This window comes from Mixophyes fleayi, chromosome 4, assembly GCF_038048845.1.
Source record: "Mixophyes fleayi isolate aMixFle1 chromosome 4, aMixFle1.hap1, whole genome shotgun sequence".
Lineage (NCBI taxonomy): Eukaryota > Metazoa > Chordata > Amphibia > Anura > Limnodynastidae > Mixophyes > Mixophyes fleayi.
The window spans coordinates 192,220,356-192,508,713 of NC_134405.1; the positions used below are offsets into that span (position 1 = coordinate 192,220,356).

The window sequence follows — 288,358 nt, forward strand, 5'->3', positions numbered from 1 at the left end:
TTCCCCTGAAACTATAACCGGTACGTTTTACAATTTCTGCTTTGAATGCATTTTTCCTGTTTTATAATATGTATAACATGACACTTGGCATACAGCCTCTTGATTTATATATTCTAGGACCTCCTTGAAGGTTAATAATATCTTAAAAAGAGATTGGGTAAATACCCCTTAAATAATCTTGTGTGTTTTTAAGCAATAGATCACTTAAGAGAGCAATAGTAAGAAATGCATTGTCTGGAATATTTTAACACATATTTAGGCAATGACAAGAATCATCTGTTCTATTAAATAAACTTTCCATTTTTCTCCTAAAATACTATTTGGTTTTGCCTCAATTACGATCACAAGAGTTATATGAAAATAAATGTTAATAGATGTTAATTTTCCTGGGATATTGAAGTGCCACGAGATAAGATATTAAAATGTTCCCTTCTCCATACCACTGATGAATTTCAACTTTATGTATTTCTCAAGGAAGAAATAACAAGAGTGAGTGGATATATCCTTATTACATATGTAACACCCCTTGGCTATGTGTCTCTTGTTGGGGTATTAGCAGGTGATAAATATACTCCTCTCACCTCTCTCAACATGCGGTGTGTCCACCCGAGTCTCCTCTCTCAGCTTGCTAGCCATGGGAGGGATTCCCACCAACAGGGTTGACACAGGAGACCCCCTGAACCCGACAGTAAACGGTGCTATAAAACTGCTGTCGACCACAGTTTTAAGTTGTTGCAAAGATCTTAAGTATATTTATTAAAACTGAATAAAATTAATAACTGTAGCAAGTAAAGGGTTGCATGAGTTCACTAAAGTAAAAGTATAGTGAATCTCATGAATTGAGCTAGCAATCGTCACAATAATAGCTATAATATACACTAATTACTAAAAAAAAAGGAATAATACAACAATTGATAAGTCTCTAATTAAGTAGTCACTATTAATTAGAGACTTAGTTGATAAGTGGATATTTGTAATCTGTGGATATTTGTAAACTGGGTTACTGATGGGCTCTTATTTGCACTTTGGGGGCCTTAGAGTGAAATTGGGATTTATTAAGTTTGATCCCCAGAAATATATCTGAATTTGTCAAACAATGAAGATAACTGTATCCCACTCAACCAAATAGGACCCATATTTGCTCTCAATTGCGGTTCTTTTAATTTGCGCTCACTTCTGCTTTAATCTGTGCTATTACTGTATCTCAACTTCCTAGACTCCAATGCAGAATAACTGTCTGTTCTGTTTCACCTGAATGTCCCGATAGTCTCTCCATTTGTTTTCTATGCTTTTAGTCTTTAATTTTTTGTTATTTTTTCAATCTATTTCTCACTCTCATCAGCTCCCTTGTTGGAAAGCAATTCTCCTGTATCTACTTTACAATGGTGGGTAATCTTGTACCAATCCTAAATAATGTCAGTTATTTATAGTTCATACACTTCCTCAGCTGTCACTATCAGGGTCATACTGGGCTACCTGGATATAGGAGAAATTCCTGGCGGCCCCTCCATCTTGGAGCTTCCACCCCTTACAGATGGGAACCATGCCTCCACCAAGCGGCCCAGCTGCCGACAACTGGTGCCTGTTTGGTGCAGCTGGGGTGGTACATGCACTGTATCACCCTGGCACTGAGTAACGAAGTGTTCTGAGCTCTTCCTCAGATATTATGACACTCAGAACAGTGTTTGCTTGGCCCCAAATAGGAGGAGCCCAGCATACGTAGATACTGAGTGCCGGGTAGGTGCACACAGTGCATGTACCGTCCAGCTGTGATGATTTCGAGGAGAATGGGAGCTGGACAGGAGAATAGGGCTACAAGTATCCATCATGTTCCCAGGCTGCCTAGGGGCATTTTTCCTGTGATTTGGACTCTATCTGCTACTCTTTGCCCCAGGGAAGAGCCTGTGAGGAGTCCAACTCCACCTGTGTGTGTGACCTTATTTGGGCAGGCGTACAGTGCCACCAAGGCAAGTTCAAGTAAGTGCACCCCAATTGTGAACATATTGTGGGTGTTCACTAGATCTATGAGAAACTACTTTGTATGTATCCTGGAAATTGACTTTGTATGCCCCTCATTCCCTGACCTATCATTGTGTGTCTTTCTCTGTCCATTGTGACGTACCCTCTGTGTAATAAAATTATTAATTGATACTAATATTATAATAATGATTATATTATTACATTAAATTATAGCTTAATCTGTCTCCTTTTGAAAATCATGGACCACATGCATGGTCTTGTTTGTAATGTCTAATTTTCTGTTTTGTTCTGGAATATATAATCCATTGGTCCAATCTGCAGGGACATTGCTGACCATAGGTCTGATCTGCAGCATCTGTCTGTATGATGTCCTTTCAAATTATACTATCTACAGATTTATAATCTTGGTGTAATCCAGCCTTTGTATTTACATAGTAACATAGTTGATGAGGTTGAAAAAAGACAACAGTCCATCAAGTTCAATCTATTTTGGATCTCCTGCGATCCTGCACTTATATTTGAAATTGATCCAATCTGTTCAATCGGGTAAAATCTCTCCTGACCCATTATTGCAGGTCTATTCCTCCCTTCATCCACTACTATCCTTCATTTTAATTAACGGTCGTAACCCTGAATTTATATAATAAAATATATTCTTTGTGCATCATGCTGTGGAGTAGCACTTCAATATTACTCTAATTTATGAAATATTTTTGGTTGTTTGCAGGTTTCTGGAATAATGTTGTCTGTTGCTTTGTGGCATCCAAACCAATGTAACCCTATTTATGATGGATGGTATCTCTGAACATATGTGATAGAACATTCCATTTTTTTATTATAGTACCCATGAAGGATGAAAATGTTTTCTTTCCAATCTCCCTAAATGCCCTTCTATCCTTGTTAAAGGTCAAGTGAGTTTCTGGAGTAGTTGCCTCTGTGTATATTGATTTCTGAAATATAGTTGCACACCTGCCTGTGTTTACAGTTTCTGGAATAGACGTGCATATGTATCCTGACCTGTGGGGCAGATTGTTATCTGTGCATCCACCAGTTGCATATAACAATGTTCTAGTCTTCTTCCTGCTATAGAATATCACAATCCCTGCTGTACTCTATTGTGCTCTAGAAAGATAGTTGGCTTTATATCATGCCTCTCTATATATTTGTTCCTCTGCACCTCTCATACTCTGGACTGATACTATCTATGTATCTTCTCGATGTAGAATAGTGTGTTTAAGAATACAATTAAGATATTCCACCTGCTGTTTTGTGAATATAAATGGGGGGGGGGGGGGCATGTGGGAGGTATTTCGACATTGGTTCTATTTGTGTGGAATTCGTGTGTTCTCCCTATGTACATCTGGATTTCCTTGGGTGCTCGGTTTTTCTCCCGCGCTCCAAAAATATGCTGGTAGATTAATTGATGTCTAACGAAATAGACCAGTGTATCTGTGTGTGTGAGGTAGCGAATTTAGATTGTAAGCTCCACTGTGGCAGGCACTGTTGTGTCAGATTTAAACATTTTCTGTAAAGCGATGAGTAATATGTTGGTGCTATGTAAATAAAGTATAATAATAATAAATAGAGGAGGAAGACAGGAGGAGAGAGGAGGATGAATAAGGAAGGTATGAGCCTATGGACTGATCCACTGTTGTGTAGGCAAGAAGGAAGGTGATGACATGCGATAGAAACAGATAGAAAAGGTGGTTGTGTTCAGGTAACTCGGGCAGGCGAGTAGCTGTGTAGATATGTACTCTCTGGTATGTAATCTGTGTGTCCTTCGCATGGCCAAGGGTGTGGCGGAAACCTGTATAAAGTGCAGCTTGATTGTAGGCTGCAAAGAAGAGCCTGGGTATATGACTTTGCACTGGTCTCTTCATTATATGGCAGTTACTTGGATGCTCTTTGCATTGTATTGTGGTCGCTTGTATGCTCTCAGTATCACATGGCAGTCTGTAGAATGCTTTATGCATTGTATATAGGTCCCTAGAATGCTCTCTGTATTGATGATATGGCAGAACTAGGATGCTCTCTGCCTGTATGTCAGTCATTAGGATGCTCTCTGTATTGTACGATGGTCTCTAGGATGCTCACTGTATTGTATGAGGGTCACTAGGGGCCTGTCTGTATTTTATATCTATCACTAGCATGCACTGTGCATTGTATATCAGTCATTAGGATGCTCTCTGCGTTCTATATCAGTCGCTAGAATGCTATCTGCATTGTATATTGGTCACTAGGATGCGCTCTGCATTGTTTTGTCTGTCACTAGGATACTCTCTGCATTGTGTATCGACCACTAGGATGATCCTTGTATTGTATATTGGTTCCTAGGATGCGCTCTATATTGTGTGTCACTCATTGGTGGCTGGTCACACCCCATATGTTGGTAGCCATGCCTCCTCAGTGCTGCATCACAATGGCGCCCACACACTATTTTATGGGCCCCTACCATTACATTCCCCCGGCAGGCCGTTCATGGCCCAGTCCAACACTTTTCAGTATTGTTGCTACTTTAACTGCTATGGCTCCTTCACTCTCATATTTTCTATTGATGAGCTTTGACTCTCTCCTGCTTTATTGGCAATTCTCCGTTTCTCTCTATAACATTTTGGACCCTTTTTTGAATCTGTTCCTTGCTTGTACTATGCTACTTCAACCACCACTTATTTATAGAAGTTCTGTTTTCACTATTCTTTTTTTAGACAGCTTTTTCTTTATCGCTTAGCTTCAAGCCCGTCCCTTTATATGGGTCACAGTCAATCAGCCACCATAGCCATCATCACCAGCATATCTTCACTCTCTTAACTGTTTCCAACTGTCTTCCTCCCTGCTGCTGTTATGGTCAAGCCTTCTGTTTCCTAGCCAAAGCAATCTGTGTTTTCCCTCACTGACAACTCAGGCTTTCACCTTCTGAAATGCTGAAGTTGGAGGCAGGCAAGAATCTTTCCCTGCAGTGATAATACCTTGACTTCTGTTAACATCAGTCACCGAGCCAAGGGCTACAAATGTTTTACTTCTGTATGTGTGTGTGTAGCTTTTTATTACATTGATCAGAGTGCATCTAGAACCTTTTCACAGCAGGGAAAATGGAAAGTGCAACCCATTAAAAGTATAGGATAAAACCTGAAGGCCATCAGCTCTCAGCTGGTGCAAGATTCAAGTCCTTTTGCTCAGTGAAAGTGGATTTGTATCCCTCCACACAGCAAGAAATGCTTCTACAAATACACTCCACCCCTTTTTCTCATTTCAGTGACCTCACCATTGAAAGGTTGATTTTGCAGTTGCACACCTACTCTGTATTTTATAAGGATTGTCTCACTTAATCTACCTTGTCAAATCTGCAACCCTCATTTTTCCTATTTATACACAATACTTAAAATGTCACCCTCCGTGTGCAAAGCAGTGAAGAATAGTCCTGGACCATGCCACTGACAGTGACAGTTTAAGTTAAAACATTCCAGGAACAATGATTGCCAGACTGACTATAAGTTCCCTTTATAATGAAGTAGAAATATATCATTTGTTTATGTTTGCTTATTAGCTTCTTTACATTTCATGCAATGTTATTAGCCTTCATTCTAGAGTGGGCATCATTTTTTCACAGAATTTTGATCAAATCTGGTCAAGTATTCTTTCATTACTCTTGCTTGGAAATGTCATACGTGCATTTTTATTTACAAGTATTTGAAAGTCTTGTCTGCAAAGTTCAATATTTCGATTTATAAAGCCATCTCTTAGTAAATATTTTCTTTCATTTAAACACGAATTAGTTGGCTCATGCTATTGTGCTTACATAATTGAAATGTAAACATTACTGTGCAAATCACTAGGCTGAATCCAAGTCATTTCCCTTAGCATCAAAGACATTTCAGCTATCAATAAAATCAAATCCAGAATACGTTTGGGTGATGGTTATGCTACGTTATAAATTCCAGGGAGTGTTGGGACAAATTACAGTAAAAATTGGCTATGTGAGAAATGCAATGTTCATTGCAATAACTGCATCGTATAAAGGAAATTATTAATTCAACTGGTACAATATGGTGTAAATTCCAAAACTGTACAACTGAATTTAATTGTTTTATGTTTGTTAATTTAAAGCAATGTTTGATATTTTATTTTGCATTTTATATATATTAAGTATATTTTAGTAAATGTTTTAGTTATGCCTTTTGTTTATTAATTTGAAGTGTTTTTTTGGTATTTTGTTTTAGTCTAGCCTTCCTTCAAGATTTTATGTAGATTGTACAATATTGATACATAGCTGCAATTTAAACAAAATTAACACATACAGTACAGCCTTGTTCCAGATTATAAAATGTACAATATTAAAGTAATTTTCAAGAGTTTGCTGCTCACTGTGCAGGCACCTATATGGAGCCAGTACTGATAGGGTATAGATATGGGAGACCAGAATCCTAATGCACATCAGCATACTTTCTCTAGCAGCCAAAGAGGTTATTAAGGTAGGTAGCTTGATATTTAGGAGGTAAGGTAGCCCTTAAACTGTACATTTCAGTTAGTCTGAATTCTCCCTTTTGCTTCGTTTTTGAAAATTGGCTAATAGATTATTGGTAGGGGCAGTGTACAACCCAGTATTGGTATATATTAAAGATGTTCACTGACCCTCATGTTTTGGTTTTGGATCTGTATTAACTTCGTGTTTTGGTTTTGGACCCGTATTTTTTGGGAAAATTGCTAAAATATGCTAAAAGCACAGAATTTGACTTTTTTTGTACCTACATTATTAGTAACCTCAATAACACTAATTTCCAGTAAATTTTGAACACCTCACAGATATCAATATTATTTTCATCCACTTTCGGACGAAGACTGCAGCGAACTGGCTGGATACTAAGTGACAGAGCAAAAGCACAAACACACGGCAGTTCACTGCACATCTTGGAAACGTTGCCACACAGCAGATGCAGAAAAGAAAAGTGGTGCAAGATGGCATTGTCCTTGGGCCCTCCCACCCTTATGTTGCATCTTAAAAAGGACATGCACACATTAACAAACCAATCACTTCAGTGACAAGGAGTGCCAGTTTTGTGGCTGACGTGCTTGGTTTGTTTGGGCCCCCACAAAACAAGCTAACAATGGTAGTTCATAGCACATTTAGGAAACATTGCCACACAGCACTGGCAGATAAGAAAAGTGGTGCAAGAAGGAATTGTCCTTTGCACCTTCCACCCACCCTTATGTTGGATTGACATAATATGATTGATGGGCAGCAGAGTAGACGAGCTTATAAAGTCGTACTGCAAGAGGAAAAAAACGCACCAGGCAAATCCACCAAACTTCCCTTTAAACATACATCTCAATTCAACTGAAATAGTAAAGGGTATGTATCACAGGGAAGGGTGCACCCGATCAATAGGAATCTTATTAGCCAAAAAAGAAGAGAGAGAGAAATCGTGTGGGGCACTCTATGAATTATCATGTATTTTTTAATAACTTATATTTATTTAGATACTGTTAAATACATCTTTATTATGTTAATTCATCAAAAGGTTTATCTAGTAGCAAAATATTAAAGTATATGAATGTGAATCCAGAAATCATAACTTATAAAATAGACAATAATCAATTGTCCAACCATGACACCGCTCTAATATAGTACTTAATGGTATTATAATTAACCATAGATTGATGCCTCTGATATGTAGTACTGTATATATTAGATGCCCTTCATATTTTATGGTTGTTCACCTTTTATTACCACCTATGCATTACAATCTTTCATCTGAATGATATTATAAATAAAAATGAATGCTGTTCCTTTAATCAACCAAGGAAGCAGCGCTTGTAGCTCACGAAACAACTATACAGGAACAGCGTTCTATAATAATACTGCGAACTTGCATGCATAGATGTTCCTGTATGTTGTAATAATCTTTATCTGATATAGCCCTCCAGATTAAGAATAGGTTGCCCTATATGTTTTCAATATGATCTAAATGGAATTAGTCTGAACGATACTGCTCTTACTCCCTGTAATTGCGTATGAATAACTGAAATAGACAACAGGATTTTTTCTGCAATATCTAAAAGTGAATCCTACTAAAACAGCGGGTAACAGGACTGTCTATTATAATCTAGTAATGGGCATTAAATTTTCCTAAACTTTCAAGAGGCTCGAGCAGTGAACGCGGCGTCCGCTGACGCGCGTTTAGCTAATAGCTTTCACTAGGCAAAAAGCTTATAAAGCTTTATAAGCAAGAGCTTATAAAGTCGACAATATAATCACATCGACAGTATTAGTAGGACACTAATTGCAATCTAGATAGTATTTATTAGGTTGACAAATCATATGTATGACAGTATTATCCCTAACTCTAAACCTGTCCCTATCCCTAGAAATGTCCCTATCCCTAGACCTGTCCATATCCCTGTCCATACACTTGTCCTTAACCATATCCCTAGCCCTATAATAATACTGTCTACAATAGTTTATCTAATCGTACTGTCCACCAAGTGAATTGGTGACCTAATAATACTGTTGAGACCTGAATTGTTGACTGTAACACAAGCTGAAAGACCAAGCCCAAACAGTGCAAGATGAAATTGTCCTTCGGAAATATGTCAAAGAGGTTTAATAAACTCACACAGAAACAGGAGGTGTAGCAGGTACAGTTTAACAAACCAATGAAGTCTAAGACTAATGTCTTTTCGCTGTTAATCCATCCTCAGAAGCATATAAAGGGTGGAATTCCACCTCGTTACCACCTCTTTGTCACGATTCGGGGTCTTAATCCTGTTTACACCACTCGGCGGTACCATATTACCGTACATTTCCCTTTTGCGCTGAGGCAGCATTCTATCTGGGACAAGCGTGCCTTGGTAGCCAGGGCCCGCTTGGACCTGTAGTGCTCAAATACAAAATGTAAATAAACCACACATCTCATTACCAAAATCATCTTATTGGGAAAAAATAAAAACACTTGTAATACTCATCAACATCCAGGGTCTTCATCTGTAATCCTTGATTGTCCAGATTGTTCATATCCACATATTTCTATCCCTCAGTCTGGCATCTTTAACTTGAAAAAAAGAACCATGTCCAGTTATTTGTATACCTTGTTCTTGCATCATTAACCTAAGGGAAAAGCCATCAAAAAAAGCTTGATTAAAAAAAAAAAAAAAAAACATACAATCCACTGGGACATGCTTGGGAAAAAATAAACCATTACAGTCGATGCAAACTAGCTCTGGACAGCAAGAGCTGACTGCCCCATTATGAAAGAAATACCGCTGCTAGGTTTATTTATAACCTAAGGCTTTACCACGGCCTATGAAATGAATTATAATGTTCTTAGGAGTACATAAAGACAATTACATATACTAGGTCTGATTCATTAAGGTACGTAAATGCTGATACATGCCATATTTTGCAAAAATTTGCATGCCCAGAACCAGACTATATGCCAGTGAATGCAGCAACATCCAATTTATCTTCGATCGCCAAGGATCCTTATGAATGACAACCTATGATTTCGGGGTCGAACACGGAAGGAACCGGGCGGTGGTAAGTTAATGTCAAGGTCGAGCACACGCAACAGAATCAGATTTAAGCTTTGGTGCCGTTACATTCTTTTTGCGTGCCCACTCAGGCCCACTGTAAGTAAGTATTAACAAGTATAGATATGCAACTATTAATGCAAATGCAGCAAAGCAAATTGAAGCCCTGGTTCTTTTTAAGTAACAGCTATAAATTGAGACAATGAAACTGAGGTTCTGGAAGAGAAAACAGATTTTTCTGTAGTTTAAACAAATAGCTAAATTCTAAAATGATATAGATAGTGATAAAACTCTACTGGATTTAAGGTATTAAGGGGCTAGTGATTATAACAGCATAACATTTCCAGTGTTCTATGCAAAATGTTTTGAAAGGGAGCTGTAAAAATATAATTCTTGTGTGGTTAAAAATCAATCAACCCAGAGAAACATTAAAGAATAGAAAATTTGCATGAAAATTGAAAAGGCGAAAGACAAAGGATCAGTCACTGATAAATAACACTATTCACCAGTGAGAGCTTCATTGTCTCGCCCCTTTTCAATTTCTGGGGTACTTTTTCTAAGATTTATTAGAGTTGAACATTCCAGTATAACTGGTAGAATTGTGATTCATGCAAGATCAATTTATTTGTATTTTTTCTTCTTCATAGTATTAAAGCATTAGAGTTTATGTACTGGTATAACTGATTTAAATGAAAAGCACAAAGACCAAATTTTTTTTTTTTAAAAAAAAATAAGTATTGTTGCAGGTTGTCTACCAAGGAGGTGAATGTGTTCTAATAAAGTATTAGAAGACATTATAGAAAATAGAGAGCATTTTGAATTGGTGACATTTGAAAGAATTGAAAGAAATTCACCAAAATATTAGGTGGACAAAGATAGAAAACGACAAACTGATTGGTAAAGATGGCAAGCTTAATTCCAGAAATATTATTTATTTATTGCCTTCCTCTTGAAGAAAGACTTATGTCCATCAAATTTAATCATTCATCCTAAAAACACCAGTTATTCCAGAGGAATGGTTAAAGTTGATTCTTCTAGTTAAATAACACTGTAGTTATTTAACTAGTAGACAATAAAATGAGTTCCAGTCAGCTTCTGTAACAGCTAATAAAATCCTAATATGTATAAGAAGGGGAATAGTTGTGGTCAGGGCAAGGCTGGCAAACTTTAGCCTGGGGGCAAGACTTAACTCAGCAGCTTAATAGGATCATTTTAAAGGAACAAATAATGCAGGTGGCCCAGTGCCCCAGCCCAAGGTAGCCCACTATCGGACCGCCCCCCCACACCAGCCTGCCCATGGTTGTGGTTTACATAAATACAGTTTAAACATTACATACCAGCTAGTCCACAATAGTGGGAACAGTTTGGGGGGCACCTGACAAAGGCAGACAACCTTAAAGTATGTCTTCTAATTAGCAATATGCTTGACATTACAAGCATAAAGATACCAGCCATTCATGGATTTATTTTGAAGCCATAAGGTTTATCTTTAGCATTGTGTTAGCTAAGGTGCCTCTCCATATGCTTGCCAATATGCATATGTGAAGAATGTGATGATGGAGGCTAGTAAAAAGAACTCATGACCCCAGTGCTGTGAGGCAGAAGTGCTAACCACTAAGCCATCATTTCAATCCATAATTTGGATTATTAAGATTGATAAGGCACAGAGTCTTAGGCTGGGTACACGATAATGATTTTCAGCTGATTATCAGGCCAAACACATGATAAACAAGCGATCAGCCCAATATCACATTAGTGTGTACACTTGCAACGATGAATGATTATCATTACAAAGCTCATTGTATCATTTCTTTTGATTTTTAAACTGAACTAAAAATCTTGTTCTATAATGGAACTATGTAGTTCCAATTCTGCAGTGTGTATGTACCGTCAGTGTCCATAGATCTCTATTAGAGATATGGGTGGTACTGTGCTCTCTCAAGTGGTGCAAGAGCTGCAATAAACAAGGGTATCCCTCCCTTAGTATACATGATAAGAATGGTAGTGGTTTTCTCCTGGACAAAGTCATGTTACAATGCAAGGGGTTCAAATTAGTTTATTATTTTTAAGATAAATACTGGCTTTTTTTTCATGTAGCACACACATAATTAATAGCTTTATTTGAACACTGAAATTTAAAGTTTATTTAGAACATGCCCTACCCCAACTGTAAATCTGTCCTCGCATTTTAAATTTGCCTCCCCCTCCAATGAAACATGGTTTTGCCTAGGTGCAAAAGTTACTATTTTTTTTTGCTTTACTTTCCTTAATAAATCAGGCCCATTACCTAGATGTTTATATATAGCTTTGTTAATAGTGATGATGTAATTACTGTTTCCTGCTGGTGGTAATCAGGTATTGTGAGACCATATAGTATATAATTCCAGATTTTTTTGCTTTATGTATTAAAATATTAAAACAACCCCACAATTAATGCATAAACAATCTAAAACCAATTAAACTGTTGAGCTTTCATGCACAGAGAGTTGAGGGCAGAGATAGTGGATGTGCTATTCACAGTTTCCTGTATCCATGGGTGGATGTGGGCGTGTCTTCATAAATAATAAATAAATAACTTTTTCCTTTAATCCTCAAACTTGTCTCACTGTAAGGAATGTCTTAGATAATTGCACCTCTAGCCACTAGAAGTCTCTGTATTTGTAAAGTTTGCCCTTAAATTTGCCTTTTTTCAAGATGGCCAGTATTGCCTCAAAGAGAATCCTTCTTGGATCCTATTTCCTGTTTGGGCCTATTAATAGGCACTTCCTGGATCAAACCTTTGCTTGAGTATTGTACTTGCTCAGGTACTGCTACTTGCCACTTGCTTGTATCCATGATTTCCTGCTTGTTTATCAACCAGCTAAACGGCTGACTTCCTGCTTTTGTACCGACCCGGTAAACGTCTGACTCCCTGTTTGTGTACCGACCCAGCAAACGTCTGCCTATTTGCTTGTATATCTGCTCCGCTATTGCTTTCTAGCTGCTGCACATCAAATCACTGTGTTTACTGATCACCGGAATCTAGTTTGTTTGGTCTGCAAAGAGACTTTCTCCTCGACAAGCCAGATGGAGCTTATCCCTAAATCGTTTTGACTTTGTTATCTCTTATAGACTCTTATCCCAGAATGGGAAAACTGATGTTCTATCCAGAGCATATATGGAAGACTCACCACACGTTGAGCCAGAAGAAACAATCCTCTCAAATTTCTTAATTGCCACAAGTAAGCTGTTGTCTGATATTAAAGAAGATTACAGAACAAATCCGATCCTTTAAAATCTCCCTTCAGATTTAAACTTAACCTATCGAAATAACATATGGCAGTATAAGCATTGCTTGTATGTACCAGCAACAGCATGATTAAAAGTGGAGTTTGTTCATGACTCTAGACTGGCAGTCCACAAGGCTGTTTATAAGACTTATTATCTCGTTATTATCTCTTTACTTCTGGTGACTGAAATACAAGGAGGATGTTAAAAGATTTGTTTCATCCTGCAATACTTGTGCCCATTTTAACACTCCCCACACTGCTTCTCTTGGACTTATACAACCTTTGATGATCACTTCTCCTCCATGTGGTTCAATCCTCTTGGATTTTAGTGTGAATTTATCATCATCCAAGAGTATGTGTCAGGCGCCGTCCCCGTGCTGTGTCCGTCGCACAGGGACGGACACCTGCTACTGCCACAGAGTGCTCGGTTGTGAGCATACTACCGGGTCGGCGGTCGCGTTCCGTTGCTAGGCAACGGAACGCTCTCCAGTAATTCCGGTGGTGGTGTTCAGCGTCACCACCGCTGCTATTTGTAGGCAGTACTATTTTAGGATCACTCTGGCACTCGGAGAGTGCCAGAGTATTAGGTCCCACCTAGCTCCAGCGTTCCTGTGCCTTCCTTGCTCTCCAGTGAATCACCCGGATTGTTGCTGACCATTCTTATTCTGAACTCCTGTGTACTGAACCCGGCTTGCTGACCATTCTAATTCTGACCTCCCTGTGTATTGAACCCGGCTTGTTGAATATTCTCTCCTGCGCTTCTGACCCCGGACCCGGCTACGCTTAACTACGATATTGAATTTTCCCTGCGGCATATCCTGATTCTCTCGGTTCTGACCCAGCCTGCCTGATACAGTTTCCATCTTACCGCTTCACTGGTTGCTCCCTCTGAGGACCGCGACCTGCGTGTCTCCTGCAGCTAAGACCATACTCCCTTGCGGGGCTTCCTGGTAAATACCTGGGACACGTTAGACTCTGCGCCTCTTTGGTGAGTAGTGCCAAAACCAGTAAGCAAAATACTCAAGTTGTGACAGTATACTTTGGCCATGACGTCAGATGGAACAGGTGAACCCTCAGCTCGGGATCTGCTTATCCACCTGGGCCGCCGAGTGGAACAGCAAGAAGCCGACCAGGCCCGTTTACTTCAGTGTGTCCAAGGGATATTGTCTCGTCTAGATTCCTTACAGGCGGTCCAACCTCCCCCGGCGGAACCTCCCGCTGCTCCGTCTTTGGCCGCAGTTGCTCCGGTAGCTCCGTCTCCTTCCTTGGCTCATTCTACCGGGCTTAAAATTCCTTCTCCAGAAAAGTATGACGGAGATCCTAAAAGATGCAGGGGGTTCCTCAATCAGTGCGCAATCCATTTCGAGTGCAACTCCACTGCCTTCTCATCTGAGCGCACCAGGGTAGCCTTCATGATTTCCCTGCTCAGCGGACAAGCATTGGCCTGGGCTTCACCGTTATGGGAGCGCAACGATCCTTTACTAGAGAACTCCGCAGCATTTATTGACATGTTTCGCAAGGTCTTCGACGAACCGGGTCGGATCTCCTCAGCTGCTTCTGGTCTATTAAATCTTCGACAACGTTCGATGTCAGTCGGTCAGTATGCGGTACAGTTCCGTACCCTTGCTTCGGAGCTGCGATGGAACAATGAGGCTCTCATTGCTACCTTTTGGCAGGGCCTTGCTGACCGAATTAAGGATGAGCTGGTCACCAGTGAACTTCCCTCTGACCTGGATACCCTCATTTCCCTGTGTATCCGGATTGACCTACGTTTTAGAGAAAGAACGTCAGAGAGATATCTCACTAGACGTCCCACCCGCTTGGCACCTACCTTTCAAAATCCTATTTCGGCTACAGAGGAACCGATTCAGCTGGGTCGCTCAAAACTGACGCCTGAGGAACGTGAGAGACGATTCAAACAGAGACTTTGTCTATATTGCGGAGAGTCCGGACACGTATTAAGACTCTGTCCTAAAAGACCGGGAAACGCTCCCTCCAAAACGGTACTAGGGAGGCCGCCTTAGGAGTAGCTGTTTCCACTCCCTACTCAACTTCTAACCCTGAGTTCCTTATGCCTGTACTACTGGTCAGTTCTAAGGGACCCCAGCAGATCCTAGCCTTCGTGGATTCCGGTGCTGCCGGAAATTTCATCTCGGCCTCTCTTGCCTCACAGCTTCAGTTATCCATTCTGGCTCTTGCACAGACGCGAACACTAACAGCTGTAGACGGTAATCGTGTCAGCAACGGCACCATTTCCAGCATCACAAGTGCTGTTCAATTGCGGATTGGAGCCTTGCATCAAGAGTGGATTCAATTCCTAGTGTTAACACAATCTGTCAATCCTTTAATTTTGGGTCTCCCCTGGCTCCGGGCCCACTCCCCACAGTTTGACTGGGCACGTGCCGAAGTTATCTCCTGGGGTCTGCAGTGCCATAATCGGTGTATCTTTTCTCCTCGCTCCAACGTTTGTCTCACTCAAACCAATTCTGAGACATCTGCACTACCCTCGGTCTACCTAACCTTTAAGGACGTCTTTTCCAAGCAAAGATCAGAGATTCTACCACCTCATCGCCCTTGGGACTGTCCGATTGATTTAATTCCGGGAAAACAGATTCCTCGTGGTAGGACTTATCTCCTGTCTCTGCCAGAAACCCAGGCCATGTCCCAATATGTCTCTGAAAATCTAGCCCGAGGGTTTATCAGAAAATCTTCCTCTCCGGCCGGAGCAGGGTTCTTTTTTGTCAAGAAAAAAGACGGATCTCTATGCCCCTGCTTTGATTATAGGCAACTAAATAAAATTACCATTAAAAATCGTTATCCTTTGCCCCTTATAATGGACCTTTTTCACAGAATCAGCGGAGCCCGAGTTTTCACTAAATTGGATCTCCGAGGGGCATATAACTTTATACGAATTCGCCAAGGGGACGAGTTGAAGACAGCGTTCAACATGCGGGACGGACATTTCGAATATCTAGTTATGCCCTTCGGGCTTAGTAACGCCCCCGCTGTCTTTCAGTCCTTTGTAAATGAGATCTTTCAAGACCTGTTATATCACTCTGTAGTTGTCTACCTGGACAACATCTTGATTTTCTCCCAAGATATTTCCTCCCATCATTTTCATGTCAAAGAAGTTTTATCTCGACTACGAGCTAACCAACTCTTCTGCAAATTAGAGAAGTGTATCTTCGAAGTTGAGCAACTCCCTTTTCTCGGGTACATTGTTTCGGGATCAGGACTACGCATGGATCCAAAGAAAGTATCCGCCATTAATAGTTGGCCTCTTCCTCAAGGCACCAAGGCCATTCAAAGATTTGTTGGGTTCGCCAACTATTACAGGCAGTTTGTTAAGGGGTTCTCCTCAATTATAGCCCCAATAACTGCTCTGACCCGGAAATCATCCAATCCCAGAGAATGGTCCTCCGATGCCTTGAAGGCATTTGATTCCCTAAAGCAAGCCTTCTCGTCTACACCAGTCCTTTCTCAACCGAATCAATTAGAACCCTTTTTTCTGGAAGTTGATGCGTCTGCAATAGGTATTGGAGCAGTGCTCTTCCAAAGATCCGAACTTGGTACTCATCTTCCCTGCGGATTTTTCTCTAAAAAATTCTTGCCGCATGACAAGAATTATGGTATTGGCGACAAAGAGTTGCTCGCAATCAAGACCGCCTTGGAGGAGTGGCGACATCTCTTAGAAGGTTCCCGTCATCCAGTAACAGTTTTAACTGACCATAAGAACCTACTTTATATCAGTGAAGCTCGGTGCCTCAACACACGCCAAGCTCGATGGGCATCATTCTTTGCACGTTTTGATATTATTCTAACTTACTATCCTGGGGCCAAGAACATCCGAGCGGACGCCCTCTCTCGATCTTTTGATAACACTGATCTCTGCACATACCTGAAGCCGCTGCCTATCCTTACACCTACCAGGGTGATCGCTCTTACCAATATCTCCCCCAAAACACCTCCCAGGGGTTGTTCTTTCTTGGAACCTAATCTACGAACCAAAGCTCTACGGTGGGCACACTCCTCTAAACTAGCGGGGCACGCTGGGGTGAAGAAAACCTACGAATTCCTTCGCAAAAAGTATTGGTGGCCGGCCCTGCATTCTGATGTACGAAAATTCGTGGCCTCGTGCCCTACATGTGCTCGTTGTAAAAAATCCAGATTGGCTCCACCAGGTCTTCTACAACCACTTCCTACTCCAGATTTTCCTTGGCAAAGCATATCCATGGATTTCATCACTGACCTTCCCCCCAGTAATGGGTTTACCATCATTTGGGTCGTCGTTGACAGATTTTCGAAAATGGCCCACTTCGTACCTTTACCTGCTCTACTGTCTGCCTCTCAGTTGGCCCTTATCTTAATTAAGTAAATATTCAGAATCCATGGTTGTCCCCGTGAAATTATTTCGGATCGTGGAGTGCAGTTTGTTTCCCAATTCTGGAGAGCTTTTTGTAAAATTCTTGGTTCCGACCTCAAGTACTCGTCCGGCTATCACCCACAAACCAATGGCCAAATGGAGCGGGTAAACCAGGACCTCGAAGTCTTTCTACGCAGACAACCAAACAGAATTGGCTAATCTCCTAACATGGGCAGAATTTTCTCACAATTTTCATCATCACGAGTCTTCTGGTGCCTCTCCATTTTTTGTTGTTTATGGAACCCAACCCACCCTCCCAGATTTCTCCGGTCAGGTTTTCTCGCCAGTTCCAGCTGTGGAGGATTTAATGCGGAACTTTTCTCAGATTTGGTCAACTACTAAAACCAAACTCCAGGAGACTTCTTTACGCTATAAACAAGTGGCTGACCGTCATCAGAGACTTATTCCTCAATTACACGTTCACGACAAAGTATGATTGTCTACACGCAATCTCAAGTTGAGGGTTCCTTCTCAGAAATTGGCTCCTCGTTACATTGGACCTTTCCCTATAACACATGTTATTAACCCGGTGACCTACAGACTTCAGTTACCTCCCTCCCTGAAAATCCATAATGTGTTTCACGTCTCTCTTCTGAAACCACTTATACTCAATAAGTTTCATCGCTTGCCTCATCATCCAGCTCCTGTACGGATGACTAATGGTGAGGAATTTGAAGTAAGCCGCATCCTGGACTCCCGGGTCCTCCACGGTTGCTAGGCAACGGAACGCTCTCCAGTAATTCCGGTGGTGGTGTTCAGCGTCACCACCGCCGCTAATTGTAGGCAGCACTATTTTAGGATCACTCTGGCACTAGGAGAGTGCCAGAGTATTAGGTCCCACCTAGCTCCAGCGTTCCTGTGCCTTCGTTGCTCTCCAGTGAATCACCCGGATTGTTGCTGACCATTCTTATTCTGAACTCCTGTGTACTGGACCCGGCTTGCTGACCATTCTAATTCTGAACTCCCTGTGTATTGAACCCGGCTTGTTGACTATTCTCTCCTGCGCTTCTGACCCCGGACCCGGCTACGCTTGACTACGATATTGGATTTTCCCTGCAGCATATCCTGATTCTCTCGGTTCTGACCCAGCCTGCCTGACACCGTTTCCATCTTACCGCTTCACTGGTTGCTCCCTCTGAGGACCGCGACCTGCGTGTCTCCTGCAGCTAAGACCATACTCCCTTGCGGGGGTTCCTGGTGAACACCTGGGACACGTTAGACTCCGCGCCTCTTTGGTGAGTAGTGCCAAAACCAGTAAGCAAAATACTCAAGTTGTGACAGTATGACTACAATTCTGGTGGTTATAGATCGACTCACAAAGATGTCTCACTTTGTGCCCTGTTGTGGATTTCCTTCTGCAAAAGAAACAGCAGATTTACTACTCAAGGAAGTTTTTCATCTACATAAAGTTCCTGATGATGTAGTTTCTGACCGAGGAGTGTAATTTAATTCATGTTTTTAGAAGCAGTTTTGTGTCAACTGCCTTCCATCCTCAATAAAATGGACAGACAGAACGTAACAGCCAGACATTGGAACAACACCTTACTTGTTTTATTTGCAAGATGACTGGATGAATGTTCTGTCAATGGCAGAATTTTCATACAACAACTCACAACACTCATCCAAAGTCCTACTCCCTAATTTTCCACAGGATTCTTCCATTCCCGCTGTTACATCCAGACTAGAGTCACTACAAAATAATGTTGAATTATTAAGAGTGACAGTGCATGGGAAATTAGAGTTGAGATGCTAATCTGAGAGAGTGTTTGGGTCAGAATTTGCGTTTTCAGAGTATGAGTAATAGCCAAATGGTCAAATGTTGATGAAAAGATACCAGTCGTCCTTGCAGTAGGAAGCAAGATCTTGAGCAGTGAGGTGGTTTGAGCGATTGAGGTGCGAGAGATGAGAAAAGCATTAAATATATTATAGAGAAGCCTTAGCGGAAATAAGAGAAATATAATTGTTTGACAATGTTCAGAGCTTTTCAATAGGACTAGTAAATAGCAGTATGTTCGAGGAGTCCTGAGAAGTGCAAGAATTTTGCCAGTATCATTGTACTTTGCGGTAGATTTTTGAATGCAGCACGTTTCTTCAGGGTACCAAGATTGATTTATTTGCATATATTAATCAACTAATATTATCAATATTTGATCATATTATATATTATCACACATATCTGTAGGTTCTTAACAATTTTATTGAATTCACCAATTGGAACCAATGTGACTAGGCTGCATTAGCTCAGTAAATGCAATTTGCCCTTTTTCTGGGTACTTTCATGTATTTGGATGATAGTCTCTCCTGGTTAGCAAAGGAAATGTTTCCTAATGCTATAATTAATTGACAGTGTCCTGCCCCAAGCTTTGAGTCCTGCAAATGTCATCAGGATTTATAGTACAAGTGTGATTCCCTAGCACATACTTTTTTAATACTCTTTAGACTATTACTGCAGTATTTTGATTTTCAGTTGAATATTTCAGATTTTTTTTTTCTGTACAGAGTTAGTTTCGTATTTTTTATCCTGTGTATAATGTATTCTTGAGGGATAAGTCTCGCTTTGACAGTTATACATAATGTGTTGAACTAAGAAAAAACGTTTTGCTGAAAAATTCCCATATTATTCATGGTGTCAAACTGGTGAAGCCAAACTGCAGGTGACACAGATATTTTATAAAGTTATTCTGAAGTATAGGTCAAGTTTGAAGAGTCTGTATGATAATTACACAAGGCATGGTGCTCTTTCAATAAAAGCAGACCTTTACTTTGCTGGAAATGTATATTTGAATCTTTCAATGCAATTTTATTAAATGTCTTGACATTTGACTAATTAGTTAACAGTAAAAGTTATGCAAGTTAGGTTTTGCCATCCATATATATTTTTTCCTTAAAACAGCAAATAAATGTAAAAGCATGACTGTTTATAGATGTAATTCTGTTTGGTATCTTTACTTCAGTAATTCAGGGTAATGCGTAGTTGCAACACCAATGTAGATATAATGAAGCTTGACTACAAAAAGGTGCTCACACTCTAGACAAATGCATCTTAAAAATAAATTCATATATGTTGGTCTTAAATTCTAAACTTTCATCATCATCTTTTATGTATAAGGTGCCACATATTCCGTAGCACCATATAATTATTTTACAGATATGACCAACATGAATACAATAAATATAATGACAGATGCAGATAATACCAGTGACATGAATACAATTAAACAATAATAGCATGCGGTATCAGATAATTCACCTTAAGACATGACAAAGTTGCATGAAGGTGTCAGACATAAGGACTTTGTCGTTATTATTATTATATTTAATCATCTTTTTTTATTGATTTAGACCACTCGCTAAAATTATATATGAGGCTGACATATTACTTTACTGTGTTTTACAGGTTTCTCTTGGACTTCTGCATGCACATGCCACTCATATCCTATGGCCTCCCAACCGATGGCAGAAACTGGAGCCACCACTAACTAATGAACGCAAGCCAATACAAAATGACAAAGAATGATTTCAAGTATTATGTCCTAATTATGTGAAAAATGATTTACAATCTGATTGATCTTGATATTAAAACTGTTGTGGTTTTTAATTATTTTTGAGTTCAAAGTATGTTTAATGTTGTTGAAACTGGCCCTTTTTGGATGACTCATCACCTTTGAAGAGGTCATAAAGAAAGACAATATGCTACTGTGAGCCTTTAATGTTGGTGCTTGGCCTAATTTGTGGTCATAACTTAGATGACAAATGTAATTAAAATGAAAACTAGTTATTTATTACCCCAACTCTTCAGTTTTTTGTCACTTTTAATTTCATGTAATGATTAAACATGTGTTCAATACATACCCCCATACTCTGGCTAACTAATATACAATACAGACAACCCCCCTTTTTGGTAAGAAGAAAACAACTGTGATATTAGCACATACACTCACTTCCTTATTATATAAGTTAGCAGCCTTCTTCAAAGTTCACTTGATGTTTGTAAGTATGTAATACACAAAGAGGGCACCCTAAAAAGTGCAATATGTTACCACTTTGTAACAGAATTTCAATACTTACTAAGCTGTGTACCAGATAATAGAGAGGTTTCTGTTTATCTTGAGGTCCATAGATTCCTAATATGTCCTTATCTCACAAGTATCTGCTCATAAAGATGCAATTAAGTAGAACAGGGACAAGACTATCATCAATATTGTGTAGTAAAATGTTTATATCTTTAAAAAATACATAGTAAAAACAGTAAAGCTTATCTGGAGCCCCAGCTGTGGAATTTCAGGATAGATAGTCTTTTTCAAAGATAATTTCCACACATCAAATGTACTGGATCCATAATGTTTGCAAATTGTTCTTCGCATCGGTTCCTAAGCGATTCATCCATTGGAGGACCTGCTCAAGTGGACTTTTAACCTAATTCGCAGTGGGTTTAGATTCTAGACTGTGGCAAATCTAAAATGTCACCAATAAATTATTAAGACTGGTCTTTTCTATATATAAAAGTACTGTATATTAGAAAATAAGGATACTCCAAAGCACAAAAAAATAAAAAAGAGGGAAATAAGACAAAAGACAGGAATGCATTATCCAATTATCATGTTGGGATGTCACAAAAAATATAATGACCTATATCAATTTGATATCTGATTGAAAGGTAGTTAAGAATATTCAAAAAGGAGGAAGAGAAAAAGAGTAAATAGAGGCACTCCGGTCCTTAAGTAAAAAATATACCAATTAAAACTAAATTTTATTGAAATCTTATTAATACATCAAACGAAGCTGCGAAATATGGATAAAAGTGTAAGTTGTATATGTGGTGTATTAAAATACAAGCATCCAGCAGTGGTGAATATTAGATATCACAAAGGCCAATTCTGTTAAGTTGTATTGTATACATGTAGGAACATATCACAATTCAATTTAAGGTTCCACAGTCCATTCTTAACCTCAAGATAGTATCCCAAAATATTCTTAGGATCTACCTATAGCCTATTGAAAATATATTACAAGTCAGTCCCCATGCAGTCCAAACATGAGAGTGGGAATGATATTTTACCCCTAATTACGTGTGAACATCAATATATAAACATTAAGTTCAAATGGGAATATTAGGGAATTGGAGACAAAATTTGTGTCACCATAATGTTTAAATTATCATGGATGCCAGTTATTGTGCATTATCATGAACGCTGATGTGATCTATTTCTAAAGATTCTAGGTATACTATACTATCATAGTGATCTAAACTATAGCGTATCAGGGCTAAACAACACAAAACATATGTTGTTCACAGCCACTCAAGAGGTGGATAGGTCCTGTGCTAGATGCACACATTTTCCGTTTAGGAGATATTATGGAATATCCCTCCCACCTATAGTGTGTGTCACCTCTCTAGAGTCTAATAAAATTATGTATCAGCGTTCACTCCCCCTATGACCCACTTCAATCACACATATTTAATCACTGCATCCAGTTAAGAATATTGCAATAATTACTAACAGGCATTGAATCCCTCCAATTTACTTTCTACAACAAGATGATGTCAATGATTGTATATATATAAAAGTTGAAGTAAAGTTTTGAAGTTTATAATTTCATAATGTTTGTCTTTATTTTTTAATTTACATTGTTACATCTATACAATAAAGTATAATGTTAAAAAATAATATTTATAATGTAGCCAAAGTTATCCAAAAGTGATCATTTAAAAATGATGGACTATATCAGATGCTCACAGATAGGTATTTTTGAATCTATATAAGTCTAATTCCTTCTGGAAAAATCATGTCTGCTTCAGAATGGTTATCAGTCCATTCAAATGTTACAAGCTGCACAGTTTACTTGCCTGCCCCATGAACTCATTGTTTGGGTCTTCCTTGACAGTATTTCCCACTGGTGTTTCTTACTGTTTGCTTTATGAACTACACAGCCACCCACCACCACTGCTTTTCAGAGCAACCATGTTGTATAAAGACAGTCATTTCATCTCACTTGTCTATGACAGTAAAGATGGAATGATTTTCTTTTTTCTTTCTGAACAATCCCTAAACAGGCCATCTGTATGGTGTCTATTCTGAGCATGGGTATGACCACAGACATGGTTATGTAACTTGGTTATTCACATGGCCATGGTTGTGATATGACAATTTGCTGCAATAGATAATGTCAGAGCAATTGATTCATAATATACTTGGATGGATATTCAAAGTTGATGCATATTTTTTCTTACTCTATAAAACAGCCTGTACACATTAATGTATAATAGTTGTAATCAATGCTACATAAAGTGTAAGCAGAAGATACACATCACTGAACATATCAATTTTACATCTGTAAATGGAGAAAATGTGGTTTAAAATCTGATTTCCTCAGTTATATATCCCACCTTCATAACTGCCACAACTTGGCTAGATCAGCTTACACCCCTCAGTCATATGGTCACGAGCTTCAAATTCCTACTGCCTGTTTTCAATATTTGCCTCCCTGTATATTCCAAAATCACTTGAATCAACGAGAGAGCTTAATATCCAAGACATTGTGGATTACTCAAAAGACACAGCCAGTTATGGCATTGCATCAGACATCCCACACACACATGATCAACTTTCTACCTTCTGCTGGGAGAACACAAAATAAATAACACTTCTCAATATTTAATTGACTCCCAAAAAAGTGACAAAATCTTAGAGTTCCAGGATATTTTTTAAACAAGCTGCAGTTATCTATAGCCCCCCTTTCACTGTGCTATTAGAATGTCTGTGTAAATGCAAATTAGTTGTTTATGACCTGTATGCAAACATCTTTTAAGGTGTTTTTTTTTTTTTTACACGTGCCTATCTTCTCACTAGAATGTCATACACTGATGATTTTACCTTCACACAGCAGATCATAAGTTTCCCTTCATTTTCATACCAAGCATGACTCCAGTAAGTATCATATTTGAGAAAATATAATATTCCTGTGTGCTTATTTCCCTTTGTTCACACTTATCCCAGCTGCTCTAGTCCTCCCTGTTGAGGTCTCCGGAGATCACAGAAGTTATTGAGAGAGATTTCAAAGACCTCAGCCTTACGACCTGGGTCATAAATTGGTACTAGGCACTAGTCTGTAGCCATGTTTCTGGGGCCCTCTTTTCCATAAATATCTCATGGAGCAAGCAGAAGAGTTTAGAAACAATCAAAGGGATACATTAATTTATAGTCAGGTTTTAACATATGGCTGGACATATAGTTCATCTGAGCCTCATCAAGCTAATATTATGAATGAATTCACAAACACTTCTTTTTAGTTTAATAGGACTAGTAATAAGCTTGCATATGACACCATCCTTCTTGAATATTTAGTAACTGAACTGTATCACTTGATGGCTGAGACTTTGTACAGATTTGTCTAAAAATTCAGTTCTGGTATACAAGTAATTGGTGGACTTTCATTCAGTCTGTACCAACTCACCTATTACTACTGTTGCCTCTAAACTCCTAACTCTCACTTCCTCCAATAGCCTCTCCCAATGGACAACTTCCACCACCCACCATGATGGTCACTCCCTGGACTTAGTGTGTTCTACCATCTCTGTAGGATATCTCTGACTTCTCCAATTCTGTCTTTCCTCTCTCTGACCACAATCTTTTTATCATTACCCTCTGTTTACCCCTTGCCACCTAACTCCCAAACCAAAGTTGCATGCAAACTGTGTCTCAGCCACAGCATTGACCCCATCATCTTTGCATCCTCCCTCAAACCCTTAATTACTCCCATTTGTTCCCAATCATGTCCAAATGCTGCTGTCTCTCTTTACAATAATACACTCTCTGTTGCCCTTGATACTGCAGCATGAGCCATCTCCCTTTGTCCCTGCCAATCTAAAACTCAACCGTGGAACACCCCTCTTACTCGTCACTGCCAAAAGTGCTTCTGCTCCTCTGAACACCAATGGAGGAAATCGTGCTCCATGGCCTGGCTTCATCCACTTTAAATTCATCCTTTCCTCCTACTATTCTGTCCCTCTTTATTGTCAAACAAACCTATTTCTCATCTCCCCCCAGTCCAATACACCCCAATGTCTCTTTGCTACCATTAATTCTCTACTGTGTCCTCTCCCACCTCCTTCCCCCTCATCTATCACTGCTCTTGAAAGACAAAATTGACTCTATACACAATCATATCTGTTGTTGTCAGACTTGCCCTCCACTACCTGTCCACTCTGTCTACTCTCCTATAACTGGCCTAAGATCCTCTCTCTTATCTCCTCCTCTTCTTCTAAAACCTGTCCTCTCAATTCTGTCCCCTCCAAGTTCCTCTGCTCCCTCTCTTCCAATGCCTGTTGTCAACTTGCTAACCTCTTTAGCCTCTCTCTACAGTGGTATCTTCCGCTGGGCCTTCAAGCATGCTCTCGTCTCTCTATCTCCAACTATCGCCTGATATCTCTGTTTCTCTTTGCTTCTAAAATTCTCGAACATATTGTCTTCAATCGTCTGACCCACTTTCTCTTTTCTCACTCTCTTTTTGACCCTTTGCAGTCTGGCTTCCGTCCCCTTCACTCAACTGAATCTGCTGTCACTAAAGTAACAAATGACTTACTCTCAGCTTCCTTTGGGGGGGTATTGTGAAAATTGGTGAAATTGAGTCCAAAGGTCATTTCTCCCTTCTCATACTCCTCAACCTCTCTTGCTGTTTTTGACACCATTGATAATTCTTTACTCCTCATCACCCTTTACTCCCTAGGTCTTTGCGAAACAACTATCTGAAAGTTTGGCATCTTCCCCCTTGGACAATCTTTTAGTGTGTCTGCTTACGACTCTTCCTCCCACCCTCTTCCCCTTTCTATTGGAGTCCCACAATGCTCTGTCCTTGGCCATCTGCTCTTTTCTCTCTACACCTCTTCTCTCTGTGAACTCATTCAATAATTTGACATCCAAATTCACCTCTATGCTGATGACATGCAAATCTATATTTCCTCCCCTGAACTCTCTCCCGCCTTCCTATCCCAGGTATCTAGTTGTCTCTCTGCTGTAACTACCTGGATGTCACAAGGCTTCCTGAAACTCGAAAATCTCCAAATTGGAGCTCTCCATCTTGCCTCCTGCCAATGTTACTATCTTTCCCTCTTGGTTGTCAACATCATTCTTTCTTCTGTCACCCAAACGGCTTCCTTGAAGTCACCCTTGACTCAGCCCTCAGCTTTACCCCTCATATCCAGTCCCTCACCAAATCCTGCCCCTTCATCCTCCGTAACATCATTAAAATCTGTCCCTTTCTCTCACAGGCAACATAAACCTGCTCCATTCAATCATCATTTCTCATCTCGACTATTGCAACCTCCTTCTCACTGGCCTTCCTGACTCACAAATTTCTGACCTTCATTCCATACAGAATGCTGTGGCTAGACTCATCTTCCTCTCCCATCGCACCTCATCTGCTTCACTTCTGCGTAAATTGCTTCATTGTCCATTTCCCTGTCCATTTCAGAATTGAATTCAAGCACCTTACCCTCACTTACAAAGTCCTTACCAGTACTTCTCCCCATTACATCTCTGACTATGTCTCTAGGTACATACCTACCCGGCCACTCCGCTCTACCTATGACCTCCACTTCAAATCACCTGTCATTACCTTCTCCCATGCTCGCCTCCAAGACTTCTGCCATGCTGCCCCTAATCTTTGGAGCTCCCTACCCCATTTCATTTGACTCTCCCCCAACCTTCAGTCCTTCAAATACTCACTCATAACTCACCTTTTCAAGCTCGCCTATCCTACCACTACCTAACCATTCTATCCATCACCTCCTCTTCCTCGCCTAACATCTCCATTATCTCCCAGTTGGTCCTACTGTCTCTCACCACCCCTCTGTCTAGAATGTAAGCTCTCATGGGCAGGGTCCTCTATACCTATAGTCCCATGTCCGTCTACTGTCTGACTCCCTCGTACATCCTGTCACGTCTTTTGCTGCACTCTATGTAAGTCCCCATAGCATTACTTACACTCATCTGTGCTACATGTATGTATTACCTCATCTATTTGTTACTTTCTTCTCTATCTGGTGCTACTAAATCTGTGGCACCTTATAAGTAAATAATAGTAATAATAATAATGGCAATGGAATTGTTCTCAGCCCTATAAAAACTCCAGATATTGTACAGGTGTGTCTAAGGTCAGGTCTAGCATGTAGTGTACTAAATGCCTGAGATTAGCAGACATTGTTTTGCTATGTAAAGGAATCCGTTCCTCTTGCGAAATGATGTTCATATATAATTATATATGTTTTATGTCTATAAAGATTTTGCTACATTTTCTTGTAAATAGGTGTCTTACTAGATTGAAAATGCAAAACACAGAAACATTTTGAAAAGTCAAAATTTCTAGGGCAACATCTGTGCTGATTTTACAGCTTTAATATTGCTAGCTCATTGAAAATATAGAAAAGCTATTATATTTGGCTTCTCAGTGAGTAGTGCCTGACAGGTATAATTTATTATAAAAATGCTAAAACTTGAACCCATTTTCTATTGTCAGTGATCAATGAGTCTCCACATACACAATACAACAGATGTATTGAGGCAAAAATAGTAAGTGAAGTGAGAAAGTATAATATACATATATGTTTGGAAGCTTCATAAAACACATTTTTAAGGTTATTGTGCTAGCAAGGTATGTACATCTATATCGACTGGATGCAAAAATAGAAATAACATTGTAGAGCGTTATTCCAGATAGACTGTGGTATTCTAAAGAGTGTGTGAGTGTGCTTTTCTTGAATATATATTTTCTTAGGTATTTAATTGCAGTTTCACTCAGATCCTGTTTTTTTAGCTGTGTTGCATTGTCTCATTCCTGCGCTGCATTATCTCATGCTTGACTTGCATTGCAAAATTTTTATTCTAATATATATATATATAATCATCATCTATTTATATAGCGCAACTAATTCCGCAGAGCTGTACAAAGAACTCATTCACATCAGCTTTGGAGCTTACAATCTAAAGCCCCTAACATACACACACACACAGACTGAGAGAGACTACGGGCAATTTTAATAGCAGCCAATTAACCTACTGGTATGTTTTTGGAGTGTGGGAGCTAACCGGAGCACCTGGAGGAAACCCATGCACACACGGGCAGAACATAATAAACTCAACACATAGATGCCATGGTCGAGAATCAAACTCATGATCCCAGTGCAGTGAGGCAGAAGTGCTAACCACTAAGTCACTGTGCTGCCAAATAAATATATAGATAGATATATGTTATATATCTCTCATATATATGTCTTTAAATATATTATATCAGACTTACAATTGGCTGGCTCATAACTAAAGAGTAAAATTATTAACCAGTCCAGTATGTGTGCGTGACTGGCTCATGCATTTTAAGGGGGACTGCCGTATATAGTCCAAGAAATATATCTATGAGATAATAAACATACTATATACAAAGATATGTTATCCGGGCCAATTGACTATACATAATTTGTCTAACCTTGCAGCCTGACATATATATATTTATGCAACTTTAATATATATATATATTATATATATATATATATATATATATATATATATATATATATGTATATATATGTATATAGCTTTAATGATTTCAAAGTAAATTAGACATGAAACTCAGCTCTATTTCACTAATTACATTTATTTAAGGTCATACAAATTACAAGATAAGAAAACACGATGATATTAAGTCTTCTAATTATTTATGCTTCCTTCACTTTACATAACACAAACACAAGACTCTTTTACAAACACTGAACCATCAATATGTCAGGAAACCCTCCAGCCAGTATAACAACACCCGGAGTCTGCTCTGACAGTCTGGTGTTCACTGGAGCCCCTAGTGGTGGGGACAGACTTGGCCGCAGACTACAGAGGGTTGTGTGATGTGTACCAGCTGTGGAGAACCCAGGAGCAGAGGGTTATGGCAGACAGCGAATCCAGAGAACAAGCCGAGGTCAGGGGTCACTTGCTAGATAGAATCGTCAGAAAATACGCCACGGGTCAGGGTCACGAGCAAACAGCAGAAACGAAGGTACAAGCTAAAAGGTCACGGGCACAGGCAAAAAGACAAATCCAGAGTACAGGCAGGGGTCATACACGGCAAACAGAGGTCCAAAGGTTAACACCAAAAGTACAGCAGCAGGCAGCAACACAGGGGTCTGGAGGATATAAGCCCTTCCTGCCTTAAATACTGAAATAGACCAATGAGAGCTCAGCTCTCTAATTGCACACAGGCTGTCCCATAATTGTATTAATTAGCCCGCAGGCTTGCCACACTGTTGTGCATGCGCCCGACTGCCGCGTAATGCCGGGACGCGGCGCTGGACTGAAAAGTGTCCGACCTTTGCTACGGAAGTGATGATCAGGTCATCATAGCGACGGCCGGGACGCAGGTAGGAGAGTCGCGGCGGCTGGGCACCGCCGTGGCTCATAACACAATACACATATTATATCCTTGCAAGAATATGTAAGTTGAAATCTACCTTTCCTTTAGATGTTGTTAAATCTAAAATTCTGACCCAAGTCAGCCTGTGGTGTCAAGTATATCTGGAAGCGCTTCAATCAGCTGGAGAGAATTGACACAGACCAAGTTCTGTATGCAAGGAATATTCTCTAGTTTATTGATACAAAGATACAGGTTTTTATAGGCTACTGAATAAATGAATCCTACGTCATATGCATACAATAGTTTATACCACTAGTTTATGAGAAGCGCTACTGATTAACTTTCTCACGTATTCTTGAGGTGTTTACTTTTCTCCCCCTTCTAAGGACAGATGAGCCTATTATTTCTTATCTCAAGGGGAGTTGGAGATATGCTATGTGCAACACCATGGATACAGCTCCCATACTACCAGCTGGATATGAAGCTCATTATTGTTTTCATACCTGGTTACATTCTTCAGGTGTTCTCTATTAGTTCAACTTCAAGGCCATAGGCTCACATATTGCAAAACTGCAAGTTAACAGAAAAATGAATAATCTCTTCTAGCAAATAATATTTCTATACAAGTTACAATAAAATGGCTGAACAAAGGCCTTATGAGGCCTTAACAAAAAATCATATTTAACATTTCCCATCTTTTATTCAATTTTCGACCCTTTCTCCTCCTACCTACCTAATCCTATCTATAGAACCACATTCTTAATAAGCAGGTACTTATACACATGTAGGAGGCCACATGCATAGAGTTGGTCCCCTTAGGAATCTGTCAACTCATCCCCCACTAATAAGCCTGTGATCCTCCCTGTCCTAACTTGATTTATGAGGAGATGCATTTTGGCAAATGTCCATGTCTAGAAAAGATGGTTTCTTAGAAGATGGTTTCTTAAAAGATGGTTTCTTAAAAGATAGTTAATGAGTCTATAGTAGTTCTGCAGGCCTTGCATGTTCTTTGTTCAATCTTTAGTAGTTTCTTGTTGCAAACTCTGCAGTTCTTTGGCTTTGCTAGTCCAAATAATTCATGACACTCATAGTCTGGTCAGGTTTCAGAAGTAATTTCTGTGATCATCAGAGGTTCGGGATTTTCAGTGGTTCCCTTTTTGGAGAGACAACAATCAAGTGTCAGTAACTTCTTAATCAGCCATATATTTAGTTTCATTATCACCTATACGATCAACAGGATTGCTAAACCATTTGCTACTAATGCCAATATTTCCAATATCCAACATGAATCATTACTGACAACTTTACCAATGAGGTTATGCATCTGCACAAAGACATTTTCAGAGTTTACTCTACTATGAGTGCAAATTGTTGAGCACTCCTTCCCATATGTTTCTCACAGTGGCATAGGCAATATGTCACTTAACTGTCTGTTTCATACTGGGTTAGGGAGGCCTTAATCCCTACTTCAGTCACAATTATTCTGGCAAGACATATCAATACAATGAGACAGTCATTTCTATTTATCAGAACAAGACTCCCCTGATTTGAAGACTTTGCAGTGTTATGCGTGAATCCAGGTGTCTCTTTCCTGTACTTTCACTGCCATGGGAGTCGTCAACAGGACTTGATAAGGACCCTTGTATCTGGGTTCAAGACTTCTCCTGATGTGCTTTCTCACGACCACCCAGCCCCCCAGGGTGCAGTTTATGGGTACCTGTATCAAAATTAGGGTTTGCAATGGAGGAGAATATTTGACCATGTATTTCAGTTAGTTGTTTCTATAATAAGGCAACATAATTCAACAAATCACTATATACATGGTGTAGTTGCTATGGAAAATAACAGCCTGTTCTGTTTGCTGTGCCAAACAATATCTCATATGGTGTTAAACCTGTGTCTTTCCTAGCAGTATTTTTTACTGAGTGCAGGTAAACATGAGATCCATGGCAGACCTGTTTCAGCCATTATTTTCTGCATTTTCAATTTCAGTGTACCATTAAGGCGCTCCATACATCCTGAACTTTGGGATCTGTAGGGGGTGTGATAGTTTCTGGAATCCTTGCCCCGTAAAGTGTATCCCTCTGTCACTTACAATGACCTCTGGTACACCATATCATCAGATTACCTCATTCACAATTTTCTTGGCTAATGCTTTAGCATTTGCTTTTCTATACAGCCATGTCTCCAGCCAGTGACTAAAGAAGTTGACACAGACAAGCACATTCTCAAAGCCCGAGCATTTGGGAAGTTATAAAGTCTATCTGTATCCTCTTATAGGGATATTATGTCTGGGGTGTGCTTTTCCATAGGACAGACTTACTCGGGTTACTTTGTGCACAGACTAGGCATTCTGCCACTAACGACTGTGCTGCTTGGGCGAACCCTGGTACTATCCATAAGCTGCTAGTGAGTACAACCATAGCATCTTTTCCCAGATGCACTTTCTCGTGTGCTATATTGGCCATAATGGGATAAACTACTTTTGGCAGACACAAACGCTGACCTTTACACCACTCCTTGCACTTCTAGTGCTCCATGTATTGCCCAAGTCTTTTTCTTATTTTCTGTTGCTTGTCTTTCCATAAGTTGGAGTGTGCTCTGGTCAAACAGGGGTCAGGGGGTCACCATGTAAATAGACTCCCCTTGGGGTACTGGGGCTATGGCGGCTTCTCGTGCGGCCTGGTCTATTTCACTTAGCTTCGGGGGTAGTATCTCTGTGTGTGTCTTCATCTTCATCACTGTTTGGAGGACAGCTGGAATACAGTGAACAATGCCCTGGTATGTTCATCATATTGACTGGTTTGCTTGCTGAACCCATAAGGTCCCTACTTTTCCATACAGGGCCATAATCATGCGCAATTACAAATGCATAACTTGAATCAGTGTAAATATTTACTCTTTGTCCTTTTGCATATATGCATGCAAGTGTCAGGGCCTTTAGTTCAGCTTCTTGTGCTGACATGTGACTCGGTAGAGTCTGTTGAATCACTATTTCTGTGTGTGTGGTTACAGCACACCCTGTATACGGGACAGGATCTATGTGATAGTGTGAACCATCTACAAAAAGAGTGATGTCTGCATCTGGTAATGGTTTATCTTTAATGTGAGATAAAACCAGAGATTCTTGTTTCATTAGTTCTATGCAATCATGTTCAGAAAAATTTTGTTTGCATTTTTTTTTTTCCTTTCTTTCTGTTCAAGCTGGAATGGAATTCCCCCAAATCCCTAGGGTAACCCCAATATATACAGGTACTTCTCCCATCTTTTGAAACTTGCTGCAATAAGGCAGCAGGATTCAACATTGTGCACTGCTTAAGTGTAACATTACTGGGAGTAAGCAGTGCTACTTCATTAGGATAGGCTTCAGTAAGGAGCATGTGGAATCCAAGGACAAGGTTCTTGGTTTCTGAGTTCCACAAAGTTTACACTCATTAGATGGAGTGTACAGTACAACGGTTAAGACAGATGTGGTAACTTTAATTCTTCTGGAAGAGAAACACTTAGCTTAAATAACCTGTTAATAAGCCACATCATCAGTTCTATTAGTGTATATAATAATGTGTTGGGCCACAATACTCACAAACACATTCCTGCATTGGGTGTAAACCCCTGTAGTCATGGGTTGCTCTTTTCTTTATTTGGTTGGGTTAAACTTTCATATTAGAATTTTCTAATTATGTATAATGATCTATACATTACTATGGGCCTGAGTCTGGTTCTTCCAAACTTGGCTTTCCTTTCTAGTCTAGTACACATCTACAGCGCACAGCAAAGGAAAATAACGTGCAATCTATATTCCTCCTGCTAATATCAATGAACTCCCCTCTCTGGTCTCCCTTGGACCTTTAAAAAACTTAAAATACAGTTTACTCAGATTCCCCTTGTCTGAAGGTCTTAACATATATCTGTGAACATGAGAGGCTCTGGGGCCTCTTGTGCTTCCTTTTTTTTTTTTTTTTTTTTCTTCTAATAAAAAAGGAAAGGGAGGAAGAAAATACACAGTGCGCTCGGCAAGTGTTATATGTCACTCATTTCACAATAGGAGGGAATGTCCTTTGTGCTGTATATCTTCATACTTAGTAAATCTGGCCGGTAACAAATGTTTTGCTTGTGCTTGGTTTCTGTCACAACGTACGATACCGTTAAGGTAACTGGGTGTCCTAGCACAATATCTATACTCTTTTCAAGCACTAAAGCAGAGTAGTATGCAAGTGACCTTAGCTTGCGACCATGTATTTGTGTCAGTACTCCTTGTACATGTGCACTGACTTCATAACAAAATAATGTGAAAGGCTTGTCATAATCTGGCAAAGCCAGTGCTGGCGCTGAAGTTATTTCAGCTTAAAATTGGTTAAACATTTGGTTCTGCTCAGAGGAGAGTATAAATGGCTTGCTATGATCCAGAAGTGCTAATGCAGGAGCACATACAATTGCTCTTAAAGTCTTAAATCTTTTTCATTTCTGTAAAAATATAGAATTCCCATCAATGCATTACCATACCCACAATAAAAAGAATTATTTACAGTATATGACAATTATAGCACAGTAAATAAGGGCAGTAAATGTCTTTACAAACACTGATTTACTCAAAACTGTAATGAGGATACAAATAAAAACCTTTTGCTTTCTGCACATACAGAAAAACCACCTAGTTCATGCATTTGCTATGTGAATAGCACATAAACTCTAATATCTCTTCTAAAACAAGGTAATCATTACTCAGAAGAGTTTACGTTATTTAAATCCTTCATTAGTTTATACTTATGTTTGTTGTGGTGCAAAGATGGTGCATTGGAAGTTAAATCAATGCAATCTGGATTGCCTAATGGGTCTTTGCAGCTGGAGACCTGTGAATAAAAAAACTTTTGCATAGAGATTAACATTTATTTACTAGGAATTACTGTAACTGTAACATGCGTGTATACTGTTATCAGGTAACCAGTGAACAGCTGCTAAAAGCTTAACTGTGACGCTATGCGTTCCATGCCTTGATTTCCTCAAAGGGGCAGTCCCTAATTTCACAAATAGAGAATGTCAAAGTGACGAGACCTGGGCGAGTGTTCAAAGCCACTCCTTTCTTATCATCTCTTAGTACAGCCCTTTTAAATGACACTAATTAAATTTCCGGGTTTAGAAACATTCAATCTGGAATCTTGGTTCCAAGTATTCAACCATTTTAAAAGCAGCACTGTCATAAATCAGAGTACTCTCGTTAGACACAATACATTGTGTCTGTAAATCATTCAACATTTTCTCAACAAAATCTCTCTCCCGTGACCAAATATTCACACATATTTCTAGATTCTGTGATTTTCGTGTTCAAAGTAAAAATATATTCACTTAAGTCTCGCTCACAGACGACATTTTATCTCGTAACATTTCTTTAAAGGCATAACAAACCCTCCTGATTTCTGAGAACATTCATCAGCGCCATTTTAACACAGATAAAAACAGCATGTAAGCTCACTCCCACAATTCTCAACTTCATTAAAGAGAAAGCTATATTTCTGAACTTCAGAAACAAAATTATTTTGTTCAAATACAGAAACGGCTTGTTGGATCCCAGCCAGCTTTGTTCTGACACTAGTACTTATAGTGATAATGTACATTATTTACAATCTTGTCCGTGCAATCGGACCAAACATTTTAAAACTTCTTTTGTATCTTTTTAAAAGCTTATCATTAAGCAATGAATGTACAACTTTTTCAACCTTGAAACATGTCTCTTGTAAAAAACGGACAAGACAGACAAACATTGTGATTTAAAGTAAATCAAACATCTCCCTTATAGAGCACTAAGACAGAGAACAAACAATGTGAATTATCACGGATCTCTCTCACACGCAGTAAGACGGAGACAAAACTCACATACAGAGAAAGAAAACTTAACTGACATCTTCCAGCCTACTGCTGTGGAACTACAAGTCCCAGCATTACACTAAATACAAGTTAGCTTAAACATGTTATCATCAATCAGCACTCCGGACACATTTTTTTAATTTTACATACATTGTCAAAAAACAAAAAACAGTGTGCTTCTTATCTCAACACACTGAAATCATTTACACAGAATAAGGGAGGGGCACATTTCACTTATTCAGCTGCACAGGATCAAACATACATTTATAATATACAACCTACTTGATTCATTATTCAGCTTACGATGCATTTAGCATATCCACATATATTTCGACTTTTCAGATCTCTTAACTTTCCTGTGCCACCTCAAACAATCTCTTGGGGTTTGATCTCAATACCCCTTTGTTCTTGTCACATTACCACTTGCAACACCTTTGTTTCTCCATCCACACATATCTTTGGCTATCCCCGCTTTCTTGAAAAATTCCCTGCAGACCTTCTACTCCCCCATTTCCTTTAGTCTTTGTGCATCATATCTATGAGGGAGCTGCTGTCATTTGTTTACTATCTATATTACTCGTATTGACAGTATTCTGTTGAGTCCAAATCGGGACTCTTATCTAGTTTCTGTGGGTTGTCCTTGCACTGGACGTCCCGTTCTGTGGACTCCTTGTACTGGATGTCCGTGCTAAATAGCTTCTTTGACAGTATCTGGGACGAAGGTCTTTTGGAAATCTCTCTTACACAATTTGGGCAGATTACAGAATCTCCCTTCTTTGATATACCTCTGGGGATGGTGTCTAAAATGTTCACTCAATGTTCAAAACAATAACTCTCTAAATCCCTCTATTCCATTACATGCTTCTTTGATCAATGTCTTATGTGACTTTTATGCTTTATACATCATACATAGGTACAAACACATGCACTCAAAATTCAATCATCTTTCAAAAATCTAATCAACAATACAATTACAGTAAACAAATTGGGTTAATACTGTATTATATTAATCAGATGATACTTGAGACTCACAAATTCGCGTGTCAGGTGCCTCAGACAGACATGAGGTGACCCAGACTAGGAAGACCAACGAGTAGAAATCTACTGACCGCGGATGTTGGGGTTCAATGTGCTGGGAAACCTCCGTTGTCTGTCTTGTAGCCTGCTGGACAGCGAATCTCTGTGGCGACCTCCAAGTTGTTAAATCTAAAATTCTGACCCAAGTCAGCCTGTGGTGTCAAGTATATCTGGAAGCGCTTCAATCAGCTGGAGAGAATTGACACAGACCAAGTTCTGTATGCAAGGAATATTCTCTAGTTTATTGATACAAAGATACAGGTTTTTATAGGCTACTGAATAAATGAATCCTACGTCATATGCATACAATAGTTTATACCACTAGTTTATGAGAAGCGCTACTGATTAACTTTCTCACGTATTCTTGAGGTGTTTACTTTTCTCCCCCTTCTAAGGACAGATGAGCCTATTATTTCTTATCTCAAGGGGAGTTGGAGATATGCTATGTGCAACACCATGGATACAGCTCCCATACTACCAGCTGGATATGAAGCTCATTATTGTTTTCATAACTGGTTACATTCTTCAGGTGTTCTCTATTAGTTCAACTTCAAGGCCATAGGCTCACATATTGCAAAACTGCAAGTTAACAGAAAAATGAATAATCTCTTCTAGCAAATAATATTTCTATACAAGTTACAATAAAATGGCTGAACAAAGGCCTTATGAGGCCTTAACAAAAAATCATATTTAACAATGTCATAGGATCCTTCATTCTGTCTCCTCACCAACTTACCTTACTCCATCTCCTTACTGCATTAACTTCAAAATGTCCCATTTTTTTACCAGCCCTCCCCCATACTTCCCTGGAAATTTCCCATTGTGCGTTTACTACAACCTTGCCGTTCCCATAATACAGTCTTCCCTGAGTTACAGTTTTCCAAGTGCCCTTAAAACAGATTTACCCTAAGGTGATGAAGGGTCAGAAAGGGTATCTTTGATGTGTAAATATCATCAATATAATGCATGCTCAGACTGTCCTTAAAACAATCCCACCCAAGATGATAAGGAAGGAGGATGTCATAACACATGAAATGTCTTTTCAGCACTAGTTGACTTTGATAGCCTCTTGCTTGACACCTTTAGGTGATATCTGAATAAAATGGACAAACCTGTTCTTATTTACACAGGTGTTTTTGTGTCTAACTAAATGCAAATGCATTCACCCATGTTTTATGGAATAATCTGTTACAACCATTTCTAATAACATTACATTTACAGTGAATCAGACATACAAACATCATTTTTTAACAAGTCCCCTATTTTAAACATTTATGCATATAACTATATCCTAACACATCTACTCCTTACTATAATATATATATATATATATATATATATATATATATATATATATATATATATATATATATATATATATAGGCAATTGTAATATTTCACGAAATCCTTTAGCTTCATCTTCAGGTCAGCTTGCCTTACAACATCGATCCCTCATATATAGATGATAGTTTAGATGTACATGTAGTGTGTATATAAACTATTATCTATATATAAGGGAGTAGCAGCTTGAACAACACTGAACCGATTGAACCTACTGCGCATGTGCAAGTATCGCCATTCTGAAGACGGCACAACTTAATTGGACACCGCCTCCCGCACATCGGAGTGAAGGTAAGGGAGAAGGCCGTAGGGGAAAACCGAGGAAACACAGGGGACTTGCCACAAAGTGTGAGTTCTGCATATTCTATGGACAATTGTGCTTTCCTATACTGCTATTAACAAGGCCTAAAGGAACTAACATTTGAGACTAACATTTGAGACACTGTTCTTGCATCCGAGTGGAACTAAAGCGATCGCAAAAAAATGTAATGTGTTTCCCTTTATATGCAGGACTATTGATTTTCCTGCGTGCTTGTAAGGAAATAGAGATTTATATATTCTAGTTATTGTGAACACAGAATCACTAATATATTGTGACTTAAAGCACCTTTACATTTGCATACAATTTTTATGACTATGTATATCGATTGTGGCCAGAACTATATACCTGTATGAATGTATATTACCACTTAATGTGTATGACTTATTCTGCATATTATCATATAATTAAATGACAGTTAATACTATTATGCACGCTGGTAGTCATTAAGCCATACTTGCCAACTCTCCCGAAAGGTCCGGGAGACTCCCGAAATTCGGGTCAGTCTCCCGGGCTCCCGCGAGAGTTGGCATTTCTCCCGCATCCCAGAATTCCCTTGTTAAAATGGCGTGATTCACAGAGATTCGCGTCATTTGACATGATTCTCGGCGAATCGCGCAATTTTGGTCCCACCTCCCGCAAAACGGCATATTCATCGCAGGGGGCGGGGCCAAAATGACGCGTTTGGCTGCACCCGCCCCCTCCGCCCTCCAGTCACACCCCTCTCCCGGAAACAAGTTTTCGAGAGTAGGTAAGTATGCATTTTGCTACCAACTGGTGGAGCACCAAGGGTTATATTCCACAATTTTAAACATTGGTGGTAGGAATATCATCCATCTCCCAAAGGCAGCACCACTAGATTGTACCAGTATTTGAACTCTCTGAGAAGGACAGCGCTGTTTTTCTTTCTGCCTGTTGTCTGTAATATTTTATTTCAAACAATTTCCCCTTACTTCTTCTGCCTACTAAATTATATTTTATTTTATTTAAATTACCTATACAGTAACAATTCTCTCAATCAGTACCTGCAAAATGGTGCGAAATGACACTGTGCATGAATGGCAATGGCAGGAATTTATATGTTGCATTATCCTCCTTTAAATATTAAATTATGTATTCATATTTGTCATATATAATTACAGATCAACAGAGTGAATTTCTAGAAATGCTACAATCCATGCTTTTCACTTTTAGGCAGACGGATCCAACATAAAACTTCCATTCTTCCATGCTATCATGTGCTGGGTCATGCAAGGTGTGGGGAATTAACTGTGCTCTGTAGACATTAACTTTAACGAGAGGTGCTTCTTACATAAATTAAATATTGTTAAAAATGTATACACCCCCACTCCCCAGGTGGTTTATTAAACCGTGGTAATATGCAGTCTTTGAGTAACAGTCTTTGAGTTCTTAGGTTTTCCTATAAACCTTTGATATAATATTTGATGACCTACAATTCCTTTAAATGTGATGAATGATGTCCAGTAAGCATGGTTGTAGCTAGAGACAAAGTGCAGTAAAATATGTTTACTCAAATAATAACATTAAATACTGTACCCATACCATCTTAGTATTGTCATTTCTTTTTAAATTCAAGGCTCTGTATACCATACAGGTAGAGGTATTGTTGTAGGGTAGCAAAGCAATTATTTTTTTTACATTTTCTTTCAATTCTATAATTTACATTTTTGTTTTTTCTGGTACTGTATGTCTGTGACAGCAATTTGCATATTCATTGAAAGCCATCAAGCAAAAATGCTAATTTTGCACAGTAGAGCAGCTACGTATGTACCACAAAAATTACCTTTGCTAACTTATGAATAATGATTTATAAACTGGTAACCAATCTAACTTCTATGCAAGCAACTGTCCTTACAGTCACATGACCATAAAATAAAGTCCTGTGCACAGAATAACTGCATCATACCAAGAATATTCCATTGCTACCAGATATACAATGGATACTTTATAATGTACCCATGCACACCTCACTTACATAACTACACACAGCAGACCAAGGACACCAGGTGCAACCTTAAGTACAGAATAATTAAATGTTGACAAAACCACATACATGTCAAACAGTAACAGACATGCATCTATCATAGAAGTCTTTTACTTTAAAAAACAATGTAAAAAATTTGCTCAGACTTTTGCAAAGGGCCTGACCAAGTTTTACTAGTTCTATGTCCTAATACTGTTTTATACTTATACTACCTATTTCTGTTCCTGTGTATCTAACTCTCAGTTTATGCCCGCTTGGTATTTTGGGTATAATTTTTTGCTATTGATCCTGACTTATATATATGTATAGGGAGACCTCTCGTTCTCTGGATCTGCAAAGAAGAACTCCCCCACGGCAGAGAGGCAGTGTTTCCCCATGCAGAATAAAAATGGACTGCAGACCAACACACAATTTAACGTAATGAATAACAGCAATTTATTAATTAGCTCACTCAGGAGAGCAGGAGGGTGTTCTGTTTAAATGCCCCAGTGTAAGTATACTTCTTTCTAAGTACTAATACAGCAATCATTTTTTTTTTTTTTTTTACAGTTTACTGAAAATGAAAATAATAAAATACTTAACGTCTATATCAAAACTACCTATTTTATCCTAGATTAATATAAGTTTTTGCTAATAGCATAGATAAATTACATGTTACTAAATTTCAAGATATTTATAAATTTGATAAAAAAAGAGTTTGTTCATCTAGTTCCTGGATCACTTATCTACTAGTTTAACTATTATTTAGGTCTAAGCACATTGTTTCCCAACAATAATATATATTTATACTTAGATTATTTACATTTCTCTCTCATTCTTGCACTTGTACACATATTAAGTTCAAATTAGCAGGCTTGTAGGAAGTTGCTGTAATATTGATTCGTTGCACTATAAACACAACTCTATGTGCGTCACAATGTACCTGTTCAGTGACTTCTAGTTGATGGATTTCAAATGTTCACTGCACAATTAATTATGATTTTTCTGACTTCTTTGGATAATAATATATCAGTGTCATATTAACATCTTTTACACTTGTTGTAATTCAACCACAGTGGACTGCTGTAGTTACTGAGGTGTCGTTAAATAAGTTTCCTATTCAAAGAACTACAGCTATCATGAACTGTGCACAATTCTGTACCTATGATTCAACTCTATAATATAATATCTGAATTCTTTCCAATTTACTTTTTAATCTTTCACATAGTTAAATATGTTCAAGTATATTTTCTGAAATCAATGATTGAAATATATGGTAATATTCCAAATCATTTCCTCTATTTGTTTTATTGAATAATGTTTGTATTTAAGCTTAATTATTATCTTAGTGAGAGGGTAACCAACACAATAGTCTGCGGGCCTGGTTCATAAAGAAAAGCATGCTGAGCACAATGTTCGCTTTTTTAAAACGCGCTTAAAACCGGTATACATGCACCCGAATTCCACAAGGATGAATGTGAATGTGCATGTGGGGATCAATACAGGGATAGGTCTGCTCTGTTCTAATAGACAGGACACAGCAGGCAGGCGCGGGCTGGCAAGTTTCAGCCCGGGGGCGCACAGGCGTGTCATGTGATGCGGCCGCCGGTAATAATTAGGTAATAGTGCATCCCGGGGGGGAGGGGAGCTGTGCGGCTGGTCCTAACAGTGGTTAAACTGAGTGGCTCGGGGGACTGATGCCCCCCTGCCCCCTGGCGCAGCCCGCCCCTGACAGCAGGATACATCCAGTACATATATGGAATATATAGTCACAAATAACAAATAGAAAATGAAAAAAAAAATATTCAATCAATGTACTATGTTAATATGATAAACGTTAATGACATAATATTAAAATATAAATAAAAGTTGCTCCCCCGTAATATATATTGTTTAGGCTGCTAGTACAGCACCTGGGCAGCACGGTGGCTAAGTAGTTAGCACTTCTGTCTCACAGCGCTGGGGTCAAGTGTTCAATTCCCGATCATGGCTTTATCTGTGTGAAGTTTGTATGTTCTCCCTGTGTTTGCGTGGGTTTCCTCCTGGTGCTCCGGTTTCCTCCCACACTACAAAAACATACTGGTAGGTTAATTGGCTGCTATCAAACTGACCGTAGTCTCTCTCTCTGTCTGTCTGTGCGTATATGTTAGGGAACTTAGACTGTAAGCTCCAATGTGGCAGGGACTGATGTGAATGAGTGCTGCGGAATCAGTGGCGCTATATAAATAAATGGTGATGATGATGGTAGTAATCTAGACTAGACCTGTAGCTGGAGCAAGAGATATGGCTGAAAAGCCATTTTTGTGATGCCCAGAGCTGATGTGTATGCTCAAGATTGACACCTGCATTCTGTACATTGACTACAGGCAAACGCCCATTCCCTGCCCCGTTCCCCCCTTGAAATAATAGCCTATGGTAAGTATCCTTTGCGCTCGAAAATTAACTGAACATTGCTGCAGTCTGTGGCATATGAGCCAGTTCTGGGCATGCAAAGAGTAATTTTGTGGATTGTACGCACAAAATCACTACTTATGTCCCTTAATGACAGCCGTAGCGAGGGTGGTGCAGGCGGTGCAGCCGCCCAGGGCGCAAGGTCTACAGGGTGCCATGGCCCCCTGTTATTAAACAAGTCACAGCCCCAGGTACACATCTGGGGCTGATGCAGAGTCAGCGATGCGGATCGCGGTATGAGCAGCGCAGGGGAGCGCCAAGTTGCAGAGGAACTCCAGCCTCTATTGCCATCACACAGGAAAACAACACTAAGGAGCTCTTGTGCACTGCAGCTCAGGACCCTCCGACGACAGGCAGGTCTGCCTGCCCGTACTCAGTTCTCCAGCTAGTCCAGCCCAGCAAGCTGCCTGCTACATGAGTCTCGTGACTGCTCAGCAGAGGACCCTCCTTCCCCTGGACAGCCCATCAGCTTCTCCTGCATTTTGCACCTGCCTGTACTCCAGCTATGTAAGTAAAAGTCAACATGTGTTCCTTCCCCTGTCTCTCTCTTTGTCTTTGAATATCTCTCTCTCCCCTTCCCCTCTGTCTATCCCCCCCACAGCCTGTGTCTCCCCCCCTCAGCCTGTGTCCCCCCCCTCAGCCTGTGTCTCCCTCCCTCAGCCTGTGTCTCTCCTCCCTCAGCCTGTGTCTCTCCCCCCTCAGCCTTTGTCTCCCCTTCCCCTCTGTTTCCCCCCCTCAGCCTGTGTCTCTGCCCCCCTTCAGCCTGTGTCTCTCCCCCCCTCAGCCTGTGTCTCTCCCCCCCCTCAGCCTATGTCTCTCCCCCCCCTCAGCCTGTGTCTCTCCCCCCCCTCAGCCTGTGTCTCCCCTTCACCTCTGTCTCCCCCTCAGCCTGTGTTTCCCCTTCCCCTCTGTCTCCCCCTCAGCATGTCAGTCTATCTGTCCATCCTCGCAGGCTATTAATATAACTGGATTAGGGGCTATTAATGTATTGGTAAGGGCTATTAATTTAATAGAGGTAGGAGCTATTAATTTAACTGGAGTAGTGGTTATTAATTTATTGGTGGGGCTATTCTTATACTTGTGGGATGATTGTGGTGGTGGTGGGGGCTGTTAATTTTATTTAATACTGGGGATTTTTAGGTGCTTTTAATTAAATGTGGGACAGAGTTGGTGTTGAATAGGATCTATTTGTGAAATGGGAGTGCTATTAATTTAATGTCGGGGCTGGTAAGACAGGAAATATGCATTTTTTAAAAAAAAAATGTGGATAATAATGTGAATATATTAAACATGGGTACTTTTATTTGATGTCAGGAATGGTTAGAGGAAGGAGGCCTGGAATATTGACTTGTTGCTTTGCTTTCCTTTCTTTGTGTTGAATAATAAATATTTTTTTTTCCAAACAGGGCCCCAGCAGGATCTGGCCAAGCAGCAAGTAAGCGGAAGATGCCAGCAGCAGCTCCATGTCCTCAAACTACAAGAACAGGTACGAGAGCGTTGTACAGGATTGGAGACCAGTCTAGTATTTGTAAAAGGCTAGGCGTATTCTCCCCCACACCTCCACAATAGGCCTTCTTCTCTTCCAGCAGTGAGCGCCTTGGGAGGCAGCATCTGCTCCCACCAATGTGGGGATGGGGGGCGCCAGTGGTCTAGCTCGCCCAGTGCACTGAAATCTCTATTTATGGCTCTGCTTAATGATTAATCATTTACTGACCTGTGTATATAAATGTTTCAACAAATGTTTTCTTCAGAGAATAGTTATAAATATATTGACTCTATTTTGTAACCAATATACTTTTTTTGAGGTAAGTTTCTATTACTCCAACTAATGGATTTAGGGCTAGATTTATTAAACTGCGGGTTTGAAAAAGTGGAGATGTTGCCTATAGCAACCAATCAGATTCTAGTTATCATTTATTTAGTACATTCTGCAAAATGACAGCTAGAATCTGATAGGTTGCTATAGGCAACATCTCCACTTTTTCAAACCCGCAGTTTAGTAAATATACCCCTTAGTCCTTACAAAATCTGGAGGAAGTTTATCTCCTCAAATGTTCTTGTAAATATGTCACTCATTTCTATATAGATAACCTGTCTTTGCCACTGGATTTGTGCATCTGTCACCAATGTGCTGCCTTATCACCAGTGATTATTCATCTTAGCAATTAATCATCAGTTTTCCCTCCTAAGCTGCTGTTGTCTTCATAGGACCTTGGTCTCTTTCCTTGTCACTAGTTATGTGCCTCTGTCTTACCCATCTTCCCCACATTTAACTAGGGATGTGCACGGGCGACTTTTGAGGTCTCGTGTTTTGTGTTTTGGATCCGGATTTTCTCGATGTTTTGGGTTCGGATTTGTTTCGCAAAACACCTGCCGAAAGGTTTTGGTTCGGATTTAAGGTTTTGGATTCGGATTTTTTTTGAAAAAAGCATAAAAAGTTAAAAAAAAAAATCAATTTTTTGGGCTTATTTTCACTCCTACGCTATTATTGACCTCAATAACATTCAATAACAAGCATTTCCACTAATTTACCGTGTATTCTGAACACCTCACAATATAGTTCTTAGTCCAAAACGTTGCAACGAGCTATCTTTCTGGACTGCATAGTGGAGTGGTCCCCACAATATAATAAGAAAACCATCAACTGGTCTTAATCGCACCAAAACATGTACCTGGACTGCGTAGAGGAGTGGGTCACCACGATATAAATTGGAAACCCTGAACTTGTATGATTCGCACCAATAATGTACCTGGACTGCGTAGAGGAGTGGGTCACCACAATATATATAATAAGAAAACCATCAACTGGTATGAATCGCACCGAATAATGTACCTGGACTGCGTAGAGGAGTGGGTCACCACAATATAAATTAAAAACCCTGAACTTGTATGATTCGCACCAATAATGTACCTGGACTGCGTAGAGGAGTGGGTCACCACAATATATATAATAAGAAAACCATCAACTTGTATGATTCGCACCAATAATGTACCTGGACTGCGTAGAGGAGTGGGTCACCACAATATAAATTAAAAACCCTGAACTTGTATGATTCGCTCCAATAATGTACCTGGACTGCGTAGAGGAGTGGGTCACCACAATATAAATTAAAAACCCTAAACTTGTATGATTCGCACCAATAATGTACCTGGACTGCGTAGAGGAGTGGGTCACCACAATATATATAATAAGAAAACCATCAACTGGTATGAATCTCACCGAATAATGCACCTGGACTGCGTAGAGGAGTTAGTCACCACAATATTATTAAAAAACCCTACACAGGTCTGAATTCCACCCAAAAAGTTTATGGACTGCGTAGTGTAGTGTTCCCCACAATATTATTTAAAATTTTTGCAGCAACAGTCAACGTTGTTTAATATCTGATACACCTCTATCTGGACTGCATAGTGGAGTGGCCCCGGTACCCAATTTGGTACCGGGGCCACAATACCTCCTCCAAACATGGTACAGACCATTCGTCATTGAGATCCCATCAAGTATGTTAAAGACAGACAGGGTCGAAGTGTTATTGGTTGACTTTGTAAACCAAAAAACTGTCCCTGTTGCACATAGTCGAGCAATGAAGACTGACTTTTTCATTTAAAGGCACCATCTTTCAAGTGTAGTGTTTGTAAGTCATATTATACTTTTGGTAAAATTGGTTTATTTTGTTCCTCTTTATGGTAACTACTAATAGAATTAAAGTATTAAATAGAAGCAGCAGTTCCTCTTTATGGGAATTAGTAATAGAATTAAAGTATTAAATAGAATTAAAGTATTAAATAGAGTGGTATAGAGTGGTAGTGTGGTATAGAGTGGTCCCCACAGTATAATAATAAAACCCTCAACTGGTCTGAATTCCACCAAACAAGTATCTGGACTTCGTAGTGGGGTGGCCCCGGTACCCAATTTGATACCGGGGCCACAATAAAATAAATACACCCTCAACTGGTCTGAATTCCACCAAACAAGTATCTGGACTGCATAGAGGACTGGCCACTGGCCACCACAATATAATATGTAGAAAACCTTCAACAGGTCAGAATTACACCCAAAAATAGTATCTGGACTGCGTAGAGTAGTGGGCACTGGGCACCACAATAAAAAATATATAGAAAACCTTCAACAGGTCTGAATTAAACCCAAAAATAGTATCTGGACTGCATAGAGGACTGGCCACTGGCCACCACAATATAATATATAGAAAACCTTCAACAGGTCAGAATTACACCCAAAAATAGTATCTGGACTGCGTAGAGGACTGGCCACTGGCCACCACAATATAATATATAGAAAACCTTCAACAGGTCAGAATTACACCCAAAAATAGTATCTGGACTGTGTAGAGTAGTGGGCACTGGGCACCACAATAAAAAATATATAGAAAACCTTCAACAGGTCTGAATTACACCCAAAAATAGTATCTGGACTGCATAGAGGACTGGCCACTGGCCACCACAATATAATATATAGAAAACCTTCAATAAGTCTGCATTACACCCAAAAATAGTATCTGGACTGCGTAGAGTAGTGGGCACTGGGCACCACAATAAAAAATATATAGAAAACCTTCAACAGGTCTGAATTACACCCAAAAATAGTATCTGGACTGCGTAGAGGACTGGCCACTGGCCACCACAATATAATATATAGAAAACCTTCAACAGGTCAGAATTACACCCAAAAATAGTATCTGGACTGCGTAGAGTAGTGGGCACTGGGCACCGCAATAAAAAATATATAGAAAACCTTCAACAGGTCTGCATTACACCCAAAAATAGTATCTGGACTGCATAGAGGACTGGCCACTGGCCACCACAATATAATATATAGAAAACCTTCAACAGGTCAGAATTACACCCAAAAATAGTATCTGGACTGCGTAGAGTAGTGGGCACTGGGCACCACAATAAAATATATAAAAAACCTTCAACAGGTCTGCATTACACTGCACATACGGCTGCTCCTCCATCCTCTCCATCATATACATGTTGGAGTTTCAGCGTGTGAAAACCTCTTGTTTTTGATAATGTCAGTGCATTTTGAATATTTTTCAATTTGCCCCACACCACTGAATGTACTTTATCTATGATACACATCTATCTATCTTGACTGCGTAGTGTGGTGGCCCCGCTACACAATTTGGTACCGAGGCCACAATATAATTAAAAAACCCTCCACGGGTCAGAATTCCACCAAAAAAGGGTATGGACTGCGTAGTGTGGTGTGCCCGGAACACAAGTTTTTACAGCGCCAACAATATAATTAAAAAATTGGGCATCAACTGTCACCGTTGTTTAATATCTGATACACCTAAATATGGACTGCACAGTGGAGTGGCCCCGGTAGTAAATTTGGTGCCGGGGCCACAATACCTCCTCCAACTTCCAAGTGTAGTGTTTATAAAGACAGACAGCGTCGAAGTGTTATTAGTTGACTTTCTTAACCCTAAAATTGTCCCTGTTGCAAATATTTGTGTAAGGGACAGTTACTTTTTCATTGAAAGACTCAAGCTTTCAAGTGTAGTGTTTATAAAATATAAACAACAATACAGTAGTTTTAGAGCACGTCAATACCTCTTGTTTTAAATTAAGACAGGGCATTTTACTTTTGGTTTAATTTCTTGAATTTGTTTAAATTTGGTTTTACTTTTTGAACATGGCAAACGACTGTTGATTGGTCATATAATGCAAAAAAAAAAGTTCCAAGATGGAATTGTCCTTGGGCCCTCACACCCACCCTTATGTTGTTGAAATAGGACATGCACACTTTAACAAACCAATCATTTCAGCGACAGGGCCTACCAAACAACTTTGGCTGAAATGATTGGTTTGTTTGGGCCCCCACACCAAAAAAGCTATTCATCTCTCCCTGTACAGACTAAACCGGCTCTACTGAGGCAAGATGTTGTCCTCATCCTCAACCTCTGATTCCTCTCCCCCTACAGTGTGTACTTCCTCCTCATCACACATTATCAATTCGTCCCCGCTGGACTCCACAACCACAGGTCCCTCTGTACTATCTGGAGGGCAGTGCTGTACTTCATTGAGGAATTGATTATTCATTTTTATAAACATCATTTTTTCAACGTTATGAGGAAGCAACCTCCTTCGCCGCTCACTGACCAGGTTCCCCGCTGCACTAAAAACTCTTTCCGAGTACACACTGGAGGGGGGACAACTCAGGTAAAATAGAGCCAGTTTGTACAGGGGCTTCCAAACTGCCTTTTTTTCCTGCCAGTAACAATATGGACTGTCTGACATGTCTACTTGGATGGTGTCAGCAAAGTAATCATCCACAATTTTTTCTATTGTGACAGCATCCAATGCAGCGAGAGTAGACATGTCTGCAATGGTTGGCAGGTCCTTCAGTCCGGACCAGATGTTATCAGCATCCCCGCCAGCGCCTCTTTTGGGAAAACTAAGCTTTTTCCTCGCAGCCATAGATGTGGAAGAAAATGAGGGTGGAGCTGTTGGCATGTCACGGTCCTCTTCAGAGGACAATCTCCTGACCAGCAGGTCTTTGCACCGCTGTAGACTTGTGTCCGCCGGAAACAGAGACACAACATACGCTTTAAACCGAGGATCGAGCACGGTGGCCAGAATGTATTCCTCTGACTTTAAAAGAGTGACCACCCTCTGATCCTGGCAAAGCGTACGAAGGGCTACATCCACAAGAGCTACATGCTTGGTGTAATCGCAATGGCTTACCAGCTCCTCCCTCACTTTCTCCAGCTGCTTCTGCAACAGCCTGATCAGGGGAATGACCTGACTCAAGCTGGCAGTGTCGGAACTGACTTCTCGTGTGGCAAGTTCAAATGGCTGCAGAACCTTGCACAACACGGAAATCAGTCTCCACTGCGCTTGACTGAGGTGCATCCCCACTCCTTTGCCTATGTCGTAGGTGGCTGTGTAGGCCTGAATGGCCTTTTGCTGCTCCTCCATCCTCTGCAGCATATAGAGGGTGGAGTTCCAGCGCGTCACAACCTCTTGTTTGAGGTGATGGCAGGGCAGGTTCATGCTTTTTTGATGTGCCTCTAGTCTGCGGTAGGCACTGGCTGAATGCCGAAAGTGTCCAGCAATTTTGCGTGCCACCGCAAGCATCTCCTGCACACCCCTATCACTCTTGAGGTAATGCTGCACCACCAAATTAATGGTGTGGGCAAAACATGGGACGTGCTGGAAATTGCCCATATTTAATGCCCGCACAATGTTACTGGCATTGTCTGACACCACAAATCCCCATGAGAGTCTAAGTGGGGTAAGCCACTGGGAGATAATTTCCCTCAGTTTCTCTAATATGTTGTCACAGTTGTGCCTCTTATTAAAGCCTGTAATACACAATGTTGCCTGCCTTTGCACGAGCAGCCATTTTGTAGATGCTGCTACTGATGCAGCTGTTGCTGTTGCTGCGGAAGGGGATGCATCTACCCAGTGGGCTGTCACAGTCATATAGTCCTTCGTTTGCCCAGAACCACTTGTCCACATGTCCGTGGTTAAGTGGACAGTAGGTACAACCGCATTTTTTAGAGCACTGAGGACACTTGATCGTACTTCTCTGTACATTTTTGGTATCGCCTGCCTAGTGAAGTGGAATCTCGACGGGATTTGGTACCGGGGACACAATACCTCCATCAACCCTCTAAATCCCACTCCACTGATGGCGGACACCGGGCGCACGTCTAACACCAACATTGCAGTTACAGCCGCAGTTATACGCTTTGCAATAGGGTGACTACTATCGTATTTTGTGGTCATGGCAAACGACTGTTGGACGGTCAATTGTTTTGTGAAAGACTTAGCGGTCTTACGACTCCCCCTCTGGGAAGATGACCGACTAACAGCAGCAACAGCAGCAGTGGCAGTAGTAGGCGTACCGCTGCAGGATTCCTCGGATGAATCCCGTATTGAGGAGGACTCAGTCTGGCTGCTGACTTGAGCTGCAGGACTGAATCTGATGGAGATTGTGGAGGAAGTTGACGAGGAGGGTGTTGCTGGTGTGTATCCAACTGGACCACGGGATTTAGGTGTCCCTGTACCGATGAGGGTCCTAGCCCCAGTTCCTGAACTAACCACTGAACTATGAAGGTTATTCAGGTGACGTATAAGGGAGGATGTTCCTAGGTGGGCAAGATCCTTACCCCTGCTTATTTGAGCTTTACATAAGCTACATATGGCCATACATTGGTTGTCTGGATTTGGATAAAAATAACTCCAGACCGAAGAGGTGCATTTTTTGGTCTTCTGACCAGGCATGACGATGGGCTTTTTCATCCCATGGACATCAGCTGTTTCCCCCCCTGGTGCCTCATTTACAATAACCACATCACCATCCTCATCATCAAGTTCCTCCACAGCGCCAGCTACATCATCAATAGGCTCCTCCCGAGCCACCTCTTCCCGTACAGTGATGGGAAGGTCAGGCTTGACAACCACCAACACGCTTGGACTCGCCTTGAGGATTTGTGATAATTTCTCTTTAGAAGGCAGAGTTGTTTGCTGTTTTGTTGCTGACAGCATAACTCTCTTCAATTTTTTGTAGGGGGGGGGAGGAGGAGGAGGGATAAGATCCGTGGGTGAAGCTGAACCACTAGTCATGAACACGGGCCAGGGCCTAAGCCGTTCCTTGCCACTCCGTGTCGTAAATGGCATATTGGCAACTTTAGGTTTTTCCTCAGATGATTTTAAGTTTCTCTTTTTGCTACTTTTTCTTAACTTGGGCTTTTTGGATTTTACATGCCCGGTACTACGAGATTGGGCATCGGGCTTGGAAGACGACGTTGATGGCATTTCATCGTCTATGTCATGACTAGTGGCAGCAGCTTCAGCATTAGGAGGAAGTGGGTCTTGATCTTTCCCTACTTTATCCTCCAAATTTTTGGTCTCCATTATATGTAGCACAAGATACTGCAGAATGTGTGAACTTGGTAATATTGCAGTACCAATGGGCTTATACTGCTGGATTGGTTTTGTAAATTTGGTTATAATTATATTTTTTTTTTACATTTTTTTTTTTTTTTAAAAAACTTGGGAATAATGGGGAAATAACTATGCCCTTAGAAGCACAGAGCACAGGACACAGCACCACTGGACTGAACAGGACACAGCACAGGACCCAGCAGCACTACGGAACTCAGCAGGACAGAGCACAGGACACAGCACCACTGGACTGATACTGCAGAATGTGTGAACTTTGTAATATTGCAGTACCACTGGACTTTTACTGCTGAATGTGTGAACTTGGTAATATTGCAGTACCAATGGGCTTATACTGCAGCATTGGTTGTGCAAATTTTGTGGTAATTTAAAAAAAATTAAATTAGTTTTTGGTATTTTTTTAAATAACTTTTTTTTATTTTTTTAAACACAGGGGAATATTGGGGAAATAACTATGCCCTTAGAAGCACAGAGCACAGGACACATCACCACTGGACTGAACAGGACACAGCACAGGACCCAGCAGCACCACTGACCTCAGAAGGACAGGACACAGCACCACTGGACTGAGCACAGCACAGCGCAGCACAGCACAGCACAGCACAGCACTGAACTGAACAGCACGAGATATAGCAGGACAGAGAACCACCTAACACACCCTCCCTCTACCCTGATCAATGCCCGAGTGAAGATGGCGGCGACTAGCGGGGAATTTATAGGATCCGAGTATCGTGAGAGCCGACAATGGGATTATGAGTCAGAGCCTCAGTTTCAGATTTGAATTTGGCGCCAATACCCGGATCTGTCTCGGATCCGACTCGGATCGGCAACGTTCGGGTGGGCTCGGATTTCATAAATCCGAGTGCGCTCATCTCTACATTTAACCACCCTCTCACTTTCCTCCTGCCTCCTCTCATCTCTCCTGACCACCATTACGGTCCACATTGCTCCAACTGTCACTTTCATCACTGACTAAATACCCGCTCACTAGAACCTTCCCAAGACTGACTGACACAACATTCTAAAGCATAACTATTCTGATCACTTCCTTGTGGTCCCTTCTGAATATGTCCATTATACTGCATTTCTTAGGTTAGCTCGTGTCATTCACAAATCAGCCAGCCCATTAATGGAGTGCCCTCTAAACTGTGGACCATAGGTGAGATAGTGTTAATCACACCCAATACAATGCTAATAAAATACATTTTAGATCACTAAATCATCCAAAATCCAACACTGTGTTTTCTCCAAATATAATTGTTAAGCAATTGTGATATGGTAACTTGATGTTGGGTATAAGTTATGAACTGTTATTATATTGTTAGCTTAGTGATTTAGTGCTTTTTCCTTGTCAAAAATAATCTAGCATATTGAGAATACCAATAATTGTAATTTACTTTTGATATTTCTTTGGCTAAGTAAAACTTGTTCTCTTAATAGAAAATTAATTATGTTTCTGTAACACAAATAAGAGAATGAAAATTGCATCCAAGATATTGTTATGAACTGGAATCTATCCTGACAACATAGGTCACACATACTTTGCCTGCTGTACTTGTCAAGAAAACACAAATGATTAGCAGAACAGAAGCTGTAGGTGACCTAAGCTGGTAATTCTCAAAGGCACTGGGGACCTTGAAAAGTAGATCAATTAACTACATAGACTGTGCTTTAGCTACATAAGCTCCTTCGCATCAAGCCATCACTTCTGTTTGATAACACTGCAAAAGGTCATGTCTATTATAAGCATATTGGTAGCAAGGGAAAATAAAGAAGGCAATACATTTGGTAGAGATTCTAAAAGATAGTACAATGTAAGCTAAATATACAGAAAATGGAAGTAAATACTTTAGCTTGAACACACGGATTTAGTGGACAAGAATCTAACTCTTCATCAGACACTTGTCACATCCATCTGCAATGTCTTTGGTCTTTATTATAGGTGGACTTAAGTAGATCAGGCTCAATTCTTTAGCAAATTCAGCAAATCTGGGCAATCAGACAAAACTACCTAAAATGTTTGTTTTATTTGTTTTCTATGTTATCTTATTTATTTGAATTTTCTTATCCATGTTTGTGGTACCCATAGCTCAAGCTGGTTATACATAGTATATACAATGTTATCTGTACAGCTTGTATATCTTTATGACTATTTCCAGAATTTAAAGTAATAGATAATTACTATCAGGCTTTAGTTGTGGGTGGAGTTTATGTACAAATATATATGGTGTGTTTTTATATAGTAGTTCAGCATACACAAATATAATTTCAGTACAAAGAGTGTGTACTTCTAAAATAGACTATTATATATTGAGATTAGGTACAAAATAGAACATTAAGTTTATTTGATCGAAAAGACGAATTATAGAATGCATAACTCAACCAGATATGTATTATTGTGTAAGGTAGCAATGTTTTAAATATGTTCTAGAAATCAAATGGTACAATATTGTATTTTCAAGCAATACAAATATTGAAACATTTTATGTCTGGTTATGTAGACATGCACTCCAAAGCCTCATGTTCACTTTTTGAGCACCTTTGGCTCAATTGCATTCCACCAGTGTATTCTTTAAAGCCTTAATGTATGTTACACGCTGGGCGTTCGGTTTCTAGAACTGAAGCACGGTACACTAGCCTTCTACCCACTGACCGCCGTGCTCCTCTGGCCGTCCGCCATCTTCTTTTCAAGTCTGCACATGCGCAGACTCGATCCCCTTATACCTTCTGCCTCTCTCCTATTGGCTCTGCAATTTTGGCTCTAAATTCTAAAGGCACTTGCCCCTGTGCCTGCTGTAACCTGTTGTCCGCAGAGCTGACACTTCAACTCTTCTGCTGCAACCTGTTGTCCGCAGAGCTGACACTTCAACTCTCCTGCTATAACCTGTTGTCCGCAGAGCTGACACTTCATTGTGTATTTCGCCACTATCCCAGTAGTAACCACTTGTCTGCAGAGCTGACACTTCAAATCTCTTGCTGCAACCTGTTGAGCGCAGAGCTAACACTTTAACTCTCCTGCTGAAGCCTGTTGTCTGCAGATCTGACACTTCAACTCTCCTCTTGAAACCTGTTGTCCGCAGAGCTGACACTTCAACACTCTTGCTATAACCTGTTGTCCGCAGAGCTGACACTTCATCGTGTATTTAACCATTATCCCAATAGTAACCATTTGTACGCAGAGCTGACGCTTCATCACTCCTGCTGTAACCTGTTGTCCGCAGAGCTGACACTTCATTGTGTACTCCGCCACTATCTAGTGGTAACCATTTGTCTGCAGAGCTGACACTTCCTCTCTCCTACTGTAACCTGTTGTCCACAGAGCTGACACTTCATTGTGTACTTCGCCACTATCCCAGTGGTAACCACTTGTCCACAGAGCTGACACTTCATCACTCCTGTTGTAATCTATCATCTCCAGAGCTTCTTCCCTGATACTTTCAGCTAGACCAAACCACCTTGCGGCGGTCCCTGGTGAATACTGTCTGTCTGTTAGACTGCACGCCTTGCTTGAAGTAGTGCTAGGGTCCTAACCTATTGAACCGTGACAATGTATTTTTCTTTTTTTTATTCTTTTACATTTTTCAGTATACATTAAGGTTGCTTTTCTTTGTTGTTGTGGATTAAACTGGGCAACATCTTCTGCCATCTGGGTACTGTGATGAAACGAAGGTTGGATGCCACCTTAACAAGCCATCACCTCGTTTGTGATTAAATGTAGACTATAACAGCATATACTTTAATAGTTTGCTTCGTGTTCCCCAGATCCCCAGAGGGCAAGTGCAATGCTCCATTACTTGGGGGTAACTTTACTCCATGTTTATGATGTGTTCTTATATGTGATGTGCGTTGTATTTATGTATGGTAAGGCCATAGCATTGATAAAATGTTTATATGTATATATGTTTTCTGGAATGTTACACCAGCACTACTTTTATCTCAGTTGATTAATTAGTACCATGTATGCAATATGTAGGAAATGATAATCCTACAAATGATCTAATTGATACTATTGTTTCATGCTCTCAGGATCTCCTGATGCTCCACAGTCCACTAAAACTGTGAATGCAGTAGGAGTATTGTATAATTATAAAAGTGTTGTTGTACTTTGTAACTGATTTGCCTGCGTGACTATATAACCCCTAGAAAGTACTGGGTATACTTCCATGGTATAGTAAGGCACCCAGGTGGTCAGCCAGTGTGAAGTGGTTATAAATGGGCCAACCCAGTATCTTCACAGTTACATATACAGGTCATAGAACTTTTAATAAATTTTACACACATATATAGAAAGCATATATAGAAAGCAAACACACAAAATAACAAATCGCCATAAAATATTTGAGTTCAAAATGCTCCCAACCACTTAAAATCCATGATTTACTGAATTATAAGAAATACAAATACAGCATTTTTTTTTACCGATAAAAGTACACCTCCCTTATAAGCTATGATAAAATCTGCAAAGGCTATGCTACGGATTTACGAACCTTTTACAGTGATGTTTCCTAATGCATCTACAGCTTAATTACTAACCTTTACTAGAACTCTAGTCACATTTTAGCAGAAACTGTGATATAAAAGTGTTAGTGCTGATAATTGCATGACCTATAGAGACTTAGGAGAAAGAAAATAAATGAATTGCTATCACAAATCTTTTTAGGTATGATTTAAATTCCTTCCTAGGAAGGTAGGAATTTAAAAATGGAGATGGTAACAGTGACACTTCCCTTGGCTTTTCCTTAGGTGGTCTTGTCTTGCTGTAGTGAGATGCATGTATCCAGTTCTACAGGCCTTTACACAACAGCATGAGTGGTGAGAAGCACCTGAGATTGTTCCTTCAAATGAGACTATTAAAATTTAATCTGGTGTATCTGGATGTGGACCCAGTCGCCATGCTGAATGGAGTGTGGACAGTGTGGACATAGTATAGTCTTTATGTTGGTAGTGGCTCTCATAAAGACAATTTGAAGTGCATCCAGCTATTTAATTCTGTTTCAAGATAATTATTTTACATTTTGTTTTCTTCTAACTCTTGTGTCTATGGTACTAAGAGCTGGATCTATAAAGTATTTTGCTAATTTCTATTGTATTCTGGTCAGTAAAGTGTTTGTCACTATAATTCACAATAATGCATCACAATTGCATAGCAAGAATAACTAAATATATTGTCAGATTTCCCTTCTACCATGGTATGTGCATGAAGAAGGCCAATTCGTTCATCAACCTGGGCTGCATAAACTGAAGGGAATCAGTTTATTTCAATGACCTAATATTGAGAAAATACTGTTACTCCTAAACCCTAATTCCCATTTTTTAATTTCTGAGACAGGACCCATCAACATAAAACACCAAAGCTGGATTGCATACAGGAATGTCTTGTAAATCAATGCATAGTATTGAAACCTGGGCAGCAACATGCGAATAATCATGGGTTCACCTTTATTCAAGCAATGAGTGATTTTTACAGATTTCCTGATGGGAAGAATAGATGTATTAGAAGAACTTGTGGTATAAATGATAATTCCTTGTCATATTTCTTCCTTACGCTGAGGTTGCAATGGATATTGAGGCAATGTCTTGTTAGGAATTTTTCCTACATCATATACATGCAGAGATGATAAACATGTATTGCTGTGTCTCAGTTTAAGATAGTGTAGGATATACCTGAGAATCAATTAGCATCCAGTACCAAGTTTTGATATTTAGATGATCTATCCAAATATGCTCCCCCTCGAGAATAGAACATTCATTGTACATCCTACCTTACAAAGTCTTTCCCTAACAAGTTCATGGGGGATGAAGAGCTTATAAGGAAAGCTTGCTGCATAAAGGTGGGACCTATTGAAACATAGGTTGTGTACACCTGATGAGATACAATTTGGTTTGAAATGTCTACTGCATTTACAGTTTTAGTGGACTGTAGAGCATCAAGAAATCTTGAGATTTTATTATGCAGCATGAAACAATAGTGTGAATTAGATACTTAGTGGAATTACCATTTCCTACATTTTGCATACATGGTCCTAATTAATCAACTGAGATTAAAGTCGTGCTGATGTTATTTTCCAGAAGGTATTGCTATTATTGAGCATAAGATATGGTTACAGGGAGATTTTGAAGGAAACAATTACCATGGTTATTAGTCCAGACAATTTTGGCACTTCTTCGTTACCCTCTTTTCCACAATAGTGGTAGGCTCCTCTGCTGTCATCTACCTTTGTCTCCTGTAGTTTTGCTTTCTCCTCCTTCAAATCCATCTCTACCTCCCCCTTCTACTTGAATTTGTAGTGCCATAAATTTAATTTCAGTATATAAATTTTTTCTTTTACTGCCATACAAAACAATCATTTTCAATAGGGATAAGTTAAGCCAGCACCTTATTTTGCCATGTTACACTCATAATAGGCTTTGTATATTGGGAATCAGCCCTTGAAGAAATACAGCTGTAGTTGCTTGTGTTAAGTTATGTGTTATGTTACTCCTGAGCAAACCAATGGTTTAGTGATGATATAGCTACTCCTGATTGTGTAGGTGGTTGAATGGTGTTCCCAAGTGTGCCTTCTTGGGCTTGTGTATGCTCTTGTTGTCGTAAAGCCAGAGGTTCCTGGATTGTACGTGTGCATGAATGCCTGCACGCCAAATGTGTATTCAAAAAGATGGGCTCGAACTGTCAAAAAAAGTATCAGCTGATTTACCCCGGAGTGGACCAGCAGTTTGTGACCTGTGGTAATGGTCAGTCTAAAAGAGGGCTGTGTAGGGGATAGTTGCAGACTGCAGAGGTCTGTGAATAGGGTAAACACAGTCTGAGTGAGGTCTGTGAAGGGGACAGATGAAGTCTGAGAGAAGTCTGTGAGGATAGAATAGATGAGAATTAAGAGATGAGAAAATGAAAGTAACAAGGAAGGAAGATAATTAATTAGCATAAGAACGAACAGCACATTTTAGGAATAATAGACTCAAAGAAACACTTACAAAGGTGGAGAAATAAGTATGATTATAAGGAGGAAATTGATAAATTGGAGTATGTCAGTAATCAAAATAAGATTTAGTGACAGACAAGAGATAAGCAAAAAACAATTAGGGACAGGGAATTTAATGAGGTAAAGACTATAGAGAAAACAAAAATATTCAAGTATGACAGTTTAACCAGAAACTAGTAAAGGATATTTTAAAAAAAACTACACAATAAAGCAAAATAAAATATAATAGTCCTTATCAATCACCATAAAATAAGGAACTATTGAGTTAATGAACTTTAAGGGATACCATTCCAGGAAATCTACAGATGCAGCAAAGCACCTCATAGAAGTCTTCCAAGTACTGAGTTCATTCTGTTCCTTAACAGATGTTAATGTAGACTGTCTCCAGGACAGGTAAGTACTTAAAGTGACTGAGCAAATTATGTAGATGTTCTCCAGGAGAAACAAGTACTTAAAGTGAATTAATAAATTGTACATACAGTGATATATAGAAAAGTCCTGCCAGGTAAACAGTATTTATTAATTTCCTCACTTTAGAGACCAATCTAACCCATCATAACTTAAGAGAATTTATTGTAACATGAAATGGAGAGAAGAAAGGTAGAACAATGTAAATAAATCTCTTTTTTAAGTACTTTTATTGTACAACTGTATTAGTGAAAATGTTGCGAGCCACCTGCCATTGTCTACAAAGCCCTCAACACCACCCATTCATACTTTTGAAATCTTATCTCAAAATACACTCCCTCTCTCTTTCTTAGATGTATCACTGACCTGCACCTCTGGTAACCACCTCTCACTCCTGCTTCCTAAAAGCCTTTGCCCATACTGACTCTCACTTATGGAATTCTTTACCACATGCAATGAGACATACCTACAGCTTTCAAATATTTAGATGCTCTTTGGAAACCTATGTCTTTATTAGAGCTTATTAGTTGGTTAATAACTGCAATCTGCAATTCCTTTCTAAATGTTTGAGAGTCTTTTGTAATGTTTACCAAATCCCTAACAATCTCTAGAGGGGATCATGGAATAAATATACTTTGTTCTTACTATCACTTGGCTAAGGATGTAGACACTATGGACCTGATATAGAAATAAAGTGGTGGAGGAGTTTTCATTTTTAATGAAAGACTTTCGACATGATGTGTTGTGTGTTTGCTTTGCTGTACATTTTTTTTTACAGGTGCACTACAGGTCCCAGTGGGTTTCTTATTTAACTAAATCAACTTTATTACCCCACACCCACCACCCCAGGAGTGTTTTAGCACAGGGCTGTTTTCTTCAAGGAGGTAGACCGCCATTTTTTCCCACTCGGAATTTCAGCCTTGTACTGAACAGGCTAGGGCTGACTGATATTATGACAGGTGACCCCATGCTGCGGGTTTTCCTGTTATAGTGTCATAAGTCCAGTCTGTCATAGCTTATTGCTGGTAGTGGCAATTACCATACACTGCCGCCACTAGCTTAGACTGTAAGCACTGATACTGGAAACACTTTTGGTGTGGGCTGGATGCCGGTTTTTAAAGAAATGGATTTAATTTTTTTTTTGCACACTGCAAAGGTCCATGCTGATGCTCATCAGTAGAACCAATTATTGCACCAGTCCCCAGGCAACCGCAACAGAGAGGCCTACTGATTTGTGTATCTAGGTCTCCTTTCAGGTCTGCATCTTACAGCACTTGTGTGAATATGCCCTTACTGTACTCTGGCTGTATTTTCAGGCCCATTCCCTCCCCTGTTCTGCCTCTCCAGTCATACAGAGGCACAAGTGTCAGATGCAACAAGCAATGCATTTGCGTGAATTCTCTTTGTTAGCATGCACAGTGCACATTCATGTAATTTACAATAAGAAAACTGGTGTAAGGTCAAATAAACATCAAGCCGTTGGATTTTTTTACTTTCTTCTTTTCTTTCTATTTAACTCCTAATTTTTGATGCTATCTCTTCCACTCTACCTGTCCTAACCTATATTATTCACTGTATCTGGTAAAGAGGCAAATTAAGATGAGTCTACATCCAACTACTTCCATGGTCGGTGGTACTTGAGCTTGTAGTGCTCCTTGTGGTAGATTTTGATATGGCACTGGGATGAGTGTATTATACCTACATTTGATTATTTCCTTCTACTAGTACTTTGTTTATATCAGTAAAAAGAAATTATTTCTCAGTATCACATGTTTTATGCTCAGAAACTGATTAAATGGATCTTTTCTTTAGTATATGCATGCCGTTCCTTCATATACTATCAGGTCATATGGCCATACTGTATGTATATAAAACTGTGTGGTTTCCCAGGTCCAAAAAATTAATTTTCCTTACTTTTGCCAACACTGATTTTTGAGTCAAACTCAATGTGGCTATATGCAACATGAGTGCTCATACTTAATTCAGAGAGCCATGGATGCCTATTCTGAAACCCAAAATAATAATTCACACAAAGACACCTTCAATGATAACACTTATACTCTTTATACAGTGTACACAATAGCTACTAAGTAGTGCTACAAAAGAATGGCTTTTATATACTGTTGATACAAGTTACAAAATTAAAATCATGTGTTTAGATACAAAGGCAGTAAAGAAATCTATAATTTGCTTAACCACAAAGCACTAAACTAAAACCTTACACCCTTATCTGTCACATATATAGTTCCTCTTCTACCTTCAAGTAATGAGAATTAATAAAGATTCATTAGCAAGTTATAGAAAGCATTTCTGTTACCTAGGTAACTGGGAAGCCAATTCAACCAGCTCTGGATTTTTATTACCCCGCAGTGATGTAATGTAAAAAGCTCAATACTCCAGTACTTAGCAATATCTATGTTCAATAATAAAAAATACAGACAGCACTCTGGACGGTAGATATGAACACATGAGTTACTTCAAGTATACTAATTAAACAAGTAATGCACTGTAGCTTTCCCATACAAATATTGTCTTTTCTTACTGTATTATCCACATAATCATGTAATCCATTGTCCTAATTGTGAGTACTAAAACTGACTGCAATTAAGGGAGCATAATTAATACCAATATGATATAATGTCTTAGCTAACAAGGGGCTATATCATACCTCCCAACATGTCTGCCGCACCAGAGGCATAGGGTTACGCCAGGAAGGGGGCAAAGTAATTTGATTTACAAAGCACAGAATGCATGCACTGCATAGTTTTCATTCATTTGACATGCATAGTTTGATTCTTTGCAATGTGCCACTTGATTGAAAAAATTTGTGGAAACACACTCAACACTATGCAATGTAGATTAATAAAATCACCAAGCATTAGAGGACAATTTTACCTAGACTATAGCTGTACCATAAATGTTCCATTTGAGATTGTAAATAATGAACATAAGGCGATTGTAGCATATGTTACTATGCCTCCCAAATTGTCCAAATTCTCATAATATCCTAAAATGTGTTTTAGATAATGAATATAGTATACCCAACAACTGTCCCTATTGCATCAGGACAGTCCCACTTTTAAGATTGTCCCACTTGGACAGTCTTAAAAGTTTGTCCCCCAGGTAGGAATGTTGTGGGAAGGGAGGTATGTAATTGGCAGCCTAGCACTTTACAGTGTGGCTCTCTGGGGGTATTGTGATGTGGTCACGCTCACATTTGCTATGTTTTTTTTTTTTAAATCAGGTAAGACTTTATTGCATTTTTTATCTTTTCTTTAAATTCTAAACACTACAACAAAAAAGAAAGCCCATAACAATAGGCTAAAGCCCCAACTATATCCCACACAGTGATACAGGTATTGTAAAATATACATACACAATAGGATCGAAAAAAGAAAAAGCATTGACATTCAGATTTTCAAGCCAAGGTATGCGCATCTTCCACACTTTCAAGATACAGTAAAATAATAATACATTTTTGATAATACAGAATATAATCGTTGACTTTAATGACATATTACTAAGTGGCTGGATGTCTGCCCCAAGCATTACATTAGGAGAGCTCCACCTCCCTCAATCCTTCCGTGACATATGGGGATATCCTCCATCTGTACCATATTCTCTCGTACTTATCCACTAGGTTCCTGCTAGTGTACATGAATCTTTCATGGCCGACTGTATCATTAACAAGGTCGATCCAGCTATTCAAAGTCGGACCTTCAGGTGCCATCCATTTCCTAGCTATCACCACCTTTGCCAACATGAGTAATGTGTTGATAAGCAGTCTAATAAGTCTACGGGTTTTCTTGTTCAAGCCTAAGCCAAACATACAGAGTTTTGGAGTCAAGGCCACTACTCCCACCTCCAGTCTTTTAATACAATCCTCCACCTTTCCCCAAAAGGATGAGACCAGCGGACATTCCCAGATCATAAGCCAAAAGTCCCCTTTCTCGCTCCTACACTTGGGACACAGAAACCTCTGACCCCCATCAAACTTAGAAAGCCGAAGAGGGGTGAGATATGCTCTGTGTAACAGAAAGAACTGGAGCTGGCGAAATTTGATTGATGCAGTGACTTCTTTCGGGCTACATAACACCACATTCCATGCTTTGTCACTAAGACGCCCCAGATCACCCTCCCACCTGCATCGCAGCTTCGGCAAGCCCCCTTCACCCGATCCTTCCATCAATATTGAATACAAAAATAAAATTTGCCGCCTTTGGCCCAACCTTGAGAGTTGCACCCTTAATGAATCCACACTAAAGCTCGGGGCAGCTTCCCGAAACTGCGAGGCCAGAGCATGTCTTAACTGCAAATATCTATAAAAGTAACCCCTAGGTATCTCATATAAACTCTGAAGTTGCTCAAATGAATATAATATTCCATTCTCATACAGTTGTCCAATATGTATTATGTTATAAATTCGCCAAGCTCCAGCTCCCTCCATCCTAATCAATTCTCCAAAATCCAAATTATTCCCAAAGTGGAGTGCACGGGTCCAAGTCCAATCCACCCCCAAGCTGGGATGACAGTCGCCAAATCTTCATGGCCTGTATTAACAAAGGGGGGTCCCTCACAACCTTTCTTCCAGCCAGAAGAAACTGCACACGCATATGATTAGAGCCTGTCTCAGAAACTAGAAAGTCATGCAAATCTACACCCAACCGCGACCGGAACCATACCTCAATATGTGTCAACTGGGAGGCAAAATAATAAAGCCGCAGATTTGGCAAAGCCAGGCCCCCCGATCCTCGGGAACGATATAAGGTGGTAAGCTTAACTCTTGCTCTCTTGCCTGCCCACACCAAAGAAGCCATGAGACGTTCAATGTAGCGAAATATGCTATGGGGGATATATACCGGCGACTGCTGTAAAACATACAAAAACTTTGGTTGAATTATCATTTTGATCAGATTAATTCTACCTGTGACCGACAATGGCAGCTGCTTCCATACCCCAATCCGGCTCTTAAGATAGTCAATCTGAGGCTGAACATTACGCTGGATATATTGAGATACATTACGCTTGATATACTAGAAATCCAGATACCAAGATATTTAAATATCGGGGTCCATTTAAGAGGAGTCTGCAAAACTTGCCAAGTAGGGCAGGTACCCTTAATCGGAGTTACACTGGATTTATTCCAATTAATCAAAAGCCCCGAGTACCTACCGAACACCGAGACCACACAGAGTAAAATTGGCAACGATTTATCAGGATATGACACAAAAAGCAGCATATCATCTGCGTAAAGGGCAATCTTGTCCGTCCTGCAGCCCATCCGTAATCCAGTAATATCTGACTGCATTCTAATCACACACGCCAATGGCTCTATGGCCATAGCAAACAGAGTGGGGGACAGAGGGCACCCCTGTCTTGTACCTCTGCCCATAACAAACTGACGAGACACAAAGCCATTTACACAGACTCTAGCTGTAGGGCAGGAGTACAGCAGTCGAACCCACTGAATAAAAACCGGTCCAAACCTGAATTTCAACAGCACCGCCCACAAGTACCTCCACTCCACAGAGTCAAAGGCCCTAGCAGCATCTAAGGACACCACCACCGCCTCCTCCTCCGCAGGGTGGGGCAGCTGCAGATGACAAAAAAGCCTACGCAAATTTATAGCCGTAGATTTTCCCGGCATAAACCCAGTTTGGTCAGGATGCACTACCTCACTAATCACCCGGTTCAAACGTGTCGCCAAAATTTTTGCCAAAATCTTAATATCCGTTGTCAGTAACGATATCGGTCTGTATGACTCTGGAAACAAGGGATCTTTTCCCGCTTTAGGGATAAGGACTATAAGGGCTTCAGACATAGACGGAGACACACACCCCTGATCTCTAAAGCTTGTAAATATGTCTTTCAAACGAGGCACAAAGAACCCCAGATGCTTCTTATACAACTCTATGGGTATCCCATCTATGCCCGGAGCCCTGCCATTTGGAAACGAGGCTATCGCAGCTACAATCTCCTCATCAGTAATTGACACGTCCAAACTTTCTCTACCATCTGCACTCAGTTCAGGTAAGGAAACATCCGCTAAATACACGTCCAAATCAAAGTCTGAGTACTCAGCTCTTGACCCATAAGCATCCTTAAAATACACATAAAAAACATCACTAATCTCTTCAGTCAAGGTATGCACAACACCCAAAGTATCTGTAATCCCCTCCACTACAGCCGCCGCCCCTTCTGACCTAGCTAAATAAGCCAAAAACCTACCACATTTATCCGCTTCAAAGTATTGAGTATGCTTAACAAATAACAACTTACGCCTTGATTTATCTAACAAGTAATCCGACCATTCTCTCTGTACCGCCAGCCAAGCCATCCTATCAGAAGCCACATGAGAAGAGAGATATACCTCCTCCAACTGCACAACCTCTTTTTCCAATCTATCACCTCTCAACCTAGACTCTCTTTTGAAACAATTAATACTTCTGATTAAGGAACCTCTTAAAAAAGCCTTAAATGAGTCCCAGACAAGAGGCGGGGCCGCCGTGTCCGCATTAGTAACAAAGTACTCCTCCCATTGGGACTCTAAAGTATTTCCGTCTTGCAATAATGTCAACCAAAAGGGGTTAAGCCTCCAAAATGCTTGACAGTAAGCCTAACTGTTAATACCAATGGAGAATGATCTGAAATCCCCCTTGGTAAATATGCAACATCGGAGACAGCCGGCAGTAACTCCTTTGATACAAGTCCTAGATCTATTCGGGAGAAAGCATTATATGAAGTGGAATAACAGGAGAAACAGACCTCTGCCGGATGCCTCAGATGCCACACATCCACCAAACCCATCTCTTCCACCACATCAGCAAATTTAGATTTTTTGGCATATGTAGTATCCCCTACCTCCCTCCACCTATCAACATTAGAGTTCATCACATTATTGAAATCCCCACAGCAAATCATTGGAGTATCAGGAGAAAGAGAAATAAAATCACTGCACTTTTTTAGGACCTCCCCACTATAAGGGGGGGGGGGGGAACATATACCGACAGTAAGTTTATACGCTTAGAATCAAAAATGCCCCTCACAAAAACATATCTACCTAATGGGTCTGACTCCACCATTTCCAAAATAAAATTTACTTTCTTACGTATAAGGAGAGATACCCCCCTAGAATGACCCGTATGAATAGCATGATATGCCCACCCAACCCACGGTTTCTTAAGGGCCATCACTTTACCTCCCACTTAATGAGTTTCAGTTAAACATATAACATCTGCCTCATACTTATTCAATTGGGATATGACCAAAGACCGTTTAATTTTATCATTTAGACCTCGAACATTCCAAGTCAGGATTTTAATAGACCCCCTATCCATCTTCCCAGTCGCCATAACACAAGGGAATACACATGTGACATTTCTGCATAAACGTCAACCCAATCCAGCCCAGACAGACACCCAGCCACCAGCCAACCACATTAGCATATAACAAAATAGTCAATTTCATCATCCAGAAGTATTTGCATAAAGAAAAAGTACCACACCCGTCACTGCGTTGAAAAAACCTACCCCTCCCTACCCTATTCAAACAACCCCCCTCCCCGTATATCCACCCCCAACTTAGACATACCTGGATCCCCTTATAACTATCCCGCATCCCCTTAAACAGCGCACACACCTATCTCTACACACTTATGGAAATACCCGTATGCACCGAAAAAAAGGAGAGGGAAACCGCGACCCTTTAAGCAAGGGAAGCTCCCCAGCCCACAAAATTACCGCTAGTACTCCTCTAACCCTCCATACCAAGCCCATCCATTAACACCAACCATAAGATCCAGCAGTTTTAAGTAAAATCACCTTATAACTAACATTATCATAAGCAACCAAATACCTACAATATTAATCACAGCATTTTAGTTATATATGAACATGAATCAAGTGATAAACATTAACGGAGCAAGTTTCAAACATTACAACTATCAAAAGCACACATTCCTCAATAACACCATCTCGGTTCACGAAGCACAACTCAGACATTTTAACTATCTGAAGCATACAATTTCTAACAGCATCATTTCAGTCCATGAGATCCATACGTCACCAAAGATATCTTCAATCCGGACGAATACCGCTAGGAGCTCTCCTGTCCAACCAATTAGTCGCCTCCGACGGAGATCCAAAGAAATGAGTTATTCCATCTGCAACCACACGCAATCTAGCTGGGAAAAGCATAGGATACGGCAACTGCATCTCACGAAGGCGACGCTTCACCTGTATAAACTGGGCTCTGCTCTTTTGTACATCCACCGAAAAGTCTGTGTCACTCACCGGACCGTGAGTGCCTCTTCCCGGACATTTGGGAACCGTGGTCGTCCTCCATCCTGAGGGTCTGCGCATGCGCAGCCCTTTCCTATACTTCAGTGTATGTCCCTTTAACTCAATTGGCAGATCAGGCAACACTCCCTATATTAAGCACCTGTGGTCAACACCATGTTGCCTGATCTTGGAGTCTCATTCCCCATGAGCCTCTGAAGGTGTTCCTGTGTTTCCTCGTGTATTCAGCGCTGCTGATTCCTGTGGTTTCCAAACCACTTCTACCTCTGTGGTTTCCAAACCACTTCTACTACTGTGGTTCCCATACCACTTCTACCATCAACTGTATCATCGTGACTGTGAGCTGATTCCTATCCGCTGCCTCCGTGCATTACAGTCTTCTATACCACTTCAACGCTATTATATTCCATTGTGACTGTTTGCTGATTCCTATCCGCTGCCTCCGTGCACTACAGTCTCCTATACCACTTCAACGCTATTATATTCCATTGTGACTGTTTGCTGATTCCTATCCGCTGCCTCCGTGCACTACAGTCTCCTATACCACTTCAACGCTATTATATTCCATAGTGACTGTTTGCTGATTCCTATCCGCTGCCTCCGTGCACTACAGCCTTCTCTCCTTATCCACTCACCTGTTCATCATCAAGTCTGTGAGCTGATTCCTAGCCGCTGCCTCCGTGCACTGCAGTCTCCAGCTTGCAACTCGCCTGTGTTCATCATCGTGACTGTGAGCTGATTCCTATCCGCTGCCTCCGTTCACTACAGCCTCCAGCTGGCAACTCGCCTGTGTTCATCATCGTGACTGTGAGCTGATTCCTATCCGCTGCCTCCGTGCACTACAGCCTCCAGCTGGCAACTCGCCTGTGTTCATCATCGTGACCGTGAGCTGATCCCTATCCGCTGCCTCCGTGCACTACAGCCTCCAGCTGGCAACTCGCCTGTGTTCATCATCGTGACTGCTAGCTGATTCCTATCCGCTGCTCCTGTGCACGTCAGCCTCATCTCATCTCTCCCGTGGGTCCGCAGAGTCCTGCTGCCGCTGCCAGTCCTATCGTCCATCTACTGCTGATCCGCTCTCCACGCCTTCCTGTTTCCCCTGGTCTCTACCCTCCTGTCAGCATTGGATTCGTATCTCATCAGCTACTCCTCTGCTAGATCATCTCCATTCTCCTGGGTACTCCATGAGTCCAGTTCCATGTTTTACTGATTCCTGTGGATTCGTGTCCCTGTTGGTCTACTTACCTGTGCGCTGCACCTACTAGACTCCTGCCTCTTACATCCAGGGACTTCTCATCCTGTCGGCCTCCTGCCGCCCAGGTATCACTGCACTCCTATCTGACTGCCTTCTGAACCACGGTATGCATACTTCTCATTGACTGTGCTGGTGTATTGCATATCTTGCTGGACTGTGTTGGTTCTCCTCTGGAGTCTGCAATCCGCTGAGTCTTTTGCCATCATTGACTGTGTTACCTTGTGCTGGATTACTTCAGAGACTTCCTACATTTGCAGACCTGTTCAGTCATTTATATATATTGTGCATATTACTGTGGATCGTGTTTAATGTGCCCGTGTACATCCTGTGTTGCAGTCTCTCCCCGTACACCTCCTCACATACATTTTCAGTGGTACAACTTGCTGAAGGCAGACCACTGATTCCTGTTCCGGTATCACCTGTTCCATTCCTCTCACATAGCAGTGGTACAACTTGCTACCGCAGACCACTGACTTCCCGGATACCTCCACTTGGATTCCATTCCTTCACTCAGACAGCGGTACCACTTGCTATCCGCAGACCGCTGACTCTCATCACCTCCTCGTTTCTGTTGGACATTCCTCCTCACTATAGCAGTGGTACAACTTGCTAACGCAGACCACTGACTACCTCCACTTGCCCTTGTCCATACAGTTCCTCGTGTATTATTACCTCCATATTACCAGTGCTGCTAGTCATAGACTTTCCTGAGCATCTCATCATCTACTATTGCCTGTTCCGTGATCACCCTGCTACCAGAGTACACTATTACCATCTACATTGCTCTGGTAAGCTTACCACCTGGTGATCCCTGGGTAAAGACTCCTAGTGCCCGTGACAGTCTGGAAACACAGCCACTCTTTGGTTTTGGTACAGTAGGGGGCCCTTGGTCCGAGCCAGGTGGAGAATAGCATCCCGATCTTTATAATGTAGCAGTTTAGCAATAAATGTGCGTGGCTGCGCACTAGGAGGTGGCATCTGAGTCGGGATTCGATGCGCCCTCTCCACCGCAAACTGGGCCGTGAACTCCCCTCTGCCAAATATCTGAATCATCCAATTTTCCAAGAATGTCTCCGGAGCATCACCCTTTGCCTTTTCAGGGAGACCCACCAGCCGAACATTGCTGTGTCTGAGGCGACCCTCAATGTCTGACATTTTTTGTTTAACCGACGCCATCTGAGCTTCCAATCCAGAAACTTTCTGCGGCAAAGGAACTGTAGTATCCTCTAATATGGAGATACGGGCCTCTGTCTCCGACACACGTTCACGAATCTTCTGAAAATCCTGCTGCATCAATGACAAGTCAACCTGTACCTCTCCAATTTTGTCCATTACCTTCTTTTCAGAGGCAGCGATAGCTTTCAGGACTTCTTGAAGAGTAGCATCAACAGGTGTCTCTGCATCCTTAGAAGACTGAGGCACCTGCGGCTCAGATGCAGGAGTTCCCCCCGGTGCTGTAGCAGGATTTGAACGGGCATACTTCTCCAATCTGCCCGCAGCAGTAGTGCTCGCAGAGTGCTTACCCATGCTGGTATCAATGGGTATGCCACCAGATGTTGCACGTATATCAGGCAAATAAAATAATCCACAGCAGGCATTCAGCAGCAGCCGAGACTGTAACCAGAACTTGACCAGCAGACAGCCAATCAATGCACACAGTCTTGCCCAAGCTTACACAAAGAGAGTTGTCAGGGAGAAAGAGCCTCCAGGCAGCAATGGCACAGACTGTACCCTTTTTACTTTTTCAGGCAGAGTTTCCAACGCTTACATAGAAACTTGCATGCTACAGCAGCTACTCTCTGTATGTTCTCCTCTTATACTCGCTCCCCAAGATGGCGCCGCGACTCGCTTCCCGGCGGGAACACCACTCCTTCACTGGCAACCACCAGGCATCCCCTCTCCACACCAGACAGCCTCCTCACCAGCCGGGCGGACGCCCGTTCACCCGCAGCCAGACGACCCAGGCACCTCCGGAGATGAAGATCCCCCTCCTCTTTCCCACGCGATCTCTGCTCCAGCACAGCCCCGGACACCAGCGCCGAATTCAGCCTCCGTGACCCGCCAACACAGCTCAGACCTGGACTGGATGAAGCAGGTGAGGTTCCGACACCAAACCAGGTAAGTTAATTGGGTTTATTTCACGTCAGGATAACTGTTTCGGATGTTTAGGCTGGGGAGCTCCGCCGTACACAGCCTACTACATGCTTCACCAGGCCACACCCCACATTTGCTATGTTTACAAAGCTGGCAGGTCTGCCTTCAGCAGTTTGAAAGTCCAGCAGGCGGATTTAATTACTATCTCCCCTCCCCTGCTCCAAATGTATATTTTATGTTTCTGCCAATCAGGCAGAATTGGTTGGTATTTTCTATTGGCTGGAAATTTTAGCCCAGGGAGTGAAACTGACCAACCAGCGGCATAGGGTTGCCCAGACTGATCGGCACAGGGCATGTGCCTTTCTGGAGGGCTGCAAAATACAGCATGCTGACCTCCCTAGGGCTACAAGTCCCAAATTGAATGTGTTGAGACTTTTTAATTCCCTCCCCTCACAGGGCTGTTTCAAAAACCATCATAGGTCAAATGGCAGGGGCCAGTTCCATATTGGGCTACCATGGGCTGGGGCACTGGACTATCTGCATTTTTTTTCCTTTAAAATGTTCCAAATAGGCTGCTGAGCCAAGTCTCGCTAAAAATTCTAGTCAGCCCCTGCCAAAAGGAAATTGAAAATTCCAACCCATTCTGCCAGGATGGCAAAAAATAAAACATACATTTGGAGTAGGGGAAGGGAGTTATTAATGAAATCTGCCTACTGGACTTTCAAACTGCCAGCATCAGTGTAAATATCATGGCTTCAAATGCTACCAAAAAACATTCCATTACTTCTCATCCTCTATTGGCAGATAACCAAAATGCTAAAATTAAGTTTATGAAGTGTGTCTACTAATTAGTATCTAGTCAAGGATTAGTTTGAACAATATTTTATTTGTTGAACTGGATCCCCTTTTCACTGAATCTCTAGGAAAGCATTAAATGAAAATTTGCTAATGAATTTATTATTTATGAATTATTATTATAGTTTTATAAACAACACTCATTGTGTTTGTCATGCGTACAAACCTACTTTGATGCGTTTTTGCATATAGTATACATGTAGCAAGTTATTAATTATAACATGACTTATTGCTATTGTCACTGTAATTTGACAGTCATTTTCTATCCTCCATTGCAGTTTACTTTAGAAAGGAAAAAATGCTTTTTATTTATATAAAATCCACCTAATCTAAATATATGTAGTTTACACACATTTTCAACCATATAGTCCAGAAATATATGTCAATATGTTCCCCTACGCTGCCAGGTGGCCCCATGTGGAGAGCTGAACAGGGGGTGGGGTGAGTCTAGTTCTCTTTCTTCTACATTAAGGAGTGCACATTGACAGGACAGTGAGTGATACGGGGAGGCAGCATAGAGTTATGCCAGGAGAAACTTCAGGCTCCTGGAATAACTTTCCTTTCTTACCCTTATCTCCTGCTGTCCTGTCACGGCACACTCCTCAAAACTGGATTTATTGCACAGTGTACTCTTTCACGAGTAAAAATATAAAGCAAAATATGCAACATGTTTTACAGCTGCTGTTTCGTATTTCAGCATTTGTTATCTACAACCACTCACACTGTTACATTTTCAGAAAAGAATCTCAAACTGGAGTATGATTATTTTTCAGCAATGGGTTACAGATTTAATTGGACTGGCCTTAAATGTTAGTACCCTACATGCTTGACCTACATAGTATTTGCTTCAGGGGTAATCAAGGGAATTCAAGACACCTGAATTGTCACGTGTGTAGCTTAAGATAAGATGATTCTGCTTTCCAGTGGTCTAGCAATTATTGCTTTGTAACAGACTTTGGGAATTACATATTGTTAATCTGGTTGATGAAGTAAGCATGTATAGAGCATACTTGCCAACTCTCCCTGAATGTCAGGGAGACTCCCTGAAATAGGGGTGATCTCCCTCACTCCCTGAAGAGTCTGGCATTCTCCCTGATGCTGAGCCAGTACGTGGTTGGCTTCGCCATCTGTGGCAGGATGACAAAGTTCAGAAATTGTGTCCTATGTCCATGTATTGATGCCTGTAGAGGTGGTCATTTTCATGGAGACCAAGATTTACTCAAAGACTGATAGGTAAGACAACACAACTTCAGTAATGGAGACATAAATGTAAAAGACACTTCAGTCTCTAGAGATTCATTAGCTGCTTTTCTTTAACGCATAGTATTCCGGGAGACTCCTGCATCTCTGGGAGAGCTCCCGGGAGAGCAGGGCAACCTCCCAGTTCTCGCCCCCGCAATAGATAAGTGTCAGGGCTTAATGACGCAGATATTGCATCATCTTAATCAAAATGATGCAATTCGTCAAGCCCCGCCCCGCACGCCCACCTCCCCCGGGATCTCCCTGAAGCCAACGAGGAAAAGTTGGCAAGTATGGTATAGAGGCTATGAATATTTCTAAATTTACAGCAAAGCGTAGAGTAAAGAAGTATGTAGTATCTACAAGGAAAGTCCAAGACTGCAGCTACAGTGCCATGGCAATCCAGCAATGGTAAACTACCTCCAGATTTCCACCGTGCTATACATAATTTGGAACTCCCAGATTAATCTGTGTTGGATACAGCTACACTGACAGCTTGCCTATGCTCTCTTTATTATTTGGAAGTCAAAGTTGCCTTTGAAATGCGTTTTTTATTTTTACTAATTTGCAATGTTATATACTTCCTGTTATATTTTAATACAGAAAAAGTTCTTTAATGATCTAAAATAATAATTATATTAGTTTATTTTTCTATAAGTGTCTTGCATGTTGCAGAGTTTTTGTGTAGACATACTCAAAATTATTTCAAAGTGGTTTTTGGTAATATGTTCAAATATAGGCTAAAAAATTCCAGCTAAATGCTAACATATTCAAGCATATGCAAACTTCTAAATCAAACACAGTAATGTGTATTGTTGAAATAAAAAAAAAGCTACAAATACTATAAAATGTAGCTCAAGCAAGCAGCAACACTTTATAGCTTATTGTAAGGTATTTTAACTGCTATCTGTGAACTTCAGATTTGAGATATCAGCTTAGCAGATAGAAATACACATCATGTAATAGTATTTTGTTTCTATTACTAGTTTGTCAAATAGGCCAGGTTTGATCACACTTGGAACTGGCTGGAATAGTTTGAGCATCTTTATTGCTATGTTTACAATATCTGTATTTCCATTGGTAATAATAAACCTATTATTATTATTTACACCACACGTATTTCAGTTGCCTATTTTTTGTCAATGTGGCTTGTAGATTATTCTAGGGCAGAATTTACTTAAATTATATCAGAGCTTTATGTTCTTAGCACATGATTAATTTATATTATATCGTATTAGACTCTACATATATGAAAAATTCAATATTTTCATTTTTACTATTAAATACCATGTATTTTTTTGTAAATGTGCACATTATAATACAGTGAGTTGTATTTTTATATTTAAACAGTATCCTAAACAACGCTGCAAGATTTCCACTTAAAATTTTAAATATTAATGAAGGCCATCTCCTCAACATACTTTATTGTTCAAAATCTCCCCGGCTCCTTCCCTCTCCAGATGAGCAGCTGTTTGGAAAACATGTCTTTCATCTACAATATCTGATATTTAATGCTTATTGAAACTAATGATTCTCTCCTGCTGGTTTAAAGTGAATTAAATTACAGCCATGAGTGTAGTATGCTATACAGGCTAATCCCTCACCCCATGTTTAGCTGCTAAAAGATATGAAAATTGTCTTTTATAATGTCTTCCAACACAGTGTAGCTTTTCAAAATGTGCATTTTCTATTACGTTTCACATAATAATGCATATTACTTCCCATTATGACAAAAATAATATTCATATTTCCTTTTTAAAGTGAAACTATACCTCAAAAAATATTTCAATATATTTTGGAAGAGGTTGAACTGTAATGTCGCACCTTATCTTGAATGCCAGAACAGCTTTTAAAACACCAAAATTGTCCAAAGTTGCTCACTTCATGCTGCTGAATGCTACCATATTTAAGTCTGTCCCACTGTGAGGAAAGCAGGAAGCTCAGGACACAATATTAGAAATCATAATGCAACTGCTATGAACATAATGCTGTGTAAGACTCTTGCACCAATACATATGTAATCGTTAAAGTATGCGAAGTGTGCAGTTGCAAGGTTTATACATTATTATTATGCATCGTGTGTCTTTTATATGTTGTGATGTTATCAATGAATTATGGTATATTGAGATGTAGGTCCTGGGCAAAACCATGTTGCATTGGAGGGAAATGTAAATTTAAAATGTGAGGACAGGTTTATAGTTGGGGTAAGGGATGTCCTAGATCAACTTTAAAACTCAGTGTAAAATAAAGCTATCAAGTGAGAAATGTGATTCTGCTGAGCTAATACCATCTTGTTACCTTTCAGCCATTTTGTCCTTTCACAGCTTAATGGTAGCTTAAATACAGCTAGTTTGTAGAACTTATTCATTAATAGTTTGTTGTTTGCAAGGAGCTGCGTGTATGTGAATTTGTAAACAATACAGCAGAGAATATTGAAAACTCAGAACTACTATTGTCTTATTCTCTCTAGCTGATGAGCTCATAAACTGTTAAACTGACACTTACAGGTGAACTGACTGATTAGATCCACTTGGAGGTCCCACCGAGATTGCTGACCTGAGCCAAGGATAGACAACTAGAGTTCGCCCTGGACACAGGATTCTGAATTTAATCTGCGGTGAGTAGAAATCTCTACTCATTCCTCCTGTTCATCTAAGCTATCAGGCACGCAGATCTGTAATTCTCAGATTTATACAGTAATTACTAACGATCCTAGATGAAGTATATCTGTGTGCATCAATGTGTCTGTATCTATCATATGATGTATAAAGGAAAAATGACTGCATAAGATACCCAATCAAAGACTGCACTTCTTGCTTGCAACTAAAGGTTGGTCCTAATCTCTCGAGAACTGTGACCACAGGGTTGTGCATATCTTAGAGTCTACTAGCTCATATGAGGATTGAAAAAAGTGATGGTTAAAGCACACGGTAAAAGTGTGATAAGATCACCCACTGATTTTGGCCAGGGTCCCCTGCATTTTCTCGTTGGTACCCATGTGAGGTGCTAGGGGGTTGTCTGTGTTTTTCTTGTAGATTTGCTGCTATAGTTTGCTTTCTAACACCATAACCTCATGGACATTGAATTTGAGATTAGCATGAAAGCATTAATTGCAGTCCTTGTTGTAATTGGGGTTCTGTACATATTTTGGAAAGCATGCATGGCTATTGAAGGCATAAGGGACTTACTCTTTAAGACACCTATATGTTCCTTTTTTGTGTGTAAATGGTGTAAATGCCTGCTGATTTTACAGAGAGGGAGTACCTTCTTGAGTCCTGATTTGATAGCAGTCACAGATAGTAGCCTTAAAGGGGGCATATACTATAGATTTTACCCTAACACAACTACAAAGAATTTACTGCCATAATAGGTTGTTCCATTGAAAGGAGATACATTGAGACATGTGTAGAACAACATTGGGTGAACACTTTATAAGCCATCCCCATAATAAATATAACAAAGAATTTCACAGACCTTCATCCCAGATCCTGTCAAAGAAGCTATTTTGCACGGACATTCACTATAAGGATAGTACACAGAACAGGACATCCACTATAAGGATAGCCCACAGAAACTAGATAAGAGTCTCTTTTTGGACTCAACAGAATACTGTCAATATGGGAAATATAGATAGTAAACAGATAAATGACAACAGTTCCCCAATGGATATAATACACAAAGATTATAGAAAATGGGGGAGTAGAAGGTCTGCCGGAATTATTCAAGAAAGTGTGGATAGGCAAAGATGGAATTGATATGTGTAAATGAAGAAACAAGGGTGTTGCAAGTGGTAATGTGACAAGAACAAAAGGGTTATGGAGACCAAACCCCAAGAGATTGTTTGAGGTGGCACAGGAAAGTTAAGAAATCTGGCAAGTTGCTATATATGCGAATACATGAAGCTGAATGATGAATCAACTGTTCAAAAACTGATCCAAATGATATAATGACAAAAATAATGAATAGGGTACCACCTAATGTGTGGGCAGGTAGATTGTGTACTTTAAATGTATGTGTGATGCTGTGCAGCCGAAAGAATGGAATCCCCCCTTATTCTGTGTAAAAGGCTTTAGTGTGAAAGAAATCTTGGAGACGGACTCTGTTTTTGTTATCTGACAATGTATGTAACATTGCTAAAAAGGGACTTGTAGTTCCACAGCAGTTTAAGATATAAGTTAATTTTTCTTCCTCTCTAAGTGAGTTTTTTTCCTGTTTTTGTTTTAAGGTCGGGAAACGTTGTACATTTGAAAATGTAATGCCTGCACTGGATAATTGTAAGCCTAAGAAGAGATGCAAAACAAATTATAAAATCTTTGGTCCGTCGCTGTACGAATCAGTGAACGGACAAGATTGTAAATAATGGACAGATAGGGTCAGGAGAAAACACTGACCTCCAGCTGGCTGGGGTCCAAGAAGCCTTTTCTGTACTTGAACAAAATAATTTTGTCTGTCTGTGAATTTGAGAAAAATAGCTTTCACTTTAAGTTAAAAGAGAAAGGTGGGAGTGAGCTTTTACATGCAGATATTACAAGCGGTTTTAATCTGTGTGAAAATGGCGCTGATGAATGTTTCTCAGAAATCAGGGGGTTTTGTTATGCCCATAAAGAAATGTAAATGAGATAAAATGCCGTCTGTGAGCGAGACTTGTTTAAGTGAATATATTTGTAATTTCGACACGGAAATCACTGAATCTGAAAATATTTGTGAATATTTGGTGATGGGAGATTCTGTGGAGAAAATGCTAAGTGATTTGCAGACACAATGGGAGGTGTCTTAACGAGAGTACTCTGAATTATAAGAGAAGCAGTGTTACTTTTCAAAATGGCTGAATGCCTGGAACCTTTTGAGTGGGCTGTGTGACAGAATGATTGAAATCCAAGAAGACACACCAGAGTAATTTAAGGGGGATGTGCATATATGCAGAAGGACAGAAAGAGTAAATATTTACACTGATTCTAGGTATGCTTTTGGAACTGCACATGATTATAGCCCAATATAGAAAAGTAGGTACTTTATGGGTTCAGCAGGCAAAGCAGTCAAACATTGTGAACATATCAGGGCACTGTTCACCGCATTCCAGCTGCCCTCAAAACTGTAAGTGATGAAGGTGAAGGCACACAGCAGAGAAACTACCACCGAAGCTGAGGAAAATAGACTGGTAGAGAAGCCACCATAGCCCCATTACCCCAAAGGGAGTTTATTTACAGTTACCTCTGACCATACCACAATCCAAATTATGCAGAAACAAGCAGTAGAGAATGAGAAAAAGACTTGGGCAAAACATGGAGCACTAGAAGTGCAAGGAGAGTGGTGTAAAGGTCAGTGTTTGTGTCTGCCAAAAGTGCTTTATCCCATTATGGCCAATATAGCACATGGGAAAGTGCATCTGAGGAAACATTCTATGGCTGCACTCACTAGCAGGTTATGGAGGGCACCAGGGTTCGCCCAAGCAGCACAGGGGTTAGTGGCAGGAATCCTAATCTGTGCACAGAATAACACGGGTAAGTCTGTTAAAACTCCACGGAAAATCACACCCCAGACACTTTATCCCCCCTGATACTTTGTACAACTTCCCAAATGCTTGGGCTTTGAGAATGTGCTTGTCTGTGTCGACCTCTTTAGTTACTAGCCTGAGGTATGGGTGTGTAGGAAAGCAAATGCTAAAACAGTAGCCAAGAAAAGTATGAGTGAGGTAATCTGCAGATATGGGGTACCAAAGCTCATTGAAAGTGACAGAGGGACACACTTTGTGGAGCAAGGATTCCAGGAACTGTTAAAAGACATGGGAATAATATCTGCCCTTCACACCCCCTACAGACCCCAAAGTTTGGGATGTGTGGAGTGCCTAATGGTACTCTGAAATTGAAAATGCAGAAAATATAGGTTAAAAAGGCCTGCCATGGATCTCATGTTTACCTGTGGCCCTGCACTCAGTAATAAACATTCCTAGGAAAGACACAGATTTAACACCATATGAGATTCTGTTTGGCACAGCACACATAAGAGGCTGTTATTTTACACAGCAACTACAGCATGTACATGGTGATTTGTTGAACTATGTTGCCTTATTACAGAAACAACTAACTGAAATGCATGGTCAAGTGTTCTCTTCCATTCCAGACCCTAATTTTGATACAGGTACCCACAGACTGCAATCAGGGGACTGGGTGGTCATGAGAAAGCAAGTCCGGAGAAGTCTTGAACCCAAATGTGAGGGTCCTTATCAAGTCCTGTTGACGACTCCCATGGCAGTGAAAGTACAGGGAAATGACACCTCGATACACGCTTCCCACTGCAATATCTTCAGAAGTCTGAGTAAAATGTATTTTACAAGTTACTTAAAGGTCCAAGGGACACCAGAGATGGCGTTCAATGATATTAGCAGGAGGTATATTTATTGCAAGTTATTTTCTTTTGTTGTGGGCTGTAGATGTTTGCCAGTCTAGAAAGGAAAGCCAGGTCTGGAAGAACCAGACTCGCACCACAGTAATGTAGAGAGCATTATACATAAGGAGAAAAATTCCAATATGAAAGTTCAACCCCTCAACCAAATAAAGAAAAGAGCAACCCATGACTGTAGAGGTTTACACCCAATACAGAAATGTATTTGTGAGTATTGTGGACATCCTCCTGAAGAAAGGTGTATCAGAAGATGCCAGAGCCCTGTTATAGCAACCAGTGCGGCATAAACCTGTAGAACTCTAGTAGAAGAGGTCTTCACCTTTAGCAACCACCTTTCCCGTAGAGATTAGTTACGCATACAGGTACTCGAATACCCCCAGGACTTACACTCAGTGTAGTACAAGTTTATGTTCACACAGCAGCGCACAGGTACAGGAGGTAATACACGTGGTAGAGACAGGCAGAGATCTACGGGCTGAACAGAGCACCGGTGGAGATGTCAGGTACAAGCAGGGTCAGGGTCACAGGCAAAGGCTTAGAGTCCGGATACAAGCAGAAGGTCAAGGTCACAGGCAAAGGTTCAGAGTCCAGGAAACAGGCAGAGGTCATACACAGGGAAAGCAATCCAAGGTTTTAACACCAAAATAGCACAGGAGCAGGCAGCAGTACTGAGACAGAATGCTATAACCGGCAGTGAGGCTCAGTCCTCACTGCCTTAAATAGTGCCAAGGGCCAATCAGAGCAAGGCCCTGCAAGTGCTCCCAGGTTTTTGCATAATAAATTACTGGCACAGTTGCCAAATGAGAAAGCAGAGTGCCCAGCCGTCATAGAAAACGGCCAAGACGCCAGAGACCAGGGGCAGTGACAAGCCCAATACATTATTACAGTTGCACAAGACAATATATTAATAATGGACTACCTGACACCTTAGTCTGGAGGGTACTGCCTGACCCTAAATACTTAATTTGGAGCCCAGTGTTGCACTTTTTTCATTAATGACACAAATGATCCAGACAAAATAATTGATGAACACTTACAAGAAATAAGACATAAAATATAATTTTTTTTTAAGGAGCACACTGGAAATGCTTATCTAGAAGGAAAGCTTTCAAGCTAAACCTGGCCAATTGGTTCAAGGGTTAGGAGGATGGATAACATGTCTGATATATTTTGTACTTCAAGGACTTTTACAAATCCTTATTATTATATATATATATATATATATCTAATATATACTTGCTTAGTGGTGTCTGTGTGTGGAAAAAAAAAACAAGTTGCAGCGCCACCTGCTGGGCAGAGTTATACACTGACCTACTAAATTCTTAGTGTGTGTGGGGAAAAAAAATTCAAAAAGGGCTGAAATTTGGTAGGGTTAAAACTCATTTTCGTGAGGTAATTTTACCTCATGAACACACATGTGTAGAGGCGTGCGTTAGTGTGTGTGTGGAAAAAACTATTTTCTCAGAAAGGGCTCATCCAATTGACCTGAAATTTGGTATACTGACATTATTTGACAAAAAAATTAGAATGAATAGTCAAGTCAGTTAACTTCCATCATCCCCCCTTCCCCCCGTGGGAGGAATAGTAAAGGCTAAATTTGATTTGACTAGAATGCATGAGTATCATGCACGGGTTAACTTGTGTGTGTGTATATATATATATATATATATATATATATATATATATATATATATATATATATATATATATATATAACTGATGATAGGCTGCTTAATAAGTTATCACACCTGTTTTAAAAGCTGTACTGTACACCCCATCTAATGAGTGTGAACCTTGTGGAACTCTCAGTACTACTGCAATCTGTGATCAGTGAAACCAAGAAATTTTTCCTTGGAATCCTTATACTACTGAAGCCTATCTATGAAGATATACAGCACAAAGGACAATCCCACCTATCCTGAAATAAGTGACATATAACACTTTCTGCTGCACTGTGTATTTTCTCCCTCCCTTTCCTTTTTTCCTTCACCATGAAATCCATAGTTAGGAGACAAAATAAGCACAAGAGACCCCAGGGCCTCTCATGTTCACTGAAATATGTGAAAATTTGACACCAGGACAAACTAGTGAATTCCAGATGCTGCAGCTATCAGAAGGACATCTAGGTGTACCATCTGTGAGAAACTATTTAAACCAACAGAGAAAAGGACATGCAGCAGATGCAAGACGGTGGTTGACTCATTGATCAGTTATTAATGCCAGCTAGAAAAGGGATCATGGACTTGCTATTTGGTGGGGGATGGGCTGTTCTATGTATCCAGTTTTAGGTATCCCTATGCATATGTTCTTTTAGAAGGGTGTATGTATGTATTGTGGCAATGGGAGTGGTTTTCCACAGGCCTCTAATAGTGGAATTAGCTATGGTGCTAACTGTCTGCAGGTAAAAGGCTGCAGACCAAGTTATATACAGGTGTAGCACTGGGCTTAAATTCAGTAATGTACAGGTCAGAGACATGTTGTAAAGTAAATGTAAAAAGTAATTTACTTGCATGCTTTAACGTGTCTGTATCCACAGAGCTGATAGGGGTGGCTGTGCTGATTAGGCGCTACAGAACACCTGAGGAGCCATCCTTTAAAGACAAGGTGGAAGTGTCACCTGTCAGCCATCCAAGCCTGTGGGAGGAGACGTGTGTATTTAACCTGGAGTTGTGCTCTTGTCAAATGTGACTGACGCTGAGCTAGTTGGTCAGTCAGTAGTGAGCTGGGCTATGTCTAGTTAGTGTTTAGGGTCACCAAGAGGTGCAAGTAAAGGTATTGCTTGCTGGTGTCATCCTGACAGAAGTGTTATTTATTGTGATGCCAACAATAAATATGTTTGATTGAAAACAAGAAGTTTCGTGTTGCTGATGTCTACTGAGTGTTCTTGCAACAGAAGGTGACAAAAGTGCCAGGAGAAGGGTGCGGTTTTGTTACAAGTGGTGTCAGAAGTGGGATCGCCGAGGACAGCCAACGCACAGCTGTCCACCCAACCTCCAGACGCAAAAGGTGGTGAGTGGGCAATGATTGAAGACTGCTATCAAACCTTAAACTGTATATGCTGTCAGTTGCAGTGAAGAGTTTGCTATTGCTGAGCAAGCAATTTTTTTGTCTGAGGAGAGACAGAAGCAATATAACTGAACTATTCAGCATTTGTTTTGCAAAAGAAAAGCAAAGTTTTTTTGTTTTTTTTTTATATGAAATGGCTGGGCATTGTAGTGCCATGCCTTGTTTATTCACTGAGCTGTGAGTTGGGTATGGTCCAGAAGTCTGCTGTCTTGCCTATGCATTGAAGTTGCTGTTTTACCTGTGTGGGAGACTAAAGCACCTGTTTCACTAATTGCCTGTGGAAGTGCTGGACATATGTGAAGCTTGACATTTGAAAGCTGCTAATACAAAATTGTCTTTACTCCTTAAGATGGGCAAGAAAAAGAACAAAATGTCTCAAAAGGAAAGTGTGCAAACAGGTGTGTCAGAGGTACATTCTCAACAGGAAAACATGGAGAATCTCATGCTCTCTGCACAACCCAAGTGTTACCTGTGTCTCAACATGTGACCAGGGAAGAGTATGATTCTTTAGAGAAAATGTTTATTGAGGAAAACTGCTGCCTTGTAAAAGAAGTGTGGAATTTAAAGCGGCAGAGAGAGCAAGAAAATGTAATTTTTGAATCTGTGGAAAATGAGTTGCATGCATTGCAAAAGGTGTGTGAAGACAGACAAAAATCAGAGAAAGCTCTTAAAGAAATAGTAGCAGAGAAAGACAGAGAAATTGCTGCTTTAGAACAGAAGCTTGTCTTGGCTCAGCAAGAGGTATTCTTAGCAAGAGAGTCTGCAAGAGAGCTTGAGGAGTGCAAGTTGGAGAAGCTTGTACTTGTTGAACAGCATGAAAAGCTGGAACAGTTGCTCCAAGAAGAAAAAATTTTGTCTTCTAGGTATGCTGAGGAACGTGACCAAGCAGTGGCCTTGACATCCACTCAGAGGAGTTTGGTGAACACCAAGCATGAGAGCGTTCAAGTGGGTAAACCCAAAATCAAGGGCCTAAAGGGAAACTATGCTGCTAATTTAGGTCAAACTGTAAGTGTGCCTGACAGGAGGTGCTTCTTCAGGTGTGGAGAACTTGGTCACTATAAGGCCAGGTGCACTAGTCGCCAAAACCTAGTGGACTGTTCGGTTGGCCAAGCTGGGCCTGTCTTTTCTCGATGCTGTTGCCAGAGTTTCACTAGCGGTGGATCACCTTTATTTAAAGTGACAATGCGTTTGAACAACAAGATTGTACATGCAGTCATGGACTCTGGGAGTGACATTACGCAGGTTTCCAATTCTGTCCTAGCTGGGGCCAAGATCTCGTGGTTGCCCAAAATGAATGTGCGCTGCACACATGGTGTAGTCAGGAGATTAAAAGGAACTCTTTTGGCCATTAGTCTGAAAGGCCAAACTGTGAAGGTAGTGGCTGCTATAGCGCCCAAGCTGCCGTATCCAATTGTTCTGGGATGAGACTTCCCACTCTATAAAGAGGTCCTTGGTGAGCAAATCCGGCCGGACATGCCGGCAATTGATTCACTGGTCGGAAGCCCAGTCTTAAAGGATCTGCTAAAAACACCACAACGTCTGAACCTCAATCACTGGGAGCCGCCAAGCCAGAGTACTTTTGTGGGGGTCACGGCAGAACTTTCACAGGCAACTGGACAAATGGAATCAGCATTGGCAGGTGACATCTCAGATGTGCCCACCTTACCTGTTGGTGACAATATAGACTGGTCTGAATATCCCGAATTGTTATCTGTGCCAAACCTTGCACGTCAACAGAAAAATGATGTAGCTTTAAAGTGTATCTTTAATTTGGCTAGTAATGTTGGGAATATATCAAAGCCTGCCAATTGGACAGACTGTGGGCCATCGTATATTGTTAAAAATAATGTGTTGTTTCATGTGACTACTGTTAAAGGGAGAAAAGTAGAACAGTTGGTAGTTCCCCAAAACCATGTACCCTTAGTGCTAGAAGCTGCACACACGCAGGAGAGTGGCAGACACTTAGGGGAAGGTTAAATGAGGGAGAAAGTTCTACGCAGATATTACTGGCCCGGAGTCTATGTGGCAGAAAAAAAGTTTTGTAGGGCTTGTCTGGAATGCCAGAAGGCCTATCCCGCTGTAACAGTACGACCACAATCAGAAGGAGCTCATAGACCTTCTATTAAGAAAATAAGGGGTTATGAGTGGAGAAATTGACAGGACGGGCTGTTTCAGAACAGGGTTCTCAGGTGTCAAGAAGAGAAGGTCCCAATGAGTACACTGGTGGGTGTGATTGTGAGGACATTTAAAGACACAATAGAACCTTCTTTGTCTCAGGCTATAAAATGTCAGGTGGACAAAATGGTCGCGGAGGCTTTCTTCCATAGAGATGCGCTCCTCGCGAAGTCCGCACCACCTTACATGGTGACGCTTGGGGAAGGGATATGTGGCAATGGGAGTGGTTTGACACAGGCCTCTAATAGTGGAATTAGCTATGGTGCTAACTGTCTGCAGGTAAAAGGCTGCAGACCAAGTTATATACAGGTGTAGCACTGGGCTTAAGTTCAGTAATGTACAGGTCAGAGACATGTTGTAAAGTAATTTACTTGCATGCTTTAACGTGTCTGTATTCACAGAGCTGATAGGGGTGGCTGTGCTGATTAGGCGTTACAGAACACCAGAGGAGCCATCCTTTAAAGACAAGGTGGAAGTGTCACCTGTCAGTCATCCAAGCCTGTGGGAGGAGACCTGTTTATTTAACCTGGAGTTGTGCTCTTGTCAAATGTGACTGACGCTGAGCTAGTTGGCCAGTCAGTAGTGAGCTGGGCTTTATCTAGTTAGTGTTTAGGGTCACCAGGAGGTGCAAGTAAAGGTATTGCTTGCTGGTGTCATCCTGACAGAAGTGTTATTTATTGTGATGCCAACAATAAATGTTTGATTGAAAACAAGAAGTTTCATGTTGCTGATGTCTACTGGGTGTTCTTGCAACAGAAGGTGACAAAAGTGCCAGGAGAAGGGTGCGGTTTTGTTACGGTATGTATGTGTATAAGTACCCATTAAAATTGACAGCAAGAATTTGATTTCTGATAGGTAGTATTTGGGCAAATGATGAATAAAAAGATGGGAACTGAAATTCAATGTGATTCTACTGAGCTGATGCCATCTTGCTACCTTTCAGCCATTTTGTCCTTTCACAGCTTAAAGAGAGCTTAAATACAGCTAGTTTGTAGAAGTTATTCATTATTAATTTGTTGTTTGAAAGGAGGCAACTATCAATCAGGATTGGTGCAGGCCTTCCTGAGGCGTGGAGTCTAACGAACCCCCTGGTTTTCACCCAGAACCTCCACGAGGCAGGAAGGATTTTGCTGCTGGGAGTCCGCAGGTCGCTGCCTTCAGGGTAGCCCCCAATCTGATGGAGAGTAGATGGATGGATGCAGCTGGATAAACACAGGCAGGTACAGAGGTCGTAATCAACTTACCAAGCTGGATGATAACCTCTGAGGTACTAGGAGACGAGGACAATACAGAAAGTGAAGTCAGTGATCAAGCGGGGTCAGATACATACTGAAGAAAGCAGCACAAGGGTTAATCCAGAAAACATAGTCAGACAAGCCAGGAGAAATTCATTAGGAGCCGATAACCAGAAAGCACAGTAGGAGCCACACAGACAGTGTGCCAGAGTGGATCTTAGTGAGTGCTGTGATCACATTGGGTAATGTCATAACGTATATGGTAAAATGTGTATAGTTAGTAGCTAGGTTATGTATACTTGTTCATTTAGGTTAATATTCTAAGAACATGTTTACAGCAGTCTTATGTCTTAATACAATTATTCAGCCAGGCCTTGGTCAACATTCTATTGCGTAGTCAGCAGCCTGCCTATTGTTAACACAGTATAGAGATAGCAATTGAATAGCAAACTCTCTGCCTCAGTGTAATTAATAACAAATGCCAGCATGTCTAGCACAACTTTAATAACTTAATAGGTTAAATCAAAGTGTGAGTCCTTGACAGGGTAAAATTAGTTTAATCCTTTTATCCAAAATACACATCTTGATAGTATAAGTGGGTCTTGGGAGTGTTGGCTTACTCCGATAAAATAAGACTATTTCTGGGACTACAACAATGTGCTAGCCAGAGCATTGAAGGTTTGAGGTTTCCAATGCCCATAAATAGAGTGGGGTGCTTGATTGGAATGACAGATTGAAGAGGATACCTGAAACCAGTGGTAGGCTTGTCCGGGATTTCTACTATATTAGGACTTTGCCATCCTGTTACCATCATGGGACTTTTCCATGTCACTTGCTGGACCATTGTTACCCACAGGCAATGTCCTCTCAAAGAGAACATTGTCTGTTAAAGATCCATTGTTACTTAGTAAAGTACCACTGTATCTTCATATGTCACGGCTTGAATGATCTAACAACCCCATATCCTCACACCCACATCCTGGGATTCTGATTTTAGTCAATGAATAGATGGTCATATTAGCAACAATATATACTGTATCAGACTTCAGTTTTACTTTATTCTGCCTGGTTGGGTGTTGGTAGCATTTACCTGCGGCCACCAGCTCTATGCTCCTACTCGGACTCTACCTGATGTCATAAAGCAGAGAATAAGATGTGACTGGAGTAGCAGTCTTCTGCACTGTGTGACCTCCTTTGCACAATGCATAGAGGTCATGCAGCATATCAATCAGACAAGGTGAACTAAGTGCAGTGCACAATGTGATCTCCCTCCTTGCTCTCTGGGAAATCACTGAATCGAAGGTAAGTGATCGTTTTTTTAGATAGGGAGACATTAATACAATTAATTTAATGAATCATTTAGATAGTGACTCATGGTTATTATCATTTGATTAATAGTAAGTGTTCACTGGCATATGGAGGCATTTTGTGGCAAATAAGAGATCTAAACGACATGTGCGGACATTGTGTGGCAAGTAAGAGATGTGAATGGCATGTGTGGGCATTTTTTGTCAAGATGGGGTCTGGGGGCATATGGGGGAATTAATTTTAGAGCAAGTGGGGTTTTGAGTGGCATGAGAGGATCACTTTGAGATGAGTGATATGGGTGTTGAGATTATTTTTTTTTTAATTACTCAGATTGAGGGTACTGTGCAACTTTTTGGAAGGTTAGAAGGCCTTGTAGTGTTATAGGTTCACTGATCTAAACTGTTTGTGCATTGTGTTTGTAGGTCATCTACTGACAAAATGACTTAGCTTCCTTAAATAATTAGGAGTACAGATTAATATTTGTGTGGAGGAATACCATCTGGCAGAAAAGTTATAAACTTATGCACACATGACACAAGAGTATTTAAAATATAATAGAATGTTGCAGAATGTACAGATTGGAAATTGGCTGCGTTCATAAGAAGATATCATTTAACAGACTCTAAAGTGTGCCATGCACTTTCAGATTATCATTTTAAGAGCAGAAAATTATTTTATGGCTCAAGTGAAGTTTTTTTTCTCATTACAGTAATGAATTTAATATCGACCAATAAAATAAAAAAGGTTAAACATTATGGTATCTTAGAATACAGCAAATGTTTTAATGACACAGACTTCCAAAAATCCACTTGACTGATATACTAACTTTCTTAGATATTGGCAATCCTGCAGCATTAACAGCATAGTTAGAAATTAAATTGATCACCAATAAAAATGCAAGTGATACGATTTTCTAAAAATATGAGCAGTCAGTCTTAATAGTGAATGCTGATCTTGTGATTTTTTTCCCCCCAAATACTTAATGTTTAAAGGAAACAAGTTCTACTTGCAATCCCTTCTGTCTTACTTTACTCCAAATGTAAATGGATATAGTTGTTTATAATGTATATCTGTGTTGCAAGTACTATTAAAAGAAGAAATAGAATCATATTTTGGGCAATAAAATCAAATTATTTATCAACACTTTTCTAGATGTGCTTAAGTGTTTATGCTTGACCCCTCTGTGTGGATGTAGTACAAATGTTAGGTGGCTAGCTTGGTTTTGCTGCTGTGTAACTAAATGTATGCTCATGATGACCTGTGACAGCTAATATAGACCCGTGGTTGAAAACAATGAATATGATTTAAAAAAAACAAATATTCTTAAAGAAACCCTTCACAAAGCCCAATCTCAACCCAATATTTGTTTCTAAAAGGATATGCTCAGCTATATAGACATATTCTTCTACATATATAAAAGTAAAAGATCCATAGTATTTTTTATTCACCTCAAACTACTGTAATGGGAACAGGGAGTAAACCCCATATCCTATGGTAGACAGGTGCACTTTGCAAAGCAGCAGGCAATGAACAACACAAAAGTATATTAAGCAAATATATAGCATAACAATAAAATATAGCCTACTATAACAAATAGTCACTCTCTATTTTTGGGGGACATAGTGTCCAATCCACATACACAATAGTTGCAGGCAAGTTGTCTGAAAACCAGACGTGTCTATTTGCATAGGATTGCCTACTTCTTTGTCCCCAAGGTAGCGAGACACACAAAGCAGACTGTCATACCCTTGTTTTATTCCTTGTAGCTGCTTATCAGCCTGCTGTATGGCTGGGAGGGTAGAAGATACAAACAAGGTCTCAGGAATGGATGCCTGCCTTCTCTCATCTATTTACTCCAGAGAACCCTTAAACCAGCTCTTCCTTTAGCCAAAACTATTGTAAAGTTGTGTTTCCAACATACTTTGCTATTTTCTTTGAGTTTTAAAAGGGATAAACCCAGGGTGCACATAAGAACATCTACAACTTTCTCAGTACATCGCTCACATTACCTACCTATCTAAAATTATTGGTTAGAAACACTTAGTAAATTGTATCTAACATTACCTTAGTTATACAACAATTCTCTTGCTCAGTCCTTCTGGGAACAGGTGCTGTATTGGTATAAAGATGTGGTACACAACCCTGACCCTGCATGTCTGCATCAGCATATTTGAATTGTACAACAACTAGAGATGGTCACTGACCCCCATGTTTTGGTTTTGGTTTTGGATCTGGATTACTGTCGTGTTTTGGTTTTGGTTTTGCCAAACCGCCATTGCGTGTTTTGGTTTTGTTTGGTTTTGTTTTGCTATTTTGTTCAAAAATCAATGTTTTTGGTCATAAAAGAACCAAATTTAGTGCTCCACCTGTTTCTTGGATAAGTAATGTAGTTGTAAAGCTAAAAAATTATCAAAAAAACAGTTTAATTCCTAGTAGGCCTTCATTTATTCTACACACAAAACAGATTGTCTTCCTCTCCATCTATGCATATTGGCAATGCAGCCATCGTCTTTGGATGTATATTACACCCTACACTTATAGTTAAATATGTAAAGAAATGGACAAAGGCAGTTTGGTTTCTGACTCTATAGGTCCCCCTCCACTTGTATAAAATACCCAAAAATTCAGCCGTTATAGACTGTACAATATTAATAGAAATGGACAAAGCCAGTTTGGGGTCACTCTGTGTATGACACCCTACCCTTAAGGAGAAATTGCCCATACATGCAGCCTTTCAAGACGGTACGTGATATGGAAATGCCCCAAGTCCCTTTCCTCTTTGGGGGTAGAATGCACCCTACACTTAAATAGAACTTTTAAAAAGATGTTATCATCATCATCTTCGGCTTCATCCTCACCCTCATCGTTGTGTACGTCATCATCACAGACTATCAGTTCACCGCCGCTTGAATCCGCCATTTGAGAACAGTCAGTGCTTGGATGTCTTGGATGGTGAAGGCCTTCCTCGTGGAAGATGTAGTTCATTTTTATAAACATCATTTTCTCAACATTTTTGGGAAGTAACCTTCTAAGGCGATCACTGACTAAGTTCCCTGCTGTGCTGAACACTTGTTCAGAGTACACACTGGAGGATGGGCAGCTTAAGTATTGCAAAGCAAGTTTGTACATGGGTTTCCAAATTGCCTGCTTTTCTTCCCAGTAAGGAAAGGGACTGTCTGACATTTCCATATTAATTACCTCTTGAAAATAATCCTCCACCATCCTTTGCATGTTAATACTCATATTGGATTGAGTTATGGGCAAGGTCACACATTTTTTTGAAAAATCCTTCAAACAAGCCCAGATGTTAAACTGTTCTGGTCTGACCCCTGTGTCTTCTCTGCTTCTTTTTTGAAAATTCTATTTTTTACGAGCAGCAGCAACTTGAGAAACTGAAGGAGGACACGTTGTCAAGCCAAGGCCCAGTTCAGCGGACAACTTGCTGAGCAAATAGCTCCTTGCAAAAGTTCACATCTCGTTCATTTTGAAGCAAAGACTCAATGTAGGTCTTAAACCTTGGATCAAGCACAGTGGCCAAAACGTACTAATCCGAGTTCAAGATCTTAATAACTCGAGGATCATTGTGAAGCGAATTAAGTACTTGATCGACAAGGCCAACATACTTTGCAGAATTGCTTGCCTTCATCTCCTCCTTCAGTTTCTCAAGCTGCTTTTCCAATAGTCTAATTAAAGGAATGACTTGGCTAAAACTAGCAGAATCTGCACTCACTTCACACGTCACAACTGTAAATGGTTTCAGCACCTTGCACAGGACTGAAAGGATTCCCCATTGTGCAACAGTGAAATACATCCCCCCTCCTTTCCCAATGTCATGGCTTGTGCAATACGCTTGGATGGCTTTGTACTGTTCCTCCATCCTCTGAAGCATGTACAGGGTGGAATTCCACCTAGTTACCACCTCTTGCTTAAGTTTGTGGCAGGGCAAGTTAAACTGCTCATGGAGCTGGTGCAATCTCCTACATGCTGTGGCAGAATGCCTGAAATGGCCTGATATTTTATGGCCACCGAAAGCATCTCCTGCACCTCACGGTTATTTCGTAGGAAGCTTTGCACCACCAAGTTGATGGTGTGAGCAAAATGAATGTGTTGGAATTCACCCAGCTGTAATGCTCGCACTATATTGTTGGCATTATCAGAAATTACATATCCTGGGGAGAGTCCAAGTGGAATAAGCCATGTATCAATCACATCTCTTAGTTTGCATAACAAATTGTCAGCTATATGCCTGTTAGTGAAACCGGTGATACAAAGAGTGGCCTGTCTGTGACAAATGTTATGTAGTGGTGTACATGCTGCTGCTGTTCCTGCTGATGAAGGTGAATGACCAACCCAGTGGGCTATCACAGTCATATAGTCTTTGGTTTGCCCACTTCCACTTGTCCACATATCTGTGGTTAAGTGGACAGTTGGCAGAATGGCATGTTTCAGCGCAATCTCTACATTTATACACACTTTTTGGTATAGTTGTGGAATAGCTTTACAGGAAAAATGGTGTCGCAATGGAATTCTGTAACGCTGGACACAAAACCTCAATTAACTGTGAAAAACCAGCTGCATTTATTGTGGATATTGGACACACTAACATGGCAGCCATGGCGTCTGTGATTCGCTTGGCAACTGGGTGACTGCTGTCATATTTGCTTCCCCTATCAAATGATTGTTTCACAGTTAATTGTTGACATGTAGGACTGCTCTTTTTCTTGGCCTTCCTCTGGGCTGACGATTCACCCCCGGCAGCAGCAACAGCAGCAGCAGTGGAACTAACGCTTTCTTCAGAGGAATCAATAATAGTGCAGGAGTCATCCAGCCTTAATAAGTGGGATGCAGGGCTAAATCCGAGGATATTGATGAGGATGGTGTGGTGGGTGTATTTTGTAGCCGTCGTGATGTCGGTGACCGGAGGGTCCTAGCTGATGATGGAGTGCTTGTGATTTTTTTGGAAGAACTTTCAGCTTTTCCCAATACTTTGCCATGAACTCTCGTCAAATGGTGTAACATAGACGAGGTTCCAAGATGGTTAAGGTCCCTCCCTCGACTGACTGTGGCTGACATACACTACAAATGGCTATACAATTGTTGTCTGGATTGGGGTAGAAATAATTCCACACATAAAAAGTGGATTTTTTTGTTTTAAGGCCTGGCATGACAATGGCCTTTTTCTTGTCACGTGCCAGAACTGCTGCCACTGGTGCAGGACTTACACAAACAACCTCATTCTCATCAACATCCTCATTAGCGCCCTCGTCACCTACACAAATCTCCCCCTCATCCTCTTCTATTTCCAACGTGGCATCCTCAATTTGTGTATCACCGGCTACAGTCGGGCTGTTCAGGCACACATCAGCAGAACTGCTGAAAGGGCCCTTCTTTATGGGTACACTAACAGAATGCTCACGATTAGACATCCCACTGTTGGATGGACTCTCCACAGGGATTGGTGTAATTTATGATTCAGAGCATACATTATCCTCTAATCCCTTAGTGTTATCTTGCAGCTCGGCTTTGACACGGAACAGTAGTTGTGCACCACTTGTAGACTCCAAATTACTTGGTCTTGCTTGGTCACGAGTGACCGTACAAGAAGAAGGCTCTGTAACATTTTTGGATCTGCCACTAATAGAGAAAGGCGAAGGCCTCATTCTCTCTTTGCGACTGCGTGTGTAGAATGGCATGTTGGCAATTTTTTTTTTATCGGCAGTTAACTTTTCCTCAGTTACACTTCTTTTTCGCTTCAACACGGTAAATTTTTTTTGGGTGTGTGTTTTTTTGCCTGATTTCAAAAGACTATGCAGTTTGACATGACCTTTCCCAGATGAAGTACTGGGAACACTACCATCAGGACTGATGACAGAACCCGGTTGCTGATTCTGCTCATATGTGGACTGCTTTGAATCCATTATAATGAGGCCAAAGCACTTGTAGTGCTAAAAATTGTTTTAGATACTGCTGACAAATATGACTTTTGACAGCCCAAAAAATTCCTGCAAAAGAATGGGGAATAAGGTACACCCCAAAAGCACTTGGAGTGCCAAATATTTTTGTACCTACTGCTGACAAATATGACTTTTGACAGCCAGAAAAATGACAGTAAAACACTTTGGAATATTTGACACCCCAAAAGCACTTGGAGTGCTAAAAAAAATTTTTTATACTGCTGACAAATATGACTTTTGATGACCAGAAAAATTACTGCAAAATAATGGGGAATAAAGGACACCCCAAAAGCACTTGGAGTGCCAAAGTTTGAAAAAAAACCCTCTTCTATCCTCCTCTTACTGCTGTAACAATTGGTATTAAGATTAGAATTGTATAGAATAGAAACAATAATGTGTCCAATTATTGCTCTGTCCCTGCGTTGATATAGCCTGTGACCTAACCCTGCTCTCTCCCTCTGTCAAATGGTGATAGATTGCTGTGGAGGCTGGTATTTATGCTTTTCAAATCTCGCGAGAACCGAGCTCAGAAATACGAATACTTCACGATGACGTTTTGCCTCGATTTAGATTCCGAATGGGCGGGAGAGTACCAAGCGTGCTCGGCTCGGTAGTCGGATAGGCTAAATTCGGATCTCTGGGAATCGAGCCCGCCCATCTCTAGTAAATACCCTCAAATTAAAACTGAAAGTCTGCAGTTAAAGCTAATCTTGTTAGTTTCATTTCAAATCCATTGTGGTGGTGTATAGAGCCCAAAATATAAGAATTGTGTCGATGTCCCAATATTTATGGACTTGACTGCAGGTAGTACAAATAGAGGGATCGTCAGCGTTTTCACTCATTTTTTTTTATTTATTTAATTTTATTCTTATTTTCAACCAATATTATTTGCTCTCTGAATCTAGTTTTACAGTACGATAACACTCATTTTCTGCCATTAATCACTATTATTATATTATACTTACCGTCACTCCTTTTACCACCAACATTCCTGCACTTACTCTCCATCACTATTACTAACTACTCACTACTATTATACACAAGCCGCACATATCACAAAGTTAGTCACCACCCCCTTATATACTACAATTAATCACTTCTTAAACATCATCATCAACCCCAACCTGGCCTGCACTCAAATCATTAGCTTTTATTCATCCATCACTATTTCTCTTCATTCTTATTTGACCATCTTCTTACATCTCTATTTACCTACTACAGAGTTCTGCCAACTAGTTATCAGATAATACTTACCTGCTATTCGTAGCACCCTTCTGATCATAGCATTCTACATTACACTGTTTTCTGTTCACTCACAATCCCATAAATCCTATGTCCTATATTTATCCTACAGTCATGTCCTGACCAACATCCTTCCACTGTACATCTATTTGTATTCCTTGCATTATTATACTACTACCATTCGTATTCCTTTCTCAAACCTGAATTTATATTTATATTTGCATGTCTCTATGATTTCCTCAAATTCACTTAATTCCACCATAACACATAGTCACAGCATTTTCTAATTCTTTAACCTTTCCCTTTAGATTTCCTCTCCTTTCTACTCAGTGTTATAAATATCCCATAAGCTTATCTGCACTGTTCTTCCCCAACTCTCCCCAAATTTACTCTTTTAAGAATATTTTTCCCTTAGTGGAGAACAGCAAGGAATGTTACCTTATAATATTTGGTGATTTCAACATGCTTCCCTACCATCTTTAGATAGAACACGTAGTTCATCCATGTAAACTTCTTCTGAAGTTAATTGCCTAGCTGTTGTTACGAGCCGCGGTGACCCACGGCTCATCCTTCCTGCTTGCGTTCCGGCTGTCATGGCAACAGTCGGGACATCACTTCCTGTTTCTAGGTCCCGGCCGTCACTGTAGCAACGGCCGGGATGCTCTCTCTAACACCGCTGTGACCCATCATTAGAGACAGCCGGGCGCGCAAGCAGGTGTAGTTTTAAAATTAATTATGTATTAAAAGCCTGGTGGCATATCCTCAATTCTGATTGGGCATCCTATGTATTTAAGGCAGGGAGGGCTTAGCCTCTCTGCTGGTTATAGCGTTCAGTTCCTGGTTGCTGTCCTGCTCCTTTCTTCTGTGTTAATTCCTGGATTGCTTTCTGTGTATGACCTGTGGCTTATGTTCCTGGACTCCTGATTATTTGCTTGTGACCCTAACCTCTGCTTGTGACTAGGATACCCTTGTTTGTTACTGGTCCTGACCTTTGCCTGAACCTGACTTTGGTGAATGCTCCTGCCCTTGGTCCTTGAGTTGTTCCTGGCCACATTGCCTGCTGTCATCACCTCCTATTCCTGTGCTGCAGCATTACTCCTAAACTTGCACTGTGTTGAGTTTAAAACCTGGGGGCATCTGAGTACCTGTGAGCATATCCAGCTCTAAGGGAAAGGTGGCTGCTATAGGTGAAGACCTCTGCCGTTAGTTCTGTAAGCTTATGATAATAGATGGTAGCCGTAACAGCCATGCCATTTAATAACTTACTAAAAGGATTCAACCTATGCAATGGTCCCATTAAAAAAGAGATTATTATTCTTTATCCACATTTCACATTCCAAAAAAATGGTTCCTCCAAAAATCATCTTGTCCTATGTCGTGATATTAATTGCTGAGACCATGACCCCATCTCCATCATATAGACCCTCATGTAAATGGTTACTACCAAACTACTAAACTGCATAATATTGATGCTTCTATGTTCTGCATAATAAACCTTTTATAACATGTTAAACTTATCCCTTTAACAATGAAAATAAGACACAGAGGTAGTCATAAATTTGGCAAAAAGGTCACTGCCTATTATAATTGAAAACGGGTGGTGGAGAAAGAAAGCTGCCAGTTTAGCGTGACCCAGGGCCACCTTAACTACTTTATGGGCCCCCGGGCAATGCAATGTATCGGGCCCCTAAAAAATATATATCTAATATATAAATGCTTAGTGGCATCTGTGTGTGTGTGAAAAAAACAAAACAAGTTGCAGCGCCACCTGCTGGGCAGAGTTATACACTGACCTACTAAATTCTTAGTGTGTGTGGGAAAAAAATTCAAAAAGGGCTGAAATTTGGTAGGGCTCAAACTCATTTTCGTGAGGTAATTTTACCTCATGAACACACATGTGTAGAGGCGTGCGTTAGTGTGTGTTAGTGTGTGTGTGTGTGTGTGTGTGTGTGTGGAAAAAACTATTTTCTCAGAAAGGGCTCATCCAATTGACCTGAAATTTGGTATACTGACATTATTTGACAAAAAAAATTAGAATAGTCAAGTCAGTTAACTTCCATCATCCCCCCTTCCCCCCGTAGGAGGGGTAGTAAAGGCTAAATTTACGAGTTGAGGGGTCAAACTCATTTTCGTGAGGTAATTTTACCTCATGAACACACATTAAAAAGGCTGCTTGCATCGGGAACTAACGCTCTTCCCCTGAGGAGGCCTGGGCTAGGCCCAAATGCATGACAAGAACCTTTTTAAGACCTTAAGTAGCTTGATTTGACTAGAATGCATGAGTATCATGCACGGGTTAACTTGTGTGTATATATATATATATATAGTGTGTGTTTAAAAAAAATATATGTATGTAAAAAAAAACATGATTATATATATATATAATCACTTTTTTTTTAACTTATCTTAAGTCCGATCCTCTTCTTTTTTCCGCGCCACTGAGTCTCTTCTGCCCTCTTCCGTGCTGTGGTTGCAGTGAATGCTGCGCGTGACATCACGCCCAGCATTCACTGCGAGCACAGCACGGAAGAGGGGACCAGGGAGGGAGCCGGATCACCGCTGATGTGACCGCAAGGTAAGTATTTAAAAAAAAATAATTTTTTTTTATTTTTAGGATTCGGACGGGCCCCCCTTGCCTGCAGGGCCCCCGGGCACCTGCCCATCGTGCCCAATGGAAGAGACGGCCCTGGCGTGACCAGACTAATGCTAAACCAGAGTTCAGTTTCAAAATTTAATTACAGCAAATTCTGAAATAAATTACATGTCTACATTTGCCAGTCTTAGAACATTATGTGGGTACACTTTTCCAATGAATATGCAGCATGTAATGCCATATAAAAATACATTTTGGGAGAGTTTATATAATTAAATGCAGCCTAAATTCCAATAAATACTGTCTGTGTTATCTTTATAAATCAAAGGAAAATAATGTGGTTCTAGTAATTAATTACTTTAGTGCATATTTGTTTATGAGCTTTTATTAACTATAAATCTTGATTGCATTTTAAACAAAAAATAAAATCTTGAAATTGCTTATAAATTCTCTATACTCTTCTATGCTGGATAATTTATTATCTATCAGCAAATTACACCTGAAACATGACTTTCCAGCAGTAATGAATAAAGATTAAACTGTGACATCAAGTTGTTTACTGTTATTTGACATCTGTGCAGGAACCGATGTACATGATACAGTTTTCAAGGTAATAAAGCAAATGTTCACAGCAAAATGGCATTTCAATGGATGCATAAAAAGACCCATCAAATGTTTCATTAGGAGTAACATAAATATTTATGACAACACTAATAAATATTATTTATATAACTCATTTTAGTCAATAAAATACTTTAGTTTTAAGCTTAAGCATTTTGTGATTGTATGTGACATAAAACATTCTACTCAATTTAGATATATTGAAATGTTCAGGGACGGCATTTGAGGTGCAAAGTGGGCAATTACCTGGTGCCTTTTATCTTAATAGCCATTCAGTATGTCAATATAAATATATTCTGGTCCTCTCTCTCCCCAGTGTGCAGGCCTTTAAAATGAAGCCATGCTGGGATAATGTTGTTTCCACACACAACAACAGGAGGCCAATGTTTGGCTAAACAGACAAGTACTTAAAATGGAGCGGTATGTACCAGTATGACATACCGGCACTTCTTCACCCTACTGCCTTTGAACTTGCTGACTGCTCTACAAGCAAGCGCTTGCAGAGCATGTGAACCTACAATAACTGATACTGCTACTTAAGCAGCAGGTAAAGTATTGTGGCTCTGGGTTAATCCTTCCACGCAGAGCACGGGAAGCATGGAGCTGAGAGCCTAGAGTGCATGCCCCTACCTCTCCCCTCCTGGCCACTCCGCTTACAGACAGCTGTGGCACTCCCCCCCCCCCCACCCCCCCTACTGATGGAGCAGCAACAGGTAAATGGGGATGGAGGAAGAAATTAATATAATTGGTGGAAAGTTACTGTCGAGGGGCTCAAGATTAATGACTGGGAGGTAATTATGAAAGTGAGGGGGTAAATGGTTTTAATGGGTTACTTTTGATGAGGTTGTGGGAGGTAATGATTAAGGGGTATGAATGTAAATGGGATTAATTCATGATGTTGGGGCTAATTAGGGATGGGGGTGGTATTGGTGGAATGTGTGGCAAGAGGGGAGGGGTTGTTGCCAGTTTATTGTCAAAAGTTAATATTTTCTTTGTTTCTAACATTTGGAATTCCTCCTCTCTAGAAATCCTGTATTTGCCCCTGAAACAGCATTTACATCACTGCATCTGGTCTATAGCCATGAGGAGGTATTTTTTTTTTTTTTTTACAGTGAAGTAAATGGGTATTAGGGAGGAGAAGGTTGAAACCTTGCCTAGGGTGTCTCAAATCCTTGCACTCTTTCAAAGTGTTTGGAAATCCACAGTTAACCAACACAACTGCTAATTATGTTTCACTCCCCCCCCCCCCCAGGTATGTACTGGAACCCGCATCATCTTCTATCCTGAACCTCATCTCATTATTTGTGCTTTTCATCTCTGCAACTGTCTTTTTAAAAAATATATGTAACATAAATTTGTTATCTTGCTATAACCTGTGTTGAGTTGCTACTCATTGAACCATTTTATGGCACAGGACTACACTTGTACCCTTATAGTACAAATGGTTGTTTCTTTTCTCTGATTAGCTGACCAATTAGCATAGACGTAGTGAATTCTGAAATCAGCCTCACTTTATCTCAGCATTCAGTCTAGGGGGAGACATAGTGTGGGTCAAATGTGTGATTTCTGTTCTCTTATAAACTGCTTGGAAATGCACAGGTAAACAAACATTGGACAACATCTGAAGACTTACAGGAATAAGCTACAGCTGTGCAGCCTACCTCTACACTTCCTCTCTAACTACACTGCACATTGCAAATAGGTATTTCTTTAGGCTCCCTTAACTTTGTGGCTTTTACTCTTAAATCAGAATGTTTAACAAATTACTTTTATTACTCTCCTTTCATTGTCTTTAGTACTGCATCATTCTTCACCCTTCCTGCAACACAAACATGTGTCCACATTGCCCCTTAATTACTCCACTCACTCCTAGTTAACACTCATTATCATTTGTCCTATTTATTTTCTCAGGTTCCTCATGTCTCCAGAAAACAAAAGGTCACACACTTTACAATCATCTTACCTATCTTTCTCTCTGCTTCTATTAGTTGGTGATATATCACCTAATCCAGGTCTCCCACACTCCCCCCATACACATATATCAAAACAGTATAAAAAATCCAGCAAGCCTCAAATGTATATCCTGTCTCCCTTCTCTTCCAAAGTATTTTACATGTACCCTTTGGAATTCACATTTTGTTTGTAACAAACTTACATCTATACATGACCTCTTCCTCTCAAACAAAACTCAACCTTCTGGCAATAACTGAAACATGTCTTACACAATCAGACACTACCTCACCTGCAGCCCGTTCACATGGTGGCCTCCACTTCACCTACACCTCCAGACCTGGAGGCAGACAAGGTGGAGTTGGATTACTTCTCTCCCCACAGTGTACATTCACATTTATACCAAATGTCCCATCACTTACATTCACATCTTTTGAAGTACATGCTATTCAGATTTTTAATCCATTCTCTATGCGTACAGTTGTGATCGTCCCCCTGGAGCACACCAACAAATTCTTGAAGATTTGTCTGCATGGCTCCCTCACTTCTTATCTTCCGACATCCCCACCATCATCCTAGGTGATTTCAACATCTCTATTGCTAATCCATGTTCCAATGCTGCTTCCAAACTGCTCTCTCTAGCTTCCTCCTTCGACCTCTCCCAGTTGGTTGAATCCTCTACTTATCTTGATGGCCATTGCCTTGATCTTGTCTTTAGATCATGCTCATTTTCTGATCTCCTTAACGTGCCTTTGCCCCCTCTCAGATCATCACCTTTTCAGCTACACACTCACCTCCACTACTTTAATCTCTCTGCTGTCAAACTCTACCAAGTCTCCTCATATCCGCAGAAATCTTAGCTCTAATAATTTTCAACAGTTTTCCAACTCTCTCCAATACCTTCTGTCCCTAATCTCTACATTCTCTTTCCCTGACATGGCAGCACCTCATTTTCACCATACCCTGGCAACAACACTTGATCAAATGGCTCCAGCAAATATTTATACTTCACATTGACTTCGATGTCAGCCGTGGCACACTAAATTAACACAAAATCTTCAAATGCTTTCCTGTAAAGCTTAACTGTGAAACTTCATTGGCGTAAATATACTTCTAATGATTTCTTCACATGTACTTCTATCTTCCACTCCTATCGAAATGCTCTGAACACTGTAAAACAAACATACTACAAATCACTCATCTATGCTCAGGCTTCTAACCCAAAATGTCTGTTTAAATCTCTTTTCAATCCTTCCACCCCAAATCCTCCGATTACTATCAGTGCCCAGGATCTTGCTTCCTACTTCAAGGACAAGATTGATAAGATCAGACTAGAAATGTTGTCATCTTCCTCGACAAGCAATCAGCTAAATTCCTTCCCAGCTCCCCCTAACACCCTCTCTTCATTTGATCTCACAAATGAAGCTGAAGTTTCTACTCTCTTCTTATCTCTTTACTCTACCTCCTGTCCTGTTGATCCTATACCCTCACAAATTGATAGATCCATGTCTCCTGTCCTCATCTTGCCGCAGGTTAAGTGTTTACACACTTAACCTGTGGGGTCCTGACATTTCCGCTTTAAATTAGCCTACATCTAAGTCGCACTGACGTTACACTGAAGCCGGAACGCTGGGTCTTCGGAATCACTACTTGTCAGCATGCCTCTGCCATCGGACATCTGGAGTTTCGGTTTTCAGGTAAGTCTGATTTTATTCTATTCATTTTTGTTAGCCAGTCGGATTTTTTTTGTAGGTGTCAGCATTGCCGGTGTTCTTGTAATTGGTGAACCGTACCCAACCCCATTTTACCTCTAACTAAAATCTGTAATCTCTCTGTCTCTCTACTGGTATATTCCTTTCCTTATACAAGCATGCAGTGATTACTCCTATTCTGAAAAAACTAAATTCTGACCCAAACTCTTTCTAAAAAATTCATGCCCCTCCAAGCTTCTAGAGAGACTTGCCTACACTCACCTCACATGCATCCTTCCCGCAAACAACCTATTGGATCCTCTTCAATCAGACTTTTGCTCTCAACACTCCACAGAGACTGCCTTGACTAAGGCTGTCAATGATTTGATCACTGTTAAAACCAAAGGACATTACTCTGTATTCAACACTGTTGACCACTCTCTTTTCATACAAACGCTACAATCCCTAGATCTTCAAGACACTGTCCTATCCTGGTTCTCGTCTTTCCTTTCTAATCCTTATTTCAATGTTAATTTCTTTGGTTCCATCTGTGCTCCACTTCCTTTATCAAGTGGAGTACCACAAGTCTCAGTACTAGGTTCTCTGCTATTCTCTATCTACATAACTTGTCTTGGAAAACTAATAAACTCCTTTGGATTTCAGTATCATTTCTATGAGGATGATACCCAAATTTATCTATCCTCTCCTGCCCTCTCACCATCTGTGTTTTCATGCGTTACGAACTGGCTTTCTGCCATTTCATCTTCGATGTCTTCTTGCCAGCTCAAAATCAATCTTTCAAAAACAGAGTTAATAATATTCCAACCCACCAATTGAAATTACCTAACTGACATTTCTATTTTTGTTGACAACATGATCTTAAATCCCACCCGCAAGCTAGCTGCCTAGGTGTGATCCTTGACTCAAAACTATCCTTTGTTCCCCACATCAACTCTATATCTATATCATGTTACATACATCTAAAAAACATTTGCAGAATGCGCACATATCATACACAAGACGATGCAATAACTCTAATTCATGAACTAATCATCTCCCGCATTGGCTATTGCAATTCCCTACTAACTTGTCTTCCCCAAAACAGACTTCCACCCCTACGATCTATTTTGCATGCTTGTTCACAGACATAAGTGTCACGGTTCAGAAGGTTCAGATCCTAGATCTGCCTAATTTAGCACTACATCCAGCAAGGTGCTGAGTCTAACGGACAGGCGGTATTCACCAGGGACCACCGCTAGGGGGTTTGGTCTGAGCTATGTCCGCATCGCAGGTAGCGGCCCTTACTGGAAGTGTCAGATGAGACCTATAAGGGAATGTAGATAGGTGAAACTCTGCAGATGAAAGGTTACAACAGGAGTAGTGAAGTGTCATCTCTGCGGACCACAGGTTTACCACTGGGATAGTGGTGAAGTGCACAATGAAGTGTCAGTTCTGCAGACAACAGGTTATAGCAAGAGAAATGAAGTGTCAGTTCTGCCGATAACAGGTTACAGCAGGAGAGATGAAGCATCAGCTGTGCGGACAACTGGTTACCACAGGGATAGTGGTGAAGTACACAATGAATTGCCAGCTCTGCAGACAACAAGTTACAGCAGGAGAGATGAAGCATCAGCTCTGCGGATGACTGGTTAGCACAGGGATAGTGGCGAAGTACACGATGAAGTGTCAGCTCTGTAGACAGGTTACAGCAGATGAAGCGTCAGCTCTGCAGACAACTGGTTTACAGCAGGAGAAATGGAGCCACGTGGAGCCAATGGAGCAGTGGTGACAGACATATGCTATGGATTTTCCCCCTGCTCAGATTAATCATCTGAATCCAACTAGTGTGCAAGCTAATTGATAAGCCTAAGAGAGATTATATTGTGTAATGAGCATCCATGAAGACGGAAGATGTTTTTTAGAAACAAATCTGCCAGTTTAGGGGCTGAAGGAAGACCTTTACAAGGAGTGAAGTGTGACATTTTTGAAAAGCAGTCTACCACGACCCAGATGGTATTGTAGCCATTGCTCAAAGTGAGATCGGTGATGAAGTCCATCGTAATGCTGGTCCAGGGAGAATCCGGAATAGGCAGAGGAAGGAGAAGACCAAGAGGACTTTGTCTTGGCACCTTGTGGTGTGCACAAACCGAACATGCAGATACGAATTTTTGAACATCTGAAGCCAGTTTAGGCCACCAATAATATCTGGAGAGGAATTATCTGGTTCTCTTGTAACCGGCATGGCCGGCAAATTTGGACTTGTGACCCAACATAGTAGTTTAGAGCGGAGATGAGGTTCCACGAATGAGCGCCCTGGGGGGGAGAGATTACTGAAGAATTGGTAATGGCCACTGTTTGTATTGGATTTAGAATCATTTTGTTGTCTAAACAAGTGAGAGTACCATCATTATCAAAGGACCTGGAGAGAGCATCGGCCTTGGAGTTTTTGTAACCGGGACGAAAGGTGAGAATGAGTTGGAACCTGGCAAAGAAAAGAGACCAGCGAGCCTGACGGGGGTTAAGACATTGTGCTTCCTGGAGATACGTAAGATTTTTATTATCTGTCATGACCGTGACTGGATGTAAGGCACCCTCTAGTAAGTGACGCCACTCCTCAAGGGCAATCTTGATGGCTAATAATTCCTTGTCACCGATTCCATAATTTAGTTCAGTGCTAGAGAATTTCTTAGATAGGAATCCACAAGTCTCTAATGTTCCTGAAGCAGATTTCTGGGAAAGTATTGCTCCAATCCCGACTGAAGAAGCGTCCACTTCAATAAAAAACGGTCTCCCCTGGTCTGGCTGTTTGAGTATAGGAGCTGAAAGAAATGCTTCTTTAAGAGTTTTGAAGGCCAATATAGCTTCGACAGGCCATGGTTTGCTGCAGGCACCTTTGAGTTAAAGCTGTAATAGGACAGATAATGGATGAAAAGCCTTTAATGAACTGCTGGTAATAATTGGCAAAGCCAATAAAGCATTGGGTAGCTTTGAGACCAATAGGTAATGGCCAGTTGATAATGGCCTTCACTTTCTGCGGATCCATTAGTAGGCCGGTGCCAGAAACTATGTATCCTAGAAATGGAACTTGTGAACGCTCAAAAAGACACTTCTCCAGCTTGCAATATAAGGAATGTTTCCGGAGACGAGAGAGAACAGTCTTGTCATGGAGACAATGAACATGTAAGTCAAATGAAAATATCAGAATATCGTCCAGATAGACAATCACAAATTGATACAAAAGATCCCTGAAGATCTCGTTGACAAAATATTGAAATAGTGCAGGGGCATTTCAAAGTCCAAACGGCATGACTAAGTACTCATAGTGCCCGTCACGGGTGTTAAATGCCGTTTTCCACTCATCGCCCTTTCGAATGCGGATTAAGTTGTAGGCCCCTCTGAGATCTAATTTAGAGAAGATTTTGGCTCCTCTAATCCCGTCAAACAATTCTGTGATCAATGGGAGCGGATATCGGTTCTTGATGGTAATATCATTAAGACGGCGGTAGTCTATGCATGGTCTTAATGAACCGTCCTTTTTCTTTACAAAAAAGAATCCAGCTCCTGCTGGCGAGGTAGATTTTCTGATAAATCCTCTTTGAAGGTTATCTGATATATATAAAGACATTGCCTTAGTCTCAGGGAGAGCCAGAGGATAGACTCTACCTTTGGGAATAGTTTTGCCGGGAATTAGCTCAATAGGACAATCCCATGATCGATGCGGAGGAAGCGTCTCTGCAGCGGTCTTGCTAAACACATCAATAAAGTCTAAATACGGCTCTGGTAGTTTGAGGTGGGAGTCCAGCGAGAGACAAGGAAGTTGGTTAGGAGGAAGTATTTTCGAGAGGCATTGATTGAAGCACGAGGAGCCCCAGGAGGTAACTTGTGCGAGCGCCCAATCGAATTGTGGTGAATGTTTCCTGAGCCATGGTAGCCCTAAAATGATGGAATTAACGGACTGTGGGATAACCAGGAACTGAATCCACTCTTGATGGAGTGATGGAACCGTTGCTGACACGGTTACCGTCAACTGCAGTAAGAACCAGAGGTTGCGGCAATGGAGTGCAGGGTATGTGAAGCTTCGACACCAGAGTGGCAGAGATGAAATTTCCTGCAGATCCGGAATCCACAAAAGCAGAACAATTTAGGGAAGAGTCTGAAAATGTGAGGGTGACAGGCATCAGAAAACTGTTATCTTTGGAAGGAGAGGGAGAATGGAGACATGAACCTAGAACAACCTCCCTGGTGTTGCCTAGGCGGTGAAGTTTTCCGGCCTCTTGGGACAGGAAGATAACAGATGGCCGGATTCTCCACAGTACAAACACAAACGATTCTTGATCCTGCGTTCTCTCTCATCCCGTGACAGGCGAGAGCGTCCAATTTGCATCGGCTCTTCCGCCGGGAGAGCTGGAGATTGAAAACGAGGAGCCAAACGCACAGTGCGACGACCTTGGACCCTCTCCTGAGAGCGCTCTTGAAGGCGAATGTCTACCTTGACACACAAAGAGACCAGGTCGTCAAGCTTGGATGGAACCTCTTGCAAAGCCAGTGCGTCCTTGATAGGGTCTGACAGGCCTTGCCAATAGGTGGCGGAGAGAGCTTCATCATTCCAGCCTAATTCTGAGGCTAAGGTACGGAACTGAACCGCGTATTGACCTGCAGTTAAAGAACCTTGGCGAAGAGCTAACAAGCTGGATGCAGCCGAAGACACGCGACCAGGTTCATCAAATACCCTCCGGAAGTTCTCAATGAACGTGTCAGAATGAAGGAGAGATCCGTCTCTTCCTTCCCACAGTGGCGAGGCCCAAGCTAGGGCCTGTCCCGTCAGGAGGGAAATAATATAGGCCACCTTAGCTCTCTCAGATGCGAAGTTCTCCGGTGAAAGTTCAAATTGGATGGAACACTGATTTAGGAATCCACGGCATCCTTTGGGATTACCGTCGTATTTCTCTGGGGTTGGAATCTGTAGTGTTCTAGAGGTAGCCAGTACTGCGCTTGGTGGCGCAGCAGCCAGAGCAGGATCAGGAACTGGGGCTGCTGCCTGAGAGGTGCTCAGGGCATCCAAATGGGAAATCACTCCTTGTAAACACTGCAAGAGTTGTGCTTGGTTGGCCTCCTGGCGTTCTACCCGTACTCCTAAATGGATGAGGAGGACAGTAACCGGTATTGGTGCCACTGGTCAAACAGGCGCGGAGTCTAACATACCCCTGGTGTTCACCAGGGACCCCCGCAAGGAGGTTTGGACTTCGCAGCAGAGAGCATGCAGGTCGCGGTCCTGTTAGCCAGTTACCAGTGTAGCGTAGAGAGGTCAGATGGTTCCGGGTCACAGCAATCAGGAATATCAGGTACAAAAGGGTAATCCAAAGAATAGTCGCCAAGCCGAAGTCACAGTACAGAATGGGTCACACAGAAGAGTAGAATGGTCGCCAAGCCGGGGTCCCAACAGGTAATCAGGAATCAGAATTCTCAGGAGTAAGGAGGAATAGGGAAGCCAGGAACACTGGTGGTGAACCTGTTACTCTGGCACCCTAATGGCGCCAGAGGCAGGTTTAAATAGAGCCCAAACAGAAGTGATCGGTGGAGAGCGGAGGCGGAATCTGCAGTAGCGTCCCGTTGCCTAACGGAACTGAGGCCAGGGCGCATGCGCCCGCAATCCGGAAGTCCGTGGCAGCCGCCGGGGAGATCAGACGTCCGCTCCCCGTCTGACAGGGAATCAGCGGGGACGGCGTCTGACATGGACATATGAGATCAGAGCCAAATTCTCCTCTCCCTCTCCTCCACTGCATGCCCACTTCTAGCTCACCTCTTCAACCTGTCTCTCTCCACTGGCACATATCCATCCACCTTTAAACATGCTCTCATCTCATGAATTCTAAAGAAACCATATCTTGATACAGCCTCTCTCTCCAACTACCACCCTATTTCTCTCCACCACTTTGCCTCCAAACTACTTGAGATATTAGTGTACAAAAGCCTGTCTCACTTTTTCTACTCTCACTCCATCCAGGCTTCCGCCCCCCAACAATCCACTGAAATTGCTGTCACAAAAATGACCAGTGATCTTCTTCCTGCAAAGTCTAAGGGTGATTTCTCCATACTTATTCCCCTGAATCTCTCTGCTGCTTTTGACACTGTTAATCACCCTCTTCTCCTACAAACCCTTCACACAGTTCTTTCCTAGCTCCCTTCCTACCTATCGAACCATGCTGTTAGTGTTTCTACCTCTAGCACATCCTCACCTCCACCCCCACTATCTGTTGTGGTCCCACAAGGATCTGTTGTTCGCCTGTTACTTTTTTCATTATACACCAATTCTCTTGGGGCACTAATTTGCTCATTTGGCCTCCAGTACCACCTCTACGCTGACACCCAAATCTATATTTCTTTCAACTGTCTTTCTACTATCTCCACATGGATGTCCCAATTATATCTAAAGCTCAGCATGTTCAAAACATATCTTATCATCTTTCCTCCACTCAGAGTCACCACCTCCCCTCAAATCTTCCTCATTATCAGTAATACTACAATTTCCTAAGTCCCTCAAGCCTGCTGCTTTGATGTTACACTTGACTCCATCCTCTGCTTTATTTCTCTCATCAATACTCTCTCCCAGTCCTGTTGACTCCACCTAAAAAAACATTGCCAGAGTACAACCTTTTCTCAGCCAACATGATATAAAAACTCTTATCCATTCTCTCCTCATCTACTGTCTTGACTACTGCAAGTTCCTATCAGTTGCTATCTGGAATTCCTGACACCCATATATCCACACTTCAATCCATCCTAAATAGTGCTGCTAGACTGATGTTCCTCTCTCACTGCTCCACATCTGCTGGAACATTTTGTAAATCCCTACGGTGGCTCCCTGTTTCTTCCAGAATCCAGTTCAAATTACTCACCCTTACCTACAAAGTCTCCTTCATACATCTCAAATCTCATATCAAATACGCTCTCTCCCACCCTCTTAGATCTACCTGTGTGTGGCCTGCGCCTTGTCTCATGTTTGGTAATCACCTCTCCCGCCTTCAAGATTTCTCCTTTGCTTCTCCCCACTTATGGAAAGCCCTACCCTGCCCAATTAGGCCTTCCCACAGCCTTTAAACATTGAGACGCTCTCTGAAAACCTATATCTTTTTTTAAAGTTTACCTTATCCCCAATAATATTGTTCACATTAATGCACTCTCACAACTGTTCCAATCTCCACTCTAAGCCACATTTGCTCCTTGTGTTTCAGCTGTGCCCTCTTCCACTTGAAATGTAAGCTTTCTAATGAGCAGAGTCCTCCATATACTTTGTCTCCATGCCTGCATTTATTTTGTATACCGTGTATATCCCTGATTTATGTATTTCCTGTTTTCCCTAATGAACAGCACTGCAGAGCACTGTGGCACCTTACAAATCTAAGATAACAATAATAAGAATGTGATTATGAATTCATAGAGCACATAAGGCTACCTCTGGGCTGGTCATCAAGGGCCAAAGTGTTACACAAAAGCCTAGTATCCTCACTCCTCCATGCTTTTCTATGTTCTATGCCTTTCCTTTTATTTTTTTACAATTTGTTTGTTTTGCATTTGTGTGGGTTTCTAAGAGGACCTTATTTTGTATATTCATTCTTCTGTTTAAGATAAGTAAGAGACAACATCTTATGTCTGGTGAGTTATAAGTATTTCTTTGTAGTTTAATTTTACTGTTTTAGAAAATGTTATATACTTTATTATATACACTTGTCATCGTTTTCTTTTGCTTTTGTATTATTAAATGCATTACTTTGTTACCAAACAATTTTACCTTGTTTATATTTCAGAATATTCTCAAGAAGATATTTTGTTTAAGAAAATCCACCCTTTACAGTCTTATGTTTCTATTATGTTCTTTTTTTTTATCACTCTCTACTGAAAAATCAGCATAGTTCATCATGAGTACTGTATGCTAAAAATTTGGTTGCTAGGAGACTGGTAACTATGAAGACAGAACATATAAATAAACCTTTTCCTTTATGTACAGAAAAGAAAAGGCTTTTTAATTCTTTTAACTATCAAATATATGCTAAATATATGCTAATTAAAGTATGAAACTTTATGGCATGTTAGATTGTTTCCGTCCTAAATAGATATTTCTGACTTATTGCTTTAAGAAAGCTCTTATTTACTAATATTAAGGCTCATGCAGACTTGATATTAAGGGTGATCAGTTAGTACATATTGACCTTAAGACAATCAGAGATATAGCTCCATTATATAATGCTTCCCAAATACAAGAGGTACTTTGCTGCAGTTAAGTTGAGTTGCTCCTCATGTGGAGCAACGTGTGGAGCAACCCAACTTAACCTACAAGTATGTCTTTTGGAAGGAAACTCGGGGAGAACATATAAACTCAATATAAAGGCCATGGGTGGGTATCAAGCTCATAACCCCAGTGTTGTGAGACAGAAATGCTAACCCCTAAACCACCATGCTGCCCAGTTGACATTTATGGCAGTTTTATATACAGTCATGGCTAAAAGTTTTGAGAATGATACAAGTATTGGTTTAAACAAAGTTTGCTGCTTCAGTGTTTTTAGACCTTTTTGTCAGATGTTGCTATGGTATACTGAAGTAAACTTACAAGCATTTCATAAGTGTCAAAGGCTTTTATTGATAATTACATTAAATTTATACAAAGAGTAAATTTTTGCAGTGTTGAACCTCTGCAAAACCTACCTCATCCCACTCCAGAATTCAGGACTTCTCCCGAGCTGCCCCCTTGCACTGGAATGACCTCCCTCGCTCCATCCGTCTATCCCCTAACTTGTGCTCCTTCAAACGGGCACTCAAAACTCATCTCTTCCTCAAAGCTTACCAGCCCTCCACTTAACCCTCTTTCCATGCTTGCTCTCATCTCCTGGATCCTCCTTTGAAAAGGGTGCGCTTGCTCCCCTCCTCTGACTCCCTCTGTGCCGATTGTCTGTTGCCCTCCCTTTAGGATGTAAGCTCTAATGAGCAGGGCCCTTCTCCCTCCTGTCTCTCTACCTTCTCTTCTGCTCCAACCTCAATATTTTTGCTTTTCCTGGAGCATCTGAAGTCTTGGTATTACTTGTTTATTGTTCTGTACTGTTATACCCTGTACTGTCCATTGTTTGTACTGTGTTCGGTGCTGTGGAAACCTTGTGGCGCCTTATAAATAAATAATAATAATAATAATAATAATTTGCCCTGATATTGTGTCAATCAACTTTTGGGCCACATACTTACTGTTGGCTGTCCATTCTTGCTTAATCAGTGCTTGAAGTTTGCCAGAATTTGTGGGTTTTTGTTTGTCCACCCGCCTTTTTGGGATTGACCACAATTTCTCAATGGGATTAAGATCTGGGGAGTCTCCTCGCCATGAACCCAAAATTTCGATGTTTTGATCCCCAAGCCACTTAGTTATCACTTTTGCCTTATGGCAAGTTGCTCCATTATGCTGGAAAAGGCATGGTTCATCTCCAAACTTTTCATGCATGGTTGGGAGAAGTTGCTCTTGGAGGATGTTTTGCTACCATTCTTTATTCATGGCTGTGTTCTTAGACAAAATTGTGAGTGAGGCCACTTCCTTGGCTGAGAAGCAACTCCACACATGAATGGTCTCAGGATGCTTTACTGTTGGCATGACACAGGACTGATGGTAGCGCTCACCTTTCCTTCTCCGGAAAGGCAACTCTTCCGAAAAAAATGACTTTACCCCAGTTCTCAGCAGTCAAAATTCTGTTCCTTTTGCAGAATATAAGTCTGTCCCTGATGTTTTTCCTGGAGAGAAGTGGTTTCTTTGCTGGCATTCTTGACACCAGGCAATCCTCCAAAAGTCTTCACCTCACTGTGCGTGCAGATGCACTCACACCTGCCTGCTGCCATTCCTAAACAAGCTCTGCACTGGTGGTGCCCCGATCCCGCAGCTGAATCAACATTAGGAGACATTCCTGATGCTTGCTGGATATTCTTGGGCACCCTGAAGTCTCCTTCACAATTATTAAACATCTCTCCTTTAAGTTCTTGATGATCCAATAAATGGTTGATTTAGATGTATGCAATCTTACTAGCAGCAATATCCTTGCATGTGCTGCCCTTTATGTGCAAAGCAATGATGACTGCATGTGTTTCCTTGCAGATAACCATGGATAACAGAGGAAGAACAATGATATCAAGCACCACCCTCCTTTTAAAGCTTCCAATCTGTTATACTAACTAAATCAGCATGACAGCATGATCTCCAGGCTTGTCTTCGTCAACACTCTCACCGGTGTTAATGAGAGAATCACTGACTTGATGTCAGCTGGTCCTTTTGTGGCAGGACTGAAATGCAGTGGAAATGTTATTTTTTGGGGATAAAGTTCATTGTCATGGAAAAGAGGGACTTTAAAATTAATAGCAATTCATCTGATCACTGTTCATGACATTCTGGAGTATATGCAAATTGCCATCATAAAAACTGAGGCAGCAGACTTTGTGAAAAATAGTTTTTGTGTCATTCTCAAAACTTTTGGCCATGACTGTACTATACGGCTAATTATAAATAGCTGTATAGTATAATTCCATTAGCCAATCATTTATAAGTATGCATATATGGTATCCTAGTAACGATCTAGCATATAATATATCAAGTGATACAAAGCAGACCTAACATAAACAGTATAGAATGGACAATGTTTACATTTCATTTATTCATATCAATCAACAAATTGTGTTTAAATAATTCTCACAAATGAATTATATTACACAATAATGTGCATAACCATAGCATATATCAAAATATAAACATAATAAATAAATGATCATATAAAAAAATCTTAATTAATCAAGATGTGTGGTGGATGCATAAAACATGATCTTATTTAAAATCTTAATAAAACAAAATATGTGACAGATGCGGACTTAATGAGTGATAATTATAATTAAAAATATAGCTAAATTAAGGGGGAATTCAAATGAACACGATTTTTTTCCTTCCGCCTAGACTGTTTCTTTTGTATATTTTTTTTCATTTTTTCCGAAGCGATATATTTTGATGCAATTTAATTCTCCATTTAATACAGCGGTTTTCTTTAAAAAAAAATATCACCTCGAGCCTGAGTTTTACCTTCAATTAAACGTATAGGCAGATGCTGAGAAAGCTATTCAATTATACAACATTTTGCTTTAACATGGTGATTTAAACTGTAGCATTGCCTATTTTTTCTTACACCTCTAATGGGGGAGAAAAAAAATGAAAACATAAAAAATTAGTAATTAAATTAATAAATAATTATTACAAAACAGTAAATTGATTTTCTCATTAAATAATTTTAATAAATTATTAAAAAGAACTATACTAAAACAAACTATGATACCTTGCATTAATGGTAAAGCCCATTATTTTAAATATAACATATCATTTTTTTTTTATTCACTCCTTTGCTGTATGAAAGGAGAGAATTCTTAACTGCTTTTCCTGTTGACAAGACAAATGAAGCAAGCTTTTTTTCACAGTACCAGAATTCTCAAGGATTCACAAATCATATATCATATTCTTGTTTGTTATAGTAGTGCAGTGGTTCCCAAACTTTCTCAGTTCGAGGCACCCTTAGGGTCACCATAATTTTTCCAAGGTACCCCTAAGCTAAAATAATTACCGGGTAGTCCTGTTTTATAAGTAGTTGGGTCAAAATAGTGTAAGATGTATTTAGGCCCTCTTCACCATCACATTGTGCTCCTTCATCATACCACTATGCCCATTCATCATATTACTCTGTATCCCCTTCATCAAATCACTGTGTCCCCCTTCATCATCTCACTCTGTGTACCCCTTGAGCATCTCACTCTGTGTCCCTCTTCATCATCTCACTCTGTGTCCCCCTTGAGAATCTCACTCTGTGTCCCCTTTGAGCATGTCACACTCTGTCCCCCTTGAGCATCTCACTTTGTGTCCCCCTTGAGCATCTCACTTTGTGTCCCCCTTGATCATCTCACTCTGTCCCCCTTGAACATCTTACATTCTTTCCCCCTTGAACATCTTACACTCTGTCCCCCTTGAGCATCTCACTTTGTGTCCCCCTTGATCATCTCACTCTGTGTCCCCTTTCATCATCTCACTCTGTGTCCCCTTTCATCATCTCACTCTGTGTCCCCTTCATCATCTCACTCTGTCCCCCTTGAACATCTTACACTCTGTCCCCCTTGAGCATCTCACTCTGTGTCCCCCTTGAGCATCTCACTCTGTGTCCCCCTTGAGCATCTCACTCTGTGTCCCCCTTGAGCATCTCACTCTGTGTCCCCGTTCATCGTCTCATACTCTGTCCCCCTTCCCTCTCTGTTCCTTTACTTACCATTCCTCCCTCATAATCTGCTATCTTCTTTTCTGATGTCCTCTCTGCTGCTGCTCCTCACTGACATGCGCGGACCCGACAGCAAAATGGCGCCCGCCATTGGACGGATGTGGCCGGAACCTCTGTCTGCAGGAGAAGTGTAAGACTGCCGGTACCCGCTCGAGGGGTCGGCGTGTGACAGTTCTATTCCTGAAAATCAACAGAAACATTCCCTTGGGCTCTTTGTACCCTTATTTCTTCTAAAATACATTGCAGAGTTGTTGCGATTAACATGGACTTCACAGATGACTGCTAGAGACTTACAGTCATTTGATCCACCGACTGTGGCATTTTGCGTTGAAAATCTGCTCCAGTGGTTGAGATTCTAGCTCCATAGGCTGTATTCAGGCTTAGAGATGCTGCAATTTGTTCTTGTGGTGCCGATATTTTCTCTAATATAGCTTCTGTGGAATTTTGTCTGTTTTGTACCTCAGCCACCATTGTTGTCAATTGTCTACCGACTCACTGATTCTCTGCAATCTGTCTTCCACATTCCTCTTGCTTGATTAATATATTTGGACAGAACGAATAATGAACAGAGGTTCATGTTAGAAGGACAAATTAGCACTCCTTATGTTAATTAAAATATAACTTTTAATGATTATTGTTTAATAATGACATCCTCCCGGAAAACAAGGTGAAATATATTAAAATAACTTACAAATACACACATACACACGTGTGATAAAAACAAAAATACCAACTGATAGGGATCTATTATATAAGGAAATAGTCTGGTGGATACAAAGAGTATCTTGTATAAAACCTTTTTTAGCAAACCATTTACTGGTAAGTGGTGGTTGGTAAGAAGACAAAAATGATTTGAAGAGTAATTGAGAACCGTGTCTCTTATTGTGTTGGTGTTACAAGCCTTCTAGTCACCACTGTAACAAATGTAGCAGGCAGATAACGGAGTAAGGTACTGGATCTTAGTGAATTTAATAAGGGGAACCCCCTAGCTCAAAAAGGTCTTAGCTTGTGTGATGCTATTGGTAAGTTTTAAATACAAGGCTTATTCTGGATTATTGACAGTATGAAGCACTACACCATAGCGCATCTATACTGAGGCTGGTGTGCTTCCTGCACTGTGTAATATTGTCAGCAATAATAAAGGCAGATAGCTCATTGCCAGTAATGGCTCTATGTTACCAGAAAAAGTCCCTGATATAAAACAATTGACAGTCTCTATAGTAGTATAGTAAGTTATTTTAATATATTTCACCTTGTTTTCCGGGAGGATGTCATTATTAAACAATAATCATTAAAAGTTATATTTTAATTAACATAAGGAGTGCTAATTTGTCCTTCTAACATGAACCTCTGTTCATTATTCGTTCTGTCCAAATATAACAGGACCAGCACCCCCACAAGCTATACGCTATAGATTTATATCTTGACATACATTGCATGTGGATGTTTTCTTCTAATCCCTGTGCAGAGCATCTCCCCCTTTAGTTACTTTGATTAATATATTTACCAGATTCCTCTATGACTGATGGACATATTTCAATTGCATCATCCAAAGGATAGGTAGTATAAGGTGCTTGGGAGCGTTCCACTCCATGAATGGGTTGTGAAAAAAATAATAAAAGACTAATATAAATTTATTTTTTAGGCATGCCATCTATAATATCTATTAAAGAAATATATTACCTTCTGACATTGCGACATGCATTGTTTATGTTCCCCATTCCTCTGGCATCTCTTCAAAATGATGGGCTTCTAAAATGTAATTACAATAATGTAATTACAGATATGTTTGTACATAATATTAAGTTTATTATTAGATAAAGCTGATTTATAATCTAACCCTACTTTTAATTCAAATAGCTGCAAAGTGTCTCCATAACGTCGCGAGACACTTTGCGCCTGAGATTTGACAAAAATCTCTGCTCATTTTTCTGCGCACCCCATAGAGGTGCAAGGAAACATGAGCAGAGATTTATACTGTAATTGCCAGCAATTTGTGCACGGTGTGAGGTCCACACTCCACATTGCCGGTACTTAAATGACAACCTAATGAGAACATTTACAATAGTTTAATATACTTTTGCACATTAACCTTAAACAATTGAATTGTTTCATAAAGCTTAACTTGCTGTGAAGCAAGGACTGGCTCTGACACATCTTCCTCAAGAAGACTTTTCTTCTTTTGACTCTATAAAGCAAATAAAATAATATTTAAATAAGCATTCTATAAAAAAAAATTAAAAAAAATTCTTATAAATATATTACTTCAATATTAGTTTTCTTATTCTAATTGTCATTTACAAAAATATTTATATACACAATACAATAACTGGTTGACTCAGTGCAGCTCTTTTTACAGAAATCTTATCCTTAACATGCCTTTCTTTTTCTGTAAATATATACCAAATAATTAAAGAAAAAAATACGAAGCAATTTTTGGGTCAAATATTACAAATAAATAATATTTTGTTACCAGCAATTCAAGGTGATCTCACAGATGCTACTATACTAGGTTAAGGATCCTGTTGTTAAATTGAGAAAGGAGTTTACACACAAGTGCACGGACATGGGTGTGATTGCTGTGGTGTGTGTGTGTTTATGAACAAAAGGATTGTGGGATCTGGCGGGCGAGGCTTCCGACTTTGACAAGCAGCCAGACAAAAGCTAGGGCTTGTGGGTGTAGGTAGTTTTCAGAAAGCCTTGGAACCTATAATGTGTGCGTTATGCTGTTTTATGCTGAAATAAAACAGCAACTGCTTAAGAAGACTGGAGCAAGGAGTCTCTTATTTGGTCATTTCTAAAATATATTCAAAGAGTAGACAAGACACTCACTATTTAAAACAAATAGATTATTGTTTATTTTCAATCCAGTTTGTTTACACGGTAGTCAACGTTTCGGTCTCAACAACAGAAACTTGGCTATATATGGTTATTAGATCTACTTATGGGGTCCCATATTCACAAGATTTTGTTCTTTTGTTTTTAATGACACACATATTTTTATATGTATAATTCCCTGACAAAAGTTTTATCTCTAATATTGATGATATGTTGAAATGTATAATGTATAACAGAGAATATGGTGTTATTTGCGGATAGTTACAATACTTGCGGTTGTGTAGTACTATAGCATTTTTTGAACCATAGACATTAGAAACTATAATACCAATTATTGGCTACTATAACATTTGGGGTTTTTCCTATATTTAACAATAAAGTGTCTGAACCAGAAAGATGCTATACTATATATTGGTGAAGAAATATGATGATACTATATTCATTACCAAATGCCACAAATATAATGAATGGTCTGCTATTGGTGTTGAAAGTGCATTGTGACGCCTCCTACTGGGTGGAACACATATTGTTTAAAACACTGTGGGGGGTGGATACATGCACTGGAACTGTCAATTTTCTGAGATGTAATCCAACTGACAACCCTTTGGACTATATATAGTCTGGTAATTATAATGTTGTCTAGTCTATGCTTGTCTTGTCTGCTGATCTATGTAAATTTGTCTTGAAAAGGGTTTGGATGTGAGAACGGAACATTGACTACAATGTAAATGTAAAGAATAATCGATTTGATGTAAATGGTGAGTGCCCTCTCATCGTTGAGTATGTACTAGCTGCTATGGAAATGGAAGCTTTTATGGAGCACCCCAAAGGCGGATTTACTTGAACATGTGAGTGCAGTCTTTTCTACAATATATATATATATATATATATATATATATATATTGTGGCAAGAGCCCGCTACTGCAGAAGCACACGCGAACAACAACTTCCTTTTTATGTAGCTTTATTGTCAGGATGATAAATGTTTTGACACCGTATACTTTCACAGCAATTATGGAGTCCCTAAACGCTTGCTATACATAGACCAGCTCTCTCTCAAGACCAGCCAGCTACACCAGCGTTGGTCTCCGTGAACAAATGATACAAACTAGCATTTATACCTGATACTCCTCCCCCAGCCTTAGCTTGATGGACAGGCGACACACCCACCTTCTCTTTAATAGGAAACGCCCATCCCTGGCTCTGTTTGGACTAACAGACACACCCTGTCTGTTTGCTAAGAGGAAGGATTTCAAATCATGTAAGTTTAACCAAAATTAAACTATTGCTTTTCATACATAAGTCTTCACATTCAATTTAGGTGCATTACTGCACAAATGTTTTACTCTACTTCCCTGCTTTCTCTGCATATTGCCAGCTAAATGCCTCCTTTTGTCACATATCCCCCCCCCCTAGCGTCTCCAAGTAGGGGGACGCGGACTTCGCGAGGAGCGCATATTTTTGTGACAACGCATCTGCATTTTTGTGCAGAATCCCAGGTCTATGTTCTACTGAGAACTTGAAAGGTTGCAGTGCCAAGAACCAGCGTGTTACCTTGGCATTTACCTCCCGGTTGTTCTGCATCCATCTTAATGGTGCATGGTCTGTTATTAAGGTGAACTCTCTGCCTAGGAGATAATAGCGCAGAGCTTCTGTAGCCCATTTTATGGCGAGACATTCTTTCTCCACAGTGGCATATTTTTGTTCCCTTGGAAGTAACTTACGGCTTAGGTACAGGACAGGGTTTTCTACTCCATTCTTCTCCTGTGACAAGACTGCACCTAAGCCAACACCAGAATCAGCATCAGTTTGGAGGAAGAACCTCTGGGTAAAATCTGGTGCTTGTAGAACTGGAGAGGAACAAAGAGCTAACCGAAGATCAGACCAGGCGGTTTCTGCAGAGTCAGACCAGGTTAATCTATCTGGACAACTTTTTTTTAACATGTCCGTAAGTGGAGCAACTCTAGTGGCGAAGTGGCTTACAAACCGCCTGTAGTAACCTACTAAGCCTAAAAAGGTTCTTAACTGAGACTTTTTATCTGGTCTTGCCCAATTTTTGACTGCCTCCACTTTTTCTAGCTGGGGTTTTACATGCCCTCGACCAACAATGTACCTCAAATATTTGGTTTCTATCATGGCTATGGCACATTTCTCTGGGTTAACTGTTAACCCTGCTGACCTTAATGAAGCTAAGACCGCCTCAACTTTGGCTAAATGTGATCCCCAGTCTGGGGTATAAATCACTATATCGTCCAAGTATAGGCATAAGCATAAGCTGTGTGAGGTCGTAGCAATTTATTCATGGCTCTTTGGAAGGTGGCAGGTGCCCCATGCAACCCAAAGGGTAGGACTTTATATTGATAGGGGTGGAAAATGCAGTCTTTGGCTTGGCCGTGGAAGTCAGGGGAACTTGCCAATAACCCTTTGTTAGATCAAGGGTTGTTTAATAATTGCTACCAGCAAGATTTTCCACTAGTTCATCCACACATGGCATCGGATAGGCATCAAACTGCGACATACTGTTTAGGCGCCTAAAGTCATTGCAGAACCTAATTGTCCCATTGGGTTTCGGGACAAGCACAATGGGACTATGCCACTCACTAGTGGACTCTTCAATCACATCTACTGGAGCATCTTCTCGACCTCCTTTCTCACGTCCACCCGTCTGGCTTCTGGAATACGATACAGCTTCTGCTTTACAATGACTTCAGGCGCAGTGACAATGTCGTGTTCGATTAAGGTAGTGCGCCCAGGAATGGAAGAGAACACATCCCTGTTCCGGCGAATCATTTCTTCAGTCTGTTGTATCTGCTGAATGGACAAAGCTGGCTCTATGGGCACTTCAGACTTTTTAATGGCAGTACTCACTACCTGAGGAGAGGTTTCCTCATCATGCCAAGGTTTAAGGAGGTTAACATGATATATTTGCTCCTCCCTTCTCCTACCTAACTGGCGGACTCTGTAATTGACAGGACCGACAGCCTCTAGAACTTCATATGGACCCTGCCAATGGGCGAAAAGTTTGCTTTCCTGGGTGGGAACCAGGACTAGGACCTTGTCCCCAGGCTTGAAAGATCGAACAACAGCACTTTTATCATAACTTTTTCTCTGTCGTTCCTGAGCCTCTTTTACATGTTGCTGCACAATGGGCCCTATCATTCCTAGCCTCTCATACATTTGGGACACAAATTGTACCAGATTTGGCTCCCTGGGACCTTGCTGCTCCCACCCTTCTTTTAACATATCCAAGATACCCCTGGGCTGTCTCCCAAACAATAACTCAAAGGGACTAAACCCTGTTGAAGCTTGAGGTACCTCACGGATGGCAAACATCAAATAGGGAATAAGAGTGTCCCAATCTTTTTTCTCTTGAGACACTGCTTTCCTGAGCATGTGCTTTAATGTGCGGTTAAAGCGTTCCACCAAGCGATCTGTTTGTGGATGATATACAGAGGTGTGAAGCGCCATAACCGCTAGCAACTGGCACATGTCCTTCATCAGTTTAGACATGAATGAAGTACCCTGGTCTGTGAGAATTTCTTTGGGTATTCCCAAGCGTGTAAACATCAATACAAGTTCTCTAGCTATGGTGCTGGACTTTATGTTTCGTAGGGGAATTGCCTCTGGATACCTGGTTGCATAGTCAAGCACCACTAGTATATATTGGTGCTCACGTGCGGATTTTTCCAGTGGCCCCACAAGGTCCATAGCTATCCGTTCAAAGGGAACTTGTACTATTGGTATTGGAATGAGAGGTGCCTGTACATGGGTTTGGGACAGGTTCTCTGACAAATGGGACAGGACTATTTTCACTGCCATGTGTACACCGGGTCAGTAAAACCTAAGCAGAACTCGTTCCCGTGTTTTATCCTCCCCTAGGTGTCCCCCACAGACATGTGTGTGTGCTGCTTTTAACACTAGGGTTACATGGACCTGAGGAACCATTATTTGTTCTACTTTTTCCCCCTGTACATTAGCAACTCTATACAGAAAATTTATTTTTAACAATAAAATATGGTATACCTTCTGCAGGCTGGGCGGCTTTCGCTACCCCATTTACCTCAGTCACACTTTTAAAGGCATGTTCCAAAGTGGCATCATTAAGTTGGTCTCGAGCAAAGTCCTGCAGAGGAAACAAAATTGTATTGCGGACCAGTCCGTATCCTCACTGACAGGCGGGGTGGGTTCATCTGCGACATCACCGACCAATGCTAGTTTGGACTGTCCATGTTTCCCTCGCAGGTGGATGCTTTTGTGGAACTCCTGCTGTGACTCCCAGGATGGCATTCCCGTTTGGCCGTTCCCAAAGATCGATGTCCAGATGTTGTGGATTCTTAGGCGGTTCCTTTAAGACCGGGCTTCCGACCGTTGCATCAGTTGCCGGCATGTCCGGCCGGATCCGCTCACCGAGGACATCATTAAACAGTGGGAAGTCTCGCCCCAAAATGAGTGGATATGGGAGTTTATGTGCTATGGCAGCTACCACCATAACAGTTTTGTCTTTGAGTGTGACTGGTAGTATTGTTCTCTCATACGCCTCTGTTGTGCCATGTACGCAAAGAACCTTCACTTTGGGCAACCGAGAAGTTATGGTTTCGGGTAAGGCAGAGCTGGAAACCAATGAGAGTTCACTCCCCGAGTCAACCAAGGCCAGAACAAGGTTGTGGTTGATTAGCACAGTCACCCGGAACAAACAAGGACTTCCTGGTGTGGGACTCATGGTAAAACAGCTTGGAAATGCAGGCCCAATATGTGCCATGGAACAGTCCATGGGTTCCTGTAGTTTAGGACACTCTGCCTTAAAGTGGCCTGGCTCACCACATTCAAAGCACTTCAGATTAGACATATTTGCACCTGTCCCTCTGTCCGTAGCAGTTTTGCCATTGGGCCCTGTAGCAAGGATTGTCAAACCTGGCTGTTGGCGTGGCAGCGGCTTTGGCACAAATGCAGGTTCTTTAGTCATTTGCTGTAACGCACAAAACCTTTTTACCATGGTGGCAAGCTCTTCATAAGTTTGTGGGTCTGATTGCAGAACCCACCTTTGCAAATCGCGGTTCAGCCCTCGGATGCAGTGATCTATCGCCAGAACTTCAATAATCCAAGAAGGCGAATTTTCCTCAGGCTGCAGTCATTTCTTTAAAATTTTAGAAAGCTCAGCCACTTGCGCTCTCACTGTTTTGTCTTTATCATAGCGCCATTGGTGATAGCGCTGGGCTCGGGCTGGCCCGGAAACTCCAATGCGAGCCAATATCTCAGACTTTAGGCACAAATAATCAGAGGCCCGTTCCTCATCTAGATCCATATAAGCTCGCTGAGCTTCACCAGTCAGGTATGCCGCCAGTCTCTTAGCCCAATCTTTAGGAGGCCATTTTGCCCTTTTTGCAAGTCTCTCAAAGGATACCAGATATGCATCTATGTCATCACCTGGCGACATTTTCTGAAGAACAGGACCAGGTGATTCATTTCTGTCATGCCTCACCTGGCTTAACTCTTCCCTTAAGAGCCTTGTGTTTTCCACCTGTGCCTCGGCGACTCGTAGCATCTGAGCTTGCTACTGTTGCTGCGCAGCGGCCACATTCACAAGGGTTTTCAGTACTTCCTCCATGTTGACGTCTGCGCAGGTTGGGTAGTGGAAACTTGCTTCCCGGAGTATCCCACTCCTGACACCACTTGTGGCAAGAGCCCGCTACTGCAGAAGCACACGCGAACAACAACTTCCTTTTTATGTAGCTTTATTGTCAGGATGATAAATGTTTTGACACCGTATACTTTCACAGCAATTATGGAGACCCTAAACGCTTGCTATACATAGACCAGCTCTCTCTCAAGACCAGCCAGCTACCCCAGCATTGGACTCCATGAACAAATGATACAAACAAGCTTTTATACCTGATACTCCTCCCCCAGCCTTAGCTTGATGGACAGGTGACACACCCACCTTCTCTTTAAAAGGAAACACCCATCCCTGGCTCTGTTTGGACTAACAGACACACTCTGTCTGTTTGCTGAGAGGAAGGATTTCAAATCATGTAAGTTTAACCAAACTTAGACTATTGCTTTTCATACATAAGTCTTCACATTCAATCTAGGTGCATTACTGCACAAATGTTTTACTCTACTTCCCTGCTTTCTCTGCATATTGCCAGCTAAAAGCCTCCTTTTGTTACAATATATATATATATATATATATATATATATATCTTTTTCTTTTACCACTATCTTTCGATTTGCTAGCTGAGATTTTGGCCTGGCTGGAGGTCTCTGCAATCAAAACTATGTTTGTTTTAGAAGTGTTGGATATTTAAACATGGTGTAGTTATGGTAAGGAGTGGTGGATGACCAGAGCCAGATTAAGGGGTGGTGGGTACTGGGGCCATGTGTTAGTATGCTATTTTATTGTGTGAGGGAAGGGAGGTGGACTATGTTCCCATAATATGTGAGAGAAGGGATTGGGGCCTTAATAGAATGTGGGTGCTATTTTATTTGTGGGGTGATGATGTAACAATTTAATTAATTGGTTCACGATTTACTTTAATACTGGGGCCTATTAGTTTAAGGTGAGGTGACAGGACCTTAAATTTAATAATGGGTGGTTTGAGGCTATTAATTGAATGTGGAATCAAGTTTGGCGAGGAGGGCTATTTATTAAATGTGAATATGAATTATTTAATGCTGGGCATGGTTGTGGGAAAAGGTTATATTTCTTAAACATAAATGTTATTAATTTATTGCTGGGGTTGTTTATAGGGAGGGAAATATGTGTATTTATTAAATGGGAGTACTATTAATTTAATGTTGGTGCTAATTGGAGTGAAATAGGTCTATTTATTAATCATGTATGCTATTTAATGTCACAGTTGGTTGGAAAGAAATAGATCTATTTAAAAAAATATATTTATCAATACTATTATTTGAATGTTGGGAGGGCTCATTATTAAACGTGAATGCTATTGATTTCACGCTTGGTGTGGTTGACATTTTTTAAATTTCATGTACCCATCATTTTTCCAAACAGGGTCCCCAACATTCCAGGATCCAGACAAACAGCAGCTAAAGACACAAGCAGCCACAGGTGGTGAAGTGACAATAACAGAGAGAGCAGGACAGTCTGCCAACTATCCTGAATCTGGTGAGGCACTCCTGAATTTGGGAGACTGCCTCGGTTAGTCAGGTTTTGGTCTGACGGCAAAGACAGTTGGGAAGTTTTTCATGCTTCACACTGTACTGCTTGTGAAGGCAATGCTATGTGCACCTAACAGTAGTGCACACAGTATCACCTAACAGTAGTGCACACAGTATAACTTACCTTATGATATAAAAGTGTATTTTTGTCCACTGTCTCTTCCACCCCTTCTGCAAGAACCAGGCTGAGATGTTTAGGCATTTTCACCTCCCACGGCTTGAAGTGGACCCACAGAGGTTGGCCACCACCTCTGTCTCGAGCATGTTTGACCCCTGTTGCCATATTTTGTGCTTACAATCATGAAAGCACTTCTTGCAGACATCATCGGTTCGGGGTCTGACTCCAACCAAAGTAAAGGATGCTGCAATTTCGCTCCAAATTTTCATTTTCTACTTGTGGGAGGTGGTCTGCGCATTCACTCCAATTATTGTATCGTAATTCTGCAGTACCCTAGCTACAAATAGTTCATTTTCCTCGTCTGTAAACTATTGTGCTCTTGTTGCAGCAGTCTCTTCCTCATCATCATAGTCATATTCTGTACCGTATGTCCCTTGGTTGCTTGTAGAGGGTCCAACTGTGTCCACAAATAGCCGTCTTCTCCTGGAACCTCGTTGGTCTTCTGTGTTTATGGTACATTCTTCTCCACTGCTGATGGTCACAAGGGGTGGGCTGGGCCGATGGGTAGGGGGGGCATCGGTCCCCCGGGCCGCTCAGAGTGACCGCTGTTCGGGCCGCACAGGCGGCCGCATCATATGACACGCGATGCGGCCGCGTCATCAATGACGCTGCCGCATCGCGTGTTATGTGATGTGGCCGCCTGTGCGCCCCCCATGCTGCATGTTGTCAGCCCGCGCCTGATGGTCACGGATGTCTCTTCAGCCTCCTTGTCCAGTGGAAAAAGAGAAGCCTTAAGCTCCCCAGACTTCCTGCTCTATGTTAAAATTAATCTAAAATAATCTGCTACACTTACCTCAGTAACTAAACACAAAATATATTAACTAGATTAAATAACTAATCTATGCTATATAACTATACTACAGCTTTCTATCTAAACACAATGAAATAACTAATAAATGCTATATATAACTAAAGTTTTCTATCTAAAAACAATTAATATTTAACTATATGAAATGTATGAAACTAAATCTATCTAAACAATTAACTAATCTAATATATATATATATATATGTGTATATATATATATATATATATATATATATATATATATATATATATATATATATATATCTCTTCTTCATCGAATTATTTATATAGTGCCACTAACTCCGCAGTGCTGAACTAATTCATATCAGTCCCTTCAATATCTTAAATTTTTAGATCTTTTAAATCATCTTTCTATCATAAAGTTAAATGGTGAGATAGACTATGGGTCTTCATTTTTTTCAAAACATTGCGACGGTGTTCCAGAAAGTGCACATGTAGTGATTTTGTAGTCCTTCCTACTTATTGGATTCCACAACTACAGATTATAAAATAGATTATATAATCTGAACGGCAAACCAAATAAATAATAGTAAATTTCTCCTTAGACACAAAAGATCTATACACAAAAGATATCTTTGCTTTTATGATCCACAAATTTACATGTAAAACAACATGTTCTTTCACATTTATAAAAACCATTTAGTCTCGTACCTAACCAACCCATAGAGTTTTGGACATAATTTTATCAGCCTCTAAATTGTTCCTATCTGGATTTTTCTTAAAGAAACTTGGAGCCAATTTTTCTTTGAGGTTCCCTGCTCCTCTTAAAACATTTCCCCTTATTAAAATGGGGCTCTATTAGATAATCAAGCTCCAGTAAAGCTGAATAACAGTTAATAATTTTCCTAATATTCATGGCACATATATTAATTTAAGTAATAATTACCAATGATCTGTCACCTGCTCATTTTTCCAATTATGTTTTATTTTTGTGGATTTAAAGATCCTTCCTATCTAACAATTCAACTTATTTCAATGTTTTATCTAAATATCCCTGTTCTAAGAAAGATTGATACAACATATTGGCCTGTTTATTAAAGTCCATATTCCAAGAGCAATTTCTATATATATGGAGAAATTGGCCCTTAGGGATGTTGTCCTTCCACCTCTTTGGGAATGTTTGTAACAATACATATCAAATGTCTCAGTGACAATTTTCTTATCCCACACTTACACTGTAAATATCCTGATGACTCGTAAAATCATTGCAATCAAGTGCGATATAAATGAAGATATTGTGTCACAAATGAAAAATAAGTTATCTCTGTATCTGCCATAGAGGTCTATGTTCACCCTGAATAGTGAACCCCATTTTACCTCTCCTTGAAAAGGCCCATATAGAGATTTGCACAGCTCAGAGCGAACCCATGGCAGTACCCCTTGTCTGTAAATAAAATTGTGTCAAAAATAAAATAATTGTATTCTAAAGAAAATTTTATAGATGATAAAATAAAATCACACAAGTTAATAATTTAATTTAATACATATTTCCATCTTTTCACAGAAAATACTTTACTGTCTCAAGACTTTAATGGTGGGGAATATTAGAATATAAAGATTCAACATCACATGTCAAGAAATAATTAGAATCTTTCCAATTTCTAGAAATAATCAAATGTAAAAAAAAATATGGTATCTTTAATATGTGATTTTAATAAAGTAACATAACTATGTAAATGTGAATCAACAAATAAAGATCAAGTGCTTGTGAGTGAACCCTCTCCCGAGATGATGATGAATCTTTGGTAGTTGACAGTAAGTTGGTATTATCGGATATAATGTATTAAGCATTAAAAATGTCAAGTGCTTACATTGTCAGTGAGGGCTTCATCCAATAGGGATCTCAATTCACATTGATATTCCAAAGTGGGATCTGACTAATCAGCGGTGACGCCTATCTGGGCGTGTATATTTAAATTTATGATGCTGTCTCTGCGTCTCCCACATGGTGCACTGTGAAAACGTGAAGCATATGGAAAAAGTGATGTTTTAATAGTGAATCAGTAATAAACCTTTTTAACATGCTCTATATGGCATCAATGCGTTCCTGTAGGCAAGTGTATAGAACAGTATAACACATGTGAAAATACATATTATCAATAAAGTCCTGTTTATTTACTGATGTGACATGTGTCCATTTCTTTAAGTCTGTATTATCTACCTGTACTTTTGCCTGTTAGCATACTGTCTAATGGCAGATTAGAAATATATTTATATATATATATATATATATATATATATATATATATATATATATATAATATATATATATATATATATATATATGTGTGTGTGTATTTATATATCTAATTATAGTACCTATTATGGCCACTATTAAACATGTAAGAAAATGTACATAAATGTAAATAATACCTCTATGTGTATATAATTTTCTTATGATAATAAGAGACTAGAAATATATTCAGTACAGATGTCCACCCTGTGTCTGTACCACTGCATATGTAAACTGGTTTTGACTTTTTTTTAGGCCTACCTATCAAGCTAGTTCACCAAATAATCAAGAATGTTGTTTACAAGATCTTTTATTAGTAATCATGTTTTATATTTATTTAGGAAAAGTTTTAAGATGGCATTTGACAAAACTGTGGAGCTCATGGAGGACTTTATTGAGGCCTACAGGTCCCATCCATGCTTCTGGCAAACAAAGTCAAAGGAGTACTCCAACAAGCAGAAGAGGAGCTTGGTTTGGATGACATTGTCACAGTGAGCCTTTCACATTATCCAGAGGCAACTGCAGAGTGGGTCAAAGGGAAGATCCAGAACATGAGGATTGTCTTCAAAAAGGAACTTAATAAGTTGGATGCCTCAAAAATATCAGGGGCAGGGGCTGAAGATGTGTATGTGCCCAAGTTATGGTACTTTGACCTCCTGCGTTTCACTTGTGACCAGGAAATAGCTATCAAATAAATCATATTAAAAATACATTATTATGAAATCTGGAGTTAAAATATAAAACATAAATAGACAGAGCAGCTTATAAGTCTGTTTTGTGTCTAATAAATGTTTGATATTTTCCTTTATATTGTCCTTATCAGATACCTGATTATAAAATTCTTATAAGATATAGGATCATCGATGGTGCATGGCACAACGTATTACTGCAATATTGAAAATATAGTTTTTCTACAGCATCTTCTACAAACTTTTCAGTGAGCAGCTGTAACCAAATGTTTGTACTGCATAGCTGTTAAGACCCACACCTTTCAAAGATAAGGTCCTTGGATGCCCACTATTAATAACGAGACATATATTACCTGCGGTCAGCTGATGGTATATTTGATTTTTTTAATTTTAATAAATACAACTTTTTTAATACTCTGTTGAGTGTGACAATCCTATAAAACAAAGAAACTTAGCTCCACACTAGGTCTAGGGCCCTCTCCATTGGTCACATTATAGTTTAATGTATCCACTTCTGAGGGGCTGCTTCCATCAACATATATAGAATCATTAAAGAGGAAAGACAAGAGTGGAACAGTGAAGCACTCCGGTCCCTTGTGCAAAAATTGTAGATTAAAATCTTTATTGATAATCTTTAAAAAATAACTAATTCATATATTAATGGTAGGCGCATTATCTAAAAAATAATAGAAGTGAGAAAGTAGGAAAATAAGTGTTTAAAATGTAGACCCTGGAGAGGGACTGATTTTAATATAGCTGAGAACTAGTTCTCAGTTACCGGAGCTTCACTGTTCAACCCTTGTCTTTCCTCTTAAAGGACTGTGACAATCACCCTATACACAAGAGTAAGTCCGCAATTCATGTAAATGTTTGTTTTTGACTTCCCATCTTCAACCCATCACTGATGTGCAGAGATGGATCCCATACCTCTCCTGCCTTTAGGCCCAAAGCAGCTTTTGCCCTCAGTTCATGTAAATATTAATTTCATTTTGCCATCATTTCAGCCAAACAGGGGAAAATGTGGGCCATACTCCTTTAGCCTGTAGGGCACCAATCAGCCTTTCCAGTGTATGCTAGAATACAGTGGAAGTGCTCACTGCTTGCAAACTGTATATATTTGGCTTGTTTTTTTTTATATGTTCAGTTTCTGTTTTAATGAAAAAAAAAAAACTGTTTGAAATCAGACTATTTCTTTCCCCAACCTTCATCTATAGTCCCTGCAGACCTTGTATGATAGCCTCACAGATCTCAGGTATTATTTAACCCAGAGCTTGTGTTGACATTTCTGTGCTGTACTTTATAGTACAGTGTCCTTCCTATGGCCAAAAATCATAGGGTAGCAACCAATCTCTGCTCTGCAGATATGGGTCTCCTTAAATGGGTGACCTCCGTCTGATTGAGGAGAGTTACAAACTGGAGCAGCTCCTGGAATGTGGGATCATTCATCTGTAGGAAATTCTCGAAACCATCTGGATGGTTGTCCAGTATATTCTGTAGCAGGAGCATATGTGAAAAGGACTCTTTCCTTTGGAACCACTCCTTGGTCCAACAAGTGCGATGCTTTCTTCTTTCCCTCCGGTTCTGTGTTTCCAGTGTTCTTACCATAGCGAGAAGCAGAAAACCACAAGTTTTTCATTGATTTATTGTGGCCATTGTATTAAAATAAATAGTAGAAATTGAACAATAGAATTGAATGGTGATGATGTATTCCCTTTTCCTTATTCTTTGTTTTTGGGTGTGGTGTCCACTGAGGTTCAGCCTTTTATTTTAAATTTATTTAGCATATCGCTGCTGGGATGGCATATATCTGTACAGTGTGTATGGAGTCACAATCTTTTGAGACGATGGTCATGACAGATGAAAATCACAGATCGGACGGTAAATTGTGTAATGCGTCCATAGTGTGTACGCATGAATCTGCATTCTGATTGGACGTCAGTCGTTGGTAAAATCTCTGATGATATTGTATCAGGAAAAATTTCTTCAGAAACTTTGCTGGGGCAAGGTTATTGATATTATACAAATCAATAGAACCTCACAGCTCTGATACAGTTGTTTCACCAAAAAATAATACCAAATCCTCCAAAGCTTGTTTATCATTTCTGTCAAGATTTATAGGTGAACCGGTATTGTTAGTCAGTAAAGATATTGTGCCCAAAAGGCTATAAAAAAGACTAAGGGGTATATTTGCTAAACTGCGGGTTTGAAAAAGTGAAGCTGTTGTCTATAGCAACCAATCAGATTCTAGCTATCATTTTTAAGAGTGCACTAAATAAATGAATGCTAGAACGTGATTGGTTGCTATAGGCAACATTTACACTTTTCCAAACCCGCAGTTTAGGTAATATACCCATAAGTGTTCTCACATATTTATTGAAATCCACAAATAAACTGATTAGGTTAGGTCTAGTTGACGGTGCAAATTTTAAACATTTTTCTAATAATCTCACCTCTTGTAGAGTGAAAGAGTTTAAACATTGCCTTAATTATTTACTGCAGCCTTGGAAGCATTTTTCCATTGAATGTTAACATCTTAAGTTGCGCCCAGTTCTACAAGTATATGCATTATAAAAATATGTAGAGTAAGTGTAGGGATAGCATAGACATAGAGTAGAGATGTGGCTTGACAGCATTAGTAGTAAATGCTAAAGTTGCATTATCCTATTGGTATATAATAATGTAATGTAATTAAGTGTCACATACACAAGACAATATAGTGTGCTATTAATATATGCAAATGTTGCATTTACCATATAAAATATAACTAAATGTAAACACATTTACAAAATATAAATCAAAATTAATTTCAATTAAATATATATATCTGTTATTTGCCGCTTTAAAAATCAAATAGGAATCATCTCTCCTGCAACAGTCCAAATGGAAATATATATTAAGTAATGTGAATTGATGACTTCAACGTCATACAATATGGCAGCCACACTAATAAATTAAGTGCTATCAGTAGGAGTGTTCAAGAAACAAGCAGCCAATCAGAAGCGGCTAGCTAGTGCTGTGACCGTCATTATCAATCTTGTGCTTCACCAGCTCTTCAACACCCACAATAGGTCTGCCTCCAGACAGGTGTATGTCCGCGAGTGTACAGGTTTATCTCAGTCGCAATTACGTGAATATACCTTTACTGTACTTGGCCTACTTTTGCTTGCCCCTTCCTTTCCCCATTCTGCCTCTACAAGAGTAAAGAGTCGTAAGTGTAAGAAACAACCAAGTCTGCATATCGACATATGCGTACACATTTTTGGTGCACCTGAGTAGTACGGAAATTCATATTTTAATCAAAATAGCAAGATGTTCTCTACATGAGCACCATAATGTATACATCATTGTGTAGTGTTCAACCTTACAGAAATGTTTGGTTATTGTTTACTCATGTGTACCACTTTGTTACCAATATAATTATTTAGATAGAATATATACATATAGCACATAAAGTATAAACCGTGGGTCACACCATTTTATTTTGCAAGTCTATGCAGACTAAATTGTTTATGTTCTAAAAATGTATTTGTTGAATCAAGAACAATCAATATGAAAACACACCTTAAAGTAGTAAAAAGCCCATCAATATCATTACACACATGAACAATTATTATACTGAATCCTTTCCCACTAACCAATATTTACAGAATATGTATAAATAGAAATCTTTATTGGAATATTACACTGCCATGTCACTACCCATTTTACACAGCTCTGTCCCCATAGCTGTATAGAAACAGATTGTTGACTAACAAATTAAGTTAACAATCTATTTAGGGTCACAATGTGAATATTTAAATTTACATGGAGCCAACATTAGCATATAAACTATAGTCTGCAAGCTTATTATTGGACCAGTTATTTGTAAATATTTGTAATTTTTTTGGGGAAAGTAAGGTACTACAACAATAGTAAATCCAATCTGTAAAATGCTTTAACATAATAATAAAGTTTGTCCCTCTTCAAATGTTTGTGCAAGTTTTTGCCAGATGTAATATCTGTCTACAAGCGCAGCATTAAGAGCCAGCACTTTAAAAATTCTGGATAATTCTCTTGCTTTTATTGAATGTAAAGGTTACAGCAATCTAGAAAAAATAAAGCAAGGACATAATAATAAAGCAATGAATAATATGTGCAAAAAGATACAATACAATTTTTTATAGATATTTTCTATCAACACTGTATTCTGTCTTGCGGGGAAGAGTGTTGTTTTTAATAAAACAACAAAGAAAAAATGTGCTTTAAAACAGAAATATCAGCAGCTACTCCTTGGTAAACGTCTGAATCAATTTGCAGGAGATTTGGCAGAATTCAGCAAACATTTCTTATCTTTTAAGTTTAAAATGTCTTTCTTCAAGGATTCAGTACCTACAATTTATTATTTCAGAATGGGAACATAAAGTTTCTGAGTCAGGTCTTAATCCAGGGACTTGAAAAGTGATGATCTTATAGATCAGCGCAGTCTGATGGCTTCATTGTTTCTTATTTCTCAGAGACATTCACATAATGTGATTTTTTAAACCCCCACAACGGCATTTCTCACCAGAGCATCTATTGGTGTGACCAGCATATATAAATGTGGGCAAAGGTGCTGTAATGGTGCTGGGGCCATGTAAGGTATAGGTGCAGTCTCGGACTGGCCTGCCGGCCAGCCGGACTAATCACCGGTAGGCCCCTGTGTGATTAAGCTCCGCCCCCTCCGACGTTAGGGCGGAGCTTGCAGAGATCACTTGACTGCCCGATGTCTGCGGGCCTCGGTGGCAGTGTCAGTAACAAACGCCTGTCTGGCTCTCTGCACCTGCGCGGTAGTGTGTTTTTTAACTTCAGCAGGGGAGGAGGAGTTGTCTTCCTGTCGTGGCCGCCCAGTGGAGCAGCATGCCGGAGCATTTCACAGTCAGGTAAGTGACATTGCGCTTGGGAGCTATTAAAATCTATATCAAACATTTCTCTTGCAGGTACTGCATTTTGGCTTTAAATGGTTTAATTGATGTGCTTAATGGTGACCTGATAAAGAGAGCACACTGGTCTCGAAAAGTACTACCATTATGGAATACATTTCTCATATCTTTTTTTTTTGCATTTTCACGAGCGCCGTCTGCTTTTTTTCATATATATATATATATATATATATATATATACAAGTTAACCCGTGAATGATACTCATGCATTCTAGTCAAATCAAGATACTTAAGGTCTTAAAAAGGTTCTTGTCATGCATTTAGACCTAGCCCAGGCCTCCTCAGGGGAAGAGCGTTAGTTCCCGACGCAAGCAGCCCTTTTAATGTGTGTTCATGAGGTAAAATTACCTCACGAAAATGAGTTTGACGCCTCAACTCGTAAATTTAGCCTTTACTACCCCTCCCACGGGGGGAAGGGGGGATGATGGAAGTTAACTGACTTGACTATTCTAATTTTTTTGTCAAATAATGTCAGTATACCAAATTTCAGGTCAATTGGATGAGCCCTTTCTGAGAAAATAGTTTTTTCCACACACACACACACACACTAACACACGCCTCTACACATGTGTGTTCATGAGGTAAAATTACCTCACGAAAATGAGTTTGAGCCCTACCAAATTTCAGCCCTTTTTGAATTTTTTTCCCCACACACACTAAGAATTTAGTAGGTCAGTGTATAACTCTGCCCAGCAGGTGGCGCTGCAACTTGGTTTTTTTTCCACACACAGACGCCACTAAGCATTTATATATTAGATATAGAGAGAGAGAGAGAGAGACATAGATACATGTATATACATATATAGATATATAAATATATATATATATATATATGGATATATAAGTATATATTTATCCATATATATATATATATATATATATATATATATATATATATATATGTGTGTGAATTGAGAGGACTATTGCAGGCATAATATGAATCGGGGACACTTGCGTGGCATAACATTGGGGGCACTACCGTGTGGCTTAACATTGTTTTGAGGACACTACCGTGTGGCATAGGAGGGCTGCCTATCTATACTAAACTATAGGGGGGCTGCCTATGCTAAACTACAGTGAGAGGGGCCTGCACAGAGAACACTATAGGGAGTGGGTGATGGGACCTTTAATGCTGAGTTGGTTTGGGTCTATAATTGAATGTGGGGCTGAGTGTGGGGACTATCTATCAAATGTGAATATTAATTATTTAATGCTAGAAATGGTCGTGGGAAATGGATGTATTAAACGTAAATGCTAATAATTTATTGCTGGGACTGTTTGGAGGGAGGGTAATAGGTTTATTTATTAAATGGGAATACTATTAATTTAATGTTGGGGTTGTTTGGAGGGAAACAGATCTATTCATCAAATGTGAGCACTATTACTTTAATGTTGAGGCTTGAGAGAGGCCTAATTATTAAATGTGGGTGCTGTTTATTTAATGGCAGGGATGGTTGATGTTTCTAAATATACCCATTATTTTTTCCAAATAGGGCCCTCAGCATTCCAGGATCCAGACAAGCCGCAACTAAAGAAACCAGCAGCCACAGGTGGTAAAAGTGACAACAACAGGTAGGACAGTCTGTTAAATGATCTGAATCTAGTGCAGGCTTTGCTAACCTGTGGTACTCCAGGTGTTGTGAAACTATAAGTCCCAGCATACCCTTCCAGCAATAAGCTGCTATATATTGGCAAAGCATGCTGTGGCTTGTAGTTTCACAACATCTGGAGTGCCACAGGTTAGCCAATCCTGGTCTAGTGGGACAATCGTGATTTTTGGTGACTGTTCTGCCCAATCTAAGGGACAGGTCAAGACTGTATTCTTTATACACACACTGCATTCTTTATATACTGCACTAAGGTGCTAGCTGTCCTTCGTGGACTGACCATTTCCCCTCTAGTGTCTGGTCCCGCCTCTATGATGGCTGACCACACCCCCTTTGGTGGGCCCCTAGTGTTGCATTCCCCGGTGGGCCCTTCATGCCCCAGTCCGACACTGTATAGGTGCTAGGGGAACTGAGGTGGGATCAGTAGAGCCTGGACTTCCTTTCACACCTGGGGGCTAGGTTGCATTGATGAAGGAGGCAGAGTAGCAAGGGGATTAGTAAGATGTGCACATAGGTGAGGCAGCATGTGCCAACGGAGTTATTAGCTGCCAATTCAACCTAGGCTCTGCTTATCTCCAGCAGCTTTCTCTCTTTGTCTGGAGCCTTACATGTCTCCTGCGGTGTATCTGCTGACCCCCCTATTTGATCCCGGAGATTCTGCTGGTGTGCTGGACCCATAGTCCAGGGCTTGCCCTAATCCAGGCCTACTGTGGATCCCCAGCTGACCTAAGGGCCTTTCATGCATTCCACTGAATGGCAATCCCTGCAGGGGTGATTATATTCCACTGCGAGTGCTGGTGAGGGAGCCAAAAGGTTGCACTGAGGACTTTATTGGAGGGATAGCATTGAGACATCACCCTGAAGACCACCCATGGGATGGTCCTGTCCAGGTAGCTGCAAGGACTTCAACCCATGGCCCAGCTGGTTGCATTTCCAATCAGATATAGAGAGGCCTTTACAGGACCTAGGGTTCTGCACCCTCTAGGTCTCCACCAACAAGGCCTTTGCCCCATCTTGCCCCCCTACACCAGCTAGGCCTCCACCAACTAGGCTTCAGCACCTACTAGACTTCTACAACATCTAGATTACCGTGTCAGATCCTTGAACAACAGTACACATTCTGCTAGAGAGAACATCTGCTAGATTGTTGTCTAGACAAACTGCTTCACTACTATAGGCCTCTGCTCTCCATAGTGGCCAGGCTTTCTTGTCATATGGGCTTTGGTCAAGCCATCTGGACCTCTGCAACATCCAGGCCACCACTGAATGGGCCTCTGCACCATCTATGCTCTACATCATCCAAGCACCCACCATCTAGGCCTCTGTTCCATCCATTGCCTCTGCACTACACATTATCCCTGCTGTCTAGATGAGGCTCGAAGGCACCTTCCACACCCAGACTATCTAAGCACCATATGCTTCCAGTCCTCTGCACCATCTAGGCCTCTACATTACTGGAACTACTTCTATCCCATCCATAATCTCACTCTTAGTCCTACAACATGAGTGAAACCCCCTACCTCTAGAAGTGAGCTTGTAAAAGCAGAATCTTCTCTACCCTTTGTCTCACATCAGTGTCTAGTCCGAGTCTTAAGTAACTTGTCGCCTATGCTGTAAATGCATAACTTGAGCATGCCCAAGCTGGCTGTTCACCCCTAAACCCTGTATTACAACAGTCTCATCCAAGTCGTATGACATTTGCCCTTCATACCAAACCTGAGTGCGTCCAATCAACGTATGAATTTCCTCCAATAATGCCAATGCCAGCACTGGGCTTTGGTGGCACTATAGTTGGAAAATTTGCAGCATGCGGTCACCTTTTTATATTACCAACCAGACCTCGTACAGTCAGCACAGCACTAAATTCCCTTGAGTTATCGGGCTATCGGGCTTAGAAAGCACTAGGACTATTCCCACACCTCTGAGGAGTAGGTGTGGGTTAATAAATAAATTCACAGTAAATTACATAACTTTTTCATGGTGCACTATCATGAACAAATGTGCATGGGTATGCTGGTGAATGTAGTACATACCCATGACTGCCAGGGCATGCTGGCACATTATCTGTTGCCTACAATGTTGCCTACAATGCTCCTGTAGTAGGTCCAAATCAGTGGCACATGATTTTTGTTGGTGAGGACAGCGCAGTAATGACAATGTAGTCCCCCTTGCACAGGATAAAACTGAGGTCTCAAAATCTTTCTCCAGCTGAAAAGGTGAGTGAGATGGTGCTCAAAAGCATGTAAGGTAATACTAGCACAGGTGCAGTCTTTGATGTGGTTGTTGAATTTCACCTCCAGTGTGATTCTTAAAGGTAGCATATTCAAAAGGTGTCATGTCAGGAGGATGGACGGTGGAGGCATCACATGATTTTTGGTTTGCGCCAGCCTCTCTGCCATTCCTCAATTTGTGCTACTCTGTCTGCCCTTCCCCCATCTGCACCAGCATCTATGCATTTCCCCTATCTGCACCAACCACTCTGCCCTTCCTGTGTCTGTATCAGCCTATATGCACTTCTCCTGTCTGTGCTAGTCTCACTCTTTCCACTGTCTGTGCCACCCTCTCTGCCCTTCCCCTGTTTGTGTCAGTATCTCTTTCCTTCCTCCATCTGTGCCAATCTCTTTCCCTCTATGTCTACATGTGTGCATCTCTATATCCCAATTATGTCTGTGCATCATTGTCTCCTCTTTGTGTGTGTCTTTGTTCTTTCTTTTTCCCCCTTTGTATGTCTGTCTGTCTCCATTTGCCTCTCTTGTTATATCTATCCCCACACTGTTTTATACCATTTGCCCCTAATACCTACTTTTTCCCATGTGCCCCGCACCAACTCCCTTCTCCCCTTCTTCTACTTCTGTCCTCTTTACCACTTACATCCCTGCTTCTCTTCTGCAGAAGTTGATTGAGTCCTGATGGTTGCCAAATAGAAGCCACATGAATGAACTGAGGCATAACCATGTCAAACAACACATAACTGAACCTGAGGATTGCAGGTAAGCACAATCTTTTGATTTTAATATTTTTTGTTAAGCAATTGTAGTAACATAATAGTAATCTTTCGATACATTGTGGATCTTATTCATCAAGCTCAAAGTTCTTTAGCACCTGTGATTATTATGGGGTTTTGTGACACGGCCGTTCAGAGATTCCTCATTGAGAATATTGCATGACCTAAGAGGCAGATTTATCAAAGCATGAAAATCCCTCTTAATAATGGTAAATTTGGTAGGATGGAATTTTCATGATATCATAAGATGACAGCACAACAGTGGGGGCTTTGGTCCTCATTAGGATGTTGTGTGGGTGGAGGGAAAAATGGCATGCAGGATATAGCAAAGGAAAGGGACAGTAGCGGGGAACATGATCACCCTGGGAAAGGGGGCAGAAAGTCTGATTCCAAATTTAAAAGATGGGCCTCAATGGATAACGTACCAGAGCGAGTGAAGGGGTAGAATTTGGCAGGCCCAGGGACGTGTTGAGTTGCCCACATGGTGGGCTGAAGATGCACCAGTTGGTATTTTGATAAATGTCATATCCTCCCACAATTTTTTCTCCTGTGTGTGTTGTTTTTTGTGTGTGAATAAAGCTGTGATAATTATTATCCCCAATACTGGTTTGTGAGTCATTCTTTCAGTTAGTGTGAACCAGCGGGGTGCCCACTGGTCAGCCTTTGCTCCCCTAACCACTCAGTTTCCTTTATGCTAAAATTGAAGAGTAGGAAACCTTGCTTGGCAAATTAATTTAAACAATGCCTTGTTTGAGCCCTATAACCATTTGCATACTTTTACTAGTGTTAAAAACTAGTAAACGCATGATTTCTAGCAGTAGTAGCCTTAGTTATCCACCTCACCTTTATCTTATCTCTGCATTACTGCAGCTTGTGCCTGACATTTAGACTTTGTGCATTGGGTACTTCATTTATACCTCTATGCTGATGACAGTCTAATCTACCTTTCCTTCCCTGAGCTCTCACCTGTGTGTCTGCCTTTCTGCCATCTCCACCTGGATGGCTGGATGCTACAACAAGCTCAGTTTTATAGGAACTTTTCTAGGCTTGAGTGTATATTCAGTGCAACTAATTTCTACCTGAATTGTGCTTGTATTTGGAATCACTAGAAATATATTTTTATATAGTCAGGAATAAGAGTTAAATTTATTGTCTCATATTAAAACTGTGATGCATGGCATTATTTCCACTAACTCTAGCTCCACTAGCTCCAAAACTGAGCTTATCATATTTCCACCACCTAGCGTCACATCCCTTCCTCTAGTCTCCCTTAAGATTGACGGTATAGCCCTCTCCCCTGTTCCCCTCGCAGGATGCCTGGGGGTCATGATTGACCCCATCCTCAATTTCACTTCCTATATCCAGTCCCTTGCCCATTCCTGTCACCTCCATCTTTGCAACACTGCCAAGATATGCCACCTAGACAATCATCCATGCTCTTGTCATCACCCGTCTTGATTATTGCAATCGTCTCCTCTCAAGCTTGCCTGAAAAATGTCTGTCCCCCCTGAAATCTGTGCTCAATGCAGCATCGCAAATAATCTTCCTCTCCCAACGTTCCTCTTCTGCTATACCTCTCTGCAAATCCCTTTATTGGCTCACCATTCCCTCCAGAGTACAATTCAAGTCATTACATTCAATTATAATGCCTCCCCTTTATACATCTCCAGCCTTGTCAAGAAATATTCCCCTACTCGTTCTGTCAATGACCTTCACCTCTACTCATTGCTTATCACCACTTGACTCTTCCGACTATAGGTCTTCACCACGCTGCATCCCACATTTGGAACTCATTGCCCTGCCCAATCAGACTCATCCCCAACCTCAAATGTTTCAAACACTCTCTCAAAACTCATCTTTTCACACTTGCCTACCTGGCCCCATCCTAAGACAATTCCTTTCTAACATTCAACATGCCTATTTCACTCTACTTTTTTCATCTCCATTTACTACACTAATCCTCTTAATGTTAACCCTCACAAATTTTGCCCTCTCTACCTTCTATGTCCTCATCCTCTTTATAATGTTTCCTTTGTTCTAGTTGTGTCTTCTTATGCAGTTGTGTCTTCTTATGTAGTTGCTTTCTCTATAGTATCTTGAATTAATTTTTACTGATTACATTTTTTATCTTGTCCCTTACTCATCTGTGTGTTTTTTCAGTTTATTTTTTGATGATTGTTCGGCCCGTGGATTCTTTGGAGCCAGATAAAAAAGATGATGATGATGATTTATGAGACTCCTTTGTGGGTTCTTCAGTAAAAACTAGAAATGCCATGATTCTGTGCACCAAAGGAGCCAATGGTAAAATTAAGTTGAGTGATCAAGTTCTTATTAATAATCAAATTGAAAATATCCTGTTGTCTGCCTACATACAGTACACTTTTGCTATAGTCACCATGTGCTAAACAGAAATAAAGCTTAAGAACAATGGAAAAATCAACATGAACAGTAGATATCTATGAAATCCCATATATTTATGTTGCAATGATTCATGTGAATTTGAATGCAAATTAATTTCATGAATAGCAGTTTTTCAATCTATGAACTGTGAAAAAATACCCACACTCCACTCCTTACTCTCACTATAATAATCTCAAAACAAAATGTTTTTAGGTTGCCTGGATCTGCAAAATTAGGTACAGTCTCCACTTGGCAAGATACGACATTACTCCACCTAATTTCTCAGCCAAAGCAAATACTGCCATCAAGGGAAGACTGGCAAATTTTAGCCCCGGGGGACAAGACTCGACTCAGCAGCCTATTTTAAAGGAAAATATTGCAGGTGACCCAGCCAAAGGTAGCTCACTACAGGACCGGCCCAGGGCACAGATGCCTCCCTGCCTCTCAGCGCAGCTGGCCCCTGGCTACCATCTTACCTATGCATTTAGAGCCACATGTATCACCAAGAAAGATTTTGCACTGACCTCAGCAATTTTCACTTCATAAGGGCCTCCAAAGTGTTCAAGTGGAGATATGGTATACCTAATATTAGTTTATAAAAATATGCAGTACAGTAGATTTTGCAGTTATTGTTTATCTGAATCGTGAGTGTGTGTGGGGGTTGGTTGATATATTTCCATTTGGGGTGGAAAACAAACTGTACTTTTTTGTTAGAATTATACCGGCAGCTCTGAAAACATTACGCAGTACAGTACAACATGTAAGGATCCCCTTAGGATGTAAGCTCGAATGAGCAGGGCCCTCTTCCCTCCTGTCTCCTTACCCGTTTTTCTGCTCCGTGTCTATTGCATCTGCCTGCCTGGAGTTTCTGAAGTATTGGTACTTTTTGTTTATTGTTCTGTACTGTTATACTCTGTATAGTCTACTGTTTGTACTATGTGCGGCGCTGCGGAAACCTTGTGGCGCCTAACAAATAAATGATAATAATAATAATAATAACATGGACAAGAAAGTGTTTCAATGTCAATCTGGTCACTGGATAACCTCCTTCTGTATACCAACCTACTTTAACCACTGATTTTATATATTTTTATGCACATTTTTACATTTACTATTTTTATACATATTTTAATTGCCATTTTTGCATATTTATTTTTAGAACACATTATCTTAAATGCTTCAACACAACTTAATTGATTAGCTTTAGATATTATTGCTTTCATACTCTTGAATTGAATAATGATTATGCTGTAAAAGTTTTTGAGATTGTGCCATTTTGCTCTTTATTTATTATTTACACCCTACATAAAGAATGTGTATTTTTATATAATATGATTTTAATGCTTCTGTGTCAGCATCTGAAGATTCATTTTATAGAACATATATAAGATCACTGATACATTGCATAACTACATTATAGCACATTCTAGCCTACCCTTGATTATTGCTCTGCGTTTGCTATTATTATTATTTTTGTTTATTCGTGTGTCTCCACAGTGTTCCTCAGTATTGGCTTTGAAAAATCTTGGTATTTTTATGTTTTGGTAAACTGAGGTTTAAGAGGCAATAATGAATGGGCTACAAATTAAAAGGAACTAAAAATCGTGGTATGCACAAAAATAGACTACATGTCTCTCCAATTTATTTTTTCACTAAAAGAGTCTTCTAGGATCAAAATATACCTGATCATCCCAAATTATATGAATCCGTCACTCATTTTTCAGTTTGCAGTGATGGCTAGATGCAGAACATTATTCATGCTATAATGAATCACTGTAGGTGATGAATACTGTAGGTTTGATGGATATGTCAATGGTTGACAAATTTGAAGGTTTTTCATCTATTTATTATATCTAGAATACTATGATATTCAAGTATTTATTGTTGATTTAAAGGTGATTTGTTCACTAATTAAGTGAAAAACACTCAGATCTGCCAGATATATTACATTAAAATAACAAAACAAATATAATAAAATGCTGAATCTAATAGCCACATATCATTTCTATTAACTTATTTTGTTTGTAAAAATTAGAAATAATAAAATAACTTTCATCAACTGTTATTTAATTTCATATTCTCTTCATTGTACTTTTATAGCATCTGTCAGCAACAGTATGGTTGCAATACATGTATGATATAGTTTAATTTTAATGTTCCAGCATTACAATGAGTTGACAAATGTCAAGTCATAAAAATTCACATTTGGTAAAGATTCTAAAAAGCAGTAATGAGTGGAGTATTTTCATGCAAGATGAGTCCGCAGTATATTGAACAAAAATAATTGTTCACAAGTATGTGAGATTAGGTTTTAGCAGCCAGATGTTCATGAGTTAAAGAAGATGTTAATCTGATGATAACATCAATGCTTGTGTCTGCAAGAAGTTATATAGTTGTCTGAGAGAATATACTTATAAATATGTTATATTCTGCGTAGAGAACAGATAACAGGCTTATTATATTCAAATATTTGCAAACTGTGCTCAAAGTATAAATCTTTTAAAATGTTTTGTCGTGAACATAGGGAACTTACAGTTATTTATAAGGGATGAATCATAACTGCAGTGTTAATATGTTATATCAAATGAATCCATTGATAAGGTCAGCTATGAAAGTGTAAAATGTGAAGACAGAAAGTCGGATGTAAATGTACTTGCACATTCCAGTGTGAGAAGATAGGAGTGTCATCTGTGGTAGCTTCAAAGAGCTCTTGCTGTGATATATCCTGACACAAATTTGTTTTTGAACCCCTGAATAGACTTTTTTTTGGGGCCGGTCACAGCTGGACATCCTTGCAGCCCAATGCAGCATCTTGAAGGCCTATTCAGGTATATAGAAATATGAGCTTCAAAGGAAAATGTCTTCATAGTTCATATTTTGGGGAATCCGGGTGCCACTCCATACTGAGGAGCAGAAATCACACCAGAGTTGGGAATGACAGGTTATGGGTGGTATCTGGGAAAAGCTAAAATCACATATCTTTGGAAAAGGTATGTCACATGTCAAAATTTCATCATGCTTGGTATTAAAAGATGGACAGAGTCATAGGGGATTTATTAATGATAAAATTGGATCTGTGTGACGCTCCACAGAAAGGTTAGGTCACATAGTAGAATTGGTTAGTAAATCAGGCAGCATGCAAATGGTGATTGAAACAAGCGTCACAGGCCACAACCCCCAGGGTAGAAAGAGGTGTGGAAGTGTCTTTAAAAGGCTGAGACCAGGTATAGCAGATTGCCAGACTTTTTTGGGAAATCAATACACATTGATAAGCTGTCCATCTTCCTAACCAATTTCCCATGGCACAGACTATGCAACTCAAGTGCTATTCTAAATGTAACCCCTTTTATTTTAAACTGCTTGTTATGTCAATCTAATAATTGTTTATTCATTATTTTTTATATCTGTATGCCCTGTACTTTTGTATATTAAATATATGATTTAATATGTTGCATCCTTGATACTCTAACAAATCCATTAGACTGTTAAGAAAACAGCTCGGCCAAGTTAACCCTTTGAATGCTAGTGTGTGATTTGTTGATACATTTGATTAACAAGCTATGTGTGCTTGTATTTACATTTGTGTAACAGTCTGGAGGTGTGAACAGTTTACCCATTGTTTGCTGATGTGTGTCTTGCTAGCCTGTGAGCAGCTAGAAGCCTTGTGTGCCAATGTGGGACAGTATATTGGGGGTCCTATTGCCCGTATTCAATAGGTGGTGGCAAACCTGAAGTGTGTGGGGGTGTGAGCGCTGTTTGGGGGCGATTCAGTAGGTCTATAACCTGTGTGATAGGTAGAGAGAGACTTTGGGCTGGAATCGTGTGTGACCTAATACAGCAATCACCCCAAAGTTACGGCAGCTCGGAACGTGTTTGTGACATGTTTATATAAGCTTTATTCAGACACCTGGCATAGCATACAGATGAATTAAAAGATATCCTAATGCAGTTTTCTCCATTTTACCAGGATTACTGCAGCTCTTGTTACCTGCTTTTCAGCATTGTAACAATTAACAGTTTTTCCTATTGCAGCTAATTGCCACACATGTTGCACGTCTATTTATATCTACAACTCCTAGCTCATAATTGCTGGTTAGTATATGTTTTCTAACTATTTCACTGATAATGCTTCCTGTTTTCTATGTTAATTCAAGTTCAATTCAAATACCTGGACTATACCCTTAAGAATTTGTATTTCTACATCCAGTCTCTCATTTCAAGATATGTACCTGGATTATTTTGTGTTTGCAATCAAGTATTATTTTAATCAGTAATCAGTTTATTTTAAAGACTATATTCTGCAACCTGACACATACTGTGTCTGACTATTTTTCCTATAGCTGCAGTCTATTCCCATGCCGTGACCTAGGATTATTGTTTATAGCTCTCATTATTAAGGATTTACTCTGATATTTGCATCTCCAACCACTAGAGGTCTCTGTGTTCATAAACTTACCCTTAGATTTGCCCTTATCCAAGATGGCAGGAATGGCATCAAGGAGAAACCATCTTGGATCCTATTTCCCGTTTGGGCCTATAATAGGCACTTCCTGGATCAGACATGTGCTTGAGTATTCTGCCTGCTCAGCTCCTACTACTTGCTAAACTTTCTTGCATCTGTGACTACCTGCTTGTGTACCGACCCGTCAAACGTCTGACTACCCGCTTGTGTATCGACCCGGCAAATATCTGACTACCTGCTTGTGTACTGACCTGGCAAACGTCTGACTACTCGTTGGATATCTACTCAGTTATTGGGCTTCAGATAATACCACCAGAATCGTTACATATTATTATTATTTTTGCTAGTAACCCTGCCTCCAGGATTTCAACTGTGTTTTATGTTTTGGATTCATTGTTTGCTTCAGCTGTTTTCAAGGATTATTATTTTTTGTTTGTTTCAATGGTCTTTATTGATTGTTAATAATTTTCAAAGACAGGGTACATAAGGGAAAATGAGGAGGGGGTACGCACAACCATAATATCATTCTGACAAGTACAATGACTTAGCAGAAAAGTCCAATGTGAAGAGAATAAATAAAAATATATGATATGTGTATAGAAAAGGTTAGTCCAGATATTCTACCTAAAGACCCTGAAATACAGCTTGTGGAGATGGAGGATCAAGAGAAAACAATTTTTTTTTCACATTTAGGCCATATAAATTATATTTTTGAGTTACAGAGGGTTTCGTGGTTTCAATGGTTGGGATATCACAGAGTTTTTGGCAAGGAAGATATGGCCAGTCACATATTTGAACCACCTTCCTCAACTGTGCTGGGAATCTGTGGTTCAGAGCTAAGGAAGGGTACATGGGTGTTTGCCTTTCTGTTACGTCATAGGTCAATTAGCAAATTGTAGACCAAAGCTGGATACGTTTTGGGCAATACTGAAAATGTGGGCAAGCACAGTTCTGCTTCCACAGTTTCTCCTACAAAGGAGGTAGGCTGATGGGAACATCATCATCATGGGAAAACATTACACACATTATAGATAATCTTATATTGGGTCTCTACATGATTTGAACAATCAGAAAGAGAATGAAGAATAAACACCATTCATCCATTTCTTCCAATCTTTCATTTATGCTGCATTTAAATATGTTCTCCACCCTCCCCTGGCAACCCTTCTGACCACCATCACTCTCCAAGAACTTGCTTCCTACTTCAATCACAAGATCTAACATAAAGCAGCATTCTCTTCTTTGAATAATTACTTTCACCCTCTGGAACATGCATTTGTTCCCACAGTGAAGAATAAGGGGTATATTTACTGTAACGCTCCGGTCCCACAGATAGTACCTGTCTCGTTACCTGCAGTCCATTCATCTGGAAACTGCCATGTCCCAGCATCAGACATTGTTATTATTATTATTATTAATTTTTATTTATAAGGCGCCACAAGGCGTCCGCAGCGCCGTACAGAGACAAACAAATTACAATACAATGGGAGACAGCACAGTACAGTAAACAGCAACTCAGTAAGCTCAATGCACAGCTAGAGAGGGCGGGGAAGATGGAGGGAGGATCCGCAAACGGCGAGGCCCAAGAAGGAGGGCGCGGAAGGCAGGGAGACCCCTAGGGGGGAGGAGGGAGCGAGAGTGGACGTGGGGTGGAGGACCCTCGAGGAGGAGGGCTAAGTAGCTGGAGAGCAGAGTTAGAAGTGGTAGAAACAGGAGGAGAGATGGCCCTGCTCAGAGGAGCGTACAATGTAAAAGACATTCTCCAGTTCATTCATTCAGCTATATTCAGATCTGTACAGGTGCAAGCCTATTGCACTTCAGGACCTCCTCCCTCTTTTTCATTGGCTAAGCACTTCTGGAGCACTATTTAAACCTCCTGGATTCACCTGTCTGATGCTTGTTCTTCAAGCTCACTTCCTGCAGCCTGTGGTTCTGGTTCCTGTTCTCCTTGTGGTTTGCCTGTGTTCCAGTCTGCTCTCAGTTCCTGGTCTGTGCTAAACCATTGCTGTTCCAGTACCTCTCTTACCATGTCCAGTGTACTTCATCGTGACAGCTCCGGTTCTCTCATCACTACTACTCAGAGCCGCTACTACATCTGTGACTCATCAGCTGTTACCACGGGTTACCTCCGCTACTCCAGTTTGCTCTCAGCCTGCAGCCGTGTTGAACTATCGCTGTTCCAGTACCTCTATTACCATCTCCAGTGTACTCTTTTGTTACAGCTCCAGTTCTCTCATCATTACCGTTCAGAGCTGCTATTTCATCTGGGACTCATCAGCTGTTACTACGAGTTACCTCCACCACTCCAGTCAGCCTTCAGCCTCTGGCTGTGTTGAACTATTGCTGCTCCAGTACTTCCATTATCATCTCCAGAGTACTTCATAGTGACAGCCTCTGTCCTCTCACTGTATACCACAGAGCACCTATTCTCCTAGTGACTCATTGGCTGCTGACCATCAGCCTATATTACTGTTGTGCCTGTATTTATACCACTCGTCTGTGGACTCCATCGTCTCCATCCACTTCACCCGGCTCCCCCACATCGTTCTGCTGTACACTCACTCACGGGACCGCGACCTGCAGACTTGGTGCAGCTAAGACCATACCTCCTTGCCGGGGTTCCTGGTGATAACCACCTGTCTGTTAGACTCTGCACCCGTAGGTGGGCTTAGCCATGTTCAGCAGAGCCTAGGGATCAATTTCCTGTAAGCCAACCATGACATTTACTAAACTGCGGGTTTGAAAAAGTGGAGATGTTGCCTACAGCAACCAATGACATTCTAGCTGTCATTATGTAGAATGTAGTAAATAAATTATAGCTAGAATCTGATTGTTTGTTATAGGCAACATCTCCATTTTTTCAAACCCGTAGTTTAGTAAATATACCCCTAAGTCTCTAAACTATTATTTTCCTTCTACTCTGCCACTTGTCCACTTAACCTTATCACTCGCAAATCAACAGATCACTGTCTGCAGTGGTCATCCCAGCCTTAATTAACATCTGCAATCTCTCCCTCTCACTGGCATATATCCATCATTATTCAGACGTGGTTATTACTCGATTTCTGAAAAAAAGTAATTCTGACCCAAATAATATGAAAACGTACCAGCCCTCAACATGTTCCTCAAAACTTTGAGAGGTCTGCATATACTCCCCTTACAAACTTTCTTGCAAGTGAAAGAGCACTAGAAGGCCCATGTACTCCAACTGATAGAAGAAGCAGGAAGGAGGCATATCTAGTGAAACAAACACTGAAAAAGTAGGATGAAAACAAGAATAGGACATTATCCTAAAGACATAGGAAGACCTAGGAAATGTAGAATTTGTATGACACGTGAGTGGTTAACAACATCAAATGCAGCAGGTAGGTCAATAAGAATTAACAGGGAGTAATAATTTTAGATCGAGCAGTGATCATATCTTTGAGTGTTAGGACCAAGCCTGAAGAGAGTTCAATAGATTTTTTTAAAAACCATCATTTTAAACGCATCACTGTTACACTGCCCTAACTATACAGCCACAGGTCCTGGCAGCTGTCAAAAGTTAATGAATAGATGAATGTTTGAAAAACAAATGCGTGGAATCCTCCCGTACGAGACCTATTAACCCTAGCGCTGCCAACCTACTGCTGCGTGTGGTCCCCCCAATTTTCACGTAACCAGCACTAGGCAAACCAGCCAGGGTGGGTGGCACTATAGCGGGGGAACACGTGGCAGAGCTCCCCCTGCCATAATGAAAATTCAACCCCAGGCTGTTCATTGATGCGCTGGATTCCCTAGGGAACGGGGTTCGCAAACAAAACAAGTGGGCCCCCCACTAGGAAGAGCCAGCCCAGTTCTAAAAGCACTAGGGCTCTTCCTACACCCCTGTGCGGTGGGTATAGGGTAATAACGGCGATGAAAGTGTTAAAAAAACAAAACAAACAGACAACATTTTTGTTTGTGGAACTACAAGTCCCAGCCAGGCCAGGCTGCCCAAAACAGTCTGGGCATGCTGATGCTTGTAGAACTACAAGCACCAGCATACACATGGCAGCCATGTCATGCGGGCACTTGGAGAACCACAAGTGCCAACATGGCCTGACACCCATGCCTGCCTGCGACCTTTAGTTCCACATTTTTTTTTTAAAAAAACACCCTGTTTTAAACCAACAAAAATAATAAAACGCCAATAAATACATAAAACACCTTCTTTAGTACCACATCTATTTATTAAAAATAGTAAAACCCCATTTACTCACCAATATGATGTCTTCTTCTTTTTTCAGCAGCTTTTAATCCAAAAATGCTTGTAAATCATGTTCACAAATATTTGTATTCCAAAATACGGTCCATGAAGAAGTCCCCCAAATATTTGTTTATCCAAATGTCCATGCTTAAATACAATCTTCTGATCTTTTGGGTCACATAAACCCCCATATTTGTATATCCAAATGCCCATGCTTGTAAACAATCTTCGGGTCAGGAGGACCCCCATTTGTAATTCCAATCGGCTTGCACTCTACTTTCTTCGGGTCAGGTGGACCCTCAGTTTGTATATGCAAACTGGAACATAATGAAAAAATAAAATAAACGCAGTAAACACACAACACTAACTATGCTTGTACAGTGTACAAGCAACATGAATTGAATAACTATAACAGAGCTGCAAGCTCTATTTATAGTCTAAGGGGTTTCCCATGACAGCGTGGGAATTTCCCCATGACTATAAATCTCACATCTATGAAGCAGAGTGTGGTATATGGCAGTTTTCACCTAAACACGGGAGAGTTAGCTAAAAATGGGAGAGTTGGCTAAACAACAGGCATGTTTGAATTTCCAGCAAATTGCCAGAGATGACCAGAGTAAAAAACGCAGCTTATTACATCTGGTGACTTGGGGACTCAAATCGCTGAAAAAATCGGAGCTTGATACATTTACCCCTAAGTTTGGTTTCACAATGTCAGAAAAGTTGACCTAAATGTCACCAATAGTGTTAAGTGTAGTGTAAATTTAGCACTTACCTGAACGAGTGGAAGACTATGACAATGGACCCAATATTCGGCCACACAGAAAATTAATGGAGCTAATGTCGAGGAGTCAGACGAATCAGGAACCGTGGACATGTTCCATTTCTAAAGTAGTTGAAGTCCTTGATCCAGTGTGGATCAGACATGGGTGTGACCATTGTAGTATATTAGCAACTTGGTTGGGAATTCCCAATGGTATGGCATAGGATCATAGTTACAGGATTAAATACCATCTATTGGACATAATGGCTCTAGGTAAGTATTTAAATTCTTTCAGGAAACTCAGTTGGCCTTCATAGGTTGGAGAAGCTCTAGTTTCCTTAAGGTTACATTCCTTTGGGTTTGGGTGTCATTTGGTGGTTCAATTCAATCAGTGTGTCCACCTTTGAAGCCAAGGAGAGAAGGGAATTAAACATCTTGGGAACATCAGCCTGAAGCTTCACTGGACCCATGGATTCACATTTTTTTATATTTTAATATTGCTTCTTTGGGACCTGTTTTCTAGGTCATCAATATTGTCTCACAGTGTGAGTATAGCTTTTGATTGTTCCTCATAGGCTGTCAGCTTTGGTTGCTGTGGTCTGAGAACTGTGGTGAAATACCATATTTTCAAGCTGCTGTGCTGTTCCAGCAGTACAGCAGTTAAGCAGTTGATGAACTGGAACTGTGGCTGGTGTTTAACATCTTGGCTCTCCCAGCAATCTGAGCCAAATCATGGAACCAGTGAGGAAATTGATGGTGTCACTCTGCTACAGTCCCTGATATCCTGTTTATCTGCTAACCTTGGAACCTGGATTCTAACCTGGTAATCCTGCGCATCTGTAACATTGATCTTACCTGGCAATCCTGTACATCTGTAACTATGAACTTGACCTAGGAATCCTGAGCACCTGCATCTTTGATCTTGACATGGCAGGTGGTCAATTTTACCAACAGTATCTTCCACACCAGAGCAATGTTCCTTTATGGAGCACCATAACTCAGTACACATATTCACAATTTTTACAGCATTGTTGGGGAAATCATGTTATTTTTTTGTTTGTTTGTATGCTTTTCCAATCAATGCAAATCACTACACATTAAATGCAAGTTGAAAGAAATCAATGTTTAACAGAATAATTGGAACAATTTATTCCCATTGTTTCTAGTGATTTATAGTCATTTTGATGAATTTTATAGAGGATTGAAAAATCGACTGTACTAGCTTCCCCACTATGTCTGTCAGCACTATAAATGCCATTTTAAGCTTTTTTTTTTCTTGTTTACAGTGAAATTGTTGAGAATTTGTTATTTGCATGGTAAGCAGACATTGTAGTGTGGCATGTAAATGACCCCGCAAAAATATTACTTCAGCATCGCATGCCATGGTATGGTATGACAGAAGAAAACCCTGCAATTTAGTTTTCCCTCAATACAGCTTTACATACTATCACATGACCCATATATATATATATATATATATATATATATATAAAACTTGCCTGTTAATACATCACGCACCTTATAGCCAATCATCATCATCATTTATTTATATAACGTCATTAATTCCGCAGCACTGAGAACTCACTGACATCAGTCCCTGCCCCAATGGAGCTTACAATATAAATTTCCTAACACACGTACAGAGGGAGAGACTATGGTGAAACTAATAGCAGCCAATTAACCTACAAGTATGTTTTTGTAGTTTGGGAGGAAACCGGAGCACCCTGACGAAAACCACGTAAACACAGGGAGAACATACAAACTCCACACACATAAATCCCTGGTCGGGAGTTGACCTCATGAGCCCAGTGCTGAGAGTCAGAAGTGCTAACCACTAAGCCACCGTGCTGCCCCATATAACTCATATATACTCAATACCCATATAGTTTCATATGTACCCATTTAGTATATTAATACATCCAATATTTGCACATGTACACACATAGTCCACATAGCCCAGAAAATTCACTGCAACTGTAACTGACTTTGCTATCTGCTAATGCTTACAGTGAATTGCAAGCAAGTGATGCAGAGGCTCTTCCATTTGCAGAAGCACACCATCACCCCTAGCACAGATGCTTTCAGTTTAAGCCTCTACAAATGGTGGGAGAGAGGCTCTGCAAGTGAGATTTGTTCTCTTCATAACAATGCCGCCCTGCACATTTGGGCCCATCAGCCCTGGTTTTAACTATGAATGTTTCAGGGGTTAATATAGCTACATAGATTAAGGCAATTTGCTTGACTGTTCTGAGTGAAACTGTACTTGCTAAAAAGAAAATACTTAATCTGCATTATAATGATGTTCTGTATACAATAGAGATACATACAAGTACATAGTGTCACGATCTGCCTGCAGCATACTGCTTTGCCTGGCAGCTCCTGCCTCCTGGACTATCAGACTTTATCATTTGTGTTCATTTTATGTGTTAGCAGTAGTACCTCTGATCACCAGAGGTGCTGCTATTGTGCCTGTTGTGCTCCTAGTTCCTTAGGAGTTAACACTGCTTCACTCATTATCTCATGCACCTGGGTGTGTTCCATTTATACCTGTCTCTCCCAGCATTCAGGGCTGGTTATTGTTGTCCTATCCTGTTGTTCCTTTCCTCTGCTGTGCTTTTGGTTATATGCTGCCTGGATCTCTCCATATTACCACTTACCTTCATCAGCCATCTACCCGGTATTTATTCCTGCATATTCCTGTATATTCAGTATTCAGCAATAAACTTGCAAATACTTGCAGTATTCAGCAATAAACTCAGCAATAAACTTCAAATACGAGTGCAGCTCCTGAGCTGCACTTGTATTTGAACCGTGACAGTATAACCAGCCCAAAGAAAAAACAGCTTAGGAGTCGTGTGGAAGATATTTTCTCGAACCTTTTTCTGCAATTCTTTTTTTCATTTGTTTTTGCAACATGTCTGTTTCACCAATCTTGGAATTGCCACTGCTACAAACCTTACAGATGGACATTATTTTGCTACGTTCTCAGCTTGCTAGATTTTCCGCTTTACTTGTGGACCCTCTCAGGAGACTGTCTGATTATGTCTCTTCTAATACAGAAGCTGCTGGTCTGTCTCAATCCACCTTTACTGCTGCTGAACCTGTGCAAACAGCAACTCCTAATTGTGTTTCTACAAATTTGCTGTTTAGTAAGAACTATGGGGTAACTAATTCCCAGTTCACAGGTGGTCCACACCCCCATCTGACCGAAGAGGAGCGACGGCGCAGAATAACAAACAAGTTGTGTCTCTACTGTGCCAGCAATGGACACTTCTTACAGGACTGTCCTATCCGTAGACCACGACATCCTATGCAGCAGCCTTCAGTGTGCTCCTCTCCAGACCCTGGATTTGTCTGCACTTCACCTTCTGTTGCTATATTACAACCTGATCTGTTCCCTGGGATGGAGCCTAATCCGCCAGCTCCAGTTGCTACCTGTCCTGTGGTGCCAGCTCCAGTTGCCACCTGTCCTGTGGTGCCAGCTACAGTTGCCACCTCTCCTGTGGTGCCAGCTCCAGTTGCCACCTGTCCTGTGGTGCCAGCTACAGTTGCCACCTCTCCTGTGGTGCCAGCTCCAGTTGCCACCTGTCCTGTGGTGCCAGCTCCAGTTGCCACCTGTCCTGTGGTGCCAGCTCCAGTTGCCACCTGTCCTGAGGTGCCAGCTTCAGCTGCCTGTCCTGAGGCGCCAGCTCCAGTCGCCTGTCCTGAGGCGCCAGCTCCAGCCGCCTGTCCTGAGGCACCAGCTCCAGCCGCCTGTCCAGAGGTGCCAACAACCTCTGTCTCCTGTTGTGAGCTCCCAGCCTCTGTCTCTTGTTCCGAGGTGCCAGCCTCTGTCTCCTGCTTCGAGGTGCCAGCCTCTGTCTCCTGCTCTGAGGTGCCAGCCTCTGTCTCCTGCTCCGAGGTGCCAGCCTCTGTCTCCTGTTCCGAGGTGCCAGCCTCTGTCTCCTGTTCCGAGGTGCCAGCCTCTGTCTCCTGTTCCGAGGTGACAGCCTCTGTCTCCTGTTCCGAGGTGCCAGCCTCTGTCTCCTGTTCCGAGGTGCCAGCCTCTGTCTCCTGTTCTGAGGTGCCAGCCTCTGTCTCCTGTTCCGAGGTGCCAGCCTCTGTCTCCTGTTCCGAGGTGCCAGCCTCTGTCACCTGTTCCGACGTGCCAGCCTCTGCCGCCAGCCCCGAGGTCCCAGCTTCTGCCTCCAGCCCTGAGGTCCCAGCCTCTGCCTCCAGCCCTGAGGTCCCAGCCTCTGCCTCCAGCCCTGAGGTGTCATCATCTGCCTCCAGCTCTGAGGTATCATCATCTGCCTCCAGCTTGGAGTCTGCTGCCACTGTGTCCGGTCCTGAGTCTGCTGCCACTGTGTCCGGTCCTGAGTCTGCTGCCACTGTGTCCGGTCCTGAGTCTGCTGCCACTGTGTCCAGTCCTGAGTCTGCTGCCACTGTGTCCGGTCCTGAGTCTGCTGTCACTGTGTCCAGTCCTGATTCTGCTGCCACTGTGTCCGGTCCTGAGTTTGCTGCCACGGTGTCCGGTCCTGAGTCTGCTGCCACTGTCTCTAGTTCCGAGTCTTCAGCCGATGTCTCCAGTTCCGAGTCTTCAGCCGCTGTCTCCAGTTCCGAGTCTTCAGCCGCTGTTTCCAGTTCCGAGTCTTCAGCCGCTGTCTCCAGTTCCGAGTCTTCAGCTGCTGTCTCTCTTCCTGAGCTAAAGCCTGCTCCAGAGGGGGCGCTGCCCTTCAAGCCTGCTCCAGAGGGGGCGGTGCCCTTAAAGCCTGCTCAAGAGGGGGTCCTGTCCCTCCAGTCTGCTCCAGAAGAGTTGCCTGTCCATGTGGTTCAGTCCGAGTTGCCTGTCTATGCGGTTCAGCCCAAGTTGCCTGTCCATGCGGTTCAGCCCTAGTTGCCTGTCCATGCGGTCCAGCCCTAGTTGCCTGTCCATGCGTTTCAGCCCGAGTTGCCTGTCCATGCGGTTCAGCCCGAGTTGCCTGTCCATGCGGTTCAGCCCGAGTTGCCACTCTATGCGGTTCAGCCTGAGTTACCACTTGGTGCTGTCTGCTTTGAGGCTTCTCACAGCGCTGTCTGCTCGGTGGCTTCTCGGAGTGCTGTCTGCCCCCTGGCTTCTCACAGTGCTGTCTGCCCCGTGGCTTCTCACAGTGCTGCCTACCCCGAGGCTTCTCACAGTGCTGCCTACGCCGAGGCTTCTCACAGTGCTGTCTGCCCCGAGGCTTCTCACAGTGCTGTCTGCCCGAGGCTTCTCACAGTGCTGTCTGCCCCGAGGCTTCTCACAGTGCTGTCTGCCCCGAGGCTTCTCACAGTGTTGTCTGCCCCGAGGCTTCTCTCAGTGCTGTCCCTGCCAAGCCTGCCGCCCAGTCCGGGCCTTCTGCCAAGCCTGCCGCCCAGTCCGGGCCTGCTGCCAAGCCTGCCGACCAGTCCGGGCCTGCTGCCAAGCCTGCCGCCTAGTCCGGGCCTGCTGCCAAGTCCGACCAATCTGTTACCGAGGGTGCCAAGTTTGAACCATCCCCTTTTTTTGAGGGGCATCCTTCCCAATTTAATGCCTTTCTGAGGTTTTTTGCTTCACAGATTCTCTCCGTACCAAGCCTTGTTAGTAGCCCTAAGAGACAGGTACTATTTCTAATATCCCATTTTAAGGGAGAGGCTTTGGAATGGTCAAACCCATTTATTGAGATGGATCATCCCATCTTATTGGTTTTACAATCCTTTACTGAGGCAGTAATCAGCAAGTTTGTAGCTCCTCCCGCTATGCCATCTTGCGGGGCCTCTGCATTGTCAGCAATACCACCTATTTCTCCTGGCCAGGAGATACCATTGTGCTCCTCCCAGTTGGCTCAGGTCCCAATCCCGAGGAAGTCCCGTAAAAGGGGAGGACGTAAAAAGAAAGGAGGTTCTGCAGTGCTTCAGCTTCCATCTGGCATGGTCTCCTTTGCCTCTCGCCCATGGACGAGGGCTTTTCTGCCGGGCCTCCAATTCTGGACTAAGATTCAGATGAACTCAGACATTTTTGGTGATTGGGCGTGAGGGGGTACTGTCACGATCTGCCTGCAGCATACTGCTTTGCCTGGCAGCTCCTGCCTCCTGGACTATCAGACTTTATCATTTGTGTTCATTTTACGTGTTAGCAGTAGTACCTCTGATCACCAGAGGTGCTGCTATTGTGCCTGTTGTGCTCCTAGTTCCTTAGGAGTTAACATTGCTTCACTCATTATCTCATGCACCTGGGTGAGTTCCATTTATACCTGTCTCTCCCAGCATTCAGGGCTGGTTATTGTTGTCCCATCCTGTTGTTCCTTTCCTCTGCTGTGCTTTTGGTTTTATGCTGCCTGGATCTCTCTGTATTACCACTTACCTTCATCAGCCATCTACCCGGTATTTATTCCTGCATATTCCTGTATATTCAGTATTCAGCAATAAACTTTGTGTGTTTCCACCTCATTCCTGGCTCCTGAGCTGCACTTGTATTTGAACCGTGACACATAGCTAACAAGCACGCTATTCAGCAAATGCTGTTGTTTTTGAACAGTTTTCTGTACCAGTGTAAAAGAAATTAAACTAAACTTCTGTTTTTTAAAGGCATCATTTGTTATCTAACCCATGAAGGAAGAACAAGTAAAAAAAAAAATACTATATTATTTTATAAACTTAATATTTACATTTAAAATTCTACCTCTTTAATGATTAAAGCTGGCCAAGGATCAAGCATTATAATCTGACAGCTTAACTCATGTCTATACTCACTCTTGGGTTGGCTTCCTCGTTATGTCACAACTCTACTGCTGTGCAGGCTGCGGGAAGGCTGCTCGGGAGAGAAAATAGTGCATTGAATCAAATCCTTTCTCCCAGATGCTCAAGGCACTAAGTAGTAAAGCAAAAATAATAACATCAGAGAACCAGTTTAAGTAATTCTCGCTTAAAGCAATTTTTCACAATTATTCTCTAGTGGCAGAATTTCTTTCTAAGCTTTGTAAAAGGTGTGTTAAATAGGATTTGTGTGTGTGTCAGGTCATTTTCTTTTGCCAATATTGTTTCTTAGGATAAAATCTTTTTTCTGCTTAATGAAATGAAAATAAACATTTGATTCTTTGGTACATTTCAATTATTTATCTATTTTACAAAATAAGGTTTCATATTATTGTGCAGAATAAATACTTTTTAACTGACCTTTTGATTCTTTTAAGAACAAGTATCCAAATATTATACTGTGTCTTAAATAAAAATACGCTTGATTTTCTCACAGCCTTTATAAAAAATCATATCACTTGTTATTATTGAATACTGAATGTTAACTAACTTTAACTCCAGCAGAGAATCTACAGAAAGAACAAAAGGGCAAAGGGTGACATTGGTTACTGGAGCCTGGTTCTGGCAGATTGCCTACCTAAAATAAAAACAGCAAAAATACCCAGGAATTTTTTTTTTTTTTATAGAAAATGGGACAATGAAGCGATTTGTCTAATCTTTAACTGTCACTAACTTGTCAAAATTGCTTTTTGTTGCAATTTGAATGGGCCATCATGAAGCTTGGAGATTCATAGGAACAGTATGAATGTATTATGTCAAGTTTCATGCAGAATTTACTGTTCACATTTTCACCTGGATGAGTGATACATGAAACATTATCATTATTCATAAATTGCATTGCAAAGATGTGATCATTGAGATGTCAGCGCTTTATGATGTTTTGTTACATGTTTTTAACATATTTAACATAGTCTGATTAAATATAACTGATGATCACTGATATAAAGTATTATGAACGTTTAGATATACTTCAAGATGTTAGAAAATTATACAACATTTGATTTCTACATTACTGTATTGCCTGTGTTTCCTTGTTCTATAACAAGTATGTATTTTTACAGATACTTTCCCAAGTTAAAAAGATCTATAGTTCAACGTTTCAGTAGAAATTTAGGCCAAAGAAAATAGGTTAGCTTAAAAAAAGAGAAGCTGAAATGTGAGGGAAAGTATACAAGTCTTCATCAGATAAGCAAATTAAATTTATGGGTACTGATATACAGTATAAGCTTGGGGGTGTTCGATTGAAACAACAATAAATATTCAAAATATAATTCAGCTCAGCCATACGATCAAAACAAAATAATATTAATATTACTTTTATGCTATGTTTCAAAGTAAATATTACCAAAATAGCAATGGATTTATTTAAATACATTGGGCCTGATTCATTAAGGTTCTTAAATTAAGAAGTATTTTATTTAAGTCTCCTGGACAAAACCATGTTACAATGCAAGGGGTAAAAATTAGTTTTCTGTTTTGCACATAAGTTAAATACTTACAGTTTTTTCATGTAGCACACAAATATCAACTTTAAATTTCAGTGTACAAATAAGCTATCAAGTATTTGTGTGCTACATGAAAAAACAGTCAGTATTTAACTTATGTGCAAAACAGAAAAACTAATTTGCACCCCTTGCATTGTGACATGGTTTTGTCCAAGAGACTTAAATAAGAAACTTCTTAATTTAAGATCCTTAATGAATCAGGCCCATTATGTTTTCTGGTACAAACAAATTCAAATATTAAACACAATTGGCTACAATATGTTCCAACAACAGTATCCCAAAGTTTCCAATGGTTTCCAGTATTACATTACTTTCTATAGCACTTCTTACTTTGCCAGATCTCTACAAATTTGTGATTCAGTCATGTCATCACTAGTTAACTCTACTCCAAGCACCCACTATTAAAAAATACCAATGGGAGTAAGGTGAATAGTAGTGGTACAGCTTTGAACCCCATGAGTGCTAAGGATGAGTAGCACTTTAGGGATATATGTCTAGGATGTCTTTATCACTGAATGTGTTAAGAACCTCCTGCTTCAGTGCATGGATTTGATATGAGACTTTATTAACTTCCTCAAATGTGATCTTCTCTGTAATCTCTGCCATAATCTGGCAGAGATAATTCTTGTTTGAAACTAAGTATCTATATGTGTATGTCACGGTCTGCCTCCGTCTGCTTTGCAACATCTCCCTTTTGAATGCTGCTTGCATCCCGCAGCCCCTGTTTATTTTGAACTGTGCAGTATTTGTGTTCATTTTATATGTTGCAGCAGTACCTCTGATCACCAGAGGTGCTGCTATTGTGCCTTACTTGGTTGTATCAGGGGTTAACCTGCCCTGTCAGTATCTCATGCACCTGGGTGTGTTCCATATATACCTGTCTCTCCCAGCATTCTGGGCTGGTTATTGTTGTCATATCCTGTTGTTACACCCTGTGGATTCTTCCTCCTGCTTTGCTCCTGTTATTATGCTGCATTGGGATCTCAACATTCATTCTGCTGACCTGTTTTCATCTGTGAACCTGGTATTTCCCTGTGCATCTCCCTGTACTTGCTGCCTGGAATCTTTCCACACCTCCTGTTTACCTGCAACTGTGTAAACCTGGTAATTTCTACAAGACCATACTACATCATCTGTTCAGTCTCTTCAGCAATAAACTTGTATGTTTTTCACCATTATTCATGGCTCCTTAGCTGTATTTCTATATTGGTCCGTGACAGTGTAAAAATGTGTAACGTATAACCAACATCCAATCACAAGCACATTTATTTAAAATAGCACACCAAATTATATTTTTGTATATACCTTGGCACAAAAGTGAGAACATTAAAATTCCCATATCAAAAGAAGTCCATTTAGCTCTTACTTTTCTCCAGCATTCAATAAATACAGTATTTGTCAGCATCTTGTCTAAGTCCTGTAGAGTTAGATGCTGAAGTCAGCAAAACAATGGTTTCAAGACCTTCCACATTTAACACTTAAGATTTTTTTCTTAAAATCCAATATTTGATGCTTGTATAATATGTTTCAGAGTCAGCTACTTACATGGCAACAGGGCCTGCTCAGATGGAAGTGTTCATTTTGTACAGTATGGATATGACAAAAGACATGCTGGTTGGTTAATTGGTGCTGCTTGGTTAATTGGCTCCTGATAAACATTTTAACCCTAGTGTGTGTGTCTGTGTGGTAAAGAACATAGATTGCAAGCGCCACTGGGTCAGGGAATGATGTGAATTATAAAAAATGATCTGTAAAGTGTGATGTAATATGTATGTGCTATATAAATAACTGCTAATAAAAAAATAATAAATAATATTTGACTGGAAGAGCCACAATCATATATTAATGATGCAGCGCAACTGCTGAGTTTGACTTTTTTGGAAAGGATACTTACATGTCAAAAAAACAGAAATCAGTAGCCTAATAAAAAATAAATAATGTAATACATGCTTTATAAGATTGTTAAATACATCGATCAGCCACAACATTAAAACCACCTATAAGTGAGGTGAATTGATTATCTCCTTACAATAGCCAGTTCTTGAAGTTGACATGCTGGAATATAAATATATTTTAAATATATTTATAATACTGAGATCAATATAAAAGTAGTCCTTCCTTTATACACTTTATACACCGTTAAGTTGTATGTGTGTGTTTTCGCCTTAAAGTTTTTAAACTATTTTTTTCTCTTTTTACTAAAATTTCCAGGAAAAGTGGGCAAGCATAAAGATCTGAGAGTGTCACGAAAGCCCAGCCTGAATAGTTGGCCGTGACTGGCGTCACCTTAGTCACTTATCAATGAATACACCTTTTCTGCCACCACAAAGGATTTATTATGGTGCCCTTATGTTTATCAGAACCACTTTTTAATGTTTCACACTTAAATCATATACACATGTAGCATGAACCTCCCTGGGCTTCATAAGGTCACAAAAAATCTCGGAGAACACACTAGTTTAAATTTATTTAATCTGAAAAATGTTTCCAAGGCTTCACAACAGAAATGAATAACAAAGCATACAATATGTTGCACAAATAAGTTTCAGAAAATAAAATAGGAAATAAAATCAGAGTCACTACTTACTAGTTAAGACATGGTGTGTTAGGGAACATAATTGAGAAATAGGAGACATTTCAGTCTTGAGAGACCCCCTCATGAAAATGCACACGTTATTGTCTAAGGCAGGAGATTTTAAACCCTTTTTACAGGCTCTTCACCCCCACTTTAGGAATTACAGAGGTGGGTGGCTTAAACATACGAATGTGTGTAATGAGACTTTTGCATTTTTATCTACAGTAGAAATAGCAGATCTGTTGCTGGCTATAGCAGTGTGCTGGGGGAACTCTTTTTGTGTGTTTGTTCCTTTTAGGATAACCCCACCCTTTCACGCACCTGCTATAGCCTATAAATTGATTGAGCAACTTTCATTTCTTTATTTGTCTGAGAGGCATGTTGGTGTCAGTGGCTGAGGGGGAGTGCTGACATTGGATTGCTATTTGGAGGTTTCTGGGGTACCTCTTTGGTAAGTTGGCTCTCAATTTAAAAACACATATGTATGGCCCAAATATATGGGACTCTCATTGTTGAGAGTTAGGACCACCCTATTAGCAAAAGCACCGTGGAGAGGTGGGTGGCTTAAACATACATTTGCAAATGTGTGTAACTGAGACTTTTGCATTTTTATCTACAGTAGAAATAGCAGATCTGTTGCTGGCTATAGCAGTGTGCTGGGGGAACTCTTTTCGTGTGTTTGTTTCTTTTAGGATAACCCCACCCTTTCACGCACCTGCTATAGCCTATAAATTGATTGAGCAACTTTCATTTCTTTACATTTTCAATTATGTCAGATTGATTCCCAAAATGACACAGAGCTTTCCAAAGTAAATTATCTATCACTATGATATATGTTTGGGCACCTCAGAGAATCTCTCACATCTGCTCTGCTTGCGTGGCTGGATGGTATACATACTTGGGGCTTCAAACTCCTCCAAGATCCTTATCTATCCTGGGCCTGGGTAGTTTCAAAAGACTTGAACAGGTTCAAACTCATGTCATCTAGCAAAGCACACGCTGAAATTGCATTACAAGCTTACATACAATATACATTGTCACACATGAAATCAACAGAAAATTACAAGCAGTCATTAGATATACATAATCGTCACAGAGTGATTTTCGCAAGGGCTAAATTGTGATGGCTTAGACGACTGGGTCAGAGTATCTCCAAAACAAAAGGCTTTGTGGGGCATTCCTGGTATGCAGTGTTCAGTACCTACCAAAGTGGTCCAAGGAAGGACAACTGGTGAACCGGCGACAGGGTCATAGGTGCCCAAGGCTCACTGATGCACATGGGGAGCAAAGGCAAGCCTGTCTGATTCAATTTTATAGAAGAGCTACTGTAACACAAATTGCTGAAAAAGTTAGTGCTGGTTATGATAGAAAGGTGTTAGAACACACAGTGCATCGATGCTTACTGCATATGGGGCTGTATAGCCGCAGACCAATCCGAGTATCCATGCTTGCCCTTATGGGCACGTGAACTGGAACATGGGGCAAAGGAAGAAGGTGGCCTAGTCTGATGAATCACATTTTCTTTTACATCGTGTTGACTGCCTGTTGCATGTGCATTGTTACCTGGGGAAGAGTTGACACCAGGGTACAATATGGGAAGAAAGCAAGCCATCGAAGGCAGTTGGATGCTCTAGGCAAGGGGGTGAGGGTCAACCAGTCAGAGACCAAGAGCCAAAAATATCTATAGGTACCGCAAAGAGCCAACTTTACCTTTTATATGTGTGTACATATACCCGGAATAAACATGGGCTTACATACTTTACACACATACTTTGGAAATATAACACAATATCCTGCTAAGTGAAAAACAACATATCCAACACATTGCCAAAATGTTCAGAATAATCATTAAATCAGCACAAATCTGCACTGCACAGCTCTTACTTTGCTGCTGTGTCCAGCGGAGGAGGGTTCAAAGGACTACTTATAGTCTTTTTACAGTAGCTCACACTGCTAATGCATCCAAAATACCTCAGATCTCTTAACATGCCCCTCTGACCTCTTTACGAGCCCATCATATCTCCCCGCATGCTATCAGATCTCCCTATATGCCCCTTACATGCACATCAGCCTCTCCACAAGCCATCAAGTCTAACCATATGCCCCAGACATGATATTCCTACATGCCCATCAGACCTCCCCATATGTACCTTACATGCCCATCAGATGTCCCTTAGATATCAGACCTCACCACATGCCCTTTACATGCCCATTACACCACCCCACATGCCCCATAAATGCCAAGAGACTTCCCCACATGCCCATTACATGCCCTTCAGCCCTCCTCACATGCCATCAGACCATGGCCATCTTAACAACATTATGGGCCCCTGGGCAAAGCAGTACACCGGAGCCCCTATATAGATAGATAGATGTATAGAGATATAGATATATAGAGCTAGAGATAGATAGATGTACTTGCTCAGTGACCCTTGAAGGTTTTTTTTGCATGTTTTTTCTTTTGCAGGATTATTTATTCTAATTAAGAGCCCTGCCTATGGGGTCCCCTTGCACCTGCCCATCGTGCCCAATGGAAAAGATGGCCCTGCATCAGACCTGCCCACATGGCCCTTACATGCCCATTACATCTTTCCACATGCCATTCTACCTCCTCACATGCCCCTAAAATGCGATCAGATCTCACCACATGCCCTTTACATGCCCATTACACCACTCCACATGCCCCTTAAATGCCATGAGACCTGCCATGAGATCTGATTGCATTCACATGCCATCAGATCTCACATGACCCTCTGCTACCTCCCATCCTTAACCGCTGGAGCCTGCGCAGACAAAGGAGGAAGAGCACACTATATACTCTCCTCTTTCTTCCCTGATTTGATTGTCTGTGACGCTTTGGATGCTCTCGGTCAGGTGAGTAGCAGAACTTTTTACAATCTGCTTCTGTCGACACCTGGAATGCTCCTGGCCAGGGGCCACATTTCAAAGCTCAAAGAGCCACATGTTACTCTAAAGCCACTGGTTGGCCACCGCTGCTCTAGGCAATGATATGCTGGGAAACCTGGCATTCATGTGGATGTTACTTTGACATGTACCACCAACCTAAACATTGTTGCAGACCAAGCACACTCCTTCATGGCAACAATATTCCCTGATGGTAGTAGCCTCTTTCAGCTGGATAATGCACTCTGCTACACTGTAAAAATTGGTCAGGAATGGTTTGAGGAACATGCCAAAGAGTTCAAGATGTTGACTAGACCTCCAAATTCCCCAGATCTAAATTAGATTGAGCATCTATGGGGTGTGCTGGAAAAACAAATCCAAGCCATGGCGGCCCAACCTCACAACTTACAGGACTTAAAGAATCTGCTGCTAACGTCTTGGTACCAGATACCACAGGACACCTTAAGAGGTCTTGTGAAGTTCATGCCTTGACAGGTCAGAGCTGTTTTTAGCACAAAGGGGAAGTACACAATATTAGGCAGGTGGTTTTAATTTTGTGGCTGATTAATGTTTGTTGTGGCTGGCAAGAATATGCTTACCATTATAATTAACATTATTTGTAAATATGATATTATTTCAGTGCACTAATCCTAGGGGACATAGATGTTCATTATATATGCAATCATGTGCAATAAATTGCTGTGTGGTTTAGACAACAATAGCCATAGGTAATATATTATTGCAAACAAAGTATCACGTTTCTTATGCGCTCCTATAGGTAAGGGATAGGGTGGGGAATGCAGCCTAGATCCCGTGGGAAATACCTAATAAATTTCCCAAAGGTCAAAATTGGATAGAAGTGGAAATGGGATAAGGCGCAGATAGGAAGGGTTAGAATAATGGGTACCTCAATACCAATCAAATGCTTGAAAATGCTGTGATGTTAAGCTCATTTATATAATATGTGAGCATATAACCTGAAACATGCAAGCATAGAGTGTGTAATAAACGATGGTATATCCACAATAACAGTGTAATAGGTCTTAATTTTTAAGTACTGTAAATATCGTACTTCAATCCTCTCAATATCAAACAGTCACTGAGGTACTAATTTTCAGCTAAAACACACAAAACAAAACAAAGGATTTTATCATTGCCTTAATTGTAAGGCCTGCAACCTTACTAAACCGGTTAGAACCAAAGGGATAGTGGAGTTCACATCACACACCTCGTCTAAATCCTATAACATCAATGAACACATATCGTGTAATTCTCTAGGGGTTATCTACCTCATTAGCTGTCCATGTGGCCTACAGTATGTAGGTAGAACCTTTAGGAAATTAAAGACAAGATTAAATGAGCATATCAGAAATATCACCATTGGTTTGGAAACCCACCATTTGTCTAATCCTTTCAAACAAGTACACCATCAAGATCCATCGGGATTAAAATTCTTGGGAATAAAGCTGGTCCAAAGACACTGGAGAGGTGGGGACTTTAACAAATTCCTGAATCAGGAAGAAGCCAAATGGATATTTAATTTAGGCACTCTAACCGCACAAGGGCTTAATGCCGACTTTGAACTCACTTCCTTTTTGTAAATTTTATACATACTCTGTTCATCTAGATTTCAGATACGTTTGTTACCTTTGAAAATAAATTTCATTCTTAGTAGCTCACAAAGAAATTAGATATATCTATTAATCACCTTGAGAAAAGGGAATTAAGGAAAAGGTTTTTGATTATCCAATCCGTTTTAAAAGATGTATTTTTTAACAGGTATATATATATATTTTTTTATTTTTTTTTTAACAGGTATATGTTTTAACTATGTGTTTTATATATATAACATCCACGGGAATTGGTAATCATGAGTTTTTCACTAGAGTGAAGTGCTCAATAGAGGATTTCTATAGTACATATCCACCTTTAGCTTCTGCTTTCCCAATACAGATTACGCTGATCAAGACAGGCAGATTTAGCTATATATAGACTGGTTTTTAGACAGTTTATCTTTCAACAATCTGCAATAAGTTACATATGTTTCATTTACTCCTAGGGACTCATCACCCCTAATCAAAATCACATAACTAACGATCCAGCGGGATTGTAAGTGTTAACAATTCCATCTCGAGACTGTATATATTTTGTGGCTCGGCCCTCATTGGATCACCCCTGACGAAGTCTCTATGACGAAACGCGTAGGGATCCAATGGGAGCTCAAGTTTGGTTACTGTGACAACACAACCCGGAAGTCAGTAAGAATCTGACCACGGAACGGAGTAGCGAGAAATTATTCTGACTGCGTGTCTAAAGAAACCTTTATGAGACCTGTTTTCCCTTGCAAAATGTAAGTGGATTTTATATTTGTATGGCATTAAACATTGTTATTGGAGTATTACACCATTGGAGAATCGTTTTTGTCTTCTTATCTCCCGCATTTATGAATCATTGGAGAGGAAGTTTTGAATATTAAAGAAGACATTTTTGAAGGTGGTTTTGAAACACTATGAATCATATTGAAATGATTATAGTACTGGAACATTGGGATTCACAACGCTGAGATTGTGACTATTACCATCTTATTGACTTTATGCATATTTTAAACATTATTTTTATATCGTTTTTATATCGCATTTGTTTAACTCAGTTGTGTGTTTTAGCTGAAAATTAGTACCTCAGTGACTGTTTGATATTGAGAGGATTGAAGTACGTTATTTACAGTACTTAAACATTAAGACCTATTACACTGTTATTGTGGATATACCATCGTTTATTACACACTCTATGCTTGCATGTTTCAGGTTATATGCTCACATATTATATAAATGAGCTTGACATCACAGCATTTTCAAGCATTTGATTGGTATTGAGGTACCCGTTATTCTAACCCTTCCTATCTGCGCCTTATCCCATTTCCACTTCTATCCAATAGGTAATATATTAGTTTGCAGCTCGGTATATTATGAATTTCAAGGAAAACATGATACCACATCCTGCTTTATGACATTTCATCAAACATTCCAATCCAACAATGGGGGCAAAGAATGGGAAATCTCCATTTTAGTAATATAATCATTTAGGAGAAGAAAAGGTAAGATATATATATAATCTGTGTGTATGTGTATATTTTTGACAATCTAGTTGTTTCCTAAACTGAAATCTTATTCTCCATAGAAATGTAAATACGTTATTTGATTATGCATTTTATTCAGCTATTTCTTATTAATTTTGACACTTGCTGCCAGCTTCCCACTGGGTGAGAATTAAGTCCAATTGAGGTCAAGCAATCTCTAGAACAAACTGTATCATAAATTATATTATCAATTTAAAGTTTGAAAGTTGCATTTCTTGCATTCAGAAAACCAAAGCTGAGGTTACTCTGCAAATGTATACTGTGGGTCAGTTCATCAATGTCCACAAAACTAATGAAGCAAATCTCAGTCCAGCAAATTAGCATGCCAGCTCTTGGCCTTTACCAGTCACAACTGCTGATTTAGTAATATAATTATGTTAAAAGTGAGACACTTTTTCTATGAGACATTTGTCCGTGAATGCAATTTAGAAGAGTGAAATAATGTGCCCCAACCACACTCACATTATATTCCATTTTTCATTATTTAAAATGGAAATGAAATGATTGTGTTTTAACTGAAAATATTTTCTACATAATTCAGTAGTGACTATGTATATTGTTTTAGACAGTCATGTGTTGTATTTGCTTTTTCTCAATTCAACCTCTGTTGCTACGTGTGAGTAGAGGTATTACAGCTTTTATTCCTTAAGCTGTGAAAAACATAGACATTATTCCTACCGTTACTATGAGGATCAGCGCAATAAAAGTTAATGTGAAGGAGAAGACCAAAGGCAGTGTGAGGAAAGATGATTAATTTAAAATGTTTATCTATCCAAGAAATGTCTATCTATCCATCCACAATTTATCTCTTTTGCTGATGTTTATTTCAAACAACTCAGAGAATACAGTAAGGTAAACAGTTGTTCAAATAGGCTTTTTCTTCCAATGACAAAATATGTTTTACCATCATCCCTAAAAACTTCATAGTGCTGCATGCCATCTGTCATAATGCACCTCTGATGTCAGCAGAAAACTCCAGCGATATAAATATGTAGTGTGCTCTCAAAAAAGGGTTTTTGGGTTTTATCTTTTCCACTGCTCAGGGGTCAGGCTGATGGACTTATATAGCCCTTGTCCTGCTCCATCACTATCATTGGACTTTGATTAAAGCAGGGCATCTGAGTACAAGACTTTTAGCACTGCTAGCATCCACTTTATCCAGCTGTTTTATTATTATTTATTTATAAGGCACCATACGTTCTGTAGCACCAGATACAGATTTTATGTGGTTTAATACTGTACATGTGTTTTAAAGTTGTATCATGAATGTTGTTATACATTGTGAATATACAGTATGCCAACGTCGTGATATACTTATAAGGTAAACTTATGTTATTATTAACTCGGTTATGTACTTCACAATATGTATTTAATACTTGCCTAGTATAAGTCACAAGTTGCAGTTTAAATTATAAAATGTGCCCATTGCAATCTGCAAGTAGATATAGTCTAAGACACATTGACTGTCTCTGAGTAAGGCACCATTGTATTAAGACTGCAACCAGTAACTTAAGCAGGGCACACACTACAGGGTTTTCGTCCAATAATCGGCTCAACCAGCCGACATATGACCGCTAGTTCGAAAGTCAGGTCGGTGTGTATAGTGACACGATGGTCGAAAGTCTGCCCAAATGGATGATTGTTGCCTCATTTGGTTGGTCATACTGTTGAATATTTTCGTTCCAATCTCCTTTCCATTGTGTAGTGTGTATAAATTTCCAACCGGTCCACGACAATCCTCCGATACTTCCTCAACCTGGGGCTCTGTTGGGGGCGTGTGTATGTAAATTTGTGATGCCTGTACCAGTCCCACGTGGTGCGTTTTCCGCACATCACGTGTTCTGTATAAATAAATGTGTATTGCATCTGTCTGGTTGCAGACCATTACAATTGTGTAAAGCACGTGTGTTATGTAACCCTTTGTATCTATATTGGGAACATATTCATATTTACCCTTTACAAACTTATACCTTTATAAACTATTAAACGTATAAAGTCATATTAACCTTTATTAACTAATATTTGTAATATTATTTAATAAAGCCAGAATAAACTACACAGTGTTATTGCAACAGTTTTATTGCAGGAACAAGTAAAAACATTTTTTATTGTAGAATATGACAAGTGAAAAAAAATAATATTACACTTTAAAGGTGCTTGTGGTTTATGGCAGAACAATTCCAAACAGCATACACATTTTAACAAAATTTTCTCAAGGTTTTCAATTTTTCTCCTGATGTCGCTTGGGTTTATATTCCCTTTGATTTCTTTACCTACGAAACAAGGAAACAAAAAATGTTTACCATTAAACTTCTATATCTGTAATATATATCCAACACCAGAAATAGTCTCATTTGTTTGCTCACCTTGCACACTGCTCGAGATCAGCTTATGCTGTGGTCCCTCTGGCACAATCGCAATAATATTGGGCTTAACCTCCATACATTCTGGAAAACAGTCGCCATTTTGGTTATTATAACGGTACAGGTATGTGCCGAAAGCATTTAGTTGTCTACACATGTTCACTGAAATACCTTTGTGTATAACTTCTTTCATATATTGGTATTCAACATCATTTTTTTCTTGTTTGATAACAGGTGTTACATTAGTGGTATCAGTCATATCTAAACAGGCCTTCTCACCATTAATTCTTTGTCTGACAAAACAAAATCTATGTTACTAATCAGGCGTTTGCATTGCTTCGTGTGAAACTAGAATGAAATACATAAAGTCCTTCAAACAGGTACACTACACGTGCTACTCACTTTTTTAATGTAGTCCTTTTACCATCACCTCCACCTCTCTTGGGCTCATTGGATTTGCTCTTTCTTGTTCTTGAGCATCTCCATCCCCCACCTTAACTTTTTCAACATTTTTTGGCCCTTCCAGCACCATCTCTGACTCTGTATCCATCTCCTTAGCTGTAACCCCCACTGACAACATCTCCTCACCCACCATCTTCTCACATTCCTGGGTGCCAGACAGGCTCCTCTGTCATTTTATACACTCAGACATGCGTGTTTGTTTCTGCTGTGGACCAATCAGTGATGATGCCCACAGAGAATGGAGCATTGTGGGTGATGCCTATTCGTGTATAATAACCTCGTGTATGGAGATTTTGGGCTATAACTTTAACCCGTACATGACCATTACATAACGAAGGGATTTTATTATTAGAGAATAATCATTACACTTTACAAGTTAAATGTTTTTTCTAAATTTTTTGTATGGTAATAAACTTCTATTTTATAGGAATGAATGAAGAGACAGTGTGATCTTCTCTTTTTATGTGGTAGTGGGTGTTAAATATAGTGAAAGCTCTGCCCCTTTATGGTATATCGTTACAAGCCCCGCAAATGTTGCTTCAGTGTGTACGAAAATAAAATCTTTGCTCACGACAACATGGCTGTAAAAAGTCGCTAATGGGATGGCTGCTCTTCCCTTTATCATCTAAAACAAGGCTAGTGTGTATGCAGTCCATGGACCGAGCGAGATCAGACCATAGATCGGATGTAAAATCGATCGGCATAAAATGTTGATGGAAAATTCTGTAGTGTGTATCCAGCTTTAGACTGGGTACACACTATAATAAAAGTCCGTAGATCCATAGCCTTAGCTACTGACAACTGGAGTTTGGTGATGATCTGTGAAATTACCACTAGGGATAGTGGTCCGTAGCGATGATCCACAGCGTGCCACTAGGGAGTGACAGTAAAGATGATCTGCAGCGTTGCCACTTGGAAGTGGTTAGTAGAGAAGATCTGCAGCGTTGCCACTTAGAAGTGGTTAGGAGAGATGATCTGCAGCGATGCCACTTAGAAGTGGTTAGGAGAGATGATCTGCAGCGTTGCCACTTAGAAGTGGTTAGGAGAGATGATCTGCAGCGATGCCACTTAGAAGTGGTTAGGAGAGATATCCTATATACTTGCAAATATATACAAGTGACGATCCACCTTGTTTGATTCACAAGGGCAGCATTGCTGCACATACTAATTTCTATTCCACCAGATCTACCCCACTCATGTCATAAATTTCATTTCACATATAGTGAAACAAGGTGTTTGAACGCTCTACTCTTGTCTCCTGATGTATACTCTACCCAACGATAAGTGCATAGTAAATAACAGATGAAGGTGCAGAACACCTTTGTCTATTTAGTTTTATCAATGGTTAATGTATTAATTGTACCACTGTCCATCCAATGAATGTTGCCAGTTTCTGTAGTATAGGTGTCTATGATGGATGCTCTGTTACATTCCAAATTTATTGTATGCCTAGTCTTTGAAGTGTTTTATTGTGCACTCCACCTTCATCGATCATCATCTAAATTTATTTATATAGCACCATCTAATTATGTTACACATTGAAATTGGGTATCTATCCACTTATTTAAATCTCTACTAGTGTGCATAGTCCTATTTATTTTTATTATGGATGTAGTCCAACTTTATCTATGTAGTTTTAGAGAGGGATCATAAAAGTAATCCACTTGTTCTTTCTCGGCTCCTCTGTGAACAAATTAAAAAAATTGAGAAAATACAGTGTTTCACATGTCATTACTAATTTGATGTATGTTTCAACAGCTTTAGTCTTTAAAAGTGTAGTGGGTGGATCCCGTCATTGAGTGACGTCTAAAATATAAACTCTCTCTGATTATGACTTTATCTACATCACATTTCCGCAAGGTTTGAAGTATTTTATCTAGGACTCCAATTGCTGTTTACAGTCCTGGTTTCTACAGATCAGGTTTTGCAGACTGAACATGGTCTATGATATTGTCAAAGAAGAATTCATCCTGTGAGAATTTAAGTTCATATTGTGGGCAGCACGGTGGCTAAGTGGTTAGCACTTCTGCCTTACAGCACTGGGGTCATGAGTGTAATTCCTGACCATGGCCTTATCTGTGTGGAGTTTGTATGTTCTCCCCGTGTTTGCGTGGGTTTCCTCCGGGTGCTCCAGTTTCATCCCACACTCCAAAAACTTACTGGTAGATTAATTGGCTACTAACAAATTGACCCTAGTCTGTGTGTCTGTCTGTGTTACAGAATTTTTTATACTGTAAGCCCCAATGGGGCAGGGACTGATGTGAGTGAGTTCTCTATACAGAGCTGCGGAATTAATGGCACTATATAAATAAATGGTAATAATAATAATAATAATAATAATAATAATAATAATAATATTCCACAAGTTGCCTTGTTATTCGATAGATGTAGGGTCTTTACTGGGGAAGCAATACATTTGATACAACTTTGATAGAGCAAAGCTGTTTTTTGGAACCATGAATTCCTTTGTCAGAGTTATCTCTTTTTTTGGACACCATAATTTTTTTCTTTCCATGTAAAACTAAGTTTTAGCTCAAAGAGTAAACGTTGCATAGCTTTAGAGGTCTTAATTAAATTTTTGCCTAGTTGATTTCTAAACGATATAATGCATGTTCCTTCTTTCCTGATTTGAGCTCGAAAGATTAATGACATTACTAATGATCTCGAAAGTGCTTTTTTGCATGACTGCTAGATCATCTATTGTGTCCCCTAGTCCAGGAAGTGTACCTTTTAATTAAACTGCTATGTTTTATGCCACTGCTCTGTCACTAATGTTAGCCAGCCAGCTCACTGCAGACTTTGAACAAAATTGGTGAAAATTAGGACAGATTGAAGGGATCATTAAAAAATAGACTGGAAATAACTGGAAATGAATGTTAATTTTATAAATAATAACATTGGAGCAAAAGCAGTTCAAAATGACATTAGTTTATCTGTTTTTTCACATTGTTTAATTAAATCCCAATCTAAAACCAAAACCCTTTGTGTTTTTTTGGCAAGTAAAGCCGAAACTTGCACACGGTTTAGAACCGACATCGATTTTGAACCCGAAACAGGAGGGTCGGCGTTCATCTCTAATATACAGTATATATTACAGATGAGTAGTTCGGTTTCCTTGAAATCTGACGATGGGGATCTGAGTGAAACCGAGTCGTGTCTTGGTTTCTCCCACCAAACTCGGATCTCAAAATGAGGAAAATATCATTTCTGGGGAAAAAAATTGCAAAACGCTTGCTATATATACACAGTATATATAGTCCTTCCTCATTTTCTTCAGTGTCATTTTAGAACAGACAGTGTGTACGGAGGAGGATAACTGCGGTGCTCTGCTCATAAAATAGCATTAAGGGTGAACCAGGGACATAAGAAAGTAGTAGAATCCTGTCATTATTGTAAAAAGCAGTTCTTTAGAGAATAGAATAGAATAGCTACAATAGTTTGCTTATCAATTGCTTTTATTTTCAATCTTAAATACACTGTACACAGAGTAGTGGTTACTGGTTGTTGTTGATGCATTGCATTGCATATATATATAATACTGCTAAACAGTATATACAGACTGAGTTAGATAGATCTAATTCTGAACTAACTAGCATATTTATTTCTTTGAGGAAAAACAGTGTGCTTTTGCTGTCAGACTATTAGCAGCAGAATACAAAAAACAAATAGATTTCTTTATTTTAAAATTTAAAGTTTTTCCAGTGAAAGTTATCTTGTGTGGGGCAGTGACAACTGAAATAATTCAGAAAAAAAAGAGTTTGCATGTGAGATTTAGCCCACTTTAAAAAAAGGCAATATTTTATTATGTTCTAATGTTTTCTAATTTTCATTACTTTTATATTTTGGAAGTGTCATTGAGTGAAATCTATATTTAAAGAAGACTGTTTGTGAGGGTCAACACGCACCTGGAGCTCCCCAAAAAATGCTATAGTGTCTAATCTTTTTTATTTTTGAATCTATTCAATTCTATTTAATTTGCTGTGTGTGTGTTAGGGAATTTAAACTGTAAGCTCTAGTAGGGCAGGGACTGATTTGAGTGAGTTCTCTGTACAGCACTGCGGAATTAGTTGTGCTATCTAAATAGATGTTAATGATGCTGAGAGATGAATGTAGCCTGCACCCCTCCTACAAAAATTTAAAGGTTGGGCACACAATACATTGCCAGAGCATTCATCGATTGGCAAGAGCAGAGCTTTCCTACCTTGTTTTCCTTAAATTATCATCTGTTATGTATATAGTGCCACTAATTCTGCAGCACTGTACAGAGAACTCACTCATATCAGTCCCTGCCCTATTGGAGCTTATGATCTAAATTCCCTAAAATAGACACACACAAAGACAGAGAGAGACTGTGCAATAATTCTGCCCTTCTGAATTGAATTAGGGGACTCATAAATATTTATGTGGAGGGTGGAAAAATCATTGCCCCGGGGTAAGCTCTGTCCAACCCTGGGGTAACGGGGACTGCCCGAGACCTGCAGCAGATGCAGTCCCCAAGAAGGGGTGTACACACTCTGACACCAGTCCAATTGGGACGCCTTACACTGCCACTGCGTCCCGGCTAGTGACAGGCAACTTGGTCGCACTGTAATTAAATTATTGCTGCCTCTTGAGTGGACATGCTCTTGGCCCCATCTCTCCCATCTCTGTGCTACTGATTCCTGCTCATAAGCTTTACTACATTGAGTTAAGTCCTAGGGGCACCGGAGTACCTATGAGTGCGTCCAAATAAACGGGAAAGGCGGCTGTGATCTTTGCCAAATTTACAATGGTGTCCCTGTGGTTAGTTATTTATTCAATTATAGTAATAGTAAGTCTGAACACGCAAATGAAGTATGGGTGCAATGAAAGGGAGATATCAACATTATGCATCATCATCAACATTTATTTATATAGCGCCAGCAAATTCAGTAGTGCTTTACAATTGGGAACAAACATTACTAAAACATTACTGGGTAATACAGACAGACAGAGAGGTAAGAGGGCCCTGCTCGCAAACTTACAATCTATGGGACAATGGGAGTTTGAAACACATGGGCACAAGCTACACCATATTGCACATTGAACCAGCCAGAATGCAAAGGTAAAAAGTATTGAGTGGGCTGTGTGATCAGTCACACAGCAATGTTGGTCACAGGGTTGTTTTCTTGTGTTAGCTGTTTAGAGGGTAATAGGGTAACCTAGGGAGATTAAGATGCTGGTTGAGCAATATCATAAGTAGGGATGAGCGCACTCGGATTTATGAAATCCGAGCCCACCCGAACGTTGCGGATCCGAGTCGGATCCGAGACAGATCCGGGTATTGGCGCCAAATTGAAATGTGAAACTAAGGCTCTGACTCATAATCCCGTTGTCGGATCTCGCGATACTCGGATCCTATAAATTCCCCGCTAGTCGCCGCCATCTTCACTCGGGCATTGATCAGGGTAGAGGGAGGGTGTGTTAGGTGGTCCTCTGTGCTGTTTAGTTCTGTGCTGTGCTGTGCTGTGCTGTGTTCTGCAGTATCAGTCCAGTGGTGCTGTGTGCTGTGCTCTGTCCTTCTGAGGTCAGTGGTGCTGCTGGGTCCTGTGCTGTGTCCTGTTCAGTCCAGTGGTGCTGTGTCCTGTGCTCTGTGCTTCTAAGGGCATAGTTATTTCCCCAATATTCCCCTGTGTTTAAAAAAATAAAAAAAAGTTTTTTTAAAAAATACCAAAAACTACTTTAATTTTTTTTAATTACCACAAAATTTGCACAACCAATCCTGCAGTATAAGCCCATTGGTACTGCAATATTACCAAGTTCACACATTCAGCAGTAAAAGTCCAGTGGTACTGCAATATTACAAAGTTTACACATTCTGCAGTATCAGTTCAGTGGTGCTGTGTCCTGTGCTCTGTCCTGCTGAGTTCCGTAGTGCTGCTGGGTCCTGTGCCGTGTCCTGTTCAGTCCAGTGGTGCTGTGTCCTGTGCTCTGTGCTTCTAAGGGCATAGTTATTTCCCCATTATTCCCAAGTTTTTAAAAAATAAAAAAAAAGTAAAAAAAAATAAAAAATGTAAAAAAAAAAAAAAATAGATAATAATTATAACCAAATTTGCAAAACCAATCCAGCAGTATAAGTCCATTGGTACTGCAATATTACAAAGTTCACACATTCTGCAGTATCAGTCCAGTGGTGCTGTGTCCTGTGCTCTGTCCTGCTGAGGTCCGTAGTGCTGCTGGGTCCTGTGCCGTGTCCTGTTCAGTCCAGTGGTGCTGTGTCCTGTGCTCTGTGCTTCTAAGGGCATAGTTATTTCCCCATTATTCCCAAGTTTTTAAAAAATAAAAAAAAGTAAAAAAAAATAAAAAATTAAAAAAAAAATAAAAATAAATATAATAATTATAACCAAATTTGCAAAACCAATCCAGCAGTATAAGTCCATTGGTACTGCAATATTACAAAGTTCACACATTCTGCAGTATCAGTCCAGTGGTGCTGTGTCCTGTGCTCTGTCCTGCTGAGTTCCGTAGTGCTGCTGGGTCCTGTGCCGTGTCCTGTTCAGTCCAGTGGTGCTGTGTCCTGTGCTCTGTGCTTCTAAGGGCATAGTTATTTCCCCACTATTCCCAAGTTTTTTAAAAATAAAAAAAAAGTAAAAAAAAATAAAAAATTAAAAAAAAAAAAAAAATATAATAATTATAACCAAATTTGCAAAACCAATCCAGCAGTATAAGTCCATTGGTACTGCAATATTACCAAGTTCACACATTCTGCAGTATCTTGTGCTACATATAATGGAGACCAAAAATTTGGAGGATAAAGTAGGGAAAGATCAAGACCCACTTCCTCCTAATGCTGAAGCTGCTGCCACTAGTCATGACATAGACGATGAAATGCCATCAACGTCGTCTTCCAAGCCCGATGCCCAATCTCGTAGTACCGGGCATGTAAAATCCAAAAAGCCCAAGTTAAGAAAAAGTAGCAAAAAGAGAAACTTAAAATCATCTGAGGAGAAACGTAAAGTTGCCAATATGCCATTTACGACACGGAGTGGCAAGGAACGGCTTAGGCCCTGGCCCGTGTTCATGACTAGTGGTTCAGCTTCACCCACGGATCTTAGCCCTCCTCCTCCTCCCCCCCCCTACAAAAAATTGAAGAGAGTTATGCTGTCAGCAACAAAACAGCAAACAACTCTGCCTTCTAAAGAGAAATTATCACAAATCCACAAGGCGAGTCCAAGGATGTTGGTGGTTGTCAAGCCTGACCTTCCCATCACTGTACGGGAAGAGGTGGCTCAGGAGGAGGCTATTGATGATGTAGCTGGCGCTGTGGAGGAACTTGATGATGAGGATGGTGATGTGGTTATTGTAAATGAGGCACCAGGGGGGGAAACAGCTGATGTCCATGGGATGAAAAAGCCCATCGTCATGCCTGGTCAGAAGACCAAAAAATGCACCTCTTCGGTCTGGAGTTATTTTTATCCAAATCCAGACAACCAATGTATGGCCATATGTAGCTTATGTAAAGCTCAAATAAGCAGGGGTAAGGATCTTGCCCACCTAGGAACATCCTCCCTTATACGTCACCTGAATAACCTTCATAGTTCAGTGGTTAGTTCAGGAACTGGGGCTAGGACCCTCATCGGTACAGGGACACCTAAATCCCGTGGTCCAGTTGGATACACACCAGCAACACCCTCCTCGTCAACTTCCTCCACAATCTCCATCAGATTCAGTCCTGCAGCCCAAGTCAGCAGCCAGACTGAGTCCTCCTCAATACGGGATTCATCCGAGGAATCCTGCAGCGGTACGCCTACTACTGCCACTGCTGCTGTTGCTGCTGTTAGTCGGTCATCTTCCCAGAGGGGAAGTCGTAAGACCGCTAAGTCTTTCACAAAACAATTGACCGTCCAACAGTCGTTTGCCATGACCACAAAATACGATAGTAGTCACCCTATTGCAAAGCGTATAACTGCGGCTGTAACTGCAATGTTGGTGTTAGACGTGCGCCCGGTGTCCGCCATCAGTGGAGTGGGATTTAGAGGGTTGATGGAGGTATTGTGTCCCCGGTACCAAATCCCCTCGAGATTCCACTTCACTAGGCAGGCGATACCAAAAATGTACAGAGAAGTACGATCAAGTGTCCTCAGTGCTCTTAAAAATGCGGTTGTACCCACTGTCCACTTAACCACGGACATGTGGACAAGTGGTTCTGGGCAAACGAAGGACTATATGACTGTGACAGCCCACTGGGTAGATGCATCCCCTTCCGCAGCAACAGCAACAGCTGCATCAGTAGCAGCATCTACAAAATGGCTGCTCATGCAAAGGCAGGCAACATTGTGTATTACAGGCTTTAATAAGAGGCACAACGCTGACAACATATTAGAGAAAATGAGGGAAATTATCTCCCAGTGGCTTACCCCACTTAGACTCTCATGGGGATTTGTGGTGTCAGACAATGCCAGTAACATTGTGCGGGCATTAAATATGGGCAATTTCCAGCACGTCCCATGTTTTGCCCACACCATTAATTTGGTGGTGCAGCATTACCTCAAGAGTGACAGGGGTGTGCAGGAGATGCTTGCGGTGGCGCGCAAAATTGCTGGACACTTTCGGCATTCAGCCAGTGCCTACCGCAGACTAGAGGCACATCAAAAAAGCATGAACCTGCCCTGCCATCACCTCAAACAAGAGGTTGTGACGCGCTGGAACTCCACCCTCTATATGCTGCAGAGGATGGAGGAGCAGCAAAAGGCCATTCAGGCCTACACAGCCACCTACGACATAGGCAAAGGAGTGGGGATGCGCCTCAGTCAAGCGCAGTGGAGACTGATTTCCGTGTTGTGCAAGGTTCTGCAGCCATTTGAACTTGCCACACGAGAAGTCAGTTCCGACACTGCCAGCTTGAGTCAGGTCATTCCCCTGATCAGGCTGTTGCAGAAGCAGCTGGAGAAAGTGAGGGAGGAGCTGGTAAGCCATTGCGATTACACCAAGCATGTAGCTCTTGTGGATGTAGCCCTTCGTACGCTTTGCCAGGATCCGAGGGTGGTCACTCTTTTAAAGTCAGACGAATACATTCTGGCCACCGTGCTCGATCCTCGGTTTAAAGCGTATGTTGTGTCTCTGTTTCCGGCGGACACAAGTCTACAGCGGTGCAAAGACCTGCTGGTCAGGAGATTGTCCTCTGAAGAGGACCGTGACATGCCAACAGCTCCACCCTCATTTTCTTCCACATCTATGGCTGCGAGGAAAAAGCTCAGTTTTCCCAAAAGAGGCACTGGCGGGGATGCTGATAACATCTGGTCCGGACTGAAGGACCTGCCAACCATTTCAGACATGTCTACTCTCGCTGCATTGGATGCTGTCACAATAGAAAAAATTGTGGATGATTACTTTGCTGACACCATCCAAGTAGACATGTCAGACAGTCCATATTGTTACTGGCAGGAAAAAAAGGCAGTTTGGAAGCCCCTGTACAAACTGGCTCTATTTTACCTGAGTTGTCCCCCCTCCAGTGTGTACTCGGAAAGAGTTTTTAGTGCAGCGGGGAACCTGGTCAGTGAGGTGGCGAAGGAGGTTGCTTCCTCACAACGTTGAAAAAATGATGTTTATAAAAATGAATAATCAATTCCTCAATGAAGTACAGCACTGCCCTCCAGATACTACAGAGGGACCTGTGGTTGTGGAGTCCAGCGGGGACGAATTGATAATGTGTGATGAGGAGGAAGTACACACTGTAGGGGGAGAGGAATCAGAGGTTGAGGATGAGGACGACATCTTGCCTCAGTAGAGCCTGTTTAGTCTGTACAGGGAGAGATGAATAGCTTTTTTGGTGTGGGGGCCCAAACAAACCAATCATTTCAGCCAAAGTTGTTTGGTAGGCCCTGTCGCTGAAATGATTGGTTTGTTAAAGTGTGCATGTCCTATTTCAACAACATAAGGGTGGGTGTGAGGGCCCAAGGACAATTCCATCTTGGAACTTTTTTTTTGGCATTATATGACCAATCAACAGTCGTTTGCCATGTTCAAAAAGTAAAACCAAATTTTAAAAAATTCAAGAAATTAAACCAAAAGTAAAATGCCGTGTCATAATTTAAAACAAGAGTTTTTGACGTGCTCTAAAACTACTGTATTGTTGTTTATATTTTATAAACACTACACTTGAAAGCTTGAGTCTTTCAATAAAAAAGTAACTGTCCATTGCACGAATATTTGCAACAGGGACAATTTTAGGGTTAAGAAAGCCAACTGATAACACTTCGACGCTGTCTGTCTTTATAAACACTACACTTGGAAGTTAGAGGAGGTATTGTGGCCCCGGCACCAAATTTACTACCGGGGCCACTCCACTGTGCAGTCCATATTTAGGTGTATCAGATATTAAACAACGGTGACAGTTGATGCCCAATTTTTTAATTATATTGTGGCCTCGGTACCAAATTGTGTACCGGGGCCACCACACTACGCAGTCCAGATACTTGTTTGGTGGAATTCAGACCAGTTGAGGGTTTTATTATTATATTGTGTGGACCACTCTATCTATACCACACTACAACTCTATACCACTCTATTTCATACTTTAATTCTATTTAATACTTTAATTCTATTTCATACTTTAATTCTATTTAATACTTTAATTCTATTTCATACTTTAATTCTATTTAATACTTTAATTCTATTACTAATTACCATAAAGAGGAACAAAATAAACCAATTTTACCAAAAGTATAATATGACTTAGACTTACAAACACTACACTTGAAAGATGGTGCCTTTAAATGAAAAAGTCAGTCTTCATTGCACGACTATGTGCAACAGGGACAGTTTTTTGGTTTACAAAGTCAAGCAATAACACTTGGACCCTGTCTGTCTTTAACATACTTGATGGGATCTCAATGACGAATTGTCTGTACCATGTTTGGAGGAGGTATTGTGGCCCCGGTATCAAATTGGGTACCGGGGCCACCCCACTACGCAGTCCAGATACTTGTTTGGTGGAATTCTGACACGTGGAGGGTTTTTTAATTATATTGTGGCCTCGGTACCAAATTGTGTACCGGGGCCACCACACTACGCAGTCAAGATAGATAGATGCGTATCATAGATAAAGTACATTCAGTGGTGTGGGGCAAATTGAAAAATATTCAAAATGCACTGACATTATCAAAAACAAGAGGTTGTCACACGCTAAAACTCCAACATGTATATGATGGAGAGGATGGAGGAGCAGCCGTATGTGTAGTGTAATGCAGACCTGTTGAAGGTTTTTTATATATTTTATTGTGGTGCCCAGTGCCCACTCCTCTACGCAGTCCAGGTACATTTATTGGTGCGATTCATAAAAGTTCAGGGTTTTTAATATATATTGTGGTGACCCACTCCTCTACGCAGTCCAGGTACATTTATTGGTGCGATTCATAAAAGTTCAGGGTTTTTAATATATATTGTGGTGACCCACTCCTCTACGCAGTCCAGGTACATTTATTGGTGCGAATCAAACAAGTTGATGGTTTTCTTATTATATATATTGTGGTGACCCACTCCTCTACGCAGTCCAGGTACATTTATTGGTGCGATTCATAAAAGTTCAGGGTTTTTAATATATATTGTGGTGACCCACTCCTCTACGCAGTCCAGGTACATTTATTGGTGCGATTCATAAAAGTTCAGGGTTTTTAATATATTGTGGTGACCCACTCCTCTACGCAGTCCAGGTACATTTATTGGTGCGATTCATAAAAGTTCAGGGTTTTCTTATTATATATATTGTGGTGACCCACTCCTCTACGCAGTCCAGGTACATTTATTGGTGCGATTCATAAAAGTTCAGGGTTTTTAATATATATTGTGGTGACCCACTCCTCTACGCAGTCCAGGTACATTTATTGGTGCGAATCAAACAAGTTGATGGTTTTCTTATTATATATATTGTGGTGACCCACTCCTCTACGCAGTCCAGGTACATTTATTGGTGCGATTCATAAAAGTTCAGGGTTTTTAATATATATTGTGGTGACCCACTCCTCTACGCAGTCCAGGTACATTTATTGGTGCGATTCATAAAAGTTCAGGGTTTTTAATATATTGTGGTGACCCACTCCTCTACGCAGTCCAGGTACATTTATTGGTGCGATTCATAAAAGTTCAGGGTTTTCTTATTATATATATTGTGGTGACCCACTCCTCTACGCAGTCCAGGTACATTTATTGGTGCGATTCATAAAAGTTCAGGGTTTTTAATATATATTGTGGTGACCCACTCCTCTACGCAGTCCAGGTACATTTATTGGTGCGAATCAAACAAGTTGATGGTTTTCTTATTATATATATTGTGGTGACCCACTCCTCTACGCAGTCCAGGTACATTTATTGGTGCGATTCATAAAAGTTCAGGGTTTTTAATATATATTGTGGTGACCCACTCCTCTACGCAGTCCAGGTACATTTATTGGTGCGATTCATAAAAGTTCAGGGTTTTTAATATATATTGTGGTGACCCACTCCTCTACGCAGTCCAGGTACATTTATTGGTGCGATTCATAAAAGTTCAGGGTTTTTAATATATATTGTGGTGACCCACTCCTCTACGCAGTCCAGGTACATTTATTGGTGCGATTCATAAAAGTTCAGGGTTTTTAATATATATTGTGGTGACCCACTCCTCTACGCAGTCCAGGTACATTTATTGGTGCGAATCATAAAAGTTCAGGGTTTTTAATATATATTGTGGTGACCCACTCCTCTACGCAGTCCAGAAAGATACCTTGTTGCAACGTTTTGGACTAATAACTATATTGTGAGGTGTTCAGAATACACTGTAAATTATTGGAAATGCTTGTTATTGAATGTTATTGAGGTTAATAATAGCCTAGGAGTGAAAATAAGCCCAAAAACTTGATTTTTAAACTTTTTATGTTTTTTTCCAAAAAAATCCGAATCCAAAACCTTAAATCCGAACCGAGACCTTTCGTCAAGTGTTTTGCGAGACAAATCCGAACCCCAAAAATAACGAAAATCCGGATCCAAAACACAAAACACGAGACCTCAAAAGTCGCCGGTGCACATCCCTAATCATAAGCTTGGAATTTAGTTTATTATTTTTTTAATTGAATCACAGAAAGCAAATGCAATGATGGCAAAGTTACAAAATTCTTCATTAGGACCACTCGCTGCAGACTTTGGTGAAAATTGGGACTGTTGTGAAGGGATCATTAGAAAGTAGACTGGAAATAATGTTAATGCTATAAATAGTAATATATGAGCAAAAACAACTCCAAATTATATTATTTTACTTGTTTTTTACAATTTTCAATGAAATGCAGATCCAAAACTAAAACCTTTTGTGTTTGTTTGACAAAACCAGTAACAAAGCCAAAACAAGAAGCTGAGTTAAAACTGACACCACTTTCAAAACCAATCATGAGGGCAAGCGCACATCTCTAGTATTTATTGCAAGGTTTTCTAGAAAAGGCATATTGCAGGACTGGAGGTGAAGAGGGATCCAGACCAGGGACCTGGTTCATTAAGGATCTTAAATTAAGAAGTTTCTTATTTCAGTCTCCTGGACAAAACCATGTTACAATGCAAGGGGTGCAAATGAGTTTTCTGTTTTGCACATAAGTTAAATACCGACTGTTTTTTAATTTTTTTTTGGTCACTCACAAAACAGTAGGCACATTTCCTCTCTCTCTGTAGATCTATCCAGCCTCTTTCCCCAGGTAATGAGAGAGAAATAGACTGTTTACACTGATAGCCTTTTAATCACATCTTACAGGTGCAACTATTAATTAGTCTGGTGTCAGATTGGAAGATCAGAAGACCCGGACTGGGCCTAATGAATGGAGGACACTTTGATCAGAAGGCTGGGACTTACATTCAAACCAACTAATGCCTCTCTCTGGTCTTCACTTGGATTTCTCAATGCTACTTAAAGCTCTACATATTCAAAAACTGAGTATCTTCCCTTCTCCAGTGTCAATATCCCCTCTAGTCTCCTTCCCCATTGAGAATTTCATTCTCACGCCAGTACCCCATGACTGCTGCCTCTGTGTCTATACCACCTTTTTTCTGATTATGAGCTCTGATTCCGGACTCTAACACTTATCCCATGATGCTCCCGACAATTACAGAACTCCTTATCCTGCCTGATTTGACTCTTTCCTAACCTTTAATCTTGCAAGCGCTTTCTAAAAGCCCACCTTTCTACTTTAGCCTATTCTATTATCACACAGTACTAGTCTCTCTAGATAATACCAGCTACCATCTTACTTTCCACACAAAGTCCCTCTAGCTCCTATTATTTCAGCATTACCATCTCCCTCTAGACTGAAAGGTTTCATGAGTAGGGCCATCTCAATCTTTTGTCTCTCATCTACAGCTTCTTTGTCAATCTTGTCTGTACTTGTTCTGTGTTTTTTTTTAAATAATATGTTCTTTTTGAATAAAACAAATGTAAAATAATCCAATACATTTCATGAAAAACATAACACCATCTGAATTTTTTTGCAGAAAAGGTATGGCATATACCAGTAAAAAAGACTTATCACTGAGGATAATACATTTTCCGTCAAAAAGGGAGAGACTGCGGTGCTCACAATGAGGAATAGTACTCCGTAAATAGACAAAATCAATCGATTCTATTAACCAAACGAGGAATATCAAAAACACTAGGTATTATATATATATATATATATATATATATATATATATATATATATATATATATATATATATATAAAAATATCTACTGGCCATTGCAGCTGGTTCAGGGACTACTGCAAACCCTAAAATGACAAAACAACATACAAATAAGAACCACACTATGGAGAGTAGAATATAGACTGATTATACAGCAAATCCAATCTTAAATAACAAGGCTTGGTTCAATGTATATAGAATAATTTATTGCACCACAATCAATATACACATATAAACATGTAGAAACATGTTTTTTTTTTACATAATCAGTCTATATTCTACTCTTCACAGTGCGGTTGTTTTTTGTATGAGGATAATACCTTTACCTTAATTTTTTAATAGAATATATCAGGATGAGAGCATAAATCTGATATGATGAAATAGAATATTAAATGTCAGAGCCCAAATAAAATAATACATTGATACATAAGAGTGAACCTGATTTTCAACTCAGATAAATGTTTGACCAAATGTTTTTAAAAAAGAAACATTTAGCCCAGTAGGAGTTAATTAGAGTAAGGAGTCCTGCTTAAGATATGCAGGTCGCAGACATCCATTGTTTTAATCATGTATTCCACTTCCTAATTGACTTTCTTTCAATAGGTAATGTAAACACAAAGAACCTATAAATGTAAATGAGAGATCCATAAGCCTAGGTGAGAATCTTGAAGACTAAGGCCACATTTGAAAGCCTATACATGTATATCGATATATGGGCTTCAAAGGAAAATATCTTCATATTTCATATTTTGGGAATTCTGGGTGCCGCTCCATACCAAGGAGCAGAAATCACATCAAGGGTGGGAATGACAGGTACTGGTGGTATCTGGGAAAAGCTTTGATCACATATCTTTGGAAAAGATATGTCACATTGTCATAATTCCATCATGTTTGGTATTTAAATGTGCGGGAGATTATGACCGGTTTATTGAAGGGGGAGTTGTGTCTCTAGGATATATCTGTGAAGAGTTACCCAAAGGTCAAAACTTTGGAAATATTTGTGAGAAAACTATAGTGACACCTAGGGGACAGCCCTGCCCCCCTGTTAGCATTTACATGCCCCTGTGAAGAATGTCCCATTTCATTTTTCTTAACCTGTGTTGGGAAGGGACAAGTTGTCAGTTTCTTGGGGATCAATCTAGTTGAAGGACTGTCCATCTTTTCTGCCTACCCCCAGGCATTCAGATTATGATAAGTACGTTATGCTCTGTACTTTCATCCCATTTGTTTTTATAACTGTTTGCAATTTTTTACTTGTATGTCAAATCTTTATCTAACTGTTTTTTGATTCTCTGTAAGCATTGCACTTTTTGTATTTTAAATCTAAAAATGTAATAGTTCTGTCCTTATTGCACTAAAATAAATGAATTGCCTGTTTATAAGAGACAGATTGCTTGGCCGGATTAACTCTTTAGAAACCACTGTGTAAATGGTTAACTGTTTAGCTACCAGAGCACAGAGTGTGCGCAATTGGGTAATTAAGTCATAGGTTTGCTACGGGCCTTATTCATAGCTGGTGGCAGTTGCTGAGAGTTGTGAAGCGTGGGTCTGTATTTGGAAGGGACCAGCAAAATCTGTAGCCTTAGAGGAAGAGGTAAGTGTGAGATTTGGACTGGAATCCTGTGTTCCCTTACAGTAAGCATCCAAGTCACAAGTGTGCAGAGGGCGGTTTGGGACAGATAAAGGGGTTCAGGAGCAGTTTCCTGACAGAATAGAGGTGATATATTGTATGACTTTTGGAACATATGATAAGATGTCTAATTAGGGAGTAGCCAGAGGGGCTTATCCCTGACAGAATATATAGAAATATAAACAATTAATGCATAGAAAACCCAATAAGCTTAGGATCTTAATTGTTTAAATATCAAACCTAAGGGTGGGATATAAAAAATGTATGGGTAATGGAGAAGAGAGAACAAAAAAAGGAAGGGAAGGGAAAGGCAAGAAGTACTCTTTTTGATTTTAATTTATGATTTGTTTTTATGTATGGTTTGATGTTTTGTATGACTAGTTAGACCCACATTCCAGCAATCCAGAGATTTGTGGTGCCGCACAAAAAAGATGATAATGATGATATTTTCTATAAATACTAGCCATTGTCTCTGTTGTGTGCCAAGTGAAATAAAATAGATATAGAAGCCAGTCATATCTCATGCCTTTTGGCAATTTAGGATGGGTTGGATTTGGCTTCTGATGGATTATGCAAGATGATATGTAAACTGAGAGGAAAACATTTCATCTTAAGATGCTACTGAGCTTTCTATATATGTGAAGTAAAGGTTAGACTGTATGTGAAGGGTAAATTCAAAGTTAAAAAAGTATAATTTTGTTAAACCATATACTCCATGCATGCCCACGTTTAAGAAATCATTTTGAGGAAGGGATAGCTTAGGTTCATAAAAAGGGCCATATGATTATAACTTAGTATTTTAGCACTGTCAAGGATTCCTCTTTGAATAAATTATCTAATACTTCCTATGGTTCATGTTTTCTCCTTTGTTGGGGTCTGTCCTCTGTATAAAAAAAAATTGTGTTGAAAATTTCTTCTGCCAAACTAGCAACTAATGCTCTTCGGGGCCCATTACCATGACACTCATCTCTTATGCTATACTCTTTGTGTAAAAACTACTTGTCTAACTAGAAATACCTTAATTCATTCTGCTCTTGATCTTGAATGCCTCTACTGTCGCTGGAAAATGCCTCAATTAACTGAGTGCATTGACTGGCTGCCCAACCTACCATTAGCATATTCCTAAACAGCAAATTATATCTAGGGAAAGAGTCACTTGTGAAATCTCAAATCATGTGCTGAACCCGATAGGTCCTACTTTTCCATATTCTTTCACGGATCAGCTCAGAATTTCCAAAATTATTCCATAGCTACAAATCATTAAAATTTGTAGACTCTTTACATTTTAAAGTTGTGTTTAAGATGGTAAGAATGATTTGCTAACAGATTATGTGTATGATCTTGAAATAACCATTAAATATATATTATAGGCATTTGTTGAAAAAATATACAAGTTGGAGATTATTATGCACTGTCGTTATAACTTCATTGTGCCCATACGACTTTGAATTTGGGTCTTGGACTTTCTAATAGAAGACCTGTTGCAAATGGCAAATATCTATACTGTGTGTAATATATTATAAAGCAGAAGTTCTGTTATCAGCGCTCCAAAATGATGTCCCCCTCAAAAGTTGATAGCGGCTACTCCGACTCAAAACCCCAACCAGCAAGAGATCATTCTATAAATGGAAATAGAAATAGAGCCAGAGAGCACTCATAGTGCAGTATTACTCAACACTAAAAATTAAATATTTTCTTAGTATAGACTGCGTACAATCTGGAAGAAAAATAAGAACTATCTTTAATCCTCATAAGTTGATCTCAAAATAGAGCCAAATCCAATAAACAAATATGGCAAACCCCTATAAAAAGCAACTGAAAAGCCAAAACCAGTGGCCATAAATGTGCGAAATTGTTTCCAAAATGTTTTTTCACAACAACAGTTAAAAACGCTTACAAGAATAAAATGGAAATAGAGCTTATCTGAATCATCATCATCTCATATAGAAAACTGCAGCGGGTCCAGACCAAACAGAACCACCAAAAGTTTCAATGTAATATCAGCGCAGCATGAAACAAGACCACCCTAAAAGTTTTGTGTTAACACTTTGTCAGGAGTGTAAGGTCTAGTTGCCCCAAATATGCTTTTATAGTGTACATAATTACAAGATTGAGAACTGTTTTGTGAGTGGAAGAAACCTGCATATCTGCTCCTAATGATGATAAAATCAATTATTAGTGAAATAATCACATTCAAAATGGCCGAGAATATCTTCAATGACTGTATCAGTAATATCTCACCAACAAAATCGCCACCACCAAAAAGGAGACCAAAAATTCTCACAAAATGGCCTCCGTAATTAAAATTGCATTCAAATATAAATGTTATTGAAAAACACATCACAAGATGATTCTCAAACAAACAACAAAAAGATACTATACAATAAACCTTTCAAAAAATTACTTTGCTGAATGAAAACTTGAAAATCACTACAGTTTTTCTAAGTCTCAAACATTATAGAACATTCTTTGTCCATTGATCAAGATAACAACTATTTAAAAAAACAAATATGTCTGCATTAACTTTTTAAAAAATATGTTGTAGTTTCAATATTGCCAAATTTATCAACTCCTAACACTAGATCTAGAAAGTCAATAGATGTAGCACTTTTTTTAAAAAAAGTGAACATCTAATTCCAATCATTTCTATTGAGTTGAGCCACAAATTTTTCTACTTCTTCAATAGTACCATCACAAATTAGTATTATATCATCAAAATAGCATAAAATTTATTTTGGCTGACATATCAGAAGAATTATAAATGTGATCATCCTCAAAACCCGCCTGTAGATGTTGGCATAACTAGGGGCAAATGTTGACCCCATAGATGTGCCACGCAGCTGTACAATAAATTGCTGTTCAAATATAATTATGAGTAAGAATATATTGTACCCCTTCAAATATAAATTTTCTCTTCCCTGTTGCCAAATTGTTGTCCCTAGTTATTAAATTATTAACCACACTAATATCTTTATCATGAGGGATAGAGGTATAGAGTGCCTGAACATCAATTCTAACCCAAATTAGACCATTATACTTCTTAAAATTATCCAACAATTGTAGAACTGAAGTAAAGTCCCTCAAATAGGACCTCAACTTTAGAATATAAGATTATAGGTTCAAATCTATGAAATGAGGCAGATTTGAACTTAATGAACCAATGCCAAAAATGATTGAGTATTCAGGAGGAGATTCTAATGCTTTATGAATTTTTAGAATATGGTGTAGAATTGGAATAAAATGGTGTTGATTATATAAATAGTCAAATTCAGTTTTTCTACTTTATCATCAATGCTCTATTTAACAGGGTATATGATTCCTTTATAAACAAATTAATTTTTTAAAGGTCACTTCATCACTGAGGAACCGATTATTCTACTTTAAATAATCCTATCTTGAAAAACTACTCCTCCACTTTTATTGGCGGCTCTTATTACTAATGAGGTGTCCTTACATAAACATTGAGCTGCATCTCTTTCTTTTCTTGTTAGATTATACTCAACATAAACGGCCTTTCAAACTATTTAAAATTATTTTTAACAGAATCAAAGAATATGTCAACATAACTACCCCCGATTTCACAAGGTAAAACCAGGAGGAAAGTTTACATTGTGAGTAAGATGAGCACTCCTTATCACTAGCCAACTTAGGAATGGAATTTTTAAGAAAATGTCTCTACAAAGTAAGGGCTCTTATAAATTTATTAAGATCTATAAACAGCTCAAATTTATTAACTTTAGCTAGGGGCAAAGTTCAAACATTTCCCTAATAAATTGTTCTGTTGTTCCGAAAGTTTCTTCGTTGATAAATCAAAGACTCCTGATGATTTTGTTGTTGGGTTTCTTCTTTTTGGATAGTTTAGATCCTCCTATCTTTCATCTTTCTGTCTGAACATTGTTTTTAAATCCATTGGTGATTATATATTAGGAAATAAAGTTTCTTCCTTAATAACATTTGGCCTCAAGCTTGGTCTGTGTGTTTTGTCTAAAAAAAAAAAGTTCTGTGTTATTTTTTTATGGAGAAGGTTATCTCAATGGTGCATATATATAGAGAAAGGGAATTCCATAATTCTATAATGTTTGTTGAGATTCTCTATAGGAAGAATTTGAATTTTTATTGTGTTATGATTTTTAAGCTGAAAGTGGCAGGAAAAAAAATTACTTTCAAATTGTCCAACCCTTCTAAACTCATTGATTTTAATATTCGGTGCTCATGTCATATTGTGAAACTCATTTGTCTTATATTGTCACAGGCGTCTATTTTTCTTGATCTGATTCGGGTCCCTTGAGTCTTGCTGAAGCTAGAGTGTGTTAGAAACTGGAGGCTTTGATAAACCATCTCCTCATTTTGCAGTGCACTGACAAGGACTAGCAGAATAGGAGCCTAGTACCGAAGTCTGCATCAGAGTACAGAACTGGAATACGCCATAACAACATTCTGGAACTGTTTCTGGGAACTCAACCCTGACATCTGTAACCAGGCACATGAAACTGGAACCCACTATTAGGAACTCAGAATGTATAACACATGGAAACTCAGAAGATAATAAGATAGAACTGTAAACAGGAACTCAGAACTGTGACTAGTAATGGAGGACTCAAGACTATGAGACAGCCACAGACCTGGAACCCACACACAGACAAACAGATCTAGAGACTCACAACCAGCCAAAGCTACAGAACTGGTGATACCGGCAAAACCCCAAGCACTGCAGAATAACCACTAGATAATACAAAGTTCTTGCTGAGGTAAGCACTCTTGATGAAAGATGAGCAGTTTGGACATGCAGGCTACTTGCAGAGAGATGTTCATTTGGTAATGCAGGCTATTAGCAGAAAGATGATCCTTGGTAATGCAGGGTATTTACATAGAGATGATCTGTTGGTAATGCAGGGTATTCAGGAACCGTCTTGGAAACACGTAGAGCCTGGAGCCAAGAACTATCCTCAGGAGAGAAACTGTGTTATTCTGGCAATGAGCAGATTTCAGTAGCATAGGGTGTTCCGAATACCTAATAGTTGCACAGATCATGTGATCACATCTGCTGAAATCTGGTTGGGCTGGAAGGTCACCTGACTGAATGAAAAATGGCTGCAGTCATGCAGCAGAACAAACAGTATGTGTTTTATTTATAAAATGAAGAAGTGGCGCTAAAGACTGCCACAGGCGAACAGGAGGGACCCGGATAAATGTGATATGAGAGCGGCGGACATGACCCCGATGTGTGTTCTGTAACTAATCTTCATTTCAGACACACATTGTCAGCCTGCTGTTACTGTGGAAAAAGACACTTTGAAAGCCTGTAAGATAAATCATATTTTATACTTCTACTTTGTCACACATGTCTCAGACCCATGTATCTCTGCACCTAGGTGCACTGCTATACCTGTTTATATCTCGGTCTGCAGTCTGTAGCAGCAGACCGCCAACTGAATAGCTGCTTCCTGTCACGGTTACAAACAGAAGTACAGCTAGGAGTATGGTGAAAACACTCTGTGTTTATTTGCAGACAAGTATAACAACGGGTAGTTAGGAGTAGTGGTAATTACCAGGTGCAGGCTGATGTAGGAAATAATATAAATGTCCAGAAACAAGCAGGTATACAGCTAATGCAGGGAAGCACTGGTGTGAACAGATTCCAGGCAGCATGAACCAGAGGAGCAAGGCAGGAGGAAGAATCCACAGGTAACACAGGATATGACATGAGAATAGGACAACAATAACCAGCCCTGTGTGCTGGGAGTGGCAGGTATATATAAGGGGAATGAGACACACCCAGGTGCATGAGATAATTAGTGAACATACAGGTTAACTCCTTAAGCACAAGAATAAAGCACAATAGCAGCACCTCTGGTGAAAAGAGGTACTGCTGGAACACAAAATAGAAATACAAATAATAGAATGACAAAAAGGCAGGAGCTGCCATGCAAAGCAGCATGTAATGCATACGCTGTAGGCAGATCATGACACTTCCTCTCTTAAAGGCCTGTGGAAAACCCTTCCCTTTGTCAATATATATATATATATATACACACATGCACATTTACAAACACATACGTATATATAGTTCAAAAGTTTGGATTCACTAAGACTTGTTGTCCTTTTTGATTGAATTGATACTTTTTTTTAATTAAGGTGCAATTAAATGGCAAATAGGCAAAAAAGGTTAAAATGGGCAAAGGAACACAGATTGGACGGTGGATGACTAAAAATAAGAATTATGGATGAGTCTAAGTTTGAGGTGTTTGGCTCGAAGAAAAATAAAAATTTGAGACATAGAGCAAATGAAAGGATGCTGAACAAGTGCTTTATGCATTCTGTCAAGCATGACAGATGAAATTAAATAGTATAGGGCAGTTTTGGTGCTGGTAAGGTGGGAGATGCAAGGGATAACTCTATTTTGCAACCTTATACCATCACCTTATACCAGTGCTTCATTAGTGCAAATTTCAGCATGCAGCAGGGCACCTATCCTGAGCACACTTCTAAGTTACTTCCTATATGTATTGACTATACATTCTAGTCAATTTAAGAGACAGAGAGAGAAACATTTGAAAATATTTGAATATATGTAGCACTGTAGATCATGATACAAAAAATTAGTCACAAGGACATAAAACAGCAGGTAAAGAAACTCCTGCCCATATGAGCTGATGACTTTACATGCACAGGGGATACTTGATACATCATGTAGCGAACTAACAAAGTCAGTGGACACTTTGTAAGACTTGAGCCACCAATTTTAAAGCTGTCGTTGGTGACTGATATTGTGCAGCTGGTGTGGTACAATTGTAATAAAGAGAGACAGTGGAGGTAGAGACATAAAACTGAAGCTGCTGCAACCAAGGAGGCCAAGGAGATCACCAAAGAAGCAACTTACTTATTCCAATAATCAGAGCACCCAAGGATGTGGGTACCGATGCAGTCCTGCACTGAAAATTCAACTCTGGGGACACTGGCCTTTGAAAAATCATTAGGAAGCAGAATATTGTTCAACTGTCACCCATTGGGGGTTTGTTGAATAAGATTTTGTGACAATACAGTTCCCTTATCAGTACAGATTGAGTTCTTCTTGGTAGTTACGCAAATCTCATATTTTGAGACTTCACCTTACAGTATTGAGTACTGAGGTCTATTGTCTATACATAAAACCACGTACATTATTAAGCACAACTCATTATGTGTTAAGGAAACAGGTACCGATGTTATAATCCCACTTACATGTTCCTTTTCTTCTCCATTTTCTTGTCCTACCAGGAAACTTATTAGTCCCATACAAAAATGCCATGTAACTTAATTCCTATGGTCTATAAGCTAAGAAACGCCTGTAGCCAAACGTTGTATACTTTTTCCTAAAATAATGTATCTACAATATATATTTACAATTTATTCATAAGTTAACAATTTATTCCTTAAGGTTTGGTTAGTTAAATACAATTTAGTATTAGAAACTAGAAAATCATTATGTTGAAACACTGCAAAGAAACAAATACATTTTAAACCCATACTTTTACAATAAACCTTGTTCTGAAATGGAATCCTTGAATGATGAACATCTCCAGCCCAATATAGATAAATCATGTGATGTTCCAACAAATCTACACTTGTATTGTTCAACTGAGGAAGATTATTTTGTTTAGAGACAGTCCATAGTTCTTGTGATGAATTATCCAAAAAGCTGCTTCTTTTATAAAAAAAATTCTGCAAATTTTTTATGCATAACTATAATAGCAAGGTTATTGTAATTCCTTTCTCTAAAGACACAAACAGCCTTTTCATTATATTTGCTACATTTGTTATAAATGTTTGCTGGAACACGCAGAATTCATATCACAAAGAAACTGTTAAGAACATCTGCCTTCTGATTCCCAAATGGATGTTTTGTTTTCCTACATATAGTAAATAATATTGTTCATTTTTACAAATATTCTTCAATCTCTGAACATAATATGTTTTACGGCCAAACATGAAAGTAAATTTTCATTGCTGGCCAAACATGAAAGTAATTTTTTTTATTACTGGCCAAGAAAGTAGGCTGATGAAGCATTGCCTTTTTTCTTACTTTTCTGGTTTATATAAATAATGGTTGAAGTTTACAGGCCAGAAATAGGAATTCCCCTGCTTATTTTAAAATCTCTGTTCAGGGATTTCAGTGGTTTCTCCTCCACTATACAGCCTCCAGATTCTCAGATCGTGTATGAAAACAAACAATTTTGATAAGACCAAAATAAGTATCATGATTTATTCCAAATCCTTAAAACAGCATTCACTTTCATAGCACAGTAAGGTACCACGCATAGAGATAATACAAAATCCACTTAGGAGCTGAAACGTGATGGAAATCAATGGTCCACAGTGCTTTCCACCTTTTCCAGATGAATTTTGGATGTCACATTCTTTTCTATTAGCTTACATTGTAATTTGGTGCAGTGCTTATATAGCCCCTTCACTATCCTGATTGGTTGGCTTGCACAGGATAATTCATATACAATGGGGGGTATTCAATTGTTAGCGTTAACGAAAAAAAACGAGCGCTCAAAAAATATTACCGTTTATACGGTAATAATGCGCGCGAATAGCGTTAATACGGTAGTTTACTCACGGAATTTCAGCTCGCCGCTCAGGGAGCGGCGAGCTGAAATTCCGCGAGCAATTACCGTATTAACGCTAAGATTTTTTGAGCGCTCGTTTTTTTCCGTTAACGCTAACAATTGAATACCCCCCAATATGTCTTTAAAACTATTTAAGAATATTATTTTTTGCTAGTTCAATTCAAATTAATCAATGTGGTCATTATATATTGAGTTGAATATATTTATTTTATAAAATGCATCACAGACTTGTCATTAGTACTTTCAAACAACTGTATTTAAAAATAAATTGTTCAAGTCAAGGACAAGGACAAGTGAGATTAGGAGATCTAGAAGAACATGATAATCCACTTCATGGTACAAAAGTACAACACTTGCTGTATAAAAATACAAAATTCTTCATATAGTAAATGCCAAGAGGATAACATAGATTACAATAAAATCCACCTTGGTATAATGTTTGTTTTGAATTTATTTTAAATTGACAGGTAAGCATGCTGAGAGGTGAGATTTTTATACTTTTTGAACTGAGAAAATTCAGATGGGGAAGTGAATTACTTTAAAATAGCTGAATATCCAGGAAGAAACAACAGGGTTCAGAAAGACTGCAGGTTTATAGCTGTTGGTTTGTGAACAATCCTGATAATTGGGGAGTCAAGTAATAAAACAAACCACCAGTTGAATTGTAGAATGTTTGCTAATCTCTGGCAGCAACCATTGCTTGTTTTAGTTTCCATTCTGTATTTCTCCATGAAAATCAATACATTTAAATTGAGAAAGCAGAAAAAATATATTTGGGAGAAGTATGTAAAATCCAATTATAATTACGCTATAAAAGGGAGTGGTGGATAATTTAAAAGGTCAATTTTAACAAAATATTTAAAAATTCATAGCCCACCACTGTACCTTAATAAACAATTTTGTTATGAGACACTTACAAGAACATGCAGATTATTAGATACTAATTGGAGACCTGCCTGCAAAACGTTAGGGCTAAATTACACATCGTTGATCACAGGCAATTAATCAGTTACCAGCAGGCTTACATTTTGCAGCAGATTGTTTCCTATGAGGGGACCTACACAGGTGATTTTTAATGTGTGAGTAGTGTGACCATCTGCTGCGATTGCACAATGATGTAATTTGATTGCATCATTTGAATTTACGGTGATTAACCTGATTGATTGATTATAATGGGATTATTGATTCATGCCCAATATTTTTAGGCTCAGTGTTATCAAAGCAATTAATCTCATGAGGTTTAAAGCGCAGGGACTAAATATTAACCATATAGTTTAGCCTTACAATATAATAGTATAGGGCTGATGACACACAAGGTTGCAGCAACAACAATATTAAATAAGAGAGATTGTTGGTTTAAAACAAGATTAAACTGTGGTGTGGCTGAACAAGTATGCTTGTCTGAAGAGGGGATATCTGATAGGATTTAAGATTTGAAAGAGGAAAAGAGTCTGTAATGTTCATGTTGTCGCTACCAATAACTATTGTCCAATGCGATTAATGTTGTTCCAAAGCACAAAGAGATTTAATAGCAAAAGATAGCAGGATAACAGCAAACCATGATGATGCATAAAAGGTATAGAATTTTACAGGAAATTATATCCAAATACATTACGCAAGCGACCCCTGGGCCTAGGTCTGGATACAGTCTTGTAGTCTGCAGTCAAGGAAGAGAGATTTAATACTAGCCCAGGGACTTGCTTTTATACGGTTTGATTTAACAAAAACCAGTGATGGTACAATGTACACAAAGATAAACTTAGGTCTTTCTTCATTGGTCTAGGGGTCAAGTCAGTATAGTACAATGCAGATCATAGGTCAGTTCAAAGGCTTCCTCTGATAAGGTGGTGGCAGCTCACTCCAACAGCTGAGCACATCTTGCCTGAGGGAACCAACCTGATGCAGTTTAAACCAACCTATAAATATGAGCTGCCTACAGTATTATAGAGTATGTTATTTTATTCATAACAAGCGATCTCTAGGTACAATCACTACTCTGTTTTCGCCATATTTCTACTGGTGAAATGAGGAATGATAGATGACCAAGGAACATACATTTTTTAGGACTTGAACCATAAATACCTGTAATGTAAATTTATCTTTGCATGAATAACCTTTATGTTTTACTAATACACTGATGTTATTTGGAACTTTATTAAATGTGTACTATTTACAAATGTGTAAATGTAAGTGTGTGTGCTTTTTTTCCATGCGATTGAGTTATTATCCCTATTATGATGTTGCATACTAATTGCAATCGCATGGAAAACTATTACAATTGATATTTGTTAATTTAGAACGACTTCATACAACTTTCTGACTTCCACAAGTCTGAAATGTTAAGGGCTTATTGCTAAGCAGCTGGTACCATATATAATGTGGGATATACCGAGCGCGGGCATATTTTTTTTGGGTTTTGTTTCAAAATATTGCCTTTTTGTCATAGCAGCTGTCCATCAAGCCTATTTAAGGCACATTTGGGTGTGGCTCACAAGCCAGCCTTTACTTGATGTAAACCCCTATATCTGGGAGGTGAGTGCATCTGATTTTAACTGCATTTTAATAGTGTTTAAAGCATATAGGTCAGTGTAGGACCTGCATATATTGAGGTACCCTTGACGTTGGGATGCAGGCTTAAGTCTTTTGATAAAAATATGAACTAATACCTCATGTTTTCATTTTGCTAGACACACACAAATATGCAGTTTAAAGGATAAGCGCTGACAACCATTTTTTTTGTTTTGTATACATATATGGGCATTTATATTGCCACGCAGCTGGTACCACATACAATATGGAATATACCGAGCGTGGGCTTATTGCCAAATAGCTGGTACCATATATAATGTGGGATATACCGAGCGCGGGCTTATTTTTCAATGAATTTCATAGTGCAACTCTAGAAAAGTTTTGCAGAGTACTGGCTGATGAGGAGTTCCTGTGTGATCTGTGGTCAGAGAGAATTTTCAAACCACATCCGATGTGTGGTGGTTTGAAAACCTCTAAAATACATACAGTATAGGGTAAACTACATACAGTTTTGACCACCCTGAATGGTAAAACGATAAGAAACATCCGCTTTTACTTTGCATATGTAAGCATGGTGTACAGTGTCTGGCTTGACAAGCTGGACAGTTGCACCCTGTCAGGCTCATATGTATAATTACATTTAAATAAAGTTAGAGAAAATATTGTGAACCCTCCCTTACATTTCTTAACATTCCAGCTTATTCAATATCGGCCTTGTGCTCTTTGGGGGAGGCCCAAAAAATGATTGGCCTTGCACTTAGAGAGCAGCAACCCAATGTTGACTAGAAATGGGTCCCTCCTGGAACCCCAAACGCTGTTAGGTACCAGGAGGAAAATAACAAAATGTAATGAAATTTCTTGTGGCACTATAGCCCAGGTGGGTTATTGTATTCTGGAGCTTAAATAATTACAGTGCCAACATGCACAATTGCACTCTAAAATGCACTATTAGCGTTGCCTCCATAAGTACTAAACAACTAATGCCCTTTTAATAAATAAATAAATAATGGCGACATAATAAATAAAGATGACATAATACATAATATCCCTGTAATAAATACATTTCTAATGCCCAGCATGAAGTAAATAGTTAATGTCCCCATATTAAATAAATAAGTAGTGCCCCCCATATTAAATAAATAGCTAATGCTTCCTTAATTAATATTATGGCCCGATAAATATTTAATACATGCTGCCCACATAACAATACTTACCTGTATTCCTTCTTTTTTGGTCTGGCGTAATCCAATGGAAAGACAATATTTATAAGGAGACATTTAAAAAAGCATGGAATTGATGGACCGCTAACGAAGAGCATATGACACAAAATGATTTAAGCTCCAGAGAGTTCGGCTAATTAATAGTCAGACAGCGAATCAGAACTTTATAACTTTTACATTGCAACTATACTAATTTAAATGTGTAAACTGCGCTGTTTTAGAGTTAGTATGTATACTTAAATATAGCACTACAATCACTGTATAATAGTTATCAGCATATTTTTAAAATGCTTTTGTTTATAGCTATAGGTGTACTGTTTCCACTGCTGTATATAGAGAGCTAAAGCCACTGGTCATATACTTTATACAGACAGCAATTACAACAAAGACTGCAAGAAATTAAAAAGGTAATATGCTCCATTAGTAAAGAAAATTTGTGAAGGCAAATAAATTAATAGTCAAATAGTAAGATTTTTTTCTCATAAAATACATTGCAAAGTTAAATTAGTTTTACACACCATTTTCTTATGCTATCACCTCTTTAATTTATATGGTAGATGGGTATTTATAAGTAATTGGCCATTACAAACAATGGCTATCTGTGTTTTAGTTAGAGAATATTTCCTCAGACCAGTCACAATTGGATAACAGAGGATGGTACTAAATCTATTATAGATCTCTCTGCCTTGTCATAAGTGTATCTAAGGGATCAAAGACTAAAACACATAAAGTTGTTTTGAATCAAGTTAAAACCACCAAAACTAATTCAAATGTTACACTTCCATATTCTGTTTTATGTGTAAGTAAAGTAGTCTTTAGATATTTTCTGTAATTAGTAGAAAATATGGACTTTACATGCATTGAGGTCCTTGTAAGTTAAGGATATTGGCACTTTTCCTTGAAATTGTGACTTTTCAGAAGGCTTTATTTCACATACATTACTATTCATATCATTAAAACTAGGGATGAGCGCACTCGGATTTATGAAATCCGAGCCCACCCGAACGTTGCGGATCCGAGTCGGATCCGAGACAGATCCGGGTATTGGCGCCAAATTCAAATCTGAAACTGAGGCTATGACTCATAATCCCGTTGTCGGATCTCGCGATACTCGGATCCTATAAATTCCCCGCTAGTCGCCGCCATCTTCACTCGGGCATTGATCAGGGTGGAGGGAGGGTGTGTTAGGTGGTCCTCTGTCCTGGTAGATCTCGTGCTGTGCTGTTTAGTTCTGTGCTGTGCTGTTTAGTTCTGTGCTGTGCTGTGCTGTGCTGTGCTGTGCTGTGCTGTGTTCTGCAGTATCAGTCCAGTGGTGCTGTGTGCTGTGCTCTGTCCTTCTGAGGTCAGTGGTGCTGCTGGGTCCTGTGCTGTGTCCTGTTCAGTCCAGTGGTGCTGTGTCCTGTGCTCTGTGCTTCTAAGGGCATAGTTATTTCCCCAATATTCCCCTGTGTTTAAAAAAATAAAAAAAAGTTATTTAAAAAAATACCAAAAACTAATTTAATTTTTTTTAATTACCACAAAATTTGCACAACCAATCCTGCAGTATAAGCCCATTGGTACTGCAATATTACCAAGTTCACACATTCAGCAGTAAAAGTCCAGTGGTACTGCAGTATTACAAAGTTCACACATTCTGCAGTATCAGTCCAGTGGTGCTGTGTCCTGTGCTCTGTCCTGCTGAGTTCCGTAGTGCTGCTGGGTCCTGTGCCGTGTCCTGTTCAGTCCAGTGGTGCTGTGTCCTGTGCTCTGTGCTTCTAAGGGCATAGTTATTTCCCCATTATTCCCAAGTTTTTAAAAAATAAAAAAAAAGTAAAAAAAAATAAAAAATTAAAAATTAAAAAAAATATATATAATTATAACCAAATTTGCAAAACCAATCCAGCAGTATAAGTCCATTGGTACTGCAATATTACAAAGTTCACACATTCTGCAGTATCAGTCCATTGGTGCTGTGTCCTGTGCTCTGTCCTGCTGAGTTCCGTAGTGCTGCTGGGTCCTGTGCCGTGTCCTGTTCAGTCCAGTGGTGCTGTGTCCTGTGCTCTGTGCTTCTAAGGGCATAGTTATTTCCCCATTATTCCCAAGTTTTTAAAAAATAAAAAAAAAGTAAAAAAAAATAAAAAATTAAAAATTAAAAAAAATATATATAATTATAACCAAATTTGCAAAACCAATCCAGCAGTATAAGTCCATTGGTACTGCAATATTACAAAGTTCACACATTCTGCAGTATCAGTCCATTGGTGCTGTGTCCTGTGCTCTGTCCTGCTGAGTTCCGTAGTGCTGCTGGGTCCTGTGCCGTGTCCTGTTCAGTCCAGTGGTGCTGTGTCCTGTGCTCTGTGCTTCTAAGGGCATAGTTATTTCCCCAATATTCCCCTGTGTTTAAAAAAATAAAAAAAAGTTATTTAAAAAAATACTAAAAACTAATTTAATTTTTTTTAATTACCACAAAATTTGCACAACCAATCCTGCAGTATAAGCCCATTGGTACTGCAATATTACCAAGTTCACACATTCAGCAGTAAAAGTCCAGTGGTACTGCAATATTACAAAGTTCACACATTCTGCAGTATCAGTCCAGTGGTGCTGTGTCCTATGCTCTGTCCTGCTGAGTTCCGTAGTGCTGCTGGGTCCTGTGCCGTGTCCTGTTCAGTCCAGTGGTGCTGTGTCCTGTGCTCTGTGCTTCTAAGGGCATAGTTATTTCCCCATTATTCCCAAGTTTTTAAAAAATAAAAAAAAAGTAAAAAAAAATGAAAAATTAAAAATTAAAAAAAATATATATAATTATAACCAAATTTGCAAAACCAATCCAGCAGTATAAGTCCATTGGTACTGCAATATTACCAAGTTCACACATTCTGCAGTATCTTGTGCTACATATAATGGAGACCAAAAATTTGGAGGATAAAGTAGGGAAAGATCAAGACCCACTTCCTCCTAATGCTGAAGCTGCTGCCACTAGTCATAACATAGACGATGAAATGCCATCAACGTCGTCTGGCAAGCACGATGCCCAATCTCCTAGTACAGGGCATGTAAAATCCAAAAAGCCCAAGTTCTCAAAAAACAGCAAAAAAAGAAACTTAAAATCATCTGAGGAGAAACGTAAAGTTGGCAATATGCCAATTACGACAAGTAGTGGCAAGGAACGGCTTAGGCCCTGTCCCGTGTTCATGACTAGTGGTCCAGCTTCACCCAAGGATCTAAGCCCTCCTCCCCCCCCCTACAAAAAATTTAAGAGAGTTATGCTGTCAGCAACAACAACAAAACAGCAAAGAACTCTGCCTTCTAAACAGATGACATCACAAATCCCCAAGGCGAGTCCAAGGGTGTTGTTGGTTGTGAACCCTGACCTTCCCATCACTGTACGGGAAGAGGTGACTCCATCCAGCATTTGCAGCACGCCCTCTGCATATGCTGGAAGGATCACCCACAGTCCAGTTACAGATTTGGCTAATGAAGGTGTGAATGTTGTACACTGGGAGGAGGATATTGATGTAGCTGGCGCTGAGGAGGATGTTGATGATTATGATGCAGACAGATACCAAATTGCATTTCTCAATTTCTATTTATATTCTAGATTATATAACGGCTGAAAAGTTTTCTGTTTTACTCCTAGTGGAGAGGGGATCTGATGCAGACAGATACCAAACTGCCTTTGTCCATTTCTTTGTATATTTGAATTGCTAGTTCTACAGTCTATGCAGGCTGCTTTATTTATATTCAACTACAAGTGTAGGGCGGGGGGGGGGGGCATAGATAGCCACCAAAGTAACGTGGTCCATTTAATTTCACTTTCTAGCTCCACAGTCTGTGCAGCCTGCTTTTTTTTATCTTCAAAGTATTTATATTTACAAGCCTTGCAATCTAAATGAACTAGAGGTAGTGACGTGGTAGAACTCCAAAAGGCAGTTTGGAAGCCCCTGTACAAACTGGCTCTATTTTTTAACTGAGTTGTCCCCCCTCCAGTGTGTACTCGGAAAGAGTTTTTAGTGCAGCGGGGAACCTGGTCAGTGAGCGGCGAAGGAGGTTGCTTCCCTTACAACGTTGAAAAAATGATGTTTATAAAAATGAATAATCAATTCCTCAATGAAGTACAGCACTGCCCTCCAGACAGTACAGAGGGACTGTGGTTGTGGAGTCCAGCGGGGACGAATTGATAATGTGTGAGGAGGAGGAAGTACACACTGTAGGGGGAGAGGAATCAGAGGTTGAGGATAAGGACGACATCTTTCCTCAGTAGAGCCTGTTTAGTTTGTACAGGGAGAGATGAATTGTTTTATTGGTGTGGGGGCCCAAACAAACCAATCATTTCAGCCACAGTTGTTTGGTAGGCCCTGTCGCTGAAATGATTGGTTTGTTAAAGTGTGCATGTCCTATTTCAACAACATAAGGGTGGGTGGGAGGGCCCAAGGACAATTCCATCTTGCAACTTTTTTTTTGGCATTATGTGACCATTCAACAGTCGTTTGCCATGTTCAAAAAGTAAAAGAAAATTCCAAAAAATTCAATAAATTAAATCAAAAGTTAAATGCCCTGTCATTATTTAAAACAAGAGGTTTTGACGTGCTAGAATTAGTGTAGTGTTAAGATGTTATAAACACTACACTTGGAAATTGGAGGAGGTAATGTGGCCCCGGTATCAAATTGGGTACCGGGGCCACCCCACTACGCAGTCCAGATACTTGTTTGGTGGAATTCAGACCAGTTGAGGGTGTATTTATTTTATTGTGGCCCCGGTATCAAAATGGGTACCGGGGCCACCCCACTACGCAGTCCAGATACTTGTTTGGTGGAATTCTGACACGTGAAGGGTTTTTTAATTATATTGTGGCCTCGGTACCAAATTGTGTACCGGGGCCACCACACTACGCAGTCAAGATAGATAGATGCGTATCATAGATAAAGTACATTCAGTGGTGTGGGGCAAATTGAAAAATATTCAAAATGCACTGACATTATCAAAAACAAGAGGTTGTCACACGCTAAAACTCCAACATGTATATGATGGAGAGGATGGAGGAGCAGCCGTATGTGTAGTGTAATGCAGACCTGTTGAAGGTTTTTTATATATTTTATTGTGGTGCCCAGTGCCCACTCCTCTACGCAGTCCAGGTACATTTATTGGTGCGAATCATAAAAGTTCAGGGTTTTAAATATATTGTGGTGACCCACTCCTCTACGCAGTCCAGGTACATTTATTGGTGCGATTCATAAAAGTTCAGGGTTTTTAATATATTGTGGTGACCCACTCCTCTACGCAGTCCAGGTACATTTATTGGTGCGATTCATAAAAGTTCAGGGTTTTTAATATATTGTGGTGACCCACTCCTCTACGCAGTACAGGTACATTTATTGGTGCGATTCATAAAAGTTCAGGGTTTTTAATATATATTGTGGTGACCCACTCCTCTACGCAGTCCAGGTACATTTATTGGTGCGAATCATACAAGTTGATGGTTTTCTTATTATATATATTGTGATGACCCACTCCTCTAGGCAGTCCAGGTACATTTATTGGTGCGAATCATAAAAGTTCAGGGTTTTTAATATATATTGTGGTGACCCACTCCTCTACGCAGTCCAGGTACATTTATTGGTGCGATTCATAAAAGTTCAGGGTTTTTAATATATATTGTGGTGACCAACTCCTCTACGCAGTCCAGGTACATTTATTGGTGCGAATCATAAAAGTTCAGGGTTTTTAATATATATTGTGGTGACCCACTCCTCTACGCAGTCCAGAAAGATACCTTGTTGCAAAGTTTTGGACTAATAACTATATTGTGAGGTGTTCAGAATACACTGTAAATTAGTGGAAATGCTTGTTATTGAATGTTATTGAGGTTAATAATAGCGTAGGAGTGAAAATAAGCCCAAAAACTTGATTTTTAAACTTTTTATGTTTTTTTCAAAAAAAATCCGAATCCAAAACCTTAAATCCGAACCGAGACCTTTCGTCAAGTGTTTTGCGAGACAAATCCGAACCCCAAAAATAACGAAAATCCGGATCCAAAACACAAAACACGAGACCTCAAAAGTCGCCGGTGCACATCCCTAATTAAAACTGGGACTGCTCAGGATTACAAGATCAGACATGTAATTCCTGAGACATAGCAATTACATGTACTTTTATGGCTTTGGTGCAATTACTTGCATGCTTTATGCCTGCATAGTGAAAACTTGTGACATGCACGAGATCTTATTGTCAGAGCCGTAACTTAGAATTCTAGCGCCCTGGGCGAGAAAGACAAATGCCACCCCCCTAGCCATCAATTTTAACCAAATTAACTTAAAATATTCCTAAATTGAGCCCCCCTTCAGCTTTGCGCCCTGGGCGGTCGCCCCTGTCGCACAGCCCTAGTTACGGCCCTGCTTATTGTAATACAATGCTATAAATGCTTGATTTTGAAACATTGGCAATGTGTGTCCTTGTAGCACAAAAATAAAGTGGCACATAAAATCCAAGATATTATTAATTATATCTGTGCCATCTACAGGTGGTTGACCAAAAAAACAGAAATGCCAATATAAAGTATCTCTTAATAATCATCATCATCATCATTTATTTATATAGCGCCACTAATTCTGCAACGCTGTACAGAGAACTCATTCACAGCAGTCCCTGCCCCATTGAGGCTTACAGTCTAAATTCCCTAACATACACACAGACACACACACACACACACACAGACAGACAGACAGACTAGGGTCAATTTTGATAGCAGCCAATTAACCTACCAGTATGTTTTTGGAGTGTGGGAGGAAACCTGAGCACCCGGAGGAAACCCACGCAAACATGGGGAGAACATACAAACTTCTCACAGATAAGGCCATGGTCGAGAATTGAACTCATGACCCCAGTGCTGTAAAGCAGAAGTGCTAACCACTACGCCACCGTAATAATAATTATGCAAGCACCACCTGCGGCCGATACACCATGTATGTGCCAGGGCATTGGGTCTATGGAATTGTGCAGGAGGGATGTTCAGCATTTTTCTACATGGCAGTGGAAATCACTACCTCCGGCATCATCCCTGAATATCCCAACAATACTTGATTGGGTTCAGATCTTGAGACCCAGATAGCCATGCATGATAAAGAGATAACATAATTTTTATGCTCATCAAACAATTGGGTGACCACGTGTTCTGTGTATGGGTGGGTTGTCATCCTTGAAGTACATAGCAACATTGCTTTTGAAACAACCACTAAAGGCTTGTGAGTTTTTTTAGGGTGTTGTCACACATGTACTCGTCTGTTTGTTGAGAACATGGTGAAGGATGCTTCATCTGATGATATCACCTTCATCCTGTGCTTGGAGACCGTCCATATGTCAAAATTGACATCACATCACCGGATGGGTAATTGTCCAGCAAAAAGGGTTAAATCATTGTGCTGTAAGCCTAATGTAAAAACTCCTGTATGCTACAGTACGATGGCTGCTGGAGTGACTTGTAAGGCAAAGGTCCAGACTGGAGCTCAAAAAACTTTATTAGTGGCACCCCTGGGGTTTTTTCCTAGGGTTTGACTACTCCCCCCTTGGAACCACTTTTGGGTTGGTGTGTGAGTGTGTGGGTGTGTTTGTGTGGGGGGGGGGGAAGGTGGTTCAGAATCTGAAGCAGGTTTCCTGAAGGTACTCTGAGCGATTTGAGTGGAGGAATAAAACTCCTGCCTCAGAGAGTATTTTGAGTCTTCCTCACCCTGGCAGCTCATGGACAAGTATACACCCTCCTGTCACTAGCAACAATGCACAAAGATAAGAAACCTCTCCATGCAGATTCACATGATAGCTGCATTAAGCAGTCTGGACTGTTTAAAAGGACATGAGTGTCACGAGCTGCGGCGGTACTCACAGCCGCCGCGGCTCGCTTCTGGCTCCCCCTGGCGTCCCAGCCATGACCTTGACGACCGGGACGTCATTTCCTATTCCTGCCCGGTCGGCACCATGACAACGGCCGGACGCCTCTACTATAGCGCTGCGTCCCGGCGGTAGGCGGGCGCATGCGCATGACAGGCAGCCTGTGGGCTGATTAATCTGAGGTCTGATTTACAGGCATTAGCCTGCATCTGTGTATTTCAGGGACAAGCCCTGATTGGCCCTGCTCTGTATGAGCAATTAGTCTGCAGCAGTGTATCCTACTCCTGATTGGTCTGTATTTGTATTTAAGGCAATGAGGTCTGCTGCCTCATTGCCGGTTATAGTTTCTGTATCCAGTCTGCTGTACCTGCTCTCTGCCCTGTTCCTGTCTATTGGACTTGCTGTTGTTTACCCGTGTATGACTCTTGGCTTGGATTTGGACTTTGCTTGTGAATCTCGTGACCCTGACCTCTGGCTTGAATACCGACCTCCCTGTCTGCTCGTGACCCTTTGACCTCAGCTTGTATACTGGTACTGTTGTCTGCTGCCGGCCCCTTACCTCTGCTTGGATTCCACTCCGCTTGCTTGGGTTCTCCCCAGCCGGTACACACTTCACGACCCTCTGTCAGTCTGCAGCCCAGTCTGTCCCCACCATCAGGGGCTCCAGTGAACACCTGACTGGCAGAGTAGATTCCGGGTTGTGTTGTGCCGGCTGGAGGGGTTCCTAACATTCTAACCGGCCTAAAAACAGACGTTCCGGAGACGAAGTTAAGATGGAAGGAAGCGGAACTTCACCGTCTCCGGCGCAAGCCCTAGCAGGTCATGTGGAATCCCTGTACCAAATGATCCAGGGATTGTCTGAGCGTTTGTCCACTCAAGAAGAAGCTGCGAAATCTTCACAACCCACTCCGAGTTTCGTCTGCGAACCTAAGCTGAATTTGCCGGATCGCTTCACCGGAAATAGATCCCTGTTCCGGAATTTCAGGGAGAGCTGCAAGCTTTATTTTCGGTTGAGACCCCGCTCCTCTGGTTCAGAGCAACAAAGAGTTGGGATTATCATTTCCCTCTTACAGGGTGATCCCCAGTCTTGGGCCTTTTCCTTGTCGCAGACCAGTCCTGCCATGCAGGCAGTAGATGCTTTCTTTGAGGCGTTGGGTCTACTGTATGATGACCCGGATCGAATGGCCTCCGCTGAAGCTTATCTACGGGCCTTGAAACAAGGCCGGCGGTCGGCAGAGGAATACTGCGTGGAATTTCGTAGATGGTCACCTGATAGTGGATGGAATGACCCTGCCTTACGCAGTCAGTTTCGTTTAGGCCTGTCAGAACAAATCAAAGACTCTTTGGTGCAATATCCGTCTCCTACCTCACTGGAGGATCTGATGCACCTCTCCATTAAAATTGACAGGAGAATTAAAGAGCGAAAAACTGAAAAAGAGGCATCTTCTCCTCCATCTGTTCTGATTCCTGTTTCCACGGTTGATGAGGAGCCTATGCAATTAGGAGCATATCGTGTCTCTTCTGAGGAAAGAGACAGGAGACGATTGCAAGGTCTATGTCTCTACTGTGGCACAAAAGGCCACTTCTCCCGTTCCTGCCCAAATAAGTCAGGAAAAGACCATGCCTGGGGAACGAGGGGAAAGTTCACCTAGGTCTGCAAATTATCTCCCCGAAAAATGCTGTATTAATCCCTGCACAGCTCACCTTCAGTGCTCGCTCTGTGGACCTGTCGGCCTTTATTGATAGCGGAGCTGCAGGCAACTTCCTTGATATCGCGTTTGCCCACTCTGCCGGAATTCCGATGGTAAAACTCAAATCTGCTATTACTGTCTGTGGCTTAGACGGAAGTCCGTTGCCTGGTGGCAAGATTTCCTGGGAGACCCCGCCACTACAGTTTAAGATCGGAGCTCTCCATTCTGACTCAATCACCTTCTTCCTCATCGATTTTTCGTCGGTTCCCTTGATCCTGGGCCACCCATGGCTCTCCCGAGAGATTGTTCAGTGGAGTTCTTATTGCACACAGTCTTGCTTGTCACTGCCTCTGCGTATGATTCAGTCTATTCCGGAGCAGCTTCCCTCACAATATCATGAATTCTGGGATGTGTTCTCCAAGAAGGCTGCTGATACCTTACCACCGCACCGTGACTTTGACTGTGCCATCGAGCTTATTCCTGGTTCCAAGTTACCTAAGGGGCGTCTGTATTCCCTTTCTGTTCCCGAGACCAAATCCATGCAGGAATACATTGATGAAAATCTGGAGTAAGGCTTTATCAGGCCCTCTAAATCTCCCGTAGGAGCAGGATGCTTCTTTGTATCCAAAAAGGATGGAGGGCTAAGACCCTGTATAGATTACCGGGGATTGAATCTTATCACAATTAAGAACACCTATCCTCTCCCGCTCATTTACGTATTATTTGATCAATTGAGAGGGGCTACTGTCTTCACAAAAATCGACCTTTGTGGAGCGTATAATCTCATCCGTATCAAGGAAGGAGATGAGTGGAAGACGGCATTCAATACGCACTCTGGCCACTACGAGTATCTGGTCATGCCATTTGGCCTTAGCAATGCACCTGCAGTGTTCCAGGACTTGATCAATGAAGTTCTTCGGGAATTCCTTGGTTGTTTCGTGGTCGTCTATTTAGATGATATCCTCATCTATTCCAGATCTTTGCCCGCCCATCAGACTCACGTCAAACAAGTTCTACAAAAATTGCGAGAGAACCACCTTTACGCTAAGTTGGAAAAGTGTGAGTTCGAGGTGCAGAGGGTATCCTTTTTAGGTTACGTAATCTCTTCTGAGGGATTCTCCATGGATCCAGCTAAGGTCCAGGCTATTTTGGATTGGGTGCAGAGGTTCCTGGGCTTCTCCAATTATTATAGGAGATTCATTCACAACTTTGCTGACATTGTGGCTCCCATTGTCGCTCTGACCCATAAAGGAATGGATCCAACTAATTGGTCGTCCCAAACAGTAGCCTCATTCGAAAGCCTGAAAAAGGCCTTTGTCACCGCTCAGGTCCTTAGACATCCGGATCCAGCTAGGACATTTGTTCTTGAGGTCGACGCCTCGGACATCGGTGCCGGTGCCATCCTATTGCAGAAGGATCCTCATACTAATCGTCTGCACCCATGTGCTTATTTCTCCCGTCAGTTCTCTTCAGCGAAAGCCAACTATGATGTCGGTAATAGAGAACTATTGGCAATCAAATGGGCCTTCGAGGAGTGGCGGCATTGGTTGGAGGGTGCTTCACGTCAGATCTCTGTCATTACCGACCACAAGAACTTACAATATATACAGTCAGCCAGACGTTTAATCCCAGACAGGCCCGGTGGGCGCTATTCTTTACCCGGTTTAATTTCCTGATCACCTACTGACCAGGTTCCAAAAATGTCCGGGCAGATGTCCTGTCCAGAAGTTTCTCGGCACACCACGTTCCAGTCACTATCCCAGAAACGATTATTCCTCCTTCTGTAATCCATGCCGGGTTAACCCAAGATCTGAGTATCACACTTCAGAGATTCCATAAATTAGCCCCTGATACTACTCCGGAGCGACGTCTCTTTGTTCCAGTCCATCTAAGGAAGGCGGTTATTGCAGAGGCGCATAACAGTAGGGTTGCGGGACACCCTGGAATTTACAAGACGTTAGAAATCCTTTCCCGTACAGTCTGGTGGCCATCCATGTCTGCTGACGTCAAGAGTCATGTCCTCTCATGTGAGGTTTGTGCCAGAAACAAAGTTCCTAAGATCCGCCCAGTAGGCCAGTTAGTTCCTTTGGCACCACCTGCAAAACCATGGACCCACTTGTCCATGGACTTTATAGTGGATCTACCACCTTCTGCAGGACACAATACCATTTGGGTCGTGGTAGACTGGTTCAGCAAGATGTCACATTTCGTTCCCTTAACCAGACTGCCTACTGCTCGGGATTTGGCCGTCTTATTCATTCAACATATTTTCCGGCTCCATGGACTCCCTACTGACATCGTTTCCGATCGGGGTTCTCAGTTCATAGTGCAATTCTGGAGATCTTTCTGTACCCTTCTCGGAATCATGGTTAGTTTATCATCCGCATACCACCCTCAGTCAAATGGGCAAACCGAAAGGGTTAACCAGTCCTTAGAGAAGTTTTTACGATGCTACACATCGGAGTTCCATGATAATTGGTCTTCCTTGTTACCCTGGGCGGAATTTGCCTGTAATAATTCCTGTCATTCATCTACTAAAACTTCTCAGTTTTTCTGCAATTATGGTTTTCACCCCAGATCTAACTCCTTGTATTCGCTTAACCCAGTTGGTGTCCAGGAGATCCGTTCCACTGCAAGAGATCTCAGAGTTATCTGGAGGAAAGTACAGGCATCTCTGAAACAAGCTTCATTTGTCGCAAAAAAAAAATCGGATCGTCACCGTACCATCTGCTCCTTCAAGGTGGGCCAGAGAGTGTGGCTGTCTACAAAAAACATTAAGCTCAGACAGCCGTGCAAAAAGTTGGGCCCTAAATTCATCGGTCCGTTCCTTATCATCAAGCAGGTAAATCCTGTCGCATTTAGGTTAAGAATTCCGGGCTCGTTGAGAATTCCCAACACATTTCACTGTTCTCTATTGAAGCCGGTATTATATCCTAGTCAAATCCAGTCTTCAAGTTTGCCTGAGAGGAATTCAAAAAGATCACCAAGATACGTTGTTCAGAAGATCTTGGATTCTAAAAAAGTGCAAGGTCAGGTGCATTTCCTAGTGCAGTGGAGGAATCGTGGGTTAGAACAGTCTTGGATTCCACGGAGACAACTCCATGCTCCTAAACAGCTGAAGGAGTTCTTCAGGAAATTTCCAAAAAAACCTGGCTGTCGGGGTTCCTTAACCCCTCCTCAAGGGGGGTGTACTGTCACGAGCCGCGGTGGTACTCACAGCCGCCGCTGCTCGCTTCTGGCTCCCCCTGGTGTCCCGGCCGTCACCTTGATGACCGGGACGTCATTTCCTATTCCTTCCCGGCCGTCACCATGGCAACGGCCGGACGCCTCTACTATAGCACTGCGTCCCGGTGGTAGGCGGGCGCATGCGCATGACAGGCAGCCTGTGGGCTGATTAATCTGAGGTCTGATTTACAGGCATTAGCCTGCATCTGTGTATTTCAGGGACAAGCCCTGATTGGCCCTGCTCTGTATGAGCAATAAGTCTGCAACAGTGTATCCTACTCCTGATTGGTCTGTATTTGTATTTAAGGCAATGAGTTCTGCTGCCTCATTGCCGGTTATAGTCTCTGTATCCAGTCTGCTGTACCTGCTCTCTGCCCTGTTCCTGTCTATTGGACTTGCTGTTGTTTACCCGTGTATGACTCTTGGCTTGGATTTGGACTTTGCTTGTGAATCTCGTGACCCTGACCTCTGGCTTGAATACCGACCTCACTGTCTGCTCGTGACCCTTTGACCTTAGCTTGTATACTGGTACTGTTGTCTGCTGCCGGCCCCTGACCTCTGCTTGGATTCCACTCCACTTGCTTGGGTTCTCCCCAGCCGGTACACACTTCACGACCCTCTGTCAGTCTGCAGCCCAGTCTGTCCCCACCATCAGGGGCTCCAGTGAACACCTGACTGGCAGAGTAGATTCCGGGTTGTGTTGTGCCGGCTGGAGGGGTTCCTAACAATGAGGCTATATATAACTCCTGCCAGGCTGTGGATAAAAAATGTATAAAAAGAGCTGTATTGTCCATGTAAAGGTATTCCATTGTGTATTCCATTTGTACTTCATTTGTACTAATCACCAGAATCCTTCCAGTATTTGGTGTGTAAGGACCCTTGAAGACCAATAAAGGACCCTTGAAGACCAATAAACCATCACCATGTTTTCAAGATTCTGCTTCACCCCTAAATCCTGCTGTACTCTGTAATCTACAGATGAAAGTTAAACACTGTCTGTTCCCTGGCTGTCCTGTGTTGAAATCTGCATCCTGTGTCACCGCTTTGCCTGTTACCTGCAGTCTATTTACAGACTAATAAGTGGTCAGGAGGAAATGACACTTCTTTGCCAGTCACTAGCAAAGAAGTGTTATAGCAGCTATACACTACACTCAGAAGTAAGCAGTGACAGATGCCAGTGAAGGAACATGGTGATGACAGCCACTACTCTCCTACAGCTAGTGTGCAGTTGGCACCAGCAGTCAGGGAGTGTCTGCTGTCTTAGAAAATCAGTAGTCATGTTCAGTAATGCCGGTTTACTGATGGTAAGAGGGAACACCATATAAATCATAGACAGATAAAAGGCAGGGTGACAGAATAAGTAAACCCATTCCGTGTCAGAGATCTATTGCATGTACTGAACTTTCAAACATGCATTGCCAGGTGAGTGGTTTATACACTGCAACATGACTATGATATCCAGATCTGTCTAATTATTTTATTTATGAAAATGGCTGCTTGAAAATAGTTTGAAATTTGCAGTAAAATGATTTATATAGCTACAAGTTCTTGGAGATTGTGCTTCCACCTACTGTTGCCATTTGCTAATGTTTTTCCTTCGGTGTACTATGGTGTACCATGCTGACATCATCTTACACATCTCTGCTCATGAAACATAAGCAAGTTAAGCTGTGTTGGCATCCTGCTGAGGTGCCTCAACAAATGAGCACTATTGGGTGACACCAGGGAAAAGGACAGAAACAACCAGGCAAGAAACAAATGGTTGCTTTTGAAACCCAGCAGTTACATCACTAACCAGTGATGTAACTGCTGTCCATTTGCTAAAGCACTGTATGAATAAATAATTAATTAAAATAACCATAATAATAACCAGAATATTCTCTGGTATGCTACCAATTTTGGATAAAGCTAGTTGCAGGTGAAATGAACAATATAGCATTCAACACAATTCTGGAAGTCCTACCCAGTTATCCTGGAGGCGGTGGGGAACCGGATAATCAATACATCTGTTAGAACATTGTTGGGGATCCATTTAAGGTCTTTATGATGGCACTAGCGTATCGGTCAAAGTAATGACCCTCAGCTTAATGTTGAGTCCAACACTCTCCCTTTGGTGCTGGGTTTGGAATGGAATTATTAACTGTAAAGATAGCATCTCAATTTTATTGGCCGATGGGTAAGCTCAGGCTACCCGCTGATGGGGTTTGCAGAGACTTATAGTTTAACAACAGCTGGAGAGCCATAAGTTAATTAAGCTCAGAGTAAAGCAAAAACATAAATTTAAATGAAAAAAACACATAGCTCATTTGTTGGGGGTGGTTGCTTATTTTCAGCAACTATTCATCACTGACTACTCCTATTGGTAGTGCTTAGCAAAACTAGCCACTCATCAACAGTGCTATCTGCATACCAACATGGTGTCCTCAGTTATAACAGGCCACCGCTAGGCTCCTTTACTAACATCTGGCACAATTCTAAGGCTAAGCAACTTAGTTAACTAATGTGCCCCATAAGACTTGACAATGGGGCTTTGTACTAACACCGCCTTTGAGACAAATTTAGCTTTATAAGGTTTAGAGTGAGATCCAAGAGGCTCAGCCCTGTAGTATCAGCACGTTAAGATCTGCTGCTACACTTTTCCATTTTGAAGTCCCAGGAAGTAAAGTTCTTTGTAGATTCATCAGAACTTTTTTGGAGCTATTGGTAGGGCCACTGGCCCTGCTGATATCTGGTGTCCGGGCTCAGGGGATTGAAGGTGTGGTATTCTAACACGGATTGGCCAACCCAAATGCCATGCTCCTGCAGGATTCATTAGAACTCTTCCAGAGCTGAACAGTCAGTCTCTGGCACTGCCACTCTCTGGTCCTAGGACTTCGGATTATAAGTGCAAAAATCACCCCCAGGCCTTCCTAGACATCACTAAGCCACCAGGTAAGCATTTTTTAATTCATAAATATTTTCTTCACACACCACGTACAACCAAATTTGTTAAACACGTCTTAAAAGAGTTGCAAGAGTGTGCCCCTGGAACCCTTGAAGAGGGCAAATAAAAGTAGAAAAGATTCACCTGTCAAGAGATTAGATGACGGTAAGTTAAACTTTCTTCTTTCAGGTCCCAGAGCTGGCTGCAGCGAATTGGAAACTATTCACTGCCAGCCAATCAGGGAATGGTGAGTCAATCAGGTCACAGCCAGCCATTTGGATTTTTGACCACCAGCCTGTGCCCATGCGATGGCTATTATATAGCCATCTTGTGCTGCACAGTTTTAGATGGTACTCGGCGGCAGAGAGAAACCTTTGTGATGTTTTGAAGCAGATATGGTGCGGTCAAGAGAGAAAATGCTGGAAAGTAGTAAAAAGGCAGTATTAGTCTGTGTGGTCACAATTTGGAGATACCCTGCTATTTGAGACCATGCCCAGTCCTTCCCCAATGTATTGTATTGTATTTAGGTGGCCATTGTGCAGTGGTTAGTGATGGGAAATCTAGTTCATTTTGAAGATTAGTTCATTCTGATCTAGTTCACACAAAAGATTAGTTCAAAAGATTAGTTCATTTCACTCATTTGACTCAGTAGTTAGTTTCACTCATTTCACTCAGTAGTTTATTCCACTCATTTCACTCAGTAGTTCATTTAGTTCATTTAGCTCAGTTAGTACAGTTAGATCACTGGCTCTGGAACACTGCTGAGAGAAGTGATTGGAGACATAGATCTAGGGCTAGCTTTACTAAGCTGCGGGTTTGAAAAAGTGGGGATGTTGCCTATAGCAACCAATCAGATTCTAGCTATCATTTTGTAGAAGGTACTAAATAAATGAAAGCTAGAATCTGATTGGTTGCTATAGGCAACATCCCCACTTTTTCAAACCCGCAGCTTAGTAAATGTAGCCCCTAGTCTATTACACATACTGTATGCATATATACTACATCTCATTAGATGAGTTATATTCCTAAATGATTGAAAAGATTTGAAAGAGTGGAAAGATTCAAAAGAGTGGAAAGATTCGAAAGAATGGAAAGATTCGAAAGAATGGAAAGATTCGAAAGAGTGGAAAGATTCGAAAGAGTGGAAAGATTCGAAGAGTGAAATGAACTAGATGAACTATTGAACTCCTGAGCGAGGAGAATGACTCATGACTCAGTCAGTGATCAGCTCCAGAGTCTCACACAATGTCTGAGCACAGCAGTGCCACCTTTGGTAGTTTAGAGGTACTGACTCATGAGTATTAAATGAGAGAGCTGAATAGAAACAAAAGAGCCAGTGTGAATGAGACAGTGAGTGAGGCTGCTGGAGGTGCTCGGCTTTATCTCTAACTCCTCCCACTTGTTTTAGTTCCTGGTGAACTAATCTTTGCCAGAGCTGTGAACTAAATGATTTAGTTTACTTTGAAGATTAGTTCATTTGAACTAATCATTCGTGAACTACCCATCACTAGCGGTGGTTCCTTTCACTCTACTTTATTGCATTGTACAGTACTATTTGTATTTGTATTAAGTATTTTCCCTTCCATGGTCCATAAGTAAGGCCCCATTAAAGGTAGGCTTTTGGTATCAGAATTCCCAGTGTTTGTATTCTGTGATTTCTGTCTGTTAATTGTGGAGTTTGAGGGTAGTACAGGGCACCTAGGACTAGGAGTTTATAGTTGCGCAGTGTCTGATCACATAGTTTGGTTGTAAGGGTCAGGGTGTTGTTTTGTTATTGTTGTAGCTAGCACTAGTGTGGGAGGTACATGTTAGCCCGATAGACAGCATTGTGGGTGGATTGTCTTGTGTCACCCTTTTTTCTAGACACTGATCCCGGTAGTGCAGACAACCATGAAAAGAAGGCGGTGATTATCCGGTGAGTATCAACTTTTCGTCTCTCTCTCTCTTGGTGGGAGCCCTCACCAGTACATCAGTGAGCAGGATATTTGGGCAGGATACTTCTCTGTCCCAAATATCTGTATTTCCACACTTAGGTCAAGATCAAACCGAGATGTCGAATATAGGGGTAGAGTGCAGGGTCTCTATTCCTAGCCGTCACCTCGTACAGACCCTTCCTTCAACTCTGAATCCATCATACCCTTCAGTAATTTGTTGTGGTTTCTTTCTAGACTGAAGCGGTGTGGAGCCTTACTGAGGAGTCCGTACAGATGGCAGGTAACCACTGGTGACGAAGGTAAGAACTTTGTATCTGTCCATTACCCACAGTCGCTACAGAGCCTCAGAGGAAAATATCTAATAAACACTTCCTCTGAGCTTGTATTTTCAGTTTAAACTCAATGGTGGACATTGCATAAAATTCTTTAAGAATGATTCAACACTACATATAGAACTGTAGTGTTGTGGTCTGATTTAAGATTTCTTCAAGGAGGAGTGTGTTTTTTTTATTTTTTTTAAGTTTATTTAAATTTCTGAATAAAGTGCGACAAGCAAAACACAATTAACGAAGACCACAATAATAGTCACTGTAATAAGCAAACAAACTGAAGTCACCAAGCAATAGCTAGGGTAAACAATGCAAGAAAGTGGACATCAATTGCTTGAAATATCCAGTAACTGGGAAAATTATAAACATAAAACTGAATAGAAAAATGTGCAACGGTGTATTTTAAGTGGGGGAAAGTTGAATTAGGGAGATGGGGGAAGGGATAAATGAGACCAAAGGAGGAATCCCTGGCACCCAAAGGGTTATCATAGGGGAAGAGAAAAATATTTATGCACACACTAAACCAGACAAGTTGCTAAGACTAAAGGAAAAGGTCTGAAAGATCTTCAGAAGGGTCTCTTAGGGTAGTTGAGCTGTTATAAATAAACCAATCACACCAAATTTGTGAGAATTTGTGAGTCTTGTTATTTAAGTACATAGATAATTTTCTATTCATGTCAAATACCATATTTTATTGATAAGCTGGAGGGGGCCTCTGGACACTTCCAATGCCAAACATCTGGCAGCATTAACAACTTGTATGAAGAGTATTTATCCAGTCCCTACAGCAGGGAAACAGGAAGGAAGGACCATGGACATTTAGAAATTGTGAATTTAGTAATGTCGCTAATAAGGTTGTCTACACTATCCCACAACAGAGCAATCTTTGAGCGGGACCACCAGATATGGATAAAAGAACTCACCCCACTGCAGCCTCTCCAGCATTGCTCAAGGGTTTGTACCATAAATCTGTTTTAACAGTGTTAATACCAGGTACCACCTATACTATACTTTATACAGATTCTCCTTGACAAGGCAAGAAATTAAAGCTTTAGAGACTCTTTCCCTCGCTGTGGTCCAAGTGCTTCTTCCGGTAGTCTGTCCCAAAATGTTTCCCAATTAAGTTCATGTTTGGGGGTAGCAGCTTATTTGGTGGTAACAAGTAGGTTACAAAGAATGGAGATAATGCCTTTTGGGAGAGGGTTATGTGCACATAGAGGTTCAAGTCAGTGTCGGACTGGCCCACCAGGGCACGGGGAAAATCACCTGTGGGCCCTTGCTGTCAGACAGAAGGCAGAGCTGTAAACCCACAGCAAGAAGTAACACATGCAGACTGAAAAGCGGGCAATAGACATGGTGCTGGGAAGGAGAAGAGAGGAAGAATAGATAAGAACAGCAAAGAAGCAAGATAAGGGCACAGAAAATAAAGCAGAGACCATGGATACAGAATAAGTAATGGGGATGGACAAGAGATACAGAGATTGGGATGCAGGTAAGGGGAGACAAACAGATAAGGGGTAAATATTTAAATATGAAAACACCTTATATATATTTTGTACCAGTATCTTAGTATGCCTTTTTTCAGCTTGTACATTTAAAGCAGACAGGTCATGTAGCTGGAGAAGTGTTATTTATGTAGACATTTACGATGAGCCCTCAAAGGACAACAGGGTAATAAATTAGAAAGATGTCACAAAACAAAACACAGTCCAAACACTGCATTGTTTTAATGACCTTTGAAGACCTTTTGCAAAATATACTGTGTCTTGAATATTATGTTGAATAATATATACAACAACTGTAATATATATAAAGTGTACAATCAGGATGTATATAGAGTGTACAATCAGGACACCAGCAGACAATTCAGCATCACTTTTCAATTTCTGTGTGAACAGCAGCATATTCCAGTGGTTGAAGGGTTAATAAACACAGAGGACTAGAACCCAGAGCACTATTATATTCCAATTCTACTATACACACCCCTTAGCTGTTAATAGGTGTTAAGGAATAAAACACACACGCACACACACACTTGAAGTGCCCTTATATTAAGGTTACATCAAAAAAACGTCTTTTTCCCATAGGGAATTTGTGAGAGGGGGGGCATGATGTTTGAGGGTCTACATTTTAAAAAGTATTAAAGCTATATAAAGCCACACGGCTTTATAGATGTGCACAATTTCATATATAATATAGTATTCAGAGTATAAGTGATTTGTTTTTTTTATTATTGTTTTGTGGAGATCCGGTGATGTACCTGGGCATCAGTGAGAGAGAGGAGCAGCTAGACTGAGGGTCTGAGTCACCTGTCGCAATGTTGAGTGTCGGGAGTAAAAATCAGTGAGAGGGACTGCACACAGCATGTGAGATACCACCAACAACTTCTCCCCGGTGAGTGTTTCAGTTACTCTTCCTGAACTGCACACTGATACAATCCTCAGTCTACCTGCTTGCTGTACCATGGGTCTCTGACAGGTAGAGGGCTGCAGGAAAACCTCTTCCCTCATCCAGAGCAAACGTATACCCTCTATGCGTCTATGGGTTCCTTGTTGGAAATTTCTTTGCTATTGATATATCCTCTTCACTCTGGTTGCTGTCACTGGAAGTCTCCTCTTAACGCCTTGCATGGCACTTTATTGCTGAAGGTGTGTGGGACTTGGCATCAGTCTATATTGATCTGCTCTCTCTTTGCCTGATATCCACATTGTGCCCTGAATTTTCAGAGCCTGGAAAAACTGGTGGATAGGGGTGCTATGTAAAAGAAAAGCTGGTGGTCAGGGGGGTTACATGGGACTGTAACACTGGCATAAAAAGGGGTGGCATGTGATTGTAATACCTGTGCATATGGCGTGTGAGAAAATCTGGAAGAAAGGGGAAGTGACATGTTAAAGAAAAGCTGATGCACAGGGGTTGACATAGGAAAAAGTTAGTGTGCAGGGTGACATGAGAAAAAATCGTACAATGTGATGTGAGGGAAAAGTGGGTGATGTGTTTTTAGTGCGCATGTAATGAAAAGCAGGAGTGACATGTAAAGAAAAGCTGGTGCGCAGGATGTGAGATTTGAAAGAAATGTTGGTGCGAAGGGTGCGATATTTGAAAGAAATGGTGCAAAGGAGGTGACAAGTGAAAACAAAGCTGGTGCGCAGGGTGGTTACATGTGAAGGAAAAGCTGGTGAGAATGGGGTGTCATGTGAGAGACTTGTACAAAGGAGAAAAAAACGGGTGCACTTGTTGGTGGCATGTGTGCATTCGATCACATAGCTAGTGGGCAGTGGGTTATGTGTGAGAAAAAGACATGCACTGGAAATGTAGGTTTAGAGAAAATCTGTGGAAAATTACTTTATCAAAACAGTAGGGGATAGGTAGAATGGGCATCTAACAAAGGTGATCTAGGCTAATATAATAGACCAATATAAATATATTTGGTTATTGAGGATTAAGAAAAATAGTAGAAACTATATGTGCCAAATGGTTCTTAACTGCTGTGAAATTCTAGGTTCATAAACTTCAAATAAAAAATATTTTAACTTTACAAAAAGCAATGAAATTCCATAGAAAAAAAAACCTTACGGTTTAACATGTCCGATTAAGGTTCCCTACACACCATCTAAAGCGTAAGAAAGATATTGGAATTCTTGAATTCAAACTCCAAAAAGCAATGAAATTACGACGATTAAGGCAGAAACCTTAATGGACGTGTTCCTTGCGCAATACAGACATAGTATGTCATCACATCCTGTGGTCAGCTGCAGATTCAGCACTATCATGGAGTGAGATTGCTGTCACTCACAATATGGTGGAGCTGCTAATTCACAGGTTTGTGTGTTCACTAGAATACACACATACAATACTATTACATTTTCTTAGTTTAGCTTTATCGTAGTTTAGGGCCTGGGTGTCTTAGAAAGAGACAGTAAAGCTACTTCATAAACAATTAGAACTACAAAATCCCTACAGAGCATTTCTCCCTCCCTCCTGGTGCCACCTCGTCAACGCACACAACAGGTGCTGATTCTATTCCGGCATCCATGGTGACATCACTCCCCCCCCCCCTCCAAGGGATACTACAGATCTGCATGAGATTCTCCATCATATTCTTGTCAACCAAACAGGAAATTCTGAACTTGAAACATGAAATGCAAGAGAGAGTCTCCACCGCAGTCTTCATACTGACATTTAGCACCTGGCTGATAGACTGACCTCCTTGGAGGATGACAGGGAGTAATCCAATGACTATGTTGCTAAATTGCAGGAGGTGGCTTCCCACCAAGCCACTGAGCTGAAGGACCTCCAGGTAAGAGTTGATGATCTAGATAACCGGGACTGCCGCAAAAATCTTCGAATATGAGACATCCCAAAAGATATCCCTCCTCAAGGCTTTATGCACGTCCTCACGAAGATTTTTCAAAGAGGTGCATGGGCATCCATGCACCTCTGTGACATTATATGTAGATTACACTACCACCCAACAAGAAAAGCTCCTGAAGAAAATTAGGTACTTTAATGGTATTGATTTTAATGGCAATAGGGTCTAAGTATTTCAAGATCTTTTCCGGCATACTCTACAACAGAGGAATTCACTGATACCTTTGACAGAAGAGCTCCGTAAATATAATGTTCGGTACTGCTGGGGATACCCATTCAGACTGCACACCACACATAATGTGAAGCAGGCTCTGCTGAGGGACCCTTTGGATCTCTCTGCTTTCTGCTCAACCCAGGAATTACCTCATATTCCTTTACAAGAATGGCAGGATGGCTCAGCTGGACTACTGCCAACATCCTTTCCTTAGCGGGAACACTGGCAACAAGTTTGTCGGCCGAGTAGAGGTTTCGGGGACAATCCTTCCCACATCCCTAAACACACACCTTGAGTCGCAGGGCTGGACTTATTGGATAGGCCCCATGTGGTTGATCTTTGTTGGTATCGCCCCCCCATCTCACTGAAATGGTGACAGTTTTATATTGGCAATGCCAGGACCTGTCTCCTCTATAATCTAGAACCCTTTATCCTAATTCTAATTGTAAACCTGACCCTTTCCCTGATCCTAACCCTTAGATTAGATAATAGAGGCGGTGGGTCCTGACATTGCCACTTTAAAAAACGGAAATCTCAGTGTCGCCCTTTAAATTGACGTCATTTGCAACTGGCAGCATTTGCGGCAATTGAAATGTATATTAGGCGTGTTGGTGACGTTGTATGTTTTTCCTCTCCCTTTATAAGAGCCCCATGGCCCTAATTAATATCAATGGCTCTCTATCCAAAGTGTACTCCATCTACATTATCACGCACCAGGGTTACCCGATATCCCCTTTGAAATTTGTTATTTGCATGGAGGCCCTGGCTCGGTCCATTAGGAACAACCCAGATGTCTATGGGGTGCAGGTGGGGGGGTTGGAAGAAACACAAATTAGCCCTTTTCAGAGACAACTTGCTGGGAATGGTCACCAACCCAACAATTTAATTGCGCAATCTAATGCTTGAGTTTAAGAAGTTTGGGACACTGTCAAATTTCAACATTAATTATGCTAAATCTATGGCCCTAAACTTTTCCATGCCGCCACAGTTTTTAGAAAATCTCTGCTGTTCCTTCTCCTTCACCTGGCAACCCTCTCAGATTAAATACCTAGGGGTATTACTGCCAAGGGACCTCTCTACCCTTATATAGACTCCCTTTTCACCTCCTAATTGCCAAGTGTCGCACGGAAATTGGACAGTGGCGATCAAGTGACTTCTCCTGGTGGGGGAGGATGAATAAAATTAAAATGAACATTCTACCAAAGCTTCTGTATCTCCTCCAAACCCTCCCAATCCACATTACTAGGTACTTCCTTGATCTTCAAAAGCTAGTTCGTGAGTTTGTGTGGGCCGGTTAGGCTCCCCAGTTTCATCATGATATTTTATATAGGAGGAAGACACAGGAGGGCATCCAGCTACCCCTTTTTGCTAAATACTATCAAGCCGTACTCTTAAACAGGGTCATAGAGTTGACTAGGGTCACTCAATATGGCAATGGGCACTCCCACTACCATTCTCCCGTGATTGTCCAAAATCCCACACTCCACCCACCCTATTTATGGCCCAACACTACAATGCTGGGCTAGATTGTGAACCTTAAAATTTATTTAATCCCCACTGTCTCTCCTCACCCTCATGACCACTAATGCAGATTTTCGCCGCGGGTTGGCACTAGGGGTTTTTAAGTCATGGTCTACAAGTAAGGTGATCAGGGGGTAAATGTATGAAAGTGCGATTTTGCAACTCCAGCTATTTTCTCAGGAGAGTTGAAACTCGCCGATGTATGAAGCTGAGTTTTCATACAAAATCTCCAGAGTTCTGCTTCTGTCAAAATCGCTACTTGCAAAATCGCCAGAGATCAAACTCACCACTGTTTGCCACTGCAGCTATACAAGTCTACAATGTATGAAGCTGCGAGTTAGCAAACTCAGGAGAGTTTGCTTCTACACACGCCAGATACAACACACTGCTTGATAGCAGCGTGTTGTACCAACACATCACTGTTACACTGCCCTGGCAGTGTTAAAAAGTTAAAGAACAGATAAAAGTTGAAAAAAAAAAAAAAGCGTGAGGTCCCCCCACTATTCATGCTTAACCCTAGTGCTGCCTGACTAGTGCTGGTCCCGTGAAAATCAGGGAAAAAATTTGCGTAGGGTCCCCCTGATTTTCACTTTACCAGCACTAGGCAAACCAGACAGGGTTGGCGGCACTATAGCAGGGGGACGAGCGGCAGGGGTCCCCCTGCCATAATGACTAACCAACCCTAGACTGTTCAGCGCTGGGCTGGATTCCCTAGGGAGTAGGGTCCGCCAAAAAAAACGAGCGGGCCCCCCCCCTAGAAAGAACCAGCCCAGTGCCGATAGCACTAGGGCTCTTCCTACTACCCCTGGGCTGTGGGTAGTAGGATAATACGGCGATAAAGTATTAAAAAAACAAACTGACACCAATTTTTTTTGTGGAACTATTTACTGTATTACAGCTTACGCAAGTAGCGTTGCGCATGCGCAATGAGCTACGTTACTTGCGTAAGCTCTAGGTACAGTATTAGGTGATTCCCCTACTAGCATGGAAAAATGCCATAATACTGTACTTTGAACTTACGCAAACAATGTAAGCTCAGTGCGATACGGACCTCCTACTAGGTAGGAGGTGTTTGCGGCGTCTCAAGACTTTTTTTATTTTTCTTCAAGCAAGCACACCGATTCGGGATATTACAAATATGGGCCCTTCTGGGCGAAGTGTTCCTGCTTTTCAACAATCGTTTTTGGAAGTATAAAATAGGGCAAGCCGTCAAGATGGAGGTATAAATATTAAGGGACTGGGGCAAGCCAGGACGTTGGTAAGAAGAAAGAAAACATCATTGGCGAGTATTTTTTTTTTTTTTTTTTTTAAATCCAGTATTTTCATTGAAATTTTTTAAGATATAAACATACTAAACAACAAAAAGAAAAACAATCAAGACTCAAGAATCGGGAAATTACAAATATGTGCCCCTTCTGGGTGAAGTGTTCCAGTTGGCACAGATTCGTTTATGGAGGTACAAATGGCTGGGACTGGGGCAAGCCGGCAAGATGGATGTACAAATAATAAGGGACATTGGATCAAGAAAGAAGACATCATCGGTAAGTATTTGGTTTTTTTTATTTTTATTATATAGATGTGGTTAAAAAGAGGGCGGTTAGTGTCTTTATTGTGGGGTTTTTATTTTTAATAAATATATGTGGTGTTTATGAGGGAGTTGTTGTTTTTTAAACTTTTTTCTTTGTGGAACTACAGGGCCCAGCAAGCCAGGGATGTCAGGGCATGTTGGCACTTGTGGTTCTCCAAGTGCCAACATGCCCTGGCTGCCGTGGGTATGCTGGTGCTTGTAGTTATACAAGCAACAGCATGGCCACAGTTTTTAGGGCAACCTGGCTGGCTGGGACTTGTAGTTCCACAAAAAAAATTGGTGTCAGTTTGTTTTTTTAATACTTTATCGCCGTATTACCCTACTACCCACAGCCCAGGGGTAGTAGGAACAGCCCTAGTGCTATCGGCACTGGGCTGGTTCTTTCTAGGGGGGGGGCCCGCTCGTTTTTTTTGGCGGACCCCACTCCCTAGGGAATCCAGCCCAGTGCTGAACAGTCTAGGGTTGGTTAGTCATTATGGCAGGGAGACCCCTGCCGCGTGTCTCCCTGCTATAGTGCCGCCAACCCTGGCTGGTTTGCCTAGTGCTGGTAAAGTGAAAATCAGGGGGACCCCACGCAAAATTTTTCCCTGATTTTCACGGGACCAGCACTAGTCAGGCAGCACTAGGGTTAAGCATAAATAGTGGGGGGACCTCACGCTTTTTTTTTTTTTAAACTTTTATCTGTTCTTTAACTTTTTACCAGGGCAGTGTAACAGTGATGTGTTTGCCAAACACAGGAGAGTTTGCTAAACTCGTCAGTGTTTACATCGCTCAAAATCGCCAGAGATGACCAGCGATTTTGAACATGAGTCTCAAAATTGCAGCTTGATACATTTCCAGTTTTTGTTCAAAAAATCGCGCTGGCAAACTCGCAGTTTGATACATTTACCCCATGGAACCCTCTGAGTTACTCTTCATTTACCACCTCCTACCCTAGAACTCTTGAAGATCAATTATAACTTCTCGGGGCTGCATGCCAAAATCAAATATCTGGGAATTTATATCACCTCAAAATATAAAACGATTTACACATTACACAATTTTCCCCGAATTATCAAATCAATCTGTCAGGAATATGCTAGCTCTGAAGGTCTTACCTGCCAGTATTGGCGCTGCTAAGCTAGGAGGCTGAGAGTCTAACACACCTCTGGTCTTCACCAGGGACCCCTGCAAGGGAGTTTGGGGTTCGCTGCTAAAGGTGTGCAGGTCGCGGACCTCCCAGATAGCTAGCAACGAAGTGTAGGTGAACAAGTGTTGTCATGCAGTCTGAGGTCAAACCAGCACTAGTCAGGCAGCACTAGGGTTAAGCATAAATAGCGGGGGGACCCCACGCTTTTTTTATTTTAAACTTTTATCTATTCTTTTACTTTTTACCAGGGCCAGTGTAACAGTGATGTGTTGACAACTCACTGTTACAACACAGGCGAGTTTGCCAAACACAGGAGAGTTTGCTAAACTTGTGAGTGTTTACATCGCTCAAAATCGCCAGAGATGACCAGCGATTTTTAACATGAACACCCGCGATTTGCCGCGATTTAAACACGCTGGCAAACTCGCACTTTGATACATTTACCCCCAGGAGTGTTCAGCTGGTGGCCAGTGGACATGTTTGTGCCTTCTCTTTTTTTACATGAAAAATTGGATCTACCCCATGGGAGTTCTGGCTGTACTTGCAGGCCAGACATAATCTACCGTCAAAAGCTGTTATGGAGGGATGGAGCAGGAGCGTGTCTGGTTTTGAGGTGCTGTGCCGCATCTCCACAGAACTGAAACATACTATATCAACCATATACCAATTGCTCAATGTTAACCTCTACCCCACCCTACCTTGCTATGTTGGTGCATGGGATAGAGAACTTGGGAGGTCTATCTTAGACCAATATTGAGCTCAAGCATTTCAATACCCCCTGGTGAGCTCCACTAGCCTTTCTGTGGTGAGTACAGCTGTCCTTCCCAATTAAGCAAGGTGTCCCGCGGTCATGCTGGAGATGTGGCTCAGAGACAGTTTCCCCACTCCACATTTGGTGGTTGTGCCCTGTAATAATGCAATACTGGTGTCAGGTAAGGACAATTGCAGAGGAGATCCTAAGTTGCCCAGTCCTGGACGGCCCCGACTTCTGTCTGTTTGGTCTCTCGGAAGTCTCCCTTTGCCAATGTAAAAAAGGTTTATGCTGTCATGTGAGCAACGCCACCACAGCGGTTATCCCAGTCCATTGGTGGTCTCCAGCATCTCCCGTCATGAAGGAGTGGTTCATACGAATAGATCTTTATAGGCTCATTGATGACATCGCCCTATCTGGTCGAAAGAAAGTTACTGAATGCATTGCAATATGGCTTCGCTGGCTTGAATGTAAGGATTCTCCATCTTACTGCTCCATCATTGAATGTGGATAGACACCAGCTGCCAGAGGGCCGCTTGAGTGTGCACGCTGAAAGATAGGCCTACTGAATACATTTCCAGTTGATGCTCATTTTCTCACAAAGTAGCTACAACATCTTGAGTTTCCCCTCACACGCTTCTTCTTGCTTTCTCCCACTCACCCCCTGTACCCCTCCTTCTATCTCTCTCTATTGTCTATTGTTTGTCTTTAGTGACTGCGATATTCTCAACTGCTTTCACTTTTTAATTATGTTTCATTAGTTGTACAAGTCCACAATTGCTTTCAATAAAAACAAATTACACAAAAAAAAAAAAATCTAAGTACTTTGACTGAGAGGGTCTGGTAGATGCTAGGCAGGACATTAAGTTTACATGTTACAATTCATGAAATAATTAATTTTTGCCACCTGAGCAGACCCAGTTTGATTGTGTCAGGCGCCGTCCCTGACCGCATGCTAGGTGCCAGGGATGGCTGCCTTCTATGCAGGGCCGGTGCTAGGGTCCACGGCGCCCTAGGCATTTTTAAAAAAGCGGCGCCCCCCCGCAAAAATCGCCGCCCCCCCCTCGCAAAAATCGTTGCCCCTCCTCCCTCCTCCATCCTCTCCTTACCTTGTCTCACCACCGCCGCCTCTCTGCTCCGTCTCCTCCCCTCCACTCACTGACACTAGTAAGTGGAGGGGAGCAGACGGAGCAGAGAGGCGGCGGTGGTGACAAAATAGCCTCTTCCCCCCCCTCCCCGTCCATCTGAATGCTGTGTGGCGGCCGTGACTGGTATGGTCAGCGGTCGCCGCACAGTTTTAAAGTATTTTAGAATACTGTGGCGCCCTCCAGGCGCCCTCCAGAGCCCGGCGCCCTAGGCAAGTGCCTAACCTTGCCTAATGGGAGCGCCGGGCCTGCTTCTATGCCTCCTCTTATGTGTCCCATTGCTTGGCAATGAGATGCTACTTACGGTTCTTGGCCGGCAGTCCGGGCGCGTGCGCCAGAACATCGCGTCTCCGTTACTAGGCAATGGAGACGCTAGCAGCTCTGTTGGCGGTCAGCTGATCTGACAATCGATCCCACATCCACCAATGACAGGGCACTGCTTCCTATTTAAACCTGGCACCCTAATGGTGCCAGAGTATCTAGGTCACACTAGTCTCCAGCGCCCTTACATGTCTCCAAGCAATCTGCCTGTCTCCATGGATTCTGACCTGGTTCTTTTGGAACTCCCTCTGGATATATTGATCTTCTGGTATTGACCCCTGGCTTCCTGATACTGTTCTTGCCTGCTTCTTTGGTACCTGAATTGTTTGCACGGTTTGACCTCAGACTGCATGACAACACTTGTTCACCTACACTTCGTTGCTAGTGTCGAAGTCAGTAAATTGGATAAAGTCATTTCAATTAAAGTCTAGCAAACTTGGTTGTCTTTGTCTGAAAAGATGCGTACGGTACGCTACGGCGTACAAGGGCACGCTACGGCGTGAAAGGGCGTGCGCATCCACTACACGTGGCAGCAACAGTAATCGGTCTTTTACCACACATTCGCACAAACACGCATACTTATAAAATAGTACACATTAATGGTAGTTGCAACACATAGTCAGATATGTCGAAATATAGTTGTATTTATATGTTATATCAGAGTTACATGCATATTAGTGAAATACACGGAATGGGTTGAAGGAATAACATCATGAGTGGTATCATAATGAACCTTGTCACATATCCTACTGTTTGGTTCACTCTGCGAGGGAATCGCAGAGTGCATACGCAAGTTATGAATGATAGGGAATTATGAACTACTTAAGACTAAGGAATCTTGGCGGGAAGAGCAGAGCATACCCCCTGCTGAGATGACCCCCTCCTTTGGATTCCGTTGTATGAACTGGCCAATGATGACGACCCCTTGGACCTTCCTGAGACCTGGACCAATAGATGCAAGCTATTCCATCTTCATTGTATTACTGTATGTGATTGTGTATATAAGCAGCAGCTTGTGATCCAGAGTGCAGACTTCTTGTCCCCAGACTTCAGGATTGAATGACTGCACTGGATCCAGAGAGCCTGCGATAAGTAACGGCTGTATTTACTATTACTTCGCTTGAGCATATTATTCTACTTATGTGCGAATAAATCATTGTGCTTTGGAAACACAAATCGAGGTTCGACAATCGTTATTGGTTAGCGACAATACGCACATAACAATTTGGGGGCTCGTGAGCTTTGGAGGTTTCGTTGCCGATGATACGCAAGACCAACGGATTTCGGTTCCTCAACAAAGGGTGGAGACGCGTCATAAACGGGTAAGAACGCATGGTGTTCAAAACCTGAATTTTACTCTGTGTTGCGAAACCGAATGTCCGTTTTGCATTATCTAGGGCACGCTAACTAGAACCTAGGGACAAAAGAGAAAACTGTTTCTTTTTACTGTCATTGTGCGTTTTAACTGTATTGCATTGCATAGCGTATGCGTACTTCCTGCTGTGCGTACGCGAACTTCCGGTAAACTTGCCACGTGGTTAAACAATCGTTTTGATAATTATTGTACATGCATAGTATAATTACTTGTGAAAGCCTCTGAGACATTATTACTATTGTTGGGAACTTTTGATTTTCTGCGCAGAAAAGGTGTATAGTGTGTGATGTTGTAACGTAGATACACTGTTTTATTGTGGATTGTGCTCAGTTGCTGTCTGACGAGGCGGATTGCCCAACTGAAGGACGGTATACAGGGCAGGTATACCGAATGCGAAAACGTGCCAATAGATCGCAAGGTTTGCTAATAATTAGTATTGGTAGGCAGTGCGATCCGATTGCACCGTTAGTGCGAATTGGTGAAGCAGCTAGGAGGAATTATACTGGAAAGGCAGGTTGATTGTATCGACTTTGCTCTCCCAGCGATAATAAACTCAGCAGATTTTTGTGGTTAAGCCAGGGTATTGAGGAGCTGATAGCCCTTGGGGCCCACAGTGATATTTCTGTATTAGGGATCCTCGCCTGGTGCGAGAAAAGCGAGTGAACGCGGCTAAAGGAAATACGTTCACCGAGCATCATAGATCTCTAGCGGTGAGTATAGCAACAGAGTTGAAATCATTAGGTGGAAAGAACAGAGCATTGCGGTGTGTCTGTATTCCACATTTGGCCGGAAGGAACAGAGCATTGCGGTGTGTCTGTGTTCCGGGTAGAAGGTATATTGTTTAACATGGGTGCTAAGCATACGCTAGAGATGGTCAGTGTACTGCCTAAGGAAGGCCCTATTGGTTCAGCTAGGTTTCTCATGTGTAAGAAATATGGTGCATATGCAACTGTGTATTGTGACACGTGGGTCGGGATGACCAAAGCTTGTGATAGGCCTTTCCCAACAATAGGGAGTTTTAATGCAGAGGTACTAAATACTGTAAAAGATAAAGTATGGTTGATCAAGTCAACGAAAAAGAGAAATAGACATAATGATTGTTTAAAATTGTGGCAAATGGAAGGTAACACGTGGCAGAGCAGCGAATGCAAACCGGAAGTAGGCGTGGCGAAAAGCGTGCGCGAGGCGGATGTAACCATTGAGAAGCGTGGCGAACTCAGCGCAAGCCTTATGTGGCAGGAGGGGTAAGTACAGCCGTTGTTAAAACTGAAAATAGAAAAATTACTAAGTTGTACCCTGTTTTAAGCCAGTTTCAATCAAGTGTATCTGAAAATGAAGATGAACCCACTGTGATTTCGGCCATTGCCCATGCAGTTAGTATACTAGAGGCTCAGCGCAAGTATGAGAAAATGGCTGAGATAGGTGAGAGTAGCGTGATCACTAGGAGTGAAAGTGTTCTAAATCTAGGGCCTGTAAATCCTGTAGTGTCCCCTGAAGTTAGTGTACCAGAGGGTGTGTTCCCGGTCCGCACAATATCGGTTACCAATGGGAAACCGGATAAGGATGGTGTAGTTCCTTTAAGAAATGTTACAATGCATTGTCCCTGGACTAGATCAGAATTACGTTCCATTATGACTGAATTCCCAGACCCTAGAAAGGAGTTAGCTAAATGTCAGAAATTTGTTAAAGACTTAGGGAATGCTCACGAACCAACTAGTAAGGATTGGCGGGTAGTGTTGAGGGCGTGTCTTCCTCCCAATACTAACATACAAAAATTTATTGAAGATTGTTTGTTGGAGGAAGATGACACCTTGACTGATGAGATTAACCAACGGAATATAGAACAAATTGTCAAACATTTAGCCATCTGTTTTCCAGTAGTAGTAAATTGAAGTAAGATTTTCACCATTAAACAAAAGGATAGTGAAACTGCCTCAGATTACTTTTCTAGAGCTATAACAGCAATCGCACGATTTACTGGGATATCCAACATAAGTGAGGATCCACATCACAGAGAGGTAGCTGTAGGAGTACTGATGGACGGCCTTAGAGAAAATTTAAAGACGAGAGTACAAACCACATTACCTAATTGGAGAGGCGTCACGGTAGACTCTCTTAGGGAGTCTGCTGTGGAGCATGACAAGAACCTTTTTAGAAAAAGGGAAGAGAAAAGTGATAAGTTAATGACGGTAAGTATACAGGCTCTAGAAGGGGTGCACACACGACCACCAGCATACAACCCATATAACAGGAAACCTAAAATGATCAGGTGTTTCAACTGTAATGAGGAAGGACATTACAGGAGAGATTGTAATAAAGAAAGACTCAATACACATAGGGGCGGGTCACATAGATATCCTCCAAAGAATGATTCACATAGACTAGAAGACTCACATCTACCCGCGCATATTACGGCAGCAAATGCTGCGCGGGAAATCAACAGTCAGTGCTAGGGGTCAGGTCATACCTGTAGTCTACAGCCAGTGAGGTTAACGGAGAGTCAGAGTGAAGAACCAACAATGATAGTTGACATAGCTGGTAGGAAACAAACTTTTCTTGTAGATACAGGGGCGGCCCGATCTGTGATAACCTCTCCTTTCAATCTACAGGTGACCAGTAAAACTATTCCAGCTATGGGGGTGACGGGAAAAGTGCTACATTATCCTCTAACTAAACCCGCTGAAGTTACTATCGGCCCTCTGCATACTAAGCATTCGTTTCTCTTAGCTGCAGCGGCTCCTACTAACTTGCTATGGAGAGACTTGTTATGTAAAATGGGATGTGTCATATACTGTACTTCAGATGGTGTGTTCCTAGATATACCCGAGAAGGTTGCACATGAGGTACAGGACATATTGGACACCCCTCAAAGGTTAATGTTACACTCTCCTGTTATAGAACAAAGTCCATCTCAAGTAAAGGGGATGTTGCTGGAAATACCAGGTTCCCTATGGACCAGAGATGGACAGGACACTGGACTGATGGCAAACGTAGCCCCTGTCATGGTCAATCTAAAAAGTGGTAGGATAGCTCCAAAAATCCCACAGTATCCATTAAAACCGGAGGTGGAACTAGGGGTATATCCTGTTATTGAGAGGTTGATACAACAAGGGATTTTAATCCGTATGGCCAGTACAGCAAATAGTCCCATTTTCCCTGTGAAGAAGAGTGGGGGGAGGGGCTATAGATTAGTCCAGGACTTAAGGGGAATTAACAAAGTTGTTGAGAGCCAATTCCCCGTAGTGCCGAATCCAGCTGTCATCCTCATGCAGATTCCACCGTCTGCCAGTCATTTTACTGTCATTGATCTATGTTCTGCCTTCTTTTCAGTCCCTCTTCACCCTGACTGCCAATACCTTTTTGCATTCTCCTACAGGGGAGTGCAATACACATGGACCAGACTACCCCAGGGGTTCATTGACAGCCCCAGTATTTTCTCCCAAGCCTTACATGACTGTTTGCAATCCTTTCAACCCCACAATGGGTCTGTTCTAATTCAATATGTGGACGATTTGTTGTTGTGCTCTGATTCTTTTATGTCATGTTTACATGATACTAAATTGTTGTTGCTTCATCTTTCACAAACAGGGCACAAGGTGGCAAAGGATAAATTACAGCCATGTCAGACTAAGGTCAAATACTTAGGACACTGCCTCACTAAGGGGCTAAGACACCTGACAACTGACAGAATTGAGGACCAGACTACCCCAGGGGTTCATTGACAGCCCCAGTATTTTCTCCCAAGCCTTACATGACTGTTTGCAATCCTTTCAACCCCACAATGGGTCTGTTCTAATTCAATATGTGGACGATTTGTTGTTGTGCTCTGATTCTTTTATGTCATGTTTACATGATACTAAATTGTTGTTGCTTCATCTTTCACAAACAGGGCACAAGGTGGCAAAGGATAAATTACAGCCATGTCAGACTAAGGTCAAATACTTAGGACACTGCCTCACTAAGGGGCTAAGACACCTGACAACCGACAGAATTGAGGCCATGCAACACATGACCCTGCCACAGAGCCAGAAGCAGATTCGTACTTTCTTGGGGATGTGTGGATACTGTAGGTCCTGGATCCCAGGTTTTTCTATTCTGGCATTACCATTGCAGGAGCTAGTCTCTTCCTCAAAACCAGAACGTGTTGTACACACAGAAGAGTCAGAGCAAGCGTTCTTTAATCTTAAAGATAGTCTGACTAGAGCATCTGCATTGGGAATACCTGATTATGTAAAGCCTTTTGAGCTATTTTGTACAGAAGCTGATGGTTGTGCAGCAGGTGTCCTCGCACAGAAACATGGTGACACTAGCAGACCGGTAGCATACTACAGTGCACAATTAGACAATGTGGCAAGATCACTCCCAACATGTCTCAGAAGTGTAGCAGCAACGGCCCTTCTAGTAAGTAAGAGCGAGGATGTAGTATTAGGACATAATTCAACCATCTATACACCCCATGCTGTATCAGCTCTGTTAAATTCAGCCCAAACCAGACATGTTTCTTCAGCTAGATTCACAAAATGGGAACTAGCCCTGATGGCACCCTCAAACATCACCATCAAATGATGTAGCACCTTAAATCCAGCTACATATCTTCTGTATGTGTCTCTAGAGACACAAAGGGTGGGAGGTGAGGAGACCCTGGTTGATTATGAGTTAGGCAAGAATACTGACACGCATGACTGTATGGAACACCTGAATCAGACCTTTACTGCAAGGCCCGACATACGTGACACCCCCTTAGAAAATGTAGATTTTACGTTTTATACAGACGGAAGTTGCCATAGACAGACAGAGACAGGAGAGCTATGTACTGGTTACGCTGTTGTAGACGACCAGGATGTGGTAGAAGCTGAACCCCTTGGCCCACCTCACTCAGCCCAGGTGGCGGAACTAGTAGCACTAAGGAGAGCGTGTGAATTGGCAGAGGGTAAATCAGCCAACATATATACTGACTCTAGGTACGCCTTCGGGGTAGTGCACGATTTTGGGGCCCTTTGGCATCTTAGGAACTTTACGACAGCAGCAGGTACACCAGTGGCACACTCACAACACATAAAAGGACTTCTGACAGCGATACAGTTACCCACAACAGTAGCCGTCATAAAGTGCAAAGCCCATACCTTTGAAGAAGACCCAGTGTCACTGGGCAACAACAGGGCAGACGAAGCTGCTAAATGGGCAGCAGGCCAACCTATGACTGTATCGACCGAGACTATGATGGTTTTTCAGACATTAGACATGCAGAAATTAATTGAAATGCAAGATTTGTGTTCCCTGCAGGAAAAGGCGGTCTGGAAGGCAAAGGGATGTGGTCAAGAGTCCTCAGGACTCTGGAGGGATGGACAAGGTAAGCCTTTAGCTCCCCGAACATACTATCCAAGCCTGGCTGAAGCAGCACACGGCCTGACTCACCTGGGTAAAGAAGGTATGCGCAAACTGGTGAGAGCATACTGGTGTGCTCCCGGATTTTCCTCTCAAGCTGGTAAGAAAGCAATGTCATGTCTTACTTGTTTGAGGAAAAATGTTGGGAAAACTATTCCAACTGAGCCATCCCACATCCCTCCTACAGACGGACCTTTTCAGGTAATACAAATTGACTATATCCAATTACCACCGTGCAGGAATCTAAAGTATGTGTTAGTGTGTATTGATGTGTTTTCCGGTTGGGTAGAAGCATATCCGGCAGCTACTAATACTGCTGTGTTCACTGCAAAGAAAATTGTACAAGACTTTGTGTGTAGGTTCGGTATCCCTAGAATCATTGAAAGTGATAGGGGTACCCATTTTACTGGTGATATCTTCCAAAATATGTGTAAACTCATGGGAATCAGTAGCAGACTTCACACCCCTTACCGACCACAAGCCAGTGGTAAGGTGGAGAGAGTAAAGGGTACTATCAAGAACAAACTGGGTAAGATAATGGCTGAAACTGGGTTGGCATGGCCTGAGGCTTTGCCGTTGGTCCTCCATAGCATTCGAACCACTCCTAGACCTCCTCTTAATCTGTCCCCCTTTGAGATACTTTTCGGACGACAACCTCATTTGATCGTGAGTCCACAAGACGACTTAAAGTTTAATAATGAAGTGACTGTACAGTATCTTATAAGAATGAGTAGACAGCTGAAACAACAACAACAAAAACTAAAAATGCTGTCACCTGGTATGCCAGAGACGAACTGTCATGATGTTGAACCTGGAGACTATGTTATGATCCGCAATTTCTTACGTTCAGGTTGTTTAACAGACCGTTGGGAAGGCCCGTACCAAGTGCTGCTGACCAGTAATACATCACTGAAGGTTGCAGAGAGAGACACTTGGGTCGATTCCACCCACTGCAGGAGAGTCCATAATCCGGAGAAAGTGCAAGACAAAACTCAGACCGACGACATAGAACTGTCACTTGTGAGCCTGTTCCGGGAGACCTAAAGCCTGCAGTTGAGACACCTCAGAACTATCTTTCCAGCGATGGAGTGGCGGTTTTTGTTTTTCTTTTGTTCCAGGATTTTCCTTGTTTTTACTTTTTCTAGGACATTCTATTTTTGTGAAGGAGAATGGAGGACGGAGGAGAGTTCTGGGAGTGATATGGATGAAATGGAGGCAGAAGAAAAGTTAATAGGATACTCTGAGCAGCCCATTATCAAACTTGGTCCAGGGGTTATGAAAAGGTCTGCTAGCTCAGGAACTCGGAGGCAGTGTGAGGGGCTATTGTCTGATGAGTATTGTATCTGCAAGTTCTGCGACTCCCTAGTTGAAGAGAGATGCATCCAACGATGCCAGTCCCCCAGTACTCTGAATATAGGCGGGCATCCTTTGGAGGTTTATCACTCCCTGGTGGGTAAGGTGCTAAACCAAACCGAGTGTTGGGTGTGTTCTCACGTGCCTCAAGGGCAGCATAACATAGGACTAGTGCCATTCCCTCTAAACATATCCGAAGTACTCGAATTGAGGGGTGGGAGGCCCATAGAAGGGAGGTTCAATAACACTAGGTCCCCTAGTCTGACGCTTCGACAATACTCCATAGGCAGATCTTTGCTGTGCCTAAACATATCTCATGCAACGCGCCTGGAGAATTGGGAGGCTGACCTATCAGATCAGACAATGGCTCGCCACACTCATTTTAGAGGAAGACTCACAAGGTCACTACTAGGCAGGAATGTTGATGGAAGTCACAAGTTAGGGCGTATAACCAAACATAAGAAGGTATCCATTGGAAAAGTCTCTACAGATAAATGTGAAAATGTCATTAATGCCGACACGTGTCTAGAGCAGATGAAGACACTAGGCATGGGTATTTTTATCAAAACTCTGTGTGATATAATTCATGGGCATACTGTTCCTTATGTTCTCCCTGAGGATGTGTATTTTGTTTGTGGGAGAAAAGCTTATTCCTGGGTGACTCCGAGTTCCAAGGGCTTGTGTTTCCTAGCTAAACTGGTTCCTGAAATCATGACTATTACTCATGAAGAAATGGTTGATATTCACAAGACTACATCACCACCATACATACACACACAGTATGAACACCGTGGCAAGAGAAATATGATTCCTGGTGAGGAACCCATAGCTACAAAATTGATTAGTGAAACTGCTGGTTTCCAAGTTATGGTTGCTCTAGATCTCACCAGGACCGCTCCGGGAACATTAAACTTTAAATATATCCAAGACCTAGCCAAATTAATAGATAATATCCCCGAGATGTATGATGACACTTTCAGGTATACTGGAAGGGAGCTACAAGCGTACAAGAAAGAGTTGGTGCAACATAGACTGGTACTAAATTATCTCACCTCTATTACTGGTGGGTACTGTGTGACACTGGCCACCCAGTTCGATGTCAAATGTTGCACGTACATTACTAATAATACGGATGACCCTAAAGAGGTTATAGACCGGAAGATGGATGAAATTTTGCAACTGAAATGGGAATTTCGATAGAGCCATAATTCTTCGTTATATGAGGTCGGGGAAAAGGTGGCGGGTTGGTTCTCATGGTTGAACCCAGCAAATTGGTTCTCCGGTCTGGGGAGTGGGTACAGGAAATGATTGCGAGTGTAGGTAAGCTCCTTCTCCTGATACTGGGTGTCATCTTAGCAATTGGTTTAGTTGTCAAATGTGTTCCTACTGTGTTGAAGTGTGGAAAATGGTCTCATAGGAGTAACACTGAGAAAGAGACTGAAAGGGTGGTACCAGATACCGAGATCATGGTCTGTGGAGAAGTATTGTATAATCCTGAACTTGAAACGGTGATTGGGTGATAGTTTAATACACTATCAAAGGGTGTAAATTGGATAAAGTCGAAGTCAGTAAATTGGATAAAGTCATTTCAATTAAAGTCTAGCAAACTTGGGTGTCTTTGTCTGAAAAGATGCGTACGGTACGCTACGGCGTACAAGGGCACGCTACGGCGTGAAAGGGCGTGCGCATCCACTACACGTGGCAGCAACAGTAATCGGTCTTTTACCACACATTCGCACAAACACGCATACTTATAAAATAGTACACATTAATGGTAGTTGCAACACATAGTCAGATATGTCGAAATATAGTTGTATTTATATGTTATATCAGAGTTACATGCATATTAGTGAAATACACGGAATGGGTTGAAGGAATAACATCATGAGTGGTATCATAATGAACCTTGTCACATATCCTACTGTTTGGTTCACTCTGCGAGGGAATCGCAGAGTGCATACGCAAGTTATGAATGATAGGGAATTATGAACTACTTAAGACTAAGGAATCTTGGCGGGAAGAGCAGAGCATACCCCCTGCTGAGATGACCCCCTCCTTTGGATTCCTTTGTATGAACTGGCCAATGATGACGACCCCTTGGACCTTCCTGAGACCTGGACCAATAGATGCAAGCTATTCCATCTTCACTGTATTACTGTATGTGATTGTGTATATAAGCAGCAGCTTGTGATCCAGAGTGCAGACTTCTTGTCCCCAGACTTCAGGATTGAATGACTGCACTGGATCCAGAGCGCCTGCGATAAGTAACGGCTGTATTTACTATTACTTCGCTTGAGCATATTATTCTACTTATTTGCGAATAAATCATTGTGCTTTGGAAACACAAATCGAGGTTCGACAATCGTTATTGGTTAGCGACAGTACTCACATAACACTAGCTATCTGGGAGGTCCGCGACCTGCACACCTTTAGCAGCGAACCCCAAACTCCCTTGCAGGGGTCCCTGGTGAAGACCAGAGGTGTGTTAGACTCTCAGCCTCCTAGCTTAGCAGCACCAATACTGGCAGGTAAGACCTTCAGAGCTAGCATATTCCTGACAGATTGATTTGATAATTCGGGGAAAATTGTGTAATGTGTAAATCGTTTTATATTTTGAGGTGATATAAATTCCCAGATATTTGATTTTGGCATGCAGCCCCGAGAAGTTATAATTGATCTTCAAGAGTTCTAGGGTAGGAGGTGGTAAATAAAGAGTAACTCAGAGGGTTCCATGGGGTAAATGTATCAAACTGCGAGTTTGCCAGCGCGATTTTTTGAACAAAAACTGGAAATGTATCAAGCTGCGATTTTGAGACTCATGTTCAAAATCGCTGGTCATCTCTGGCGATTTTGAGCGATGTAAACACTGACGAGTTTAGCAAACTCTCCTGTGTTTGGCAAACACATCACTGTTACACTGCCCTGGTAAAAAGTTAAAGAACAGATAAAAGTTTTTTTAAAAAAAAAGCGTGAGGTCCCCCCACTATTTATGCTTAACCCTAGTGCTGCCTGACTAGTGCTGGTCCCGGGAAAATCAGGGAAAAATTTTGCGTGGGGTCCCCCTGATTTTCACTTTACCAGCACTAGGCAAACCAGCCAGGGTTGGCGGCACTATAGCAGGGGGACGCGCGGCAGGGGTCCCTCTGCCATAATGACTAACCAACCCTAGACTGTTCAGCGCTGGGCTGGATTCCCTAGGGAGTGGGTTCCGCCGAAAAAATTGAGCGGGCCCCCCCTAGAAAGAACCAGCCCAGTGCTGATAGCACTAGGGCTCTTCCTACTACCCCTGGGCTGTGGGTAGTAGGGTAATACGGCGCTAAATGGTTAAAAAAAATAAACTGACACCAATTTTGTTTGTGGAACTACAAGTCCCAGCCAGCCAGGTTGCCAAAAACAGTGTGCCCATGCTGGTGCTTGTATAACTACAAGCACCAGCATACCCACGGCAGCCAGGGCATGTTGGCACTTGGAGAACCACAAGTGCCAACATGCCCTGACATTCCTGGCTTGCTGGGCCCTGTAGTTCCACAAAGAAAAAAGTTAACAAAACAACAACACCCTCATACAAACCACACATATTTATTAAAAATAAAAAACCCACAATAAAGACACTAACTACCCTCTTTTTAACCACAACTATTTAATAAAAATAAAAAAAAACAAATACTTACCGATGATGTCTTCTTTCTTGATCCAATGTCCCTTATTATTTGTACATCCATCTTGCCGGCTTGCCCCAGTCCCAGCCATTTGTACCTCCATAAACGAATCTGTGCCAACTGGAACACTTCACCCAGAAGGGGCACATATTTGTAATTTCCCGATTCTTGAGTCTTGATTGAAGTTTAAAAAAAAAAAGCCAGGAGCCGCCGCAAACACCTCCTACATAGTAGGAGGTCCGTTCCGCAATGCTCTTACGCTGTTTGCGTAAGAGCTAAGTACTGTATTATGGTATTTTCCCACGCTAGTGGGGAAATCACATATTACTGTATTTAGCGCTTACGCAATTAACATAGCGCATTGCGCATGCGCTACGCTACTTGCGTAAGCTGTATTTACTGTATTACAGCTTATGCAAGTAACTCAGCTTCATACATCGGCTAGTTTCAACTCTCCTGAGAAAATCGCTAAAGTTGCAAACTCGCAGCTTGATACATTTACCCCCATATGTGGAGTGCATGTGAAACAGGTTTGGGAGGGATGTGTAAGGGGAAGTCAGTGTGAAGTGTTTATCATCTGCGAAAAATCTCAATTTATATTCTTCAGTCCCACCCATAACATTTTTGATCTCTGAGGAAAGGCAAATTCTTGCAGCCAGGAGCTCAACAACTAGAGCAATAATTAGGGGTGACAAGAGGCAACTCACCCTCATGCCATTAACAATTGGAAGAGAGTTTGAAAGTACGCCATGTACAGAGAAATTGACCAATGGACATGAGTAGTAATCCTGAATTTTGTCAGCCAAATGTCTCAGCCAAAGGTGAATTTCTTGAGGGCATAAATGGCCAGGTAATCTGATCAAATGCTTTCTCTGCATCCAGAGAAAGCACCAGGGCCAGGGATTTTCTAGATTTAAATCAATGAATAAGGTTAATGACCATCTGGGGTTATCACTGGGTTTGCTTACCAGGTATAAAGCCTGCATGAATCACTTGAGGCAAAACAGCGTTAAAACGATCTGCAAGAAGTTTCAAAAAAATCTTATTGTCAGAGTGAGATAGGTCTGTAATGAGCTCTGTTTCCATCATTAGGAATCACATTTTAAATTTGAGGGCCTCTCTCAAAAAAAGGAGCCACGTTTCAACACACTGTTGAACACTTCAGCAAGATAGGTTGAGAGCAACAAGTTAAACGTTTTGTAGTGAGTAGCTGTGAATCTATCAGGGCCTAGTGCCTTGTTAGGGTCAAGCGCCGTCCTCACCGTACTTCCACTCGGCAGAGACGGACGCCTGTCACCGCTGCTCTGCCCGGACGGTTGCCAGGCAACAGGATAGCCACGCCCCCCAGTCCTGTCGGGCGCATGCGCAGTGGCTTTCTTCGGCACTTCCTGTGCCTGTTTCACGGAACCTATCATCTGCCTCCTGCATCTATTTAAACCTGGCTCTGGCGCCATTAGGGTGCCAGAGTAACAGGTTCCTGCCTCTAGCTCCCACTGTGTTTGTGCTCCGTGTTTGACCCGGCTTCCTCGACCTTCTCCAGTCTCTGCCTTCCTGTTGTGACCCGGCTTGCTGACCATTCTTTATTCTGTGTGACCCACCGTGTTCCTGCGACCTTGGCTTGTGTGACATTTCTTCTGGATTCTCCCTCTTTACCTCGCATTCCGATTGGCTTGACCCGGACCGTCTGACTCCTCTTCACCGGTAACTGACTAATAGGACCGCGACATGCATACCCTGTGCAGCAAAGTCCATACCTCCTTGCAGGGGTCCCTGGTGAAAATCAGTGGTACGTTAGACTCCGCACCTATCCGCTCAGTAGCACCAATACCGGTTAGTGTTCCTCTCTATTCGGGCCTGACAGTTAGACTTTATCTGTTTAATAGCGTCTCAGATTTCTTGGATAGTGAATTCTGCATCCAGCACTTCGAGTGTATCATAAAAAAGCCTGGGTAGGTTACACTAGGACCGGAAGTCTTCATTTGATTCCACAGAAGAGGAGGAGAAGCTCACATTTTGTGAAATATTGTAAAGTCTACGGTATAATCGTCTGAACTTCTCTGTGATCTGATTAGGATCATGTGTAATTTTACTCGTATGTAATTTCGTTGGAAGAACATTGCTTTGTGAAAGTATTGACCTCAGTCTGGAAGCTAGCAGCCTGTCTGCCTTTTCCCCTTTTTCATAGAAAGTTGGCTTTTTTAAGGGAGTTCTCCGCTTTAACGGAAAGCAGAAGTGTTTGCTCACCTTTAGGGGCTAATAGTTTATTATAGGCCTCTGCAGAGTCTGTAGATTTGTGGATCTTATCTAGTCTAGTCATGCAACCAAATTAGAAGCATTGAGTAATTTTTTGCAACCTAATTTTTTAGCATATATGGCTGCTCTACTTAAACTAGCTCAGATCACAGCCTTATGGGCATTTCAGATGAGCATGGGTGAAATCATTAGTTGCAAAATAATGTCAGCGTTCAGTATCAATTAGTGATTTTAGCTGGAAATTGAGAACAGTTCTTTAATTTAAGCACCAGGTAATTTGCTGCAATCTAGACTAAGGGCCCTCAATATTCACCAGCAATGATCCATGATCCAACCAAGTGTTGGGGAAGATGTTGTGCAACATCAACACTTAGGTAGACCATGTCCAGATGGGTGTAGACATCATGGACAGGGAAAAAAAAAATTCTAGTAGTGGGATCTTTGCCTCTCAATGCATCAAAGAGGAGGTGCTGAGTGATGACGGACTACAGGGGCTTAGAATTGCTAGCAGTGATCTGGTGGGTCAGTCTAGGTTGGTGCTTGGATCCGTCTAGGTGGTTATCGAGCGTAGTATTACATACTACTGCCAAAACCATGCTACCCATCCGATGATATGAGATTGCTCATTACATGAAAGAATCGAGCCTGATCTGAATTTTGAGCAAAACATTGATAAAATTGTATGGGATATTATTAAGTTCACCAGTTAGACTGAGCTAATGCTCCTCTGGATCCATGATAATGTCGGAAGTTGTGAATGTGTGGTTTTTAGAAAAAAAAATGACTGCCCCCTTGTTTTTGAGTATGGGGTTTAAGCATAGTAAGGATATGGAAAATGTTTGGATTCTGGGTGTCGAGAACCTGAGAAGTGAGTCATTTGTAAAAGCACTGTCACCTCTCAGTTGTCGGAGTGAATGGAACAAAGTGGATCACTTTTTGGGGGCATTTCAGACCTTTCACATTGAGCGTTATGAATCTAATAGCATTGAAATGCTGTTAAATAGCTTTATAAACGATGCATGCATAGAAGAAGTGTTGACTGCCAAGGGCCTGAAAAGTTGGTCTCAGGGGCATGAAAGCAGGGGGAGAGGAGAGAGCTTGGCGTAAGATGAGTGGACAAGGTCTATGGTCAGTAACATGAATAGCCCAAGGTTGGCAAATAGTTGAGACTAAGACGACTAAGGTGTCCAAATTTGGCCCAAACGACCAAATGGGGGGCTGATGTGGTGCTGGCATTTGCCACACAAAAAGGTAGGTTTGTAGTGTAAGGGTCCAGGGTGCATGAGAGGACCATTACCATTTATGAACAAACATGTGTAAAATGGAAATAGGTGTAACAGTATAATAATAAATACCAATTGTTGGAAGAAACAGTACATATTAAAGCATAAAAGCAGACTGAATATCATGACTTATCCATAATCAATATCAGTTGAGTTGCAGAACAAATAAACCTCAAGGAGTAAGGAACATGAACAGAAGCATATGTCACATGCTTGGCATAAAAACAAGAAGACGGATTCTGTGGTAGCTCGGGAATCTGCATGGATAACAGATTCTAACTAGAAAACAGTGAAGTGGGGATATAAACAAGTAACATATAACATAAAAAATACCCCCAAAAAAACACCAAAAAAACACCAGTACCTCTACTGATGGCAGAATGCCAGAATGTTCTAGGGATTAAAAGCAAAGTAAAAAATATAAAAGTCCAAGACATCCCTATTTTGGGAAGGAACCAAATGAAACAAACTTTTAGGAACATTTTTGCCTTGAGAACGGGAGGCAAGGTAACTGAAATTGATGATTGTCCAAGGATGTACCTAAAAAAGTCCAATAAGGATAAGTGAGCCAAAAGGAGACCAACTAGGGATGTCTCATATAATTGGAGGAGGTTGCCAGAACTGCTTCAGAGCCCATTGAGGCAAAGGAGCTGCACTCCCTTTTGGTGGACAGCCAGGAGAAAAAGATGCAGGGGACTGGAGGTTCAATTTCTGGAACATAATTATTATTATTATTATTATTATTATTATTATTATCATTTATTTGTTAGGCTCCACAAGGTTTCTGCAGCGCCGCACATAGTACAAACAGTAGACTATACAGGGTATAACAGTACAGAACAATAAACAAAGTACCAATACTTCAGAAACTCCAGGCAGGCAGATGCAATAGACACGGAGACAGGAGGGAAGAGGGCCCTGCTCATGCGAGCTTACATCCTAAGGGAGGGTTAAACAGACCAGGCACAAAAGGAGCCAGTTGAGGGAATGGGAGAGAGGGGAGAATGAGTGGAGGAGATGGGGGTTAAGTGGATGGTTGGTAGGCTTTGAGAAAGAGGTGAGTTTTGAGTGCACGTTTGAAGGAGCACAGAGTAGGAGAGAGGCGGATGGAACGAGGGAGGTCATTCCAGTGAAGGGGGGCTGCACGGGAAAAGTCCTGGATTCTGGAATGGGAAGAGGTGATCAGAGTGGAGGAGAGGCGGCGGTAATTGGCCGAGCGCAGGGAGCTGGTGGGAGTGTGAATGGAGAGGAGGTTAGAGATATAAGGGGCAGTAGAGTGAAAGAGAGCCTTGTAAGTGGTGGTGAGGAGTTTGAAAAGAATTCTGTAGGGGAAGGGGAGCCAGTGTAGGGCAAGGCAGAGACGGGAGGTAGAGGAGGAGCGGCGTGAGAGGTAGATGAGTCTTGCAGCCGCATTGAGTATAGAGCGGAGGGGGGAGAGACGGGAGTGGGGGAGGCCGGTGAGGAGGAGGTTGCAGCAATCCAGGCGGGAGATGATGAGTGCGTGTTTGATGGTATTGGTGGCCTCCTGAGAGAGAAAGGGATGGATGCGGGCGATGTTGCGTAGTTGGAAGCGACAGGCTTTGGCAAGAGAATGAATGTGGGGGGCAAAAGAGAGAGGAGTCAAGGGTGACACCCAATCAGCGGAGTTGGGTGACAGAGGAGATGGTGGTGTTGTTAACGACAATGGAGAGGTCATGGTGGGATGGGAGGCTGGGAGGAGGAAAGACAATGAGTTCAGTTTTGGAAATGTTGATTTTGAGAAAGCGCTCCGACATCCAGGAGGAGATGGCGGAGAGGCAGTCAGATACCTGAGCGAGGAGGGTGGAGGAAAGATCAGGTGAAGAGATGTAAAGTTGAATGTCATCAGCATAAAGGTGATACTGAAGGCCAAAGGAGGAGATGAGAGCACCAAGGGAGGAAATATAGAGCGAAAAGTCAAACATCATCAAGGGTTTTAGCACTTTACCATCCACTAGAACTTGGAGGGAGAACGGAAAGCCCTATCTGTTTTATTTTGTTGTCTCATAGGGACTGTGTCACATATTTCATCTCCCTGTGCTTGAGTAATGTTGATGGGGCAAGGTCTTGAAAACAACAACCTTGGTCCTATTCAATGAGATCTCAGGATGTCTTCTCACCTCTCTGAGTATTTGTTCTTTTGCCTTGTAATAGTGCAGGCATAGTATGACGTTCCTCAGTATATCAGAATCCAGAAATCCCTTTGTACCATCTTTTGTAACCAACTTTCTTTCAGCTATCTCCAAATGGATGTCCCAACGCTACCTAAAGCTCAACATATCCGAAACAGAGCTTATCTTTCCTCCTGCCAGACTCACCACCTTAGCTTATTATTATCTCCTTCACTATCAATAACACCACAATTTCCTCAGTCTCCCAAGTTTGCTGCCTTAGTGTCACACTTGACTCTGCCCTCTGCTTTATTCATTACATCCAGACTCTCTCCCAGTCTTGTCGATACCACCTTAAAAACATTGCCAGAATATGCCTTTTTCTTACTCAGCATGCTACCAAAACTCTAATCCATTCTCTCATCATCTCCCGTCTTGACTACTGCAACCTCCTACTATCTGGCATTCATGACACCCATATATCTGCACTTCAATCCATCCTAAATGCTGCAACAAGTCTGATCTTCCTCTCTCACCACTCCACATCTGCTGCACCACTTTGCAAGTCCTAACACTGGCTCCTTGTGTCCTCTAGAATCCAATTCAAATTACTCACCCTTACCTATAAAGCCTTCAGCAACAACTTTCCTTGATACAGTTCAAATCTCATATCAAAAATGTTCTCCCTCCAGGCCTCTTAGATCTACCTCTGACCTGCCTCGTTTCGTCTCTGATAACTACCTTTCACTCCCACCTACAAAACTGCTCTCGTGCTGCTCCCCACTTATGGAATTCACTACCACACACAATCAGGCTTTCCAACAGTCTTCAAATCTTTAGACATTCTCTACAAACCCATCTCTTTTTTTAAAGCTTACCTTATCCCTGATGTTACTGTCCACACTAATACACCCTCACAGATGTACCAATCTCCACTCTAAGCCACACACACTACTCTTATTTCCGCTTTGCCCACTTAAAATGTAAGCTCTCTAATGAGCAGGGTCTTCCATATCCTTTGTTTTCATGTTTGCATTTATTTTGTCTGTCTTGTATGTCCTTGTTTTATGTACTATATGTCCTCTTTTCCCTACTGTACGGTGCTGTGGAGCACTGTGGCGCCTTACAAATCTACGATAATAATAACAGTATGTGGCATGGGAAAAACCCTGGAACTGGTATATAATATCAGCTCTGGGATTCATAATTTAGCTAATGGTCAACATGCAATAGTTGAGGTGTAAGTGTGGAGTACACATAATTAGGTTAAGCACCATTAATTTCTTCCAGCTCCATGTGGAACTGTAAAATCACCAACCACCATCCAAGTGCATGGGGAGTATTCTCTAATACCTTAGCACCATATGGGGTCCTCAGCACTTGGCTGAAGACAGTTTTGTTTTCTCCCCAAAGCATCAGAGGCAGTAAGGCATTCCCATCCCTGATTCCTGCTCCAGCTGAAGGTTGGGAGGTTAAGACATTTCAAATTATGATTTAATTATTAATATCATTTTACTGAGCAAGCCGTCCTCAATGGAAACAGGTTGTACTTCTGTTATGACTGTGGCATTGAATCAGAGGTCTGAGACCACTGTTACAGTAGTTCCAGCTACAATAGAAATAGTGAAACTTTGCCACAGCCCCATAGAGCTGCAGTGTTCCAGTTAGAGATGCTGCAGCTGGTTATTGCATTTTAGTAATATCACCATGCAATAAACTGCAATGATAGCACTTTAGCTCTGATATTGCATTTTAGGAATTGAAGAAAATGATAATTTACTGTGATATAGTGGTGATATACTGCACATATATGGCAGCACAAAAGAGATAATGCAGAAATTATAAATTACTGTTGTTTATAGGATGTCCAAACATATGCATCACAGTTATTTCAGGAGTGTGTCAAGAAAGAAATAATCCAGCCTTTCGAAAACAATGAGGTGCAGATGCACACAAAATAATCAGTTTAAATAAACAATAATGAGCAGATGGTAAGCAATGAAGGGATTTGTAAACTCTTCCATGAGTCAGAAAATGTTAAGAGAAAATTGTCAACAAACCTTTAATTCACAATGAAGTTTAGGAGATTAATTCTATAAATAATCCAAAGTACCCCATTAATCACATTGTAGGGGCTGTTTGTCTTACATGGAATTGACGTTTTAAGATATGTTAAATTAAAGCAATGTTTAATGTCTGTTATATCAGTATATTTAGTATTCTGTACATTAGCTATTGATAACTCAAGTAAAAAGACAGAAGTATATTAATAGTAATACATTAAAATACAATTATTGTTCATTCATACATTTAAAGTCTCACAATTGTACAAATATTGAAAAACTGAAACCTCTTATATAAGATTTAACCCATTACTTCAGCTCCCTCTAAGCAATATGTACTAGGTTGTAATATGTTTTGTTATCCAAATGAATTTATTAATGACAAGAGGTATTTTATAGCTTTCTGGTTATTCCATATTTGTGTTGCTTTGAATAAATAATGAATTAATGAGATAAGTATTCATGTATTTATACATAATAAAGAGAGTAAAAATAATGGAACAAATGCTATTGTGGTTGAACAATATAGAAGGTCTAGTGTTAATAATACAAATAAAGATGAAATGAAACAGGATCAGAATCTTGAGTGGGCGTTTATTTCAAAATACAATAAAGCATCTCTCACTATTAAGAAAATCATTTGTTATAATTACTGTATTCTAAAACAGGACCCACTGTTAAAATTGCTGCTACTTAAGTACCCAATAGTGGTTTTTAAAAAAGCTACCAATTTGAAGAATATGTTGGCCTCCAGTTTCTTAAAGCCTCAAAGATAATTGGCAACAATAAAAAAATCTCGAAGGGGATATGATCAAGAAAAGTTGGTGACCACAAACAGGGTTGATTCAGAGTGGTTCCCATTCATCCCAGATGGCTCCTTTAAATGTGGGGGGACAACCCTGTATTATGTGTAAACACATTAAAAATAGAGTGTATTCTGTGGAAACTATGTCTGGTGACAAGGTATTTAACATTAGAGGATTCATTCATTGTAATTCAGTGTTTGCAATCTATCTTTTAAGATGCAGTTGTAACATATACTATGTCGGAAGAACGACTAGCGCACTTAAAGTAAGATTGAATGAACATAGGAGGAATATTCTGAATGGGTTAAAAACTCAGTGTTTCTAGGCATGGTTATATGAAACATAATTGTAATCTTGATTGTCTTTCCATCACTGGTTTATAGGTTATAAAGGCCCCCTAGATGTAGCGACAGATTCTGGAGACTATGTAAACAAGAGGTCTTCTGGATCTATCAACTGAACACACTGTCACCTACCGGCCTAAATGAATCACTCAAACTTAATAAAATAGTTTAAACAAGGGATAAAATATGTATAATAAATAATGGCTTAGATTCTCATTTTCCTAATATACCCATGATATTTATATACTGTAGGGTTAGGTTTATATGTTGATGCACCCATGAAAGTGTAGAGCTATATAGAAATGTAGGTTTATTTACAGATACTGGGATTTGTTATTCCATTTGTGTTATGGGATCTGCCGCTCACACTCTGGCCTCCTGTGTTGGTATATGTGGTGGTCAGTTGGTAACAGAGATCTGATGCCACCACTGACTACTGAGTTCCTTTGATCTCGTCTATAGGTAGAAATTGTTTTGCATTGGTTAAATTATTATGATGGTTATATGATATTTGGTTGTATTTAGTTTAATATCATTGTACTATTTTATGATCTGTTGGATATTTTAGTATATATCAATAGCAATTTTTTACAATTATTTTTTATACATATTTTTTGTTGTTCAATTTGTGATTATTGATAGAATGAATGAATTATTGTCTTCTCCCTAGATTACTGGGCTTATGTCCATTGAGGGTTATAAAGCTTGTTGTGCTCTGTGGATATAAATATAAATTGTATTGGGTGATATGTATTTTTATTAGATTGTGGTGAATTATATAATGAGACCTCTGGGAGTTGGAATCGCATCTCTGATGAAATTGCCTTATGGCGATGAAACGCGCCAGTTCACTCATCTAAAAATATTATATTGCTGTAATTAACACCCTTGCTAATGAAGAAGTGTGTGTGCTGTGAATTTAATTGTGTCTATGCAGCCGGCTGCCAATGAGAAGTGGAGTTGTGCATACAGAGTCTGAGCAGGACTAGTAACCTATGATCGGTACTGGTGTATCAAGGGGAACTACCCTTAGCCTTGAACACATTGGATGGCTCCAGAGAGCCAGTGTCACGGTATAATGCGATTGAAATGGTGTCACTCAATGCAGGGCCGTCTTTCCCATAGGGCACAATGGGCAGGTGCCCGGAGGCCCTGCAGCCCAGGGGGGCCCGTCGGAGGAAGCCAAAAATAAAAAAACCTGGAAAAAGAAAAGAAGAAAATACTTACCGTGCTGTCAGCTGGCGATCCGGATCCCTCCCTGGTCTCCTCCTCCATCGCGCTCGCAGTGCATGTTGGGCGTGACATCATCACGCCCGCCCGACATCCATTGCGGAGCGCGACGGAGGAGGAGACCATGGAGGGAGCCGGATCGCCAGCTGACAGCACGGTAGGTATTTTCTTCTTTTCTTTTTCCAGGTTTTTTTTTTTTTGCTTCCTCCGATGGGCCTCCCCCTCGGCTGCAGGTCCCATATATATAATCATTTAAATTTTTTTTTATATATAGGGGCCCCGGTGCACTGCTGTGCCCGGGGGCCCAAGATCTTCTTAAGAGGGCCCTGACTCAATGCTGTACTATCTCCAGGAATCTGGTAAGAGACATTCCCATCTGTATATGACTGATTATTTCCCCATTGTTTACACATCAGTTTGTCCACAGAACTTGTTTATACCATTTAGGACACTATTTATCTTACTCCATTTCAAGGATCCAGCACTTTTATTTGTCCTGATGTTTCATATATATTTTTATGAACTAAAACCGTATTACTATTATCACTATCATCTGGATTTAAGAACTGTGGATGGATTATCTATTTTTTTATAATTGTGATTATTACTCTATTCTGGGTGTGAAGGGTTTTATATGCATGCTATATAGATTTGATTGTGGATTTACAGCAATTGAGAGGTTGTCTCATTGCTTTCTTTTATATGGAATAAATAAAATAATCTTTTAATATATACACAGTGCATATTTTTCAATTTGTGGCATAGGCGACCATTGCATTTATTTTTTTATACTTTTTATTTTTGCTGAGGGTGCAGATCACTTGCAATCTGTAACCTACAACCACTGCTCTAACAAGCGCCGCAAGGAAATTATTGTTCTTTTATGTATTTATATATGTCTACTAAAACAAATTGTACTTATTTTGCATTTACAGGACAGATAGACTATTGTTTTTGGTACCATATTAGAAAAAAAAAAATCACAGATTATTTTAGGTGGATTGTATAACAACAAACAGAAAATTGGAAAAAGGAAAATGTGGCTTTTGGCCCTGATATATAATATATAAATAAAGAATTGTTCAAGCTTCTTTGCATATAATACAGAATTGACCAAGCTGCTGGATGAATTATTCCCTCCCCCTTATTTATACAAAACTGTAAAAAAAACTACTCTCAGCAGTGTTATATCAATACTTAATATAGGGCTGTTAGATATAACTAATCCATCTCAATCCATTAATTGATGTAGTTAGTTATACAGATGACAGAAATCACTTTCTGGAATTGGTTAAAATGATTGAAATTTATTTAAAAAAACACTATAAAATATATCTATTTCAAATTGCAGGATAAAACAGTAACTCACTGTACATATCAAATTCAACAGTGTTAAATTGATATGCCAATAACTATTCACACCCTAACCAATTAGGAGCTGTGACAGTCCTAGATGAAGTAAACAATGTGTGACTTAAGTCAAGTGAAAAGAACTCTCCTTAGCAAAAACATATAGCTTGCAGACCTCCTGAAAATCTTTCTCACTCTTTTCAATATGATGTGACTTTCAAAAATTGGTCCTCCATATGGAGCCAGTTAGTAGGTTAAAACAATCACATTTTATTATTATTATTATTATTATTGTTTATTTGTAAGGCGCCACAAGGTTTCCGCAGCGCCGTAAATGGTTCAAACAGTAGACTATACAGGATAAGACAGTACAGAACAATAAACACAAAGTACCAGTACTTCAGAAACTCCAGGCAGGCAGATACAGTAGAGACGGAGTGGAAGAACAGGTATGGAGACAGGAAGGAAGACGGGCCCTGCTCATACGAGCTTACATCCTAAGGGAGGGTAAACAGAATCAGGTACATAAGGGAGCCAGTGAAGCAACGGGGAGAGAGAAAGGGGGCAGGGGAGAACCGGAAGAGGTGAGAGGTTAAGTGGATGGTTGGTAGGCCTTAAGGAACAGGTGAGTTTTAAGAGCCTGCTTGAAGGAGCACAGATTGGGTGAGAGACGAATGGAGCGAGGGAGGTCGTTCCAGTGAAGGGGGGCAGCACGGGAGAAGTCTTGGATTCTAGAGTGGGAAGAGGTGATCAGAAAGGAGGAGAGGCGGCGATCATTGGCTGAGCGCAGGGAGCGGGCGGGAGTGTGAATGGAGAGGAAGTTAGAGATGTAAGGGGCAGTAGACTGAGAGAGAGCCTTGTAAGTGGTGGTGAGGAGTTTGAAAAGGATTCTGTAGGGGAAGGGGAGCCAGTGTAAGGAAAGACAGAGAGGGGAGGCAGAGGAGGAGCGGCGTGAGAGGAAGATGAGTCTCACAGCCGCATTGAGTATAGAGCGGAGGGGGGCAAGGCGGGAGCAGGGGAGGCCAATAAGGAGGAGGTTGCAGTAGTCGAGACGGGAGATGATGAGAGCATGGATGATAGTTTTGGTGGCATCTTGAGAGAGGAAGGGACGGATGTGGGCAATGTTACGGAGTTGGAAGCGACAGGCTTGGGCAAGGGATTGAATGTGGGGGCAAAAGAGAGAGAGGAGTCGAGAGTGACACCTAGGCCGCGGAGTTGGGTGACAGAGGAGATAGTGGAGTTGTTAACAACGATAGAGAGGTCATGGTGGGAAGGGAGCCTGGGTGGGGGAAAGACAATGAGTTCGGTTTTGGAGATGTTAATTTTAAGAAAGCGTGAGGACATCCAGGATGAGATGGCTGAGAGGCAGTCAGTTACACGAGAGAGGAGGAAGGAGGAAAGATCAGGAGAAGTGATATAGAGTTGAATATCATCAGCATATAGGTGATACTGAAGACCAAAAGAGGAGATGAGAGCCCCAAGGGAGGAAGTATAGAGCGAAAAGAGTAAAGGGCCAAGAACAGAGCCCTGAGGGACTCCAACAGGGAGAGGGGAGGGGGTGGAGGAAGAACCAGACGTGGATACGGAGAAGGAGCGATTAGCAAGGTATGAGGTGAACCAGGCATGGACAGAGCCAGAGAGGCCGAGTGAGAGAAGAGTTTGCAGTAGGAGGGGGTGGTCCATGGTGTCGAAGGCCGCGGAGAGGTCAAGGAGGATGAGTATGGAGTAGTGACCCTTGGATTTGGCTGATAGGAGATCATCGGTAACTTTAGCCAGGGCTGTTTCAGTGGAGTGGAGGGGGCGGTAGCCAGATTGGAGAGGGTCAAGGAGGGAGTTGTCAGAGAGGTGTCTGGTGAGGCGGCTGCAGACAATCCGCTCAAGTAATTTGAAGGCATATGGGAGAAGAGAGATAGGGCGGTAGTTAGCAAGAGAGGTGGGGTACGAGATTGGGTTTCTTAAGGATAGGGGAGATAAGAGCGTGTTTGAATGAGGATGGGACAACACCAGAGGAGAGTGATAGGTTGAAGAGGTGTGCGAGGTAGGAGCAGGCAGTAGGAGAGAGAGAGCGAAGGAGGTGGGAGGGGATGGGATCAAGAGGACAGGTAGAGGGTGGAGAGGAAAGAATAAGGGAGCAAACTTCTTCACCTGATGTGGGGATGAAGGAGGACCACAGTTGGTTGATGGCGGGAGGTGAAGCGGTGAGAGTGGGGGGAGAGGGGTGGGAGGAGGAGATGTTGTGTCTAATGGCTTCAATTTTGGAGGAGAAAAAGGAGGCGAAGTCAGACGCCGAGAGGTAAGGCGGGACAATGGGAGGGGGGGAGAGGAGGGAGTTGAATGTGGCAAAGAGGCGGCGGGGGTTGGAGGACTGAGAAGAGATGAGCGACTTGAAGAAGGATTGTTTAGCGAGGGACAGGGCCGAGCAGAAAGAGGAGAGGATGAATTTGAAGTGAAGGAAGTCAGCCAGGGAACGAGATTTCCTCCAGAGGCGTTCAGCTGTGCGAGAGCACTTTTGGAGGGAGCGGGTGAGTTTGGAGTGCCAGGGTTGGGGAGTAAGGCGACGACGGGGGATAGAAGAGGCCGGGGCAATGGTGTCCAGGGCAGTAGTGAGGGATTGGTTGTAGAGAGAGGATGCCTGATCAGGGCAGGCCAGAGAGGGAAGGGGTGATAGGAGAGTTTCAAGAGAGGCGGAGAAGGAGATGGGGTCAATGGCGTCAAGGTTGCGCCTGGTGAGGGTGGCTTTAGGCGAGGTGGGAGAAGGGGAGGAGGACAGAGAGAAGGAGAGGAGATGGTTGTCGGAGAGTGGGAAGGGAGAGTTGGAGAAGTCAGAGAGATCACAGAGGTGAGAGAAGACAAGGTCGAGAGAGTGACCAAGACAGTGGGTAGGGGAGGAGGTCCACTGAGTGAGGCCAAGGGAGGAGGAAAGAGTGAGAAGTTTGATGGTGGCAGGGTCAGAACAGTTGTCAACAGGGATGTTAAAGTCGCCCAGTATAATAGACGGCAGGTCAGAGGAAAGATAGTGGGGGAGCCAGGCGGCGAAGTTGTAGAGAAAAAGAGAGGTAGGGTCAGGGGGACGGTAGATGACGGAGACACGGAGGTGGATGGGGGAGAAGAGCCGAATGGAGTGGACTTCAAAGGAGGAGAAGGAGAGGGAAGTTAGAGTGGGTATGACCCGAAAAGTGCAGTTAGGGGATAGGAGGAGGCCCACTCCCCCACCTGGACGCTCGTCTGGTCTGGTGGAGTGGGTGAAAGAGAGGCCCCCATAGGAGAGAGCAGCAGGGAAGGCAGTATCAGAAGAAGTAAGCCAGGTTTCAGTTATGGCAAGAAGATTAAGAGAGTTAGAGATGAAGAGGTCGTGAATGGAGGACAGTTTGTTACGGACAGACCTGGAGTTCCAGAGGGCACACTAAAAAGGGAGGGATGAAGAAGAGGAGATATGGATGAGATTGTCAGGGTTGATGGAGCGAGGGGGGGGTGAGAGATAGGATAGAGAGATATGGGCCCTTGGCGGGGGCTGGGGGAGAGGATGGGTATGGGAAAGGAGCGAGGCGGCATGATCAGAGACAGGGGAATAAGAGAACGGCCGGAGGAAGCGGGGAGGTGAGGGGAAGAAGTACAGAGAGGAGGGCAGCAGAAGGGAGTCCGAAGTGGAACAGATCAAATTAGAAGCGGAGACAAAGCAGTGAAACCAATGAAAGCAATGTGGACAATGTAAAAGGAGAAGAGCAGTGGCAGAGCAATAACAATGTGAAGTGGAGGAGAATGAAATCACGATCAAGCGATCAATTGTTCAGTTAGCATGAGGTTATTAGTAAAACATAGCCAGTTATGGGATTTGTTCAGTATTGTTGAACAAGATAAAAGTAAGAGGCCAACAGCAAATGTATGTAGTGTTAGAAGTCCATATTTCCTCATGTCCAGTCTTGTCTAGCCTCTACTGAGACATGCACCTGCTGTAGTTGCAACTGTTCCGTCTTCCGATAACCGCGATAATGTGATTGATGTTCTCATATGATGAAGGCTAAATCACTCACTGAAACAGAAGTAATAATTTTTCCCTGATTATGTCCAGACGATGCAATAAGAGATCTTTCTATTTTCTTTATTTTATTTTCTGGCAACTAGCAAAAAAGCATATAATATTGAGTATATTTTTTCAGTATATATAATATATAGTATATAATATCCTATTTTGCATGTCAAGGTTGTAAGCACAGGGCTTGTGTGCACTGCAAATCCTGCACTCATTATAGATAAGCAACTGGGTTCATTGTTTTTGGGGGTATCATCACTGTCTTTCAGATGGATACACAATTCAACCAGGTGCATTTATACATTTATATCTGACCCAACAGAGTTGTAACTGTTCAATGAGCAGATAATAAAGGCACAGGTGATGATGGCATAAGGCACAACTTGGGTGGCGGGCAGTTGTAAATTGTTAAGGGACCACGTTTTGGTAAAAAAACACAGTGGCCAGCCATAGATAATTATCTGTAATGCTCAGCCTTTTGAGGTTATTGTGAGCAGAGTCAAACAGGCCTAGTAATTAAAAATGATGCAATGAAATTAGAGGCTATACATGGAGACAAAAGTAAGCAAGGAAAAACCATGTTGCATTGGAGGGGGAAGTAAATTTAAAATGTGATGGCTGACTTATATTTGGGGGTAGGGCATGTCCTAGATCAGATCAACATTAAATTTCAGTGTACAAATAAGCTATCAAGTATGTGTGTGCTACATGAAAAAACAGACAGTATTTTCCTTATGTGCAACGTAATCAACTAATTTGCAACCCTAGCACTGCAACATGGTTTTTTCCAGAAAAAGAAAGTTGAATACATTTAAGCAGACAGAAGCATATAGACTTCCAAGATCACTATTAATGTCCAAGCATCTGAGGGGAAGCTACCATTTGGTAAGAGATAATCTTATATATTGTTTGAACATGTTCACATCTTACTTCTGGACATTATTAACTATTTGCACTAAACTGTCAGTCTATGAAAGAAAGTTTTTTTGTGTATACCACCATTTACGATTAATGTACAGCACTGCACTGTTATATTCAATTGCAGAGAGAACCATGATTTTCATTTATGCCAGCTACCTGGGGCCCTCCAACATGCACAATATACACTATATGGACAAAAGTATTTAGCCACACCTGTTACTGAATTAAGGTGTTTCAATCAGAACCGTTGCCAGAGGTCTATAAAATCAAGCACCTAGCCATGCAATCTGCATTTGCAAACATTTGTGATACAAAATGGGTCTGAAGAGCTCAGTGACTTCAAGCATGGTACTGTGATAGGATGCCACCTTTGCAATAAGACGGTTCGTGAAATTTCATCCCTGCTGGATATTTCACGGTCAACTGTAAGTGATATTATTAGAAAGTGGAAGCGTTTAGGAGCAACAAAAACTCAGCCATGAAGCGGAAGTCTATGTAAAATCACAGAGCGGGATCAACAACTGTTAAGGCACATGGTGTGTAAAAGTCACCAACGCTCTGCTGATTCCATAGCTGAAGAGATCCAAATTTCCACTGGCATTAATGAAAGCACAAAAACTGTACGGCAGGAGCTTAATGGAATGGGTTTCTATGACCGAGCAGCTGCATGCAAGACTTACATCACCAAGACCGATGCCAAGCGTAGGATGAAGTGGTGTAAAGCACATTGACACTGGACTATGGAGCAGTGGAAACGTGTTCTGTGGAGTGACGAATCACACTTCTCTGTTCGGCAGTCAGATGGGCGAGTCTGGGTTTGGCGGATGCCGAGAGACCTGCCTGACTCCATTATGTCAACTGTGAAGTATGGTGGAGGAGTGATAATGGTATGGGGCTGTTTTGCAGTGTTTGGGCTAGGCCCCTGTGATGATTATGTAGTATATCTAATGACATTGTTATTTTCTGTTGTATAACAATGTGAATATTTTACGTAACCTTGTAATGTAATCTCAACGTGTGCTTTGCTAAATGACATGAGTTTGAACCTTTGCAAGTGTCAATAATCTAATGAAATAATCCAGAGATAATTAAGCATCTCTGAGGATTTTTTTTTGATATGCAGAGGATGTGGACCTGACCAGCCAAGCCAAACAAGCAGAGTTGAGAAATCAGGTCCTGTGAACATTCCAGAACTCAGGACATCCCTAGCTCACTTTGAAACCCCTGTGACATTTGTGAGATCAATCTGTCCTTATTGATAGCTAAACTCCACAGGTGGAGCTATGTGGAGACAGACCCGGCGCTCCCATTAGGCAACCTTAGGCAGTTGCCTAGGGCGCCGAGGCCTGCAGGGCGCCGGTGACTAGATTTTCTAATCTAGTCAGCGGTTCAGCGGCTCGGGAGAGAAGTGCAGCAGCAGCAGGGTGCCGCCGCTGTTTTTCAATGTCCGCGGCGCATCTCACACATGATCACTGACTGACAGTGATCATGTGATAGTCTGTCCGGCGGCACCTCTGGAAAGTATCACACTGTCTGTCACTGACAGACAGTGTGAGTAAAGTTCTTACCGACGCCCCCCTCCCCTCCCAGCATGCATTGCGAAAAGCAGCTAGAGAAAGAAAAGGTAAATAAAATCTAATTATTTTTTTATTTAGTGTGTTTGGGGGGCGGGTGCGGGCGGGGTGGCGGCGAAATTTTGCCTAGGGCGCCGAGAACCCTAGCATCGGCCCTGTGTGGAGAAACATTTAAAATCTTCTGTTTTAGACATTACAGTGTGCATTGTCATGAAGGGGTCTATCAAGACTCAAATGGCCAATATTTCTCAATTGTGTTCCCTCATACACACCAAGTCTTAGCTAAGTAAGTAGTGACTCTGGTTTTATGTCCTATTTTATTTTCTGAAACTTATTTGTGCAACATATTGTATGTATTGTTATTCATTTTTTGCCACTAAGCCTTGAAAACATTTTTCAGATTAAATAAATTTTATCTAGCGCATTCTCTGTGATGCTTTGTGAAGTGTTTAAGCCCAGGGAGGCTCATGCTACATGTGTATGTGATTTAAGTGTGAAACATTAATAAGTGGTTTTGGTGAATGTAAGGACACCATAATAAATCCTTCGTGGTGGCAGCTAAGTGACTAAGGTGAGGCCAGTCACTGATAGCTTTTCAGATTGTCGAATCTGGGACAGGCTGGGCGTTCGCGACAGCCCCTTATCTCCAGTGAAGGGCAATCTTAATGCTTCAGCTTGTCATGTCATTTTGGATAATGCTATGCTTCCAACTTTGTGGCAACAGTTTGGGGAATGCCCTTTTCTATTTCAACATGACTGTGCCCAGTGCACAAAGCAAGAACTACAAAGACATGGTTTGATGAGTTCGGTATGGAAGAACTTGACTGGCCCGCACAAAGCACTGACCTCAACCCCATTGTACATCTTTGAGATGAACTGGAATAGAGATTGCGAGCCAGGCCTCCTTGTCCAACATTGGTGCCAGACCTCATAAATGCTCTACAGAATGAATGGGAACGATTCCCACAGAAACATTCCAATTTCTAGTGGAAAGCTTGTTGGTGTAATGGTCAAGCGTCCGAATACGTTTGTCCATATGGTGTATATTTCATGGAATCTGGATTGCCTATATAATTCCAAGATGTGCAGAATTAAAAACTATTATTACAAATGGTTATATGGTAAAGGCAAATAACTGAAAAGGAGGGTAGGGTGCCTAATATCAACATTGGAAATGCCGGCACTTAATCTGCCAGCATGAACATGTCGATAGGTCTAATGCCGACACTTCCATTATGCTGACAGGTTCACAATGTCGATAGTGTGATTGGCGACATCCCCTCCCCTTTTCACTCAAACATATAGTAACACTGTATGTCTATTTCTGGAGTAAATTGATTACTTTGATTTATACCAGATTTTAATTCAAGGACAACATAAGACCTTACTATGTATAAAGATTTTTTTTTCTTTTAATTATACTTTTTCACTTGATCAAAGCAAATGTAAATAAAAACAAAAAAAGTAAATATCTATAAGTAGACAGTAAATATAATCTGAATTTTAATGAATAGCGTTTCCTGTGTTGATAAAAAAAACATACATTATATGTAGATAAAATAAAAACGTGAATTGAAAGATGTTGAGTACATTATGATAACTGTATGTGTGGAAAGTGAAAAACACGTTTGCTGTTTGAAAACACTTTGATTTGCAGTGCTAAACATATCTCAGTTCTGCCAAAAAGGCAGATGTCACCATGACAAAGGCTCACTGCACAGTTTGATCTGCATTTCTTGCATGAGTGGAGCTCTGTAACATGGCTTCTCAGAAAATGACGGGGGAGAAATATGATATTACAGAAAAGCTTTGGTTAATAGTTCTGTTAAAAGAAAGCAGAATTTAAAGAACACTTAAAGCCCATGCTATGGTTTTTAAAAAAACAATTAGCCATATGCTTCTGGTTTCTATCTTGAATTAAAAGGCAGAGAACTAAAGATGTTTAAAACAAGGAATGTTGACGACATGTAGATTTTAATCAGAGCTAAGCCGTGAGCCAAAATCATCACCACTATCATCATTTCTTTATATAGCACCAGCAACTTCCATAGCGCTTCAAAATTGGGAATAAACACAGTAATAAAACAATACTGGGTAATCCAGACAGACAGAGAGGTAAGAAGGCTTTCTTGCAAGCTTCCAATCTATGGAATGCTCTGCTTTCATTTTCTCATTGTACCATTAAACAATTATTGCTTTTGAAAAGTGAAGTTAATGACCAACATTCAAGGATTCACTAAGAGTTTATAATGTCTTTTCACCACACGTTTCCAGAACCTAAATAATTCTATCCATAGTATTTATGGGAGTAATTTAAGGAATATATCACTAACACCTTGTACTTCCACTCAGATCTTTCATCCTTATTTTATATTTCCTTTTCCGCATTCTACATACCTGGGTCACCAAGTGTTCTCAGCCATATACCTGACATTTGTGATGTAATTTGGCAGATTTCAAATAACACTACATAGTCATATTAAGATTAGCAATAAATAATGGATGTCAATTCTAGAGGTAAGTGACAAGCAGTGCTGCAAGAGTAGACAAGCAATAATAATAATAACAACAACAATAAAATATTTCTACTCAATAAATACAGATTTGGGGAGGTTTTTGTTTTGTTTTGTAAGAATAATGACTGGAAACCAAAGGATTGAGTAACAATATGCTGAAGACATTGAAAAGCTTGTAGAAAGAAGGCAGTTTGAACTTAAATGCAACTAAACTTTATGTACTCTCCTGTATTTGATAGAAGGTCATACTTTGTCCATGATATAAACATATGCAGACTTAGCTGTAAAAAGTTTCTGGCAAGCAACAAGTAAGAGTTGTCTGCATCTAAGAGCTAAAAAACAGAGAAGAAAAAATTAAAACCATGGGGCCCGATGCATATTGGATCATGTACATAAAGTCTTGTTCATAGAAAAATGTAGATGAATATTAATGGAAAATTCTGCCAAGAGAGAAGATCCACCAAATCATCCTGATATCAGGAGACAAATCCTGAGATATTGCTTTATATATAGACTGATTCACTCTATCATTAGACTGGGGACAATTAGTAAAGGAAAAACAGAATTGGACACCTGCTTTGTGACAAAATGTTTCCAGAATTGAAACTATACCTGAAGCACGGAGTGCACATTTTGTTCCTGAAAGGTCATCAAGAAATAAAGTTCTGGAAAGACTTTTGAAGGCATCAAATTCAGACATCTTATCAAATCGTTAAGACTGGCCTAGCAATATGCCCTTTTCAAGATCAGTGAAAAAAGTCTATTGGGAGAAGGTTTAGGTTGGCAGAGAAGGGGAGCAATAGACCTGAAGGTGACTTATTTTGTGCACATTTGTCACACTTGTCCAAAGTCCTTGTTTATTTCAGCCACTAGAAATGAATATAATTTGCGAATGACTTCTTCACTCCAAGATAACTTTAGGCTTTTAGAGAGTAAGTCTTAATAATACATTTAGCTGAAATGCTTGTGTAATAAACATTTTCCAAGGAGGTGAATTGTAAGTAAACTAAGAAGTGAATAACAAGAACACAAGCTAGATTAATTATAGGATCAATGTCCCCAGTATTTTAGGTCACAAGGTAGAAAAGTATGAGACCAGAAATCAGTTTGAGTATTCTTTGATCTGGGTTTATAGAGAATAAAGTTGAAACAAGAAGCTTGTAGGTGACTTAATTTGCAGACTGATTGGACATTTTGCAGATGGTTATGGTCAGTATCAATGGTTATTGGGGAAAATGGCTCCTTCAAGTAGATGATACAATGCTTAAAGGGTTAACTTGACCGACAGGGGTTCATTGTTCCCACTGACTCAGCTGCTTCTCTGTTTTGACCTTCAATCAGTGCTATCCATCCTGACCTCTAGTCCATCTCTGACCATGTCTGTGCATCATCCTTAGTCATCAGCAGCTGCCTAGCAAGGAGAACCTGGGGTCTGCAACCCAGGGGTACCTTGCCGCAAAGTCCATAAACTTTTAGTAGATTCTGTGCATCAGATAAGCCAGCAATAATTGCATAACACAATGTCCCCAATGTTAAACATATTGTTTCGCTATAGAAAACTCCAGGTACAAGTGTGAAAAATGAGGATGATCTATTTTCCCAAGCTCCTGGAATGGGGACAGGTAAAAAAATGGTGTAATTTTTAAAAATCAAATAAATTATACTAGCATTGCATCAAATTGGTTATAATAGCATCAATTCCAATTTAATTATACCAGCTTTGCCAAAAAATATCAATGTTGTCCCTAAATTTATTAAAGCTGCATTAACCCATAAAACCCATTAACCCATAAAATTATTATACAAGCTTAAAACTGATAATACACAATGCACTCCTTTCAGATTGACTGGCAGCATTGATACAGTTGAAAAGAACTGCAGCTAAATCCATGAAAGTGCATCTCTCCAGGTGGTTGGTAATCTAGCTATGTTCTAGGTGTTGTCTCTCAGCAGGCCTATTCTCTCTATTTTGACTGGATGCTGTCTGAATCTTTTTACAAGCAGCTCCAAGACCTGGAAGGAAGAAGTATTCTATCTTTGCACATCTCCTGAGTCTTTAGTTAAAAGCAGAAATGGTTGGATAGGATGCAGCCACTGCTATTGATGATGCACATAAAGGACTTAAAGTCCTTATGAAGCAAAAGGGACAGACTGAGAGGTATTTTTTCTACGTTTTTCACTTAACTGGGTGCCAGGTGTATAGACAACACTGAGATTTCCTGTGACAATTGTACAAAACAGTCCTCAGTTTTGAACGCTGTTTCTATTAATTGCAGGGCCAGGAACAAAATCTAACAGTTTATTGCCCTGGTGCTGCAGTCAAGAGCTGTCATTGACAGCTGTTGTCGGCAGTTTGGGGTCATGCAATGTGTGTGATCTCCATATCATGACATTTTAAAAGGTAAATCAAAGTTCTAGCACTGACAGTTAGGAATAAATATAATTTTGCATCAAGGGTTAACTAAAAGGAAAATTTTGTTTCTTGCCACTATATAAATGATAAAATCTCGCAACAGTTTAAGCATTTCAAATATGTTACTATAAATCAATGAACAAAACACACATTTTTAAGATGTCATTGGACACTGACCTTTATACTTGGAGCCTAGCTCATAGTTTCAAGACCTAGCAATGCCACTACTTATTTTTAAATAAATATTTAGTTATGTTTTTTGCCAAACTTTCAGGTTTTCTTATTTAATTAGAGAAATTAAACAATGATGTCACAATGATAGAAAGAAAATATTCAAAAGGCCAGACCACTGCAATACCATACCTGCGAACAGTCCTCAATTTCCTGTGGCCTAATTTGTCCCAATTTTCCCGTTGCAAAGTCATTGGGTTTGACACAGAACATTTTCTACCCGTAAATTTGATGCTATATATTTAAATATATTACAAGTATGGGATCTCTAATCTAGAAACCCATTAACTAGGAAGTCCCTTTTCTGGATCCTGGAATACTGAGCCACTGTTTGAAAGAGATAGGTACTATTTACTTCCTGTTAAGCAAAGCAACAAGTATACACTATAAACCACCCTTTCCCAACTAGCTCTGACATTAAATCAATAGCACCCCATTTAATAGTCAGGCATCTTTCCATCTGCATGTGCTCCTCAAGCAATAGCTTTAAAGTACACTATAGAAATGATCATCTAACTTACATAATCTTTAGTTAAATATGTACAGGAGTGACATCAAAAGATATTGCAACTTCAAGCAATATGAAGTCTATTGCTTCCAAGAGCCACCAGAACAGTTTACTGTTGGAGTCAAGCACTCAGGGATGCAGAGTTTTTTTATGTTGGCACGACACATGTACTCATACGTTTGTTGAGAATATGGTAAAGAATGATTCATCTGATCATATCACTGTCCTCCAGTGTTTGGTAGCCTTTTGCCTGTGCACTTTGCTACAGTAAAATTGCAAACATACATTGCTAAGTTTGGTGAGTGGTTTGTGCACTGAAACCCAACTGATATCCTCTTTGTGGAGTTCTATCACGACTGTTTTTAATGAAACTGGCTGCTCATACCACAGATTGAAATTTACAACTAATTGATCCGCAGTACTCCAAATTAATTTACATATATCATTATTCTGGAGTCTGCGCTTCTGCCCATGGTTCCCTTTGATGATGATGATTATGTTTTTCCCTCGAAATTTCATGCTGACATCACCTTTGCGTGTTTCAGTTTTCTTTCAGCCATTCAATCTATAGACAACCAAGGCGGTCTAGCATTTTTTAAACATTAACCTACCATGTTGGGATGTTTCTTGCTCAAATAAAGCATGAGCAATACCTGTGGGCACCCTTCCTCACAATATATCGACACTGGCATCTCTAAGATAATGCTCTTAAAGTATTTTCAGGTATAACAGCCTTCTGCTTTATTGTAAGCACCGAGAAGAAGATTCACATAAACATTCAATTTTCTTTTGGTAATCCCTAGCACTAATCCAACACAGACCATCTGTTTATTAGATCGGCTTTTTTATCAATGTTTTATTCTTTTTTTATTGTATATTTGAGATATAGTTATCAAAAAGGACCTCTTTATTACATTAAGAGGTCCTTTTTGATAACCTTTTGATAATAATGTAATACTATATCAATGTCTTTTTGTCATTTAGGTCTCTAGTACCTCTCTTTTGGTCTGAATGTATAATTTATTTTAAATCATATTCTAATTTTGAAACTGACGTAGCATAAAAATGGCAAATAAGCACATTGTCAGGTTTGCTGGATTGTTTATTGAGATAATATAACATGACAGAAGGAACTGTTCTGATTTGTTTCATGTTTGCATAAATATGAAACACTTTAGGTTGATAACATTCATTTGAATTTAAATGCAAAAATCAGGATGCACCTTCTGTGTTTAATCAAGCAGAGCTGCGATTTCCTTTAAATTAAAACAGTTGCACACATAACTTTAAAAATAATTGTTATACTGAGAAACTTTTTGAAGAGTCTAATTTTTGTAATTAAATGTTTAAGTAGGCTTCAATGCTTTGCCACTTATTTTTATTATAAATAGGCTTTATTTTATACAAAAATATTTAAACATTAAAAAAATATATCATAAGTCATAAAAATGTTTATATATAAAATACACGATTGGTAGGATATTCTTTGGTGTTAGGTTGTTTTTTGTAAGTTCTTTGAAATAAAGTTAATCAACAATAAGTGGTTTGTCATAAACTACAAGACGCATACACGGTGCTTTTGCTTATTATGTGCTGGGGGGGTCAAGTTACATAATTTTCTTTCTACAGTTTGTTTTATTGGAGGAAGTAGGTAAAGTACCCTTTCTCCAACAATATGTACTCCTCACATGCTGTATTTATTTAATCAAGAAAATATTATTTGAAATGTTTAGGTTTATGTTTTTCCTGTTTATTATTTAGCTCTCTTCCTTGCTCTCTATAGAAAAGTGCAAGGTTAGCATGGAAAACTACAAGGTGTGTGTAGGTAATAAAAGCTAACACTGATCAGATACATGCAAAATGGAAAGAAATAGTTCTGAACTATTTCCAAAGATTGGTTAACTACTTGAACTACCTATACATTGTCTTAAAAAAAATTATATTGAAATATACAAATTTAATCAGTTTTCCTTCTATGTGTACTGTGGAAGTTGGAGCAAGAAATACAAACTGAAGTTGTGAGCAAAACCAGTCAGGTATTAGGGCAAAATGGATTGAGAACATGGGTTTTTTTTGTTTTTTTTTAAATAGCCCATAAAATGCTCAAAACATTTTATTGTAGCAGTGTTTCAATTAAATACATTCAATTATGTGTTTTCTATTACTTAATTATAATAGAGAGATGCCTTTTGTAGCTTTTGTTTGTAGCACAGGGACTCTAGGGTGGACATAACTTGCCACCTCTAGAGTCTTATTTGTATTTCCGTGGTTACCAAAGCCCAGAGGTTGAGGATCATATGGTTTTTATGTCTACCTCTAATAGAATAATCCAGTGTATACTGGCTATTCCAAGGAATAATAATCACTAAAATAAACCCATCTGATGCTGCAGGTTTCCCACTCAATTATGATCAAACCAAGGTTTTTAACCAAATTGCAGGAGAATGGGAGTGAGGGTTTCATCTTCAACATTTATATATATAGCACAGGCAAATTCTGTAGCACTTTCAATTGAGAACAAACACAGTAATAAAACAATACTGGGTAAAACTGTCAAAGAGGTAAGAAAGCCCTGCTCACAAGCTTACAATCTATGGGACAATGGGAGTCGGATACATGACGTTAAGTCTACATACTGCATTTTGGTCCAGCCAGAGTGATTAAAAAGTGATTAGTATGCTATATATCCAGTCACACAGCAATGTTGGTCAGGGAGTCAGAGGCTTGTTGTCTTGTGTGAACTGTGTAGAGGGTGGTAATAGGGTAACCTAGTAAGGTTAAGAGAGTGGTTGAGGAATATTATAAGCTTACTTGAAGAGGTGTGTTTTCAGAGAACGCTTGAAGGTTTGTAGACCAGAGCAAAGTCCTTTTGTGCAAGGGAGGGTATTACATAGAATGGGTGCAGCTCAAACAAAGTCCTGTAAACGAGAATGGGAGTATGTAATGAGAGTGGATGAGAGACGCAGATCCCGTCCAAAACAGAGTTGTCGAGTTGGGAGATATTTTGAGACAAGTGAGATGTATGTTGGTGCAGTTCTGTTGATAGCCTTGTAGGTTAGTACTAGTAGAAGTATTTTATATTGGATTGTGTAAAAAATGGGCAACCGATGTAGAGACTGACAGAGTGGCTCAGCAGAGGAAGAACGATTTGCAAGGAAAATCAATCTAGCCACTGCATGCAAAACATAATTTAAATATAGAGTCAATAAGGGGAACAAAGGATAGTTCTGAGTCAATCTTCAAACCTAGACAGCGAGCTTATGGGGTGAAATTTAAGGTCATGCTGTCAACAGAAATATAAATGTCAGGTAGGTAATCTCTGTTGGTGGGTGAAAATATTTTTAACTCTGTTTTTGAAAGACTGAGTTTGAATTGGTGAGAGGACATCCAAGATGAAATGGAAGAAAGACAGTCAGCAACTCGGGGCAACACAGATGGCGAGAGCTCAGGAGAGGATAGATAAATCATAGATCATATTGAAATCCAAAGGAGCTTATTAGTTTTCCTAGAGAAGTGGTGTAGATAAAGAACAGCAGAAAACCTAGTACTGAGCCTTGTGGTACTCCAACTTATAAAGGAAGTGGAGGAGAGGTAGATCAGGAGTAATTAAAACTGAAATAACAATTAGAAAAGTAGGATGAGTACCACTAGGGGACAGTGTCTTGAAGATCTAGCAATTGTAGAGTTTGAAGTAATTACTGCATGCTTGTATAATGGCGGAAAGTTACCAGTAGAGAGAGAGAGAGAGAGATTACAGATTTTCGAGGTAGAATCAGCACAGGACAAAGGGATTTACCAATTTGTGAGGGTATATGAACAAGAGGACAGGAGATAGAGTGTCAGAATCACTAGGTGGAATTGATGATACCTGCCAGCAGTTGGCGCTACTGAGTACTGAGGCGCGGAGTCTAACACGCCCCTGGTTTTCACCAGGAACCCCCGCAAGGAGGTATGGTCTTCACTGCAAGGGACGTGCAGGTCGCGGCCCTCAGTATCAGTCAGCTGGCGAGGTAACAATTGAGGCAGCGGTGAGAGCCCACCAGGATGCAGGATGGAAGAGTAGTCAGCAAGCCGGGTCAATGCCAAATATCAGTCTAAGCCAGAATCAGGAACCAAGGAGAAGTCAGGAAGAAGCCGGGGTCAGAATCCAAATAACAGCAACACAGGAACAAACGCTGGAGCAAGGCTGAAGACCAAATACTCTGGCACTAGACATGTGTCAGAGGCTGCCTTATATACCCTAAGGTGCCTCCTGATAGGGTTAGGGAGATTTTGGCGGTAAAACATGCTGGCTGCAGACAGGTGAGCAGAGATAGCGTCCCGCTACTAGGCAACAGGACGTGGTTGCTTGGAAGGTGCAGGCGTCCGTCTCCTGCACCAAGTGTCAGTGCGGATACGGCACCTGACATAGAGTAGGAAGACAAGCAGAGAGTAGATATTTGATCTTTATTTGTTGGACCAAATGAAGAGATGGTGTCAGAGGGTGCTGGGAAAGAATAAAGCTGATAGCTTAAAACAATATCTGATGGTCACAGAGCTGGCGTAAATTACTGACCATCAGTTATTGCTTTATCTTGTTAATTGCACACTGTTTGTGGATTGTGTGTGGGTATACAGAGGGCTGCTTACGGTTAGCCTTGCGCAGATATACCAATCACTATTTTGTATTAAACCTGATAGCTTGTTGAGGAAGGCGATACCATTTCTAGTCTGATCTTATCAATCTTGCCCTTGAAGTAGGAAGCAAGATCCTAGGTACTGTTAGTAGTCGGAGGGTTTGGGCTGGGAGGGTTGAGAAAAGATTTAAATGTGTTAAAAAGGAATTTGGGTTAGAAGCCTGAGCAGAGATGAGCGATTGGAAGTATATTTGTTTTGCAGGGTCCAGAGCATTTCGATAGAAGTGCTAGATAGAAATATCTGTGATGAAATCATTAGAGGTAAGAGATTTACACTAATGACGTTCTGCTTTACGGGAAAATTTTGAAGATTTTTAGTGTGGTACCGCTAACATTTAAGTTGACGTGGAGTATGAATATTCGCTGGAGTCACTTGATCAAGGGCTGTTGCTAGGGTTTGGTAAAAATGAGGTACTGCCATATCAGGGGTGTAGAATGTAGATATTGAGTAGAGAAGGTGTTGGAGAGAGGTGGAAACTGAAAATTTATAGAGTTAAGATTTCTGCAGGTAGGAGTCTTAGTAGAGTTTGACAGCAGAGAGATTAAGGAAGTGGGGGTGAGCGTGTAGCTGACAAGGCGATGATCCAAGAGATGAAAAGGAGTGTTAAGGAAGCTAGAAACTGAGCATAGTCTAGAGAAAACAAGATCAAAGCAATGTCCATCCCGATGAGTAGAAGATTCAACCCAGTGGCAGAGACTGAGAGAGGAGGTCAGAGAGATTACTTTGGAAGCAGCATTGGAATGTAGATTGGCAATGGGGGTGAATGAATTTGTTTTAATAATAGAAAGAGAAAATGTTTATGATAGTGGCATGCTGTCTTCTTTTTAATTATTTATTTTTAATAATACTACGAGCGCAGGTCCTAGTGTTGCTATTGAAGCCTCAAGTTGTGGGAATAGCTTATCTTTTCCCATTCCTTAAATAGGTTTTCCTCTTATCACAGCAGGATAGCTTGTGCGAGTTAATATAAGCTACACACATTAATCTGGTATAGGAATAGCTATACAAGGTTAGATAGGTGAACAACTCATATATAGCTAATAGTATAACAAATAGATAAAATATATTGAATGACATGTCTGTTTTTTACACTATAACATCAATAAGTTAAGCACTTGGTATGTGACTTTACTTTTAGATCAAAGAAGATAAACATAGGCACCTGTGACTACCATTCCACTCTACAACATAATGCTGAGGCTTACAGTTGTTGTATGGATCTCTCTGTAGTTGTAGTATTAAGTCTTGAGTTATGAATGGAAAGTAGAGTAATTTACACTCATGTTTGTTTCTGTTTTCCAAGTAAACTATAAAACATTGGAACATATATAAAATAGACTGTTACCACACGTGGTAATATAGAGAAGAGAAGCTGACATTTCTAACACGGAAACAGAGATGTGATTAAAATAAAAGTATTAGTTAATATCCAATCATTTTAATACCTGCTATATAAAGACAAACAGACAATATGTTGACTCTGTCTGAACCTTCAGATATCCATATTTATTTTTTCTAATTTTATACATCCTATTCTTTAGGTCTGATTACACACCACTGTGTTACGTACAGTACAGCATAGACTTCCTCCAGACACTTGTGCTGGTTCATCGCTGTAACCTTTATATTGGTGATACATATTATTTTTCAAAGCCTTTACAAAGCACAGTTCTTCCCAGACACCAGTGAGTGTAGTATGCGGATTTGCAGTCTGGAGCTGCTTTAATGCTAATTTTACATATTAATTCCTACTTCAAGCTTTGTAACGGTCTTACTATTACATTTAACCAGAGATAGCACCAATTAGACTGCATTTCAGACTTAGATATAAATGTGATTGACATGGTCTAATTCACTTGTGGACAGCTATTTAAATTTTTTCTTCATTTATCTGCTAATTTGTCACACATGTTGTTCAATTTAATTAATTCATTTTTTTACTATAATAATTTTGTTATGATAGTTTTTGTCCTATGAGATATATATATTTCTATATCTAATGTTTTATTGTTTCCATGCATATATTGAAAAAAATATTTAAATTTAGGATTTTTATACATAGATTATACACATTTGTATGTATTATTAATTTTTTTATTTTATTACTTTATATATTTTCAATTTATATAGATGTACGTTTGGGTTTTTGATAGAGTGCTTGTATTCTTCATTTTTGTTTTTTGTTTCAGACTGGGCTGAAGAAGCTGGGATAATTAACAGGATTGCCCCTCCTCATTACCAACATCATAAGAAATCCATATTCGAAACAAAGACTGAACCATTCTTAAAATCCTACAGTCGTTGCAAATTCAATGCTGCCTTGCATACTGCTACTTCTGAGTGTTCACAGCTTGCTAAAAGCTAATTAGCAGTTATCATTATTATTACCGTTTATATAGCACCATCATTTTACTTCTAACTACTCCATGGTAAATATTCTTACCTTAGCTGCACCAAAGTCTGAGCCTAATTAAGAAAGTGCATTTTTATTACTAACAACTCCATGGTATGCTGTCTACTCAATGCTGTTTTCCTTTTTGTTTTAAACTTGTATTGCTAGTCTTTGCTGGGGGAGTTTATTGATTAATTGATTAAATACATTGATCACATGTGTTTGTTAACCATATATAATCATTGTAGAATAACTGCAAGTCAGGGATTGCTGCTTAACTACTGGGTATAGGGCCAAGTATATTAAGATGTAAATAGCATAATTTGGTTTTATACCGGATTTAAACAGAAGAACATTCTACCCAACACCACAACTTCACAAGTGCTGACAAAAGTCAGCATTCACCTTAAATTACTTATTCTACTGCTGATGTTTCCATCTCTACCTGGCTGCAAGCTTCACAACACATGAAGACTGTTTTGGACTCCTTGAGCTTATTTCCGTCTCCGTTCATGAAAGTTTGTTTCATCTGTCAGTTTAATTTCCTTGCAACATCCCCTCTGTTTAATCAGCCTGCTGTATCCTGTAGTAGGGGACAATACTGTGTTTTCTGCACTAAGTGTTTTTGTCACACTGTGTTTAGAAAATACAGTTAAACAAGACATTTAAACAAACCTTGAACAACAATTAAAGACATCTAGAAATCTACATCTGCTGCAGCATTACCCTGCTACTTATCTGATTGCACAGGACATTACAACTAGGTAATTATTTTAAATCCATAATTTGTTGCAATTTTACTTTTAAATCCCAATGTTTGCCAAATAATTTTTCTTCCTCTCCTCTCATGTCATTATCTTTAGGGCTGTATCATCCTTCACTTCCTGGAACACCTCTGTCTACATTGCCCCTTCCCCACTTTACTCACCTATTAACACCCATGAACTGTTGTCCTATTTAAAGTCAATAGTCCTAACCGCCTCACCCTGTCACCAGAAACTAAGAGGACACATCCTACAATCATCTTTTCTATCTTTCTTCCTCCCTGCTTCTATTAGCTGCCTATATATATATATATATATATATTTATTTATTTTTTTATAGTGTGTGTGTGCGCATATATATATATATATATATATATATATATATATATATATATACTTACCTGCTGTTCCTGTGTGTTAGGTCCTAAGGGCGGAGTTATGTGCCTATTCAATTTTTACTTATGGTTGTTATAAACTAATTTTATTATGATGATAATTAGTTGTATTTAATTTTGACCCAATAACTACTAAATTTATTATTGATCCCCTGCTTAAGGGAGACAGTAGTGCGATTTAAACATATTCTGTGTCTTAAGATTAAAGTTTTGTATCCTTGAATATCTTTATTGAACGATTTGGAACAGAAGTGACGTTTTTGTGGAAAACTGAAGTTAACTAGATAGTCTGAAGGGCGGAAGCGATAGCGAGGCAGCGCTTCTCACTGGCATTGACAACTTCCGGTTTCCGGCGCTTCCAACGTGGAATTGATGAGAAGTGGGCATTATAAAAGAAGGCTTGTCATGATTGGTAACATTCATCCTTTTGATAAAGTCTAACAGACGAAACGCGTCAGGGATCTTTTGAGGTGCACTTGATTTGATCTGTCGGCTGAGGACGCATTGTCACCTGTTTTAGAGGGCTGAGGAATTACTATCTCCTGTCTGTATATTGGTGTAAAGGAGCCATGATCACTATCGGATGGTGAGATCTTTACTGGACAGTGGACGATCACAGTGCACAGATAAGCTTGATTTGATTTTATTCAATGTACGGGCATTGATTTGCTGTTTATGGATACAATTTTATGAATTAAATGATGTTTTACTTTTGCTAAAAATGCACTACACTATTGTTTGTTACTTTCTTTCTGAGTTTTAGTTTGGAGTACCCTAATCTGCATAAGAAGGATCTGGAGTTCGCAGAGGGATATTTTCTCAGATAAGCGAAATTACACTATATATCTGGTACGAGGCTAATTTGATAATTATTCTGATCACTGCTCCGATTTGGCAATATCACACTATGTTTTGGCGCTTCTTTTTTCTTTTGTATATATATATATATATATATATATATATATATATATATGTACAGTAAGAAAAAAATAGTACATACAAATTTGTATAGATCTCCATGTGTATAATTTATCATCATCATTATCATCATCACCATTTATTTATATAGCGCCACTGATTCCGCAGCGCTGTACAGAGAACTCATTCACATCGGTCCCTGCCCCATTGGAGATTACAATCTAAATCCCCTAAGATACATATACACACAGACACACACACACACACACACACACACACACATCAATTTTGATAGCAGCCAATTAACCTACTTATTCAATATATGCATGAAAACAATCAATAAAATATTAGGCTTAGAAGTATATATATCTCATAGGACATAAAAACATCTTAGCAAAGTTGTTATAGTAAAAAAATTAATGAATTAAATTGAACAACATATACAACACATGAATTAGCAGATAAATGAAGACAAATTTCAAATAGATGTCCACTAGTGAATTACATCGTTTCAATCACATTTATATCCACGTCTGAAATGCAATCTGATTGGTGCTATCTCTGTTAAAATGTAAGAGTAAGACAGTTACAAAGCTTGAAGCAGGAATTAATATTTAACATTAGCATTAAAGCAGCTCCAGACTTCAAATCAGCATACTATCACCAATATAGCGGTTACAGATGCGAACCAGCACAAGTGTCTGGAGAAAGTCAATGCTGTATTTAACACAGTGTTATGCAATCAGACCAATATATCACTGAGTCCAGGTCCCCCTCACTTCTCCCACACACATATATCTGAACACTACCGAAATCTAGCAAACCTCAAATGTATCACCTGTTTCCGCTCTCTTCCAAAGTCCTTTAAATGTGCCCTTTGGAATGCACACTGCTTGTAGCAAACTTACTTCCATACGTGACCTTTACCTTTTACACAACCTCAACCTTCTGGCTATAACAGAAACATCGCTCGTGTAACCAGACACTGCCTCACCTGCAGCCCCTTCACTTGTTGGCCTCCATTTTACCCACACCCCCAGACCTGGAGCGAGACAAGGACGTGGGTTTGGACTAGTTCTCTTCCTACAGTGCACATTCACAGTTCTACCAAATGTCCCCTCACTTTTTTGAAGCACATATTGTTAGGATTTTTAAACCATTTGCTATGAGTACTGCTGTGATCTATCGCCTCACTGGACCACACCAACAATTTCTCTGCATGGTTCCCTCACTTCTTATCTTCCGACAATCCCACTATCATCATGGGTGATTCAATATCCCTATTGCTAATCCACATGTCAAGCTTCTTCAAAACCACTCTCTCTATCCTCCTCACTTGACCTCACCCAGTGGATTGAATCCGTCAGGATGGCCACTGTCTTGATCTTGTTTTCTCTAGACTATGCTCATTTTATAATTTCCTTAACATGCCTTTTCCTCGCTCGGACCATCACCTTACTAGTTACTCAAACACTCCTAGTTCTTTATCCTCCCTGCTATCAAACTCTTCAAAGCCTCCACATACCCACAGAAATGCTAACTCTATTGAATTTCAACAGTTTTCCACCTCTCTCCAACATCTTCTCTCCCCAATTTCTACATTCTCCTCCCCTGATATGGCAATTCCTCATTTTCACCATATCCTAGCAACTGCCCTTGATCAAGTGGCTCCAGCGATTCTTCATACTCTGCATAGACTTCGTTGTCAACCATGACACACTAAAGTAACACGAAATCTACAAAACTTTCTCGTAAAGCAGAACGTCAGTGGCATAAATCATGTACATCTAATGATTTCAGCATATATACTGCTATCTACCACTCCTATTGAAAATGCTCTGGACTTGCTAAACAAATACACTTTTAATCTCCCATCTATGCTCAGGCTTATAACCCAAAATGCATTTTTAAAAACATTTAGATCTCTTCTAACCGCTCCCACATCAAACCCTCCGAATAGCATCAGTGCCCAGGATCTTGCTTAATATTTTATTTGCTGCAATAGAACAACATTTCAACTGTGGTGAAATATCATCAGGTGCAAGGAAAGGAAGCGCTTTATGTATGTTATATCCTCTTTTTGCTATTTTATGTGGAATATATGGTAGTATTTCTGCAACATACAAGAGGCTGCAAGCCTTAGTGGAGCGCCAAACTCAGAATCCCATTTGCTAATACCAGAATTGTCAACCCACATGGTGACATTGTGACACACACGCCTTGGGATTAGTCTTACAAAACAAAATTATATTTGCTCAATTTGCCGAGTTTAGAAATGAACAGGAGGCAACTTGATGTGTCATTAGGTAAGATAGCGTTTTCTATACTGAATTCCAGCTAATTTAAGTCCACTTTATGAAACAAGTTTAGCCCTATGATCAATGACAACACAGGTTTCTATGACTGTGACTGAACAATAGCACAAGTGGTGACTGACCAGCCAAGCAGACATATATACGATGGTGATCATAGACATGAGTATACTGGGCAATGGGAATATGTAAGGTGATAATAGATGTGTATATATGCTGGCTATTGAAAATATGTATGGTGATCATAGACATGTATAGGCTGGACATTGAAAATGTACATACATTCTCAATGTACACAATTATACACTTTATTATACAGCCCCATTCTCATGGTGAGAATGGGGCTGTATCATAAAGTGTATAATTGGGTCTGTCAAACATTTAATTTTGCTGTACAGGGCACACTAAGAATGAACTTTTCTGTTTGATAAGTTTATCCTTTCTCATCACTAATATCAATCTATAACGCATATCTACTGTTCACAAATGTCCATCCACAATGCCCTTTTGCTTTTCACTAATCAACCATACTGCCCACTTATTGTTCACTAGTACTCATCTGCAATACTACTACCAGCTACTAACAATACAATTTGGAGTCTGTTTATGACCCTGTGTTAAGCCTAAACTCTGGCAAAATGGTTGGTTTCCCCGGAGAAGAGTCTGCTAACACCTTGAACAATTTTTCAAAGAGTTTTTGCATCAGAAATCACAGATTTATTTGGCGTTAGCACAGTTTTTGCTGATTATTGCCATCCCCATACAGCTGTATAGGGATGGTGAAAAGAATCTATTTAACATACAGCGAAAATGAATACTTGTATTCCTAACCCCATGAAAAAAAACATCTGTGGATCTTGAATGTATTTCTACTTGAAATCTCACGCATTGGCTGCTGATGGAAGTGGAGTGTCAGCAGTGGTGTGCTACACTTGGACCTACTGGAATGTAGAGGAGATAGTAGTATGTCAGGTAGGGATAATTGAGGATGGTACCAATGCAATGGGAATAGTGGTAGACACACGCTAACAGCTTGTCCCGATTTTACCCGTCCTGGTTCCAGTGTCGTCCTCGCTCGTGCTGCTGTCTGGCACTTTCGTGTGGCGGCTTGTGTGACTAGCTATTGGGGCGGTCTTTTCAAATCTAGCCAGCTTTATAAACTGTGCTCTGACACTTGCTCAGTGTCAGAACAACTTTGTTGCTGTGCGTCTGACTCCTGGTGCTACTCCTTGTGTGTGAGCTCTAATTTCCCCTCCCTGTGTGTTTCTGCCTGATATCCAGTGTACCGAATCTCTGCCTGTCTGACTACACTCTGCCTGATATCCAGTGTACTGACCCTCTGCCTGTCTGACTACACTCTGCCTGATATCCAGTGCACCGAACCTCTGCCTGTCTGACCACGTGCTGCCTGATATCCTGTGTACCGAACCCAGCCTTCCTGTGATTCAGCTTCTGATTTCTCTATTGTCCTGTCTTGACTGCACGTACTCCGAATTTGGTTTGTCTGACTCTGCTGTAGATACCTGGGTGTACACAGGTACACCCAGAAGTGGGTGTACCTGAGTACTGCCTCAGGATGTAGCAGTGCTACATCCTGAGGCAGTCCAGTGGAGCGCGACCTGCGAGTTCTCAGCAGCAAAGTCCATCCTGCAATGCATCAGTTCTTGGTGAATACCGGGAAACTTGTTAAACTACGCACCTCTGGACTGCCAGTGTGTCAGGCGGCGTCTCTGCACTGACACTAAGTGCGAGAGATGGTCGCCTGTCTTCCCCCGATCATTGCTAGGCAACGGAACACTTCCTGGGTCCTGTTGGGGCACGCTGCGTACGCAAGCGCAGAAGGCTTTGCATCCCGTTGCCTACTTCTCAGCTCCACCTGTCGGCGGTCAGTGTTCCTCACCACCAATTACCTCGCCTACCTATCAGGGCTTGTCACTAGGTTTTTATAGCAGTCTCTGGCACCACTAGGCTGCCAAAGTACTGTTTCTCACACCTGCTCCAGCCCTTTGTCTGTTATCCTGTATCTGCTCCTGTTGTGACCCGGCTATCTCCTTGGATTCCCTTTGGATTACGTTTTGGTACTGTGTCACTAGGTCCGGTTTTCTGTCTTCTGGCTTGCTTTTGACTATTCTTCGGATCTCCCCTTGTACTTTGTTACCCGGCTGGTTCTGACCCGGATTGATTGACTATGCCGTCCACTCTTCACTACGCTGGTGGCTGTCTCCGAGAACTGCAATCTGTGCACCCTCTTGCAGCGAAGCCCAAACTCCGTTGCGTTGTCCCTGGTGAACACCGGGGGGGTGTTAGACTCCGCGTCTCCCTGCTCAGCAGTGCAAATACCAGCTAGTAACTTCGTTGCAGCTCGTGACACAATGTCTATCAGGGTTAGTATTAGAGTCCAACTTATCACTTCTTGACAGTCGTGACGCAGCTAGAAATATTTTATAAGGTGGTATAGGTTTATCCAATTTAACATAACAGCTGAAGTAAATAAGTAAAACATAAATTAAACCTGAGGTAAAGGCAATAAGAATGTACAGCTCTAAAAGTGAAGAATTACTTTAGCCACAAAAATGCCATATTAAAATCAAATTAAATTTAAACTGAAAAAGACATGAAAGGTAGAAGGTATCATAAATGTTTAAACAACTGATATAAGGTTTATCATAAAATATTTTTTATTTGCAAAATAAACATAGTATTGAAAATAAACATATTCTTAAAAAGCATATCCACTGTACAAATATCTTATATGAGTAACACATATCACATAGCAAACTTAGAGTATCAGGAGCATATTATAAATATCTGTATTGAATGAATACGCAACTTGTAAAAAGTCCTTCTTCAATTTACTTTTAATTTGTTCTTAGTATTGGCATACTAACAGCTGCTGTATAGTGCCCCCAGTGTGAAGCCAGTATGTGTGGCCAGTATAGGCAGTTGCTGGGTAAATATGTGACAAGTTCAATCGAGCTCTGATCAGAGACACTCACCCAGGAGTTCATATACTGACATGTTGTCTTGCAAATTCGAGCAGGCGATCACAGAGCTCAGCCAACCTCCTTCTACTGCCAGTGACCTTTGACTCCTGGTCTAGGCTGTAGAGCAGTTTCAAACCTCAGGCTCCCAGCAGTTTGCCCTCCACTCACAGTCTGTCAGTAGCAGGAAATGTGTTTGTGTGTCACTTGTGTGCCGCAATTGATGCCTCCCCCGCCTAGCTGGCAATTCATAGTACGTGAAGCCAGCCAGCTAACAGTGCAGAAATTTTGAGTCATAACAATAATGCATAACAGCAGGGCCTCCTGCAGAGTTTCTTTCCTGTTCCCAGGCACTGGCAGTTAGTATGATTTCTTTGCATTATACAGAGTCTAAAAAAATATATATATTAAAAAATGATTCTTCATGGACCTATTTTTGTGGGGAGGCCTGGAGCTGCAGCCCCATCAGGCCCATTTTTAATCCAGCCCTGTGTACTTCCCACACTAGTGCTAGCTACAATAATACAAAACAGCTCCTAATTCCTAACAACCAAACTATGTGACTTTGTGCTGCACAAGTATAAACTCCTACCACTAGGTGTCGTGTACTATCCTAACTCAAACCCAAGTACCAATCACAAAATGCAGACATATTGAATATGGATGTCAAAAGCCTACCTTTAATGGAGTCTGATGTCTGGATCCTGGAACAGAAAATAATTAAAAAAATACAAACAATACAGTACAGTATAATGCAATAAAGTACAGTGAAAGGGGCCACCACATAATGGTCTCAAATGGCAGGGTACCTCTTCACTGTTACCAACATAGTGCCTAAATTAAATGGTGCCACAGGCTAATCCTGTATTTAAATGGTGCCACAGGATAATCCTTACTTTACCTGGAGCCACAGTCTGAGTTTGCAATTTAAATTGCTGGCACAAACGAAGCCTGAATTTACAGCTAACACACTCAAAAAATACACAGTTTATCTAAACACACCTAATTATCCAGGGCCTTATGCCCACTGCCGCCACACGGGCCTAGTGCCCAAAAGATGCCCAGGGCCTTGTGTATACCAAGTAGAATGGAAATGTGGGCCAGAAAGCGTCAAGGGCAGAGTAGCATGAAATCCTCAACTGCTAGAGCCACTTTGCATGCTATTCACCTTTAGCAGCCCCCGTTCTGAGGAACATGTTACGTTCCACAGTACACGGTTTCCACCGGGACTTGGGCTTGGGTAGTTGCAGTTGGTGGAGAGGACGGAACACAATAGGAGGTAATGAGCAACCAGGATATATTAGCAGAACTCCGAGGCAGACAAGCAGGGGTTAATGTGGCGTAGTCTGGCACTAGTCTGATGGAGTGGAAAGCACACTGCAGAAGGAAGTGAGCAACACCACTGTAAATAGCAGAACTCTGAGCCAGACAGGCAAAGTGTAATGTGGAGTAGTCTGGCACTTGTCTGATGGAGTGGACAGCTCAAGGTAACAAGTAGTGAGCAACCAGAATGTATTTGGCGAACTCAGAGTCAGACAAGTAGGGATCAGGAGTAGAGAATCCCTTAAACAAGTCAGGGGTCAGGGTAAGTAGAGATATGAGAGCAAATCCATTTAACAAAGCCAAGAATCAGGAGTGCAGAGAACAGCAATTCCTATACCTAATACAGGTCAAATATGATAGCAGAACAGGTCAGGATACAAGGCACACTAGGTCAACCAGGAACTCTGATTCTAGCAGCTTTAGTTTGCAGGAGTGGGAAACCATGATGGCTCTTTTGCTTCCCCCTGCTGCTTCTTCTTGATGGAGTCTTCAGCTTTCAACATGCTTGATCCTGACGCTCTCTGGCTCTGCGCTGGCTGCTGGTGTCTTCTTCCTACTCTCTCCCTCTCCCTGGCATCTTCTTTGTTAATCCCGCCAGCTTCTCTCTTCTTTCTGGCAAATTATTTTTTGACCACGGCATCAGCTACTGTGATTAAGACACCAATCATAGACCTGTAAGCCTGACATCAATAGCGGGGAAACTACTGGGAGGTATAATAAGGGATAGTATTCAGGACTACTCTGTGAGCAATAAGAATATTTAGTGGGGATCAGCATTGATTTATGAGGGGATAGGTAATGTCAAACTAATCTAATTAGTTACTACGAGGAAGTTAGTGGAACTTAGACCATGGTAATACAGTAGATGAGGTCTACTTAGATTTTGCATAGGACTTGGCAACTTTTTACCCTAAGGACTGTACACAGGATATGCGGTCACACGTAAGGTTAGAGGAGAGAAAGATTCACAACCAGCAAAGGAAGGGATTCTTTACAGTAAGGGCAGTCAAGATATGGAATTCAGTGCCAGGGAAGGTTGTGATGACAGATTTATTTGATATGTTTAAAAAAGGGTTAGGCAAATTTTTAGCGGAAAAGGGCTTGCAGGGTTATAACCACTAATTAAAATGAATGACATTAGTTGATCCAGGGGGAAATAGGACTGCAATATTGGGTCAGTAGAAATTTTTCCCAATTGAAACTGATTGGCGACCGCTTTGTCTGGATCAAATTCAAATATAAGAGAGGGGTCACAGAAGATCATCATCATCATCATCATTTATTTATATAGCGCTATTGATTTTGCAGCGCTGTACAGAGAACTCACTCACATCAGTCCTTGCCTCATTGGAGCTTAAATTCCCTAACATACACAGAGAGAGAGAGAGACTAGGGTCAATTTTGATAGCAGCCAATTAACCTACTAGTATGTGTTTGGAGTGTGGGAGGAAACCGGAGCACCCGGAGGAAACTCACGCAAACACGAGAAGAACATACAAACTTCACACAGATAAGGCCATGGTCAGGAATTGAACTCATGACCCCAGCGCTGTGAGGCAGAAGTGCTAACCACTTAGCCACTGTGCTAATTAGGTTGAACTTGATGGACTGGTGTCTTTTTTTTCAACCTGATCAACTATGTTACTATGTGACTTACTACTCCGCCTTATCCCAGCTAGTGATTATCAAGAGATGGCCTACAAGATTATCCACCAAACAAATCTCTCTCCAAACCGGAGATGTGCAATTGCCTTATCTTTTAGTGGCACCTGTCCGAAATGTAATTCTAGCACTGCTGACCTCTACCATTGTTTCTGGGAATGTCCCCACATTCTTCTTTTTTTGAGTACCCTGACTAGATATAGCGCTACTAATCTAAACATAACAATCACTAGTACACCACATTGGGCAATCTTTCGACACCTAGCAGAAAAACCTAACATCACTGGGGCTGATTAAACGTTATTGTTACTTCTGGGGGTGGTGGGGCTCAAAGTAATCTTGCAGCAATGGATATATGATACCAGCCTTATTTTGATGCTGGAGTAAATTCATTCAATCATTGCTGATAACGGCGAAAAAAGCCATTCAGAAGAACTTTCAACACACTATTTGGTATTCCTTAGCAGGTCATGTCCAAATAGTTTTCTAGCCTTCCTTCTATCATGCCTTGTTAACTCAGGGATAAATGGAAAAGCTTGTAAAAATTTAGCCCTCTCACACACATTATCCTTCCTGCTCCATGGAAGGTTCACTGAACTTCTCTGGGCTCAGGTGAGTGAATTTCGATTCCATTGTTTACTGTTAATTGACTTTGTTAAAGTGCTGATATCTACTCGTTTCTTTCCTCATAGACTATAGTATTTACGCAATACTGTATTCCAATACAGATTACCTCATAGTGTTCAGAGTACTATGTTTTTTGTTAAAATAGCGATACAATTCAAAAATTAAAATTGACTGTAAAAAATGAATATAAAATGGCTTGAACTACACTCCGCTGCCATAGCTGATATCCTCACATGATGTTTATGGTTCCTGTGCCGGCAATTGTGGATTTTGAGTCTGGTTCATTAAGGAAAGTAAAGCAAAAAAAAAGTAGTATCTTTGCACCTTGGCAAAATCATGTTGCATTGTAGGGGATGTAAATTTATAATGTGGGGAAAGGTTTATAGTTGGGGTAGGGCAGGTACTAGATCAACTTTAAAATTCAAAGCTATCAATTATTGTTAAATGAAAAAACATCCAGTATTTAACTTATGTGCAAAGTAATAAACTAATTTGCACTCGTTGCATTGTAACATGGTTTTGTCTAGGATCAAATTTACTCCTTTTTTTGCTTTGCTCTCCTTAATGAATCACCTTTCTCTGCTATATCGTTTCTCTTCTCTGCAATTGTGACAATCTTTTTTTACATGTACTTCTGTAATTACATACAGCCATAATAAACATACTTCCCATAAAAAGTTACCCAACTACTCACCACAATAAATGATCGAAGCTGGGATTTCTGTACAGGTCACTTGTTGTTGCCTGGGGAGTGTTGGTCATTTCTGACTTTGATTAATTAGTAACAGTCACTCATAGTGAGAATGTGACTTATTTTATTACATTTTATCAGTTTGTTTTGCTTTGTTGGCATAGTGGGCAGTGACCCCTGTACATCATACTTGAACCATTGGAGTGGCAAAGCTTCTACTACACCAGTCCCAATTTCTTAATTACCCTGTCCCCACTTGGAGGTCAGGAAAAGATAGTAGCATAGGGGTACCAACCATATTACATCTAGCCCTAGGTCTGTTTTGCACTATATCAGGAGGGGCTGTGCCTGTTATAGTGAAAATCATCCCAGACTGTCTAGTTCTGGTGCTGGGTTAGGAATTGGGTGGGGACTGCAGACTGCCTTTGTAAAAAAAATGTTTTAGTTATAAGTGACCTGCTTAATAATACTAACTGTACACTATTGTTTTTAAACAAGGTATTAATTCATCTCAACCAGTCTGCACCTCATGTCTCACAAACTGTGAACTATAAAAACATATACTTTTTCTAGCCCTCTGGTTCCCAATTTTTCTCAGTCATATTTATACTTGTATATATTCTATTTTGTAAGTAGTTAAAAATGTCTGCCTAGATGGTTTTCTTATCTTGCAAACTAGTCCATTGTCTCAGCCTAGGCAAAAGGATTATTGTCCACCAGTCCTGTATGAATGTACATCACACCTGGAGGTCTCATGTGTTAAGATAGGGAAAAGGTCCACAGACAAAGCTCTATGTTTAATTACAGAGGAATGCATTGTGTATTTAAATGTAAATGTGTCTGGATTGTGATCTCTCCTGTGTACACAAACTCTGCTGTATAGCCACAGAACAATACCTGTCACTAATTAAATCAGAAGTGTCTCTTCTGCTATCCCTTTGTCTGTATGTTTACCTGTAAAAAGTTAACACAGAAAAGGACCAATCAGGCAGGTCCTGAAATTGCTGATGAGGTCATTTTTGGGCTTAAAAGAGAGCTCCAGACGACAGCAAATTGGCATTCACTACCCAGTGATAGCTTAAGTCAGGCTGGCGTTGAGATATAGATCTCTGCTCCTGACAGGAAAGGGACAATCGGTACCTAGAGTAGTGCGTTTGCCCTGATCTACCTCTCCAGGTCTTGGGGAGCTGTGTGTCCGCCAAAAGCAGAGTGACAGTGACTCAGGGCCACTTCCTTTGCTGGTAACCTTAAAGGAGAGAGGGGGAGAAGCCTTAATGGATAGACAGCAGTCCCTGAGAGTGACTAGGATACTGGTGAGGTGTTTTCATTATACCCTCTATGTTGTCTGTGCCAGATTGTAGTGTTTCAAGTTATTATTTAAATATGTTTATTGCTGTTTGGTGCTACCATTTTGTTAAATAAACGTATTTATTTTACTTTGGATATTTGCCTGGATAATTTTGAACCTTGGGTAGGTACCAGGTAGTACAAGGGATGGGGGTGGTTATTGCACAAGTAATATAACCATCCTCATTATAATCTACATGTAACAATGTACTTAATAATCAGAGGGGGTGCTCTTTCAATATAGACCTTAGATATATTCAACTAATAACCAAAGAGTGGTTTCAGTATACGAACAAAAAGGCACTCCAGTTCTATAATATTGACATTAAATCTTTGAATTGATGTTCAAATGTACATATGGTGACTAAAAAACAATTATATATGGATTCCAATCTTTGGGCAATAAGCCTTTATTATTTGGATCACATATAGGCGATATATTAAAAACAGGATTATAAAAAAGGAAAAATAAAGAAAAATAATGGTAGGTTACAATTATCCAGACCTATGGAAGTACTAGTTAATGGAATATGAAAGATAGGTGGAATATGGAGCTTTTATTTTGTCTATGATTTTGTCATTCTCAAATTCATGCTCCAATATTGTGTATTTCTCTCATAAATTGAGTTATCCAAAAAATCTTCCGATATGTAGTGGGGGCTTGAATTTCTTTACACTAAGTGATGTGCCATAGTCATTAATGGAGGACATTGGTGAGTTTGGGGCACTATTGATAAATTTCTCACATATCCAATAGTTTATATATATATAGTAAAAAACAAAAATAAACACATTAATACTTCTCGGTCTCACAAGGGAATATATATATATATGTATATATATTCCCTTATGAGACCGAGAAGTATTAATCTTTTTAGTGTGGAAAATTGTTGTATTTTTCAATCATGCAAATAGGTTACATGATGAAATTACAAAAGAAATATTGATGTCAAATATTTTGAAGAAAGGCCTTTATGTTGACCTCATCAATTGTATTATAGAGATTGGGACTTTGGCATGAGCCCATTTATAAAATAAGTTATTCACCTTCAAAGACTAAAGCTGTTAGGAAAAATTATAAGTAAAATGCTTCACTCTCTAGGTCATGAAACTTATTTTTTTTGCTAATGTACCACATCTGCATTAGCATAAATATTAGAAGCAAATTTTCAGTTGTGCTATTAATTTCCAAAAGTAGACAGAAAAAATCTTTAGGTAAAAATATGACTTTGAAAACTGTATTACATTCATTATATGCTGCAATTAAAAAAAAGCTGACATTATCTTTTAGATATCATTTAGATAAAATGCAAGTTGAATACAAGGGAATTGAAATGGGAATGTGGCTGGTAATGGAGATAATGGAGTGGGCATATGTCATTTTGGCCCATTGACCAGAGGTGGCCCACATTATAGGTGACTGTGTGTACCAACAACTTCCCAATGGTCCATCAGGTCACACCCACCAAGGTTGCATTTACAGCATTCACCTTTGCTGAAGCTGCATGTGCAGCCTGAGATGTCCACACTGTTACACAGCCTGGGGAGACCCAAGAAGTGGTATCAGTGTCTAGGATAACTCTTGGCAGCCACTGTGATTGCCTCGCTAGCTTTCTATAATGTCTAAAGAGGCTCAGTCATTGGAATGCCCCTAATTGCCTTGGTAGAGACCACTATTGTGATTGAATGACAGATACTCCATTCGGGACAAGTGAAAGGAAGTCCACCATTTTAGATATGGTATAGAAGGGATCTGCAACTTACATACCTACTCTCACACAAGGCCTGAGAGCCAATCAGTCAGGAGAATGTTGAAAAGTTTTATTCCCTCACAAACATGAGGGTAGCAAGCTTCACCAGAGCTGAGCTGTGGACCCTTAATCAAACAATGGACTGTTTATTGGTTCCTGCTGCTTGTTATATCAGTAACAAGCAAAATAATGCAGTCTACAGGGCTGCAAAGCTTTGGATGAGGAAGAGGTATGGCAACAGGCACACAATTGTGCAATTGCAGCGATAGTGGAGTTACTTTTGGAAAATACAAACTCATCTGCTTGCAGATCTTAGGGGTGAAATTGTATGGTGTAATTTTTCAATTAAAAAAAAATGAATACACTGATTACAGATAAAGTTACATCCCAGTGTAGAAGAGAAAGTATTATGTATAGTAATGTGGCTTGTAATGAAAAATTACCTGCTATGTGATAGTGATGTTTCAGTATCAGTATGTGATTACATTTACTTTAGGATACTAAAGTTTTAATACACCTCTTAGGCCAAGTCTATATGCAAGTGGTGTAGAGGTGAATGTATTTGGTCAATGGTGGAGTAATGCTCCAATGTTGGTGTCAGAAATGCCCAGCAATCTGAAACAGCTGGTTGTGACTGGAGTTATCTTGGTCATTTGCCAATGAATACACCTTTTCTGCCACCATGAAGGAATTACTATGGAGTCCTTGCGTTCACCAAAACCACTTATTAATATTTCATACTTAAATCACATGCACATGTAGGATGAGCCTTACTTGGCTTCGTAAAGTCACAAATAATCACGGCAAATATGTTAGATTAAAAGTATTTAATCAAAAAATATTTCCAAGGCTTAGTTACAAAGCAGTTAATAACAAGACATAGAAAATAAGTTGCATAAATAAGTTTCAGAAATAAAATAGGAAATAAAATTAGAGTCAATAACTTACGTGTTAAGACTTGATGTGAGAGGAGTACAATTTGGGAAAGATGGCACACTTCAATCTCCTCAAAGAAATTACCAATTTTACTAGGTAAGGCAGCTGATTTAAACCCTTCTCTCATAGCTCTCCTCCACCTTTGGAGGTTAGCTCTAAATCAGGACAGATTGATTCCCAGAATGACACAGGACTTTCAAAGTGAGTTATATATCCCTGAGATATGTCTAGCATCTCAGAGGGCATGATTCTCACCTCTACTTGTTCTGCCCAGCTGGTCAGGTCCACATCCTCTATATACACAGAGATGCTTATCTGTCCCTAGCTAATTTCAAAAGACTCTTTGTCAATTGCACAGGTCACTTAGGTCAGTCAGCAAAGCACACTTTGAAAGGTTACATACAATATACACTATGTCATGCATGAATAGTAAGGGGAAATAATAATACATAATCATCACATGTGGTATTTGAAAAATATCAGTGAACCTAACATTATATGTATGTATCTATCCTAGTAGGAATGAAAGAGTAATAAAAAAACTAATGTGTCATATTCTTCCAACAGATCACCACCGTGAAACAATGAAATTCCTAAAAACTGATACTAATCTGCACTTCAATGTGTGAATTAAATTTTGATGAATTATTTTAGGAGTTAATATTTCTTCCTATGAGCATACATTTTATATCAATATATGCATAGATTGGCTTGGCTGAAATTAAGAACTAGGAATCTTGGCTAGAACTTGGAACTTAATGGAGCCTGTCACTCACCGGACTGTGAGTGCTTCTTCCCGGACTATTAGGAACCGTGGACGTCCTCTATCCTGAGGGACTGCGCATGCGCAGCCCTTTCCAAACCTTCAGTGTATGTTCCTTTAACTTAATTGGCAGATCAGGCAACCTCCCTATATTAAGCACCTGTGGTCAACACCACGTTGCCTGATCTTGGAGTCTCATTCCCCATGAGTCTCTGAAGGTGTTCCTGTGTTTCCTTGTTTATTCAGCCCTGCTGATTCCTGTGGTTTCCAAACCACTTCTACCTCTGTGGTTTCCAAACCACTTCTGCTACTGTGGTCCCCATACCACTTCTACCATCTACTGTATCATTGTGACTGTGAGCTGATTCCTATCCGCTGCCTCCGTGCACTACAGTCTTCTAATCACTTCAACTCTACCATGTATCATTGGGACTGTTAGCTGATGCCTATCCGCTGCCTCCGTGCACTACAGGCTTCAACCACATCCACTCACCTGTTCATGATTGTGACTGCCAGCTGATTCCTATCCGCTGCCTCCGTGCACTACAGTCTTCAACCTGCAACCCGTCTGTGTTTCATCGTGACTGTTTAGCTGATTCCTATCCGCTGCCTCCGTGCACTACAGTCTTCAACCTGCAACTCGTCTGTGTTTCATCATCGTGACTGCTAGCTGATTCCTATCCGCTGCCTCCGTGCACTACAGTCTTCAACCTGCACCCGTCTGTGTTTCATCGTGACTGTTTGGCTGATTCCTATCCGCTGCCTCTGTGCGCTTCAGTCTTCAGTCCTTGTCAACGCTCCCGTGTTTCCTTGAGTCTGCCTCCACTATTGCTACCCGCTATTCTCCGTGATCAACAGTGCCTGTTCAACTCTGCTCTCCCGTGTCCCATCGTTACTGCACCTGCTGGTTGCTATTGGCTACCTCCGTGTTCCCGCAGAGACCCGCTGCTGCTACTCCTCAGCACTACTCATCCATCTACTGCTGATCCGCTCTCCACGCTTTCCTGTGTTCCCTGCTGGTCTACCTACCCGTGCGCTGCACCTACTAGACCACCGCTTCACCCATCCAGGGACTTCGCATCCTGCCGGCCTCCTGCCGTTCAGGTATCTCTGCACTCCTGTCTGACTGCCTCCTGAACCACAGTATGCATACTTCTCATTGACTGTGCTGTGTATTGCATACCTTGCTGGACTGTGTTGGTTCTCCTCTGGAGTGTGCTATCCGCTGAGTCTATTGCCATCATTGACTGTGTTATCTTATGCTGGACTACTTCAAGAGACTTTCTATATTGGCAGTATTGTTCAGTCATCTATACATTTATATTGTGCATATCACTGTGGTTCAAAGTCAAGGTGCCCGTGTATATCTTGTGTTGCAGTCTCTCCCCGTGCACCTCCTCACATATATATTCAGTGGTACAACTTGCTGAAGGCAGACCACTGATCCCTGTTTCCTGTATCACCTGTTCCAGTATCCTCTCACATAGCAGTGGTACAACTTGCTATCGCAGACCACTGACTACCCGGATACCTCCACTTGGATTCCACTCCTTCACTCAGACAGCGGTACAACTTGCTATCCGCAGACCGCTGACTCTCATCACCTCCTCGTTTCTGTTGGACATTCCTCCTCACTATAGCAGTGGTACAACTTGCTACCGCAGACCACTGACTACCTTCACGTGTCCTTTGTCCATACAGTTCCTCGTGTATTACTACCTCCATATTGCCAGTGCTGCTAGTCATAGACTTTCCTGAGCATCTCATCATCTGCTATTTCCTGTTCCGTGATCACCCTGCTACCAGAGTACCATATTACCACCTATACTGCTCTGGTAAGCCTATCACCTGGTGATCCCTGGGTAAAGACTCCTAGTGCCCGTGACAGTAAGATCAGGCCATGACAGACCCAGATACGGAACCTACTGCTAAAGAGATGCTGCAGCATCTGGTCAGTCGTGTGGAGCAACAGGATGCTCGCCAACAGCTGTTACTTCAATGTTACCAATCGTTAACCTCCCAAGGAACATCTGGACAGACTGTTACAGCTAGTATTGAAGCTCCTGTGCTTTCCTCCGTTTCCCCAGTGCCATCCCAGGTGTCTACAGCTCCTACGCTTCACCTGCCTACTCCGTCAAAATATGACGGGGACCCCAAAACTTGTAGAGGTTTCCTTAACCAATGTTCAGTCCATTTTGAACTCCAACCTCAAAATTTTTCTACCCATCGTTCCAGAGTGGCCTATCTTATCTCATTGTTTTCTGGACAAGCCCTGGCTTGGGCCTCCCCTCTGTGGGAAAGAAACGATCCAATTCTACAAGATAGTGCCAAATTCATTTCCACGTTCCGAAGTGTGTTCGATGAACCAGGTCGTGTGACCTCCGCTGCTTCCAGCATTCTTCGTTTGCGACAAGGCTCCCATACAGTAGGACAGTATGTCATTCAATTTAGGATCTTAGCCTCTGAACTTCAGTGGAACACTGAAGCATTAGTTGCCGCCTTCTGGCAGGGGCTCTCCGATAAAATTAAAGATGCACTGACTACCCAAGAGCTTCCTTCGTCACTAGAAGATTTGATCTCTCTTTGCCATCGTGTAGACATGAGATTTCGTGAAAGAGAATCTGAGAAAACAACTTCTGCTAAAGCACCTCTTCGTTTAAACCCTCAATTTCGTCCAGTTTCACCTTCTGTGATTCCCATGGAGATAGGACGTTCCAAATTATCTTTAGAAGAGAGGAAACGAAGAGTAAAGAATAGACTCTGTATCTATTGTGCTGATTCCACACATATGCTCAGTTCTTGCCCTAAGAGATCGGGAAATGCCAGGCCCTAACTAGTTCTGGAGAGGTGAAGTTAGGGTCCCTGGAGTCCTCTCCATTGTCTATGAAATCTAAAGTCTGCGCTTTCGATGTTACGATTTCCTTTGCTACTAAATCCTTTGAGTCACAGGCATTGATTGATTCCGGAGCAGCAGGAAATTTCATTTCTAAATCACTAGTGAATCAATGGTCCCTACCAGTGATCACTTTAAAAACACCCATTACTGTGACGGCTATAGATGGATCACGTCTCATCAATGGTCTCATCACCCAGAGTACGTCTCCAGTAACCCTTCAGATTGGTGTACTACACCATGAAGAAATTTCGTTTTTAATTCTTCCTGTTACGACAAGTCCGATTGTCTTAGGCCTTCCATGGCTTCAATGTCACTCTCCCCAGATTGACTGGCGCACCCCTCAAGTTACGTCTTGGGGGCCTGAATGTCACCATCGTTGTCTCTCTCAAGTTATTCCTCTTAAAGTACAGCAATCTTCCATCTCATCTTCCTCCCCGGGACTCCCTCCTCAGTATGCTTCATTTGCCGATGTGTTTGATAAAGCTCAGTCTGAACGTCT

The 288,358-nt window shown here is 40.7% G+C and overlaps 1 protein-coding gene and 2 long non-coding RNA genes across 5 annotated transcripts in view; 2 read left to right on the top strand and 1 right to left on the bottom strand.

Annotated features, from left to right (window-relative positions):
* Positions 1-22,737, top strand: part of IMMP2L (inner mitochondrial membrane peptidase subunit 2) — a 906,113-nt gene extending 883,376 nt beyond the window's left edge. For all 3 annotated transcript variants that reach the window (XM_075209029.1, XM_075209028.1, XM_075209030.1), the window contains exon 6: positions 20,594-22,737. In XM_075209029.1, coding sequence (XP_075065130.1) covers positions 20,594-20,713 — 120 coding nt within the window. In that variant the 3' untranslated portion in view covers positions 20,714-22,737. The remainder of the gene's footprint in view (positions 1-20,593) is intronic.
* Positions 22,738-29,794: 7,057 nt separating this feature from the next.
* Positions 29,795-34,277, bottom strand: LOC142152407 (uncharacterized). The gene is made up of 2 exons (XR_012691334.1): positions 33,809-34,277; positions 29,795-33,091 (listed from the first exon to the last, which is right to left on the bottom strand). It is a non-coding gene; the product is annotated as an uncharacterized LOC142152407 (long non-coding RNA).
* A 3,870-nt stretch (positions 34,278-38,147) lies between these two features.
* Positions 38,148-127,234, top strand: LOC142150039 (uncharacterized). The gene is made up of 3 exons (XR_012690984.1): positions 38,148-38,217; positions 75,199-75,308; positions 126,855-127,234. It is a non-coding gene; the product is annotated as an uncharacterized LOC142150039 (long non-coding RNA).
* The last annotated feature ends 161,124 nt before the right edge of the window (positions 127,235-288,358 follow it).